Below are 252993 nucleotides of genomic sequence, written 5' to 3' on the forward strand. Positions count from 1 at the left end.
GCTTTCCTCCACAATTCCTCCAAACCCACCCAAAGCATTTCTCAAAACATCTCAAAAGTTCCCTCCTCATCATTACCTCAGCTACTAGACCAGTAATTGGTCTTCTAAGGCTACATGGATGTTAACTGCAGGCTCTGATTAGTATGGGGAAATAAAGGAGCTGAAAAATCTAAAATAGCCCATGCCTGCACCTTGCGAGCAAGTTTCTTACCAGGTGGGAAGGTGGCAACGTGGAATCTGGGTATGTTCTCAGTAAAATCTATTTCTGACACTCACTGCAGAATTCAGCAGCAAGTGGGAGTAGAGATCATTTAGTCGCCATCCCCCCAGCTGCCTTGCCAGGAAGCCACATGCCTCTTCTAGGGCCTGCATCACATCTACCACCTCTTGACTGGTGTTTTGGATACCTTAGGGAGTCTCAAATAGCGTTACCTGCCTGTAGCTAGATGATGCTATCTCTTATTCACTCCCTGACCAGATATGGCCACAAAGAGAATTCAGGAAGGTCTTTTCTCCAGGGCCCTTCTGCAACATTTCGATCAAAAGCAAATCTACATCACAAAATGAGAGGCACAAAATTACTCTGAAGAGTATCTAATAGCCAGACACCAAAAAACACTCCACAACACTAAATGAAATAAGATCATAGATTAGTTTCCACTCTTTAAATCATTTCATTAAAAGCAGCCTAAGTGTTTACAATGAAGGAATATTATAGTGACATAAAGACAGGTGAGTACTCAAATATAACCATATAGTGTTTTCAATATTTGTGCATCACATGATCTTTTCCGTATATATTGCAAGTGATTGATGTGTGGTAGATGCCACGCTGGCTCCAGAAATACACCGCAGTATGGAGAGGACAGCCCCACAGCAGGTTGCACATGTGTTTCAGGGAATATTTCTGTCTTGGAGCCCAAAAGCCAGAGAGATGAAAAAGGTATGGGAGAACAGCCTGTGGGAGGGAGTCAAATACAGAGGGGAGAGATGTGAGGCACACTGGAAGGAAAGATGCAAGCGCATGCAGTGAGCGTGAAGGTGATAAGAGAAAGACACCATCCCCATGCAGCCTTCCTGCAAGCAGCTGCAGGCAGGCAGAGCCAGTGCTCCTGCAAAGTGCCACTGCAGTCCATAAGATCCGCACAAATTGTGGAGTCCTCCCACCCGCTGTAAGCAGCCTGCGGCACTCGGGTGATGAGAACGCCTTCCTCTGCAAGGGGGGACTGAGGGCAGGACTGGGAAATGAAAGGACAAAGATAGAGACAGGTAGGGTTTCACTAGGACAAGGTGTTTGAAATGGACACGGCAGGTAGAAAAACATTGCTGGCAGGAATCCCAAAGGGGAGAAGTGCAGTCTAAATTTAGGAAGGAGAGACAGAATTTTGCATCGCATTGCAATGACTTGGAGGGAGGGAAAGAAAGATTGAGGAAGCTGTATCTTGCAGGAGAGAATCAAAACAGGGGAAGCAGCTAAGCCATACAGAAAGAGAGGAAGGGTCAAATATTAGATGTGGGGGTGAGGAGAGAGGAACAGCATGAATTCTTGTAAAGAGTTGTAATAATCAAAACATTGGCAGGGCCTTAACTAGACAGCCCTGCTGGGTGCCCAGATAATACAGCTGATTTTAATTGCTGATGTGTGCTTTTTATGTCATTTGCCTGTTTCACAGCCCTTTTATGACCGTTGCATTTGACCACAAATCAACAATCAGTCATAAAGCATCACGCAAATGACCTCCTCCCCAAACAGGCTGTATTATTTTTATTGATATTCAATATTTAGATTTTAATGGAGATAGATGGATAGGCATAAGGACAGCAGCAAGATGGGGCACAGAGAAACTGGTTTGAAATAAACAGATCGACAAAACATAAAGGCAGGAGGCAAGAGAGAGATGAATATTCAGGGAGGTGCCTGCCACGAAGGTAGGCAGCTATCATCTGGAGGCAGACTGCTTGGGAAAGGCTGACAAATGACAAAATTGTCAGGCAACAGAGAAATGTAAGTACTAAATGGGAAAAGAAGGACCAAAGAGACCAAAAAGAAAAATAATTCCATACACAAATCCCATTATTTCACATTCCCCCTTCTTATACCCCACCACTCTGCTCCTTCCCATCTCTCCCCATTTCCAAGTAGCGCGATATAAGAGGTTTGATTTCAGTACTAACATGCTACATATTTTCAGATGTAGCATTGTTAGCTGGAGGTCTACCAGAGGATGCATATTGCTTCTCTCCCACCTGCTGTTCATTTCATAAACTGCAATCAGTACACAGTCAGTCAACACCTTTCTTGTTTATTATGTGGTACAGCAGGAGGTTTCCTTAGACATCTAAAGCACTGGACCAAATGCCACACATCCCAAGTTGTGCCAGTGGGTGAGACAGGAGACTGTGCAGCACCTGCACCTTGTTTGCCCACAGATCTCACAGGCTGGCTTCTTTCTTGCTAGTATACCTTTGAATTCTTTCACATTGCCTTGAATTTCTGTTCCCATACTCACTGTTGATTCACTCGTTAGTGTATGGTCATGCAAGAAGCTATTACAGAGACCAAAACTTGCATCCGTTTCTGTAGAACAGGAACAAATGACTATTGCATTGTCAGATTTTATTGTACCCATAGTATGACACAGGAAATAGATACTTGCTCTTGTCAAGGAGGAGGAATCTCACACCCACACTAGACTACCTCTCGTACAAGACCAAAGCTGAGGGGCTGCCTACCTGATACCAGCTAGTACTTCCAACCTAGTCTAGAAGCATCCACACATTCATCTGCATGCGCATGGCTAAGTTCCTCAGAATTTTACTGTTTAAAAGCCTGGCAAACATCAGCTTCATGGAGCACATGCATTTGCTTCACAGACCTTTCTATATAGTCATTGCAAAGACAGAGGTCTGACAGGACATGGACTAGCTATCCCTCTTCTAGTCTGAGATAACCCAGACATAGTGTACATGCGTGGCTTAGGCTGTGTCATACGCTCAGGCTGCTGGAAAATCTCACAGTTCATGCACATGTCTAGAGAAAAAGACATGGCAATGTTCCCCAAAAGTCCCAATGAAGCCTATAGGTTACGCAGCTGCATTGGGTTTGCAAAGCTGTCTGAAGGTATGGTAGCCTCTAATGCTATCATGTCATAATGCCAGTGTACAGGACATGCGCAGATATATTGGCTCCTTCTTGAAAAAAAGGATACTACTGACTAGTAATTCCAGACAAACACAGGAATTGCTTGTTACTTGCCTGTGTATGATTTCCAGTCAAATGATAAAGACTGTCTCAAACCTCATTCGTCATGAAAGGAGTAGGCCAATATAATCTTTTGCCCATTTTAGAGATGGGATCATTTGCCAGTTGTATATTTCACTCCCTGTAGATGTGAAATTTGACTTAATCTGTAAGGTAGCAGACTCAGGTCTCCACCAATGATTCAAACCGTCTTTCCACTTGAACGTATCAAGTTTATGTGCTTGACAGTGACATCTCTAAGTGACCGCAGTCCCCAAAGTCAGAAATTAAAACTAAGAAATATCCTTCTAACATTTGTAGCTAGTAAACAGTATATGATCCCCTAGTAACATCTGTCTTGCAGTCTTTTCTCACGGATAATAGAAGAAAAGGCAGTTATTGCTCCCTGACATTCATGGAACTCCTGTGGTTGAGACCTGAACTGGGAATCTAAATTAATACTGGTACAAAGAACTCAGTAAGGTTTCATGTGATTTTATTCCAATCTTCCAGGAGTTTTTTAAAGAATTACATTCAAAAAGTTGCATTGCTTAACCAAACACTTTAAAAAAGAAAAAAATAGTCAGAACAAAAGGGACCCGTGAAGCTAGAACCTGTCTAGTAGAAATACTATATGCTTTCTCTGCATGGAATGAGAAGGCTAAGCACACGCTATGGTGAAAGCAGGTTGCAAGAGCTGCCTTTACTCAGACTTTTTCAGCCTTGTTACTTCATTGATGTAAGATGATGTGCTTTCACTGGACCGTGGGCAGGTTTGGAGTTTGCTGACAAAGACCATGCCTGCCCCTGTTTCCCACAGTATCCTGCATGCTCTTATCCACTGCAAATTGTGGCAGTGCACTAGCCTCCCCTGTGTAGGGAAAACAAGAATGACTAAACATTACATATCTTTCTTGGTGAGCATGAAATGGCTTATCAGGAGCTGGTTAATGCCTTAGCAAAGACAACAGAGCATTGCTGACCTGCTTTCAGCTTTGCATAACAGCTAGTCAAATAGTGTGGAACCGAGGTGCCACATGTAAGGGTGGAGGTGGACTGATATAAACATGGAAAGAGTAGAATGGAGATGAGGAGGAAAATTCCATTTGCATTTTTTTACATGAGAAAGTCTTTAATTCAGGCAGGATGGTGGACATTATCAGGATGTCCATCTGAGGTCATGGATCTCCATTCCCTTTCCCACTGAAGAGCATAAGTGTGAGGAGGGAACAGGAATCTATGTACCAGATAAAGAGGCACATAGAGGCAGACCTAAACCGGCACAGCCATCCATTGCTGGTACAGACCATGAATAGACTGTAATAAACCATATTGCTTCCTTTGGGATAAAGAGCTGCTACAACAGGCCCTCTTTTCTGTGAGATGTTCTCAGCTTCCATCAAGTCTGAGCATTTACAGGTTGTTGCAACCCTGAGAAAAAAAAATCTGCATTGCTTCTGAAAAGGGTCAGATTTGGCCTCATTTGTGAGTAAACAGGACAGTAAGATGTATCAAATCTGTAAAAGGAGATCCAGAAAGTGAACCTGTTTATATTGAAAAAGATATTTTCACAACCAGCCTTTTACGAAGAGGACTTCCAGAAGCCAGGGAAAAGGTTATTTAGAGGATCTTGTTTTCGGTTGGCAAAGCATTCCAGAAAAACCTCAGTGATGGAGATAACAGCCGAGTAAAACACCTGAAGAGTCTGTCTGAAGTGCTAAAACTAATTTGTAGGGCCCAGGAGTTTGCAACCTGGTCACCCTGTGACAGCTTGCACTCCCCAAGAGCTTGTGCACAAAAATGGCCTCCCCAAGCCTAGCCTGCACTGAAGGTCACCTCTGTGGAACAGCAAGCTGTTAGCCATGAAGGTATGGAGCAGCTCTCCTCAGAAAAAATAATATAGTGAAAACGGGTCAACCTGCCACATTCGCAGGACCAGCCACTCTGCTTCCCAGGTGAGCTTGGAAACTGTGTGTGAGGAACTGACCTGTAAGGCTTGAAGCCTGGCCCTGCAGCAAATGCCCTGCAAATCCATTTCACAGACAGGGATGCTGAGCCTGTGCAGGGAATACACACGGATGACTGATAAGGATTTGAGGTGAGAATGTAAAAGCTGCTTGGTGACAGTGAGGACAAATCAAGCCAAAGTAAAAAGGCTAGTTCTTTAACTCTTTCCATGTTGAGTTTTTCAGAAAAAAAGAAAAAGCCAAATAGAGCCACATCTGCCTGGGTATGGGAAGATCAGAAGGGAAAAGAAAGGCTCCTCAGTTTGAGATTTTCCCCCATTTTATCTCTGTTCCAGGGGGCTGGACTCTGAAGAGCGAGCCTTTTGGCTGCCAAAACTGGAAATAATTTGAGCATGGAGTTCTCATAGGAAGATGCTCTCCAGGTCAAAAATCTTTCCCTCGACATTATTTCATCCTGGCCTAACAGACAGTTTTCATTTTTTAAAACAAAAATGTTTCCACAAAATAGTGTCAGTTAGCTTTTAAAGGCCAGTCTTTCCTTCATCACTACAGTACCTATATCCCCACCAGAAATGGAGACACCTGGAGTGATCAAAACCAAAAGAAGCACAAGTTCACATTAAAGCTCCCCCTCCCAGAGGTATGGACCAGACAACTCCACAAAGCCTCCCAGAGCCCAGCACTGTGATCCACACACGTCCCAGCTTTGCAGAGCTATCCTGGCCTGACGAGACTAACAATGACCAGCTCCAGGAACAACCTTAGATCTGCACACTTGAGCAGTTACTGAAGCAGCTGTGAGGACCACAGCCAGTCCCATTCGGTCTCAGCCTCTCTGAACCAGTGTTCAAACCCCCCCTGTCTGGAGCACACCTCCAGGAGTGGGTCTGTGTGAGCCAGGCACAGAAGTTACTCATGTGAGCTGTGCCCTCAAGAATCAGGACCAGACACAGGATGATCTGTGGCAGGACCCAGCCTTCAGAGGCTTCAGAAATTCCAAGACAAACAGTTGAAGATCAAGCAGCAATCAGTCACAGCTGTATCACTGCTACACTTCAAGCTGGATAACAAGGTCTTTCTTGCTGTGAAATGGTACTTACTGTGTTCAGGAGGAGGGTCTGACAGAGAAAAGGGAGATGCCATCTACAGCTTCCTGGCTTTATAATACTAAATATGCATGCCTGGAACCAGTATGTCTTCCACTGACACTAGCCCCAAGGTGCAGTCAGCTCCGAGAAGCAGACTGAGCACACAAAACGAGAAGGCAGATATATGTTGCCATTACCTTTAGGAGTGAGTTACTACTGCTGTTTGCTATTTGCATAACAAGCAAGTGCCAGAAGCCCCAGCCAGCACCCACATCTGACTTTACTGACTAATCTATGCCTGTAATATCGCATGGCATTTATGAGATAAATGAAATACAGTTATAGTTACACTCCACAACAGTTCTGAAGTTGTTTTTCTTGAGTAGCAGCACACTCACAAGGGTTGCTATTCAGTTGAGGTTCTCTGCAGCAATCATTTTTGCAAACTCATAGTGCCTTCCAGGAAAAATCCCAAAACAGTTTTCTATTTTTGAGAGCTAGAGAAGAACTCTGCAGAGGGTGAGAAGCTGAGAGCTGGTAGTCCAGAATTCAGAAGTGCCATCAAAAGAAAGAACAAGAGATTGAAATTTGCGAATGACAGATACTTTCTTATCATCCTCTACAGACAGCTCTGGATTTGCCCCTGCATAGAGTCTCTAGGTCAGGGCAATAGCCGAAGGTCCTTGAGGCAGGAGACAGAGCTAAAAGGCTTCCCATATAGATGGGTTTCTGCTGCAAAGGAGATGTGGGGCTTGCATGCTTCTCTGAAAATAGTGTAAGGACATCATGAACCACTGTTCCCCCCCAAAAAGCAAGTGTTTAACTCTTCAGATAACTAGATGAAGAAAATGGAGGAAGGGGCTAGAAGTTAGATTTCCCTGCCCTCTTTACTCCATAAGGAGACTTTTCTGAACTTTCAGAAGGTGAATGTATGTTGTCATATCAGGGATGTAAAAGGGACCTCAGTTTTCCTCAACTCATTTTCAGTCCCTGGAAGGTTTTGCATACAGACCTAGCTAATTTGCCAAGTGCTCTGGGAGCACATGGCTCCCTGCTTCGTGAGACGCTTCAGTGTGGAGGAGCTTGCGCCCTTCCAAATGACGCACTTCTTGTTTCCCCTCATGTGCACCAGGAAAGGAAACTTCTCCCTAGAGATCACTTCTTTTGACATGTTTCTGAGGTAGTTGACTGATGGGTACCAAAGTAGTTTGTTGTACGTAAGTGGTGTCTTCAATTAAGACCTGGCTGCAACACTGCTTATTTCAGGGTCAGGCATAAGTAACTTACATAGGAATAGCCAGGGATATGAGTTGGGGGTGATTACAGTTCAAATGAAAATCTTTAAGAGATGTAATCAAAGCTGGAATAACTGTAAAGAAAATCCATGGCAGATGGTTAATATTCTGCTATGCGGCATAATACTAACCACTGAAAAAAAGTAAATCAGAACTAAACCTATATTGGACTTATTCCTTGCAACATACTTAGAGAAAGAGAGAAAGTAGTGTTTTAGACTTACCAGGCCTTTACATGTGCAAACAGTTTGGCAAGAACACATACAGGTCTGTGTGTCCTTTGGATTGGGGAGAAGAATGAACAATCAAAATTGCATTCTTGATCTTTCCTTCACTTGCATTAGTAAACCCTTATTTTCTTGTCTGTATCTTTACACCAACAAAAAACCAGAATTATGCACAATTACTCTAAAAGCCACTGCATCTTTCTCCACAGGGTACCTATACCGTGAGTGTATATACATATTATATTTTCCTCTCATTCTCTCACTGCCCTCATTGAGGTCAATACCAAATTTGTCATCCGGAATTTTAAGCCTTTGTTGGTGTATTGCAAGAAATGCACTTGGACATGAACCATTCTTTTTTTTAATCAAGCTGCCTACAAAGGCTTCTCATTCCTAGATAACAATACCTGTATAGTTTTCTGCTATCAAAAGGCTGACAACTATTGTTGATAGTAGTATACTACACAAAGTACAGTAATGATGTTCTAGAAGTGAGGTTTTCTTCAATAGCCATTGCAATGATGAGGAAAAATATAACATGGGAACCTTTCTGCAGTCTTCCACTACAACTTTGCTTTCCCCATCCTATTCCCAGTGGTAAACCTGGCTCATATCAAGAAGTCTTGATATTTATGTCTTGACGGATCTACCAACAGTAGTGCTGATTAGATTGTTAATATTTGAATTTATAATAATAGGAAGGTGGGCAAGATTTAAGGGGTTAGTATAACTGTAAGAGGATACCACTTAAATTTCCACATAAACTGCAGGCATCAGCAGAAATATGCTCTCAGGCACCCTACAGCAATGAAAATCTAAATTCAGCTAGGACTACTTGTGCTTTTCTAGCATGTAGTTCCTAATGGAAGTTCTAATTCACAGTATGATCAATTCCTATTAAAAATAGGTTAACTAAACACATGAAAAATAGCTTCATTTTAGGCACTAGGAAAACACAATAATTCTCCCTTTCCTCTCATGCCTCCAGAATATATGTCTCAAAAAAATACTTACTCTTAGAATTGAAAACATAGCAGAAATATTCTTGAATTGTCAGAATATGGTTCTGAAGAAGTGCTTTCCAGATTGGAAATGATGGTGCATTCCACTTACAGTTGTAAGACAAGTTAATTAGACAGATACTATAAACTACATAGTCATTTCAAAGTAACTCCACTGGAAATGATGGTAATTACATAGTCATTGAAGTAAAAAGGGCCTAAATAGAAAAACACAGCTCAAATGTACATGCAGATACTTTAACTTCAGCTTTTTTTTTTTCCCTCTAAGTTCAAAATACTGAATACCCACCTACCCTGTGTGCATGTTTCTTGGCAATTCATGGCTCAGTTTGAAGTATTGTATCATTTTGCAAGACTCTCTGAAAGCAGGCAGATGCCTAAGGGCTTTGCTGGACTGGAGCTATAGCATTTGACAGAGTGTGTGACTGAGCCCTTGGCCATTTCACCTCCACCGTATGATACCACTCCATTAAACCTCATTTCTGGATAGAGGACAGAAGCACAACCAAAAGGAAAAAAAGGGGAGAAAAAGGAAAAATATTGGAGGAACAGTTCATGCACAAGGTGCTTTTTTGCTCGGAATGCCGTGCCAAGTTTAGAGTATGCTTTGCTTTGGGTCTTGAGCCAAAAAACTTGGCTTCTGGTCCCTGTCTTATGCCAATATAATGTCTATTAACTTCACCAGAGCTAACCCCACTGTAAATGACATGAGAAGGAAGCTCTAGTGCTTTGTTTGTTTCTAAAGAAACACATCTGTATGCTTGAAAATAAAGGAAAGTATATACAGAAATACTGAGAAGCCCTTTTTGAACACTAAAACTAGCCCTCACTGGAGTGGAAAAAGCAAATCACTGATATCCAGGATGCAGACACGCTACCTCTCCCATCCAGGATTGAAGGGCTTCCCCGAGGCACAGCAGTCGGAGAGTGGAGCCAGTGACTGTTATTTGTCCCAGCCCACGGCCAGCACCATCTTCTGCAGGAAACAAGCTGAAGTGGAAAAGCCCAGTGGCAAAGACAAGGGCAGCCCCTTCATGATGGTCGCCATGAGGAGCCATGCAGTGCCTGAAGCAAAACGCTTCCTAAATCCCCCTGAGGAAAGCAAGTTGTGAAGAGTAGATGGAGACTGCTACAGCCTTTGAGGACAATAGAAAAGCTTTAGGAAGGAGTGGCATGCAGTGTCCCAGATACGCTGTGCAAAGAGGGAACAGTTTGACTCCTCACATGCAGTCAGGTACAAGCTGGAAGGAAAAAAAAAAATACATCAAATTCTCAAACACATATTCATGTATTTCTCCCTGCACCCCCCCACCCCCCACTAAAGACATCTCATTGTGTGACTCATGAAACATGTCATTTTAAAACCTTAGAGGATAAGTTGTCAGAAGATATTGTGCTTTAAAGCCTTTCTTTGGGCTCTCATTTAAATCTTTGAAAGTCTTCGTAAGTTATTTTTTTTTGCATTCACTTCGGCTTTCATATTGTAGAGATTAATGTGCCTTCCCTCCTGCGAGTTAAGCACTTAAAATTTTCTAGATAACTGAAATGTGAGGCATGAATCGTGAAAGTGACAATTGTTCCTTATGGCCCTCTATATGCAGAGCAGCTCCAAGTCTCGCAGACCCTTCAGACTTCCATCTCCCCCTTTGGTGGCTCCAGCTTAACACCACGCTGATAACAAAAGGTAAATGAGTTCTCGCAGCAGAATAAGTATCAAGTATATGAAGCTTTTGTGAACGTGGATGCTGCTCTTACCATTACAGGCAATTAGAGGGCTTTGAAAGTGTGTTGCCTGACTTTCTGTTGCTTGGTAACTGTGCACCTAATTCTTTCTCTAAGAGGTCACAGAAATGTCAGAAAATCCATTTTGTTGGGGGTGGGGGGGGGAAATGAATGCCCCTATCAGAACAGCAGCATATAGATTCGTTAAAAGAACTTCATGTCTTCCATTAGCAGATAGAAAATAGTATTATTATTTGCCTAGCACTACAAAGCTGTGCAATTTCCAAGCGGTGCCAACTATATAACATGCTTACTGTGCCAAAGAGCTTAGGAACTGCAAACACACTGATGAAATTTGGCACAATACCGGTCAATATAACTCATGGATACACTGACAAACAGCCATTATTGGCCTGGTGCAGAGCCTGGTAGAGTCAATGGAAAAAAACTAAAAGAGCTATGGTACTGTAAAAGTTTTAAAGAGTTTCCAAGATTGGAAGCTTTGCAAATATTGCCTGGCACAGAAAAAAAATATGAACTTAGAAGGAAGCTAATGAGATGGAAGATAAAATTCCTTTCTCCAAAGAGATCCAAGTTGCAGTTTCTGCATCCCCTGAAATACTAAATGGCTTTAGTATTTAGAACAAATTAAGTGATTTCTGTGAGGGAAAAGCTTGGCTCTTTTTACCTGCATTTTAAGGAACAGGACTTTGGAAGTATCTCTCATCTTCAGCAAATTCCCAGATCTTTCTACTTTGCGACAGGTTTAGTAATACATACTCCACGTTATATGCTATTCCCCACAAATGGATACTATCAAAAATAAACCTACTTCCCTTCAACTTGAGCAGTGTACTCAAGTTTGCAAAATGCAGTTTAGATTAAATGAATGCCCCTGAGATTAAATTAATGCATTTCAACAGGGATGCAATATGCAGGTGTTCGCTACTGACCATCAATCATTTTCTTGCAGAGCTGGAGGCTTCCCACAGCTGCCACTATAATCATTCTGCAAAAATTTGCAATCATTTTCTAAAAGCGTGTTTAGGAGGAATGAAGGGCAGACAATACATTCTGCACTTAAGAAACAGGGTCCATATCATCATAAAAATAAAGCACATTTCCCTGTTGAAACAGCCTGCCCCATTTGTGAAATAGCACACCCACACAACCTTTAGACCCCCTCCACAGGACAATCTTGTGGGTTTGGGCAGCACAGAAAGCTCAGACCCTGGGTCCCAGCCTAGCTTTGGCCACAAACTCATTGCACAATATAAAATAAATTGAACTCAGGCCATCACCTAGTGAGGGCAGAGATATTGATGGAAAACCATAACTTAATTTTTAATGCGAGGCCAGAAGATGACAACCTTGATTTTTCCTTATGATCTTCCACTGGAAGGACTTCTTAACTTAGAAATATCAAAAGGATATGAGGACCTATATATCTGTTACTGACAGTAAACAATTCCGTAACACAAATCACTATCACTAAAACAAAAACTCACAAATCACCTAAAGAAATAGGTCTTTAAAGTAAGGGGAAGAAGAAAATGCAATGAAGCTACAATAATGCCTGCTATTCTGTAAGTACGTATGTGTATTCCAATCACTACTTTTTCTTCAGTTTTGAGGAAAATGCATGAAAACATATCATTTCGATGCTATCATTTGTTTATATACAGAGTTAAAGTGATTCAAGACATCACATCAAATAAAGTTCTCATGCATACCTAAAATAAAGGAGTAGCACGGGCTACTTTAAGCAACACACCTTGGCAAAATCCAGCAAAACTTTGTGAAGATGCTTGTACCATTATTCTGGTCCACAGACTCACATGGGTTCTAAGCACTTTAATGCATAATTAAATTCTACTGTGTTAAGTATGTTTCTTCTGACATGATTTTCCAAAGACACCATAGAAGATGGAAAAAATGTGTAATACAACCCCTTAATACAACTTACAGGAAAAACTCCTGAAATACTTTTGAGGCAAAGTTCCGTGGAATTTAGGTGGTTTGGAGATAAAGGTGAAAAATAGACCATAGAAAGAAAAAAGGAATCCAAAAATGAATAACCAGAAAACCATGCAAACAATAATGTCACAATAAAAGGATTATTTTTTTTCAGTACTGACTGCGGATGTAAATTTAACATTGGCTGAGAATGAGCTATGCCAGCTGTATGGAGGACCATGTAGGTAAGGAATGTGCTGCCTCTTAAACCTTCCCACATCTTCCTGTGGATGGTTTAAAAGCTCTGCAAAGTTTATAAATGTAGTGAAAAGTTACTAAATGGCCACTGGCATTTAGGCAGCACAAAAACTGCAGACAAACGCACACATCCAGACACCCACACATTTTCTGTAAATAATCTGTCATCTTCAAGTTCAATGACTGCATTCTACTGCTCCACATGCTGTCTCATCGGAACCAGCAAACTGATTCAAGTGAGAATTGTTCCACAGGCATAAGCCCATCTGGCCAGGGCCTGGAGTTCATGTTTTCAAAGGGACTGGTGTTTACCTCAGACAGAGGAAGCAGAACATTTAGCTAATGTGGAGCTGCTATCCTGATGTGCCCCTCATGAAAGCAGTAAGACACATACCTGAACTCGACGTACACCGTTATTTTTCCATTTCAGCCCCTTGAAACTTTCTGAGTGGACTGCTTAAGGGAGAGGCGCTGCTGGAGGTGGTTGTGCAGGTCCTCTGTGCTGAGGCGAAGACTACATCAATGCCTGGAGAAGAAGGGAAGATACAGGAAAAGTCTCCGTGGGCTGACAGGCAGTAGCACATTGCCACTGTGAAGCTTGGGGAAGGAAAAGGGTAACTCGGATACTTTACAACCCACAGGTCAAGCAACGTGCGCAGGCAAGGTCTGTGGAAAGTCCTGTCATTGTCTTTACTGCGAAGTTACCCATCACACTTGTTACACTTCACACTCGTTGCAGGTGGAGCTTAGTCTCCACTGTTCATTTTACCATTTGCTGACAGTACTGTGAGCAGCTGCATAGCCGGGAGGTGCCAATCCCTGCCCAGGGGTAAGAATGGTAGGCACAGAGAGGGTGCGTACATGGGAGGGCTTACAAAGCTGGCATGGAGAGCTGCAGGTCACACCAAAGTCAAGGGGACTCCTTCCAGTTGCTTTCAGTCTAGGTCCAGGTCGCTTCTATCTTAATTTGCTTTTTTCCAGTACTAAAGATGCACTAGGAGAGGGGGTAAAACACAGTTAGACTGGGACAGGGAAGCACTACTTGCAACTGTCTTTGAACAGCCAACGCTGTGTACTTCCTCATCCATGTCAGTGTTATTAGTCTCACATCAAAAGCAGTTCTGAGATTGTTTAGGTTATAACTGTGTTTGTTTATATTTCAAATTAAACAAATCAACAGATCTTCTTTAATTGTCCCAACGCAGCTAAAAGAACCTGCTCTGTGAGCAAAACACTTTTTAAGAGTATAAATCTGATAGACCACCTTACCAAGTCATTATATTAAGGGCTGAACCTAATACATATGACATTTTGAAATCCAGTCGCTCAGTAAATTTCTCTCAGTAAATCCTTCAAAGTCCATAAGTCTGTGCTTAGGAAAATCAGAATCCTCTCAAAGTGGCATGCAGTTGTAAATTAATTGTCTTCAGAAAAAAAGAAATTATTTTCTATTTTACAAATCTTTGTTGTTTTGTCCTAAAGAAAATTAGAGATGAAAGTTTTGTATATCAGCTGTTAAAAACAAAATCAAAAACCACCCCAAAACTTTTGGAGTTTCAATGAAGACTAGAAGGATGTACTGGGAAAAGTACAGAAGCTAACAGCACAAACATGAAAACTATTAGTTTAGAATGATTGTGCGTATACACTGGCACATCTCACTGTGCATTGCTATTACTACCAGCAGTAACATCAGTTTCCCCTCTCAAGTACAAAATGAGTGAAACATTTTTCACTGAAATACAGGAGCTTTTTTGTCAGTCACCCCATACAACTTTGCAGTCACATTTTTCAAAGGCTTCCTGGGGATGGAAAGCCCTTCCACTTAATAAACGGATATATATGAACTTCGTTATTCAGCAGCTGAGGCCACACTCACACCATCTCACGTGGCTGCTGTGCGAAGGACATACACTGGCAGGCTACCCATAGCCAGTCCATGTGGCAGGCACTCTACCCAGAGAAATCAAGATGTAGAAGTTCCCTGAAGAAAGACCCCTTTAACACGTCTCCACATCTTCTGAAGCGATGTAAAACCGCAGCCTCCCCCCTTCCTCAATGGGCTCTGCCCAGCTCTGCAGATGCTAGTGCCTATTCTTTCCAAATAGCTGGTGCTCTTTAGATAAAAAATACTCCATATAAATACGTGTATCATCACAGGTGAAAGGAAGACCACAAGATACAATATCTTAATAGGGGAAAAGCAGGAATGGAGTCCTCAGAGCATGCCCTACCGTGTGGGACACACAAGTTCTAAGAGAATACACTCGCAGGTACCAAACACAATGACTACATTAATTTCAGGCAGAAATCAAATTAAGTCTTATCTATTGAACAAGGATAGGGGGACAAGCAGATATACCATGAGCTGCTATGAGATTTCTCTAGTGTGTTATTTTTTTTAAGTGGAAACATGTGGTGGAAGATTAAGCAGCATCTTTTTAATCTCCAATTGTCCAGCTCCCCCTGCTGTAATTACATATTGGACAGAAATGACAACAGATGTTCAATGTCTAAGCTAAGAATTATATACTTACTCAATATCCAAGTGATTCAAAACACTGATTGGGAGGCTAGAATTTAAATTTACATGGAGTGACAAATGAAGAGTTCCTAGACACAGGTGAGGCACAGAGAATTTTAATGCAAACTTGAAGATGTACCCTAATGGAAGGAGACAAACAGACTCTGAATACTACTCAGTGTTTTTAATTACAGCAATTTCTCCATGAATTATTTTAACCCATCCTCATCCCTAGAAAGCTGAGCCTCTGTTGTTGTTTTTCACATAACTTAATCAAATCTCTGCAACCCTGTGTACGCAACTAGATAGAAGGTTCTACCTAATCATTTCATTATACATCCAGTGGGCAATCTAATTTCCCCCACATTAAACCTCAGAAGAACAGATATATCAGCATGTATTTTATCTTGTTTATTTTCCTTGAGATATGCACTTGTCCATAATCCAACTATGTAAAAGATTTTTGCCTGATTTGCTGAGAATTTTAAACAAATAATAGTTACTATTTCCTTTCACCAGACTTCCTTTTCCTTGATTTATCGCAGTACCAGGAAAGAAGATGCTTTAAATTAGACATGCCTTACCTGACATACACATGAATCAATCTTCCCCAAAATTTAAGGGTATCAGAGAGAGAAAGCAGTTATAGGGGGCCTTGGGCATGTGAACTTCCACAGACTGTATCTCACTGCAATCAGTCTCTAACTTCCTAAACCAACAGACTTGCTCCATTTTCTCCCAAACATACAACTTCCACCCATACTGTGGGTACCAGTTCAAACCCCATAATCTGTTTCCTCCCACTGTAGTGGCTCAGGCACAAATGCAGATTTGAATGTTCTGAACACTCCGAGAGTGCATATGCGAATGAACAACAGTGTGTCTGAGTGTGACATAAATCCCTTTACTCATATGCACATCACAATTGAGAGCAGACACTTGTTTACCAAAACATTTTCTGACAGATAACTGGAAACACTTTTAAGTCCATTAGTTCCACTGAACATTACTGAAAATGTTGTCTTTTAAAAATGCATTTTATTATATATGATTTAATTTTTCTTGCAAGATCACAGGCTGGGATGCAAACCAATATACTGTTTGCTGCCAGATGGCATGTTGGAAGGGTATAAACTTATTTCACACAGAGTGCTATGTGGCATGAGAATGCTGTTCTTACACTTCTAAACAGTCGTGCTTCTTTGAATGGTTTGGATTTACATTATTCTTTCAGTAAGCTCATAAGCTCTTCGCATTTTAGCTAAAGCCTTGTGAAGTTACTAGATAAATAGCACAAAACCTTTGGTGAAATTGTTATGGATAACTATTCTACCCGCCCCTCCCCTTGATTTTACTAGCCACAGAGCTCCAAAGGGACAGCAGGCTAGCTGATCTAGGCATTGGGCTGATGTGCACAGGGCCAGAAAAAAACACCACCGCCAGGTATTAAAGCAGCTGAGAAAGTGATCCCCAGGTCCTAATGCACATGTGCTCTGATAAACAAGTAACCTCTGCGTGCTTTCATCCTGCACTGGATCCCCAAGGAGACAGGACACAATCTGAAGCATAAGCTCCACCAGTCTGTACCCTTGGTTTGTCGTGGGAAAAAGCTGGTAATGTCCTCAACAGCATCAGGCTCTCCAGAAAGACCATCTGTGTATTTTACCTGAATTATGAGAACAAATTCAAAATACTTGGAGAAGCATGCCGATGGGCACATGCCATGTGTCAATAGGCAGGTTTATATCTATAGCCATCATAGACAAGCATAATAAGGTTCCATTTGCAGTGGCAGCCTCTGTGCAGCAATCCTGCATGGCTACCATGTGCATTTCAATTTTCTACATAACTGCTTTGGAAAAGGAGGTGGAAAACCTCTCTCTCTCTCCTTCAGCAAAGCAACGCACAGTCTGCACCCGCTGCTAAAAATTGTATCAGTATCAATCTCCTCAGCATCACAAACACACCCACATGTGTCTCAATCCTGAAATGCTTATTTTGCAAAGAATGTGCCAAAAGATTTACTTACTCTTTAGAACTGTTTAACGATGTTGTGGGGATCAAAGGAGCAAGCATTTTCATGACAAAGGGAATTTGTACTCCAGGCTCTACAGCACAGACAGTGATTAGTGAGTCACACATAAGAAGTGTCTCGCTTTTCTCTTTTAAATAGCTGTTGTAGCATTTACCTAAACATTACAGTGCTGAATCAGGAGTTTCGCAAGTCTTCCCAGTGACTGCCTGAACTGTTCACCTTTACCTGGTACTATCCTGGTGATAGCTCCTTGCCTGGAAAATGTGTTCAGCGCAGTTACTTGGTTGCTAGCAGCCAGGCAGACGTTAAGTATGCATGCAGGATTTCCTGGAGAGGCTGGAGAGCAACCACTGTATCTGAAGGAAATGTAAAAGCATCAGTTCTGGAAAGTGTATTTATTCACAAACAAAAAAGAATAAGAAAGTGTCTCACTGTGGAGCTCAGCTAACCCAGAACAACATTTGAATTTAATTGCTTACTTTCTTAAAACAAAACAAAAAAAACCAAAACCCAAACAAAAACCCAACAACTACTCAGAGCTGAAACATCTACTCCCATTGTGATACAACACCCATCTCCCTCTTGACTTCTTCAGGTTTAAGCCCCACTGCTCTCTCCTCCCACCCTACAGCCCCCATCTTGCTGCCTTCCTTCCTAAACAATTCCAGTTTCTCCTCAGTAGCAGTCGATGATGATGAGCCTTCCTCTGCCCTCACTGTTCTCCCTGCCCCTTTCCCTGGAGAGAGTCCCTGCAGTATCATTCCCCCTGCAGCTTTGTCATCTTCATGCTACCCAAACAGTTCATCCCATGGTGGTAACTGGTTTGCTGTTAGAAATCGGGAGAGGATAAGGGAGGAGAATAGGATTTTCCATTTTCATTGTCTGGAATAAATGGTTGTTTTGTGGTTGTTGATACAATTTGACACGCGAAAACTTTTAAGGGAGTCATCCCATGTTCTCCCTCCCTCCTCACTCGGCAAGGAAAGCTTTCAGCACTGAAAATTGAAAGCTTTGCAAAGACTTTCCCTTAATCAGAGTTCTAGGAAAAACCTACAATTTCTTGAAGTAAATAAAAACCTGCATGAAAATAAGCTGTTTCCTCCCAAAAAGCATTTTATGAAGCAAAATATTAAAACCCTCCAAAATTACTATCTAACCTGGGATGATTTATTTTTGTTCTGCTAAGACTTATTTTCCCCTTTTACAGATCTGCCACTAAACATTCATTCTTTCATTTGCAATTCTCTTCATTCTCTTCATTCCCTTCAAGCAGTTCATTAGCAATCTTCCTTTGTTTTTGTTGGTTTTCCTCAGAGTGTCTCAGCTGGAGGGACCTTCAGGCATCAGATTTGACACTGTAGTGACAGAGGCCCCAGCGGGTGGCATATCCCACAGCCTCTTCTGTATCATGTAGCTTAATTCCCTCATGCATGATAACCCCTGACACAACCCTACTCTTGTGAAAAAGCAGCTAAGGGACTTCTCTGCCTCCTTTGGTGCTTGCCGTTCTTATAACCCCTGCTCTGTGGGACAGGAAAATATGTTTCACCCCAGGGCATGGTCCCAGCCCTGCCACCATCCTCACCTGCCTGCCCACGATCCTACCACTGAGCCCAGATGGCTTCAGCACAGGTGCCACTGCTCACCTGTGCACCAGCTGCATGGGAGAGCTCAGTGCACACTTCTGCTGCCAGATACTCTATTTTAAGACCAGACACTCTGTTACCAGGAACTCTGAAAACACTTAGGGTCCCAGATTGTTGGAAAAAACACTGTTCAAAAGAAAACACTACTGGAGTGAGAGCATTACGCATGATTCATGGGCAGCACGATACCTGAAATATTTCTGTGATGCATTTTCCTTGAAGAGCAGCGTTAAGATTTCAAGAGAACATTCTAATGTACCCACGGTATTTCTGTACAGCTAATTGAATAGATACTGGTAAATGTGTCTGAAGGAAAGATTTTAAAGCTGTACTGAACTCCTGTGTCAAATACAGCCAAAAACTTAACATTTTTCCTTGCCTGGTTGCTTAGTGCTAGGAGGGGAAGGAACACATACATTTCTTATTCCGCCATTAGGAAAAAGAATGTAATATCCTGACAACGTATACCTCAGATGTCAACTTGGGATCCCTGGTCAAATAATAATTTCCCAAAAGCGAGAAATATTCAGATGAAAACTCCAGGTTTGGGCAGCGTAGGGAGAAAAGTCTGCAATACCATCAGTCAGATTAGCTTGGAAGGCTGGCATAGGAAGCAGATTGCTCTGCTGGAACTGACACTTGACTTTTTGAGAAAACAAGTTCATTCTGCATAATGGGGCTAAAGGTGCACACAGCTAAGGCAAGGCTGGCTTGTGGGATTCCAGGTGCCTAGGGAGGTGACTTGCCTTTAGCTGAAGAACAGAGGAAAATTCTTCCTGGGTTGGGAGGGAGAGATGGCTTCAAGGTGTGAGACGAAACCAGCTTGCTGTTTATATTCTCTGATTCCAAACACAAATTTCAGAACCAGTCAGTAAAATGCATGTTTCTGGTTCATGTCTAAGCTCCTAAGCAGAAATGCTCCGAGAGCCACAGAGCACCTGCAAATCTCATTTATGCTAAGCTGCAGGAATTCTGTATCTTTGAAACTTCAGGTCATGTTACATAGCCTCCTTTTGAAGGATTGAAGCATTTAATACTTCAAATGTAATTTTTTGAATTACCTTAATATCGGAGAGCTGCAACTTCCTCTCTGCTAAGGCAAATTGCACAGACCTCACATGGTTCATCGCCTCTAACTTGTCAACATTCTTTTGTTAAAGCGTTGACACGCCAACAGATGGTATTCCCAGAGTGATCTCGCTAATAATCAGAAGTACTGCCCCCTGCCTCCTTTTTTCATTGCTATTTAGCTATGCCACTGCACTGGAGCTCATGCTTGATTGATTACCTGCTATTGCCTCTGCCTCCTTTGCAGATCCACTGTATTGGGAATGCGTTGCCCCATCTTACAAGTGAGACCTCCTTTCTTTGTCCCTGGATGTGTGCCCTGGCATGTCATATTAGTAAAATGCATGTTGTTCAGACGAACCTACCTCTTCAAGAGATCAAGGCAAGTCTGTATCAGTAACCAGTTCTCTTTCCTGTTTATTTATGTCTGTGTCATCACCTGACATTTGTTGTGATTAGCTCTGAAGATACTAAGCAGCACTGAACCAAGAACAGATTCCTGGAGAAACCCTATGTTAACACCTTCATTACCTGCATTGCTCCCATGGCCCATGAGCAAGGATGATTTTAACCCCCCTTACTGCTGCCTGTCATAATTTTTCTTTTATCAAAGGGGCAGGCAGGAGCCATTCACATGCCTCTCAGAAATCACAGTTAATCATGTCAACAATTACTTCTTGCTTTATTAAAAACTGTGAAGTTGGAGAACACTTATTCTACCTGGAAGCAGTGTTGAATGGCAACATTACACAACCGTATTTTAGGTTTTGCCCCACTCAAACTAAGGCAAAAGGTTTTCCAGAAGTCTTCTTGGAATCAGTATCAAGTGAGCCAGTTTGAAGTTTCTAGGTTAAAACCAATTACCATTTCTAAAAATGAACATATCATTAGCTTCTTCCAGTACTTTGCAACTTCCTTGCTAAATGTCAACAGTGAATGTTCATCAAAAGCCTCAGCCAGGTCTTGTTTTGCCAGCAAAGCCAAAAACATTAGCATGCATCATATTTCTCAGCCATCTTCCTTCTCTCTTCATAAATTTGTCTTCCCCCCCCTCCCTGCCCCATGAGCAGGTTATGAGAAGTTGCCCTCCTTAAATCCCTTCCCCACACCAATCTTTCTTTCCTTCTCTGGCCTCTCTTCCCATATGCACTCCTTCTACTCCAAGTTTTATTTAGTCAAATACCTTAGGGTTGTTTTGGTTTCTTTTCCCCCTTCTGATAGTTCTTTTACAAGAAGAAACTACCATACTTGATGAGACCCAAAGCCCTCCTGTTTTAGCCTCTTGGCTCATGACAGTAGCTATCATCAGCTGCTTCAGAGGCAGATATTGGCTAGTCTGCTGTCACAGCACTCTCCAAACTATCAAGCTGCAACAAGGTCTTTTACAATCTCATACCAGCATACTCTTCATGCCAATCCCTCTACTACCTCCTCACCTCACCCAGAGCATGTGTTCTCTCTTTTCTCCTTGCTGCTCTCTCTTCGTTGGCTCTCAACCACTTCACTTAACCAGCCACAGCTGCACCTTATCTACATCGGCCAACCCGCCACCCCTGAAGCCAACCCACAGCTGTATATTATCAATGCTAATTAACCCAGCTTCATTCCTCTACAGTCTGCTGCCCAGGAAGTCTCTTTGTGATTTCTGATGCTTAAGGGTTGTTTTAAACATCATCCTTTCTCCCTTCTCCTTTTCCAGAATCACATTTTTAAAGCACACTTCAATACAACTAGAGGCAGGATAATGAGAGTAAAATCCAATCACCTGTTTTTCAAGGGGATCAACCATGAATCTCACAAGCCAAGCCTTTGACAGAGAAATAGGCAGTTTCCATAATGACACTGTGAATCAAAACATATCCCATTGTCAGTGGGAGGGATTATTATTGAGCTAGCATCCTATAAACTGGAAATGTATTTTTGAACTATTGCTTTTAGTACATATTACTTCACATTCACAAGTAAGCACATAGCATCCCTTGGTTACAAGAGACAATTCATTATTGCTCTGTGAAATTTCATTGGTTACCATTACTGAAATACTTAACCTATGCAACTTTAAAACTTTCTAAGTATGTTATATTAAATGCGTACAGTCAAAATGAATAGGGTATATTATACAGATAATGCAGTATGCATAATGTATATCACACGTGAATGATACACAGCAATATCATGCCATGATCCTGAAAGCATTCCTATATATTCATGCCAGTCTCTCTGACAGATGGAAGGGCTACATATACTAAATACTGGACATCTTCTAATTAGTGCTGACCAAAGATGTGACACTAAGTTAGTTGTTCTAAATGCAGTAGAAAACCAATAATACTGTATTTTGTGAATGAACAAAAAATGCAAGTGAATGTTTGAGCCTTTTTCTTCTTTCAGGAAGGGAACAAACCACCTTGAGAAATTACAGAGAAGACCCAGGAGAAGAACAGGTCACACAGCAGAAATGGTGACACTCTGCCATGGTCATGGGCTGTCCTCCTTGTTAGAAGGCTGTTGAGAATGCCAGAGCTGCTGAGCAGAGCTGCAACGGACTTTTAGGGCACCCAGCATCAGCAGCAGTTTTCAGCTTGTCCTGGTCAGCCTTGGTGTTTTCCATCACTTCTCAAGTACTGGAGGGAAGCGACAATATCACTACCTTAACTTACTTGTTTTTTCAAAACAATTTCTAGCCTCAAAGTTTGCAGAGAAACACCGAACAAATGTGCTGTGAATAACTCAGAAGCTAGAAGGCAAATGTGAAAGATTTTAAACTTATTTTCCCAAGTCTTATGCATTATTCTCTGATGCCTATTTTAGCCTGACTCATCTTGACTAAAAGCTTGGCAATAGCAAAGGTTGCCAGTAACTCTAAACAACACTTGGGTGTGAAACTAGAAGGCTGGCAGAGGTAACAGGGTTTGCTGATAAAAAATAAATCTTCCAGTTTATCTGCAAAGTCATGTACCTAGTAGCTTCACCACAGGAACTCCAGGCATGCTGGATGACATAGCATGAACTGGAGGAACACAGAGCAGGGACGAGAAGCTGCTGGAGTGAGCCCATGCGTGAGGCATCATGCTACCATGACAGCTCACCTGCCACAGCTCCAGGGAGCACGACACTGAAACCTGCAGTTCAGCACACAAGAAATGATTGGAGCTATAATCTATTCTTTGCTCAGGTCCCAGTTTAGCAAAGCTGCTAAGCACCTGCCCAGCTGTTTGCAGGATCAGAAGCAAAAGCAAAATTTAATTTTTCAGTGGCCTATATACTACATCTTACAGGGAGCCATTCTTAAAGAAAAAGAAAAAGACTCAACATGATATTTTCTCCTTTGGTTATCAGAGCCTATTGTAAAGTATTCCTCTTAAGGCACCATTCATAATATTTGGCTAACTAAGCCTCTGTGATATCAATGTGTTTTCAGGTTTTGCACCTTGTTTTAAGGGCTCTTCATGTAATTGTTACAGCATGAAAATAGCAGAATGCTGGCACTGGAAGTCATCTGAGTACAAAGGTGACCTTTTGTTAGTAGCTGATGAATTTGCCTACAGGTGAGATATCAGGAGAAACATTTCTATAATAACATATCTCTTTAAAGGAAAACATAAACATCTGTAATTTCTCAGACAAGAACAAATGTATGTTTAATGTCTCCCTAGCACCTTCTCCCTGCTATACCCCCAGAAATTAGCTTACCTCCCATGACATATTTCATCTGCCCAAGTAGCAGGTCAGGGCCAAACCTCAGCATTCCCCAGATCCACAGTCAGAGCAACCATGATGCTACAGTGAAATCAAGCCAGTGCACCATTCTCCGAAAAGGCTGAAAAGCCTTAGAATCAGTGTTAATTCTCATGGCCTTTAAAGACTGCTAGAAACACACACCCAGTGCCAGGGAGTGAGACAGGACCGTTAGCAGACTGGACTTACGTTGGCTTGAGTTACTCAAGAAAACACTCTCAGAAGTATGAGTCATTCCAGATGATTTTAGGCAATTATTCCTATTTTCACAGATCGTTTATGTTGGAAGGGACCTCTTGAGATCACCTAGCCCAAGCTCCCTGTGCAAGAACAGCCAACTACACAAGATTGCTCAGAACCATGTCCAGTCAGTTTTTTAATATCTCTAAGGACACTCCACAGCCCCTCTGGGCAACTTGTGCCACTGTTTGACTGCCCTCACAGTAAAAAGTGTTTTATTGTGTTCAGAATTTCATGTGTTTCCATTTGCACCCGTTGCCTCTTGTCTGGTCACTGGGCAGCACTGAGAAGTGTCTGACTCCATCTTCTGCATTGCCTCCCATCAGGTGTTTACTGATTGTTAAGATCCCCCTCAAACCTCCTCTTTTGTTGCTCTAGTCCCTTGACTATTTTCCTTTTATTGTTCATTTTAAAGTATTAGGACTTCACAGATAAAATGCTGCATATTTTTAAAACTACAGGGTTTGGTACGTAAGATCCTTTATGCTGAGCAGGTAAGCCCAGAAGTTTTGTAAACTGTCCACAGCAGTGAGAGGTCTGCACTTTGGAAACTTCTGAAAGCCTCACATCTGAGGCTGATGAGCTGTGATCAGACCTGGCAAACTGAATTTCTCTTATAGCAAAAAACCACGTGATTTTGAAGAAAGTAATTTGTGCCATGCTGTAAGATGGCTGCTGCTGCAACCACACTGGTGCAACCACTGGTGAGGAGACAATGAATATTGACTTGTGACTGTGACCGAAGCCACGGAGGCTGTCACAATTAAACTGTCATCGTTGTGTTTCTTGGAAATAAAGGCCCCTGGAGGGAAGCAGGGATTGGGCTGAGGATACATCGTAGGAAGTGATCCAGAGTTCTGTTGATAAAAACTATTTTCATAACAGAAGCCCTTTGTTGGTAGGCAATGGCTTTATACTGGCCCCACAAAAATGCTTCTAAGGATACTTTGAGCATCATGCATTTAATAAAGACATGCAATACTTCCCATACACTCCTTTGTGGCCCAGCTGGCATTTCACGTATTTCCAAAGCAAAGATGAAGTCCTTTCCTGTGTCACACGCAGGCACAGCAGCTGGCCTACCTAATCTGTGACCCACCACTCAGCTGTGACTGGAGTGGCTCGGGGCACGGGGTCTATGGCAGGGCTCTGCATCTGGAGCAATACTCTAGCTGAGCCTCTGGGCTAGTCCTCCAGCCCCACTCTTGCATGATCCAGTATGAACCCCGAGGACTGTTAAACACATATTTTTTTACGAATGGCAAGAGAAGAGATCTGAGAGATGTGCTCCCGGTTGACCAGGACTTTTCCACCCAGTGTCCCAGCTTTCCCTGGGTTCCCTGAGCACTTCCATTCCCCACCCTGTTCCAACGGGAAGGGCAGTGAAAGGGGAGATATCCAGCTGCTCTAGGAAGGGCAGGAGGTCACACACATGTGCCAGTAGATGTACAGTGCTGAGGCACCAGAAATTAAACATTCCCAAGAAATCCATCCTAATGGCCAAAACTTTTATAAAGAAAAGTAAAGATTTAAAGTGTGTAAAACAGTGTGATCAATTAGCATTTTTTTTGCCTTCTGGATTTGTTTTAGTTTTGCATTTGTAATTACTTAAATGCAATGTTCTTCACAACAGACATAATTCGCAGGCCTTTAATGCTGTGCCTTTCAAAACAAACATGAGTCACAGCCCCTAGGTAAACTTCCAGGGCTGGCAGTGAATATCATTATTGTGTGATAGAGTGCAGCAAGCTGTTTGCCAGATTACTCAAGCTCCTAAAGCTAGCAAAATGCATTGCCATTTATTTATTTTGCTCATGATAATTACAATTATCATCACTGCAGTGCCAGTCTGTTTGCTGCAGAATGAAGGCCTCTTCATGGTGTCTCCAAGGATTGAATGTTAGGCTTGAGTAGTTAGCCAAATTATGGGGCCTTGCAGGATTTTGTTTTCCTGCAAGAATGAGGACTTACTTAAGAGGTACCAGGCTGCATACTCCTGTTCATTTAACAATGTGCAAGAATGCCTGGAAACCCCTGCTACAAACTTCCCCTTCTGTACAAATTACTGTTTCAGTCTTTGCTTTGGGCATTAATCATCTTCCAAGACAATATTCAACCACAGGTTCCAGCTCAGTATCATGCAAACTGACCTTAAAAATTAATATGTGTTTCCATTTCCCCATAAATGTGTCTTTTCATGTATATATAAGGATCCACATAAATTACATAATGTCTGAGTATGTGTACAAAGTAAACATGAATCTGCCTCTGCCTTTATTTCTAGCCTGTTCCTCAGTACGTCTTGGCACTAAGAAGGTGGAGTCAGAACATACTGAGACATTAGGCCAGGGAGAGTAGCGAAACCCAGATTGTGAGCAGAGGGGGTGGAAACAGAGAGTGTAGGCAGGTGAGAAATGTGAGATCATTTACCCAACCCTGCAGCAGTCTAAAAGAATACTTAGCCTCATATGGTGCTTTAAATCTTAAAAATCCTCAACGAACATTAGTCAAACTAATGAAATTAGTCATCTAAGGTCATATTTTTTTTTCTTTCATTTTAAAGGAATTTTTCTTAGATGATTTTGATGAGTTGCATTAATTTAAAACTCTACAAATGAGTTCTCCTAACTTGCCTTGCACTTCCCTTCACATGTCTTCTGGCAGAGTACCTCCAGGTTATCCAAGCATTCATTCCTTGAAGGCTCTTGACATGATCAGTGTGTTTCCTGGTAACACATGTTACAAGTTAGATAGGACAGGACTAGATCTTTGGGATTTGCTTCAGCTAATTGGGTTTAGAGAGTTGCCTTGTCACTGCACTTTCACTTCACTGATGCGCAGCATGTTCAGCACAAATGCATTATTCTCTTTCATTTTCCTATACAATGAGATACTGAATTACATCAGTTACTAGAAGCCACCATGCTCACCTCAGTGGGAGTTGCAGATCATCATCAGCAGCATAAAACTATTGCAGCTCATCTTACCACACTGAACCCTGGCAGTTCAAATATGGATCTAAAACTTACAAACCGAAGTCACTTCTTGGATTGTGTTAGTATTGTTATTCATCATTTGTATTGTCTTAATTATGAACCACTGGATAGTAAGATATATGGTACAAATAGCACATTTGGTCTCTCTGGACACAGAGCTCTAGCAGGGGTCTATCTCTGCAGAATAGTAGACTAAACCATAGGTAACCCTACTTCTAAAGATACCATAGAACTTTTTGGTAGGCTTTTTTATTATTCTGCAGTGAGAAGGCATGTGAGGGGAGAAAAGTGAGTTCCATACATCCAATTTGTCAAATCTCCCCAAATGATGAATGATAAAGATTCTCAGTAACTGACACTTACTGCACAGCAGCAATTTAGGCAAAAATTATCAAGAGCTGAAACTGTTTATCCTTCCTTTTTCTACCATGCATAATAGACCAATTAAGATATATCATGAGCTGCTTATTGATGTTATCCGTAAGATGTAGGAACACAGTAGATGGAAACGAATTGCCGAGGACAAGTATAAAAGAATAACGTAAGCAGATAAGGACAAAGGAGAAAGCAATGAGCAGGAGACATAGATGGTAACAAGAATCATTCCATAAGTACATTAATAGTAAGAAAAAGACTGAGAAAGCTTTGTTCACTAAAAACAAGGAAAGTGTTACTCTGCTGACAGATGGCGCTGAGAAGACCATGATGGTTAATGCCCTTTTTGCATCAATTCTTCCCTAAAAAAGTGTACCCTGTAAACTACTCTGTTACTATCAGTAAAAAAAGGACATAGTAAAAGAGAGAACCAAGAATCCTTCTCTTATGAAGGAAAGAATACAGTAACTGGCTTGGCATGATGAACTTTGTCCTAGGATTTTTAAGGAACTGTCACAACCAACTCAAAAGCACTAGCAGTCATGTCTCGGGACAGGAGGAGGACAGGTGAGGTTGTGGTAGAAGATTGCAATGGTGCAAAACAGTGCACGTCATTTAAAAGGCAAAACCTGAAAAAACAGGGAACTGCAAACTGGTCTTTGTAAGTGCCATCCCTATAAACATTCTAGAGCAAATGAACATACTTGGAAGCTTCTGAAGGTTTTTACTTCAAATCAGTTTAATTTTTATCTATAAAAGGATAAAGGGCCTTTTAAATTTAGGATAGGCAGTTCATGTCCGCTATTGTGACTTTAATAAGAATTTTTATATGGTCTGACATACTATTTACACAAGCAATTTGTAAAACCCAGTCTAGAAGAAACTGTCTACATATGTATACCCTAGATTCAGTCCTGTTCAGTATTTTCATTAATAGCTATGACCATGTAATAAGGCTAGAAGAAACTAGAGGCATATGGGAATAGAATGCAAAATTATATTTGCAAACTAGCAAAATAGGGGGGGAGGAAATGAAGTTCAACAGACGCAATTGCAATATCCTACACTCAACAGACTGTGAACATACAGTATGGGGAGAAACAGGTTAGGTAACAGCTCTGCAAAGAAGGATGTAGGTGTTACAGTCAATGACAAACTGAGCGTGAGTCAGCAGCATCACATTGTTGTGAAAATGGCAAGTGTCATACTGAGATACAAAAACAGAAATAAGGTTTTTGAGACATGAATTGATCCTCTCTTCTGCTCAGCACTGGCAAGAACACAGCTGGGCTCGGGCACTGCACTCCAGGGAAGTGTGGACTAGAAGAAAAGAGTCCAGAGGGGAGAAAAGAACTGGGATATTCAGCTGAAAGTAGAGTAAAACGTACAGGGCAGCCTTCTTCAAATAAATAGAAACTATCACAAAGAGGAAGGGAATAATCTGTTCTTCTTGAAAATAGTAGCTAGGAGAGAAGGTTTAATTTGCAGCAAGGCAGATTAAACATTAGGAAAAATATTTTACTGGAAAGCCTAGTGAAGCAGTGAAGCAGATTTCCTACTGAGGCTGTCTCTCCATCACTACAGGTCTAGTAATATGTTAGAGAAATGTCTGTCAGAAATCATATAGATCTACTTGATTCTCTTTAGGGGAATGGACTAGATAACCTCTGGAGGTCCCTTGACTCTATGACTATCCTGCAGTTGAAACCTATGTCATTTAGATTGTAGAAGCTGGCTATGGCAAATGAACCCTAATTTTAATGAGTGAACTTGCTCCTACAGTCGCATTGCCTACTGTACTTCACTGCATCGCACCATGAATGTGTTCTCTGAACATAAATAAATTCTGCAGCACATTACAGTTCCCTCTTCTAAATAAGCAACACTGCTGAACTTTAATTCTGAGACATTTTTTATCACTTCTCCTTCCATTGTTGGCAAAACTCTATCCTGTGTTTAAATAGTCTTGTTTCAGAAAATGTATACATACTTCTCTCTTCAACAATAAATAATCCTTTATTTAAAATGCATTTCAAACAGGTGTAATATTTTACTAGTACTTTCTGTCCTTTTAAGGAAAACCACAAAGATTAACATCTACTACTAAGTGACTTTTAACAGCAAAAAAAAACAACCAAGCAAATGCTGTATCATTTCATTTCAAACAAGGATTTATCTGTAAGCAACCTGTATCAATCAAACTAGAAAACCAAGTTACTTTACATGATGTGCAAGTTCTCTCACAATGTCAACTCTCCTGCTCCTGTGGGAAAACTATGAACTGAATTCTGTTCCAGCCAACATTTCTAACACAACTGCTATAATCAATACTTGCTTAGTGCCTTCCATCAGGGACCCTCAAATAACTGATCAAAAACTGATACTGTTCTCATTTCACCAGTGGGAAAATAGCAGCAGCCCTGCCTTCATCAAAGATTAAAGTGATTTCTCAAGGTCAAACAGGAACTCAGTGCCAAAGTTTGGAGTTTTGCCCTTCAGCCCCTATACGTATTTATGGGTCTGGCTCTAACACTATTGGTGTGTGATGCCATGTTTTTCTACATAATGCAGAGGCCAAATGCCCAGTTTTAGACCAAGCCCCCTTTTGTGCATAACTACAGGACCACAATGAGCAGCCCCATAGTTTGTTTTTGGTTTTTTTCAGAATAAACTGTACAATGTTAACCATTGATGTTTTATTGTCATTGATTTAGTAGACGCCAGAAAGTTACAGCAGGAGATAGATTGCTGTTATTTTAGCCTATAAAAGGTCTTATGCTGCTGTCAGGTATAAGACCACTTTGGCTCGTTAAAATAAATAAGTAATCTGAAAGAAAATACACAAGCTGGGGAAATCTTTTGGAGAAAACTTTCTTTTTCTTTGTTGTTGTTTTTTGTTTGTTTTTGTTGTTGAAGTGCTGCATTGACTCTTTTTGGATAACAGAGCTGTGTAAAGCTTTCTGTGTTTCATAGGCACCTGGAGGGTAAGCTAGGACATTCTTCATGGCCCCCTGGGAATACTTGTACTGGGCATAGCTGGTGGGGTTTGGGTAGCAGAGGACTGCAGGGCTGACCTGTGTGGGAAGAGGCCAAGGACTGCCCTGGGTTGATCACAGCCACGTCCAAACTGCTCTGAAACATGAAAGCAACCCATAATGCAAAACTTCAATCGGTGAAAGGATCACATGGCTCCTCTGCTCAGACATATTTAAGAAATGGTGACAACCACTGAGAACAGGAGCCACAGGAGCACACACCAGAGACCTATGAAAAGAAAGTAAAGAGACAGATTTGGAGGAATGGAAGGGAGAGGGCACACGGAAGATGCTCCTGGAGACACAGCTGGAGATGCGATCCTGGTAGGAGGCAATCCCTGCCAGAAGTTTCCCTCTGAAGTACTGCAGCCCACGGGCAACCCACAGTGGGGCAGGGACACCCTGGAGAGACTGTGGCTAAGGGTGAGCAATGCTGGAACAGTGACACCTCAAAGAGACTGTGGCTGTGGGCAACTCACACTACAGTAAGGACAGAGAAGACAGCCTGCAGCTGTGGGTGACCTATACCAGGGTAGGAACAACCCTCGGGGACTGCAGTCCATGGGCGACACACTGTGGCAGAGACAGCCCCAATGTGTGACCGCTTGCAGATAAGTCATGCCAGACCAGGGGCATCTCCGAAGGAATGGTGAGTCATGGAGGATCCCAGGCCAGAGCAGAGAGAAGCAAGGAGCAGTAGAGAAAAAAAAGCAAGAATCAAGTATTAGCAGAAAGAAACCACTGTGCTGTGACTCAGCCTCCTGTGCTGCCTACTGTGTGCCCAAAGGAGTCAGTCAGTGGGGACCTACTGTAGCATGCAGGGACAAGGAACATGGAGACTAGGAAGAAGGGAGGACAGGTGCCAGACTGAAGTTTATCCCGGGGAAGAGGAGAAAATATGTTTCCCTAAGTGTTTGGTTAATTGTTTGTCTTCCCATCTTTTCTCAATGTCCGGATTGGTAATTAGTGGCCTACATTAAATGGCAATAAATTAAGTGAAATTCCTTGAGTAGAGACATTTCACCTGTGACAATACTTTTGTGTTTTTTCAGTATTCTGAACAACTACTTTCCAGATGCAGTCAGGTAAGCAAATCCACCTTCTGTTTCTTACTTCCTAAGTCAGGTTTTAAATTCAGACCTGCTATGGCATAGACCAGGTTTGACCTGTGAATCCAGATTGGCTACTGATGTCAGAAGGATGCTCGAGAAAATATTAGCCCAATGAGAGCATCAGCAAAAAATGCTGTTGTGTTGCAACTACCTTTTCCAGCTGTGCTCAGAATGACAACATGCACTTGCATTCCTGTTCTTGTACCTTCAATAAACAAGAAAACTCACCAGGAATGTCTGCACAGCGTAAGCACACACAGAGTAGGAGAGTGTTACTGGTGCTTTCATGAGGCACCAACTTTTAGCAGTTAGCATTTAGCTAAAAGCTAAGGACTTGGCTAACATACCTCAATTACCTAATTTGTAGGGCTATGTTTCATATATGTTTTAGATTGATTTAATTATTGTTAATTAACATATCTTTATGTATTATGAGAGACAGCAGATACCCATAAAGATTTTTATATTGAGCCGTATGGCAGCCTGCAATACACTAGCCAAAAAAGTATAATGAGGCATATAAAAAAAGTCTGCTGCACAACACTCCTTGGTAATTTTGAAAAATGAATGTCAGAGTTTGCACAATACAAGAGATACCATCCTGTTCTTGCCTTACTCAGTCTGGCTATGAAAGCTGGAACAAACTCCCTGCTGATGGAAAATATGTCCTGAACTCTTCCCTAGGATCAGGAGATAGGCAGTTATCGCTTTTGCTAATTTTTTTTGTGGAGTCTCAAAGGTTTTGTATTGTTTGCTGTTAGTCAGTTGTTTGAGATGGTGGCCTTGAGATCCTCCCTGGTCCTTTCCAACCCCACCTTGCTAAAACAGGGACAAATGGTGCTTGGTGTGAAGGAGGTGACCAATCTCCACCTCCATCCATGACCTGTCACAGGACAAGGAGGAGCCCCAAGCATGAAGCTGTGGGAAAAACCAAAGAGGCTGGGAAATAGAAGATACATACTCCCAGATAGCATGAGAAACAAACAAATGGTAAGGAAAGTAATAAATTTCCCTTATCTCCCACAGTAAATGTCCATCCACCAATCCCAGGTGCAGTCACCTCTGGACAGGAATCTTGTCCCATGCAGAAAAGAATAGGCCTGTTATTTTTAGCAGCACTTTCCTTTAATTGCATTGCTGTCACCCATGCAGACAGAATTCAGGCATCTTCAGTGACTCAATTTGCCAAGAATGAGACAAGGTGGCTGAAAAACAAACGAAGAAACAAGTGATTCCACAAGAAGACTTCCTATTTCCTTCTCCCAGTGTTCAAAACAGCACAGTTACCACATGGAATGAATGCCTTTCACATAGACATATCTTCATTTTCGATTATTTTAGGGCCAATTTTAGAGGTGAGGCAAGGGGAAGAGATGTTGGAAAATACAGGAAAAACTTGTGAACATTGCAAGGACAAAAGGTACCAGTTAACTGTCATTACTGCTCTGGGGACATAAATTTTAGGAGAGTGCTAGAGAGATGAGGCAGTAAGGGGTTTTTTTTCTCACATTTTGGCCACAGGAATGTATCATGAAAAACAGTAAAACCAGAAACCTCAAGATGCTCATGAACAAATGCAACCTCCTTCCTGCTCCTTGCCCTAATTACTGAACATCTCTACACTCCAGACTCTGCCCTGCATTCAAAACCAGAGACTCAGACTTGGCATTTTGGCAACTCGGGTGAGTACCAGGCTGTTCCTTATAGACTCCATTATCCTGGTCCTGACGAGTTGAACGTGCCTTGCAAGACTGCCATGGCTTATAAATTCTGTCAGAAAAGCCTCGCAGAGCTGGAATATTTCTTCTTGCACTGGTGCCTCTGTTTTTATCTATATCACAGTGACATCTGGTGGGCCTGGGCACGCATTGACCGACGTGAGAGGGCTTGGATGTTCCTGCTTTAATGTAACGGCAGAGAGAACGCATCCTGAAATGTGAACAAGTCATGTGAGCAGAAAGCGAAAATTATTTATAATTAGACTTCTTTTTAACAATTTAAAGACCTTTAAATGCAGCTTCCTTAGGGAAATCTATGAAATACTTCTTAACAGTTTTCCTCTTTTTTTGGTGATAAAATAGGTGTAGCTAAAAATTTAATGCACACAAGTTGACGTAGAATATGTGGTTATTACTCAAATATAATTTTTCATTATATTTACTACTGCTTTTTATGATTAATCAATGCCAAAATACAAACACTTTTCCATACAGAAGCTGATGCTCCCATCTTTGCAAAATCAAAGATTGGCAATAAGCTTAACAAAAGGCATTCCTACCTTGTTGGTTTGTTCCAATATGTAAACAGAATTAAATTGCTGAACAGATAAACATTATTTTTCTTTCATATACTATGCAAAGTATAACCACAAAAATTTACAGTACTTTAAAGTATCCTCTCCTGAAAGAGAAAGCATTCAGGTTACAAGGACAAGATTATACAGTGAGTGTCTGAGCTCTTTATCAGCTGCTCTGGTATTTACATGTCTCAGGACAATGTTGTTCAATTAGAAAGTTAATTAGTCATCAGACAGACCAGGACTTGGAGGAGTTAACATTCCCAGGGAGAAGAGAGCTCTCTGCATTTACAGAGCAAACTCCTATGCAACTGAATGTAACTGAAGTCAAGATCAGAGATATAATCTTCTCAATTAACAACAGCACAGTAACTATTCCGAAGTGAAAGGTCTTGTATTTAAGGTGTTTGACAGTAGGGTGCCCACTTTCAGTATCACAGACACTTCACCATCTTGTTTGAATTGCTAACAGCAGACAATAACGAGTATATCAGGTTCCTCCCTTGACCAGGTACCAATAACATCTTCAGTTTCGCTAGACCTCCAAGGATTCACTAGCCTCAAAAGAAAAATGAAAGCTCTTCTCTCTTCAAAAGCAAAGAGGGTATGTGATCAGTTGTTCTATACGGTTGCTACTAGATCTGATACTGTTGCTGATCTGAAAGTTTTATGGTCAGACAACAGCCCAGACTCCTCGCCTTCTGCTACAACTGCATTTTCATGAGGTTCTGTATCAACACATTGATACCTCAGCAGACTTCACAAAATCTTTCTCTGCAAATTGCAGAATACAATAAAATGCTAACAGGAAAATATTCCAGATAGTACAGAAATTAAATCTTGCCCCATACACATAAATTACCTTCACCAAAGGAAAAGTATTGTTTTACGTAGTTTCATGACTTGAATGAGAGACTGAGGTGGGTGATATATTATCAGCATGCAAAAAAACTCTACCATTTTTTGTACATCTACACCAAAGAATGCTTTAAAATGCTAAGTCCTTAATAATCTTCATCATTAGTTATTTCATTGACTACAACAACTATCTTTCACCTTGTTCTCAGATCTGATTCACTCAGTAACACAAATATCTGTAAACTATGCATCATACATGACTGGTAACCCCTTGAAATTTCATTAGCATACTTGGCACAAGCATGGAGAAACTGTCAGACTGAGGGACTCTCATAGATCACAGTTACCCCTGCACAAGTTCAAGCCCAGTTCTCAATGGCTTTCAGCTGCCCTAGCTCTAAAATTTATGATCGTCCTCTCAAAGCAGATCCTCCTCACTTTAAACCTGTTGTGATCCATGCAAGTGGTTAATTATTTATTCATTTCTTTCCATGGTCAAGAATGAAGTTGTGTATTTTGCAAAACAAAGTTTCTTAGTGTTCCAAGTTGTTCTCTAAACATGTTGATAAAATTTTTCAAGTCTGAAGTGAGAGATAACACTACCTTTAATGGTAACACATTCTTTAATGGTAATGGCTCTACAAAGTAATGTTATGTCTTTATGCACTTGCCCCGACCAAGAATCTAAATACCACCCTTGCAGCTTTCAGACAGACCTGGTGACATCTGCCCTGTCACAGCAGAGAACTTATAAAGCCCAGCAAGCACATGATCTGGAGAGTCACGAGCCACCATCACCCAAACGAATATCCCACTGCACATGGGACTGACCACCCTGTGGTCTGATGGCTGCACTACCCCAGGGTGATTAGAGGTTACACTAAGGTCCTTCTCTCATAGCTTCACTTTTACAGCAGCTGAAGCAACTCAGACTCCACCAGCCCATATTTCTTTCTCTGTAACAGTTACTGCTGTCCAATCACTGCTTAGGTAACCTGATTGGGCTTTCTGCCTAGTAACTTCTTTTACTTACATAAGAATGTAGTCAACCATGTATTTTAAATACACTAAACATATTTCAGCTTCAATCTAGCCATTGCAGTCTAACCCAAGAAAAGAAAGGTTTTTACTCATTTGCCTATTTTGTACTTAAACAGAAAAAAAGACTACCAAACTTTTCCCCCTTTGTATGTAGACATAAAACTCTGCCAGGTTTTTAGACATCCATAAGTCCCTTCTGCTAAGAAAGCTTACAGTTTAGGTCAGCACATGCAAAATGAAATAGTATTTTTAAAGTAATTTTGGTGTGTTACTATGGAATTGTTGAGATGTAAAAAGGCTAGAGTCTAATATATGCTCTGCCCTCTCTGACTGGACTTAACAAGAAGAGCTCAGTACTTTGCGGACAAGAGGTCTAGGGTATTTCTGTACAGTGTTAGTCTCCAGAAGTTGTTCTGACTAGTTTTAAATCACTTGATTCTGCTACTTCCCTTGAAGTCTTGCAATGAAAGGCTTCCCTGGTATCTGTCCTAAACTTTCCTCTTCGTTTCATACTGTTACATCTAATTACACAATAATTCTCTTCCTAGCCTGATATTTGTGTTACTTAAAAACATGCTAAAAGTGTTTTTAGACAAGACAGATAACATAATACAAAGCAATGTTTCTCTGATAAGAGGAGAAAAAATGTAGCAGAAAATTTCAGTTCCCATGACTTCAGAGATGAGATAAAGTCCACAAGAGAAAAATCAGGGCTCAATAAAGAAGCTGTGCAAGGCTCCCAGCACAGAGATGAGACTCCAGCTATTACGCTCTTTGAAATTCTACCCTGCAGCCCAAATAGGAAAGAGATACTAATCTCATGCCTTATGCCTTCTGCTTTTCCTGGAGACACCCCTTTCAGCACCTAGAATCACAGAAAGATTAGGATTTGATGGGACTTCTGGTTCACACTACTCCTCAGGGCATGACCAACTTCACAGTGAGTTCAAGTTGCTCCAGGACTCATCCAAAAGTTTTAGAAATCTCTGAGGATGGAGACATCACAACCCTCTCTGGGCACCTGTTCCAGTACTGAACCACTCTCCTGCATAGGATATTCCTTCCCATTTCCATTATTTCCTTCTTTGCCAAAAAATCATGAGATGACTGATAAGTCTGCATGTAATTAATCAAACACCATGCTCCAAGTATGACATCTGCAGCCAAACTACCTGGTTTGGCTAGTGGCCAGCCTCAAGTTACTTTCTATTGTTCTCAGTCTCTCCATGGCAGTCTGGTGCAACTTGTGAAATTCCACATAAACAAACCAAAAATCAGCACATACTTCTCCCTCCCCAGCCTTCTTTTGGAGTCTCTCAACAGTCAACAAGTGACAATTTACTCCAACTCTCCCTGATCCCAGGATCATTCTTCCAGTCAAACAGTTTCAAGATAGCTTTCATGAAGAGAGAATAAGAAAAAAGTTTTGGCTTTTATGAAGGATGGCAGTCATTTTTAATACCTTGATTCCTTTTTTCCAGTTGTCTGCAGTTCTGAGCAGTCCCCCCGATTATGACCCCTAGCTGACATAAATATTTTAAGAAAAACAGAACGTTAGAACACTTTGCCATCCCAAATGTTCAGTGCATATATCAACAGAATATTAAACAGTAAGCAGAGAGACAGCATTGACACTTGGCCTAAGGCTGGCACAGCCAAGTGATGTTTAAGAACGTCTCTTTGAATTCCGAAGCGCTCTTATGCTCTTTTCTGTTCATGTACCCCTGCTTTGAAGTTCATAAACATTCCAGTGAATAGCTTTTTGATTTATGTGAATGCTTGAAAAATACCTATTCTCTGCAAAATGCATGCACATAATTGAGTTTTTCAATGCAGCAGCACAAATATTTACTATTCCGTATTCCACTGCCTAAAAATCTGTCCTTCAGTCCAGGAACAACTATGTAGCCACGCAACCAGCCACGATCCAGAGCAGGCAAATAGTCAAACTAAATAGTTCGTACATGTAAATTGAAAATTGTTCATCTATATGATCCACTGTAAGAATCTGCAGAATATAGATAGTCTATAAACAGTTCATGAACAGCAAAAAGTATTTTCCCAGTAATCAGTATTTTCAATTTTTGAACCATTATTCCTTATTACCTCTTGCTTAAAGGTATGAAAACTACCAGATACTGAAGAGCAATTTTTAATTTTTTTTATGTGCATTAATGACAAATGAATAATGAGAGTCTGCTGCATTTCACACCTGCAGATGAGATAGTTCGGTACAGCAAATCATCACAACATTGCCTTGGAGCAAATACCCCAGCACACTAATTGCTTCACGTAGGACTTGCTGGACATTTATTTAGTCAGGGAAGTTTTAATTATTAGACGGAAGTGTTTTGCAATCTTCACACACTAGTCGTACATAAACAAAAAGAGAAGAGTTGTGACTCAAGGTCCAGCATTTATGACAACTACTAAGCTTCAGATATTCCTGAGGAAAAAATTAAATCCATAGCGTACCCAACTGTTAGTATAGTTCTGTGACTAAAAGTGCTCCTTGTGAGCTTAATTCTGCATGTTGAATTTGTGTCCTGAAACATTAGCTATATTCCCAGCTGCATTTTTAGCATGGATACAAACCTTAACTTTTGATGTTGCGGAAGGGCAGAAATAGTACATTGCAACATAAGGCTTTACACAAGGTTCGTTTTCCACCAGGAAAAGCTAACACAATGGCCTTTTGTTGGCATTTCTCCCAATTCCTGCTGAAGGAGGGTCCATTGAGATGATGCTGGCACATGGGACACAAAAGGGAGCAGAATGGCTTGTAGATCCAGCCTTTTTCTCCTTTATGCAACTACAAAGGGCCCAGGGACCTAGCAGGTAACTAAAGTTTCCCTGAAATGGCTCCAACTTACACCAGGCATTGCGCAGATGTTTCCCAGGCTCTGAGCTCAGACGGCACATGGTCTATTGTGGCTTCCCCCATGGTCCTCAGTCCCTATGCTGAAAGGAAATGAGCCCTTCATCTCTGTTGCCTGCAGCAGGTCGCTAATACACAAAGCACTTGTAGTTTGGCTTGTCTGTTAGGAATTCACCGCCTTTCAATCTTGTAAGGAAACTTCTTGTTCTTTGAAGTGGGAAAGAGTTTCAGGGGGAAAAAAAAGGCTTTTTAAATAATCTTTTAATCTGAACTTTTTACCAAATTATGCATGCACTATGTTTAAGGTTCTCATTGGGCAGAAGCTTGTCTCCATCCTGCAGTTCTGGTCCACCTTAATCAAACTCTTCTGATCTCTCAGATAATTTTATTATCTCTTATCTCAAATGATAGAAGACTGGCCCAGTCAACTCGTTTGGATCATTACCTATCAGTAGAAGTAAAAGAAGGGAGAATGTCGGTCTTACACGGTTCTGTTGCCCTTGCTCTTGTGAGAACACAAATACCTTAAACATAACAAATGTCCTGAGCATGAAGACTAGTCTGTCTCCCTCCACATTACTTTTGTGCAGCCCCCTCCAAAGCAATCTGAGGATTACATCACAATGCAGCCTAACAAATTACCACATACCAACTGAGCCATGGTCATTGTATCAGCATTACTGTCCTCTGAAACTATACAAAACCTCAAGAAAAACATTTTAACACGAATGCACATTCTTTTGCATTAGATGCAGTTGTAGAGCATGAGTGTTTCATCAAAATGAAGGTTGCCCGAGACATTTTCAACATTTTCAGACAGAACACGCTGCACCTCAGCTAAAACACAGTTTTACATACGACAAACAGGGCCAATTTGCCGCAATGCAAAGCTATTATTTTTTAAATCGCCATAGGCAGATTACACTGAAAAGGGGAGTAGCTGACATGCTGAATGTCAGAGCTCAAATCCAAAGGAACCTTGTAGAACAGGAGGGCTGGGCCAACAGAAATGTCATGGCATCCAACAAGGAGAAGCCCAAAGTTTTGTAGCCAAAACAAAACAACTCCATGCATCAGGACAGACTCAGAAGCAACCAAAAAGGACTCAAAAGGACTTGGCGTGATGGTGGACACTGGGCTGAATAAGAGCCAACAGCATACAGGGGCCCTGTGCATACAGCAGACTCCACACCAGGCCACATTTGGAGGGCCATAGACAACATATCCAAGGAAGATGCTCTCAACCCCTTGTCATCACTGGTGAGACCACACCTGGAATAGCTGTGGCCAGCTGTGGAAACCCAGTGCAACAGGAATCTGGAGAAAGAGAAGAGAGACTGCCAGAAGGTTAACAGATAGGTCACGTTCCACAAACACAGGACCTGTGATGAGCAGCTGAGGGGATCTGGGCTTTGGTTTTGCAAACAAGAGGCCAAGGGGAGATCTTGCAGCAGTTTACAACTTATAATACAGTTACAAAGATGACACGGCCAAACCTTTCTCTGCAGTGCCAGACAACAAGGTTACATTTTGTGAGGTTCAGGTTGGACAATAGGAAATATTTCCTCCACAGGAGAGTGTGGCACAGCAATGAAACACACTGCCCAGAGAGATCATGGATTCTCCCATCCTCTGAGGTTTACAGAAGGAGCTGGGTGAGCAGAGCCACAGTTGACCTAGTGTCAGGAATATTATGTCTGCAAGTGGGAGCCTGATCTCTGTAACCTCCAGAAATCCTTTCCAACCAGATTTTTCCACAATACTATGATGTTGAAGTGATTGTGTCTCCATGTATGCAGAGACATGCATTCAGGTATATCTCAGGGAAGAAAAATGCCAGCAGAAAGGAAGACAAAAAAACTCAGCAGTCTCCAAGTTTAGATGGCAACAAGCACAAGGTCCTCAGGACCATAGTTTGGACTGAAATGCCTAAAATCCACATAAGGATTTCACGGCTTTTGAATACATCTGTGAAAGAAGGCAACATGGAAAATAAGAATCCACTGCTGACATGACAGAATGCCACATTGTGACTTTTGCCTAAAGAGGTGTGCAGGCACTCCAACACAAATATCCCTTGCTATTGCAGGTTGGTGGGAAACATGTAAATCTCTTCCCTCCTACCCCTCAATCCCAAATTAGCCGAGCTAGACTACCTGCCAATTCCTATAATTTACTGCTAATATAGCCCAGCAGAGAGTCTGCATTAACATTCTTTCAAAGCATGGAAGAAACTATAATTCAAATGTTTTTCTCCTAGAGAACAATTCCTTCCAGAGCTATTTTGGGAGTGCAGACAATACAACACCCTACAGTGCAGGAGACGGAAAAATGTTCACATGTTGAGTCCAGCACACAGACCAGTTTCATGAGTCTACATCCATCTCATAGTCTCAGGTCTGTCTACATCTTTCAGGGGCACCACAGAACAGATGTTCCCCACGCCAACAAATCTGCCTGCATCAGTGTAGCAGCACCCACACATACTGGTCGAGGTCCAAAAGCACTATAGCTGTGTTGTGCAATCTGTCATTCAAACTAAAGAATTCCCCTACATGGGCTGAACTACTTCTGCATGTAGGCAGCCTCCTGAGGAATCAAGGAAGCAGCAATAAATTGGCCATCAAGGCCACTGAACTAGGCCCATTGTTTTAATAACATATTGAAAGGGGTCACAAGTTGGTCTCACCTTCCAGGATAATGAGCGTCATGACACCCTAGTGAGAAATCTCATGACTAGCCCTTACTATCTGACTACCCTCTCTGTCCCTTCCTCCCCCCATAAAAAGCCCAGGGCAGCTCTATACAATGAAGATAGGGATCCCTCATGCTTCCCTTATCTGAAACATATCCTTTCCCTTTCTGAGAAGCACTATCACTCTCCCCTCCCCCCCCTCTTTCTATGCTGGTTCCTATAAGCCAGAGAGGAAATCAAATGCTTGGTCTAAATCCCTGCAGCTGTGCATCACTGCACAGGGGAGCCAGCCATCCTTCCAAGTCTTTAAAGAGCCTGCATGCTTTATTACAGGTCTCCAAGCTTCATAAACCCACTCCAGACTTAGCTACAACTAAGAGTATTTTAAAAGATCTTTATCCTCTCAGGCATGCCTCCACATGAAACAGCTTCTCGTAACTCTCTCCCAGTTTCCTCAGTTTGTACATGATGGGGCCTTTCCCCCAGTAACTATATCACATAAATCCAGCTTCTTCAGAGCTTTTCCCATGGAAATAATCCTCTCCCTCATTGTCCCTCCTATTACAAAGGCCTAGCAAAAGAAGTGATCCTTCCACATCTCCCCCTTCCCCCGGCAGGCATGAGAGGTATTTGCATTCAGTACTTTCAAACTCTCATTGTGATGGCCTATCCCCCAAATCAAGAAGATGGATTTAAAAATCATAATATGTTTTTAAAAAAACATTTTAAAAATTTTAAAAAACTTCATAAAACAACCAGATTCTGGCTTATGAACCTTTCAGACATAGTCACATCAAATGTTCTTTCCTCTAGAGATGTTAAAGGATAGAAAAATGAGGGGGTTAGTGGAAGGGGAGACTTGCACCAAAAGTATCTGTCTGCAGGAGCTGAGTGTTACATCAAATACAGAAAGACTCAAGATGAAACCAGGACCCTAAACAACATGGTGAATCACCAACCAGAAGTATCTTACTTTGACCTGCACAGTTGGGTTCTGCCTCCAGGCTTCCAGGCACCCATGAGGCATGGTTTTGTAGTCTCTTTCTTTCTCCTTGTGGCTCTTTCAGCACTTCTGAAATCTGTGACCAACTGTGTTTGGCACACAGGATGAAAATGCATAGGATAAAAAAAGGTCAAGAAACTGTCTGCAGCCCAAGGTGTTACATTTAGCTGGGCCTTGAACCCTCTCCAAAGTTTTTCTCTCCCTTCCATGGTTGGATTGCCCAATGCAATATTTTTTTCAGGCACTAAAGAAAACGCTTGTGAGCTCTTACATCTTTGATCCCCTGCAAAAGAAGTCTTCTTATAGTGTTGTCTTTCTGGCAGATACAATTCTAAAATTACCCTAGTTCTGAGCAGAAACAAAATAATGATGAATCTGGAAATAAAAGGACCATACCCCTTTTAACAGTTTGCAATATGACACTTGGAGGAGGGTTATATAAAAAAAAACAAACAACAAAACCATAAAAACATCAGGCAGGCTCAATACCTTCGAGTAATACAGCCTAGTAAAGAAAACAAGCAATGCTGCTCTATGAGAGACAGTATGCTTGGGATTAAGTAGCAAAACACTGACACTCCTTTTAAGAAGAGATTTAAACTATGGAAATAAATAAGAAGTGAAAGGAATTAGTGAAAAAATTCCAAAGGCAAGATGAGAAAGGCATGATGTACAAAGAGCAAGGAATAAGAAGAGTGTGCTAACAGGAAAACTTTGAATTGGCAGGCAGTGAGGAAGCTAAGGAGAATAAACAGAACTGCCATAATAAGGATAAGGTAAGAATATTAGACTAACAATAGGTAGTCTTCAGAAAAGATGGTGATCATGAGGAACAGAGAAGAGTGTAAAATCAGTCTGATTTGCATAAACTTTAGAAGACTACAGAGAGCAGGTAGGGAAATGAAGAAATAGGCGTAGAAATATGGTTGATGTTGAGGCACAAAACAAGAGATACATGGAAAGGCTTATCCACTGAACCAAAATTAAGAATCGCAGTGCACTGTGCTTAAAAATATATGTGCCTGTTTTGATAGCGTGGGAGAGAAGGGTCCACAGCAGAGCACTGCTGTTTTTTTAAAAAGGTGTTTTCTTGGAAATAACAACAAAAATGACACAAACATTGCTAGTGAGAAAAGGAAGATGAATAGTGAGAATCAGAGGGGAGGAAAAGAATTTCTGTTTTTGTTATCTTTAAAGTAGTTGTATCTCTCCAAGAGGGAGATACGGAGGTAGAAACAGAATTATTGATGAGAATGTGAGCAGACAAGAAAGAAGGAACATACCTGGGTGCTATGAGCATACCAATATCACTGGCCAGGAGCAAAAGTGCTGCTGATAGGGTAAATATAAAGATAACATAGAGACCAAAAACAATACCCTGGGCACGTTACTAAGAGAAGCACCTCAAAACTGCTAAAAACTTGAGCAGAGTCAGTCAGTCAGGTTGGAAGAAAGGTGAACTGAAACCCCAGTACCATGATAATGAAGAAGAAAGAAGCAAACCACTGTGTCAAACATAGTGCTGGCAATTTGATTCCTAAGCAAAGCAAGGATGTCTGGTAGTAGAACAACATGGAGCAAGAACATTGAAGGGCAAAGTGCTACCAGTGGCTCATCCCTTAATGCTTGAAGATTACCATTAAGGTTATATTTCTTTCCTCCAGAATCCCTTTCTACCTCGGTGCATTCCAAACTTGGTGAATTACACTAACTTGGGTCTGGAGTTTCTCTTTCCAGAAGAAGCAAAGCAGTCATACAGCAGGGTGAAGGAACAATGCCTGAGGTGCAGAGAAGTATAGCATCACTGTTTTTTCTCTGCCACAGTAAGTACACCACCACTGCCCACTCAAGAAAATTGATATTTTGACCTTACAGACTTCAGCTGTAGCACAAAGAGCTCTAGGAAAGACTTCAAAAACAAGGGGATGGAAGTGCTGAGCGACTACAGCCAAAGCACATTACAGGGCAAGGATGAGAACAAGACATAAAGTCTCCTCTAGTCTGTTGCCCATAGAATAGAAAGATGCTTTAGAAAGCAATATTATTGCCTTTACAGAAAAAATGTTGATGCCAGCTCATATGGTAGGAAACCATTTTAAGCTTACAAAGAAATATAGAGGAATAAATATAAGAGGAATTAAAGCTAAGGAAGAGAAGGCACTGATAAATTTTATGTGTGACTGAAGAAAGCATAAGACAAAAAACCTCATCAAATGAACTTGAAAGTGTTAAAGTAACATTATTTATGTCCTTGCACATGTTTTAGAGAAATAATTCCTGAAGATCAATGAAAACAATAGGTAAGTGCATCATAGGTACTTTGGTAGTTGCAGTAGCAGCATATCTAAATCTGGTTTTGCTGCATTTTCAAATAAATGAAGCATTCTTTATTTCCGTTTTAAGTTGACCTATAGAGCCCCTGGACAATGTTCAGCAGTCACTCAGAAGTAGTTACTCTTTAGTCATTAGTATGGCAATACTTGTAAGAGTCAAAAGTATATGGAAGAGACACTCCACTATAATCCCATGTTTCCGCTGACTCAGACCTCCCCAGGGGAAAAAAAATGACAGAATCATTTCATGTTGCTAAACAAAAAGGAAGCTTCTCCCCCGCCCCCCCTAAAACTTGAGAATTATTCTTCAGACTACAGCGGTTTGCAAAGGGGGTGTGTGGGCACGTGTATACCAGAACTACTTCAAAAGAACATTAAGCATACATAGTCAAGCACTAAGCTGGAGTCAGAATTAAAGTTGTCAGTACAGCTTTCGCTCAGGCCCCCTCCCTTTTTACTAATTATTATTTAGCAACATTATCACATTCTCTTTTTTTTTCTGCAAGACCTCTTCCTCACTGAGCTCACAAGGTGGGCAGCAATCATAAATGGACAGCTATCCAAAATTACCTTTTACCCTCCCTCTTCAGTGGGTGCTCCATGAGTTAATTTTATCACGTCACCCAAATCCTGCCTTTGAGCTTTTCTACGCTGCCCTTACTGTAGTGTACTAGTTCTTCAGAAACAGCAGTAAATACATTTTCATCAAGCTCCTCAGGTGACTAACTGGTATTGTACCTTATCACTTGAAGAGCTTAAACAGTCATTTAATCGTGTATACCACTTACTATGTATGCACACACTGTCCTGGGAAAAGTCATCCTGAAGATGACGTTCACTGTCCATCCAGACAGACAGCCTGGAAGCACAAACCCAGGCACAGCCAGAGGGTACCTCCTCCACATTGCACAGAAAACCACCCAGAGGTTAGGACCCTCTGAAACAGACTTTTAAATAGGACCTTATATTTGCAACTGTGAGGGACTACTGAGCAATTTCACTGGAGTTTCTCACAACAGGAACACCAAAAAAGATAGATTATAATCTTCCAAGGACAAGAAGTCAATGCCATTTTAGGAGAAGCAGTGTGTTGGAGGGGGTATATATCACTCTCCCTCTAATTAGAAAGACTTGCTCTATGAGACTTCACCTATCTCAAGTTGATACAAGGACCCTAGGACTACCTACGCAACAGAACCCTTTTTTCAGACACTAGCCTTTGGTATTCAGAGAACCACACAGACCTAGCAACACTTACCTGCAAGGGACAGGTAAGGAGGAAATGGTCTCCATCCATTCTTCTTCCTCCCCACTTCCATTACGTTGAGGAAGCACTGCCTAAATTTTACAGCAGAAACTGGGACGTCAGAGAGTGTATGCAGCAGTGTACAAGGGCACTACAGTGCCACACTACTATCAGTAGTAACTTGTACATCCTCAAAATCATGATAAGGCTGGCAGGTACACATCACCCATTACCACAGCAATGGTGACAGCATTGATTTCTGTATTACCATGTAATGATACTGCAATGTACCCAATTTGGTCTACACCTTTTCTGGCAGTTATCCTGCAATTCTTTTGGAAGAAGCATAATGCAAGATGAAACATAACTTTTATATAGTTTTCCTACAGCTGCTTTGTTCTTAGATGGAGCTTTTAACTGGGAAGAAAAGGCAGTATGGAGGGAGAAGATGCATAAGATTGTCCCTCACATCCACGTGCATCTACAGCACAAACCAGACAGAACGTTCCTCAAAACAGGTAAGGGGATTCTTCACCAAGCAAAGAACAGTACAAATCTCCCCTTCTGCACATGCTTCACTCTTGGAAAAATTGGTGTTGCAAGTTTTAAACTCTCCTTTTGGCTGGCGTGAGCTGCATTTCCTCAGCAGATTATCCCTGATCTCACTGCCCTTGGCAGCATTAGAGTGGTCACATTTTTACACGGCTGAACTACTTGAACAATTTCTTCAAAGTATGAAATAAAAACATTCTTTTCTTCAAAGCAGCCACGAATGCTTTCTTCTTTATTCTGTTTGTTCAGTTTTTTCTTTTTAAGTCAATAAACACTTTATACCTTGTATTCATTGCAAGAAAAACAAATTCTATGCTATCACTAGTATCTACATTGTGTTTGCAGCATCAGCTGCTGAAAATGAAGAATTTCAGATGTGTCTTAAATGCCCTTCCAAGATTTAAGTGCAACCCCTAAATGATTTTCTCTCCAGCAAAAGTTCTAATTGTATTTGGCAGGAATGGGTTGGGGAGTGACATCTCTGAATATCTTCTGCCAAGCCTCAAAGAGCTGCTGTGTCCTCTTTCCCAGCTCCCAGGAGAGAACCAATACAGTAAACACCAGCTTCTTAGGTACTACATGTAGCAGCAGCAGACTCATTTGCAAAGGTCACCTAGCAGAAGGCATTCCTGCCAACTATTCTTCAAATCCAAGCAGTTATTCTGAACTATTTAAAGCTGAGTCTGCTTATACATGGTACAGTGAACCCAAACTGCATATTACAGCTCTCTTTTGTTAGAAATGGGTACGATTACCCAGATTTTAATAGAGCACAGGTGATAAGGGTATTGCTAATACAAGGTAACCAGAAACTTACTCAGTCCTTCTATATGGCCAAAATATGCACCACTTCAGCCTACATGAGACCCTAGAAAGATGAAACAGCCATTCTTGAATGCTTTTCCTCTTTGAAACATGTATTCTCATACAAGTCTGATAAAGGAGATTACCTCCAACATTGAGTCAACTTCTATTTCTTTTTCGTTGTTGTTGTTTCCTAGACAGACTAATAGGATTATCAGTCCTACATCCTGAAATTCATATTCAAAAGCAATAGCAGCTGAACCTTTGCCATGGAGACCAGAGTGGAATGTGAAACCATGAAGGTTTCTTTGTGTGGTCCTTCAGAAGGTATTAAAATGCAGTCAATAAACTCATATGAAGGAAAAAGCAATGCATGCCTGTAAGAATCCAGAAGGTCTAGTTGCTTTCAAAAAAAGACAGAACAGATTCCTTTATGGGAAATCTTAATTAGTTAACAAACTACTTTATCTGAGGCATACTGGATTCATGCACTCATATCCTTATTTGATAAGAAGTGTTTTAAAATTACCATGGGCTATTCTGCTCTGTGCCAATAACCTGCTGCTGTCATTCCAACATACTTCCCTGGTTTGCCCCCCTTCAAGTCATGCCACTGTGCAGGTCCATTTCTCTTTGCGCTGACACAGCTCTTCTGTCTGCACCTTTGTGCATGCCAGGCCAAGTCCTGCTCCATTTCAGTGTGGGAGCTGTCTTCTCCTCCTGCGCTCTCCTGAGAGGTCAATTGCCACTTCTGCGATCCCTGTCCCTGTATCCAGCACTGCAGTGCCCAAATGCAGTAACTCCAAAGCAAGTCTTACCGAGCCCCACATCAGGACCAAACAGTGCTCTCCAACCTGAAGGTAAAGACCAGCAAAGAGATGCAACGTATTCGGTGTATAAGGGGCCTTTGGAAAAAATTAGCTGTTAGATGAGTTGCTACTGAGCACATGTAAACTGATTTTTTTAATAGGATAATAACTATGACTGTACTCAGACTTGTTTTTATAAAAACAATAGAAGATACACTTCATAGATAGGCAACTTTCCTTTGAGTCTTTTTTTCTAATGCCTGGACATTCCATATCTGCTTCTCACACACCAAAAAAAAAAAAAACAAAACAAAACGGACTGATTTTTTTTAAGCTGCAGAACAATAGGCTTGTGGCCAGTGCATTTCTCAGAAAGGCCAGGAACAAACTTGCAGAAAATAAGGTGAGTCTCTGGCAGACCTACAGCCCAAAAAACTTCAGCCTCTAAATTTAGAACAGTTATAAGCTTCTCTAATTTGAGGTTCTAGGCATTATCGACCAGAAGACATGCAACCAGCTCCAAGTAATGTATTTCTGATGCCCAACAAAAGAAATAGTATAAACTATTAAGAAGGAAAGAAAAATTGAAGTTAAATGGCTAGATCTTGCCCATGTAAGCAGAAAATCAATCTAGCTTACCTCAGTGGGCTCTACAATCACAAATGAGGGAAGAATCACCTGAAGTTTTTTAAGCTCCGTTTTCAGACTCTGCATCTTTTGGCTGGCTGCCTGCAAGAGTCTGCATCTCTGAAACAGCCTCCCTGATGCACTGTTTCCTGAAAACAAAGAATACCAACAGGCAAGCATAATTATTCTCATTGTTGGATACCTGAAACAAACAGCAGGAGACATAGATTATGAGAAGACCTGTAAGCCTATATCTGGTGAGGAATAATGAACTATTGTAAAGACAGAGAAAAACTGAAGTGCAAAGGCATGTAACACTTTACACATTAATAATGTAATCAAACCTTATAAGATCACAGATCTTTCTCATTTTTTCTGAAAGGGATCAAAGCGTTTTGCCTTAGGACATGTTTTATCTGGACCATTTAATCTACTGTCATTACCTGTAGGGTAACAGTCCTTTTACTAATTGACTTATTTAACCTTAAAACACCTAAACCATTTTTGAGCTCTATCCTGCAGAAAATCTAACATTCACAGGTGAAAACAGTTCATTATCAGTTTTTTAAAGTATGTGTGAGTTTTAAGTAGCATTTGGGGCTTATCATTAGCACAAACACACAAAAGGCTAAATACACCCTGGTACATCATGAACTAGCATTACAGTTGCCACTGGAGTTCATTCTGTAAAACACAATTCCATTTCACCTTTCTCTAGCCCCAATAAAGCATTTCAGGGCTCTCCAGAGGCCCAGAAGGATAACAGCAAGACCTTATTTGACAAAGCTGATAGCTGCAAACCTCTTTTTAGATGCACTGGGTTTTCCCCATGGCTTAGATGCCAAGAATATTTCAGTGCTTGTGGACTACTTTGCTAGTAACATATTCATTTTTCATGCACGTTTACCTTTACGTGCACAAACAGAAAAACTTCACTCTTTCTAAGAATTTTGGGAAAACAGAGCTTGAGTTTGGGGTATGAAATGGGATACAGAATAGATTATGTAGATCAAGGTCACTGTGACAAGTGTAATAATTTTGTTACCACTGGGATGAAGACTTGATCCACATCCCTGTCACTATTTCGGACAAAAAATAATATATATATCTACAAATAAAAGTATCATTTCAAGACTAAAAAGCCAAAAATAAAAAATAAAGAGTCATTGTCAGACTGCAAATAATCTTCTATCAAAACAAAAAAATTATTTTAAAAATATCTTTAATTAATTCTACTAATTACATGTACCTAGGTTGTCATTCCAAATTATCCTTCATCCAAGTGTCACTCAAACACTTGGTCTGAAGTCTGTGGTTCATGCTCATCCTTCAGCATTTCCGATCTTATTTACTACAGCAGCATATCTAAACTAGAATCCAGAAATCTACTGGCCCAGGAGGAGAGGAAAGGAAGGAAGGAAGGAAGCTCTATGTCCAGGTGACAGTCACTGAGTTGAGGAACCCAAGTTAAGGAAACTAGAGATCTTTATAGATTATAGCAAAACATACTTGCTACATTCAGTCTTCAGAGGCTCTGCCACAGTCAGCATCAGGGTGATAAAGAAAGGGGGTTGGGGGAAAAGCACAAGTTATAAAGACAGGCTGTAGGAACTAATTTTGCCATGCATGAAATCCTTTGTTTCTTGAACTTTCCGCACTGAAATGGTTATGCAGACTACAGTAAACAGCCAGCAACTTCTCAAGTTAAGACTGGCTGCTAAAACAATGTAGTCCATCACAAAATTCCTCTCCAAGAATGGGCATAAATATAGACCCACAGCATTATTAAATTGTAAACTTATTTAAATAGCATTCCTCATGGCAGTTTTTAAGTGAGGTGCAGACAGGAGCATGCTTGTAATCTTGATGAACATCTGGCACACAGGTGGATTGGAATAAAACTGTACTCCATGCATTTACTTCCCCAAAGCAACTGGTGCCTAAACTTCCAGGAGGGCTCTGTATCCCATGTCCTCCACTTCCCAGTAAACATTGTGGAGGTCTAAGCGCTTCTGAAGTCTTGACCAAGCTGACCAGTTTCCTGAACACCCACAAACAAGCAATTCCTACTACTCTTACTATAAACAATAAATGAATGGTCTACCAGTGCCAGGCAAGTGGATTGCAGCCCTGCACATTTGTGAAAGCATCTGAGTAATCTTAGCAGTATGTGCCAACTCTCAATGTGCTGTTTTTAAAGTGCTGTTATAGTTCACTGCATGTTTAATTTTTCATAGTTTATAAATTTATAACCATTGCTGTTTGTGGTGTAGGAAGGTCTGGAATCAGAAGGTCGATATTGGATCATTTTAAGGTTTAACCCACAAATTATTTCTTCCATGGTGCACACTAGAGAATAAGCTTGAGAAAGCCTGCAGAGCTTCCTGAGGAGAAATAACGCTTTTCTGAGAGTGCTCAATGTACTCATGAAGAATTCTGCAGGCTGCCTCAGATGTGGGGTAGAAGGTCTGACAGCCACTCTCCCAGGTAGCAATGAGCTACACCAGGCCCATCGCTAGCAAGATTCAAAACAAATGCAATACTAAACTTATTAGCAGCACTGTAGCACCAGGATGTCCAGGACCCTACTCTTGACTTCAGCTCTGTGCTGTCCTTTGAGCCTAAGGGGCCTAAGTGAGCCTTACTTTGAGCCACTTGGAAGTGCATTTCTGCCTCCCCTTCCTTTGCTCTCACTTCTTTCCACAAAAGAGACATGGTAGCTTCTGCACAGCCCCTCTGTTCTAGCACAGGGAGAAGCAGAAAACAAGCTGGTTTTTTGCATCTCTTCTCTTTGAATGACACACCACTTTGTCAGAGAAAAAGGGATGAGGTGGGACAGAGAAAAGGGTGTTGTGTATGTGGACTTGAAGACCCAGGGGAGAAAGAAAACATTTTGGGGCATGAAGATTTCTACAGAAGAAAAGACCTCTTGCTCCAAATGGAGAGTTCACATCCTGTGACATCTTGCTGGGGTAGAGGACCTTGCTCCAGTGAAGAAGATGCAAAATAGGGACCTCAGCACACAACTGGATGACAGCCTCTACCACAAAACAAAGTCTTGGGATGATTTTCTAGATCAGCTCAGCCAAGCTCTACAAGTGATTAGAGGCCTTCAGCAGCAACCAAGGATGATCTTTTCCTTGTTTTTTAATGAAACTTTTACAAAAGACAGCTGGATCTTCAACATCTTACATGTTCAACTGTAGCCAAAGGGATCTATCATCACTCAGAAAACTAATTGAACAGGCAGTGATCAAAGACAACACTTTCACCCACAGATTCTCTACCCACAGTAAAGAGATGAAGGGCACTAAACATTTGCACCTACATCCCCAGCCACAAGGTTCATTTTGGATGAGCTCTATACACAGTGCATATGCTCAGTCCTTAAACAAGCCCCAGAACTGTCCATGTCGTCACTTCAGCACCACAGAAAATAGCTCTTCTGGGTGGCACACCTCATCACATGGGGTAGCTGGTTTGGTTTTGCCTTTGAAGACACACTGCCTTGGCAGACACACACAAGAGCCAAATCTTGTGGTCTCTGCTGCCACTTGATTGTTTACTGTTCTGTAATTTACCAGCAACGTTTCATTGAATTAGGTCCAAAATATGCAAAAGCTGATTGCAAAATGACCACAGACAGAGAAGACCATTTCCCAGTCAGGTCCAGGAAGAAAAAATCTCCCCTCTCCTAAGGCTACCACATTCTGCAAATTAACCATTTGTACACTGCAGGTCCAGCTAGGTTTCTTTCAGTACCAGGGTGCAATTAGCCGTAAAGAGCGATCAGTCTTAAAATTGTAGTATTGATTATGCTAACTGTAGGAACACAGAAAGAAGACAAAGCAGTTTTAGAACAGAAGTCTTTATGTCCATCTGCCCTTGTTAGTGCACAACAGTAGCATAGGTCAGCCCGACTTCTTCAGATGCACAGCAGAGAATCACTTCAGTCTGAGCAGTTCCCTAATAGCTTCCTCTTTTGGAAGGAAAGGATGTCTTTTTAGCCATCCTGAGTCCCTCCACTGGGATCAGGTCCAGCACTTCTGCAGCTTGAGCCACCTTCTCCGTTCCTGCTTGTTTTCTCAGTGGTTCTGATTTAACATCTCTGTACAGCAGCTGTCCTCCTGACTTGGTTAATACACCTTGTCCAGAACACCGCGCAGCTGGATTTTTATGATGTGCTGTATTCTGTAAAAATTGGTGGAAGGTTATGTTAGAGAGACATATGTTAATTCCCTGTCAAGTGGCTCAAGGTCTAAAGCACCACAATACCATCAAATTAAATTAATGCAGAATTGGATCAAAGTCAAGATATATCTGCAAATTTATATGTGGACAAATAAATGACTTTTTAAAAAGACCTATTCACAGGGACTGATATTCAAAGATTTTAAAAAAATATTTACTCAAAGAATATATATTTGGAATAACAAAAATACAGAAAACAAGATTCTCAATATATTCTAGAAAACAAGGAGTACAGCCACTTAAACTTGTGTCTATTTCTAGCATTTCATTTCTTTTCTGTATGTGATACACAAAGAAATAAATGTGTATATTGATTGTAGTGGCATTCATGGCATACAGATGATTTCCCCTCCAAGGAATGTTTTGATATAGTTACATTCAGCTGTTCAGCTCTCAGGAGGACTTTATAATGTCGTCTTTCAAAAGCAGTTGTTTACACTGCTCTTTTAAGGCCCATTCCTTCCATTGTTCATAAATGCACTGGAACTGCTCACCTGTCCATAGCACAGCCTAAGCCTTATCAGATACTTAGGTAAATAAAGGAACAGATGAGGCAAGGCTGAAACCTCACAACATGCTATTGTGTGAACACGAGCCCTGCTGTGCTCATACACCATTTCATATGCAGTAGCTGCCTGATATGCATTTGCTATAAGACTTATCTAGGTCTGTGGAAAACAGGACAAGAACTTTTAACAAACAGTATGGAAAAAGACAAGTTTTCTCTTCAATACTTGAAGGCTATGCTATACGTTCCATAGTTCGAAAACTATACACTTCTTTTGACTGGAATTGCTTTAGCCAGAAGTACGGTAACGTATCTTAGCAACAGTGGCAAGGGGGAAGACTTACTGTACTGTAAAAGAATTAAAACAAAATGTATATAGCTGCTGACTGTTATAAATACATCCCTACCACTCTGAGGGGGTGTTCAATTATACTCCTGAATACTTTTCACATTTCCTTTTTCAAAGGGGGGGCATTTCTGCAGTTTTCAGCTCACCCCTGAAGAGCCTGAAGCATTTTAATTCCCCTTCAGCTCTGACTAGATAGGCCTTGCAGAACAACCTGTCACCACCCCAGCTATATTAGAGAAAGCCATTACTGTAGCACTCCGGAGATAACCCCTTTGTGCGTGCCACGACACCACTCCCTCAGGTGTTCCGCTGCCATCAGCCTAGAGCAGGTGAGACTAGACATACCATGACCGCAATATTTCACATTCCTACTTGTGAGGCACATAGAAAGCTTCCTACAGCAGGGGAAGTTTGCGCAATTTCACCTTTTACTAAGATGTGTAGTTTCCCACAAGCAAAATGACCTCCTGAACACGAGCTTTGTCTATGCCCCCCACCCAAGACCCCAGCGAGGCCAAGCTCCTTGCAGGCTTTCCCACCTTCCCAGCTGCAGCTAGGCGAGGTTAGGAGCACTAAAGCATTTTCCTCCTCCTGCAGAGACCTCTGTAGCCAAAGGGACAGGGGCTGCATCCCACTCCAGCTGTGGATGCAGAGGAAAGCACCCAACTGCACCAGAGGCACTGAAATGATCTATGACAGGAGCTACAAAGTGTGAGCAAGGGCTCCAGATTTTAAGCAACAGAGAACCAGAGTACTGAAAACATCAGGGAAGACAGCTTTTTTCCTTCAGCAAGGGCAGGTGGGCTTTAATTTTCTTTTAGTACTATCTTCAAGCAGCTCTGGCAACGGCTAGGAGTAAGTTGCACCTGAATACCCTCCCAGCAAATAGTTTGCTTAGCCTTCCTGGGAATTAATGTTGCTACTGTCTACCTCCTAGTGAAACTTCATTTAATACCTTTGAAACACTTGGAAATCTTACAGATGATTATTCCACCTCAAATAAGGGAGGGAGCCCTCCTTCTTTCCTGTGGCAGGGGAGGGATCTCAGTCCACACAGCCTGGAGCAGATTTACACACACATGGACAGACCAGGTGGTCACCAGCAAATTGGTTGGGGGATACTGAGAGTATGCATGACTTGGGCTGGCTATTTTTCAACTCTATCTACTACAGAGGATGGGGGGAAGGGTCAGAAACAAACCCAAAGTGAATCTTCTTAAACTTGCCCAGTGCTGTTTTTCAAGGCTTTTGGACTGTCTGCTCCATCCAGTCATCTGGCACTGCCATTACTCCAGAGGTGCAGAGAGTAATTCCATCCTAAGTGTTCCCATCTTTTGAAAGGCCACACTTGACTCCGGTTATTAATTCCGTGCATGATGAAGACATTTAAAGCCTCGCAGGCTTTCTCACAAGCAGACGTCTTTCATGCCTCGCTCTTATTATTGCAGCAGATGAATTGGCACACACGCCGCCGCTGTGAAACGTGGCTGCTGCCACCCGCACCACAGGCACACGCAGCCACGGCCACCCGTGCGGGACACGCATCCACAGCCCCGCACCCGGCTCCGACCTACCCGCTACCGCCACCACCTCCTCCTCCTCCTCCTCCTCCACCCCCTGCCTGGCCACAGCCTCCACGCCCGCGGGGCCCTGAGGCGCCCGCTCTCCCCCCGGCGGTGAGGGTCGAGCCGCTGCCGCCGCACCGGGCGGGGACCGGCCGCGCCCGCCCCCCCCGGGCGTTCCTCGCCCGCCCCGCCACTCGTACGGAAACTTTTCCCCCGCCGTGCCGTCACGGTCCGTTAGCGGGGCTGCGCTGGGCTGAGCCGAGCCAGGAAGTTTCTCCCGCGGGCGCTGGCCCGGAGCAACTTTCCCGCAAGGTCCCGGGGCGGCCGCAGCCCCCCGCTGCCCGGGGGCCGTACGGGAGAAACGCGAGGAGGAGCTCGGTTCGGGGGAGGGGGGGATGAAGCCGGGGCGTGGGTAAGCCGCTCCCTTCTTCTTCTTCTTCTTCTTCCTCCTCCTCCTCCTCCCCTCCCCCTCCCCGCCCCGGCTGCTCCAGTCTGGCAGCCAGGCGGCCGCTGCCTCCGGCCGGAGCCGCTGCAGTTCGGAAGCGCCCCCGGCCCCCGCGCTGCCGCCGGGATGGGGACGCTGCCGCCGGCTCCCAGTCTCCTGCTCCTCCTGGCCGGCGCCGCGGGGCTCTGCCGGGCTTTCTTCTTCCTCCCGCTCCGTGTGTCCCATCCGGCCGCCCCCGGCGGGTCTCCGCCAGCCCCGGTGGTGTTGCGGCCGGGGAGCGGCAGCCGGCAGCAGGACTCCCTCGGTGGCGCGGACGGCTTGGCCTTGGCCTCGGATCCCGGCGGCACCCTCAACTTTTTAGCTATGGTGGAGAATCTTCAGGGGGACTCTGGCCGCGGCTACTACCTGGAGATGCTGATCGGGACCCCGCCGCAGGCGGTAGGAGCGGGCCGTGGACTGCGGGCTCGGAGGGGGGGAGGGCCAACTTCTCGGGGGGGGGGGGGGGGAACTTCTCGGGGGTCTGGAGTTAGCCGCCTCCGGGTCCAAACACAACTTTCTCCCGATGATCAGTGCCGGAGCCTCCCCGCCCCCCCCCCTCCCCCCCCGCCCCGAAAGACGCTGCCGGTGCCCGGCGCGGGGGAGCGACGGCGGCGGCAGCAGCGAGTTTCCACGGGCCGGGCGGGAGGCGCGTCCCCGGGCGCCAGCGGTGCGGTGCGGAGCGGGGCAGTGCGGTGCGGGGAGTGGCGAAGGGCAGCGGCTGCCGGAGGGAGGCGGTTCTGCCGCGGCCCGGCGACTGCTCCGGAGATCCTGCGGAGCTGGTCCCTGGTGTGAGGCTGTCTCATTTTCGTTGGAAGCGAGTTGTTTTGTCAGTCGAAATGACTGTGGTTTAGAGTGAGAGGGTGCTTTTTTGTTCTTTTATTTTTTAAGCTGTTTTGCATTGTGATTGGGTGCTTTCATAGATCCTCCCGGTGCCTCAGCGAGAATCACTCGAAATCTTCCTGCTAAAGTAAGTGATAGCAAAGCGAAACCAGCCCCCTTTTTCGGGAATTCGTATGTTACTCATTAATAACACAAAGAACGTGCGTGGGTTTAATACTGCGTTCAAACAGACCATGTTTCCTTGAATCTCCCCCATCTGCCTTTACCAGCATTGCTCAAGTTTTTTGCCATGTAGTTGCTCTTTCATCTGTGTCATGAGATCCCCGGAGGAGCGGTGCTGGGCTGCTGGTGGGGATGACTAGTCAGCTGAGTGGGGATTAATTTCCTGAAGGCCCTCGGGGCTTTCCCTCAGAACTTCGTGTTTACTTCGGGAGTTTAGATCCTTGCTTCCCCGTGTGCACAAAAGAATTCTTATTCTGCTGCTTTAGCTCCTCTACTTAATAAACTGCTGATGAATGTGAAACTGCTAAGCCAACAGGGAGTGTTCAGCTGTGTTACATTTTTAGGCTGCTGTGAGCTCTTTCTGGTTTACACCTTGAATGTAAGAGGATTGGCCACATCGTTGCTCTAATTGAAATGTATGACGGTAGGATCAATGCATGTATTGAGAAAGGGTGGCTTATTTATGATCAATAAAGGGAGTTTTTTTTAAAAAAAAAAGCTAACTAAGTGTGAGGCATTAAGGTGTAGCCTGATGGGCGTAGAGGCCATGAAATAATTTTTCCTCCGTGTTGCGCGCTGCATATTTGACTAGTTCTATTAGTGTGGTGTTGTGTGTGCTTCATTACTCCAGGGAACATTCACTATTGGTTTCTGCCAGAATCAAGATACCAGATTTGATTGGACTAATAATCTAATTCAGTATGTCTTAAATGAGGAAAATAATTTTAGGTCGAAAAAGTGACTATCAAGTGTAACATCCCCTTACGTGTCTAGGGGGATTCTGAAATTGGAAGAAATGGAGAAGGAAAAAGGACAAGCTTTTGATAATGTGACTGGAGATCTAAGAGGGAGAAATGTGCTGCCCTCAGTGCACCTGGAGGCTTCACTTAACACTTAACAGCTAGTATTACTTGTATTACATGTGATGCAAGGTTTCAGAAAAACTTGTCTCAGTGATTTTTTTCCATCTGGAAAAAGAAAAAAAAGCTCTGAATCTGGTTGCAAACCTTTTACTATTTTGAACTAGTTCTGAGTTCTCGTTAATTAATTAAAAGACCACCACTGGTGTTTAGCACATGTGAACATTTATTCACAAGTAGGCCCACCGAGGTTTTAAGTAAGGTTATAAATGCGCTTGTGTTTCCAAAATCAGATCTTGGCATGTAGTGACTCAGTAGAGTGCAGTTAAAAATTATTCTTTACTGTTGATGGAGATGAATTTGTTATCTCGTTTCCTGCCTGAAACTGGAAGGCTTAAAGATCACAAATGTACTTGTTTTTCTGCTTTGCGGAGAATAGTACAAAGCTGCTTGGACACCTTCCTTTACTCTTGCACCCCTCCTGCATGGGACTTTCCCCCAGGCTAACTCCCTTCCTCACCTAGGCTTCTCCCAGGACAGCTGAGCTCAGTGCCCTGACATTTTGCTAGGGAGGAAGAACGAAGAGCTGCAGAGCAGCATGGCTTTGCTTCCATGCTGTCGGAGCAGAAGGGTGGATGGCAAAGCTGCTGCTCCAGACAGTGTTACAGAGAGGGGGTGGGTAAATGCAGACAAGGCAGTAGCGGATGGACCAAGACCAAAGAGCAGGTTGTGAGAAGAGGCACAAGACTTAATGTCATGGTTATGATAGCATTGGTGCCTCGTGACTTTGAAAGTGTGTACGTTAAGCGTTGAAAGCTACTGTGCCAGTATGGGGAGTAAGCATTTGTGAAAGACTTCAGCACTACTGAGCTTGCTTTACTGCTCAGTTGCATTTTTAGAAATTTTCCTTTTTTAATTTCTGTTCTTGGAAGGAAGCTACTATGAAAGAATTACGTTTTTCAGGTCATTTAAGGCACACTGTTTGGCTTTCATTCCAATTCTGATTTTTCATAGAGCAGATACACACAGCACAGAACTGCATTTCACAATGGCAGTTCTGAAATACTTGTTCTGACGATATAAAAATAGAGCAGCTGTGTGAAGTCAAATTTATTTTATTTTCAAGAGAGGAAACTTCAGTGCAGTCAATCCAATTTTACAAAGTGTTTGCAGCCAGAGTGTTTCTATAATTTTAAGTTTTATAATACAGTATCCTTCCTAATCATATTGGGTCTCTAGACTAGCTACCAGGTCAGTGTCAATTGTCATTACCCCCACTCTCATCCATTCACAGGCAGATCTACTTAAGAATTATGTGAAAGGTGAAAAAGAAGGTCTATTGTATTGAGGAGTGTGATATATTTGTCTCTTATTTTGTGGATGTATTCTTATGTGTCCTGCTTCTGATGGATTGTGCTTTACACCTGTCTGTGTGGGTACACGTCTTCCAATTCCAAATTTAAATAAGAGGTAGCAAGAGCCCAATATGAATTGTGTGCTCTGTTCTTACTTCTTATTTCTTTAAATAATCTGATGGAATTCCTTTGCTCTATCTTTTATTATTTTTCCTGCCCTGAGATTTCAAGCACTGTGAGAAATTGAATCAAAGATCATTTAGGGGTTTTTTTGCAATCTTTACTGCTGTTCTCTTCATATTAATTTTGTTTCTCCTGTGAGCTTTTGACCAATAGAACAGTCAAACTCTTAAAGCACCCCATGTTCTTCACAGCTTTCTTGAAGTCCATCTGGATTGCATTAAATATTTGCAAAGAAAGTACTGTTGCCTCATGTGTTAGCCTTCATTGCATGAGGTAGTGGTATTCCCACCAGTCCCACTGCATTTCCAACTTGTGTTTTTATTGAGAGCAGGTAAATGTTATTCCTGCAAGTTCGTTGCAAAGAGAGGTCAGGCGTATGCTTCCTCAGAGTCACGTAGCTGTGGTCTGATTAGCAGATATTGAAACCATGGTAGGATTTGACTTGTGCTCTGAATGCCACAGCTCCTTTTTGAAATTTCAATGTCAATTTTTCAGTCTATGCATGAAGAGGTTTTGTCTATTTTATTTCCTAATGGCAGTTTGTTCTGTGCAGGGACCTGTGAGCAAAAACCTGTCCTGTAAACTTGCTCTGAAGTTTTAAGGTCAATGTGAATGTTGGGTCTAATGACCTTCACTGCAAAACACAAACTCCAGTTTCCATGTAATTGGTGGGTGGTTATTTTTCCTTCAATTTCTTCCAGCTATTAAAGAAAAGAAGGATATGTATTAAACACCTCAAGTGTGTCATGGACTCTTAACATTTATAGCTTGGTATTTTGAAGGTGATTAACAGACACGTCAGCAAGTTCTGAACATGGAGCCATTCTTCCTTAATTGTTGATAGCTCTTATTTCCTGAGTGTTGGAAGGAATGAAGATTGTGAGGAAAGATTCAACTGCTCTTGTAATTTCATTGCTTCAGTAGTCTTGCTATATTTGGTGATAAGGGCCTGATTTCTGGAGCTGTGCTGTTCCCTAGGAAGCTAAGCTCTGCTTTCTTAATTTTGCTGAGAGGGAGTTTACCATCTTTCTAGATACAAGAAGTTTTGAAAATGTCATGCTTCCAGGTTCAAATACCAGAAGTCAAGCTCCAACTCAAGTCTTTCTCTCTTTCTTTCCTTTTTTTTAAAAATAATGTGGGTCTTTCATGTTTATTTTTGAGCTCTTTATGAAAACTGAAAGAAGAAAGGGTTGAGGAGCAAAGAGGAATTCTGTGGTGTAGTTGGATATTTTGAGGTGACAGGGTCAAAATCCCTCCAGATCCCTCTAATGGAAATACTATTGAAATGCAAAATATTCCTGTTCTTAAATGATGAGTTGGGTATATTTTGGTTGTTGTTGGATGCCTGCAAAATAAAAAGGACAAGGACCTGAAAGTTATAAGACAGGACTAATACAGTGATGTACTGTCTTCCAGTGGGGTGTAATCTATTTTTGACCAAAGACAAAGCAAACAACCATAGCAGTTGACAGAAAGGTCCCTGCCTTTACAAATTCGCATTCTGGCACCTCCTTTCATACAAAAGTAGCCCTCACCAAAGGGAATGCATGGAGGTAGTGGAGCCTGTACTATAAAAATAACCCAAAATGCGAGTATTAATTACAATGCAGGTGCCCTGATTAGAGTATAGCACAGTTAGTGTTTTATAGCAAGTCTTTGCCTTGCTGTTTGTAGGTGGGCTGCAATGGTCTGCCGTGTCTGTACACAGAGTGACATGAATGAATGAGGCTGATCATGATCGTTCCCCAGGATGTGCTCCTTTCCCGGGGACAGTTGGATTAGAGACCCACTAACTGCTCCTTTAAAGGTGCTTTTTCTCTTTCAGAGAAGTGGTGGAAGTTTTGTTACCCAGGGTTGCCAGTTGTAGCAATCGTGCATTCAGATCCTGGTCAGTTGGTGCAGAAGATCTGTTGTGAGGAGCAGGTGTGGTGACAATAGTTTTCAGGTTCACACCTTTTGCTGCTCCTTGCATTTCATTCCCTATCAAGACAAAAGTATTAGATTAGGAAAGAGAAAAGCAGAGGGAGAGGTAATAACTATTTTTACTATTATTAAGGAGTAAGTTAGTTGGGATTTGGAGCAAAAATGAGATGAAACCAAACCAGTGGGCAAAAGAAGACCCATGTGGAATTCCCAAATGTTTGAGTGTTTGTGATTATGAAAGAAGGAATCTTTTTTTTCTTGGGGTTTGTTTGTGTTTTTGTTTTTGCTTCCGCCCCCCCCCCCGCTTTAACCAGAGGTCTGTGAGCTCTAGTGATAGTGTCTGGCAAGACATATTTAAAAACTACTACACCCTGCAAGGCCTTCATTTTCATGAAGGGCACTTAAGACTTCGAGTCTGTTAGTAACGTTAGCTGTTACATTGCCTCCACAGTTTATCATCTTTGAAAATTTCTCACTTATTGTAGGTGAAGCAAGTCTGACCTGAAATGTTATCTGGCCATTGTCAAGTATAACTATGTTTTAAAAAAGAAGCTGATACAGTGGCATACCCTTGTTCATGTGCATCTCCACTATGAATCAGACATACCTCTCTCCCTTACTGGAAAATACAGATTTCATCATAATTTCTTTAAATAAGTGAAGGAACTTGTTGCTCCTATTTCTGACCAGATTAGGACTTGAGATCTGATCTTCAAAGAAAAGGAAAGGAAGTGGTTTTTTCCTGCCATTGATGGGACTGTCATACATCTTGCTGCTTTTCAGTCTGGTTTTGCTATGTAGATCTGAGCTCATGAAGTAAATGCAGTACATGTTCTGCGGATAGCAGAGTGCTGTTAAAATTGAAAGTTTTACATTTTAATTTTTATCTGTTACTTCAGTGTCCTTCAAAGCACTTGAAATAGCTCAGGACTGAAATAGATTTTATTTGCAAATTTTTGCACATGAACTCCCTTAGTTTTAAAATAACAAGTTAGCTGACTATCTGTCTCCGCTTCTCTGCATATGTCTACATTGCAGCCACCCATGCAATTGGATTACGGCATTATAGAACTGAGCTAGTAGAAACCAGCTAACTCGTGGATCTTAACAGTCTAGTTGTGACAACAGGGTCCTCTGCAAAGCAATCTACTGTGCTTTTCCAGGTGGCTCTGCAACACGCAGTGAGCTCCATTACCGCTGGCAGTACCTGAGGTAGCACGAGCATGTCTGCATCAGCTGCGTGTTTTCGTTTTGCTATGGCAGCAGCTGCATGCTCTGTGCAGCAAAGGCAGCAGCAGCCCAGAACCACCCAAGATCCTTGCCAAGGAGCTGGGTAAACTTCTCTTGGGATGGAAGTTTGGCAGCTGAACCTGCGACTGCCCACGGGCCTGGCCTTTTCCGCGAGCTTCCTCCAGGCGTGGCTGATGGGCTTTCGGCCACGCTCCGAGAGCAGTCACCTAGCAAAGTTAGCTCTCATGCCTTCAGAAAGCCTTGAGCCAATGTTTGCTTCCTGTTTTGCCAAAGGTTGATAAAATAATACCTTCCACCCCCCCACACACCCCCTCCTCTCTCCTGCCTCAGAGTTCTTCCCTCATTCTTCCTTTTGCCTGTCTCTCCTTCTGCTCTCGCTGCCTTTTTATGTCTAAGAGTATTTTAAGGGGAGGGCAGCAGGGGACAGATGTTCTAGACCTTTGTTTCAGGTTTTTTGAAGAGTTCTCCTCAAATAGATGAAACCTGTGGGGTATGGTGGAGAGGGAATTTGAGGAAAATAAGGTGGATGGAGAAAAAAATCTTACTGGAATGAAAATTATAATTCATTGAATACAATTAATGTGTCATAATTAAAATGCTCTTTTGGAGGGAATCTGTAAGACAGTAATTGCACTTTACAATCCTTCTTTTCCCTCACCACTGTTTACTAATAATTTGAAATTGTGAAAAATAAATTACTTGTAGATTTTGTTCTCTTTGCTCAGCCTGTGAGTACTAAAATTAGTTGATTTTATTTAGCTTTATGGTTGGTTTATTTTTGTACCTACCTACTAGCAAAAACTGCTGTTAAGCTATACTGCATGTGTTCAGGGAAAATGCTTGTCTCAAAGTCATAGCTAGTCTGGTTTCATTTTAAAAGAGGAAAGGTATTAATGTTGCAGTAACACTTGGTAAACTTTTCCTCCTTAAGGACACAAATGAATCCATTCTTGGGGATCTGCAACTGTTTGATAGCACTACTTTTTCCCATTGGTATTTTTGTTTTAAAGAAAAACAGACAGCAACTCAAGAACTGAGAGTCACCTCTCCACTTGAGGGAGGGAGCGTAAGTCTTCTCTCATTAAAGGCCAGCTCCTGCCATTTGGCAGGGAGAAAGTAGTTGGATCCTTTTGGTGGCCATCTCTCAGATAATTCCTTGACATTTGTTTGTGGATCTGCCTGCAAGAGTGGTCCATAGAAGAGTGCCTTGGAGCCCGCTGCGGCTTGTGCTCAGGCTCACGTCAAGGCCAGATGTGAGAATTTTCTCACCCACCCAGGCTCTTTCTGTTTCTTACTTTGCTGCCATAGGAAGCTTCACCAGAGAAGATCAGCCATTTGGGGCTTCTGTAGAAACGAAAGGTTTGCCTGTGAAGCCATTGTATGGAACGCTGGATCCTGTGTGTCCCCCCTGGAAAATTTTATTGTGGTAGTAGGGAAGAAAAAAAATGCATCAGGTCAGCAGAAGGTAAATTTTGAAGATTGCCTTTGGCAGCAATAGTTTTGGCATAGGAAATAATATACTAGAGCATCTGTTTTGACTGCAGGCTTCAGATCTATTTTCGAAAATGTGAAATCTTGCAGGGTTTTTTTTCTTCCTACATAAATGGCAACTTTACTTCCGAAATTCTGTTCTGATACCTGCTGATACAGAAACCTTGACTATCAGAGTTTGTGGCATAAGAAATTAACAATTATAGCGTCTTTTCAAGACAGAGCATGGTATACCAGTTAGGAAGGTCTTCAGGGCAGTATTACCACGCTGCTTAAGCATGGTATGGAGAGACCTGTGCTTTCATTCACTGTGCTGTCTAGTATATGTCTGCTACGAGTAAGAGTGAAATGTGAAGCATGTCAGAAAATGATTCATCAGTCCTACTGATACTTCTCTGTGACTAAAGAGATTTTTATTTAATCCATTCATTTTTCTTCTTGGTGACTCTCAGGTTGCAAATAAGACAGAGGAGTCCAAAGGTGGTCACACTTTCCAAAGTCTGAGAAATGCTGTAGCAAGATAACATCTGATGCAGTCACAGTGCTTCAGTTTATCTGCCACAGAATAATCTTATTACTTCATGGCTGCAAAGTCCTTCAGGGAATAGTACAAACATTTAGCTTGATCCCAAGTGCCAGATTTTTGCTGTAGGGTTGCTGAGATAAATAAGGGGGAGCGTTGTGGGGGGCAGTGTGGTGTGTCCAGAAAATTTCTCAGTCGCTGTAGTTACGAATGTTCCAGCTAATGTTAACTTCCATTTGCACTCTGCTGAGCCTTCAGGTTAACGTTTTCTTGGCAAGTGACCAAATATTGGAGTTACTACCTGCACATTTGTGTTCAGGTTCGAAAACTTGCTCCACAGCAGGTGTACATGACATTTACTGTTGCTAAGGGATGAACTTCCACAATTCTGGTGGCCTGAGCACCATCGGCTCCAGTGTGTGGGCAGCAATGCAGCTACACTTGTCGCCTTCCCAGTGGTGCGTAAAATGTTGGAGCCCTGGGCTGCTGCAGGACCTGAGGTACCATCATCACACAGTGGGTTGTAATCCCTGGTCCAAGTGGAAGGTAGGTTAGTTCTACATACAGGTTGATAAGTGGTGGAATGAATAGTAGGAAGCTGTCTTCTGTGTGTTGTCGCAGTGTGTACTAGCAGACTTCATCGACCTCGGAGCATAACAAAGTCTTAACTTCCTGCCCTACAAACTCAACTCGGTAGCTGAAAAAAAAAAAAAGCTGTGTTCCTGCATGCCTCTCTGTTCTCCTGTGTAATAAAGACTTTTATAGTGGAACTTGGTTAACAATTGTAATGATGTATGAGCCACAGGCAAAGCTGTTTCATTTCCCAAAGCTGCTGCCTCTACAGTATTAGCCAGGGTAAAGACTAAAGTGTGCATGTTTGAAAAGGAAAGAGAGAAATAAACGAGTCCAGTAGCAGGGGGAGGAACCTACTGATTTAAAAAAAGAAAAAAAAATATTTCACTTGAGAAGCAAATCTGCCTTTTAGATTGCTCTACCAAATTTTTCATAAAAGTTAGAATAAATATGAATAAAAATATTGTTGTTATTTTTAATAGATCAAACATGTTATTGTGACATTGCTTAACACCTTTTTTTCCTTTTTTTTTAATTCTCTCTCCGATTGGATAGTCCTTCCTGATATTATGGAGTGGAAAGCTGCTTTCTGTTTGTGCCTTTTAACTCCCATGTATAATTCCAAGAAATACCCATGATGACAATTAAGTTCTGTTCCTTGGTAGTATCCTAAATAGGTCAGGTGGAATGGGGAGCAAAAGCCTTCTGTATGTTGTATTCCCTTTATTAATTACCAGGGAAATAAAAACACTGGGGTTGCAGCACCTTGTTTGTGTTCTAGACCTGGGGCTGCCTGTGTACGTTCCTGTAGCCACTTGAGATGACACCGACCAGCGGGCAGCTGCCTGACCCTATGCCTTGCCCCAGAGATGTGGCACAGCTTTTCTAGCAGGGAATACAATCGGAATTACCAAATTCCAGTCCTTGTGCTTGCAGTAGCTGGATGGGGTTTTTTTGCCTGATCTCTTCCCTCCCTCCCTTTGCCTGCACCAGATCCAGCCCTGCCCCTTTGCCGTTCATGTAGCAACAGCCCAACAGGTGTGTGAAAGTTTGGGATCATGGTCCTTTCTGGGCAGAAAGGGAGGAATGGAGGTGAGAGCTGCTGTGGCTGGTGAGGAAGAGGTAGTTCAAGGGAGGTAGAGGATGGGTCTAGTCTTTTCAGCTCCGCATCTGAAACAGGCTGAAACATCACAGTTTGACGGTATGTAATACTGTAGCAGCTCTCATATGTTGAAACAAAATCTGGCAATGTTGCAAGTCCAGTCCTGAAGAACAAGTCGTGGCATTTTTATAGCAGAGGTCATGCCTTGAAGTACAGGGAGTTCATAGTTGGTTTTATAAGCTGTGGTGCACTAATTTATTTACTTCTCCATGTCCAACAATCTTGGCTAACCCAGGGATCCCAGTATGTGGACGAGGGATGATTGGTAGTTTCCTGGCCTCCAGGAGGGAGAGGCTGCTTTCATAGCCATGAACCTGACTTAAGCAGCAAGGTGGGGGATCCCATATAATCGTGTCTGTTGGCTTTCATTTTTGGGAAGGTTGGTTGTTTTACCTTGCAGTAGCTGAATAGAGAGAAGCCAAGAAATAGGATGCTCATACACTCTGGTTTTGTTGCAGTGTTTTAGGGGAATGACTGGAAAGTATCATATAAGCATTCAGTGCCCTTCTTGAAGAAAAACACTAAAAAAAATAAGCAAGCCCTTCCTGAAAGCAGGCAGAAAGTGCCGCTCGAAGGACATTATAATGAGCAGCCCCACTGTGTGGGTATGGCAGTGCTACTGGGAACAGCCTGTTCTGGGGAGAACAGATAGACCTGATATGTCAGGAGTGTCCTGCCTTCACCTCTTTCTCTCAGCTCTCCAGGCTTTGAAAAACCTTTGCTAACAAACACCCGTCTCCAAAACTAACATCTTGACAGAGGAGGGGAAAAAAACTGAAAAGAATCGTGTCGCTGCGAGAGCAAGTTGATGGGGGGAGGAGAGGGAAGAGATCAGACCCAGTGTGCAGCCTTCTCAAAACTATGTTTTTTCTCACTGCTGTCCTGCAAATTTTTCATCCTACCCATCTCTGAAATGTAGCCTTTTTCAAAGTTAATCACAGCCTTCAAAAGCTACTTAAATATTGCAATAGCAGCTTTGGCACTTTGTTTCACATCTTCAGTGCAATTTGAAATCCAGGGACTTATTTAAATTTGAGATGGAAGTTCAGGTCTTTGGTGCAAGGGAGACCTTATAATGGAGGTAGAAGCACAGGAGTGAGACTGAGTCTCTCCTGAGAGGCAATGGTACTGTGGTGTGTTTGACAAAAGGGAGATTACCAAGAAAAATAACAGTGCTCGTGAGACTAGAGATACCTCATAGCCTATGCTCAAGAACATTAGGAATGGGCTTCATAAGCTGTATTGAAGTTTGCAACATGGCCCTTGATTAATTCTAATATTTCCACATGGAACAGTAAACATGGGCAGTGACTGATGGTGTAGAAGCTTGTACAGCATGAGGAAGGTTTAAAAATTAGTTTAAGCCTTCTTGAGTTTACTTAGTATGGCTTGGCTCTGTGCAAAAGTGTAAAGCTGTTTCAGTCTTGGAGATACTGCAGTTGGAGGGGTTGTTGCTTTAATTTCAAAACAAATTTTTTTTATAGTGTAGGACTTCTGAAACTAGGTATAGAAGAACAACTAAAAATACCTTTTTTTCTTTTTTTCGACAGCAGTTTCTCAGTCTAATTAACAATAGAGGTAAAGAAAAGGGTGACCTGACAAAATATATTGGAAGCTAACTTTGGAGAGCAAAAGCCTCAGAAAATTGAATTTCTGAACTGTATGCAGCTCCTAACTGTAATCATTCCCTGGGTATAATACATGAACATAGAGTTACTGATTTCATTTCCTTAAACAAAAAAAAAACCAAAAACCACCAAAAAGACCTCCTTGGGTATCATATTCTGAAAGGCAGTATATTAGCCTGATAAGTCCCTTTCTCCTTCCCCTTCCCCCCCCCCCCCCAAAAAAAAAAAAACAAACCAAAATAACCTTCTCTAAAATAATTTGACATAAGCGTATGTTTTTTAGAAGTATCATGCTTTAAGTAGTAGTGGTAAACAGAACAGACGTAGCAGACATTAACACTGAGACACTTGAGGTGGGTGGTTTGTTGCTTTTCAGTGAGGTGGTTGTCTTTTTTTACAGAGAAAGTTTAGCTTCAGGTCAACTGAAGTAATTTCACAGTGGTTTTCTTCAGGAATGAAGCAAGACAGGCTGTGGTTAAGCACAAGGGTACAAGTGCATAGAGGCTTGTTGAGCGAGCTGTCTGGGGATAGCGAAACCCTTTTTTGCTGGCCAGTGATGTCTGCGCCCCTCTGTTGTGAAACACAGTTGTGCAGCCTTTCACCCACCTCCACCACTTCCCTGTTTACTATGGAGCTAGAAGCTGTCCCTCTCCTCAGGTACTCCTACAGCGCCCATAGCTCCATGGACTAGTCGCCATCTGATGTGGCTGGCCATTGCTCTAAAGGGTTCAAAATCTTGCCAAGCAGTGCCCAGCAGGTCTGCTCTGCGGTGGCTATGCTTGGGGATTTCAAAGCGAGAAAGGTTTAGGTTGAGAAGGTGACTATGAACTTGGCAATGGCATTCACGGGCCTATCTGCAGGAGTCAGGCTGGTAGTAGAGATGAACTTAAGGCATTTCTTTTGTTTCTTTTTACCTATTGAATTAATAGCTGTCTCTCCAACACCTTTGGCCACCGTGTTCTCTGGGGTGGGAGAGGTGAGCTCTGGACGAGACGCTTACTAATTTAGATCTGGCAGAGAGCTTAGACGTAGCTTGTCTCTAAATCAAGACTGCGTGGGCACTGGGATTCCTCATGAGTCTTGCAGTTAGATGTGAGAGTTGGTCCCAGTGGCATTCAGCTGACAATCTCCCTGTCTCATCAGTGCTTTATTGCAATTAGCAGAAATTGATGAATTTAATTCCTATACACCTACTAACAGGTGGAAACGTGCTTTCAGATTTTACAAGAGCTCTGTGTGTACTTAAGTGTAAATAGCTAATGTCACCTGCATTCGTTCTTTAATTTTAGGATGTGTTTGTGGGGTTCTTTAATCTTACATTTATCTAGGCACTCACTAACCTTTCGGTTCAAGAATATGTTCAGTATAAATGTAGAAAATACATTTTCCTTGCTCAGTTTTGTAAGCACTTGGGTGCCTTACTGCTCTTAGTAAGAACTAACAGTCTACTTGATGTTAACGTGCATTATTGGCTACACTGGGAGAGGCTGATGAAGATTCCAGTCAGCTCACATGCAACCCCTTTTTTCTGAAAGGTGTGGCTCCCGGGGGATCTCTTTAGCAACCCTACATCTATTAAGACTATCGTGGTTTTCATCAGTCTTCTCAAACCACTTCAGGCTTTTCAATGGTTATTTACAGGTGAGATTTTTCTAGACCTCTAGGTTATTGCTGTTACTGGACTTCAACTAGTCCAGATTTTCCTTAAAACCCAATGCTTCCAGCATGGCATGACTTCAGCTGTAGCTGGTTTATGTGAACTAGAGAGTTGCTTCACACGCCTTGGTTTTTGTCATCTGTAGGGTGTGCTATGGGAGAGGGGGAGTTGTGTCTGGAAAAAAAAAAGGAAAAAAAGGTTAATCTTTTCTGAAAAGGCAATGAGACAAAATTGCTGCGATTCACACAGCTCTAAGATAAGCAAGTAATAGCTCATGTTCAACAGCAAAGCATGTTCATATAGCATGAATAGGATGAATGTGTTGTATGATAAATCTAGACACAGCAAATAAATTTCAGCCTGAAAAATAAGATACCACATGAGACGGCATGTGCAGAGAGAATGCTAATGTTTAGGGAACCAAAGGCATTGGCAGAAAGGAGAGCACAGAAATGAAGAATAGATATTTTGTTTTGTTACTAGGATTGATTGGCTGACTATTTTTTTGTCTTTAAACCATAATAGCCTTCCCTTATTGTCAAAATGATAATATATATAAAGCACTTCCTGTAATATTTCTCTTCAAAATGACTATTCATCAGTCCCAGAGTCAGATGCTCATATTTCAACTCACAATTTAGTTCAGCAAGTTTATACTTCAGAGCAATCAGTCATTTTAGCATTTGTGTTTTTAATACAAATCTCAACTACAGAAGCACACAGTGCTCTTAAGCACGGATAGATTGGCTAATCCAGATAGTACTTTGTAATCTTCTGGCAAAGGAAGAGATTATTGCTTTTCAGAGAGAAAAAAAAAGAATAAATAAAGTATTCCTCCCAGACTAGCAGTGCAGATCATGAAAAAAATAGAGAGCAAAGACTGAGTATTCTGCTGGGCCCAGTGCAGGTGGGAGAGTGTCCAGGGACAGCTGAGCATTTTAGGTGGCTGGGGGAGAAAGTGAATGAAAAGGTAGCATAAATATGGGGTCAGATCCCAGGTCCTGATAACAGCTGGGAATGTGGTGAGGCAAATGACAGCGAATGCCAAACATGGTCTGGTGGGCTTGATCTGCTTCTGCCCCGAAGAGAGCCTCCATTTCCACTTGTTCTCCTGCTTGCTCCTCAGCCTACAAACACACCACAGAAGTGACAAATTTCTCTTGTGAAACCAGGAATTAACTTTGGTGATATACTTTTACCTCCTGGTAAGTTTTCATGCTGCAATAAATCACCTTCCTCTGCGTCCCCAGGGTGACGTTGCAGTGAAACGTGGGCACCACCTGCTGAACAAATGGCATTAGAAAATCATTAATCTGCGTTCCCGTTACAGTTTTCTTTCTCACAATGCCTGTTTTATCTTGGCTGCATGGTTAAGCCCTTCTTATGACTATGGGAGGATTTTTTTTTAAGGTAGTAGCAGACAGGTCTGTTTTCTGTGGTGAGGTGACCTCCCTCAGGGCACCACAGGAAACACTTATCCTGGGCTCATCCTAACACGTGGGCCAGCCCCCTCTGCCCCCTTCCTCCTCCTCCTCAGAGGTCAAGTGGTCAATACCATCCAAGCTGCAGAGGGTCATTTGGCTCTGGATGGGCTGTTTCTCCATCATCAGTGGCCGTGCAGTTTTCAGTCAAAAAGCTAAGTTGTTTTCTGGATTCCTCTACTCAGCACTGGTGAGGCCACACCTGGAGTGCTGTGTCCGGTTCTGGGCTCCCCAGTACAAGAGAGATACAGACAGACTGGGGAGAGTCCAGTGAAGGGTCATGAAGACATTTGAGGGATTGGAGCATGTCTCACATGAGGGAAGGCTGAGGGAGCTGGGACTGTTCAGCCCAGAGAAGAGAAGGCTCAGGGGGGTGGGGTGTCTCGTCAACGTGCTTAAATACCTGAAGGGAGGGTGCAAAGAGCAGAGAGCCAGGCTCTTGTCAGAGGTGCTCAGTGACAAGACTGGAGTCAGTGGGCACAAACACAGGAGATAACCTCTAAATGTAAGGAAACCCACTTTTTTACTGTAAGGGTGACCAAGCACTGGCACGTGCTGCCCAGGGAGGCTGTGGAATCTCCATCCTTGGAGATACTCAAAAGCTGTCTGGGCATGATCCTGGGCAGCTGCTCTAGGTGGCCCTGCTTGAGCAGGGTATTGGACCAGATGACCTCCAGAGGTCACTTCCAACCTCAACCATTCTGTAAAGTGCTGCAGAGCAATGAGGACTAGGCTGCTCCAGTCCAGAGTGCTTACAAGGAATGAAAAATGGGAGCGTCCCATCCCTGCCCCAGTGTTCAGGGGCAGTGTGCCAGCCAGTCTGTTGTACAGACCAACAAACACACCCTTTTTTGGTTTTAGTCATACCTGTTCAGCAAAATACGTAGTATACTGCAAGCAGAAATGCGTCATTGTGGAGACTGTTTCAGTTTATGTCTAACTTTGCAGGCCCCTACATCTAGAAATGCTTCCAAAGATTCCTCTAACTCATCTTATAATTAGGTTTTATTTCTGTATCTCAAGAGGAACAGATGATATCTATATTAAAGCCTAGTCTTCTGAATTTGTTTATTAGAAAGTAGACTGTAAATGCTAATTTCAAGTAATACAGGGAAAAAAGCATAATGTATCTCTGTGCTTAAAATGGTGCTGTATATTATAACATCATTAATTTGTAGAAACAAATTGCTGAAATAACCTGACTGACAGTCTGTGCCAATAATAACATGTGATAACTATGGGCAAACAGCGCATAGTTGCTAGTGTGTTTTCTATTTCACGTGACGGTTGTAAGCAATTCTTGCCAGATGGGCTGATATTGTAATTAGGAATCGTTGTGCTAAATGAGGCAGTATTTAAATTGGCAACTAATTTTCTTATCTGTTAACCAGCTTGAAATAGAAGAGCTGTTACCCAAACCATTTCTAGCTGCTAATCCTTAACAAGAAACATAGCACTTCTTCACACCTTTTTTTTAGGCACTGTCTAGCAAATTATTTTCTGTAGGGTTTATTATGTGTGGGACAAAATAAGAGAGAGAGAGGATTAAGAGATGTTACAAGTTCAGGAGTTGTTAGATAGGGTGGACTTTACAAAGTCAGTACATCCTGATGTGTGGTAACAGCTCATGAGCTGGTAATGGGGGATGCTTCCTATTTATAGTCTCTACATGTGGACAAAAAAACATTTTTACTCTGTGATAGTTCACTGTGTGGCATATTCCATCAAGCAGAGTAGGACTGTAAGGCCTATTTTAAGTGTGTGCCTGCGAGAAATTGTGAAAGCACAACAGTTCAAGATTTTGAATGGCACATGAATGTTACTAGTGTGGAATGGTCGCTTTCTTTATTGGGAGCAGGAGAGAAGGGAAAAGAAAGGGGTGCCCTTGAATCAAGTTAAAATCCCAGATAAGGCATTGTTGCTTGTAGTTTTCATCATGAACTCTTATGGAGTCAGCTTCTTTGGTTTGCAGGTTTCTGTGGTGGAAACTATCAATTGCCTATCGTTAAGATTTTGACTGAACCCCAGAGTAAACATAAGGCTGAATGAGATTGATTGTTATATTTATGGGTGTATCTGTGCGAATCTTAATCCTTTTCCCCCGTCCCTCTCATGCTTCAGCTGAAGCAAGGATGAAAAGCCAAATACATCTTGCAGTCTGGTTTCTTCTGTCCAGTGGTGAAACTATTATTGCTTGATATTAAAAGGATCGGACCCATTAACTTGAAAAACCTACAGTGGATTTTTCCATGGGCCAGTCTTTTAATGGGGGTGAAGATTGTCACTAGCTCAGTGTGGGTTACCTAGGGAATCATACCAAAAGCAACAGCACGACAGGGTTGCATGCAAGCCTTAGGATTCCATACCTGGAAAAGGCTGTGTATGCGAAATCACTCATGCAGAGAGCTGCTTCAAAGAAATGCATTATGCACTTGTAGCTTGTGGGACTTGTTTTGTGTATTTTTCTTAACGTTACCAAAAACTCCCAACCTCAGACTAAAACAGGAAAGAGAAAGGTTGTGGGTCAGAACAGAGACAAGGTCTGTCCCTGCTAGAGGATGCTAGCAACCTCTATGCAACAAAAATTGAACGATTGCTACATTTTATGACTTTTCCTTGAAAATGTGAAGGAAGTAACTTTCTGAATGCCTGATGGGTAACTGCAAATTGCTGTTCACCAGGCAGTTAAATGAGGCGTAGATAATACCTAGTGTTGACGACCTGGTATTGATGCCACTTGCTGTAACAGATAGGGCAGGTGCCTGAACTGCAGACAGGGGAAGATTTGCTGAATGAAAAAAAAAAAGACAGATCAATAGGGTTGGTTTTGGTTTTTTTTCTTGCTGATGTCAAAATACAATAATATTCAGCAGTGGAAAGCTTAAAAATATTAAAGACATAGTGGTAATTTAAATTATTGAAGCAGTATAGCATACAGTAAATGCTGTTTGGTCTTGGCACTAAGTCAGGCACTGGGAAGTTTGAGGGATCCTTTAAATATTGGCAATGGGTTTGACTTCCAGTTGAAAGAAGTCATTACGACTGGGTTTTTTCAGTGTCTCTACCCCTTCGGGGTAGAAAAAATACAAAATGCATGGCCAAAGGAGGCTTCACTTTCAGTGTTTCTGACTTTCAGTAACCAGGTTTGGATTTGTTTCTTTTTGTAAGCACAACTTAATGTCATGGAGTGTCAGATTTCCGTTGTTTGTCATGACAGAGATGGATTTTACTTGCTTTACTTTGATTACTCTATAGCTAGGGATCTTTATGAACCTCTTATTAGTAATAACAATGCTGTTTCCATATAGGAAGTGCACCCAGCAAAATAATCTCTGGGTATGATACTAGGTGCAGATTTTATGTTCCGTGGCTGTGGTAAAGGTGACCTTCAAGGGGAAGAAACAGCCTTTTGCATTTGCTGTCTGCTTTCTGCTATGTAGGTCTGAAATTGAACTTGGAAACCACAATAAAAAAAAAAAAAAACAACTTTAAGGCTTTCCTTCAGTGCCTCTAAAAACAAAGGGAAAGTAGGTTTTCATTGTTTTCAATGCTGGGCACGTGATCAGTCAGCAGTCTTTGGGCAGTTTTGCCTTCATAGCCTTGTTCAGCCGTGTGTCTCCAACCTTGGCTGTTTGCAAAATTTGACTTCATCTGACAATCTCTGACAAAACAGGGTGATCACTAAATAATCAGATCTCAGTGACAGGAAATGATTCACCTGAGATGGCCATAAAAAACCCCAAGGAACCTGCCCTGCCTGCCCATGAGAGCTATGATTCACCATCTCGGACTTCACAAGGAGGCAGCTGGAGAGGGTGCTGGCACCACTGTCTCTGCCTTGGCATCAGGATCTTCTATCCCTGTGGCAGAAAGGTAGAGGCACATAGAAGTTATGACAGAGTATCCCACTGTCACAGTGCATAGCTCAGTGAATCAAGCTGAGGTGCCTTTGATTTAAATTTTCTTTAGTAAGCTGGGTGGTGAAATGCAGTGGCTGGGGAGTGAGCGCACAGTGTGTTTGGCTTCATCTTTTGAGAGAGGGCAGGGCTGACCTCTGGAGATGGGGCAGGATGGGCATCCCTGGACCATAGCTCCTTTGGTTGCCACCCTGTGACTCACCAGGGCTTGCCTGAAGCTCCCCCAGCAGCACCATTAAACCCGCATCAGGCAGTATGGAATAAAGTAGGCTCCAGTGGTGGCAACATGAACGTGGTTCTTAATGAGATGTGAAGGCACTAAAGAAAATTCAGACCCAAAGGGTAGCCAGGAGAGAAAGAGAACTCAGTAAGTTATACCCACCCTAAAATGAGCAGCTAATCACTGGTGCTATTGTGAGGACTACAATAAATCAGTGTCTGCCCTGGCCGCCTGCATCTTATTATGCATAAACATGCGGATAGAGAATGTCAGCCTCAATAGCGATCTGTCATGTGAATGCTGCTGTGTCCGAGTGGGCTGGCACTTGCATGGTTAGCCAGCTTTGGGTTTTTGTTTTAGGTTTTGGTAGTTTTGTCTTTTTTTTTTTTTTTTTTTTTTTGGAGGGGGGGGAGTAGGGTGGGGGATTGCTATTTTCTTTTGGAAATGTTGATTTGTGCCATGCTGTGGGTAGTAAATTTGTGAACTCTGTGATGATAACATTGTATTTAAGGTGTGGGGGTAAAATAGCTTTCATATATGTCATATCTAGTGATTGGGGTTTTGTTTGGTGTTTTTTTGTTTTGTTTTTTTCCCAAGTCCTCCTCTGTGTGTGGTGTCATGCATATTACTGAAGCTAGGGCAACACCTACATGTTTTTATGCAGCTGATGTGTACTGCCCATTACTGAAGCATCACAGACTGCCTCAGAAAGGCTAATTAATTTAAGCCCTGCAGCACCCCTTTGAGGCAACTTTTGTTGGTCCTGATAGATGCACACACTGTAGCTGCTCTTTGATATTTATTTTTAATATGATTTCTATCCCAGAGGTGGAAAAAATGGATAGTTCTTCCTTTGTTAGGTAGTTGAAAAAATGTTAGACTTTTGATATAATTGAAAAAAAATATGTAGCAAACTTTGGATTTCATTGCAAGCCATGCCTCAGAGGTTCATATTTTCTTTTAAAGCCTCAGCTCCTGGAGCCAGGTGAACTTGTAGATGTCCTTTTTTTTTTAAACATCTGTGACTAGCTCATGTGGTTGCAAAATAAATTCTAATGTATTGTCTCTGCTTAATCTAAAATCTGAGATGCAGTGAGGTACTTGGCTGAGGTTGTGGATTTGTTTCTTTTTAGTCTTTGCATGATTAGGACTGGGACTACTGATGACAGAGCATGCGTGTTGTTCAGAAGAGTCCCACAGATTACTAGTTGATTTTGTGTTCATGTTTTAATTTCAGAGCTCCTCAGTCCCATACTATATTGAGGTAAAACAAAGGTAACGGTCTCCTCCCTCCCCCTCCATGAGCAAACCAAAGACGTTTTTGAACATCAACTCACAATTTTTTGTCTATGCTCAGTCTTAAACTTATTAAAGGAGGATTCTGCTTTTCTTCTCAGAATGCTTTATCCACCTCTGTATTTAATCTCCTTTCTGAGGTCAGCCCTGTTTCTCCACTTCTTTTGCCAATACTAAACTCATTCCCCCTGTCGTTCTCTCTTACGCTTCCCACATCCACTTTCAGTGCTAGATCCCTAGCTACCTCACATCTTAAGGAGTCATAAGCACTACCAAAGTGGCTGCTTCAAGCTAGGTTTAAACCATGCACAGCCCAGTGCTCATGTCTCACTTCCTTCTGCAAGGAAAATTCTTAATTCCTTAATGTTTTTCTAGGGAGCAGGTGTCCTTACTGCCTAGAGCATAATTTCACGATCGTTTTAAGCCAATCTGAGACCACACTGTCACCAAAGGAGTCACCACCCTTTGTATCTGCTCCTACCATCTCTTTTCAAGTAGCTGTCTGATATGGCAGATTGCCATTTATTTTTTTCCTTTCTGGCAACTGTAGGTGAGAAACCTGATCTGATTTGCATCACGGCCCCATGGGTATGAGTGCTTAAGCCAAGAAGCCCTAGGAAGCATCCAACCAAGAGCAGGAAAAAAGTCTGACCACTGCTTTTGGTAGGAGTACAGTCCTGAGTGACTTAAATTATCATTTAATGACACTACATTTAATGTAGTTTCAAGGTCTCACTGAAAGAGATGGTCCTGCATCCAGCTGCTTGCTCTTGTGCTCTGTGTTAGCACAAGTTATCACACAGCTGTGCTGAACTAGCCTGGTTACCTGTGCCAAATGGGGAAAGGAGACATCTCGTTTTGTCTGTGGGGTTTAAAACTTAAGCAGTTTTCCACTTGAATTGTCCTCCCAATGAACCAAACAAATGGCCCACTCTTTGGCCACCTTTCAATCAGTGCTTTTCACAGTGTTTATAAACCTGGCATCCTCTTCAATGCCTAAAGGTGGTGAAGTCTCTTCAATGCCTAAAGGTGGTAGGTTGCTGCTGCTCAGGATGAACCGGGCATTGTTCCCATGCTCTCCAAGCCACAAGGCAGCTTTGTGCTTCTGCTTATTTCTGCTCAGACTTGTACTCAGCTGCTGCCTTGAAACCTCATAAGCTCTAAGGCAAACAGTGCTTTAAACAGTATGAAATTCAGCCTATATCCTGGATGAGCCAGGCTGCTGAGACACATGAGTTGGGCCAAAAAGAAATTTGAGATGGTCGTGAATTCATCTGCTGTGTGAATATGGACTTGGCGGGTGTTCCCCCTTCCAGGAACATGACTATTTTAAAGCACTTCAGCATGATCAGCTATTCTGAAGGGGCTGCAGCAGCTTATCTTTCCCAAAAGTGACACTTTGTATTTATTTTTCAGGGCAACTTTCATCATAATTTTTAAACTGAAGGTAATTTAAGTGAAAGCTTTAATGAGTGTGTTTGTTTGTTGTAGTTGGATATGAAAACCACCTCTCCTTTCTTCTGTTTCAACAGTTAAATATTCTGGTTGACACTGGGAGCAGTAATTTTGCTGTAGCAGGTGTGCCTGATGCTGATGTCACCTCCTACTTCAATACCGAGCTGTGAGTACCTATTCTGCATGCTGTGATGGGTTAGAATGTCATTTAGATTCTGGCTCTTCCATGTGAAGGAGGATGATAATGCAGTTTGTGGGACTCCTATGACAACTCCTAAGGGTGGGATGTTTGTTGCGTCAATGGGAAGATTGGTCTTGCCTGATGGAAAGACCTGCCTGACGCACTATGAACAGTCCCACTAATGTCAGTGCAACTGAGCTCTGAGGGCTGTGCTGATTAGAGCTGGAGGAAAGGGAATTACAGGGTAAAAATCATTTGCAAAATCACACCAATTTCAGCCAATTTCTTACCCAAATAGTCTTGGAAAAAATTTAAAGTTTAAATATACTTTCCCTTTGTTTAAAAGCAAAAATTAAAACCTGTAATTGTTTGTTTCTTGACATTTCATCCAAACCCAAAATTAGTTAATCAAATCAAATTTGTTGTTTAGTTTTGCCAAGGGCCTCAGTCAGTTAGTAATCTGGACAGACCCTGCTGAATCTGTTTGTTTGTGAGATACTACTTGGTGGTTTTGGTGCTTGTTATGGACTAGATATGCTGTGCTTAGCATGAGCTGACATCAGTCACATCCAAGCACAGCTTTGTCTGTCTGAATCACTATCCCTCCTTTCTTCCTTCCTTTCTGCCCTTCTCTAGTTTCAATTATTTCAGGTAAACTTCTCCAAAACACAGTGTCTATCTTTAGCTGAAGTATATGGTATTTAGAGGACCAGGAGGCTGGAGAGTATCACCATTACCTCATTACCTCTTCATGTATTTTAACATGAGGATTCGCACTTTTATTCAAATGAGATGCATTGGTAATGGAGGGAAAGCCAGTATTTCCGTGCTGCCTACTAGAATAGCCTTACTCCCTGTCACATAATCAGGTGTTAATGGAGATATTTCACATCTCATTCTGATATAGCACAGGTCTGGAATGTCCAGAATTTGCACCTGAAAGCTATTTCCACACTACCACAGAGTTTTACATGCCAGCTATCCCCTTCCATAGGTAGTGACTAGAGGAAAAAATTACAAGGAATTAAAAGCACAAGCTTCTCCCTTTTCTCTTAAGTGATGTTATTTTGTGTGAAAGGACAAGGCCTCTTATAAGAACCATAAACCATTAGCAACAATGGCAGAGAATGTGTGTTGAGAAAGGCTGGGAAATCACTTGAAGGTTACAGCCTGTTATCAGTGTTCTCAGTGTACACTGCCTTTTGAGAACTTTGATATAAAATTAATAAGGAAACTTCGAAATTTAGGCCCTGAAGCATAAAGAGTGCTTTGTAAAATGATTCTAACTGAAGTCATTACAGTCCAGAGCAATTGCAATAGCACTTTCTGGTTTGGGTTGGATTGATGGAGTACTGCAGTATGCTCAGAGTAAAGTACAACCCTTAGCAGGCTTGAACCTCACTGCACCATGCTCCTTCCATGTTAAATATTTTAAATACATTTAAATAAATGTCGTCTGGGAGGGAGCCTGACCCCACTGAAATCAGCTAGATGTTTCAAAAATATTGTTTGCAAGAAACCTCTGTAGGTCACCTAGTACATAGCACGAATGAGGCAAGGCTATCACCAGGTCAGGTTAGCCATAGCTGAGTCCAGCCATGTCCTGTAAATCTGTAAGGGTGGAGAGTCCATGATCTCTCTGGGCAGTGTGTTTCATTGCTGTGCCATACTGTGGCTGCACCACACTCCTTCCTGGGGAGAAAGTATTTCCTATTGTCCAACCTGAACCTCACAAAATATAAGTCATGGATGTTGCCTCTTGTGTTATTGTCCAGCACTGCAGAGAAAGGTTTGGCTGTGTCATCTTTGTAACTGTATTACAAGTTGTAAACTGCTGCAAGATCTCCCCTTGGCCTCTTGTTTGCAAAACCAAAGCCCAGATCCCCTCAGCTGCTCATCACAGGTCCTGTGTTTGTGGAATGTGACCTATCTGTTAACCCTCTGGCAGTCCCTCTTCTCTTTCTCCAGATCCCTGTTGCACTGGGTTTCCACAGCTGGCCACAGTCTATTCCAGGTGTGGTCTCACCAGTGATGACAAGAGGTTGAGAGCATCTTCCTTGGATATGTTGTCTATGGCCCTCCAAATGTGGCCTGGTGTGGAGTCTGCTGTATGCACAGGGCCCCTGTATGCTGTTGGCTCTTATTCAGCCCAGTGTCCACCATCACGCCAAGTCCTTTTGAGTCCTTTTGGTTGCTTCTGAGTCTGTCCTGATGCATGGAGTTGTTTTGTTTTGGCTACAAAACTTTGGGCTTCTCCTTGTTGGATGCCATGACGTTTCTGTTGGCCCAGCCCTCCTGTTCTACAAGGTTCCTTTGGATTCGAGCTCTGACATTCAGCATGTCAGCTACTCCCTTTAATGTAATGCCCTGTACAAATCTGCTGAGAGTGCAGTCTGTCCATCGTGTAGGTTCTTGATGAAAATGTTGAACAGTTCTTCCTCCACTCATGACCCCTGGGTCACTATGCTTGTCACAAGCCTGATGTTGAGCCAATGGTCTTTGCCCATAGGGCCCAGTGACTTAGCCCTCTTCAACCCACACAGTGGTCAGCCCCACATCCTCCGCTTGGGATGTGGGGAATGCCATGGAAATGGTACCAAAAGCCTGACTATAGTCAAGATGTGCTACAGCCACTGTGCTTTCCTTGTCCGTGTAGGCAGTCATCTTGTTGTAGAAGGCAATGAGGTTGTTCAGGTATGATATGCCTATGAAATTTCTCGTTGAGTGTCCGTGATTACCTTCTTGTCCTTCATGTTCTTGGGAAAAGATTCCAGGAGGTTGTTCTCTTGAGAGTTTTCCCAACGTGAGGTAAAGCCCAGTGGCCTATAGTTCCTTGGGCCCTGCTGCTTGTCTCTTTTTGTGAGGTCTTATTATAGCCTTTTCCCAGTACTCAGGCTACCTTCTCGTTGTCATGATTTTGCACAGATGGTAGGCAGGGGCCTTGATATCACATCAGCTGGATCTGTAAAGTTACCTAAGAGTGACCTTTACCTATGTGTAAATGAGACAAATGACCTATGGGCACTTTTCCTCCACACAATGTGGAACACTTCAAAATTAGATAAGGGGCATTCCTGTCATCTGATAATCATTCCTGTGTTTTTTTCCCATATTGTCGTGAAGTGCTTCCATATGAAAGTCATAAACTGCAAATTCAAGACGGTGGGAAAGAAGGATTAGTAATTTGTTAAGTTAATGGGACTGAGTTAGAGATGTGTGCTTATTAGAATATTAATAATGTCTTGGAGAGAGTGAGTGATGGGTCTGAATTTCCTGATTGCCATGCTCTCAGTTTAATTTTATTCAAATTATCAAAATCTGAAATTAAATGCATGATTGTTTTTTGACTGAAATTGAGGAGGGTGCACAGGAAAGGCATTATCTTAATTTAAAGGACTCAGTGTGTGTTCAGGAAGAGCCCTCCTTGAACAATTTTAAAACTGGCTTGTTAAATATTGTTGTGTGTCATATAACTCTGCTGTTTAATTATCTAGGTCTTTCTGTACAAAACGAATAAAGCTATTATCATGAACTCTTTCACAACTTGAGCTTCTGAGCAGCTCTGAGAAGACTTTGCTGTGAAAAGTTCTGAGTTTGCTGGGATGATCATGCTGTGTAGGTCACCATGATGTATAAGGTTTTGGAAAATGGCCTAATTTGTCCTGAACTGAAAAGAAATCACAGTGTTTGTTTCTCATGCTGTTCAGAATAACAAGTAGGTGTTTTTGGGTATGCTACTTATGATAAAAGAGCTATTTAAACAGGTGAATAAAGGGATTTTTACACTTGAAACTAAATTATCAGCGATGGCTCTGTAGCAGTATGTGAAAGTGTGACATACTCAGGGCTGTCAGTATTCAGCAACAGTATTCAGTTTTACTTCTGTGAGTACTACTGCCTCTACCAGGTAAAGTTTCAAGAGTAAACTGCTCAAGAGTTGATCATTCCAAGAGACAGGGAGGTAAGAAAATTATGGGCAGTAAATTGAGGTAATAAATTATATATCAGCAAGCGAAAGTAATCAGCTATCATAGAATGGTTTGGGTTGGAAGGGACCTTAAAGATCATCTAGTTCCAACATCACTGCCTTGGGCAGGGGCACCTTCCACTTCAGGTTGCTCAAAGCCCCATCCAACCTGGCCTTGAACACTTCCAAGGGTGCGGCATACACAGATATTTTTGGGCAACCTGTTCCAGTGTCTCACCACCCTCACAGTAAAGAATTTCTTCCTTATGTGTAATCTAAATCTATTCTTCTTCAGTTTAAAGCTGTTACCCCTTGTCCTTACATGCCCTTGTAAAAAGTCCCTCTCCAGCTGGCTTGCAGGCGCTCTTTAGGTACTGGAAGGCTTCAATAAGGTCTCCCCAGAGCCTTCTCCTCTCCAGGTTGAACAACCCCAAATCTCCCAGCCTGTGTCTTCATAGGAGAAGTTGTCTAGCCCTCTAATCATCTTTGTGGCCCTCCTCTGGATTCACCCCAACAGGTCCATGTCCTTTTTGTATCGAGGGCTCCAGAGCTGAATGCAGCACTCCAGTTGGGGTCTCATGAGAGTGGAGTAGGGGCAAAGAATCGCCTCCCTCAACCTGCTGGCCATGCTTTTTTTGATGCAGCCCAGGATACAGTTGGCTTTCTGGGCTGTAAGCGCACATTGCCAGGTCATGTTGAGCTTCTTCTCAACCAGCACCCCCAAGTCTTTCTCCTCAGGGCTGCTCTCAATCCATTCTCCACCTAGCCTGTGTCTGCGCTTCGGATTGCCCCAACCCATGTACAGAACCTTGCCCTTGGCTTTGTTGAATTTCATGAGGTTTGCATAAGCTCACCTCTCAAGCCTGTCACGATCCCTTTGGATGGTATCCCTTCCCTCCAGCTTGTCAACCGAACCACACAGTTTGGTCTTGTTGGCAGACTTGCTGAGGTGCACTCAATCCCACTGTGTTGCTGACAAAGATGTTAAACAGTGCCAGTCCCAATACTGACCCCTGAGGAACACCACTCATCTCTGGTCAAGCCATTGACCGCAACACTTTGAGTGAGACCATCCAGCCAGTTCCTTAACCACCGAGTGGCCCATCTGTCAAATATGGGTCTCTCCAATTTATCATGTGGGACAGTGTGAAATGGTTTGCACAAGTCCAAGTAGGTGACACCAGTTGCTCTTCCCTCATCTACCAATGCTGTAAGCCAGTTGTAGAAGGCCACCAACTTTGTCAGGCATGATTTACCCTTGGTGAAGACTTGTCAGTTGTCACCAATTATCTCCTTATTTTCCATGTGCCTTAGCATAATTTCCAGGAGGATCTGCTCCATACTTGCTTTGTGATAAGATCTTGCAATTTTGGTTGTATAGAGTTTGTGATAAATTGTAAACCCTGCAAATTAGATGGGACATCTTGGTTAAAAATAAATAATTTATGTTGGGTTTTCATGTTTGCTTTGTCTCTTAAAGTCATTGGCCCTGAATCATTTATCTTGTGCTCTCTATCACTAGAGAGGTGATCAAAACTTCTGTTCAGATTTTTTTGCTCATTGCTATTTTCTGTCCCTTCTTTGCCATTGCTCTCTGTGGAGACATTGGTTTGGTGCTTAGAAGAAGGTGAGTGGGTAAGCAGGAAAATCTGAAGACCTGTCTTGTTGCAGAGCAGCAAGAGAGCATGGAATTAAGAAGGAATTGCATGTGTTTGGCGAGGTTGTGGTTAAGCAGGGCTTTTTGTGTGGTGGATTTGCTGTTGCCATGTTGAGCTTCCTTCAAATGAAGCATGACATGAGAAATGTTTTGGTTATGTTTTGTTCAGTGCTGTACACTGGTAATAAGGAGTAACTGTGCACGAGAAAATGAACTCATTGCTAATTTTCTCAGATGAGGCTTGAGATCCATTTGAGGTTTGAGGACCATGTTTCTTTCTGTTGGCTGCTTTGGAGAGAAAATAGTAACCAGGAGGGAGAGGGAGAAAGGAATAGTGTCACTACAGCACCATAATCTAGGAGGCCTTTTTCCTTGCCTCTGGCTAAGATGCACTCCCTCCCATGAGCGAGGTGAATTTCTTATTTTCTCACCACAGCCAGAACAGCTGGTTTGGAATTTTTTGTGCCTTTTGTTTATTTTACGACACTCGGCCTATGAATTAGAACAAGTCTCTAGTTTTGACCTCTAAAGAAGTTTTCTTCCTTTAGATCAGTGAGGTGGAAAACCACAGGCTGATTCCTGTCAAGAAGATGGACCAGAAAGTGGTTTTGCAGAACAGAATATAGTTTGCTGCCACAAGGATTATGTGAGACCCCTTCCCACATTAGGAATTTTGCTCCTTGAAGGAAAAAATAACGCCTTTTCATCAACACATTTGTGTGCTTTACAAATGAGAGGAGTATCCTTATACCCATTTCTTCAGGTGGCAAAGCTGAGACACAGAGGGCAAGGAAGTCATTTGCCCTGCCTTTCCACAGGAAAGTTCACCAGCTGTACTGGAAAATGAACCAAGTCTTTCTGTGTTCCTGACCCACAGCTCAATCTATCAGGCTGTTACCACTTATGGAAGAAGAGCTGTGTGCTGCTGCTGTTGCTAGTCATGCAGCATCTGTATCTGCAGGTTCTCTTTGCTTTATTCTCCCAGCACTCCATTTTCTTTCTGGTTTCAGATGTTTCCTCTTCTGTTGCACAGCCAGACGCTTTTCTACATGAAGAAACCTGTATTTTCCATTCCTTTTCCTGCCCACCTCTCGTTTCTTTTATATGACTAATTATTCAGATTTTATTTTGATTTATAAAATGTACTGCCAGTATCACAGTGGTGGTCTGAAGACCCTGCCTGAGCAGAGATGTTCCTTTGTCTAAGTGTCATACAAATGCAGAGTTATGCAGAAAGGTAAAACAGCAGTAGCAGTAGAAGTAACCACGTACAGGTATTAATAGTATCTCTGAAGTCTGTACATTTTGTGTTTCTATTTGTATGCCTATTATGTATTCCTGCTGTTTTGGATATTACAAACCACTGAGCCCTGAAGACCCTTGAAGGGTTAGGTGTTGGGAGTATCATGAACTGCTTAGGGATAGAACCTGGCCTCTTACTACTCACTAACTCCCTCCCTCCTTTAGCTGGGAGGAAGATTGGTTGCATGGGCCATATGGCCTAATCATCCCTCAAGATAGTGTCTGAATAGATGAGAGTTCTCTGTGTTACCATCTAAAGGTTTTTCCCCATAATAGGCAAAATCACACTGACTTCATTCAGGTAAGCTCAGGTACAGAGGGCTCTGAAGCCACTTTATGTGTCTATTTCTGTCAGAGCAACTGTTAGACTAAAGCTCGGTTGATAAAACTGTCCTTACCTGATAAATCACCTGCATTTTCTATTGTTTCCGACACATGTAAAGTGGTGTTATGAAATTATTTTACACTTGCTTTCCCCGCCCCCCACAATTTACTTTTAAAAAAGCTGTCAAGTGAAAAGTCTGTTCGGATGAACTGAGCATGGTCATCTGTCTCTTCAGAAGGGGAAGCTGTACACCAAAGAATGGGACCAAAATAAATTGTAAGGGATTTAGAACTTTTGTGGCTCTTCAGTAATTATGTGGGTGGAAGATGATTACTGTATTTATACTACAGGATTTTAAAATGAAAAAGCTGTTGAAGTTTTTCCTAATGTTCTTGTTGAGCCTTCTAAACGGGATTCTTTTCCTTCGGTTGCCATACTTAACTGCTCCTTTGCCTTTGCTGCCCTGGTCTAGAACCTCCTTATCTTCTTCCTCCAAGTCAGTGAATCATTTGTTAATAATATCCAAGTTCACTTACTTCCTGATACATAGACCAAACTCCAGATTTAGAAAACCTGTGTCTTACTGTTGATACACATAATAATATTCCAATTTACTCAAAATGGATTTTTAAATAATATTAATGAGATATTAGTCTACAGCTATTCAGTTAGCTTGGCATTTTGGTTTTAGATTTGAATTCAGAGGCTTTTCATTTCCTAGCACCACTTAATACATTTTATCTATAGTTAAGAGTATTGCTCCTATTGTGATGGACCAGTCTGAGTCAGGGACACATTGCACTACGTGGCGTAGTAACTAAGATTAAAAAAAAACTAAAAAACACACAAAAAAACACCAAACACCAAACCCTTCCACCCCCATTGTGAAGGCCTGAGTAATCAATGGCTTCAGGATAAAAACAGGGCCTTGAGGTTAATTTTATTTCTGCTTTTTACTGCTTTTACAATCCATCCTCCTTCTTTTGTGAGTATATGTGATTGACTTTGCAGACTTTGCTTTTTTCCTCTCCGGGAAAAATTGAGTTTGAATATATTCTGTTGTCTTGCATTGTAAATGAACATCTCATGCATAAGCCTATCTTTTCCTTTTAAAGGTCAAGTACGTACAAATCTCAAGGGATTGATGTTACAGTTAAGTACAGTCAAGGAAGCTGGAGTGGAGTGCTGGGTACAGATGTCGTTACTATCCCAAAAGGAATCTATGGCAGCTACACCATCAACATTGCTACCATTCTTGAATCAGAAAATTTCTTCTTACCAGGGGTTAAATGGCATGGGATTCTTGGTCTTGCCTACGATGCTTTAGCCAAGGTAAATCACCCTTTCCCCAGCTGTTGTCTTTCACAATGACAATAAATGGAAGTCTGACTACTAAAATAAAGTGAGCAGATGATCTGTCAGCATTAGATTCCTCCCTTCCAACCACTTCTTCCTGTGGATCCTTTGTGTCTGTTCCAGAAAGAATAAATTGGGTTGTGATGGTATCACAGTCCCATGTGAGGATTTTGACTTTTCTGGTGATGAAGATACCAATTTTAGCTTCTCTGGAATTAACAAGTTTTTACAGAGCTTGTAGTACTACAGCATGGGAGTAAAGGCTTCTGATACATGTATAGAGGGCATGTATTAGGGCTCTGATGATCTCCCTCAAGACTTGTCAATGGACAGATGAACTTACTTGTCAAAACCTTCGACAGTTTATTCTAATACATTCTCCATTCATCAAGCAAAAGCTGAGATGCAGGGCATATAGAGATTATTTCAGAAGAAGTATTAGCTATGGTGTTTTCATGAACATAGAACCAAGCATATCCTGTTCTTGTGCAGGTAGAAAATTCAGGTAGAAGTTTAAATTAAAACCTAAAATTTATAACCTTATAATCTAAAACAGAAAATGTGATTGGAATACTACATAGTCATAGTTTTCAACCTACACATGACTGTCTGAGATCACAAACTGATATATATCTCGTAGAACAAATGATTCAATACTGCCTGCCAATTCTGGAATTAAAATGCTTTATTCAGAGTTGTGTGATCATTGTATTGACTTCTGTCGTACTTGCTGTCATACACTGTCAACAGACAGAGAAGAGCTGCTTCTCAGACTCTGGTTTGGGCAAATGGTGTATTCAGGGCATTTATTTTCCTTTCTTCCAAAGACTTAAGTGTTGTTGGCTTTTGAGGCTGCTCCGTGCTTTGTGTAGTAAGAGCACTTGACACCGTGCAAGTTAGCTAAGGTCTGCTTGTCATGAGATGTATCTGCACAGAAATCTGAATTACAATGAAATTGCAGTACTCTAATAACAGCAAAGGAAAGCATGCCATGCAGCATAGGAAAGAACTTGTTGGCCAGTAATCAGTTGAAGTGAGTGTGCTTGGATATGAAGTTCTTTAAAAGAAAGAAGAAGATATGAGGGCCACTGAATTCAGTTAATTAGAATTAAACAATATTTAAAAAATGAAAATCCTCACTTTAAAATTCTGCCTTTTTGTTGTGGACAGTTGCCAAGGGCAAGTTACATTTCACTGTTCTAATATCCCAAAACCTTTTCCAAAAAGAAAGCATTGGTGAGAGTTTCTGCCTGAAACAGAAACTAGTATTTGAGTTTGAAAACTGCAATTGAAAAATACTCCTGTGCTTTAGGGATTTCTGTGACAGTGGTCAAGAGTAAAAATGTTTCTAAAAACAACAGAAACAGAAAAATGACAGATGTTTATTTAATGACTTATTATATCTAGAATTTTCATCACCTGGTTGTCACAAATTCAATTTACTTGTGAAAAGTGGTTTTGCTTGAATGATCTGCTCATTTCTGCAAAGAAACTTTTTAATTAATACTTCTGCAATTCTTTTTTTTGTTTTGTATTTCAACACCTTCAAGCCTTCGAGTTCTGTGGAGACGTTCTTTGATTCTCTTGTGAGGCAGGCAAAGATCCCCAACATTTTCTCCTTGCAGATGTGTGGTGCTGGGCTGCCCGTTTCTGGAAGTGGTACCAACGGAGGTAGTCTTGTGGGTATCTGTCAATCTGAGAGGGAAGATGTACCTTTGTTAATCTCTCTCCCTCTTTTCTATGACTATCCTACTTCTTCCAAATCTAGTGTTTAAAAATATTAAATGTTTTAGATTATTTTAAAGAAAAGGTAAGCACTTGGGCAAAACTCAAATGTGTCCTTATTTTCATTCTCCATTCTTTTTTTCTCTCTCAAGTTTGAGTAAACTTCTCAAAACTCAAATGTAATTTTAATTAAGAGAAACATAAATGTTTTGGTGTTTCCTCAGGGCAATTCCCTACCTTTCTCAAACTGAGTAGTCCCTTACTCAGCTGCTAAGCTTATAAAAAAAATTACGGTAGCATTTTGATGAGGTTGAATATGATGTAAAAAGGGGGAGAGGATTCAAGGCTCTTGTCCTTTTTTGTAGACAGCATATTAAAGGAAAAAATCTGACGACCAGATCTTCTGCTTGTTGTTACTTTGGAAAGTCCTTTCGGTTTTAGTGGGACAAAGAATTGGCCATTATTTATCTGGGATTGGGAATTGGAATGACTATTCTTGAATTATGTTGAAATAAGCATGTCAGCACAGGAGCTGATCACAAATAGTTATTTTCCTGTGAATTCACATGCTGTAAGTGTTAACGCACTTGAAATAAATGAAGCCCAAGAGAGAACTCACTTGCGTTAGTTCAAAGTCTAATGATCTTGTATGCTCCCAGTCAGCTTCAGCATAAGTTTTGGTGGAAGGTAATAGTGATAGCAATGATAGGATGGTCATATTCCATTTTGGATGTAAGAAAAATGAAATGTTCTTGAACAACATTAAGGCTTTTCTGATCTGATAAAGTGAATTTATGATGTGCAAGTTTAATATTTTGTCCTATTTTTATACAATGTCTAGATTAAACCACTGAACATAATATTTTGATTTTAAACAGTGGAGCTTTCATAATGGAATCGGTGTGAGCTTGCTGGTAATTTCACCCATCATGGGAATTCTGTTTGACTGAAGTACAATCTATTTAATGACTATATGTTTCATACTGCTTCATTATTGGCAAAGGACTTGTCAGTAAAATCCTTACAAATAGTGCTAAATTAGAATATTGATGTCCTGTGTATCACAATTAAATATTATCATTTTTTCCTGTACTTGGCCCAAAACTAACCATCTGGGCTTTTAAAGCATATGAATTCCTTTCTCCTTTCCCTTAGGTTCTGGGTGGAATTGAACCAAGTCTGTACAAGGGTGATATTTGGTACACACCAATCAAAGAGGAGTGGTATTATCAGGTTGAAATTCTCAAACTGGAGGTTGGAGGACAGAACCTCAAACTGGACTGCAGAGAGGTATTTGCAATTATGTCTTTCTGTCCATATAAAATACAAGTTTGGTTAAGAGAAATACTGAACTGCTCGGTTTTGTCTTTGCAAGCAGATGTGTATTGCAGTCTTTTCTGAGCATTAAGGCTACATGGTAACTTTGGAAAGAGATGAATGAGCCATGTGAAATGCAGTGTGTACATCAAGCACGCTAAAATTGCTTCAGAGGACTTTAAAGTCATTGATAGTATTTTTGGTAAATTTGAAACTAAGCTACAATTGTTAAGTGAATGGTCCACTGAAAATCAAGGCTGCTGTGGTTTGGAAGGGCTCAGCATCTGGTCTAGTTTCAGTTGTAACAAAGATGTCTAAAGACTGAAGATGGTGCATTGATTCAAGGAGACAACTGTCTTTAAACAGCTACAGTTTATGGGTTTCTGTTATACAGTAAAGCCAAACCAAAGAGTTTTAAAGCAATTCTGGTCAAAGAAAAGGGAAGACTGACCCCTGTAGAGATGTCTAAGCGTGTAGTTCACGATGCTACTGAGCAGGTGTTGTCCTGGGCTGCTTCCCAAAGTATTGCATCCTATGCCTCTTATTTTTTTGGGGTTTTTTTGTTACTATTTTGTAATCGACTTTTACTTGCTTCAGCCTTGCCAGTTATTATTCCTGATGGATATGTTTTCTGTTTTTATTAGGAATAATGTTCTGCTGTCTCTGGATCAGTCTAGTAAGGCTGTGTTGTAGCAATTTTTATTCCAAAGCTGTTTAATTTTTTTCTGGCAGATATGTGTGTATGCCAGTGTTTTATTTGTTTCTTATTGTTGCTTGTTGCTATTCATGTTTTGATTTTAGTTCTGTAATTTTCATGCCCTGTTTCTATCACACATCTTCATTTTATCTTATGTTTGTTCTCTTAGTTGGAAATCACTGGAATATGATAATTCTAAAGTTTTTATAGTTTATAGAAATTAAGTGAAATTCATGATAAAAAACTTACATGTGCATAAATATTATATTTCCTTACAAAATATGTAAATTTTATTCCCATATAAAATATTTAAAATGAGTCATACCATCTTTCAACTTAACAAGCAAAACAAGCTCTGTTTAAATCCTTGCCTCTATTATACTGTTAGGAAAGCAAAACTGCTTGTCCTTTAATGTAAATGTTTGTGTTTGCTTTTCTTTCTTGCCTTAAAAAACAGACAACATGTTTTTGAAGAAAAGCCCTTCTACTGATGGTTTAATACATGATGTTTCCAGAAAACAGCTCACTTAAAAATCTAGCAGTGTTATGGAAGTTTCCTGTTATTGTTGCTCTTTTCTGAGCCAGGATTTGCTTTCATGTTGTATGTATTAGCACAGTATGCTACTCACTGGTTCAGAAGGCATCATTCTTTCTTGATCAGAGGAGATCTTCCTGCAAAAATCTAGAGGAAGAACAGTAAATTAGAGCCAGTATGATTAAAGTTTGGCTAGTTTAGGGGCTGGCAGAGGATGCATAATTCACTGTATGGGATGATGTACTATGTGCCCTCTCTCCTCTTAGTTGTTTTCTAGGAAATGGAACATTTTTTGTAACGATCACCAGCGACTACTCCTTTCCTTGCCAGGGAAAAGTAGTCCCCTCGCTTCAATGCTGGGAATCTGTCCAGTGTTAGGCTGCAGCTGTGGCCTTGAGCCTGGCCGACCAGGCCCAACAGAAGTACTGAGCTGCCAGCAGCCCACATTGCACAGGATGCACTGTTAAATATTAAGCAGGAAGACTAAGAAGGCAAGTTACTGCCTGCTGCAAGTATGCTGTACGCAGCATGAAAATCCAGGTGTCTAGTCCCTGCTGCTCCAGGCATTTTGCATGGGTTTATGTCAGTGGTTGACCCTCTTGGCTGTGCCTTCTACCTACTTCTTTCCAAGGGTGGCTTTCCAGGATGCTGGTGACTATGTATTTGTGGTACAAATCTGTTAAAGTGGATTCCACAATGCCTTGATATTTCTCTCCACTCTTTAGAATTATTTTTGAGTGCATAATAAATGGTTTCTCGTTTGCTTTGCTTTAAGCTCTGCTTGGCAACCTATAGCAGCTCTTATTTCAAAACGAAAATAACTAAGTCAGAGTTACTTTTTTACTTTTTGGTGGGTTTTATTTTTGTCACTGTGCTAAAGACATTCCATGTGACTTGGTAACTTCTAAACCAGTGTATTTTAAATCTGCTTGCTGTTTGACCTCTTCCTAAAAACTTATGCTGTATATTACCTTGTGTCTTATGATTATCCCGTAAACATGTCATTGTTCAGTAATATTGATCTTGCTGCCTAAGATGGCAACAAAAGTATTAATAAAACAGCTGCCACTGCTACTTGCTTTTTTTTTCTCTACAATTAATTATAGTTTTTAAGGAGTTAATGAAAAAAGATGTACCTTTTAAAATGTTTATTCTTTGTTTACTGTATCTGAAGTTTGTTGAAATCTCTTAGTCTGAGGGTTGGGGTTTTAATAATGAAGATAAATGTTTGCTTAGGTTTTTTAGTGCAGATTTTGAGGCAGCAAGATTGAAATCTCAAGTTTCTTTGTACTTGCTTTTTGTCTGTATTTTAGTGGTTTTCAGCAGTTGAGGAGAGTAAGGTGCAGCATTTGGCATTTGTACTCTTTGAGCCAGTACCAAACATGACATGTAATGAGACCTAATGTTCCCTGACTATTCTTAAATTAGATAAGCCAGCCATTAAAAATAGGCTGCTGTATTGTTTTTAAACTATGTGAGTACTTTCCATGATGGCAGACACCTTGACTCAGGGCTTGGACATATATGTTAAGCTACGTCAGCATGCTTAGCATCTGTCTGTATTGACCACAAGAGTGCTTTTGCCCAAAGTGCATGGGAGGTAAAGTGAATTAGCTGACACCCCTGAGAGGGGCCAGGCTTTTCTTCTTTTTACAGTGGTTTGGCCATTTACACCAGCTGTGGTGACATACATTAATTTCCTGAGTGGCACAGATAAACTCGCTCTTGTGTCTAGGCTGACCATATCTTGCTTTTGCTCTCAGACTTCATTTGAATTCAAGCTATCAACTAAAGAGAGCTGCTGACAGGTATGACATGTAGGTTTGGGAAGACAGCTACCAAAAAGGAACAGCTTTGTCATTGTTATGAAACAGTGGAATCTGCATTACATTAACTACAGTGTGTAATTTCTCTCCTTTTTTTTCCCCCCTCCATAGTATAATGCCGATAAAGCGATTGTAGACAGTGGAACCACGCTCCTCCGTCTGCCCGAGAAAGTCTTCAGTGCTGTTGTGCAAGCAATAGCTCGCACATCCCTGGTAAGCTAATGTTATTAAATCTGCTTGAAATGTTAAATTCCTATTACATGATCACATGATCTTTGAAAGGAATGTCATCTTTGCTATCTACCTTGTAAGTCATAGGGTTTTAATCTGAGTGGAACAGAATTATTCCTGGTCTGCTCCTGTTAATAAATGAGAAATGACTGATAGTCTTTGATGGAAATGGAAAAGGGAAAAGAAGAGGTGAAAAGGGAAGGGGAGGAGGGAAGAGGGATGGTCCAAGTACAAACAAGACACGTGTGTATGGAAATGCATCAGAAATAGTGCAGAGGCGGAATATTTTGTTCTAAGGATTTCAGAAACATGGACATAATCCCTGTTGCTCTGATTCAAAGTACTGAGTGCAAAAATCAGTCCTTTCATTCAAAATGGAGTGTTTATAAAAGTAGAAGAACCTGCTACTGCAAGCAGTTCCTTTCCAAATGTAATGCTTATTGTACAGAATGATACCATTCATTAGGGTTATTTGTATCAATAAAGCTGCTTTGACCTTCATTATTGACTTATTTATGTTTAAAAGAATCTTTCTTTGAAAATAGAGTGGGCTTTAGAAACAGGGCATGGGGATGGTGAATTTATCTGAGTGTGGAGTAGCTGAAGCAGCATTTTCTGATTAATAAAAACTAATCATAAATGTTGGTTTAATACAGTGAGCAGTGCCAAGAAAGTTAGATGAAGAATAAATCCCAGATATTTCAATGTGAACAATCTTAATATTTTTGTCATGGATTCACAATCAGACAGCAGTAGTTATTGCAAATCACAGGAAATACAATAACCATACTATTGGCTGGCTGCCCAAAAGACAAGAGTATTTGCCTGTATGCTGATAATTCAAGATTGAGATCCTTTTCCTACCTGATGGAGAGCAGAGATTTGACGTGAAGTATTCTTCATTGCCTGCAGGTGTTCAGTGTCTGAAATAAATGTAGCAGTTGCCTTATGTGGCTCAGCTTCCCTGGTTGAAAAGTTCTTCTCTTTGCCAAAGCACTGAAGTATTGACAAACAATTTCAGTCAATGAGGGGGGAATTGAAAGAAGCCTACCCAAGAGCTCTTGTAATGGTACCTGGTGGATAGGGCACCCTCCTGTGAAGTGCGTCACGGTGGTCCACACTCCTCTCCAATGTTGGTCAGGGCATTTGAACTGGGGCCTTCCACAGGACAAGTAAATAGTCAACTGATCAATAAGGTATTAAAGAGGAACCACTCACTCACTGTGCTTAATGGTTTATGTTCTTCCTATTAAAAATGCATAAACTATCTGTTCTAGGGTTTCTTGTTAATCTCAAAGACCTTCCTGCTGTACCCCTTTCCCTCCACACACACAAAAAATTGCTTTCACAGCTCTAAACAAAGGAGGTAGTCTATTAAATAAGAAAGTAGTTACAAAACGTACAGATCAGATTCCAGCTGTGTAGGAGCAACGTCAGGAAAATGGGTATTTTCAGTAATTCTACCATGGCACCACAACCGTACTCTTAGCGCTCTGTGCTTCTGGCAGGCTACGTACTGCAGATGATTTTATGTATCTGCTATAGTCAGACATACTTCTCTGACCACAGATGAACCAGGTTAACAAGCTCCTGCTCCTAGCAGCTTGTTATGAGCTTCCCAGCAAAATGTTATTGCCCCCTCAGGTACGCTGGGATAACTGCATGTGAAGGATTCCTTTATTTAGCTCCATTAAAAACCAAGGCTGTGAGCTTTATGCTCTTCATTGGTGCAGATTGTTTTTTAAACCTTACTTATTTGGACTAAAGTCTTTTAGGGAGGAGCTATAGGTGCAGTTTGATGTTGGCAGGTTTGGAGGGTGGTGGTTTTGGCAGATGTGTAGACACAGAGGGGTGGCAGCTATCTGCACCTCACTGAGCTGAAGTCAGAACAGCATGTCTACTCATGGCATTAATGTAATGTTAAGTTAATAAGTTGAAGAAAGGAAGGAAGGCTCAAATAAACCTGAAGTCTTTGTTGTAACAACGTTTTAGGTGTCATACAGCCAAATCTCCCCTAATGTATTTCTTCAGCATACAGAAGTAAGACAAAGTAGTGAAACGTAATAAACCATCTTTCTGGGAAATGAAAGTAGGCACTTAAATGAGAGCACTTTATAGACTTGTTCTGTCCAGTCAGGATGCTATCTTGCAGTTTTTCTCAGATCACAAGCTCTGCTTTCCAAGAGAAAATGGAAAGAGAGGAGAACTATTTTTTTCAGCAGGTCTGGCCTGGGCCTTGGCTGTGAGGGGCAGAGCATTCTGTCCTATGCCAAGAGATACACTTAAGCATACATGGAGAGTTATGGGTAAAAGCAGTCTGTTTGTCATGGTAAGTCCCATTGTGTGTTTACGTGACCGTATGCTTGTTGGCCCAAGAATAGAGATGAGCACCTGGAAGAATTAATACTGTGCAGCCCTAACAACTGTTTCGTTGACAGGAGTATGTGGTATGAGGTGAATACTTGTCACCTGTAAAATGCCATACAACTAATGTATGAGCTGGTGTTTGCAAAATAATCGATACCACAGATAAATACAAAGGAGAGGAGTGGCGAGGCTGGGTTCCATCTTTTGTCTTCTCCCAAATGGGAGACTTTGGCTGTGCAGCATCAGAACAAGATACTGCCTTGAATGTTGCTTCACATAAGAAAAAGAATCAGCACAAAGTAATGCACTAGGGAAGGTTTTTCCCCTCATCTGGCAGCCTATCAGCTTCGGGGAACATGAACATTAGACAAGATGTTTGTCTTAGGCAAACGACCTCTGCAGGGTTTTGCTTTTTGCTTTGTTAGTGCCATGGATGTATTAAGGAGTACTGTTAATCAACCTTATTTCAAAATCATATCTATTTGTATTATATCACTACCAATACAATACAACATATTGTATTGGTAGTGAGTGGCAAGGCAGCAAAAGAGATAGAGCAGGGGTCCTCAAACTTTTTAAACAGGGGGCTGGCGCATGGATTAAGTGGCAGGAATTCATCTGCGGCTGCTTGGTTTCCCCCCCCAACCCCCGGTGGGGGGGGGCAGGGGGGTTCTGTAAATACCGGGGGCCGGATTGAGGAACCTGGGGGGCCGTATCCGGCCCGTGGGCCATAGTTTGAGGACCCCTGAGATAGAGGGACATGTTTCTTCCCATTGACTGTAGCAGACCTTGATTCCTTTAGATGCTAGGAGATTTTGCCTTAGCCCTTGGCTTCAGAACCCTAAAAGTGAATAAGTAGTTATAGGTATGTAAGGAAGGGAGATGACTGCATTACATATTCATGTGGTTTGTATTTTGATTTGTTTTTAAAAAAATATCTGTTGCTTCAAAGCATTGGCATTTGGTCAGAGCTGTTCAGAGAAGAGGTAGATAATTGATGCTTTGCTGCTTTGTGGTCCTGATTGCTCTGGGAGGCCGTACATGTTCACTGCAGAAGTGGAAGTAGTGAGACACCAATGGGTAGGGAAGGGAGAGCTAAACAGACTGTTTCCTCTTTCTGCTTCTTCCAAGTCATAATGGGTCATAATGCACCTCAATTTGTGCGTTAGGCTTTGAACCTTAAAAAAAAAAAAGCACTTTGTCAGACTTGTGTTCATGCTTGAATTTCTCCATGGGAGTGGAAGAAGTATCAAATAGTGGTAGTGATGATTTACGAAAAATATATCAAAATGTATGTAATCTGTATGTATCACTTTTTTTTTTTAATAGATACAAGAATTCTCTTCTGGTTTCTGGACTGGTTCACAGCTTGCATGCTGGGATAAAACTGAAAGACCCTGGTCCTTATTTCCCAAACTGTCCATTTACCTGAGGGATGAAAACTCCAGTAGGTCGTTCCGGATCTCTATCCTACCACAGGTCTCAACTTTCTTTGTCTATTCAGTTATGTGTTTATTTTTACTACTAAAAGCACATGCTTTTAAAAACAGGGGCTATTTTTAGCAGTAATAGAGAACTACCTTATTGCATACAAGGGAAATATTTTTATATGGAATTTTAAAAATCAGATTTTAAATAGGGAAAATAACAAACTTGTCAAACTCAAAACCAAAAAAGAAAAACACGGTTTCCTTCCGAATGCAGTCCATGTAGTTGGGAATTATTATTTCGTATTGTCAGGAAAAATAGGCAACTTTTTCTTCTGTTTTCATGGTGTTCTGAGTTGGAGCACTTCTGAATATGACAGTCTTGGCAATGAGCCTATGTAATCTCTTCATCAGTTTCTGTAACTTGGTTGTTTTATTATTATTCCATCCCAGCTTTTATTTTTCCTCTCTGGCTTCCCTTCTAGTATAGGTTGCAATACAGGCTGGTATCCTCTGTCAGTACTAATACAGTCTTTTACCTCAGGGGATGGTCAAAAGTAAAGGGAAGAATGAACCTACTAAGTACATTTTAACTTGAAATACAGTAAACCCTTATGATGAGCTTTTTCTGTATTGATCATGAGTCTTGGCTATCTGTCGTCTTCCCTGAGGAGACAAAGGGTGAAATGTGACTTGAATTTATGAATCTAGAGCTTTGAAGCTGACACTGGTTGCTCTCTGAATCAATTCCATCCTGATAATTTTTAAAATAATAAAATTATTCTGTAGTTTGAGTTCATATCCCAAGTTCTTTCTCAGCTGTCCTTCCCTTATGGAAGTGGCTGTCATGAATTTGCTGTTGACCTTCACATAGCAACTGACTGTGTTCAAATTTAAGCTTAGAGTCAGAGAGCTTTACCTCTTACCTGCATGTAAGCTTTGACTAGTTTTAAATCGTGTACAGAAATCTGTTTGCCCCTATTCATTCTCTATTTCCAGTGGAGTTTGAGTGCTTGAATATAAAAATCAAAAGGTCTGAACTTCTAAGTACTTTGTGGTGTTGCTTCTTACACTCTGACTTTTTTTTTTTTTTTTTTAATAGCTTTATATTCAACCCATCCTTGGAATAGGAGAGAATTTACAGTGCTACCGATTTGGCATCTCTTCTTCCACTAATGCTCTAGTTATTGGCGCTACAGTCATGGAAGGCTTCTATGTAATATTTGACAGAGCCCAGAGGAGAGTGGGCTTTGCAGTGAGTCCATGTGCAGGTAAGAGAAATATTATTCAGGACTTGGTGAGTGGGGAAACATCTGCTCTCTCAGAGAAACCCTTTGCCATTTACCTGATGGGGAAAAGTGTGGTTACTCATGAAGTGGTATTTTTGAGCAATTCCAAGCTATTCCGATTTTAAGGAAAAAAAAAAAAAAGAAAAGCTGCATTGCACAGAACAGTCTTTTGGCATGAAGTAAATCAGCCTCAGCTCAGGGTATCTTAGCTGTGTTCTTCCCTCAGGGATCTTCCTGAGACATCTGTCTGTGTCTATTTCCCCAACAGTTAACATGAGACAAGTCCCTTTTTTTAATGCAGCTTCATTTTTTTGTAATTCCTGTTCTAATTTGCAGATAAATTAATTCTTCGACTAACCTTTGCAATGCGCAGCGAAGTACCTTACTCATGCTTTTCTCTTAATGTAAATTGTGCCTTTTCAGCCTCTCAGAAATACTCAAAGAGCGAGCTAAGATGAAAATGGGACTCAAATTAAGACATGTGGTGTTTGTGTTGGTTCTAAACAAATAGTGTTCTTGGTGTAAGTAGAAAGCCATTAATTTTTTAATTAGCTGCTGAGGAAATGTGAAAAAGCTTGTAATTCTTGGTTGGTTTTACAGCGCTGGTTAACTTTCTTGCTTTTTCATGGTTTCTCTCACCAAGGGTAGCTAAAATTAAGTTCCGGGCTTTCTTCCCGTTGTTGAGACATTGCTTTGGTACCACAAGAACATACAAGTGGGAAAGGAGGGAAAGGATGTACACCCATATGCAGGTCTCTGTCCCAAACAGAAGTGGTCTATGCTCTGAAAAACACTGTATCCTGAGATTTGCATGAGGAAAGGACTGAAACTGACTGCTGCTTTAATCCCTGGTATTTATGTTAAAGAGGGTAGGGGCAGTAAGTACTGAGTGCTTAATGCAGCCAGGTAATTGAGGGGGAAAAGAGAAATACTAGCTAGCTGAGTTGTAGCTCCAGGGCATTTTACAAGCTGCTTTTTTTTTTTTTTTAATCTCTCCATTGTTAATGTGTTAGAAACTGTCATCTTTGAGCTTGCCACGAAAGAAAATCTGGGTATTGATGTGGGTTGCTTAATGAAGACCTCTGTGAGGTACCATGCAGCGATGAAAGACACATTTTGAATGCATCTGGAAGGAGAGTGTAACTAGAAAAATACTGCAGACCAGGTTTTCCTGCCTTTCATTCTTCCTTGTGCTTCCTAACTGCAATTTTAGCAAGCATAAAGCTGTCTCCTGTCCCTGTCACACTGCAACTGTTAATGGAGAGAGGAGGGGGCATTTTGACAGAACATATTGACCGACATGTGGTCAGCAGGGGGCATGAGCCAGCTGGTACTCTTTAAGAATGGCTTTGACAGCACATCTTTGTTCAGCAAAAGAACCAGGGAACCATAATAGCACCTTAATGTTAATATTGCTACGTAGAAGCATAGAGTTTGGCCACTTCATGCAGTTCTGCCAACCTCATCTAGAGAGGAGGAACTGAGCGTGCTGAATAGAAAAGAAATCTGAATTTACATGAGCTTGGACACATGATGATACCCAGCTGGTGCTAGAAGGCATTTCCTTCTTGATTCTTTGTCACAGTTTCATGCGTATGTCTAACCTAGCATCACAGGAACGTAGCTTCTTGAGAAATCAGATGACACAAGCCACTGACTGAGACAAGATATACTGATTTTTCAGACTCCACTCACACGGGGCAGATGACATTTTGCTGGATGTGCCAGTTATGCTGAATTCACTTCTTCACAGCTTGTTGTTTCCATATTTAACACTACTTTCATCAGAAAAACTACAACTGTGAGTGGTTAGCAGTCAGTGCAGTGTGAGGGATTAAGCTGCCTAACTGGCTTTCTGTGGAGGCCAGCCACGTCCTCCATAGCAACTATATTAATGTAATTTATTTGGAGCTTTTTAGTCTGTTTGTGGGCATAAATTAAATTGAATTACTGTTGGCAAGAATCTTCAGAAACAGAAAAATATAAAAGACCATTTGGGGTGGCTTTACAATGACCTATAGTTTCTTGTTTACAATAGTGTTAACACTAAATTTAAGCCCATCTTTTTATAAGACGTTAAGTGGGTACGTGCCAAGTACAAAAATGAGAACAGGCTGAAAGCCTTAACTTTATTGAACTCCCCAGTTTCTACTGAGACTTGGATAGAGATGAGAACTGGCTTATCCCACAATACTCGTTGTACCATTTCCATTCTTCATGATATATCAAGACTGAGGAGAGATAGATAGATGGCTGCAGGAAGCTATTCCATTGTAGCGGGAAAAGGAATTTCCTTTTTCCTCAATATGTGAAACCCTTTAAGACTTATTCTGCCTTTTACTAAATTAAATTTTTTTCAAGTTGCCTTGTCACAGCACTATCCAAACTAGCCAGCTGCAACAAGGCTTTTACCATCCCATACCAGGTTAACTTCAATAAGTAGCTCCCACACCTTGCCCCAGCACAGCCACCAGTCCCCCACAAGGTTTCAACAGTTCATCTACTGTCTGCCCTGTTTCTTCATCCTCTTCAGGCCAGTCCACCCTGCTTCTTGCCTCTGCTGCATCCAGAGTCTTTCTTCTCTGGGCTCCTCTTCCAGCCAGCCTCTCCTCATCCAGGTCCCCTTCCTCTCTCTGCTTCTCCCAGGGCCTCTCCTTGTCTCTTCTACATCCAGGACGCTCTCTCTCCTCCCTCTGCTTCTTCTGGGTCTCTCTTCATCCAGGGCTCCTCTTCCATATCCCTTAGAGCTATTTAACTACTTAAGTTAAAGTAGTTAAGTTAAAGTTAAAGTTAAGTTAAAGTTAAAACCAGCCACAGCTGCACCTTACCCACATCAGCCAACCCACCGCCCCTGAAGCCAGCCCACAGCTCTATATTATCAATGTTAATTAACCTGCCTTCATTCCTCTATAATTCCTCTACATTGTCTGTTGATAATTTCAGGGGTAACCTACTGTTTATGGGATGACTAGGAGAGGTTTTGGATTAGGTCCCTTCTTAAGACAAGATGTTCAGATCAACTGGTTAGTATTAGTGAAGTAACCTAATGGTACCTTGGCATTGAGCAGCATTAAACTCCTAGTATTTGTGTAGTAAGTGGGAAGGTCATAGGGGCAACACTTGGGTATTTTGGGGGGAAGAAATGTACCAGTCATTAATCATAAATGACTTTACACTGAGTTGTGATGAGACAGAATGCATCCAAATTCATGGGCACAAAACCTAGGAGAATGGATGGCATGATGAATAGCAGCGCTCCGGTCCAGAAGGACCTCAGTAACCTGGAGAACTGGGCAGCAGAAAGCTGAGGAGTTTTAGTGAACAGAATTGCAAAGTTGTGTGCATCAAGCAGAAAACCACCATGCATGGGTACAGTCTGGGAACGAACTGGCTGAATAGCAGCCCTGCAGAAAAAGAACTGGGGATTATGGTGGGCCTGAAGTTGAATGCAAGCCAAGGGTGAATGTAAGTGAAACTATATTAACAAGGAGCAATATTTACTAGTTACATTCTGGAAGGCTCAAGTTCGACATGAGGAATTTCTTCTTCACCAGGAGGGTGGCACAGCACTGAAACAGGCTGCTCAGAGGGATCAGGGGGTCTCCATCCTCAGTGTTTTCAAGACCTGGCTGGATACAGTGCAGCTGACCTGATCTATTGATGCTGACAGTCCTGCTCCAAGTAGGAGGCTGAACTAGGTGACTTCCAGGGGCCCCTTTGAAGCCACACTTTACAATTTTATGATAAATTTGATCTAACTTCAGGTTTGGTTCCTTTCCAAACCAGCCAAGATGGTGAGTGAGTGAGTGTGAGTTCTACACAAATGTTACAAAATAGCTTTTTTTCAGAGGTGCCATTTTTGTCCTGTAATCACCAATAATGAAGAAAACCTCATTTATTCAAGGTCAAGAATTTATTGCAGGTAGCTACAACCAGATGTTCTGAAAAAAATATGCCAAAATATCCTGTTTCAGCTAATGTGTAATATGCTAAGCATGTGTGAAAGTTCATATTAAGGGCTTGTTTGAAAAATTTAGGTAAATTTCCTTTTTTATTTTCTCTCAGTTTCTCCGGGGGTGTAAGAGGGTGAGGGAAAACTTTTCTTTTTGGAGGGAAGAAAGCAGAGGCTGTGCTGCTATCAAGCATTCTCAAAATGTAATTTAAAATGTCGACCACTATGGCAACAGTTTTGTATTGCCTTTTTTAATAGCAGTAATTATTGTACTCAAGCCAAATAATGAATAATTAGGGACTGTTTATTTTCAAAGCTATCTCCAAGGTGGAAAATTGTGCTATTGTGCTGCCTTTTTTTTTTCCCCCCTCACTTCTACAAATACTAAATTCCAAAGTAGTAATACTTACGCTTTGCATTTCACATTAGTATTAAATGTAGTTTAGTTTGGTTTTGCTGCAGGACTTCATAGAGACAGATGAAATGGTTTGAAGGGGTGAGATGTCCGGAAGAAACAATTACATGGTAGACAAAGTGCAATACTGGGACTCTGAGCAAAACGGATTTCTGCCACAGACCTTGTAGGCAGTTTTTTACAAGTCTGTCCACTACTGTGCAGCACCCTTACCATATCTGTGTAACGGCAGCATCTTGGCAAAGATATGCTGATGATACAGGCTGCACGGGCCGGTTTATTGCCACCTGCTGAGTTGAGAGAGTATGTGTTTGGTATTTATCAGTGTTAGGGTGCTTGTGGGTGCAGCCCCAGGTTCCACCCAGTCCACCCTGCAGCATATTGCTGCTAAAGGAGTCTTGCCACACTTGCAGCTGGAGAAGAGGTTGGTTCAGTTGAGTGATCTTCCAGAAAATTCCTGGTTTGGGCATTTTGTTTGTTATGACAGGTTGGTTTTCCATCAGATCAGTGAGTTGCCCTGACTTTCCTTGCAGCCTACCAGTCGCTAGCGCCAGTACAAAAGATGCAGCAAGGGACAGGAGTGAGGATGAGCAGGACTGTCTCTTTCAACAGCAGCCCGCAATTAAGTTGAATTGTCTGACAAGACTTAAACCTTAAAAGGTGTTGGGAGGCCAGGAACTCAATATCAACTAAAATCTCTCCCAATAAATTGCAGATAAAGCAGCCTACCTATTTGCATTTGTTTCTCCACAAAGAACCTTAAAGGCCACCTTCCTGCTTCTCCAAAACCCAGGCTCCCCTCTTCTTTCCAAAGGGTGTTCTATGCAAATCTCTTTAAACGTGCTTTCAGGAGTCATGTTAAGATATGTGTAAGAGATACTGTTTTCAGTAGGTGGGATCAATCGCAATTTGGCAAGAGTGTGTCTGTGTAAAACAAGAAATTAAGCAGGAATGTTAAAACTGAGTCCTGGTTAAACCACGACAATCTGACTAGAGAAGTGAATTACAACTGCTGTTATAATACACAAACAGTACTAACTGTAGGCTTCTAGTTGCCCCAAGCAAGCTGAAAAGTTTCCATCCTTCCCTGGCCATGCACCTGCAGATAGGAACCGCTCTGAATACTTTGTTGCCCTAGGCAACTCACTTGCTCTGCCTTTTACAATACATGTAGCCCTGTCCACAACTCAAGGGAACTTTGCCTCACTTGCACCGTTACTGTGACAACCATGGGCAGCATAACCCTTTTTAGCAAATACCGGTTTAACAAGTAGGGGCTTGTGATGGTAATGAAACAAGACTCACGCAGTCCGTGATGTTACCAAGATGGATAGCTGTTTGAAAACAGAGCTGCCAATGCACCCCTTCATGCTTCTTGCCTTAGCTTTGTCATCTGCATTTTTTGAGCTGCTTGGTTAGCTTCTCCCTCCTTGCCCAACAGCACTGCTCCTTCATGTCCCAGCTTCTCACTCCTGACATTGACCTTCCTCTCCACTATTGCCGTTTTCTGGATGGCTGTCACCCAGCTCTCCTGCCTCACTTCTTCCTTCTGAATTTTCACTCCCACTCGCAAGAGTATCTGCACTGCCCTCCACCCTGCACCTTGTGTTTAAGACACAGTCCTTTAAGGTGCCTGTGAAGCTAATGAACCTGCCTGCTGCTCCTTAAGACCCTGGAGTGCAGCAAACAGATGTAAGAATTGTTTGAGGTACTCTTCCTGTTGTTGAAATGCCAGAAAAAAAAGCTACCCAGGCCCTGACCTGCTCCAGTGTAGGTGTTGTGGGATTTTTAAGCTTTGATAAATTGACATTTCTGAAAGGTTAGTCCAGAGAGAAGGGTTGATCCAGTGGCTTGGGCTTTAATTTGCGCTATGTTAGACTTGCTTTGAATGTCTGTTCTTTCATTGACAGCCTTGTGTAGATGTGGGAGTCATGGTTGCCTTATGCTTCAGATTCCCAGTTTATAAATACAGGATACTAGCATTTTTATTGTAATGAGAAATACAATAAAACATGAGTATGCTGAGATGTATGATGATGATGAGGGAAAAGGATATATAGGCATGTAGACTAGATCTTTTGTTATTTGCTTTTAAATGATGTCTACAGACTTAATGTGTTTCTTTTTGTAATTTCTCAGAAGTTGATGGCTTTCCAGTATCTGAGATTGAAGGCCCTTTCACAACAGCAGATGTTGCAAGCAACTGTGTTTCTAGCGTTTCTTTCCATGAACCAGTGTTGTGGATTGCCTCCTATGCTCTTATGAGCCTATGTGGAATTATCCTCCTTGTACTGATCATCCTGCTGCTTATTCCACCACGGTGTCAGCATCGCTACACCGACAATGACGTGGTCAATGACGAATCCTCCTTAGTGCGTCATCGATGGAAATGAGAAACTTGATTGTGAAACCTGGGACTTAAACAGAATGAAGAACAATACAAGGGGAAGAAGCCAATGCCTCAGTCCTTTTTACGTTCATTACAAATTGCTGTTGAAATCCCACCAAATATCCTGGATCATAACTTTTTAAGCTTTATTTTCTAACACTGATTCTGGACCAAAGCACTGTTAACCACCTCTTAAGTGCTATGGTACTGGATTTGCTACTGCAGTACAATGAGCCTTTATGCTCTCAATAGTACCTTCTTTAAAAAAAAAAAAAAAAGGAAAAAAAAAAAGTGTCTGAACAAAATTGTCTGTCCCCCTTTCACAAAAAAAGGAGCTGTCAGTATTTTCTAACTAATCAAGCCCTGACTGTAGAAAAAAAACCACCTTGACAATCTTTCTTATTAATTGCATTAAATGAATACTGCTTTCTGTTTACATCAATTCATTTTGAAACTGTCCTTATGGTGTGGGGGAGGGAGACAGGTCAGACAAGCAGCAGAGAAAAGCAAATGAGGTCAAGAAGACATTTTGGTTTGTGTTGGGTTTGGTTTTTTTTCCTCAAGATCACTGCTGCCACTTGAGAGGGTCACCCTTCCTGAGAGTCATTACAAAATAGTTTGAGGAGGTGAAAACTGGGAAACTTGTTCAGCCTTAGTGTAAAACAAGACTACCTCTCTTAATTTACAGGGATGCTACCACTGGTAAGCATTTGGCTTAGAACTGGTCTTGAAGCACAGGACACTCCATACAACCGAATGCAACTCCTTGGCTTCAAAGTAGTGGATTTTATAAATATTAGCACTTCATGACTTTCCACTTTGGTGCACAAAAAAAAAGCCTTTCACTTTTCCCCCTGATGTGGGTTGTTCTGGGGGTTTGTTGGGTTTTTTTGAGTTAAGGATGGCTGATATTTAGAAAAGACTAGTCTGCATATGTATGGACAGATAATAAAGCTAAGGTCCAGGTTCTACCATGGTTTTTTGGTGTTTCTATTGTGTGCGTAACAAAAAGGAAAAAACAAAGTAAGAAAGTCAACCTTTTTTTTTTGTTGTTGTTGTATGAGCTCAGCAGCCTGGAAGTTCAAGGAAAAGTATCTGTCTTTATGGACAGATTGTGAAGTGAAAGTCTTAATGCTGTAATGCTGGTAATCTGGCTTGGTTTTCAACTTGAAGAGCAGTTGGAAGTGTTTAGTTTAGCTTCAACGGTTTGTCAATCAAATGAAGTGAGTACCGACTGGCTGAAAACAAACATGTCGTAAGACTTGAAAACAATAGTGGGAGAGAGCAGAGAAGAATATATTTGACCAGACCTCCATTGTGCAAGCGAAGATCTTAATGCTGAGGTCGGAACATGGTATTTTCTTTGCAAATAGGACAATTTTTCTTGTATCTAGGCAGTGAGCACTGCAGCACCTCCATTGCTTTTCTACAACACTGGCATAGTGAGTTTGAAAGATAAACAATGCAAGGTTGAGGAGTCCAGTGATAACTGTTAGTTATCTGGGTGGGTGGTGTTGTTTTGGGGTTGTTTTTTTTTAAAAAAAAGGAAAAATTCCTTTGCATTTTGATAGCACAGCAGTTTGCATATTTGTGTGGGAAACAAGGAAAAAAAAAAAAAGGAAGCTTAGCTCTGAATCTCCCAATTCCTTGCCTAGAAAATTTTTTGCCTGTAATCCTTTCCTACAGCTTTCAGATTCACACTGCCTCTGCATCTGCCTCTGCATGGAATGAGCAAAGATTTCTTTTTCTCAGGAATAGTGCTTTTACAGAGGTGCACATAATGTGCGTGAAAATAAAGCACTGTTGGTTTGTGTTTCTTTTTTTTAACTAACTTGTGTATTTCACTTCATAACTGGAAGCGCCTGTGGTTTTCTTTCCTTTTTAATTCTTGCGCTTTCAGATTACCTGGCTGAATAGAGTAAAACAATTAATGATGTGATAAAACATCTGAAAATTATTTCTCTTGGAATTAGGATGTTGGAAATAGGAGGAAATAGTTTGCCTTCTTTATCCTCTGCCTCTTAGTTTTTTAGAGGAGGAAAATGATGAATCATAAGAAATGTAAGAAACTATAGAGCTTAGGTGTTTTCTCCATATTCTATTTTCCATATATATCTTTCTTTATGTCTTAGAATTAGAATTTTTAGTACACATTATAACAAGAAGAAATTCCCTTGAGTTTTTCTTAAGGCAATAGACTTTGCTCTGAAGATAGCAATGTTTCCAATTCCGTGATGTAGTTCTGTACCATCCTCCTGGGTTTGGTTTTACACATAAAAAATAATTTCAAAGTTGTATTCCTTTTTTCTACAGTGTGGTAATATAAATAATGCTTCTGTCACCTGTTTCAAACAGAAACACAGTGTGAATATTTGGATTGATACAGTGTAAACAATGAGCCCTTTTTCAATTCAGAACGTAGTAACCCTTGTATGCTCTTAAAATTACTTTTTAACTGCTTCCCTCTCCCCAGCCCCTCCTATCTCCATACCATAAAGAGTATTAGGAAGGAATTTATTGGGAAAGGTTCCTAGTATGCTTTCTAATGACAAGCAAGATTTCTTCTGAGTCATTTAACAAAGTCTTTTTAGTACGCTAGATTTCATATAAAAGCCTTTCAGTTTTACCTTATCACTTTGAATGTCATTGGTCAAGACATTTTAATAGAAAGACTTGAATTATAGGAGCAATAATCAAGTAGCACAAATGAAATAGTAATATATTCTTGAGTTTTCATGGCATCCCTTGCCACTAAAATTTGGCTTATAGTAAAAATGCTGTTAGCGACATCTGCTAGCGGCACAAACTTCATCTCAGCTTGTAAATTGATACTTAGACTGGCAGATATTCAGGTGAGTATTGCTTTGTTGCTCTGGCAACAAGAAGAGCAATAGAAACCCTTGAGGATTCATTTTTAGCCTACAGCACATTAAGAAAAATAATGTTCTTGAGCATTTTTTTATGAAAGATGAAATACCATGACAGACTGCAGTGTTACCAAGTGTATCTTACTGGTGATCTCTTTCCCTGATTTCTTTTTAAGGGAGAGTGCTGTGAGGTATTTTATGCTCTCTTAACTAACTTCAGTGATAAGATTAAAAAAAAAAAGGGGGGGGGGGGGGGGGGGAGTGAACAACCAGAGTGTTGAGTAAAGATGGTGCTGGAAAATATTCTCTATTTATTGTGGAAGACAGGATGCTCCAAATCACAGCACTCTTAAATCATTCTTTGTACATGTATCAATATTTCTTGCAGTGTTCTCCTAATGTGAATGTAACATCATGTACTATGAAAATGTCAGAAAGCCGTGTTCTATTGGATGCAGCCTTTTAGATAATTGATGCTATCAATGCAATCATTAGGGATTTGAAGATGTGTCATTTCAGTTCAAGTAGTTAAACCTGAGTTCAGGCATGGGAATATGTTAGTTCTATCCCACTGCCTTCCCGAGTTTTAGAAATATTATCATGGGCTTTTTGGCTTAATTTAAATGCTAAAGAAAATAGATAAAGAATTTTAATAAGCCTTTTTTTCAGGTTCTGTAAAAGTAGTTAGGTAGAGGGTATTGTTGTGTTTTTAAGGTGAAAAAGCTTGCATTTAGGATTTGTATGTCGGATCAACCTGAACGCAATATACCAAGGCAGTGTACCATTCCAGTTCTCAGCTCTGAGGCTGTGCAGGTTAACTAGTGGTAATCTCAGAGCTATCGGTTTTGATATCTTTTTCACATCAGTTGCTTAATTACAGTTAACTCTTTATCAGCTAAAGTTGACCTTTAGGTATTCCACCCAGTTACTTGCTATGTGTTGGCTGGCTATGTTTCATTGAAGGATGAGCCATTTGTATACTAACCTTTTCCTTTTAAATATGAAAAAGCTTATGAGACTTGCTTGACACGGCACGTTTCCAGAGAGAGTGGTCCTTAAATTTTCTGATAATCCAAAATGATTGTGCTGCTGAAAGCTTCTTTGATCTCTGTAGAGGTTTCCAACAACTGGACTGGTTGATTGTCATATCCTGATCTCAGATGTGAGCCTCATATATATAAGCAGTAATACGAGTTGCATAATGAAGGGCACTGGTACAATGACCTATGGAGGTAAAAGTAAAGGAAATTATGGAAAGAGAAGTAAGCTACCCTTAATTTCACTTCATTAAAAATTGTAAGAGCATAAAGGATTGATCCTTTTAAGAAAGGTCTGTAAAATTTACCAAGACATTAGTTCCTGTCAAACTTGACTCTTTGATTGATAAATTGTTCATTTCTGGCTGCTGAAGTTCTTGCTGCTGTTCAGAGAAGCAAAGACAGATTGGTAATGGGGTACAAGCAATCTTCTGAGCCAGTCAGATTTTCTGGCTTCTGGGGCCTAATTAGATGCTAGGCCAGGCTTGTGAGTAATCCAGAGTCCTGGTAACGGCTCCTCAGGAACGTTACCTGAAATATAATCGTTGGCTTCAGCTGAACCCATGGATAAGATGGGTCTGTACCACAGCACTAACTGACAGAGGGGCTACAGTGAGCTGAAACTGGCTGATGGTTGTCAAATGTGGAGATGCTAAATAATTGAGTCTTCTACCAGGCTTCCAGATCAAGGCTGAGGGTTCTTGGTAGAGGAAAATGGGAGAGCGACTACAGGTGCTGACAAGCTGCTGTAAGTGTAACATCAGTCAGTCACCTGGCTTCTTGGGTAAGGGTTCAATTGTCTGAATATTTTGAAAGCTAGTGTACTTTAAGGTGCCTGTTGCAGTTACTGGGAATTATCCACACACACACAAGTGAGTAAGGGGCACAGTCATCTTCAAGTAGAATTATTGGCCTCTCCATATTGCAAAGAGCATAGTGATATGTCTTACCCTGAGCAATAGTATATTTGTAAGCAACAAAACAGGCTATTTTAAAACATGTTGACATTGGTGACTGTACAGTAGTCGTGAAGGGTTCTCCTTTTCATTGTAGCTAGGCTTTAGCTGGATCTTTGTGGTCAGGTAACATTTTAAATACTGGGAGGTTTAGATTAGACTATGAAGGCACATACAGAATTCTTTTAAGCTAGCCAAAAAGTAAAACACAGAAGGTAATTGTCAGCATTTAAAAGAAAGTAGCCCTCAGTAAGTGTTCTCTCCTTTTGACTGATGATAATCACTTGCAACCGATGTATTTGAGTATAGCTGCTGTCCTACTAATTCACTGGCTTCAAGTCTTTTTTTCTTATTGTCTTCTGGCCTCCTTATTCCCTCCCCCAAAAAAAGTTCCTAAAAGCTGAAGACCCCTGTACGCAAAATTCAGCCTTCTAACAAAAGATATGTTCTTCTTGGTGACCATTCACAAACCTGTTTTAAAGTAGCTTGTAAGGCTTTAGAAATTAAGTCTAGATTGAAAATACTTGTGTTATTATTAGGAGGAGAATTAAAGCCAAAACTTCATCTATGTCAGTGGTCCCCAAATTTGTGTGCAAAGAACTCCTTTGTGCATTTGACTACATTTCCTAGACCTCTTTTTCTTCACACTTGGAAATACTTAACTGCTTGGTCTTCCCCACTGGTCCTGTACATTCTCCTTTGTCTGTCCTTATGAAATACAGGGGTGGAGAGGAGGACCACAAGGTGCTGTGAAACTTAGTGCCATTCCCAAGGCAGATGATAGCCCCCTCCTTGAAGGCCTTGCTGTTTTTTGTCCTACCGCCAACTGCAGTGGACCCTTACTGTCTGTTGGCTCTTCTTGGTGAGTGAGACACTTCTGCTTTTAACAGTTGAGCAATGCAGCCTGCTCTGATTTTACAGTGATACATACTTAGGCAAAATAGTTGAATAAACTGCATTGTTTGTAACCATCCTCTCATCACATCCCTCTTTGAGGAAGGAAATTTTCATAGGGCCGTGTCAAACCTGTGAAGGGTATGTTTATTTTCTGTGTTGTTAGAGAGGAATTATATAGCTGAATGTTTAAATGGCCGTATTTGCAACATAGCTGTCCTTTGGAAAATTCTGGAGGGAAAAAATGAACTCAAAGTCACGTTGAAGTGGTACTGAAAAGACAACTGGCAGTTTCTTGATAGCACCAAGGCATGGATTACTGCAATATATCCTGGGCAAAATGGCTTTGCTAGCCAATACTCTGTGTGTGCATAAGCTATACAAGACTGACTGTTTAAATAAGATATGTCTGAAACAAGCCGTTCACATTTTTTATTGAAAATTTTATATGGAGATGCAGAAATCTTTTAACACTACATCAGCTGTTATTTGATAGTTATTTAGGAAGCGTGGAAAGGATTTCACCTTTAAGGAAGTAAGTCCATCTTGTAGAGGCATTTCTTCACCTGATTTTTATGGGTTTTTTAATAGACAATGTTTTTAACATTGACTGAGAGGAAAATGGGATCAAAACTTTGAAAAAAAGGGGTATAGTCTTTTTAACTCAGTCTTCAGGTGATGTTAGGAATCTATCCCACTTAACTGTCAAGCCTCATTACTGAATTTTCCAAGAATTGATACTTTGTTCTTTCAGGTCTTGCCATTTTCAGATAAACACTATGTAAAAAATCAAATTTTGTGCTGCTTAAAATAAATGATTAATTCTTTCAACCTATTCTGTGTGTCTTTTTAAATCCTGTTAAGATGAACTTCAAAGCTGATAAATCATATCCGTCCAAATTCTTCCTAGCTCTTTGTGACTTTCAATTCTAACTTCTGGCTTTAGCTCTGGAAAAAAAGCAGAACAGCTTTAGTTCTCATCTGAATCTTGCAGGGAGGGGAAGAGGCAGGCAAGTTTAGCCCCAAGGTGCTTTTGCCCAAATAACTGAGATGTTCTCGCTTCAACTTTTTGTCAGTTCATTTCAGTATTGGACAGAAATTGGGCACAGAAAACATTAACTTGAGAAGATGAAGCTTGTGATCATCTGGAGTGGATTCAAGTAATATATTGGACTGTTGCTGTCAACTGCCCTAAACTATGGATTTAGAAGGCATACAGATTGAATGTCCCTGTTGCTAAGACAGCTAGCCACCCTGAGAGTGTTGGTTTCCCACCGGACAAGGGTGGTTACCGTGCTCTCTGTTTTGTACCCCGGGAGGTGGCGCACATGGTTTGTTTTTCAAATAGGAGAGTTTTGAGCCCTTTCACAGCAAATTGTGTTCTCTTGCTTGAATTCTGTTAAAAGTACTTTCCGTTTTTCTCTTTTTTAAATATCCTATCTAAAAAGGCCCTTAGTTTGGGGTGTCCTGATCATGTAGTAATAGCCCTCTTCCCTCCCCCTAAAAGCCTTTTTTTGAAAATTCTGTTATTTTTAAGCCCTGAGCTTTTATCTTTGAAGGTAGTACGGTATATTATGCATGTTGATAAACTTAGGAGATTGGTCAAGCAAGACAGATTAGCACCAACTGTTTAATATGGTGGGTTTATGTCAGGCTTTGGAAAGCTGGCTGCTTTTGCTTATTACTGTCCTAATACTCAGTGAAGCCTACTTATTATTACACAGCTCTGCTTGCAGGAGTACTGTACAAGTTTTCCATTTTTTTCTTGTGCTTAAGTTTCTCTTATGCTTGGAAATTGCCCTCATCTTCAGAGCACCTTCTGTGCTTCAGGCTTACTGAATCCAAAACTGCAAAACTGTCTTGTTCATTCACAATTCTCTTGCTTATCTTTCCCCATTAAGGCTGGCCTATCTAGACAAAACACCTTTCAAGTTTGTGTATGAAACATGAAATTAAGAATTTATTGCAAGAATACTGCTTTTTTTGGTAACAACACAGCAGTGTAGACAAATATGTGAAGGTTTACAATATAAGCGATCAATGTAATTTTTCAGGACAACATGTAATTCTGAAGGCCACTTAAACTGTAAACACTAACTATTCCTCCGTTTCTGCATCAAAACAAACTCTTTTAAAAAAGTAAATGGTTTGGGGTTCGGTTTGTTTTATTTTGTTTTGGTTTTGGTTTTTTTTTTCTTTCTGGAGGCTTACAAATAATAACTGCCTATACCTTGACTCATCATTTGTTTTTCTAGGAAATTCAATAGTATTTCTTAAGAAACACAGGTTATTGTAAAGACTACAAGAATCTACACTGCCAGTGTATACGCAAATATTAGTATATTCGATTTTCATAGTTGTTAGCTACATAAACCTACTTTTTAAATAAACAAGGATTGTGATTCTTCAAATTCCTTCTTTTCATGCACTCAGCATTGTTCTGAAGTACTCTGCATAATACTTTTCCTTTAGTTGAGGTTTCTTTACTTGTAAGCTTAACGTTAACTTCAGCTTCCCCTGTTCTTACTGTATGAGATTTTTTTAATTGTTGGGTATCCTGAACATTCTCTAGGCTGGTGTTTTATGCTGATCTTTAACTGCTGATGTATTTTTACAGTCTTCTGGTTTGCATATATATTCCCTTTCATTGACTAACTTATAGCCACCTTTTTCCTACATTGTCCTGAAATACCAGCCCGCTGTGCTGTGACTGCGCATATCTGTTGCCATCCTGGCCTGCAGGTAAGGTGATAACTTTTTTCTCTCTTCCCCCTCTCTAAAAGACAGGTCTTAAAGAAATCCAGGTCTCGCACTGTGTGTGCGGATTGGGCTTCAAAAGTGGATTTACTGTGGTCTTTTGCTCTTCTAGAACTCCAGCGTCACATTCAGGTGACCTGAGCCCATCACAGTGGCGTCCAGCCTGGGTCCCTGTTGTAAAACCTGCTGTTGGCAGAATGGATCAGGGAAGAGCTTCAGGACCGCAAGATGTCATCAAGCTACAAGTGCTTTGGGACTGCTGACAGCAGGGACTTTACCAATCCAGCTCCCTCTGGTAAATCTCTACTTGATTGAGCAGGCTTGCAGAATTGTTTACATCCAGGTTGGCTGTAGACCATGTGGGATTGCATAGGGTCTGTGCTGATAGGGAGCTGAAGGCCTAATGACTGTGCTGACAGCAGCATTTCAAGAAAGCAGATAACAGAGATCCAGTAGGATTGTGCAAAGTCATATCAAAGTATCCAGCATTTAAAAGAAGGATTTTACTCTCCCTCTCGTTTTGCCTTTCTCCCTACCTTTGCCTTCCTCTTCTGAAAACTCGGCTGCAATGTATTAATGACTAGATTTGGCCCCAGAATGTATTAAGCTATTACTGCTAATACTGAGGAAACCTTGCAGGTCAACACCTTCTATCTGGATGAAGTGCAATTGAATATATTTTCCTTGTGTACCTCTGGATTAACAAAGCATAAGAAAAGCACACATATTTGCCCTACCTTCATGTTGTTTAACAGGCCAGCAACATCCTGGCAGCCAGACTCCCTAGCTTTACAGGTTTTCTAGGTTATCAACTGAAAGTAATCATTGCTTGCTTTTTTCCTTTTGGTCTATGATCTATTTTTGCACATCTGGGTAGGATATGTTAAGATTTTAATATATCCACAAAAGAAGTATCTAAAAGCTGTTATCTTGTTCTAAGTATTTGCTCCTGGGTTTCATAAAGGTGTTCAAGGTATACCAGAAAAAAATAAAAAAGTCATTGTATTAAAATATGCATTTAAATCCCTATTTCTCTGCGTTACTCTTCATGCTGCCACAATTCAGGATGCTGAGGTTCTACCTAAATTGTGGGCACAGACACACAGTAAAGTATGGTGAAGTTATGTCAGGTTAAAGAACTGGTCTTCCATATTGCCATCCCCATTGGCCATGTATGTTCTTATCTGTCCCAGGTCTTAGTTAAATTAGTTAACTTAAACATCAGTTGCATATTTTATGTAGGTGGCTACTAGTTTTTCTAGTAGCCCTTGAAGTCATCATGACCTCTACAAACAAAGGTTTGGTACAATATTCTTTCTCTGCCTTACAAATTCTGCCTCCGTTTTAAATTATTAAATTATTTTAACTGAACCTAGCAGGATTAAACATACATTGTTGGCCATTTGTGGATGAGCAGAAAACATGTAAATTAAATAGCTGCGAGGACTGGAATGACACTTTTGCTGATTTGTTAGCCTAGTAGGGTGGATGCAGAAAATACCTCTGGAGGTACAGTGGCTCAAAGGGCAAGCAGAAACTTGCTGTGTTGTAATTTACAGTGTTAGCAAACAGCCATAAACTTTCTGCAAGGACTGTGGCTATTGTGATAAGACATGACTAACACGTAAGCACTGTATATGTATATTCACCTGTTCCATTTAGTAGTGTGTGTGCAAGTCATTTGTTTCCTGAGTAGATTTCCTGTGCTGCTTATCTAAGCTTTCAAATTAGAATGAATGGTTACAGCATAAGAACAGAAATGATACTTCAGAAGTGTTCTGCATCCTACAACTTTGATGAATTACTCAAGAAGGAACCGTTACACTTTTCTTTTAGCAGACACAAAACCGAGATACCTGAAGTAAAACATTTTAAGGTTCCCTAGTCCTTTGGTATTTAAAATCCCCTCAGCTATAGATCACTGGATCCCTGGGCTTTGGCAGGCAAGCAAACCAGTTAGTTGCCTGCTTTTGTACCAAATCCCTGGTTGTGTGTAGTTCAATGTAGTTTAGGTGGTAATGAAGTAACCTGCTACGTTTTTCTTGTGGTTAAAAGCAGGTAAATTGGCAGTTATCCAATAGACACCGATTGCTAATGATTGGGGTTTTTTTCACAGTAAGGTGTTGAGGTGGTGACAAGGCTCCTTTTATCCATGGAGTCTGTGACCCACCAATGTTCACACAATAAATTTATTTCAAAATTAAATTACCCGAGTTCTAGTTACTTTTCCTTGCTTTAATAAAAGTAGCAGAATTTTTCATTTGGCTACCATAAACTGTAGCATTTGGGGTTTAAAGACTACCATTTTTACTTTAAAGGCTAGAAATGCATTCCGCAATAGTTTCAATCATTTATTAGCAGAGACATCATTTTCTGATGTGCCATCTTGCAGCATAACAGTTCCTGCAGAAATAACTGTGTATTTGGAAAAGCAACCCAGACCAGTGTTGTCCTTAACTTCTTTTGCCCACTCATAATTCCTTTTCCTTTTGTCCTGTGCTTTTCATTTCTTGAGTTTATTTGTCCCATGCTAAATTTAATTATTCACACACCTAGGTTTTATTGGATGTTGCTTTTCATTTGCAAGCTCCAGTACATTTGAAAATAACCAGCAGCAATTACTCCCTCAGGTTTTACCTGCAATTTATAGGATATTATAATATCCCACTCGCAGACGAGGACAAGAAATGCCTCTTCTCCAGGGACTAGAAATATTTATAACTTTCATGGGTGTCCTGGGAGGAAGGCAAAAGCCCCAGTCTGGCTGTGGTCCTGTGTGTACCCTTCTGCAGAATTTTTTTCATCTGTTTGCTGAACTAAACATAATTTCTATGCATCATTAGAGGCCGAGGGGAAAGAAGCAGCTTAAGGGAAACTAAATCAGAGAGTTTTAAGGGCAAATACTAATTCACAGTGTAGTTTGAGCAGTTCTCGAAATGAAACCACTAGCTTCCTTTCTCGGGTGTTGCTGGACTTGGAGGTCTTCAGCTCAGTTTCCTGAATGTGCCTGAGTGGCTTGGCTACTTCAGTCCTTAGAAGCTGTCTTTGATGTGAGCTGTAACTTCCTTGGTTCAGGGTCAGGGCTGCCTGGTGCTGGCAGAGCTCAGTGCCCATGCAGGCCAACAAACACCTATCAACCAAAGCATGTTGGAAACTGGAAGTTTTAAAACCAGCAAAGCAAGCCCATGATGTGGGGCTCCTGATGGCAATGCCTTTATCTATCATGTTGTCAGCCACAGGCTGGAAAACGTGCCCTGCCAGCACCGTGCTGTAGTTTCACACTTCCTAGGTCTGGCCTGGGAGGCTGGGGAGCCGGGAAGGAGCGGGGGAGAAGCAGGGGTGCTGCCCCACATCCAGAGTGTGAGCAGTGCCGGGTTTTTTGGTGGGGCAAGAGGAGCCAAGGACTGACGAAGCTACCCCACCGGGAAGGACACATGCAGGTGAGGGTGCACGACACCTTGCTCGCCGCACTGGCAGCAGCCACGGCAAAAAAAGATAACCCAAGGGCTCGGCCCTGCGGGCTGGTGCGCATGGTAGGACTTGTGTCACTCCAGTGCTATGGCAGTGGGAGGAGGAAGGAGGAGGGGGGGTCCGGCAGGGCCCTGCCCCGTGGCCTCGACAGCTGGAACACCAGGCAGACCCTGGCCATCACCAGGAAAAAGCCCTTGCTCGCTTGCTTTCTGGGTTGGGTTAAACAGACTTAAAAATAACGGGTTCATTTTGAGATTTGGGGGAAAACAGCTTTTTGAATGGGCTGCCAGATGGCATGTGAGCCTTCCTTTTGATCTGTCCAGCCAGTTGGTTTCTTTCTGCAGAAAGTAACTTTTAGCGCTGCATGTTTGAGTTTTTAGGTGGTGTCTCCTGTTGTGTCTCCGTGGCTCAGAAGGGGCTTGGTTTGGGGATGAGTCCTCCTTCCCCTCATCCCGCATACCCTCTCCTCCTCCTCCTCCGGCGAAGCCATGGCCGTTGGGAGTACCAGGCCTTCCCCTCATCGCCCTTGCCAAGGAGACGCCGTGGGAGCTCGGTGCTGCCCGGCCCTCCTCGACAAAGCAAACGGCAACGCGGCCTGGCAGGCCCCCTCGGCCGCACCCGGCGCTGTGGGTCTCGCCGGCCCCGGCCCCCAGCTCCGCTCCCCAGAGGTGCCCCGCGGCTCCCCGGGCAATGGGGGTGGCAGGGCCGCCTCCTGCGCCCGGCAAGCACAGCCTCGCCCGCCGGGGTGGCAGCAGCCGCCGCTGCCACCTCCCCCGGCGGCCCTCCGTGGCTTCCCGTCTGGCGAAATCGCCCAGGGCAGCGGGGTGCGGTGCTCGGCCGGCGGCGCCCTGCCTGGCCGTGCCGCCGGCGGCGCCGGGGCGGTGCGGCGCTGACAGGTGGCCGTTCCCCTTCCCGCGCCGTCCCGGTGGCTGCAGGACGAGGCGGGGGAGAGCGACGAGGGAGGAGGAGGCGGAGGAAGGGCAGGCAGCCTGCCCCCGTCCTGAATAATGTGGCTGAACCGGCACTGTGAGTAGCGGCCCCCCGAGGGAGGGGGGCGGCGGTGGGGGTGCCGCTGCCCCGTGCTCCCGCCGAGGCGCCTCTCGCCGCGGGGAGGGGGCGGGGGGCTGTTCCTGACGGCGCCCCTGAGGCGAGCGGGGGCGGAGGGGCCGGTGTCTGGCCTCGCCCCTGGGCCCCTGGCCAACATCAGGAAACGGATGGACTCCCCGCTTCCTAGGTTGGACTAATTTGAGCTGGAGTCTTGGATCTATCCTTTTATTTTTATTACTTTTGTTTTCTCTTGTTAAAGCCCTGCTGCGTACGGACAGGCGTGCATAGCAAGGTATGGCAGCGTGGGGACTCTCTAAGCACGAAAAACGCTCACGTTGTTGCTCGTGTTTAGTGCTTTGCTTGCTGCCAAGAGGCCGGCAGCACCTGAGGGAGAAAGGAGACGGGGAGTTGCGGTGAGGTGGGACCGCCAGCCGGCCTGCCCGGGTCCCGGGCTGCCCACAGGCTGACCGGCCGGCCGGAGTGCTGCTGGGCACCCCTGCCGAGACCTCGCTGCGGCACCGACGGAGCGAGGCGGGTTTGTGCCACGTCTGAGCGCAGCGAGGGCCCCTGCCGCACTGCCCGGCCCCACGCTAAGCCAAGGAGGGGGCTGAGGAGCCACTGCCTCTGAAATCAGCAAAAGCGTAGCCTGGCTGTCCTGCGTGTAGGCTGGACTTCGCGTTTGTAATTCCTAACTGCGGCGGACAGCAAATCTTAAGTCTCTTAACCATTTCAAGTTTATCTGAGTTGATGACTTGGCTGCTGTTGTGTAGGGTTTTATGCGTGTCTATGCAGGAACTCAAAAAAGAGTGTATGTGTGCCGGATACGTAGCCTCAGTAAATCTTTGAGATCCAAGTGGGCCCAGCAGATAGGGTCAGTGAGGTCCCCCAGAGCCTTCTGAATCCAAGAAAGCAAAACCAAAAGTTTTCTGATAGTGGAAATATTTTGTTTTGAGAATTAAGTACAAACTGTGCAGGAAGTTGGTAATGTATTCCTTAAACCTTAAAAGGCACATTTTAGAAACCATTAAGAAGCTTGCAGTTCAAGTAAAATATGGAACACAGTAACAAGAAGTTGGATGTTATGTACTACCTCTTCTCCTTAGGTAAAAAGGTGCTGAGTTGTGCTGTTGAGCCTGTTTTGCAACAGAGTTGCTCCATATTTTCAATGAAAACCAGTGCAAAATCGTTGTAAAGATAAAGCTGCTAAGCCAGCAACAGAAAAAGCAAAACCAAACCTGACTGATGGTGTCACAGATCTTTACAATGCCCCCCACCCCCCGAAAAAATAATTGCTGACATATTTAAATAAACTTTTAGTTTTCACTTAATTCTTCCTGAGTTTTGTCTTTGAAACTTTTGATTTGGTCTTCTTTACAAATATATTTTGTGTATAAAACTGATTTTTTTTAATATTCAGAAAGAGAAAAAGTGAGTATGTTTTATTTTGCTGGGTTCCTGTAGCTTCCTTCTTTGTGCACATGAACTTTGTCAATGTTCACATTCACTGTATGAACGAAATGTTAGGGTAATTTTCAGTATTATTTTAGTGCAGGTTTGCACCACTACTAGTGGTAGAGTGAGACGGATTTCTCGTAGACTGAGGTAATAATTGGGAAATGTGTCCTTTCTCTGAAGATTCATTGTATTACTTTCTCAATCTTAATCCTTTGATGAAAATATAGTAAGTTTCTCACAGTTATCTTCCTTACAGTCACACAAATGCACGCACTTAAAACTCCTAAATACAATGACACAGAACATTTTAGGAGCACAGATCAGTATCTTAAAAGGGTTTACTGTCTTCACACACCACCACCCCCTTCCTTTTTTCTGAGGCAAGGAATGAGAAACTGGGATTATTTACAGAAGTACCTTCAATGTTCATAATGATCTGCATTCTTCCTCGCTGAGGTTCAAGCTGGAGTACAGCAGTGCTTCATTTTTAGGGGATGATTGGGTCAGAGAGGGCCACTTGCTACTTCTGTTGCTATTATAAAGAACGGGGAGTTTAGGTGGTAGTACTGTTCAGTGTTAGCTTTACCAGTCTGCATTTTCTGCAGTGTTCTGTTAGGGTTTTGATTTTTAAAGCTAGGTAATACACAGGAATAACCACTGCACAAATACAGGATACGGAGTAGCTAGAGAGGTAAAATCTTTGCAGGAAAAAATATTCTAGTCTTGATGATGGATTATAAAAAGAACCTGAGTGAATAAAGTCTACTCTTCTGAAAAAAAAAAAAAATATCAAACTTCCTTCTGGTACAAATAACCAGAAGTAGAGTGTCCATAATGTGTATGTTGAACTAGTGTGTCTAGTCAGTGCAAAACAGGACTTGAGGAGAACAAGTGAACAATTTGGCCTTATTCTGGAGAAGAGGTAGGGCAGAAATCATAATATTTATAAAAGGCAGTTCCAAGAAGGAAAGGAACATCTTCATGAAAGTAAACTGTTATAAGGAAGATTTAGGTTAGATAATACACTATTTTCTAGCAGGTTGGCAAAGTGAGCATACTAATTATTTTGGACATTGGTTCTGTTGAACTTGATTTTCAGGACTATGAAACTAAAAATTCTTCCTTTTCACTTTAATGGACCATTGCATTCAAGGACAGGTTTCTTTACAGACCAGGAAGTATCTCATGGCATCAAAACATCAGTGTTCCGCAGTTGCAGTGTGATACTTCCTTGTTTAGTTAGTGTCATAAATTAGGTGGTGTGGTTCTAGATCAGGAATGCATGTTATCATTTGTGATGATGAGGAAGAGGGTATATCGATATGCCATTTATTTATATTTCTTCATAGTCAAGAAAATTGTGAGTCCTGTTGTTGTAGTGTGTAGATGCACTGCTAATATGGTCCATGGAAACTGGCATAACTGAAACAGCCACTCCAGTCATGTTTGAATGCAGCCAGAGCTCATGGTGTGAACAAGATTATTTGGGCCTTCTCTAGTTATTTTTACCTAGCACCTCAAAAGGGTGGATGGAGGGAGTTCCCTGTACGGTCAGTGCTTTAAACCATTTCTGTAGTGTCCGCCTATCACAGAAAATCAATACTATTTGCATACTACCTGTATAGCCATGTGTAGTATCTGGTACTTGTTTTTCAGAGTCAAAATCCTTCTAGGGTTAAGTTGAACTTCATGTTTCTTTGGAGTATTATGGGTTTGGATTAAGGGGAGTGTTGAGGGGAGTTTTCTGTTTGAAGATCAAGTTTTAGAAATGAAAAGGGTTGTCAGAGATGGGAATGCAATGAATACTCTATTGCCACATCTCTGAAGGTTGTGGTTAATGCAGTGTACCAGAAGTAAAATAGCCAGTTTGCGTAGCAGTGCCAGAGAAAATACAAGATTTTGTGTGTTGCTATGAAAAAATCTTTATGCCTCTGTGGTTTTCTTTCTTTTCTTTTCTTTCTTTTTTTTTTTTTTTTTTCCATTGGCAGATCTGTTGAAATTAGTAGGAGTCCTGTTGACAGCGTTGGCTGGTTGGTACTTGGGATACTTACTCTGTGCTTTTGTATCCAAAACCACCATAACAGCATCCATTGCTAATCTTCAAGACATTGGAAAGAAACCAGTATTGAGGGGTGTGTAGTTGTATTCCTTTTAATTTTTTTTCTTTATACTATATCTAATGTTGTATATTAACATGCTAAATGATAAATGGCTTGTTAGCTAATAAATCATGTGGTACGTGCAATTGTAAAAATTAAGTTGGGTGTGTAATTAGTGCAAGTCTGAACTATTTCTTAGACATTATCTTTGAAGAAACACAATGTCAGCCTATATTTGTCACTATGCAAATATAATTAATTGAATAGTAACGTAAGAACATCTTATTTGTTTGCTGGCATATAAGCACAAAGCTGCAGCTGCAGCTTTGGTTATATCACATGTATTTTACAGTTATGTTAAACTGTTGAATCACTAACCAAGCTTTGTGATTAAATTCTCATTATCTTTTCTCTCTAATCTGACTGGGTCGCTTAATGTGTACATTTTTCTCATTCTATGACTATGTTATCATGTGAAAAAGGCTTAAAATGAAAATGATAACAATTAACTTCAAGCTATTGGTAGGAAACCTTCATCTGTCTAGCCCTTGATTCCTATTCTGTGAAATAGCACTTAATAATTACTCTAGGTTCAAATAAGATCATACTCTGTGGGCATTTTTCCCTAGATAAGCTTGCTATTGGTCCCCACAGCTGTTTGGAAGTCAATGGTAACTTAAAGCCCAGGCAAATCTGTATAATGTTGCCATGATACTGGAAAACTGGCAGGATTGGGTTCTGTGTATGTATGTTTGAGCTTACCATGTTGGCATTAAGTAATTCCTTCTATGTAAAAACTGTTTATCTAGCATCCAAGAAAACATTTTCTCATCTTTGCTGTTGTAGCTCCAGTCCCAAAAAGGCAGAAGTGTGATCACTGGTCTCCCTGCTCACCTGGGGATTATGCCTATCGGATTCTTAGTGGTGGCGGCACGGGAAAGCTAGCTAAGATTTGTTTTGATGATGAGTTGTGAGTACCAAATCTAACTTTAAATCTAAGCAAGTGCTTTGCATTGTGGAGAAGGTTACTTCCTTTTGGTTCAGTAGTAGAAAGTAAGCTCCTACCAGGGGCTTTAAACTTCAGAATATATCTGACAATATTTAACTCTTTATTTTCTTTTTTTTTTTTTAATAAATACCTAATCTGAGGTTATTTTCTTTGATCTGCTACGTAAGCTGTATTCCAATGTTAGTTTCAAGTACGATTTTTAATTTTCATGGTGTTGAATGGCCAGTTGTTTACAGTATGTTGAATTATCAATACCTTCTGAAATTCTTTCAAACTGCTTTTCAAAAAGCTTTTCAAACTGGAAGGTAGAATGATTTCAAAACCTTGCAATGATCTTTTATGTAGAAATAGTCCACACAGAATGCTGCCACAGAAACACATTTTATCTTGTTTTTTTCTTCCTTTACATTTCTGGCTGCATTTGTATGAAGTACTTTTCTTGATCTGGCTCAATTTGAAAAACTCATTGTGTATTGTTGAAGGAAACTGACTGATACAATGTGCAAGATTTTTAAGCCATAGCTCTTTCTTACTACAAAGTCTTGAAGTAAATAACTGAAGAAAACATGAACATCAGAAAATTACTTACCGTTGGTAAGTATAGCTTTGGATCAGATGCATTCTGCTGATACTGTATTTATTTCGATTCCAGGCTTATAAGCAAAGAGAAGGGTAATGTTGGAAGAGGTATAAACATTGCCATTGTCGATTGTAAGTAAAAGAAAAAAAGTTAGACACACACATTTGTGCTGCAATAATTTACAAAGCTTCTTGGGCAGATTTGGGGGTTTGTTTGGGGGGGGTGGTATTTTTTACTAGCTAGTATGGAAGAAAAGCGAAAGGAAAAAATTGCAAACTTGATTCATGTTAAATGTAGGAAAAACAAATCTGTGTGAGAGAAGTGGTCTTCTGGATAAACAAAAGAAATGTTCCTAATCAGTATAAGAAAATAGAAAATGTGTATGTAGAAGTGGTATATGTGTGTTTTATTAGATAAAAAAACCTGCTTCTTATGTAAGATAGCAAAAATACCCGTGATCTCCAGCAGTAAGACTCAACTTTCAGGTTCAGTCCTTGATAAAAGAGATCTGCTTCTCCACTGAAAAGGGGTGAGCAGTAACTGAGAATTGCAGGTCTGCTCCAAGGTACAACCAAAGTACAAATTCCTTTTCCAGACTTGGTCAGTGGACAGAAAGACAAACTCAAAGTTTGATTAATATTAAACTGCCATTATATGTCTTTACTTATAGTAGGAGCTGTTGGAAGGCAGGAGGTGCAGTTTATTCCAGATCTGGAAGCACCATTTTACTTTAGATGAATGGAAATGGTGGTGAAGCACAGTGTCTTCAATAATGGATCCTGAGAAAAGTGAATACCTAAATGTTGCGAAGGGGGTAGAAAAAGGGAGTTCAGATGCACAATCATGTTGGTTTTAATCACAAAACACTTATCTTCCAGGTTTTTTTGTTTCAATACTGCTAAACAAGTTCTTGACCTTGCCTAAACTTGCATGATTTTATTGAATTCACCGAGTTAAATGACCATAGACAAGAATCTGATCCAAATTTTTTTTTCCAATGAACTGCTGCATTTCTTTTTTCCAATAAGGAATCACAAAAAGTATACTGTTTATGATAGGCATACAGTTAAAAATTAGTTTTCAGCACACAGCTGTAGAGTAAGAGGGAAAATGCACATCTTGAATGCATAAGCAAGTTTATAGCAAATAGGAGTAGGGAATTAGCGTTGTCTTTGCATCTAACATTAGTGAGGGGAAAAAGAAGTGATATATCAGATTTTCACATTTTTAAACAGTCATTTCCTTCATTGCACATATAGTTGTTTTAGCTACACTTTCATCTCCATCTGCAGGTAAATCTATCCGTTATCTCGAAGCAATTTGTAAAGAGATGTATTTTCTACATGTCCTCTAATTATATCAGTCAAGCTAATGACTGTGCTCAATAAGTTTCCTATGGCATCATGCTTGTATTTTATTCCATAATGATAACTCTTTCTTCTCTGAATGAATATTGTCTTTTGTAAGAAGGAAGACAGAACTATTAAGCCCAAGCTAACACAGAGGGAGGAAAGAATTTTGTGGATTTCTGCTGTCCTCACTACAGCCTTCTCCATTTTTTTGTGATCTCTGCTCTGAAGCCCAGTTCCAGTATGCTCTCTCACCACGGACAGATACTTGCCACCTTTTCCCCTCATCAGTGTGCTAAACTTGTGTCATGGTTTAACCCCGGCCAGCCACCAAGCACCACGCAGCTGCTCGCTCACTCCCCCTCACCCAGAGGGATGGGTAGAAGAATCAAAAAGGAATGTAAAACTCAGGGGTTGAGATAAGAACAATTTAATAGGTAGAGCAAAAGCCACACACACAGGCAAAGCAAAGCAAGGAATTCATTCACCGCTTCCCATGGGCAGGCAGGTGTTCAGCCATTCCCAGGAAAGCAGAGCTCTATCATGCGTAATGGTTAGTCAGGAAGATAAATGCCATAATGCCCAATGTCCCCCCCTTCCTCCTTCTTCCCCCAGTTTATATACTCAGCATGACATCACATGGCATGGAATATCCCTTTGGCTAATTTGGGTCACCTGTCCTGGCTGTGTCCCCTCCCAATTGCCCTTGCCCCTCCAGCCCTCTTGCTGGCAAGGCCCAGGAAACCCAGAAGTCCTTGATTTACTATAAACATTACCCAGCAACAACTAAAAATATTAGTGTGTTGTCAACATTGCTCTCACACTAAATCCAAAGCACAACACTGCATCAGCTACTAGGAAGAAAATTAACTCTATCCTAGCTGAAACCAGGACAACTTACCATGTAGAGTCCTCTGTTCGGAACAATCTGCCTTCATGATTTTACTGTATATGGATCAAAGATAAGCCAGAAAGGAATCGGGAACTGCTGGATCTTCTCACTAAAAATGAATTGATGCACTCTAAATGGAAAAGACCCTCTCACGTAGCAGGGATTTAAGCAGGGTCTTGGATAACAAAATTCAGTTAACTCAGTTGGCATGGATTTAGAAATTTGGAAAGTATTTCCAAGTGTACATGTCTTGTTTAAACAAAGATAGCCATCTAAACAGCAGTGTAATTAATGATGAATATTAACAAAAATGTTTTAGAATTACTAATTGTTTGCATGCCTAATTTTTGATACAGTAATAAGTGTTGTGTTTCTGTCCACTGAGATCCAAGTGGTATGAAAGCTTGCAGATCTGAGACACTGAACAGAATAGTGTTGTTAAGCTCATTCATATAGTCTTAGGCTTAACCAATTTTCCTATTTATGGTTGTGACCTGGTATAGTATCTATAAAAACACAGAAGCACACAGCACACTGAATTCCTTCTCTGAAATAAAAAGGAATAAAAATTTTTTGGTCACAATCTGATGATTCAGAGACTACATGAAACAAAATATTCTCCCCAAATCTTAACGTTATTCCATACTCTTTCCAATTTAAAACTTAAGCAAAACTCAGAAGGCCAGTAATACACTAATTTTGAGATGCCTAGCTTTAGCTGAAAATGCTGTATATGCAGATTTAACTTAATAAATTTTGCTGATATTTACACAACTTTTTTTAATTACAGATAAAACAGGAAAAGTTACATCAGCAGAATTTTTTGACATGTGGGAAGGAGGTAGGGAAAAGAGTGCTTTTGTAAGTGTTTCAGTGTTAAGAAAAGACTTATATAACTATCCTGCTCTTTCAAATGCCTATGATTGTATTATCGACGGGGATCAGCTAGAAACAAACAGCTGTTGTCTTCATAAAATGTGGTCTGGCCAGATCTGATGACAGATTTTGCCTGAAAAGCTGGATTTCTTCTGTTGGTTGAGATAGTTAATTGTCTTTTTTTTTTTAATTTTCTTGCCTTTCCTTAAATTGTCAAATTGTCATTTTTTAATCATCTTACACCCACCCCCCCCACCCCCCACCCTATTATTTCAGTCTTGTAGGAACAGCATTGAGCTAGGTACCACATTCAAATACTTCACTCAGCAAAATTCCTTTTCCTGACATTTTTTTCTATCTTGGTTGCAAAATCATCACAGAAAATACACTAGTCTGTCTTTTAACATCCTTCCAGGTAGCCAGAAAGATTATATACTTTTAGAATAGCTTTTAAGACATTTTCCAAACTTCAAATGGTAACAGTTTCCTTGCCTATTAGTGAGGAGAAACAATGCTATGAGGCACTGGAAGCTGATTCTCTGACCACTTAAGAATGCTTCTGACCATACATGCATGAGTAGAAATCACACTGAGACTAATCATGGGGCTACAATGTTATATACAGTATATAGACTGTAATGTCTCCAGGGTGCCTGTTACATTTTTTTATATGGAAAACAAGTGTCTTGTGTATGTTTAGCAATTGCAAAACCAATAAATAGCTTAGTGCGGCAAACATGCTGCCACTTAATGTAAGTGGGTGGACAATGGGGTGTGAAACTCAGCTCTGCAGTTATCATGGTAGTAGGAAGCTTGCAGAATAGCAATGACTTCTCCTGGCCTATTCTTTGCTTTGCTTACATGTATAATATTATGTGAGGTAAACATAATAAACCATCTATATACTTACCCTGGGCGTAAATGTTTTTTGTAGAAGTTCAGAAGTATCTTTTTTACTACTGGGAAATGCAGATCAGTCCATGCTTTCTTCGCCTTCAGTGAGAGCCAGCAGCTTTCTGCCCCTTTCAGGATTAGGCCCTCTGCCTATAAACAGAAAAATCGCCTAATTAGGTGTCCCTTTGAATAGACAAGGCCAAAAAGTTAAAGTAAGCTGAAAGTATATGGAATGTAATATGTGTGTAATGAATAATCAGTTGTGTAATTGATTCAACAGACCACTCAGGAGAGATGATGACTTTCATTAAAAATGCACCAGAAGGGTCCCTCCTTTTGATGGTGACTCATGATGATGGAAGCACCCGGTAAGCAAGTTATTCACAAGAAGCTGAGGAACAGAACAACGAATAGCTTGAAAATAACTGTTGCGTAGCGGTGTAAAGGAATGGTGAATTTCACTCTGTAGTCAGGGTTGTCCTCTCCTTTCCTGTCTAAAATGTTTTGATTCCATGTCCATTCAGTGCTTGCCCATTTCATGTATGTTGATGCTTCCAAAGATGGCTAGATAGTGCTATATTTGTTTAAAAGCACCACTTGTCCTCTTAAAGGGCACTGGTGTTACCTCTGGGTTACAACCTTCTATTAGGAAGGTGTCCACACCTCCAATTATAATGTATCCAGTGGTTATTCCTTCTTACATCTTAACCTGATTCTTCAAGTGCTTTCAAATCTTAAGGTTTTTTGAGCTGAATTCATGATACGGTAATTATACAGGGAAAGAATCATTTGGTTGATAAACATTTGATGCACTTGCCCTTATTTAAGAATCATCAAATAGTATTTGAGATACATTTTTCTTCCTGCTATGCAGTTATAAACAGGTTGTTTATATCAGGAACTTAGTAGAGAAGAGGAAGAAAAATAATTTTGCTCTGGAGTTTAATGGCATGCTACTACAACAGCTCTCAGGATTTTTTAAACTTCTCATTTTTGCTTCTGCTGACTTACTAATGTAAAGCATGAATCAGCTGTGTTCTTTTTCAGCATTTTTCACGTCCTGAATTTTTGACATTTTTTTTCACTACGTTTTCCTAGGTTGAAAAATGATGCCAAAAAATTAGTAGAAGAGCTGGGAAGTAAAGAAATATGGAATATGAAGTTCAGGTCAAGCTGGGCTTTTATAGCTGCCAAAGGCTTCAAGCTGCCAGATAATATCCAAAAAGAAAAGGTCAGCTTCATTTTACTTTCACTTTATATTTGTCTGTATATCAGGTGTAACCTTCAGGTGCAGATTTTGTGTGTTAGCTGTAATAACTGTAGTCTGTTCAGTAAGCCTTAGTTGCACAAACCAAGTTCTCTAATGTGTCATCATTCTTTGCTTTGGATCTGGGCCATGTACAGTAGTGACTTCTACCACACCGGCACTAAATCATCCGTAGACAAGTTTCAGAAGTGACCAGCCATTCTAGAGAGTCTCAGTTTTGAAATGTCCAACCTGACATGCTGTACAGAGACTTACATGTTCTTCTGGAAGGACAAATTCCAAGGACTTCCTGAAAATAAAACACTGGTTTTATATGAAAATTGGGCTGTCTCAGATTGGCCGTGCAAATACAGCAAGCTTGCATCACAAACCTTTTCTGAAAAACTTGCCCTCAGGCTTCAGGAGGACTAAAGATACCATTTTCCTATCAGATTTCTGTTTGCCTGTGTGACCTTGTTGTATTCACTTGCTGTAAGCCCAGCTGTGCGCCTCTATATGACAGAGGCAGAAATGAGAAAACCCAATACGGAGGTCAGTTCCCTTGATGATACTGACTCCCTCCAAAGGCATGTGAAACTTCCATAGGTCTTTTCCCCAGAATATTGTTGCAATCTTCTTTGCATTACAGAGCTTCTGCAGGAAAAAGCTATTCAATTTAGTGTATATTATGAAAGCCATCTGGGAAATAAATAAAGCACTCCGTGTAAGAGAGAAACTGGTGGAATCTTTACCCATTATGTCCAGCAAGATGTGCAACGTGTTACTTAGCTTCCCAGTCTTACCTACTTCTGTTGTATGAGGTTTGACAAACTAGTTTGTAAATGGAGAGCCAAATACAGATTTTAAAAATTACTTTTTTTTCTTTTAACAGATAAACCACTCTGACAAGAAGAGGAACAGATACGGTGGCTGGCCAGCTGAAATCCAAATAGAAGGCTGTATCCCAAGAAGCCTGATCTGAACAAATGCATACCTCATTAATAAAGATGATTCTATATTTTTAGATCTTTGACTCTAGAACCCAATAAAAACCTGAACACTTCTTGTACAATAGGTTGTATGCACAGTTTTTAACCTTTCTTTCCTCTATGAGGTTTTACTGTAGTTTGAAAAAAAATAGGTATTTTCATGACAAGTGGAGATAAAATACTCTGGTTTGGAATTACAGTGTTCAGGAAGCTAGTCATAAAATACCAGGAATTTTGAAAGTGAGTATACATTGTCATTAGTAATTATAGGGTTTGGGGTTGGTTTGTTTTTAGTATGTTTTCTTTTGTTCCCTTTAAAGACTAATATGCAAATACAACATAGTCTAAATTGTAATATAAAATCACTAGCAAGAAGGCAAATTATTTTGATGTTAGTTTATTGGTAACATCAGTTCTCTTTGGAGAAAGTATGGAAATAACAGTTGCATTTGTTGAGGTGGTTTTAGTGATGTTGACAACATGGAATAACAATGTCAACGTGTAAAGATCAAGTTACTTGAATTATTGTACCAAATTTAAGCTGCAAATCTACATGTTTGTTTCAATTATTTTTTCTTCCTGGAGTTTTAGCTTTAAAAAATGTAGTGACTTCATGCAAGCTTAAGTGTTATTCATGCTAACTATAGAATCAAACACATGATTGTAAGGAAACTGTAGAAGTCATTTATTCAATTTTCCTTTTTCTGAAGCGCATCAAGTATGTCTGGCTGTTTCTTGAACTGGTGTTTGTCCCCCTGTTGTTCAGAAGCCTCTCATATGGCAGATTCCACAGCTTAAGTTGTTTCCTGTAGCATTTCACTGTTACTCTAGTTATTCCTCAGACATGCTAAATGAACATAAAAGGACCAGGCCAATTACACAGAGAATAATTGATCACCATTCTTTTTGCACCAGTCGGTTATGCATCTGAAGGCTGTCCTTATCAATGCTGACATCCCTCAACTAAACCTACCTGGTGTATTTTAATCTTTCTTTACATTTTTCTCAACAGTGAAACATTCATTTAGCAGCAAGTTTCTTTGCGTGCAGAGCTTCAGACGGACCGCAGCACTCTATGCAGCTACTTACAAGTGTCCCGCGCTCTAGCCTTTGGGCAGGAGAAAATCGGAAGTGGTGACCTGAGAGGGTGTCTGCCAAGAGCCAGATTCAGTCTGCTCTTGCTCTCTGTGTTGCCTCATTGAAGTCTTCAATGGTGCTTCAAATACCTACTTGTTGCAGCTGCCACTACCTACTTGAAGTCACTGCTGTGTTCCCAGCAGCTTTTCGGTACTGCACCCCCTACCAGTCGCTGAAAGCTACATTTCCTGCAACTAGTTTGCGAACTGCCCTGTAGCCCAGGTACACTGCCAAAGAAAGCAGTTAAATTGGTTTGACTCAATTTGACTTTGGCAGACTCACAACAGTAGAAGGTGCATACCCATAATCTGGATCAAAGACCAAACCACCCGAGAATTTTTCACAGCAGAAGTCCCTGCAAAATGTTCTTTAACTCCATTGTGTCACCACTTTTTCAGAGATGCAGTGGAGTCATCTAGGCAGGAGTGTTAATAATCAGCAGTGCTGAATAGCTATCATTTCTTTGCTCATGCCAGAGTGTTTAAATATGGTAGGCAGAGGAGCCTCAAGGACTTTGATAACTCTCTGATGTCAAAAAATCACAGAAAAGTGGTCACTTGAGCAGAAAAGATGCCACTTTTTTAATCACTTTTCAGATTAGAAGCAGTCTTACAGAGAGTTGGTTTGAAAGTGGGAGTTTGCACACACAACTTGAACACATATATGAACTGCCTTCTAAGGAGGCGTGAAAAGCTTTTTCATGGAACTGTAATTCTGAAAAATTAATCTGGGGAAATGTTGAATAGATACTGATTTTGAAATAGTCAAAAGATTGTGAAGTTGAACATTTAATTTTATTTGCGGGCAAGGCCATAGGGTGTAGGATCCCTAACGCAGATCTTCATTACCTTCTCTGTCCTGCAGTCTAGATCACAGACAGATTCCAGCGGTGGAGGCCAATGCTGTTGATGCCAGGTGACACTGCCAACCGGCAGCAGTGGGTAGCGAGTGACTTGCTGTGCTCTCCTGGACAGGGTAGGAACTGTGGTCTTCACCGTGCCTTGTGAAATACCGGGGGGTTAGCACAGCACGCGATCGCCACCACGAAGTAAGTTTAAAACCTGCAGAGCTATTAATCCTTTCCTAACCCTAGCAGACAAAGCCAATGGGAAAACATGAGCCGTAGGCAGCAGCATTACTCGGGGCTTGGGTTTGTGCATTTAAAAGCAAAACGGCGCAGCAGGTGGCAGCAGTGTCTTTCCAGAGCTGCATCTGTTTGTAGAGGCGGGGAACATCGCTGCGGTTACCTGTCCCGGACAGACCCTGCAAGCCCCAGACGCGAGCGGAGGTCGCTGCCTTTCGCTTGCGCCTGGGAGGGAAGCCAGCAGCTTTGCTTCTCGTGTGCCAGACCTTCCTTTTCTGCGCTTTGCCAGTGGCAGGCTCCCGTTTCAAGTATCTCCAACCAGCACCAGCGTGCTGGTGGGCATTCCTCACAAGGAGGTCCTTGTATCAGTATCCCCTGACCATTTAGGTAGACATTTTAGATAGAAGCAATTGGAAAAAGTAGCTATCGTTCCCGTTTTTCCCTCCAGTGTGAACATGACAGCCAATCCCATAAAGAACAAAGTACCTGGGCAAGGGCCCTTTTTTATCTCTTCATTTAAGAGAATAAGAAACATTTCAGGGTCTTGACATGTCTCTTAAAAATCCTTGGATCCCTGGAAGTCCAATTTTATGGCAGCAGTAGGAAATATTGATCAAATAATAGGTAGCATTTTCAGTTTCTCGGTGGTAACTGTTTCTTTAGGTTCTTAGGGCAATGTGACTTACACCAAAGTGGGAAGTTTCCACTGTATTTAAAAGAAAAATACAAGAAAGGAAAAGTTCTTCAGTGAAAGATGCCCTGTCGCAGGCAGGCTGTGCTTAAAGCAAAACTCCCACTGACTGCAATCCACTCGGAAGAGCAAAGAGAAGCTGATGCTTTTACTTATACATAATGCCTGGTGGGAAGTAATATATGAGTGTCATATCGCTGATCTCTTCTTAGCTGCAAAAGGAATGCTGAATGATTAGTAGAATTCAGGGGATTAAGATGGGTAGTTTTAATAATATTTGAGCAACAGCAATTCCTCATTTCCTGGGACCCTGAAATTTTTATTTCACTTCTCTGCTGCGTTTTGTGTGGGTGGGTGTGGGTGTGTGTGTGTGGGGGGGGTGCGTGCGCGTGCTTTTTTCTTTACAGGGGAGATTTTCAGGAGCATAGGAAATACAGATTATCCCTGCAAATGCAAACTTTACACTAGTAGCTCTAACGTGACTTTTTCCCTCTTCCAAAGCTGAGAGAGCATAGAGATAGATGCTTTAGCCTGTCCCAGTCTCCACTGCAGGACTCATTAAAAATAAATCAATTAATTAATTAATACCTATGTTTCAGTCAAAAGCAACACGCATTTCAACCTTGTGCTTCTATAAATCTTATGTGGTTATGCTTTATATAGCTGCTTTCTATCTCCTGGGCATTCCCTACTAGAGTTCTAAGGAATGAGACTGAACTTCTGTCTTCTACTCCAGGGCCAGGAGGTCTGTGACAACCTGAACTTGGAAAAGAAGAATGAGGTCTTGAAGTAAGACTTTCCAAAGGGTTATTAGTACTTAAAGGTCACATCAGACTGTAAATTCCAGGTTTGCTCCCATCCTGGTTCACTGAATAGCATTGTCCTACCTGATCAATTTTACTGCCTGCAAGGACTGAAGGTGGAAGAATTAGACCTTAATTATCTCTGGATTTTCCAGCCAGAACAGAAAACACCAGTTTCTGATTTTTCTTCTGATAACTTACAGGATAGAACTGGAGGCCAGTAGCAAATATCTGCTTTCTGTGAGACTTGTGTCCATCACAGTGATCCACATCTCTGGATGTTTACTTAATTGCTGAAGTCTCTACTTGCCACATTGACACTCCAGCTAAGCAGGCATTCCTTGTGGCAGATGAACAGGAGCTCAGCAGTCCTAAATCAGCAGCCTTTTGACTGCTGATTGTTGAAAATCCCAATTGTAACAAAAATGGAAGAGAAAGACCACTCTTCCTCCATCCTCACCTCCCCCACGTTCATGAGGGAGATTTCTGTGCAATGTGAGGTATTCCTGCCTGCTGCAGACACAAAGCAGCTAAAATGGATTTGGTCCTTCCACAAGAAACCTTCAGCCCTAAGGGTAAGTCTCTTCTGCAGTCAATTATTGCCTGCTCTGCTGGGGCCTCTGTAATTTCCTTGAGAAGGAAATCTAGAAACACAATCGATAATTTTCAAGTAAAAGGAAAGGCACATATAAGATAAAAGTCACAAATTAATTTCCACTTAGAAATTTTTCAAACCATTGGGTGGGATATAAAAGCATAGTTAACAAAGATAAAGTACTGCTATCCATTTAGTTTCAGCTCTAAGCTAGCCCCAGCCAACTCAACAATGGTCAGTTTAAACAAAAAACAAAAGACCACAAACCAAAAATCCGGACCTGCAGACCAGGAGCTGGACAGAACTGGTTTTAGGGTAAACAAAGGGTGCAAGGAAATGATATCAAATGGCACTGTATATAGAAAATTCAGATGTAACCTGGAACTGCAGACCAACGAAGAGAAAGATGTAAATATATGTTAGCAAACATGTATGCATGACCCTAAGTGGAAGGAAGAAGAGAGGAAAACAAACAAGAAAGAAAAGAAAGAAAAGAGGAAGAAAAAAACATCAGCACAGGTATCATATTCCTTCCTGTGAAGGACTCCAGGTCCTCCAGTAACAACTCACTGTATTATTCCACCACCACCACCACTAGCATGAAACCACTGACCTTAGAACCCAGAGAGACAGTGGAGGAGTGAACTAAGAATGGTGCGTTACAATTTTTGTTGTATTATTGTTATTATGTGACTTTTCTGTATATAAGCACACTACCTGCATTACTGTTCTTTGTTTCTCTGTAATTGTTAGATCATGTAGTAATGATTCTTGAGTCAGTCTGCTAAGATTTCTCTTATACTGACAATCAATTGATGCCTTTATACATACATACATACATACATATATATGGTGTGCTTCCTTTTTGCCCATAAACAAGAGTGTGAACGTGAGTGCTCCAGCTCCTGTTTGCAGTGCACTTTCTCCCAGGTGACCCAGCAGGAGTAGAAATTTGTGCCTCTTCTACTGCCAGCTAAGAGATGCAAGAGATGCAAAAGACAGCGTCGTCATTGCATCTCCCTTTCCCCTTCCTGACTGATGCATCCCTTCCCCTGCTCTTTGAGTGAACCAAGCCTCTTGCCTACAACAGAATCGTGCCTGTTCTCCAGGTAAGCTACAGGAGCAGAACATGAGGATGTACAAAATAGCCCTAGAGATATTTGCCTTCCTTCAAAGCTGGAGCCAGATAAACTGATTTTTTACAGACTTGGAAGCACTCTTATTTTATACATAAGTATAAAATACTTATACAGGGTGTCTCTGTCTGTATAAAGTTATTACTGTCAGGATTACGGGTATATATGCATGCCCTGAGTATGCATCTTCTCCATGTTCAGATGGAGATGTGACCCTCTCATTTGTTCAGAGATACGACTTGGCAAGTTCCGCTGAGAGGCTGTCTGGGAATCCCTTCACTCCTCACCCCCCTCACAACCCTCTCCTTTCTTGGAGAAAATACTGACAACAAGGCCATGAGAGTAATTTTGGCAGCCCAGAGACCATCCTTTACAGTTTCCAATCTATAGCAGTCTAGCTTCTTCCTCACTCCTCCTCTTAATACGGAGGGATGGTCTGTAACCCTCTTTGACTGAATTCTTTTGTTCTGCAAGGATAGCCAGCAACGGCAGGGGATTTCCAACATTTTCCAAGGTGTGACTCATTTAAGAACAGCAAATGGCATTACAGGGTTTCACAGACAACTAAACTTCACTGATCCATATTTGCATGGAAGAACGAGCTAATTGCCATAGGGTTTTTTGAAGCAGCAATGCGGAAGCAATGTTGAGGAAAAGGAACTCCACTGAGCAGGAGACAGAGAAGTGGTAGGAGGAAGAGAGAGAATGGGCAGGCCTTGTGGTGGACTTGGCAGTGCTGTTAATGGTTGGACTCAATGATCTTGAAGGTCTTTTCCAACCTAAACGATTCTATGATTCTGTGATTCTGTGTTTGCCCAGAGTGCAGCTTTGGTGTAAACTGTTGCTCACTGTCAGGGCAGCCAGGCTCCCTGCTCACTCTGTCACACACATGCCTGGGAATTTGGGGTGCTTTCAGTGATCAAAGGCTTTCACCTGATGATGGCAGCATCCCTGCAGTACTATAGGCAAGAAAGCAATCTCCCCTGCTCTTTCTTCCCACAGTAAAGGAGGGAAAGAGGATGAGAAAAGTTTGAGAGGTTCAATGGAGCCTAGGAAGAAAAAGCAAAGAGCAAGCCCTAAAATAAGAGCCTCCTGGAACTACAAAACCCAAGCCTGTGTTCAGAAGAAAATCCTTTCACACAGTCCTAATCAAAGCCTCCTTGTTCCCAGAATAACAGTCCTGTCTACAGAATTAAGTTGTTTCCCTTCACTCAGAGATGACGGCACACAGCGGTCTTTCTCCATGCTCACGTCACAGTCCTCATTTTGCTGGCTCTCCACTGTTCTCTGGGGAACAAATTGCAGCTCTGCAGGGACTACCTCCATGCACAGAAAATCTCTTCAAAGGACAGACACTTTAAATTTTATAAATACACCAGCTTCTCAGCCAGAGCCCTTTTTGGCTCTCTCTGGGTTCAGCATCTTGCAGCTGATCTCCCACAGCTGATCTCCCGGTACCTGGCATCTGGGAGGTGGAAGACCTCATTTTGATGGCTATTCATGCTTGGCTAAATACACTTTCCACTAGCAGCCGTTAATTCCTGGTCTAGGTACAGGAGACCCAATACTCAGTGTATCTACAGGGGTATTTATCCAGATGAGCTAGGGAAAAAAAATCAGAACAGAATATAACCTCTCACGCACTTTGCTGCTGTAGCTGATGTGTTCAAAGCAAAACAAAAGCAACCCCCTTCCACAGAAAGAATGAAAAACAAATGTTTGCCTTCTCTTTGAAGGCCACTGCTGTGTGGCTCCTCATGGGTCCGTCTTTTATAACCAAAGACACCACCTGTAATTTCTCTGGAATTGCCTAGTATTAAAGATGAAGGAATCTAACATCTATTGTGGTAAGTGCTTTCTCCTGACACAGAGGATTTTCTGTTCAGGCTTTTAATCCCCTTTGCTTAAAATGCACAGTGCTCTTTAGCCATCATATATGTGCATGTGCAAGTACATTGCAGTTAGACCTGTTTCATGAACTGGTAGCTCAGTTTGACATCAGGACTAGGGGGCAAAGCTACCCACAGGCTGGCACAACTGAGACCCCCCTCAGGGGCTTGCCTGCCCCTGGGAGGGCAGGTCCTGCCCCAGCTCCCCCCCAGCTCGCTCAGGTCCTGCGGGGCTGCCACAGCACAGACAAACAGGGGCAGCTCTGTGGGGCAAATTACTCCCTGCCCAGGCCCCCATGGCCTCACTGTACACAGCTCCTGGGAGAGAAGGAGGGGACTTTGGACAACTTTTTGTTTGCTCTCAGGGATTGTACACCTGAGAGTGACTGAAGTGCATTGAAGTGCACTCCTGGAGTACATCTGCTGGCTTGCTCTCATCCAAAGGCAATCCAGCTTGGATGTGCTGAGTCTCCCCTGTGACACGAGGCAAAATGCTGCAGCTGGGGACGATCCCAAGATTTGCTTTAAAAGCAAGTCATGGAGCTGAAGCAAAATGCACCCTTGGTCAAAACAGTGCTGTGTCTGCATGCCTCGGTACTGCAGGAGACTTGAGGTGGAAAGCTGATATTAACTGCAGCCTTTAGCAAAAGCAATACAGACAGGGCTTTTAGGACTGAGCTTTCACCCAACAACCATCTCCAGTCTGTGCAGCTGCTGGCAAAGCCAAGTTCTCCTCTGCTCTGAGGGCTCTCAAGCTGTTGATGAGTTCAGTGCAGGGCCAGGTCTTTTCCTCTCATTCACTATCCAAGGTAACGTCTGCTTTCTGCTGTCCAAAAGAAAAATAATCTCCCATTGGTAAAAACAGGAGTTTAACTGCTGCTTTCGGTAGCTAGTCTCCCTGTGTACAGGACTACCACCAGAGTACACAGCACTGGTTAGCAAACGGCTATTACAGCCCAATACAACGTTTGTAATTCTGTCCCAGTAGAGCATCACTTGCAGTGGCACTTGCTCTCAGAGACACTCCAGTATGTCATATAGGAGATCAGGATATTCAATGCACAGTGCAAAAAGTGATGGCTCAGATGTGTAGAAGCAGCAGGTGCCTCCAGCTGGGGCAGAGAAGGGTGAGGCTGCAGGGCTTTTTCTGAGGGCCACTTCTCTGGGCACTACGCACATTTGATCTAAAATGAGGGCAAATGTATTGACCTTTTGGGTATGTTGAAAGGCTCCCTGTTGCAGGAGAAAAAAGGACCTCATGCAGGGGTCATACCTATGCTGGACAAGGCGTTCCTCCGGAGTGGTTGTTGTTAGTTACTCTTTAACTTTCTATATCCCAAGCTATACTGTTTTCTAGTCATCACAAGAGAGTTGCAAAGGCTCGGCTAGGCATGCATGGTGATTTCATTGGCTGAAAAATCCTTTAGACTCAAAGCTTCTTCTGCACAAATAAACAAGTGATGATTTAGAGAGACACATAAAAGTGTCTGGACCTCAAAATTTACCAGGACTCCACAAATCCCGGGTCATGACTACAGTGCTTGCCTGAGGGTGCCTCTGCATGTACCCAGCAACTGCATTAGAGTGATCCTTTCTTCTTTACTGACAGTCCCACCTCTGATGGCTCATATGAACAAACTGTACGGGCTTTTTCATCCCTTTTCTCTATGGTCCTGAGGCCCTGTTTCTTTCGTTTCAGAGAAATGGGCCAGGAGCACAGAAAGTGCAGGTCCCGATGGCCTTGCCTATCACAAAACCCATGTCCATGTACAGCTCCAGCTGATGCTGTGGAGAACCCCCTTGAGAGGAGGGGCTGAGGGCTGGTGAGACTTTGATGCAGAATAACCCTGTTCCGGGAGACTGTACTTCCCCAAACACCAGGGGTACTTCAACAAAGAAGTGAAAGAAAACTTCCCTGCTGCTGCTCACAGCAGTTCTAGGATCAATGTGTAACATTCCCCCCATGGGAGCCCAGCCCAGCACCACACTGTGCACCGTGCTCCTCTCCTCCCTTGGCTAACAACCTCATGGACTAAAAAGGGAGGTTATATTTTGTCATTCTCTTAACACTTTTTTAGCACTGTACTAAAAATGAGGGCTCAAGGGTTTTCTGTGATACCATTTCCCACATTTTTTTCTTGCAGGGTACCTTGGCAGGGATGCAACACATCCCTTAGCTGTCAGGACTGGCTGTAGCTCCATTAGGGATGCAGTAAAACTAAGGAAAGGGAGGCTTCCTCACCCAGCTCAGCAGAGCATAAGAGACTCGTTGTTTATCCGTATATCACTGCAATAGTCATTTTCTAATGCTGCTGAAACCAGTGTGTAATGTCCCAGGGATTTCTCACAGAGGAATCTGCATTTAGAAATATATAAGGTAAGGTATTTTTTCACATATGTATAATTTAGCCACAAAACATCAGTGAAACATACATACATCAGGGATCACATCATTCCTTATAAAAAAACCTGTTTCTAAAGTACTTGAGCATTTGTAAGGCATAAGGGATGCAATTCAGACATGAAACTGGCCCAGTGGATTTCCTTAAGCAATTGTCCCTGTATTTATTCCCCCCAAGATCTGGTGAAGGCATTCTCCTTTCCTAGCCCACTGCTTGGTGTCTGCACCTCTGTTTGTTTTGCTGGAGTGAAACTCAACCGCTTGAGCTACAGACATATTTCATAGCAAAGAGACAGCACTGATTTAGTTCATAGCCTGGTTTGCTAGTGTGCCATAGAAAGGGAAATTCAAACTGTAACTGCTCAGCAATGGTCATTTGTGACCAAGGAATGATCTGGCATGTAAGGCAAGAAGGGGTTACCCCGGCTGGAAGGAGGGATGCCAAAACCAGGACTGCTCCCTGTAAGGGAGTGAAGTTTCACTGGGTGATAAGAAATGTCGAAGCACTGCCTTGTAGCAGTGGTGCAGCAGGAGCGCTCAGGGGCCACCGCTGGGCAGCAGAGCTGGTGCTGGGGAATGGACCATGGGGCTGAGGTGTCCCAAGCCGATGCCCACGTGATGAGTACAGGTGCAAGTGTAAGCAATCGGCCCGTGCCACATCTTTGCATAGTCTATTTATGGCAGTAGGACTTTTCTCAATACATTGTTCATTAAATCTTTTTGTATTTAAGCACAAACATGTCTTTGAATTGCCTCCAGGGGTACAATTAAAATTCCCCAGTACTATTCTGCCAGATCCCCATTTAGTTTCCTGTTGACAGTGCTAATTTACATGAATTGAGGAGCTCATCTCAGTAATTTTTAATGTAACAAGATCAAAGGAACAGAAGCAGAGTAAGCACATGCACCTAAACAGTTCATGGGCAATCATATATACTACACGCAGTATTTTAGGCTTCAGATTCACACACACACACACTCCCCAAACTGTAACACTAAAGTGCTAAACAGCTATGAGGAACTGACTTTATTTGCCTCCTCTGTAACAGATGATGCTTTTCTATTCCTTTCTTATTGTCAGAAGCTAAGAAAGTAGAAAGAAGGTTAGGGAAAAATGCTACCACTTGTAAATATCCAGATGTCAGGATGCATTCTCTCCTGGTGACAGTTTAGATGTCATCATTGTAATGATCATTAACAGGTTCCAACATCCTTTGAACAAATAGCTTTAATACTCTAGTTAACACAGTTTCAATTCTTAGACACACTGCCTTATATTAATTGAGGAAATGGTCCCCGTCTTTGAAGGCATTTACATAACCTAAAATATGTTTCCCTATGCTTGATACGTAATTCCAAAAAATTTGAATGTACATCATTCTGTCACTGCTCATGTCAATCCGTGGGGAGTGACAGTGTCCTACTCTAGGCTGACACTGCTCAGAACAGGGATGCATGGAAGAGTGAACCCCAAAACCATACCCTTCTCTCTCGACAGCACATACCCATGCTGTCGCCCTTGCTGTGGATGTACAGCCAACTCACCTGCAACTACCAGAACTATGCTCTTGCAGCAGCAGAACTACAGGCAGCTACACAGCTTTACAGGAGCTACTGGGCGGGCTTGTGGGATGAAAGTGCTCACTTTCTTACTCGCTCTTGTGTAACACTGAGACGATACCATCCCAGTCAACTTCTTTTTTTCATATAAAAATGCTGTTACTACTTGTTCTGCCCTGCTTCGGCATGGCTGGAGCTCAAGACAGCAGAAGACACTTGATATAAGCACCCTCCCCTTGCCGGTTTGATTAACTCCCTGAGTCAAGCAATTTTTAAGCAGTTTAAGGGTTTGGGTTTCCTTTTTGGTTTACACCACTTTGGACATTTTTTCTTCACTTTTTCCTCTTTCCCCTTATTTTTGGGTAGCTTCCATATGTTTGGGCTTATTTCATTTATTTTGGTAGGATGTTTTGTTGGTGGGGGGGGTTGGGGTGGTGTGTTCTTTTACCTAGTAGTAGTATGTAGGATTTGTTTCTTTACTGCTGGCTTTGGGTTTGTTCTGGCTTGTTTGCGTGACCTTTATTTATTTATTTAGGCAGGGGTTGCTTTTGCAGGGATTTTTGGCTCTGTTTTTTAGCAGTGTTTTTCTTAACAGTTGTCTAAGGATGTTAATTTATTTGGGTTTGTTTGTTTTTTCAAGGTCCTGCTCCTGGGACAGAATAAATCCCTGCAGTGCCATGAACTGAGGACTGGCCAGCTGGGGAGCACCTCCGCTGGAACGGACATTAGGCTAAACGTGAGCCAGCGGCACGCTCCGGCAGCAATGGATGCTGGCAGCATGCTGCACCGTGTGAGCAGGGGCAGGTGGGAGATGGAGGGGTGTGACTGTCCCCCTCCGCTCAGCACTTCTTAGACCTCACCTGGATACAGCCTCCTGTTTAGAGGCTCCAGTTTGGGAAAGACGTGGACAGAATGGTAAGTCTGAGTGAAGTCAGGGCACAAGCAGTGGCCCTGGGGCTTGCTGAGCCTGGGGAAGGGGTGGCTGTGGGGCTGGGCTTGTAGCAGCCCCCCGGCACCTACGTCTGAGAGGATGGCACTGGGCTCTTTGCAGAGATGCACGATGGGGGCATGATCCGAAACAGGGGGGATATATACAGCTGGATATGAAGAATAAAAAAAACATTCTAAGGCTATTCAATCATTTGAATTAATTTCGCAGTGAGGCTGTGGAATCTCCATCCCGGGGGGCTTTCAAGGCTCAATGGGATAAAGCCTTAGACAACACGGTCTGAGCAACTTTGAGTTATAAGATTTGACTAGATGATATCTGGCAGTCCTTTCCCACCTGATAAGGGTTTTGCCTAATGGTTTATGTCACTTAATGATCCTGCCAACTACTGCATTTACATTACATTTTGATATTCCTTTTTTAAAGTATAATCTGAATTTGCTTGGACACACGCTTGGTCTTTCATCTTTTACACTGTGTCTGCTTTTTCTGTTCATTAAAATTATTTCAAAACACTTCTGAGATTTGAATGAAATCTATTTTTAAACATCCTTATTGTGTTGTCCTAATCTATAGAACTGTACTACTAGGGAAGCATGCTGTTATAAATCATTACATAAAGAACATGCTGGCTTTGGCTGGGAGAGAGTTAATTTTCTTGATAGTAGCTGGCATGGGGCTGTGTTTTGGATTTGTGCTGGAAACGGCGTTGATAATACAGGGATGTTTTAGTTCCTGCTGAGCAGCGCTTACACAGAGCCAAGGGCTTTTCTGCTCCTCACCCCACCAGCGAGCAGGCTGGGGGGTACGAGAAGGGACAGGGGAGGGGACACAGGTGGGACAGCTGACCCCAACTGACCAAAGGGACATTCCGTATCACGTGACATCATGCTCAGCATATAAAGCTGGTGGAAGAAGAAGGAAGGGGGGGAGGTTTGGAGTGATGGTGTTTGTCTTCTGAAGGAACCATTACATGTGATGGAGCTAGGCCCTGCTGTCCTGAGGATGGCTGAACATGTGCCTGCTGATGGGAAGTGGTGAAAAAATTCTTTGTTTTGCTTTGCTTGTGCATGCAGATGTTGCTCTATCTACTGAAGTGTCTATCTCAAAACATAAGTTTTCTCACTTTTACTCTTCTGATTCTCTTCCCCAACCCAAGCAGGGGGAGTGAGCAAGCAGCTATGTAGTCCTTAGTTGCTGACTGGGGTTAAACCACAACAAACAAGATTTTTTTTTGGAAGTATTACACTAAAACATTGCCCAGTAATGGAGAAAGATTTTCTTTTGTTGATTCAGGAGGAAGTAGGAGAACCCTGATTTCTGCCTTCATAACAAGGTGAGCCCAGAGCTTCCCTTTGTCTTTGAAACACAGTCCTGTGATTAAACAAAACCCTGTAACTGAATCAATCATGTAACAAAGACATGGCTGAAAATGAATAAGTTAATTGGTAGTATGGCTTAGAAGCCCATTCCCACTCAGATAGGTCTCCTATACGCTTGAGAACAAGAAAAGGGATGGTAAAGAAGGCCAGGAGAACTTGTAGCTGTAGTCACCTGTAGAGGAATGAAGGCAGGTTAATTAACATTGATAATATACAGCTGTGGGCTGGCTTCAGGGGCGGTGGGTTGGCTGATGTGGGTAAGGTGCAGCTGTGGCTGGTTCCTGCTAAGTAGTTAAATAGCTCTTAAGGGGAATGGAAGAGGAGGCTTGGATGGAGAGAGACCTAGAAGAAACAGAGAGTGGAATGTACCCTAGATGTAGGAGAGACAAGAAGAAGCAGAGAGAGGAAGGGGACCTGGATGAGGAGAGGCTGGCTGGAAGAGGAGCCCAGAGAAGAAAGACTCTGGATGCAGCAGAGGCAAGAAGCAGGGTGGACTGGCCTGGAGAGGATGAAGAAACAGGGCAGACAGTAGATGAACTGTTGAAACCTTGTGGGGGACTGGTGGCTGTGCTGGGGCAAGGTGTGGGAGCTACTTATTGAAGTTAACCTGGTATGGGATGGTAAAAGCCTTGTTGCAGCTGGCTAGTTTGGATAGTGCTGTGACAGTCACCTGCCACAGGCCATACCAAGCTGTGGTGCTGCCCATGCAGCGCTAGCTCTGTGTTACTCCTCACCATGTGCCTGCGGCCAGAGCTCAGGAACAAGCCCTCTGAGTTACTGGTGGATGAGGCAGCAGCAAGAAGGGCTGGCTCTGAACACTGACTGCTCTAAGGCAGTTTGAACCCCCCCCAAATGGTCAGGAACAGAAAGCAGCTGAGCGAGGCGGCATTCAAAAACAGAGAGTGAGAAATTAAGGGTGATCCTGCACCAGACTTGCAAAGCCTCTGACTGGACAAAGCAAGCTGGTTTTACCTAACAGCTTTAGAGCCTTATAAAAACGTCAAAAAAATGAGGGCAGGAGAGGGACCATCCAGACTCAGTAATGTTGAGAAAACATCACAAGGACCTGAGAAACAGCTCTAGGCTTCGACTGCCCTAAAAGCAGTGCATAACACTGATAAATCGCACTGTGTGTCACTCTGTTTTCTTGTTGCCCGTGTTCAGCAACCTCAATCACACCCTGCAGCCTCTGACGGCGAAGGCACAGCCTGGGTGAGCAGTGGCACAGCTTGCCACCATGGCTGGACTGGGAAGCCTCACTGTGAGGTGGAGGGGACCCTCACCCACTTGCCTTATGCATGAAGGGCTGAGGAGGCTGAAAGGGTCCCTTGGATAGCATGGGGCCAGCATCCCCAGCGGGCAGCCCCAGTGGGAGCAGGGCACAGCAGCTTGCCCGGTTTCCACTTCACCCAGCTGGTTTTGCCCCATGTACAAGCGAGCTGACTTTTGCGGGGGGAGGAAAGAGGGGTTGGTGCTCATGAGCAATATCTCCAGGCACCTCTGCCATTTGCCCCTGTCACCCTGCTGCACAGCACAGCCAAGTGAGGAGGCACCTAGCTGTGCTCGTAAGGAGATTCATTTCTGCCATCCACTAGACAATAGGACAGTTGGCTGTGTGTAAGGAAATGAAAGTAAAACCACCAACGCATTGCATTATTATTTCCAGAGCCATCATGAAGCAATACTCTTTTCATGTTGAGATTGGTTTCATTTCTCCTGAATCTTGTCAGAGTGTGTAGGTGGAGCCTGTGAATAAAAAGGAACCAGAAGTTGAAAAGAAGTTCCTGCTTCTCCTTGCTACAGGACACTACACAGGTAGGAGTTTCTCTTTTCCTTCGTATAAACATAATCACTCATTTTTTGACTGTTATCTTCATTCCTTTTAATAGCTGCATGTGAGAAAGATGCATAGGAGTCTAAAGAAACTGCAGTTAAACAAGGTTGCCAGGAGTAGAATTTTTTGTTTTCTAGGGTGGGGGAAAAGAAAAGATACTACTGTTGTTTCCACTTTAAAGGGAAATGGCTGGGAGATGGTATTTAAATTGGAATACATTCTTTGAAGGGCAGTGGGGGGTGTGGGTGTGTGTGGGAGGGGCAGTGTTCAGCAACATAGTCTAGCTGGCAATATTAATATCTTGCATCATAAACTTTGCATTGCTTCTTTTTTTTTTTCTGAGAAGACAGCTAGAATTAATAAACATACAGCCCAGAGACTGTGTAGTTTACCCAAATATCCTGAATTCACAAGATGCATCAGGCAGAAGTCTGTGGGCTCCTCTGGCTGGACAAGGAGTGAATAAATGCAAGAACTGTGTGGGTTCAGCACCGCAGCTTTGCACTTTGGGTTTGATAGCAGATTTTGTTATTACCCCTGGGGATGCAAAGCCAGGATTGCTAGAGAAAAGCAAGGCAACTCCTCTTCGGGACAGTCAGCAGGTCAGTGCTTCATGCAGATGTGGCTGTGTGTCACAGCGCTTTGTGTTGTGCCGGGGGAGGTTTCCAGCATGCAGGCAGGCAAACCTCAAAAGGTAAAGTTCAAGGAACCCAATATTGTCCTGATGACAATGACAGAGGCAGGGGCAGGTCTGGTGAGAGGGTGTGTTACCAGATTCCAGTATCAGCATGCCATCCAGGTGTCACGTCTCACATGTGGATTCTGGCCAGTTTCAGAAAGGCACTTAAAAATTGCAGCTCTTTTTTTTTCTTTCCCCTCTCCTTTCTTTCTTGCATCTGATGTTGTCAAGGCTCGGAACACAAAGAAATCATTATGCCTGCATGGCACAGTGGAGGGTTGCACTGACCTATCTAACTTTTTCAGGTCTAGGTGGAGAGCAGCAGGGTAGCCCTAGACATCCACGTGTGCCGATTTACTCCACTGCTTACTGCAGGTATATTTGTTAGCCTGTGTATCTGTGTGTGCATGCTGCAGTTTACACTCTGGACCTAGCTAAAAAATGCTTCTGTGTATTTGGTGAGATATAGCCCATGCACTAAAATATTTCTAAGTTGTCACTTTTTTGTCAGACTCCGCAAGTCTCTGCAAGATCCTTCTTTTTCTTTTTCTTGTTCCTGGTGGCCCTACTACACTATTTTTGCATTTCATCCTATTCATTATAAGGGTGGCTAAAGCTTGGTGTATAACCTCTTTCTGAAGGAAACACATCCATGTTTAGGAGGCCATATGCTAAAACCAGTACATTAATAATCTGAACGTAGCCCAATTAATATAAATAATAATGTAAAAGGGACAAAATTGTTCCTGTGTAATATTCACATCAAATTAAAAATTTATAGGAAGTGTTTGTTCCACTAAACGAAAGGCAGGTAGAGAATGGGAGAAGCAATGAAAGGAATTCATGTTTAGAAACATTATTATCAGAACATTGTTTTTTTGTAGCAATAGAAAAATCACAAAAGAAACTGGTGGCCAGTGAATGGGGAATGTATGTTTGTTGCAGACAAAGCACTGAGCCCTCATTCAAGGAAGTGAAATCTTATAATTCATTAACAGCAAGAGAAAAAAGTTCATACTGAAATATTGAAGAAAGAAGACATGGGAAAAGATGAGGGAACTGAAAAATGAATACTTATAAAGAAGTTAAAGTAGTTCAGTCATCTTTTATTGCTGGTCAAAACTGAGGAATTTCCCCAGAGTAATTTATTCTTTATTTTGATAAAAGGAGATAGGAATATCTGTTATAAAAAATTGTATTGCTTTATTAAAAAGAAAGAATGAATACTAATGTGGAAATAATCTGGTTTTTTCTAAACTTGTTTTACACATTGAAAATACAACTTGTTGTGTCTGATCATCCTATTTTGACATCTGCTCAAATTAGAAGACCTGTAAACTTAATTCAACCAGAAAATTAAAATAACAGGAAGTTATTTCAAGCAAAAATGTGTTTCTCCCAGTTCATTTACCCAAGTGTTTGGTTAAATATATCTTGGTTTTGGCAGGGGGAGGTTAAAAAATATCTAGCTTTGAAAAAATACTGTTGGGTTTAGTTTCTTTAAATCATTCTCTCTGTTAATCACCTGCCCTGGAAAACGTCACATCAAACACCTCCAGTTTTTTCAGTCACCCATAGAAAATATCTTAATAAAACTTTTACATAAAGAAAACCTGAACAAGAAAATAAAATGTCTCCTTGTTCTCCCTTCTCTAAAATCACGACAAGGAAAATTTGCTTTTGGGGGAGAGTTTTAAGCTATAGAGGCAGGGACTGAGATGCTGAGCTACTAAAATAGGTGTAAGACTTGACTCTGACAAGAATTTCCACCACAAAAGAGGTGAGCCGGTTGCACAGCAGACTGGCTTGGTTTGCCTTATTCTGATGCCAGTGGCATTGCACAGCCATGCGGCCCTATACTCCTGACCCCAGGTGACTCCGGTTAAGCATTTGCACACTCTCTCCAACCGTGCCCAGACCTGCCATACTGACTGAGCTTCTTGAAACACCTTTCAGCAAAACATTTCATTGAGGAAAACTGTCTTTTTGCAAAAATTGGTGTAACTTTTTTCCTCCAAAAAAATATTATTCTTTACTCTGTGACAACAACTGTTTTCTGAAAACAAAGAAAATGTAAGAGGTAGGAAGAACTGTTTCAAGTTTATCCTCTGGAGAGCAATTTTAGTGATCTGAAAAAAGCAGTGGCATTTGATATCTATGGAGGGTTTGAATCAGCAAATAAAAGTGGTGTTTAGTTTTCTCTGCTATGATCACTGTTGCAAGCTGGCATCACTCAGTGCCCCATGTTTGATTTCAGAAGCTGTACAGAAGAGTGGTGAGGCCAGACAGTAATCACTACTTAGTGAAGCAATTATGGACAACCTACACAGTAGCCCAAAAAATCAGAAGGCCATGGGTAATAAGGGTGTAGCAGTCAAACAACCTTCTCAAAAAAACAAATCCATCCTGAAGAAAGATCATGCATCACCTTTCTCACAACCATCTTCAGAAGCTTTTGCAGTACCTCTCCCACCAGACTTTGAAGATGAAGATCTTTCGGAGAACACGATTGAGAGAAAGCCTAACTATGAGGAGGAGGAGTGGAAGGAACAGGATTATGGAGAACAGGACAAGGTAAGGCAGATACCAGAAGAGGGCATAGATCCACCCCACTCTTACTCCTGTGCTTCACTTTGTGCCCCAAAACAAATTCCCCTGTCTCTTTGGGCAGTCTGTACTTAGTAGGTCTAAGCAGAGGAGTACTGGGATCAGGGCCAAGCAGTCATTTGTGTTACTAGGAAGATAGATAGATACCTGCAATTAATCTGCAGGCATAAAAAATGTAGGTATAAAAAATAGGATGGCAGCAGTCTAGCAGCCAATTTAAGGTGCAACGTGTATCTGTTTCATTGGTAACAACTAGCAAATGCTGGACAGAAATCCTAAAATCTGAGTTATTTTTCACTTGAGGCTGTGCTACCTTCAACAGAAATTCAAAGAAAGTTTAATAATAACCTGTGTTGGATATTTGACACTGAAAACAGATTGTTTTGAAGTCTGTGTCATAGCTAATAAAGTTCCTTGAGAATGGTTAGGATTTACTAGCTAGTAAACAATGTAATGAAGATCGTGGGGAGGGGTTACCAATAAGGTTTTAAATACCTGCCTCCAGTAATCTGTATTGTCTTTTTCATCTTGAAAGAAGTATCTGCTCTGTTTGACTATATCTGATTGATAGATGTATTTTCAGAGGTGGCTTTCTTAGACAAAGGTGATGTGGGAAACTTCAATTTTTTCTTTTCAAAAAATCAGGTATGAATGTCCCTGGCCCGTTAGTGTCTGCAAAATATTCATGTTTTCAAAATAAATTTCTAAATGTAGCAGTCAGACTGGAACGTGGAGAGAGGAACAGGTTGAAGAGAACAAGCTGATCTTTATAGACTTTAGCTGAGCATATTTAACAGCAGGTGGCCCAGTTTTGTAAAGGGCTGGAAATCACTCAGTTTCTTTTCATGAAAATGTATTGAAAACCATAAAATAATAATAATCCATCATTTAAAACAAATTGCTCGTATTCATCCCTTACCCTAGCCTAAAATGAGGGAAAGAAAGAAGAGCCATGACAATCTAAAAGATCTTAGCCACCTAAGGATGCTACAGCAGAACACTTTTGGTGTCTACACAGACTAAATGTTCAAACTTCAAAGCAAATATTTAATAAGGTATTCTGTAATAAATTCTCTTATTACTGGGACTAGTGTTCATATGCATACACATAATTCAGTACATCTGTAGATGACTGGAAGAAAATGGCAGTTATTATAAAAAAAATTAACAAAGCACACTTAGTAATGAGGTCTCCTTTTGCTCTTTACCTTCTCAGGAGAGCTTACAAAGTTTAGTATTTTTACTAAGGATGATCACTGAGCCAGCCTCAACTGATTTTGTCATTTTTACAGGCACCTGTTCATAACGTGGAAGTGCAAGAAGGCGCAGTGATATGAAGTGCAGCTTGGTGCCAGTACATAAGGTTTATTAGAAAATGATGAGCTGGAAAAGATGCCTAAAAGGGGTGTTTTTTTGTGAAAATAGCTTATTTTGAAATTATGGGAAATTCATTATATGTTTAACTCCAGCAGGCAACGGAACATACCTTGCACAACCAATATGAGAAAAGGATCCGACCCTGCATTGATCTCATTGACAGCCTAAGAGCTCTCGGAGTAGAAAAAGAGCTGGCTTTGCCCGCGATCGCAGTGATTGGAGACCAGAGCTCTGGGAAAAGCTCTGTCCTAGAAGCCCTGTCTGGTATTGCTCTTCCTAGGGGCAATGGTAAGAATTCACCTTCTCAGGTTTTCACTTGAACTTCACTTCGATGAGGTGGAAGGAATTATTTTATTTATTTATTTATTTGGTCTTGAATAGGATAACTGCATGACTAAGACTATATCCAAATAGACTCCAGAGGGCTGCTTAGCTCTGGTTTCCAGTAGAAAAAAATGGATGTGCAGGTGGGGCACTCCAAAAAGGCACATTCTGGGTGGTCAAGAGACCGGGAGTAAGAAGAGTGCAGTGAAGCGTACTTGCCCCAAACCGTGGGCAGAATGAAAGGTAGCATCAGCTGACTCTGTGCGTTTTGAAGCAAAGAGTAGGGCAGTAAAGTATCAGTTTCACATGGAAGACTAGATTTGAAATTTGCTGTTGAGGTTGGTTTGAGGGTTTTTTTAACAAGATTTTCTTATAGATACCATTTTTTGGCAAAAAAAAAAAAAAAAAAAAAAGGACAAAGATTTTTACTTATAAATGTTTGCCTTGGATATTATGTAAGTCATAGAAGATGGTTGAGAGACTTAGCAGCTCAAGAAGATTCACCTTCCAGCTCTGTGTATCTGTGTATATACACACATAAGTTCTACAAGTTCTGTATGAGTTGACAATACCATCTAGTCTGTCAGGCTGGACTTGAGGAAGAGGTTTCCTTAGGATGTAAGTGCAGCACTGAAACATGTTATCCAAAGAGTGTAAATCTGCTTCCTTGGAAGTTTGCAAAGACAAGACTTGGCTGGGCAGAACCATATATAGTGCTGATTAATAGTCCTACTCTGAGTAGGATGTCAGGCAAGAGCCCTTTGGCAATGTCTCTGGGAACACTTCTGTATCTCTGTATGAAGTACCAGGCAACCCTGTGTTCGCCACGCAGTCTGTGGCTGTGCATCATGCATAACAACTGCTGAGAGAGTTACCTCTGTCTTCGGAACTGCTGCAGGTATTGTTACTCGATGTCCTCTGGAACTTAAACTGAAAAGAATACCTGCCACCCAGGCGTGGAAAGGGAAAATTTGTTATCGCAACATCATCAGCGAGCTCCAGAATGCCTCTGAGGTGGAGAAAGCAATAAGAGAAGGTGAGTTGTAACATATTCCCATCTGATTTGACTTGCTTAGTCTCCTCTGAATCCTTTCTCCCCTGAGAAGAATCTGAGCAGAAGTCCCCAGACTAACAGAATGATTGTAGCCATGAGTAACACAAGAGCTGAATTCAGAGCAGAAGAAAGTGGGGCAGCATAATGCAACTCTTTCAAGAGAGTTGTACTACTTGCTACTTCAGTAGTGAAGATGATCCCCGATGTCCGATAAAGGCTCAGACTGCATCCTCAGCTGGATGCTGCCTGCCTGGTTTGGGGAGGTTGTCTGTCAAACTGTAAACATGCAAAGCCCTAAATGGTTCCTGTCATCAGTTCAAAAACTCAGAGAATGCTTGAGGTGTTGTGGCTGGAAGTCTTATGATTTTGGAGACAATTGCAAGGCAGAGTGGAGGGCATATAGAGCTTCTGCCAGCTAGTGGGACCACAGCCTCAGTCATTGCCTTTCCCATGTCACAGTTTCACTTTTACGGTATTTCGTGCTGTGTCAGGAAACACTTTCCTTACCCAAGGGGCAGCAAGCACTTGCCCTAAATGTGAAGGCTGGATTATCCTTCTTTCCTCAACTAGGACCATTCTGCAACATTGTTACCTGTCCTAACAATTTTTCTTTAGCTTTTCAGTATATTATTTGGATATATTTAATACATCCTTCCAAAACTGGCAACACAAGTGGTATGAATTGATTAAGCTAATTACAGAGCTGAAAATCTCTCATGAGACGACAGGGTTTCCTTGCTTCTCTGTGCTGCTCGCAGTTCAAATATTATTGCCTTATAAGATCTGGGACAAATTACTTGATCTATCAACCTCCCTATCAAAATGTGAAGAATATAGAATAACACCTATTTATCTTTCAAGGCAGCTAAGGATTAATTAATGCCTACAAAGTGTCTTGATGTTGAGGAAGATTTTCTACAACTGACAAGTATTTTATCCAATCACTTTAATTGTGGTTTATTTGCATGTATTTTGTCTGCATATGTGAAAGTTCATAAGTATATGCTCTGTAAAATATTACAGTTCACATTCCAAAAGGACTCCATGTATCCTTGTATTGCATAGTAATTTCCTTAGATTTTTGCATAAATGGATTTACACACATGACTGGATCTGAAAAAAGCCAAGCCCAAAAGAACCTGCAGTGGTAGTAGGTACTTTCGAAGTCATTGCGTTCAGCTTCACTTAGATGCATTTTTTTAAAGCTTGTATTCATTGCCTTGCTGTTTTCTTCTTGCAGCCCAGGATGTTGTGGCGGGTACTAGAGGTGCCATCAGTGGAGAATTAATTTCCCTAGAAATTCAGTCTCCGGGTGTTCCAGATCTGACGCTAATTGATCTTCCTGGAATTGCCAGAGTGGCTGTGGGGGATCAGCCAAAAGATATTGGGGAACAGGTAAAACTCAGCCTCATGCCAGACTGTGCACAGGGTCACGGCTGTAACCTACCCCATATGCGAGCCTTTGCTGTAGGATGCTGGAGTTATTATGTTGGGCTTCTGAGCCTGCAATAGAGCTGCTGCAACAAACAGGCCTATTTTTCAGGCAAGGAATTGCCAATAGGAACAGTGAAGTCCAGGATCTCCTGCCTGCACACCTCCAGTGCCGCGACACAGCCTACCCACGGCAGCACGGAATAACCCAGCCGTGTGGACCCTGAATACAGGGCTTCCCCCATGCCCCTTGGCTAGACTGCGGTCTGGAAGATAAGACACATTCCAAAATGAGTTGTCTCTTACCGCTCTGTGTATGTATTTGGCAAAGATAAATAGGTCTGAGTTCTTGTAAGCTCTTCTGGAGCAAGGTGGCAAACTGGCCCTCTTACAGGTTCATTGCCCTGTCATCCCTTACTTACAGAGTGCGTCAGAATCAAACCCATCCTGTTATTTTTTCATCCCTTAAGGGATCCCAGCAGACCCTTTTTGAAGTAAACAGAATAAGCATTAAAGTAGAGGGGATCTCTACTCTTCCTTTGGCTGTTTTTAGAAGAAATGCTGGGGAATGCAAATAAAACTCTTGGACAAGGCCAGCTGTGAGGGTGATGTGCAGGATCTGGGTGTATTGTTTCTCCTAAAATACCTTTAAATAGGAACTTGGAATCAGGAGTAGCCCAAACTAAACCAGACATTTCAGCAAAAATGAGACAAGATTGAGTTGTCCGGGCTTTACACTCTGGGAGAAAACCAATTTCATTCCACAGTTAGATAGTAATCTTTCTATTGTATTCAAAAGAAAGCAGTAGGTGTGACATGATCCACACATTTCCATTGTCCCCAACTGTAGAGGAATGAAGGCAGTGGGTTGATGAACATTGATAATATGCAGCTGTGGCCTTGCCTCGAAGGCAGTGGGTTGATTGACATGGATGATGTGCAGCTGTAGCTCGTTCCCTCTAAGTGGTTAAATATCTCTGAGGAGTGTGGGAGAGGAGGTTGGATGGAGAAGCAGGAGCAGTGTGGTCTGGCCTCTGGAGGAAGAAGAAACAGCACAGACAGTAGAACCTGACTGAAGGTAAAAGCCTTGTTGTTGCAGCTTGCTTGTGCTGTGACACCCAGCCATCTGCATGCTTCAGAGATGGCGGCTATAGTATTGTAGCACATCAGAAATTGGGATGGATGGGAAGTAGAAAAGAGAGGCACCTTTACCAAAACTCAGGGGAAAAAAGTTATCTTCAGTATAAGCACAATAAAGCTCTGTAAAAATAGAGCTTTTTGCAATACAACACAAACTATGAGAAACCTTTTTATTTGGTGCTGAAACATAGAAACAATGCCAGCTAGATGTCACGTACAACTTAGGTTTTGTTAGTTGTTTTTTATTTGGTTTGGGGCTTTTCTTCCCTACAAACGCTCCGCTGAAATATAAGCCAAAAACATCTGCTCTCCTTTCAGAGATGCAAATTTGAGATTTATCAGCCTAACCTAGCTTGCTTGCTTTCTAGAAGTGTGTACCTAGATAACAGAACTTGTTTTTCTTACGTGTGATTATTTATGAAGTATCTTTAATATTTCCATAATGAAAGCTTATACAAATGAGAGGTTAAATTTTACATAGCTTTCAGGACAGGTGTAACAACAAACTGGTCTCATCCATGCTAGATGTTTGGATTAATCTTGACATAAGAAAAGAGGCTTCATTCTTCTGCTGACTCATTTCTATGCCGTCCTTTAGCATGTAATACTATCCTGGGTACATGTGACATTTAATGTTATCAGAAAGTGGCTCATATTGCTATAAATGGTCACATCCTACATGCAAGCATCTGATTTCACTGAACTACGTTACTGCTCTATTGCATTGCAGATCAAAATGCTACTGAAAAGAATTATTGGCTGCAAAGAGACACTCAATTTGGTAGTGGTGCCATGTAATGTGGATATCGCAACAACAGAAGCACTGAAAATGGCCCAAGAGGTGGACCCCAGTGGAGAAAGGACACTAGGTGAGGCAATTTTTCAGCTACAAGTTGAGAAGTGCAAATCTTTTTTTCCACGAAGGTCTGATATTCTGTACTCCATGCCAGATCTGTGAAATTAGCTACTAGAAGAAGGGGGAAGGGGAAGAAATTAGCCTAAATAAACCATTTACAAAGCGTGAGATGATCCATCAGCTCTAAGAATCCCTCAATTTTGAGTCTTGCTTGCATTCATGCTATGAATAACTGGAAATTGAAAATCTCAGTTAATGGCAGGAAAGCTTTGCTGCTGCCTGTCAAAAAAGGTTTGCAAGGCAAAAAGCGTGGTGGGAGGCCAACTCTAGGGCAAGATTTACAGTGCAAAGCCCAGGAGCTGAGAGCTTCCTAGGAGAGAAGACAAAAAAAAAAAAAAAATAAATCCAGAGAGAAGTTGCTTTATAAAACATGATACAGAGTGTTCCCGCTCTGGTGGTGGGGTGTCCCACTGCTCCTCTCCCACCATTAACTTCTGTGCTCAACTAAGTTTCTCTTTGGGTAACTTCACAGGCATCCTTACAAAACCGGACCTGGTTGACAAAGGGACTGAAGAGTCTATCATCAACATAATACAAAACAAGGTCATCCCCCTCAAAAAAGGTTACATGATTGTGAAGTGTCGTGGGCAGCAGGATATCCATAACAAACTGGCCTTGGCCACTGCAATCCAGCAGGAGAGAATATTCTTCAAGACTCACAAATATTTCAGGTATTTCTCACAGAAAGGACCTAATCAAAAACATATTAAAATAACTTGAAAGCTTCCTGTTGACCTGCTGAGATTTTAAATTAGGGTTACAAACAGGTATTAATTATACTCACTATTTCTCATTGCCCATACAGTGTTGCATTCCAGTAAGCCAGAAGAATTTTACCTGCCAAATTAACTTCTAAAATGTATTTTGGATGTTCAATACATATCTCTCCCTAATCTTGGGAGAAGTGCAGTGAACTTCAGAAGTTCAGAATAGTCCCAAAGAATTCAAGTGAAGCATCTGAGAACTTCAAGACAAGCATTGAAGTATTTCTATTTGCTGGAAAACTCAGCATGATAAAGGATACTGCCTGTGCTGAGGGCACAGATTTCCCCAGAAAATGACTCGGCAGCAAATAAATCATAACACAGAGAATGGCAGGTGAAAAGGGTTTTAAATCAGTATACTTCACACATGCTGAAATAATACAGTAGCACATTAATTTGCTGTTAGAATTTGCTATTTTCCAATACTTCTCTGTTTCCCTTAGCTTAGCCAGTAGCAGCAGCTGTCAAACAACTCTTGCACAAAAGCCATGGTGCCCAAAGTGCTGGGCTGCTGCCACATCTGTACTAGCGCTCCCAGGAGGCCCCTTTCTTTACTCAATTTGTGCAGTAGAAGTAGTAAAAACAGAGCAGAGCATCAGTGCTGCCTCCTTGCCCTGCACATGCAGTCTATCCAAAACCACCTTTTCCTCTTTCTTTTTTTCTTTTTTTTTTTTTTTTTTTGGTTTGTTTTTTTTTTCAGCATCCTTTTGGATGAAGGAAGGGCTACTATCCCTCATCTGGCAGAGAAGCTCACAAATGAACTTGTGCGACATATTATTGTAAGTAACAGAGGTGCCATACTGAGCTGTTTGTATCAGTTACTATGTAAAACTAAGTTCAGCCCTTCAAGCTTGGATTGCAATTGATGGCACTTAATTATCCCTCAGTCTGGCAATCTGAGAACAAATTGGCCTGAGAGTTAGAGGTAAAGGCACCCATGCTCTGTCCTCAGATTTGTCTTTAAGATAAAGATTGACAACAGGAAAACCATTTCATCTACTTGTGACTCATAACTCCTGCCTTTTCAATGGCAGCCATGATACTTCTTTTTGTTTGTGGAGAGTGTTGATCAGCTGGGTGACAAGTTACTGCTATGAGCTTGCTAAAACACAGTAATTTCTATTCAATGAAAATGTCTTAAAAATACCAAGTAAGATTTTTTTATATTACTATGCTAATGTAAATAGCATAGTAAATAGTAAATATTGGGGTTTTAATTTTATGTACGTATACTTGTAAGTAATATATCTTATTCCATTAAGGGAAAATTCTAAAATACAAGGAACCTCTAAATTCAGTCCTGAAGAAAAAAAATACATATTTATGTAACATTACATAAAATAAGCAACTAAGCAGCCGTGTTCAATCAGGTATTTATTGGGAATGGAGAGGTCAGTACATCCCTGCATCACCACCTCCCTGGAATGGCCTGTGAAGACGCAGGTTTTGGATCACTGTAGGTGAAATGTTGCCCCAAACTTCAGCTACTCTGCCCACCTTGCAGAGAGGTCCAGACTGATTTCTCAGGGAGATCCTACCCCCCTGCCTTCTCTCAATGAGGGCCACATTTGCACTTCCATGCTATCCCACTGTCACACGTGGGATGCACAAGCAGCAAGCTCTTGGACTCCTAAAAGCAGCAAAGATCATATGCAGGTGTGGGTCACTCTTAGAGGGACTTTGTTTTCCTTCCAAAACCAAAGATGTTCAACCCACCTAAACGTCCTCCTTTACTGTTTGCCCCCCAGAAAACTTTGCCAACACTAGAGAACCAAATACGTGAGGTGCTCCAAAAGACGCTGCAGGATCTACAAAAGTACAGAAGAGGCACACCAAAAACAGAGTCTGAGAAGCTGATTTTCCTTACAGATGTAAGTATCCATTTTGGTTTGGTCAAGAAGTAGAGTGAGGTGGTAAGCATGGAAGAAAAAACCTACCAAAAGTTAGAAAACCATCAGCATGGACCACCAGGAAGCTTGTGGTATCTGTCACTGAAGTGTTTTGAGAATAATATAGACAAACCTCTGGCAGGAATACATCATACAACAGTTCACAAGAGCTCATGGCCACTTCCAGCAATTTTTTTCTTGTGATTATGTGACAAGAGAACTGAACAACAACTCAGTTGATTGGTTAAGAACAAGCATCTCAGAGAGGGAAAACTTAGACTCCTGCCTACCCAAAATTTTGAAGGGTTTCCATTGTTTACAGCGTAAGATCATAAGATCAAATGTATTCCTGATACTAAAAATATGTTTTGCAAGTCCATCTAAATGTCTCATCTTGGGAAGCTAATCCCTCCAAGTAAGCTTTTGGCAGGCCAGCAGAGGTGCTTATGAAGATTCATCAGCCTTCAAAGTCTTCATACAAATCTGGTCAATTAGAATTTAGTAAATGGTTCTAAGAGTCCACAGGAAAACAAACAAAAAAAACCAACCCCCCCCCACACACACCCAAAAAAAAAAAAAAAAAAAAAAAAAAAAAGAGTATCGCAGTTGTTCTCCTCTAGCTATGCTGGTTTTGAAAAAAAAAACCACTAAAACTAGGAGCTAAGAGCATAAAAGATGTAAGAAAGGGGTGTTTTCAACGAACCATGTCTCTGCTTTAATATCAAATTACTGCAAATTTACTTAACATATGCAAGTTAGTCTGAAGAAATGAAACTTTACTACATTGCTTGATTGTTCTTTGATTCATTACAGTTGATCAAACTCTTTAATCAAGACATCTCTCAGACAATGCGTGGAGAGGAACAGTTGTTTGGAAATGAAATCAGACTGTTTACAAAAATCCGCAAAGAGTTTCGAACATGGGAAATTATTCTCCTAGAGCATGCTGCAAAGGGTAAGCATAGAAAACCATCACTTTCAGCTGACCTGAGATTCCATTCCCTCACTTTTAGATCAAGACACAGCATCACCAACAGGTTGTTTTCAAGAAAATGAAAAATAAGAAGCTAGGAGCATTCATCTGCTGTAGATATTAGGCAAGTGATGCTTTGGTCCTTGGGGACAAAGACCCAGCTTGTGTTAAATGCTGTCATAACAGAGAGATCAGTGAATGTCTCTGTTCTCCCAGCAAAGCAATAAAATCTGCACCCTGGCACAGAATTAGTTGGTGATTCTTTGAACCATTCTTCTAAATAACAGCAACAAAACCAACTCATCATCATCACAACAACAACAATAATGATAATAACATAATAATAGTAGTAGTAGTTATAATTCTGTTACTATTATTATTATTAGGAATGCTTTGGGATTTTGGCCTTCTCTGTTCTACTTCAGCTCTGCTTTAATGTGTGGAGAAAGCAATTCTGAGTCTGAAATAACCACAGCCTTGTAAAGGCTGCCCCTTTCTGTGCATCACCCACCTGGCTAATTGCTTAACTGAACTCACTTCTAAACTGCAGCATAGGGTGATACACGCAGACTGAACTCGCTGTACACTCCACGTCTCTTGCAGCATCTTTTTTCACATCTTTCAGAGACCCCATTGTTAGAGATGAAATAGTATCAACTGCCAGTCGAGCAGTAGTGCTTGAAAGAAGTTCTTTTAGTCTTTGATGTACATCTATGTCAACATCACTAGTGACTCTAAAGTGATAGGTACAAATAGGCTGCAAAGGTACAGTCAGTCAGAGACAAATATACGTGCATGCACGTGAAGAGACAGACATCGGTGTATGTCAATGTCTCCTGTCCCATCCATGAAGTACCAAGCCAATCAACATGATTTTATGGAAAGGAATAGAAGGATAAGACAATGAAGGCATGAAGAAATAGATGTAAAAATGGCAGAAAGCACTAGCAGAAGGATGCAGCTTCTTCAGAGGACAAAGCGCAATGGAGTTGCAGAAGATACACAAGGCATCACATGGCAGCTGAATCACAGTGGGGAATCCTCTGGGCACTTTCAGGTTATCACCATTGATTTAAACTAATACATCCAGCTTCACAATAGGATCATGGTAGCAGCGCACAGCAGCTCTTACAGCACAGCTCTTGCTGACAACATGCTACCCCAAAATCATGTGTACATATGCTCAGGTGAAGTGTTTACATGTGTAGAGAGCAAGTTCACTTATATAGATTGAAAGCCAGAGGTGGCTTTAGCCACCTTTACCTAGTTTCCTCAACAAAAAGTGTTGTTATCAGCCACCACTAGGTACATCATTGCATATCAGATGACTCTGTTTAACCTCAGCTTTCTTATGATGAATGAAAGTATTAAAAAAACAGATATTTTGGATACGTGAAGCCTTGAATTTTCTGTTACAAAGCCAATAGATATTCTTGCAGCCATTTTACAGCTTTGTACTACCTTAACTGTACAGATGTGTTTTTAGACTCTGAACCAGATACTCCAACTCTACTTTGGTCTTCTTTTTTTTAGTCTTTTTATTGTTTTTGTTACTATCCAACCATGGACTCACATACCTGAATGATAGAATTGAATGCATTTGTAGCCTTCTACTTCCACACATGTATTTGATCCATGATTCACAAATTTGACCACAAAACAGGGCACTATCAAAACCTTTCAAAACACTTATATAGACATCTTTGCCTGAATATGTAAACCAATTCAAAGGAATATATCTCATTTAAGATGGCAAATTTGTGTAATGTCAACAAAGAAATATTGACTGTGGTAACTTAAATAAAAATAGCTAGTTAACAGCAGACTCCCCGGAATAAGACTGTTTAATGACTTTGGGGTTTTGTTTTATTCTGGGTTTTTTTAAAACTCGGAAGTGACTGCTAATGGCTACTTCTGTGAGCAAAGCAATCCAAGCAGAACCAGTATTTTTGAGCTCCATCATAGTTTCTGGATTGCTTTCTGCCAGTTAGATGCTTGATCTAGTATGTAAGATGAGCAATAAATGATGTGTGTTAGCTCAGTTCTGTAGTAACTGTATTGCTTGAAACATCATCTCAGTAGTTTTCTCAGGAGTTCTCCTATTTCAAAAAGGAGAAATAGATTTCCTTCTTAAACCTTAAATTTATAAATTGAGTGATTTGGTAGTAAACCAATGTTACTTTAATATTACAGTTAAAGAAAGTGTACCCATGAAAGTGTGGAAATATGAAGACCAGTATCGTGGACGCGAGTTCCCAGGCTTTACCAATTATGGGACGTTTGAGGATATTATAAAAGAGCAAATCACAGGCCTGGAGGAGCTGGCTGTTGGGATACTGAACAGCGTGATCGGTACGTCCTGCAGGCCACATGAGGCTGTTGCATGGGAGACACTGGTGTGCCTCATAACTTTTTTTCCAGGATAGGCCAACATTCTCACTGCTGAAGGAAGAGCTCTAGCCAGGGTACCTCAGTGTGGGGAAGTTAATCTGATTCAGCCTAGGGGCTTGCTTCTTCTGTAGAGCCTCCAGTTTCTGCATGTGGTCTCCAGTATTTGTTAATACTTTTCCCAGTGGCTGGTGGAAGGTAGGTGGTGGTAGAAAGTAGCTATAAAAAATAACACCGTAAAGAAAGCATAGTAGAAGTACCTGGGGCCAGCCAAGCAGCTTGGTATTCCCAACCCTGGGAGAGTGGCATTCACAAATCTGAACTGGGAACCCAGCTTCTTTGCCAATTCTTTGCATGAGGTTGTATGTATTATACAGTGACTTCTGGGGCTAGGGAAAAGGGTACACAGTTCACCCAGGAAAAATCACCCAAGGAAAAAGTATGCTGTGATCCTATCCCTCCTATTTTTGCCTTACAAGGCAGCTATGGCATCTGTGCCAGACTCGGTACTCTCTACTATATACACAAGCCCCTCCACCTGGAAAGGGTGCTCCAGGTGAGATGCAGATGTACTTACATGGCTGAGTGATGACACATGTGGTCAGACACAACTGTAAGCACAGAAATTGCTTTATCGAAGAAATCTCAGCGATATTCAGTCTCTCTGGTGTTAAGTGGTTACAGGAGGTCTTTGATGGCTCACACTCTCGGACCTAGAAATCTCAACTTTTATTTGTTTGTATTGGTCATAATAGCATAGCGCATCACTACAGCTGCCTAGCTACTTTTGAATGAATACAGAAAATGAGTACTTTTCCCAAGTCCCACATTGAAAATAGCTTTAAAAAGTCACTTGTTTACCTGACTCTATTTTGTCTGTCTGTTCTTCCCTTAGGACTGGTTGAAGAGAAATTTATGGAACTCACTAAAAGGCATTTTGAAAATTTTCAAAACCTAAACAGAGCTATTAAGGTAAGACACTATATATAACCTGAGATAAGACAAGAGCAAGACAGAATGACATTTGTAAATACTGTCATGCTTATAGTATCTATCCTGTTGCATTACCCTTATGCAAGCACGAAATTACCTGCAGGCCTATGTTTTTCGTAAAATAAACAAGAGTATGAAAATAATAGTATGTTTATAAAGGCACTAATGAAAGTGCATTTTTCCTTTTGGTACAACTTTGGTAAGATCTAAAACATAACGTTCCTCATTCATTCTGGTCACATTCTTGATGTATGCACAACTCAATGCAAAGAAAATCTGGTATGGCTACCTTGAGGAGTTTATAATTAATTTTAAATTTAAGTTCTGCAATGATTTGCAAGTGTGTGGGTAGCCTCAGAATGCTAAACAGTGTTTTTCCTTCTCTGAAAGGCGAGCCAGGGTGTTAGCCAGTGCAGGAATCTCATCTTTGATAAAAAGGAGCAGCAGCAGACAAGCCAAAAATAATAGAACTAGGAGAGAGTTAGAAGACGATTGTTCACAGTTTGGGGGATTGCGTGTTTTGGGGTGGAGTTAAATTATACGGATGTCACTGAAGGCTTTTTCTCAGAAAGAGCTTTGAAGAAGAGATGAGAAGCAATGCTGGACAGCCAGGAAGCAGAGCCTACTCACAGGGTACTGCTTATCAAGGGAACTCAAAGGCAAATGTGAGTGAATAGATGGTTTCCTATTTGACTTGCATGGCCAAACCCTACTGAGCTCCCAGGCCAACCAGGCAACAAGCAACTAAGCTATTTCAGCCAAACGCAGAGGTGTTTATGGAGGGTCTTCAGGTATAACACAAAGAAAGGGAGGAAGTTCTGGTAGACCCTGAAGATGAGAAACAAGATGGGACGCTTTCTTAGGGATGCTAGGAAAGCATTTTTAGGGTATTTGAGGATGATTGAAAGAACTTTGCTGCCCCCGCAGACTTTTAGGTGGAAGTATCAAAAAGGCCAGAAAGCATCACAGTACTCCAATAAAAGCAAAAAGCACCAGACAGAGGGGGTTAGATGGGGTTGGTTTGCTGACAACAGATAGGAGACTGCAGTTTTTGAGAAGGGCACAGGGGCAACAGAGTTCACATCAGTGCCTGCCGTCACTGCCCGCTGCAAGAGGGAGACACAAACAAAATGCATGCAAAAACCAACGACAGGCCGCAGGCTGAACTCATGGCTGGCCATTGCTGCTTGTTCACATTGACCTTGTATTTTCTTTTGGGGTCCAAGCACCAGGTTTTGACTGACTTCACTCATATTTAAGGAGGGGACAAAACTGCCACATTTTCCTGCCCTTTCACAACAGCAGAACCAGAATCTAAAGCATTATGCCATGTTCCCAAGAGCCAGTCTGGGATTAGACAGTGCTGCAGCAAGGACTGTTGGACACTGTGCCCACTTTGCCATTCCCTGGGGAAACTGCTAGGCACCGGCACCTTTGCAAAAGAAGCAAATGTCTGAGAACTTGTTCTTTTCTTTCCTAGACCAGAATTGAAGACATTAGAGAGAAACAAGCAGCGGAGGCTGAAAGATATATCTGCACCCAGTTTAAAATGGAGAGAATTGTATACAGCCAGGATGACCTTTACATTAGTGATTTAAAATCTGTTGAGGCAGAAGACACTCCCAAAGCTGGCAACAGGAAAGAGCTGCAGGTTGGATCTGTTCTGAATCAACAGCCCTCCTTGGTGCAGGAAATGGTTTCTCGCACGAAGGCCTATTTCAGTGTGAGTTTACAGACTATGAATACAGCAGTTCTTCTGCACCCTGAATGCTACAGCACACCCCTCACCCAGATCTTGCTGTAGTCAGTACGAGTCTTTCACACAATACTACTACTATGCAGGGAACAGTACCCAGAGGGTATAAGCATCTCATCCAGGTACATGCACAGCTTCTGCAGGAATTAATCGGAGCTTCCAACCAGTGATGAAAATGCCAGGGCAAAGCTGGTCTGACGGGCAGTGTCAGCACAGTTGCTGGGGAGAAGTAGTTAGACACTGTGGGATATGGTGATTAGAGAAGCCTGCAGGTTGTTGAAATGACAGCTGGCTCCTAAACCACTTATTAGCTACCCCCCAGCCTGGCATGGCTCCCTGCCATGGCTGCCCCTCGCTCGGGGAATACGCCATCAGAGGGTCCTCGTCTCACCCCCCTCCAGCCTTTCATGGAGGAGAGGATGACTCCCTGCCACCTGTACAGCCCCATGCCAGTACAGTGCTCTCTTGCTGGCTTTCCTATGGGACAGGTGTCAGAGGGAGGAAAGGACAGTCACTTCCCAGCATGGAAGAGCGGGCAGGATGGGGAGGAGCCCTTTGCCCTGTAATTAGAAATTATTCATATTCAGTTGATGGCAAGCCCCCCTCTCCACCAAAGGAAGCAACAGTCCTCAGATTGCTTTCCCCACTGCAAGTTTGTCGTATGGTTTTCAAATAACACTAATTTCCAGAAGCTTAACAACATTATGTACAGCACTTTGGTATCTCGCACAGCACCTGAGAGCTCAGGTCAGCCTCAAGCCTCCCTGCATGTTCCTGCTGCCAGCAGAAAGTGGTGTCAGTGGCTTGCAGTCAGACCTCAAACTAATGCAGCAGGAGGAGTGATAATAAAATGCTACATTAAAATAGATTCAGCTACCTGTAGAGATCAGAGCGTGTGTGCTGTATTGCAGACAGCTCCATAGAAGTTAAGTCTCTGAAGACAAACGGGATGTTTTAACAAAGGATCACATTAAAGACAGACAGAAAAGAGAACACACAGTATCAGGATTTGCTTTTGATCTTTGTTTCGTAAAACCTCCTCAGAAAGCAACAAGTTCAATATTAATAATGCAGTAAGGTAAGTAGCAGCTCACCTTGAATTTCAATAGCAAGGTTTTGACAAATTCCTGCAATTAAATGTTCGGGCTGCTCAGGCTGATTGAGAGAAAAACACAGGCTTTCAGAGAACAAAAGACAAAGGCAGAATTGTGTAACCTCTTCCTTCCTACTTCACTATACTCTGCTATAACACAAATGTCTTTGATACTAGTTATAAATTTTTGTAAATGCCCTAAGCACCACTGTCAACAAAAGCAAATGCCAGGGCATCATATCTCCACATAACTTATGCGAGGCCAAATACACTTTGACTGAGATGGAAGACCTTAGGTGTACATGGCCTTTGAAAATGGCATGCATGAATCTGTGTCACCTATGGCAAGACTGTCAAGATTCTGGGTAGAGTTTGTTTGGCTCTAGAAAAACACCTGCGTTTAAAGCACCTAGGCTCCCTCCCACCACAGTCAGTAGTGCCTAGAGAATACATAAGCTCAGTAAGTGCATTAGCTGACTCAGCCATATTGCTTGCTATTGACTAGATCTCTGCAAGCTAGAAAGCAAAACTAAACACCTAGTCTCAGGTGTTTTTCAGCTCGAGTTCAACCCCATCCTTGTACACAACAGATTTGCAGCCACTGAGCTCCAAAGGTATCTAAAGCCAGAAACACCTTAGACTTCTCTGGAAACTGGCTGCCTACAAATTGGATGTACTTTACCTGATTTTCCCATTTTCAAGCCAGGTGCCACAAGAAGAAAAGAAGATAGCACCACTCAGTTGCAGCCAGCCACTGAAATTAAGTGCTTACCTGGCACCAAGAGGGCTGGAGGCAGCTCCCCTCTGGCACTGGAGAAGTTTTGAACCTCCCATCACCAAAAGCACCAGCTAAGCCCCCAAGCCCTGTGGATGTCTCTGGGGAAAGGGGCCCAAAAGGTCTTCTAGGTCAATGTTTAGATTTGCATAAATAACTAGACCAGACAGTCTGTCAGGTTAAACAGAAAATTATCTCATTGAGCTATCAATAGATGTAAAGTAGACACAGTCTAGCCTCACTATTGCTGAAGAGAATTTTCCCTTAAGGCTAAAGCTTACTTCAAAGCTGTCTTACTTAAAAGGACAACCATGTCAGAAACACTACCTGAATACAGGATTTTACCACCTTTGGGAAAAATCAGTTTCATTGCCTCTACCAGAACGGATTGGTAGTGTTCAGAGAAGACAGGTTTGACATCAGAAATGGTTCGCAAATACTATTCATCAGTTATGTCCTTACGTAACTCTTGCCAATGACAGCTGGCACAGCTAAGCAGGGAACAGCCTGCCTTGGGTTTAGTTTGCTGGGGGAAAAAAGCAACAGCTGACTCTCCTGTAACTCTTAATTTTTAGATCTTTAGACACAAGAGATGAATGGTAAACATTTTTTTGGTTCATAGGAGCACTCACTTCTTGAACAGTAACTCAATACATTTTAAAGTCTTACCAGATTACCTAGAGCCTCTTCCTTTTTTAGTTCTTTTTGGGAAGTAAGTCTTCTGCCTTTTTTTTCCCCCATTCTTGCAGGGAGCAAGTAAACGCCTCTCCAATCAGATACCTCTGATCATACTGTCTTTTGCCCTTCACGACTTTGGGGAAAACTTACAGACCACAATGTTGCATCTTTTGCAAGAAAAAGACAAGTTAAGCCATCTCCTTCAGGAGGACAGTGAAGCTGCTAAACATAGGAGCTACCTCAGTGAACGAGTTAATCGTCTCACCAAAGCCTGCCAGTACCTGAGAGACTTCTCATTGTAGGTTTCATTTTTCACAAGTATTTTCCTACTCTTGTTCTCCAGCATTATTGAAAAACTTTGTAAAATTCCCTAAAAATTTAATGTCAGGACAGATGTTTAACACTGATTTCGAGAGTTCAGTTCTGCTTTATTTTCCATAATCAGTCATATGCAAATGCCTACCCCTATGTAAAATGCTCCATTGAGGGAGTTGTGATTAAAAAAAGTTATCTCATTTTTAAAAATATGCATTATGAACTCTGCACAATCATTGAAATTATTAAAAAGCTAGAGCTCTGAAGGTTGCATTTTGTTGTGGGGTTTTTTAATGAGAATGAGAGCTTTCAGGTGTAGCAAACATTGTTTGACTAATTTTCCTAAATAAAGCTTACTGCACAACCCTAGAGAGCCCCCACTTAATTTTGTGTTTTTGCCTCACTGTGGTCGTTGTCTTTCCTGCCATCACCTGAAAGATGACTCTGCAAGGTGTCACCACTGTTAAGTCCCAGCCCAGTAGGCAGAGAAGGTGCAGAGTGGGTATGAAACAGTTTCAGTTTAGAAGAGAAAGAAAGTTAACTTCATCTGATCAGTACATCCATAGGATGCCATTGGTTCTGTTTCTTCTTTTTCAGTTCTCTGATTTGCAGAGAAAAGCCAAGAGGCTCTTTCTTTTGGATGCCTGGAGCATCCAAATTTGGTGACGGATGGGCAATTCAATAGATGGCAAGATCTGGATGTCCATAAGAGATTAATCCACTCAGGATGTTAAACATCAGAAGGGTGTCTCAGCATGTGGCTTGCTGCCTGTCTCCTTCCCCTCCCCAGGGCAAGCAGAACCTTTCCAAAAGCTCTTTGATTTCATGAAAACCAGTGCAAAATATAATACAGCACGCTGTATTCATGACTTCTCTCACATAGAGGATTTATTTTAATGGGCAAAGCTGTGCTTTGTGTAGCAAGAGTAATGTCTGCATTCAACTAAAAAAAGGAAAAAAAAAAAAACAAAAAAACCCACGTACCTGTACCAGTGTGCCATGCAGTAATTTCCAAGATGCTTAAAAGAGAAGGGTTCTCTTCAGACTAGAAATGATAGGGTTTGACCCTCTCACGTGAAACTGCAGCAGCAGATGGCTGACTTCTGTGGCACAGCATTCACCTCAGTACAACATACAGCTTTATTAACCCTATTTAGCACTACAGCCAGTTTTCCACATGTCAGTATTCTGTTTTGCTACTATTGACCTGCAGTGCTGCAGGTCAGAAGCAAAAAAAGAAAACAAAAAAAACCCCAACAGACAAACAACAAAAAAAAAAAAACCAAAACCAAAACCCCAAGCAAACCCTGATACTGTAATGATTTAATTTATTTAATTTCTGTTTTGAAAGTACTTTAAACTTGTTGGCTACTTCATGGTATCCCCCAAGGCTCACACGATGCTCACGTGCTACTGAAAACATCCTGTGTCTCACACCTAGAGAAGACAAGCAAGTACATATTGCTTCAGGCAGCATGATACTAATAACAAAACAGGGTGTGACTCCCTCAACTCACTGCCTTTTAGGCTAAATTTCCTTATTTAATTCAATTTCACAAGTCAGAATGGTTTCATCAGACCCAGCCACTAAAGACATCCAACATTCCTGCACATCCAGCTCTCCTTCCCTGAGTTTGTTCAAGGAACTGAGATATTGGACTCAAAACAATCTCTTGGATCACCCTCCCGTGTTGTTTTTCTTTTGCTTTGTTTAAAATAAGACCCTCAAAGCACTTAGGACACTGAATCCAGCAACTGCTTCCAAAAAAATTAAAAATCCAAGCAAACAGATACAAACCACTACTAATGAAGACTAGTTGGTTTTTTTTAAAAAAAAAAAAAATTTATTTGGTGCAGTGTTTACATGGAAGATAATTGCATTTCAGTACCAAAAGTGAAGACAAGGCTAGTAGAGTCATTTCATTCAAAAGATTTCTCCTCCTTAAAAAAAAGTGACTTGGTATGGCTTTTTGATCCTCTGTACTATGATTATAAATTATTTTCAAAATCCCAGTTGAAGTGGCACTCTGATATTAATGACATTTTACTAAAAACATAACATGCAGATACATAAAGGAGAGCTCTAAGGAATTAAAAGCCAAATTTAATAAATGAGGTAGTTCATCTGGTTACGCAGAAACACGGATTTGGGTTTCTTTGTACAAAACAGCCATCCTCTGGACATGCATCTGCAACCAGAAGTCTATCACTTGCAACACAGCCTTACTGAAATACTTTGCCTTTTGCCCTTCACAGCAGGGAGAGTTCAAGAGTCATCTTGACATGCACAGCCAGGGACTGCACCTTCGGCACACGTAACTCCCTGCTTTCTGCTACAGCACTGCAATATCCCTCTCGGTAGCCTACCTTAAGAGTGACTGGCAGGTCTTGCCCCTTTTGGGTTCAGAGCAGCTTAAGGCAGAACGACACTTTTAATTACTGAGACAGTCCTTTGAACAATTAACTTGGATGACTGCTGTGTCAAGATCCTGAGGATTGTTGACTACCTGAATATACTGTATTTTTTTCCTGTGCTTCTACTGTAGTGCATGAAAACTTCCCTTCATATATATTTCTTTCCCTCTACCACACTCTCATGGGACCCCACCTGGAGCACTGTGTCCAACTCAGGGGGCCCCCAACAGAAGCAGGGCCTGTTGGAGTAAGTCCAGAGGAGGGCCACAAAGACGATCAGAGGGCTGGAACACCTCTCCTGTGAATAAAGACTAAGAGATTTGAGGTTGTTCAGCCTGGAGAAAAGAAGGTTCTAGGGACACCTTACAGCAGCCTTCCAGTATCTAAAAGGGCCTACAAGAAAGCTGGAGAGGGACTTTCTACAAGGGCATGTAGTGATAGGACAAGGGACAATGGCTTTAAACAAAAGAGGGAAGACTTAGATTAGATACGAGGAAGAAGTTCTTTACTGTGAGGGTGGTGAGACACTGAACAGGTTGCCCAGAGAATCTGTGGATGCCCTGTCCCTGGAAGCATTCAAGGCCAGGCTGGATGGATGGAGCTTTGAACAACCTGGTCTAGCGGCAGGTGTCCCTGCCCATAGCAGGGCAGTTGGGACTAGATGATCTTTAAAGGTCCCTTCCAACCCAAACCATTCTGAGTCTATACCAAAACCCGTTCTTTTCTTTTTAAATTGCTAACCAGCAGCTCAGAGGTTCAATGTTCACATTACTTAACATTTAATTTAAAACACTACTAAACAAACTGTCTCAGTATCCTGCCACAAAAATCTTAAATTAAATTGTGATTAAAATTGCTGTTGTAAGCCTGTACCTGATTATCAAGTGAAAGTTACTCAACTACAGAAGAGACATTTCAGCAAGCAGTTGACAGAACAACTTTCTGCCAGGCACCACAAGAAGAAAGGTGCTCATTGTGATAATCCTTCACTGATTAAGATCAGTCACTGTAGCCAGCACAGAACCGAGTGTACAATTCTTCATGTTACTTTTAAAAAGCAAATTCAAAAGAGGAAATAAAAAAATCATTTGTGAATAAATATCCCAGGCACCCATGGCTTCATTTATTCTTGTTCTCAGAAACATCAGTCAGCAAGAAGGACAGACAGTATTGTCATCTGTTTGCCTGTTTAAAAAAAAAAAACAAAACAAAAAACAAAGGTTCAAAAGTTCTGCTGACAGGCTGACAGACTACCTTACCAATTACTTGGATGCTTCTCAGCAGAATAGCTTCATTAGCAGACATGTCACATGTACTTATTTTTATAAATAAAATCATTTTTTAATTTGGGACATTTAAAATTATTAAAACCACCCACCAAATATTTTACCTGCATATTTTTATAAATCCAATCTGTAAACACAGTCATATTCCCATAGACTCCAGGTCTATTGGGACTAGCACAGCCAGTTCCCCAGCTGGTATCTCCAACCAGCCACCACACAGAGTTTTTGTTAGTTACTAGCGGACCTCCACTGTCACCCTGCACAAAATACAAGCATATTATTAGTGACCTGGCCACCAGGAAGGATGCAACCCATTTCACTTCAGGAATACAGTTTAAGTTTCAATAAAAGCTAACCACCATTTTAAGAGAGTCACTAAAAAAAAAAAGCGATGGCAATTACAGATTAAATGATGGCTGCTTGCAATAGGGATGAAAACTGTTTGCCCAAAGCACTAAATGAGATAGGCATTACCGACTTTCTTGTTCACAAGCGTAAGGCTAGGGTATTGCCATGATTATGAAGAGCATTCGCTCACTTCCAAGTACCAGATAACAAAACATCCTCGAAGCATTAAAAAAAGACTGCCTCACCCTCTCTGGGTATTCAGTGAGAACTTGGCAGCCATTCAGAAGATGATACAAAAGCTCTCCCTTTTAAAGGGATGCACCACAAAATTAACCAGAAGCCCAACCAAAATGTTAATTTTTTTAAGTAGGATCTGTTTGTAGTTAATAGATAATTAAAAAAGACTACTAGTAAGACCACAAAAATAATGAGATTGTTATTAGGTGTTAATTAGGAATAATTACCTGACAGGAATCAACTCCTCCTCCTAGATATCCAGCACAGATCATTGTAGGCAAAATCATGCCATTATAGATAGAGACAGAATTACACCTAGAATGTTCTATTAAGGGCACCATAACATAATTTAAGCTATTTGATGTTTTACCTAAAATTGAAACATGCACAAAAACAGACAAAGAAAAAGTTAGAACAACATCATATTATGTTGCTATTACAGATCCCAGCAACTAGCACTGTTCAAGGTGAAATGAACTTACTAGAAACATCGGGATGGACACAAAATGTATGAACCATTGCACAGGGACAACTGTGACATCGAAACTCCCTTCCAAGAAGTCAGTGAGTTACCCTACTTTGCTGTCAGTGCAAAGCAAGAGAACATGGCACCTACCTGCCTACTCCAGCCCCAAATCAACTCTGAATAACTGTGTTATCTACAGGGCTATTAAACGCACATGAAGTCTGCAAGAGGCAAAGAGGACCTTCCCACAGTTTTATGGTCTAGCGCAAGCTTCCAGCAGTTCCCATACTCAGGATCCAGCTTCCCCGACACACAGCTCCACACACCCAGGACCTTCTCATGCTGGGAGAAACCTTTCCTCCCTTTCCTTTTCACTTCTTACAGACTTAACTTGCATCATGCTATTGTAGCTTTCCACCAAAGGACAGGCTCCTGCCCTCTCCCACATCCACAGAGGAGTGGCTTGGCATACAGTTACCCTCCTTACAGGAGATGTGGCCCTGCTAGCAGGAGCACAGGATTGTTTCCTGTGTGAATAGTTCTGGCCCCCCATACTGATTTGAGGTTCCTTTCGGTCTGCTGAATGCAACACATCGCAACTTGTTTTGAGACAGAATGCCCTGTGTAAATATGTAAATAGGTGAAAAAATAGCATATCAACAGATCTGGCTCAAACTGCCCAGTCAGCTCATCCAACAGTTATTCGCAGACTGAAGAGGACCGGTTTATGTAGAAGACCAAAACATTCCAGAGCCACTCTTTACCTCCTTGGTACTCTGCTCCCCACCCAGATATCCAGCACTGCTGATTAGGCTGGAACATCATTCCTGGATTAGGCAGACAAACTGGCCGTACAGTATCTACAAAACAAACATGGTAGCATCAGTAATCCCAGATGTCCAGGCATAATTCAAAATAAATGTATATGAAATATCTCAACACAGCCACCACTTCAATACCTATACACCACACATTTTCTCTGTACTCTACCTTCCTCGCAGACAAGCAATACTGTGCAATGCATGCAGCGGCAGAAAGCTTACCAGCCCCTCTTTACCAGATGGCTACCTAATCCTCACCTCAAAATGAGGAACAAGCACAATTAATTGTTCTTAGGTCAATTCGACCCGCTAACTAGAACAATTAATACCAGCTCTTCTGATCAGTAGAGGACAAAGAAGAAAAACTTCTGACAACTACTTCTCTGCATTCTCTTTGCAAAACTCTGCTGAAAATAATCACGCAAGCAGGATTCAATACCTATACACAAGAAGTGTGAAACAAAAACCTGGCAGACAATCTCCCTGCTCTTAGGAGCAGAAGAGACCCTCCAGATTACTACTAATAGCTTTAAACTGATGCACTGAAATATAAAAGACCTGTACACTAAAACCACTTCAAGTAATGGTTTGTCCTCTATTTTTCACTGATTGCTTACAAACAACCTACATCTACTTTTAAGAAAGGAACATTTTCTAACATTTGTCTGTGGTGGTGTTGGTTTTTTTCCCAATTGTTATTTGACATAACTTGGTTTAGAGTCTAGTCAGCTGCTCCACCATTATATTCGGAGTCTGCACATACAGGAATGGCAAAACTTAAGCACTATACAGCGTTCCGGCATAAAAGTGAATTGTTGAGATGAGCCTAAACTCCCTTATCAGGCACCACATTTAAATAAATCCTACTTAGAAAATCAAAGGGTGTGCCCTCTGTCTCTACCCACATTTTTTGTTCTTCCCATATCACAAGGATTTCTTGACAAACTTCAATATTTTTAAAAGATGTGCTCATTGCCATTGGACTTTTGCCTTAAGAAGAGCAGAATACATACCAGTAAAACTCAGCAGTGTTTCTAACTTCATAAGGGCAACATCATTGTCTTTCGAATCTGTATCATAATCTGGATGGGAAATTATCTGTTGCACTCTGTATCCGTTTCTTAAGAGCATCTCATCCTGATTCAGAATCCCAGCATAAACCCTCCAGCTGTACGGGTCAGAAAATCGTCTACAGAATAAACAAAAGATTAGAATGTTTGATTCTCTGATAATGAGCCATGGATTATAACCTTCAAAAAATTGTCTTCAGAAACAGCAGCCAAATGCACATGCAACCAAGAACGCACATGCATGTGACTACCATTTCTGAAAAACAAGGTAAATAAATTGCAAGACATCTGACTTTGGGAAAGCTTGACTCTTGATTTCATAAATATATCAAAATCTTTGAAATGGGTTAAGTATCACTATCACTCAGCACAGCAAATTATAGTCTGAGACTGCAACACTGAAGTCTATTGATTTCCAAGGCTGAGGGATCAAGCAGTTATTTCTGAAGTCTCACATGTCAGCAGTATCACTCGCATGTACTATCCAAGGCACTCAAGGGCAGCAGAAGGCAATATTAGTAAAAACATGATCTAGTGAAGGAATTTCACTAACATGAAAATGCCAGGGTTGTTTTGTTCGGTTTTGGTGTGGTTTTTTTTTAATGTTAAGTATGCTAACTAAATGTAATTTAAACAGTCTCTCTTGCTCCAGCAGTTTACAAAGGCTCAATACAAAAAACTTCTCAGAAGTGTTAAAACTCCCTCCAGAACTCCAAGGCAGTAGTGCTTGCGAGTCATCTCCCCTCCACAAAAAAAATTCAGGACTGAAAACGAGTTTTTTTGCCAGCTACAGCTTGCAGTTTGGTTGCCTTTCCTAAAGTTTTTGCATACTACAGAGCTTAAATCAGCAAACAAAGGAGGGATAAGATCATCACATAAAAATAAACACTTGCATTCCTTTCTCAAGGTTAAGGGACAAAGTTATTTTTCCTTGGCTTAGCCTCAAACTGTGATCCGGCCAACCAACCATTACAAATGGTTTTACTTAGTGGGTTTTCCCTCCAACAGGAGCAGCCACCTTTTAAACATATTCTGACACTGTACACAAGGTACCACAGCACCTCAACTCTCCTTTATAGGTTAAAAGCGTACAAAGCACCAGCTATTTTTCTTGTTGATGCCCATGTAAAGTGCTCCTTGGATAGGTATAAATCTACCTTTAGTACTGACTTGGGCTTTACTACCCCGTGGCATGAAGATACAAGGAAATAAATGGCACAGGCATCTTTAAATTGATCATATCTACAGTTGTGCGATATTTGAAGGTTTGGGGGTTTTTTTCCTTTTCTTTGTTTTTCTTCACAGTGTTAATTCAGCATCTTCATGAAAACATTGTCCTGCCTGGCATTAAGTTTGGTGCCTTCAGTCTACCTCTTAAATTGGGTAGGTATCTGTGCCCAACACCACCATCCAATTTAATTTCCACCTTTAACAAGTAAAGTAAGATTTTCCTCCTGTAGAAAGCAGACAGATGAACTGCAGCCAGCCTCCTCCAGAAGAAATTTTCCCTTACTACTTGAAAATCATACTGCTACATAGACAAAAGACTGCACACCTAGCACCTGCATTCAAGGCAGAGGGGAGGAATGGTATTTAATTTATTTTTAAAGCAGAAAGTTGGGAGACTTAGGTAAATTTGTGCATTTCAGCCTGAAGCAAGAACAACTGCTGTTCCAGAGACAAAGGAATGAGCTGGTCACTCTGGTGCCCCATGGGGTCAAGACTCACCCTTCCACGCAGTGCGCCGCTGTCACTATCCACTGACGGGTGATGATGGAGCCCCCGCAGACATGGGTGCCATGCACATGGAGGCTGACCTGCCACGGCCACTGTCCTGGCACCGCTCCGCTGCCACCCACAATTCTGTTCATAATGTTCACGTTCTTAGTGGGCAGGCCACAGTCTAAGGAGTCAGTTACACACAGGCATCAGTTAAAGAGCGAGCTGGTCTGGAAGATGGCTTCTGCAGCTCAGGCTTCGGAGCACAGACCCCGTGTCCGATCTCTGCACTGCTTATGCCACAGCTTGGGCCCCTGCCCTGGACACCAAAAGCCCAAGTCTCCCATAGCCTGGAGCCCTTTCACATTGAAAACATCAAGATTTGGCAACTGCTGCCCTCGGTTCACCACAAACCAGTGGCTCATTACACCTTTAAACGTGGTATTAAGGCACCTCTGGCAAGCCCCAGAGACAACCGCCTTTGTGTTGTGCAACAAAACAGATGACAGCCAGGAGTCACCTTGTCAAGAAGGCACTGCTCCCGCCGTGGGCACATTGCAGGTGCACCACAGACATCCCACCATGGCTGCTGGGTGAGGACTACAGAGCCTCACTGCAACAGAGTCATTTAAAGGGACCGGTGCAGCAAAGACAAAAGTAACTCCTTGTCTGTCTCCCACCCTGTTCCTTAAACTGTACCGTTTGAAAAATGGGAACCAGATTTTAATCATCTGCCATCAAAAGATCGTAATTATTTATGCAGATTCAAAAGGATTTTCCATCCATAGCATTTCAAAGCATGAACAAGCAGAAGTTTGAGAAACACAGTCACTTACCTACACAGCGCAGAGAAACCACATTTCCTGATGCACAGGAATCACTGCGATAGAAATAAAAAACCCCAGGATTTTAGACACACAATGAAGCAAATGGTGGGTAAAGTTCACCCTCCAGCTGCTTCCTACCCTTTCCAGCTACGTGCCCTGCCTTCACCCACATCTTCCTGGCTGAGGGTTCTTCACTTTCTCCAGCTACCCTGCCAGGAACCATCTGGCCTCCACCATTTCTGGCATTCACCAGAACTGCCATGTGGAAGACTGCAGTCACCAATACAAAAGGTTTGTAAGCCTATTGAGGAGCAAGATGAAGAACAGCATGAGAAAAAGTTGAGCTGATTTTATGAAGTAGTTGTAGAAGACTCTAAACAAGGGAGCAACAGGAACTTTGCAGGCACAGCAGTCTACAGGTTTAGAAACTAGACACTTCCGAGTTGTTTAATGAGAATAAGAATGATACTTTCCACAGTGAAAGTGTGTGTTCACGTGACAAATAAAAAAAACCCGCACCAGCTGCTGTGAACGTGTAGCAGTTGGTAGCTATTGTCACCATACAGAAACTCCTGTTGATGGTCAAAGAGCCTCAGAAAGGTATCTTTGACACGGCAACCTTCTAGACACCATGGAGAGAACAGGATGGGACATCTTGCCTTTTAAAAGAGAGGAAGGACGGAAAAATGACAGCTGTGTTTTTAAACAGAAGGGACAGCCGTTGTTGCAATCAGATTAAAAACGAAGTCTCTTTCCCTCTAACAATCCCCACTGAAAGATGTACTTGCATTATGCTATGGGCAGAAGCTACACCTTTTACAACAGCTAAAAGACCCCTGATTAAAGGAAAGAAGTTTGTATTAAACAAAGATACCTGCTATACAGCTTTTTGTACAAGTCTATATTCCCAGCACTTGTGTTCAGCTTCATGTAGCTCTTAGAGCCGACTTCAGTTGCTACTCCTCGACTATAGTAATACGTATCCCTGCAAAACAGAAAGTACATCATGAAACCCAGTTGTTTCATTTTCAAGCAAGCAACAATAAACTGTGCCAAGCTAGATCTTCTGATATGAATAACACCAAAAAACATGGGTTTTGTTTTTTGGTTGTTGGTTTTTGTTTTTTTTTTAATGAAACACAGAATCCTAGTGGTGTAGTACAGTGTCAGAGATCCAGGTTCTTTAAACATTTTTCAAGTTCCATTTCCCATCAAAGAGTTTCTAGATTAAAATAATATTTTTATCTAATATGCATGCCTGGTAGAAATCTTCAGCCTCACAAAACAAAAAAAGATGAAGACATGCCTTTGCTGGTACATTTACACAACATAGCAAAGTCCAAGTCCAGTAAGTCATGACAGCCACATTTCTGCGGGATGGCAAGAGGGGTATCAAGTGCTGCTGTCCTGCCAAGCTTTCTAGCTGAGGACCAACTCTGCATAGTTGCTGCTGGGCTGTCTTACTGGAATTGGAACTACTGGGGTCATTGCTCGTTCAGAGACCTGAATTCAGACCACCACAATGCAGCACGGGCACACCCAAGTTCTGCCTGCCTGGGCAATAAATTCACTGCATTACTCCACACACAACAGAAGTATTTGCCAACTGTATCACAGAGAGGCAACATCAAATATTTCAACCACAGAAGAATTTAGGCTACAGCGTTATGTGGGGAGAACATGGGCAGCACTCAGGGGCATAATTATTTACAGCAGTCTTCCATACAAGCTGGTGTTATTTGTGTCCTCAGAAGATCAATGTTTTCCATGTAATACTGGTGATGACAGATTAAGTCAGACTGCATGTTACTGAGCAATTATAATGATCTGAAGCAAGCTCTGGAAGATGGCTGTGAATTAATGTATTGGATACAAGTGACCCCACCACCTACCTACTGCATGCATGCCGGTCCCTGTCACTTGTTGGAGCAATGTTTTGGTTTGATTCTCTAACAGCTGCCATCATTAAAATCAGACTGACCCGGGTTCACACAAACTAGATTGCCAGCTGCTTTTTGTTTGAGATATGCACTCTTAAAAACAGCAAGATGGAAATTTTAACCTTTCTATGTATGTGCAAAGGCTGACAAAGGTTAGACTTACACACTGTAGCCCATGTCTTTACATGCAATCCTCCCATAATCATCATTCCAGTCATCTTGACAAACAGGATACCAGGATTTGCTGACAGGTGAATAAACTTGCAGGATAAAGTTTGGTCCAAAAAGTCTAACTGCCAGAAAAGGAAGAAGTAAAAAGAAACCAAGAACACCACACGCTATATTACCACTCTTTCTCTACTTAAAAAGTATTGCTACCTGTAACATATGCTTGTTTGTATAACTAGTGTTAATTTAATGCTGCCTTCTACTCAGAAAATTCTGAGTAAATATCAAGTAGACAGAAATATCACAATGACTTAATCCTTTTGTCTAGGCAACTGAAAAGAACTACCAGTTTAAAACTGCAAGTGTACAAAATAGTGTTCATCTTTTCATTTCAGCTTTTATGCTCAAAATTCTCTTTCAGTCTACCACTGAGGAAGATTGCAATAGCCAATCTTTTCTTACCTTTTATCTACGCAATGATATATTTCTTAATATATCATGTATTGTGTATAAATAAAATACAATCTATTGTAATATATTTCGTATTACATATGAATATGCTGAATTTATTCAGAGAAGCACTTGTAGAGCAAGAATGCAAGAAGGAACAATTAGCTCTGACATTCTATGCCCCATTATGTATTTATTTGCACAAAAAACTAATATAAAATAGCTCAAGCAAAAGAACAGATTGAACAAGCTTCTCCAAAAATACATTATTCAACTAAATGGAAAGAAACAGCTTTAGAGCGTATGCCAGTAAATGCTAACCCTGCAGGAGGCATGTGCAGAATAAGTTTCTCAAAAGAGAAGAGCAGCACAGCCAGAGTTTTCCAGAGTGGCACTGGCATAACAGAGGTGTTAGAAACAACATGCTACACCTTTTGAATGAACAAATGAATAACGTTTCCACCTTCAGCTGTGCCCTAAAGCTTCCCTCGGCATATTTTCAGTTGGAACCACTGATCAGACCAGGCTTTCTTACACAAAGGAGTTATGAAGTAGTTGAAGTACTATTGGGAGAATAAGGAATGCAAAATATGTGGAAAAAGACAAGCCTGACTGAAGACCACCAGATTTATGTTATCATCTCAAGTTCCACTAAGAAGTCGACGATGGTGGTTCATTCCAGAGACAACATTAGATTCAGTTTTGCACAAACCCCATTCAAATTAAAAGGCAGTATTTATAAAAACTCATCCAATGTTAAGCCAGCTCAAACCTTCAAGTCAGTCATTTTGTTTCAGCTTTTTGATTGGACTGGAAACAAACTGAGTATCTATAGATATAGCCTTCAAAGCGCTCAAACATCCTAAACCATTTTAGAGATATAACTGAAGCTAAAACGGGCTGTAACTTAGGCGAGCTTTGGATAAGGCAATATGCTCAAAAACTCCTGCAGCTGGCTGAAGGCCCCCCACCTCGACTGCTGGCACTCACCACAGCGGGTTTCATCCTCTCCGTTGGGGCAGTGGCTCACCCCATCACACCACTGCGAGGGTGGCATGCATACTCCTGAAGATCCACACTCTATTAAGGAGCCAAGACAACGATTCTCTACTGTGGGGAGAGAGCAACATAGCCATTAGGCTGACCGTCAACTTAGCCTCAGGTGTCTACTGCCAGCTCTCGAGGAGTACTCCACTTCCACAGAGCAAAACATCAGAAAGAACTCAAACTCAGAGATGGGAGGAGACCTAGCCTGACACAACAGAGGATGTATTGCTCTGTCCTTTAAATCACTTGTCAGATTAAGTCAGTTATGCAGCTGATTGGATTCTGTCCACCGCCTCCCCTGAATAAGCAAGCACCATTAGTTGTCTAAAAGGAGTCAGCCTTACACTGACAAAGCATAACACTTGCAAACAGAAAAGGAGGAAGATTACTCCAATTGCATCCTTTTGCTGCCATTTAAAACAATATTACATTCACCTTGTATAAATCAAAGTGAGAAAAAAAACCCCTAAGAACACAAATGTCATCCTAAGTTTTAAATGAAATCCTTTCTCTCTTTCTTTTGCTGCACAGAACAGAAAGGAGAGGCTCCTAAAAACAGCAAATTGTTTTTCAGTTTCCTTTGAAAAGTGGCTTTCATTGAAAGGGAACTAAGATAGCACAAGACAAACTTCACCTGAGCCAAACAGAATTACTCTAGCACAGCTTCAGAGCTCATTCACCCCAGTCGGGGATGACTTCCAAGGTAAACGTATCATCTGTGGTACAGCTTACAGTGGCGAGACGGGCTGGGTTCACACAACATTAAAACACTTTCAACACAAAAGCCTCAGAAACAATTAAATGGATGTGAATTACTTCTGCTCCAAAAGGGATCCCATTTTAACAAAATAAAACATCTCTTGATCATTTGTGCTCTTGCAGTGAAGGTATATAGATTTACTTCAATCTCCTTCCTCCACTTGAAATTAAGTGAAGCTCAAATCTGGAACAGTTCCATTTCAGAAAGGATGCACAGCAGTGACTTCCCTAATGACATGCACCACAGAATGTGTTGGCCATGCACGGTCATGTGCCAGCTTCCCTCAGTGCAAAAAACCTTGCAAGAGGTCAAACTGCTCATTACTAACAGCTACAGTGCTGTACAGTTGTATTGCACCAGCTTTTGCCAGATATTGAAGCTTTCCAGAGAAGCCACCTGAATTAGCCACTCCAGAAGAGTCAAAAAGCTGATGACATCACTTAACATCAAAAACATATTTACTTGATGAAGGAAAAGGATAATGACAGCAGCAATATTCATTAAAAAGAAAGAAAAAAAAAACCAAACCACAAGCAAAACTGAGCCATTAAGAAGCAATACCAATTCATCTCTCAGGAGGCAGGTAAATGAAGACTTTCCTGTCCTTAATTCAGCATAAAATGGAAGATAAGAATGTATATTTCTAACTTTACAAGTTAAATAAAATCTTTTCTTTCAGAATAAAAAAAAAAAATGAACCTTACCAAAATACCAGATGAAGAAAGCAGCAATTGCACAACAAATGACTGTTAAAATGGATAATATGACAACTATGGTTTTCTTTACACCTGAATTGAAAGCAAGGAGAAAAAGAGAAATTAGGTTCACAAATCAGGTGATTTCCAGCCACCAGCACTATTTATTTCCTTGACATTAAAAACAGATGTTTTGCCAGACAGACTTTTCTCCACTCTACCATCCTTCCTCCAAATCGCTCAGGTTTCTGTTCACTGGCATCTCAGCCAGCTATTACTTTTTCACCCATGGGGAGATGGCTCCTGCAATACAGGAGCTGGAAGAGAAGATCCCTTTTGTTATCTTACTTTGGAAGTTCTTAAGTCTAAAATTGTAAGAAATCCCAACAAAACTTACTTGATGCACACGTTCTCCTGGACGAATGTGCTACTGGCCTACTCGACTGATGGGTAGCAACCCTTGGGACATAGCTTGGCACTGACGGAGCATTTGTTGAGAAGTACTGTGGATACGGGTTAGCACCGGCTGTCTGCCTGGCATAATAGACATTTTCTGGCTGAAAGCCATGATTTTCATAGTATGGCTGTGGACTCTAAATGAGAACATTCCGGGGAAGGGAACAGGAGAAAATGAAAAAACAAGAGGCAAGACTGCAATTAGGGCAAAGTAAGTTTCAGATGCCATTTCCATTCAGAACCCTACTAAGTAATTCTGGCAATGCTGAAATATACCATGCATGCATACACATACTAGTGACTCCAATTTACATGCCTAATACCTTGTACTTTGAATAATAAAAATAACAGAGAGTGAGACTCAAGGCGTATGAATAGACCAGTTTCCTGATCCAAAGTAACTCAACCTAAGAAAGATTCTTGAGCCCAGCCCTCCCACTGGCGACACAAACCATTGCACTGGAACATCTGATGGTAGAAATAAGCAGCACGGACAGTTTTAGGCTTAGTACCATCATCGAAAGAAATGCTGACAAGTAACAGCCTTTGTGTCTGTAGCTGTCCAGGTCTAGGATAAATGCTTACTGCCCCATTTTGCCCCATGACAACACCAGATATACCTAGCTATTTCTGAAATGCACGGGCCTACAACAGGTTCTGGAATATTTATCCCAGAAGAGCTTTAAGAACTAATCAGAAGCCATTTCAACCTATCCCTCCAAAATAAGCTTTGAAAGCACCAGGAGTATCTGAGCACTTGAAATGCTAGCTAATTCAAGCCTCTTATACACTGTGAGGCAGGTGTCTTTCCCTTTTTGCAAGAAAGGAAACACAACAAACACTTCACATTTTAAAAGGCTTGTTAACCAGAACATCACTCAATAAGCTGTTACTTGTAAAGAAATAACACCTCATTAAAAAAAAAATAAATAAATCCCTTTCATTACTTACTACAGTAGAGGTCATCTTTCCTTTGTCAGCAGTACCAAAACAATTCAAGTGTTTGGAAGTAAAGCGTGAACCTATATTAAAAAAAAAAACAAACAGAAAATCACAACCAGAAGCTCTGTCCACATTTCTTGTCAGTTTTCCCTTTGGAAAAATGCCAAATCTGGAAGAAAAAAAAATATGGAAGTATTTCAAGAGACAGTACAAATTAAGGTGCAGCATGAAATCAGATCTCAGTAGCCTCTCAATACAACCTTGAGGATTATACAGTGGCAACTATTCATTAACACGAGCTCCACACACACCGAGAAGATTAAGTTAGTGTTCACTCTCACTGACAGAATGAGAGTTAAAGAATATCCTGGCAACAACCCACATGGTGTCAGTACCAAGTTCAGGTCCTCCTGCCTCTCTCAACACTTACTCATGTATCACTCTGAGGTTTATGACACAGAAACAAGAATGTGAAAAAAGCATCAGGAAATACAAATTCAGCTAACTCATTTGATAATGCCACAGCTATCAGCCCTACAAGTCATATCCTTTTCACTCTTCCACATTGCAAACAGTTGTTTTCTTGGTTGTGTGTTGCAGCCACCACACCAAAACCAGAGAGAAGCACAGCAGGGAAACAATATTCCACACCAATATGAAAGTTTTTCAAATACAGTAAGAGGAGCTACATCCACTGTTTCAAGCATATAGCAGTTTATTTTGAAGTTAAACATTAACATTAAGTAAAACAACAGAACAGCAAAGACAAAAGAAACATAAAATGTTTGCCGCCACAGTTCTAAAACAAGCAGTTATACACCTCCACAAGCAATCATTTTAATAAATAATTTAATCTATTGAGTCCTCTCATAATGTTACTCTACATTAAAAAAAGCCTTAGGAAGTACCTCAGCCACACACTGAGAAATACCTTTCTGCAGCTTGCAGAGCAGTACCCTGCACACAGGCACACTGCCATGACTCCTCTTGAAAGCCACAACTATAAAGAGCAGTTGCATTAAGACACAGCATAATTCACCTCCAAGTATAAGGTTATGTTTCAGAATCTGCACCAATGTGTCACCTCACCAAAACTGAACTTCAAATGTCTTTGAAGCAGATTGGCATGTTGAGCGTGCCAATATTTCATGACAGTTCAGGCAGGCTAATTCCGGTATTTGCTTCTTAGCGCTAGCAAAAAAAAAAAGTAAGTAATAATGCACCATTGAACTCTTATTTGTGTGGCAGAGAGGTGAAAAACAAGTCTTACTCCTACTTACAGTAAGTCCATCAGATTGGTGACTAAGGCTTCAGGACTTCTGCTTTATGTCGCATCCATTCTTATCCAGCTCTTCACAGCAGTTGGGAAGTACAGGTCTGCTCAGACTTAGAGGACAAGTAACAAGTCACAGGAAGAGGGGTTTGTCCCTTGTTATCTGAAAAGAAGGGGGGGGGGGGAAAGCATTAAGAAGTTTAGTGATGGCAGACAGAAGTGGTGATTCTGAAGTAAGCCAACAGGTACTATGACTAAAGAAAAATCCAAGTATTTTTTAACATTAATATTTGAAAGGCTTTGCAAATTGGCAGGTGACAGTCTTCCTCAGTCTTTCTCAGTCTTTTTGAGGGTTTTTGGGTTGTTTTTTTTTGTTTTTGTTGTGTTTTTCTAAAATGAACTGAGGAAAAAAATACCTCTGTTGCTTAACTGGCTTCGAACCACCACTCCCAATTTAGCTCTTATTAATTAGAAGCTGGATGGGAAAGAGATTAACAAGTTTTCCATTATCATGCCACGAAACACAGGGAAGTCATAGGTACATACATTTTCCAGTGTATTAAAAACAGATTAAACCAAAACAACTGGGGTCCTATTAGTTTGTAAACGTTTAAGGCAGAAATTGATGTGTAGCATCCAATAATGACATAAGCTAGTTTTCTTAAAAACACATCACTGACACACTTCAAAATTTTTTACAAATATATCAAGGATACTGTAACAACTTCACAGGTAAGGAAGCTGGGTCATGGAGAAACAGACCAACCTGTCAAACACTCCTCATCCCGACAACTTTAGGGCTAGAAAAGACTGGTCTGTCTTATCTCAGTCCAATACTCTGGCCCGTAACTCACCTCACATGCATCAGAGAGATTTAAATAGATCCCATAAAAAAGTGTCATAAAGCCACTCTGGTGCAGAAGACTTCAGCAGGAATGCACTATCCTTCCCTCCCACTGCCAGTCAATCCTCCAGACGTCTGCCAAGCTATAATGGCACTGTACTGGGTACATCTTAAGAAACAGATCTCAAGAGTCCTTTAAAGTGAGCTGGTGGAGTTAAAGTGCACCGAGATCCCCAGGAAAGAAAACCAGGATGGAGCTCACCCCAACCGCAGGCTTGAAGGTATAAGAGACAGGACCCAGGGAGCCAGAGCCTTGCAGGTCAGCTTAATAACATCTTCTGGCTTTGGAAAAAAGTATATCCAAATAACGAAAGGGACCCATTGCAGCTAAGCTGCTGAATTTCACGAACTTCAGTTTACTCCAGTATGGATGAAGCAGAATCAGCATTTGGACTTCCAGCAACACAGAAGGCCCAAAATCAAGTGTGTTTTTGTTTCACAGCACTGAAAGTAAAGAAATAATGCTACTCTTTCTAATGACAGGTGATAATAAGAATATAAAACATATAGCTGTTATTGACATAGTATACAGATGAATACAGTGAAACCTCACAGCTCGCAGCTATTACTTGAAATATCTTAACTTCTTCTCACATATGCCTTAGGAGCGTTATAATTAAAGTTCTGTCATGGATCATTAAGATTAAAAAAAATACATCATTTTTTCCAATAAAAGTTGACAGAATAAAAACAAAACAATAAAAAATCTAGAATATTAGATTAATTGAAAACAAGTTTAATCCAATAGCTTTTTTTTTTTTAGGTTTTCTATGGATTTCTGCAAATCTCTTCTCTATATTTAAGCAAAAGTTCCAGTAAAGTTGATCTGTACTTCATTTGATAACATCCTACTTAACTGAATATAGACTACTAGTCCCCCAAAAGGCTTGTTCTCCTCCCTACCAGTGACAGACACTGTTCCTGAGCAGGAAAAGCACCAAGCACAGAGCTGTGCTGCTTGGCTGTAAGTGGTCCTCATTGCCACATCCTCCTAACCCCCTCAACCTCACTACTGGTGGGTGAAGGTGAGCCTCCGCTTTCACATCCTTACAGCAGCATGAGGTCATGACTCCTTTATACTGCGTGTCCTTCACTAGCCAGCAGCCAACATCCCAAAAAGGCAACAGAAAGGCAAAGAAACTCCAAAGATTTAACTGTGATTTTGTTAATGAAACCAGACTTGCTGGCTTTTACCCTAGTTCTCTGTGCAAGAAATAACGGCACTTCCTTAGTACACACCATGTGATAACAGTTAATTAAGAACAGTACCATGCTTTGGAGGCACAGCGTTCCACAAGTACCACCAGCTATATTAGTTTCCACAAGCTTTTAGATAGAGATCACTATGTGTTGTTTCCATGCCTAAGTCAACAGGATGGAATAACTACCTTCAGATATCCTAACCCTGTGAATTCAACTTGGCCAATGAAACCAAATTTATATTGGCAACAGTATACTTCCTGCATTTACATATTACTTCAATACATATTTTGTGCTATTTCCTGAAATAGAAACACAGTCAGCTCTTTGCTAAGCTCTATGACAGGTACCAATAATTGAAAAAACACCACCAAGAACTCCAAACTAGTTCTTCACAGTTAGACCTACGTAAAAGCAACCACATGCAAATAAGATGGGAGAGGACAGAACAGTAAAAAGCCAAGTGTATGAAATCAAGTTCAGCTTCTAAAAGTAGGATGCATAAAAGCATCCACTTTGCATCAACACTAACTCTGTGCCACATCCAAAAAAATTGGCAGTTCCCTTTATCCAGATAAAGAAATACAGCACATGCAAATGAACAAAATGGCAAAACTTTGCAAAGACAGCAAATGAGTAATTCCAGTGCAAAGCTCAACTTCAGAAAAGGGCAAGTCAACAATTACAGGTTTTGTTGATGACTAGAACTAGAAAGGAAGTATGATTTAATTATTTTCTTCCCAACCATTTTATGGCCACGAAGTTTCAGTAGCGTAATCTTAAATACAATATAACCACGGTATGAAGCAGGGGCGGGGGGGAGGTGGAAGAAGAAAGAAAACAAGCCAAGGAGATGATTCCAGATTAACTTACATGATCTTTTCACACACTGGGCAATTCCTGCCTCTGCCACCTGGACAAAAGAAAAGAAACATGCTCGAGATTCCTGTTTTAACAAGCAGCCCTTAAAATCATGACTTGCAAATTAAGTATAGAAAGGTTAAAAAAAAACCAATTCAGTTATGTTTGAAAGAGGAAAGGAACTAAGAATTTTCAACTCATTTTATTAACACGATTTCCTTGATACTTCTTCAGGAAATAGCACTGAATATTTTTATTGTGATGATTAAAAAATTAAATGTAGTTTACTCCACAGGGTAAAACTTATCCTCTGGAAGGGGTCAAAGACAAATCAAAGAGCAACTAATGTCTCAAAGTCATCAGAACCAGGTTCTTCCAATGTCCTTGGCCTTCTGGCAAACCTCAATAGAGGCAAGCTCTGCTCTGTGTGCCTATGCAGTAACATTACACATCTTGCAAAGAACTATACAAGACTATGTAAAGATTTATATGAAAGGTTGCCAGAAACAGAGCCTCAGCATTCTTAGATCTCCTAAGAGTCTTGAAGCTATTCTACATTAGCTCCTGAAATATTATTAAACCGTAGAACTACTTCTCAACTTGTGTCAAAAAAAAGTGTTTCTTGAAAAGCACTACCGGTAGGTCAAGTAAGTCCACAACCCTATTCCCAAGGCTGGCAAACCAAGATTAATGCTACTTCCACATCCAAAAAAAAAAAAAAAAAAAAAAAAAAAAAAGGCATTAAAAAGTTCTGAGTGTAGCACTCATTTTAAACAGTTATAGGGTTCTGTATTTATACTACAACTAATCATCTATTTGTCTTCTCTGAAAACAGAGGTTACCATGCAACGCTGCCTATCACAAGTACATCACATGCCTTTGTTAAGGAACGGCAGAGTGGAAAAGGAAGCTGAAAAGCTGTTATGTAGCTGAGTGGATGATTGGTGACAGAAGACCCTACAGGAAAAGCCATTTCTGAAATAGAAAAGACCAAGAGCCCAGGAGAACTGGTATGGTAGGAGATTGACCTACTGGTCAGGCAACGACTGCAGAGGCAGCCATTGCACACAGCACGCACCACCTCAGGTGCACAGATCACAATGCTGCTAGAACAAATGCGGCAACAGCCAGCCTGGCATCTGGATGCTTTCTTCTCCTACACTACCTCCCCAGTTCTGCCTCTGCCCTTCCACTTCCATGGCAGGAGCAAATAACCTCATCTTCTGGCAGTAAAAATCAAGTCTCTTTCTATGGCACTGACAGTCTCTGACAAGGAACAAGAGATCTCAGGAATACTTGTTTACCATAATCAAGTTGCAAATGCATGTTGTATGATACCACTACATACCCACTCTGCAGAAAACCAAAAACTAGGAATGATAACAAATCAGACTTATTTAGATATTCATCTAGGTCAGCTGTTTTCAATCTGCAAACTACAGATCCTGAGGAGCTGTAAACCACTTCCAAGGTGCCTATGGCAGACAAGAAAGAAAAGCAAGCCTGCTGGCCAGAGGTTTGAGTTCACTCCACAGGGGAGACTCGTATTGCCAGAGAAGGTTTAGGGATCCACGCATCAAAGACATGCCAGAAGTACGGATGTAGCAGCACGGACACAGCTGAGCTACTGTCACAGTACTGGAGCTACTCAGTGTGGACTGACCCTTGATTGACACAGGAGAAAGAACCCACATCTCCAGCAGCAGCAGCTCCAAGAGAAATATTTTGACCAGCATCCTAGAATACCATTTTGTTTTGGTTTTGCATCACCATCCAGAAACATAATTTCATCTTATTTCCATTTTCAGGCTAGACTACCACGATAGATTTACTCTAGACTGTCTTTCCTATGTATCAGTATAATTTTTAACAGTTTAAGAATAAAAGGAAAAAGGACATTTTAAATCCTACTTTGACATAAAATTTTGTCTTAGTCCACCTGTCTTTTGGCTTTACATTTACATTGACACCCATAGGTAACAGCACAACTGCAACCATTTCCCAGTGTCATTGATCTATGCTACACACAACGTCCCTCTCTTTTCGCTTAACACTGCCTTAGCTGATGCAAATCACCCTTCAGAGGTGAAGCTGCTTCCTTTGGCTCTTTGTAAAGCACTAACGGCATTAGTGTCACTTTACTCAGGGCAAACAGGGACACGTAGGACAAAGGCACAATGTGAGAATGGTGTCTTGAATTCAGTGACACCCACCCACCGAGAAAACCGAGGTGAAATGCGAGGTCCAGGTAAGCTACGGGAATCGGTAAAGCCCTCCGAGGGGATGTGAGGAGTACGGCTGATTTCAGCATTCAGAACTTAGGCCCAAAAGTTTTAATAATAGGGCTCCAGTGGGAAGCCACTCTTATCAACAGTTACCCTTTCAAAATCACTTGACAAATTGTGATAACTGTAAAAAGTTACACTTTGTGATAACTGTAAAAAGCCCCAGAAATCAGGGCTTTTGCAAGAAACCAAAGCAGCGGTGACATTAATACACAACGACGAGGCCCCAGAACTCGGTTGTTCTAGTTCATTCTCCGTAGGAGCAACTACCCAACTCTGTGACCTTGAAAAAGCTCCTTAATCCCGCCGCGTCTCCCCTCCCGTCAGCGGAGGATGAAGGCCTGGAATGGACAACCTCGAGAGGGATGAGGGGGGCCGGCGCTGGCATGCGGGGCGCTGGGCGCACCCCAACACCCCCCGCACCCCGTCGGACCGCGCCACCCCCCGCACAGCGCCCGTTCACCACGCCGGTGCCCTCGGCGCCCGCCCTGCCTCACCCGCCGGTACCGGGGGAAGCGCAACGCTTTCGCGCCAACCGGGTGCGGAAAGGGGGCGACCGGGTAAAGCAGCGGGAAGCACCGCTGAAGCCGACGAGCTTACGTGCCCCCTCGATTTTATCAGCCGGCGCCTCCTTTTCTCGCTCTGTGGAGACGGCCCCGCCGCTCCCCGCCGGGCACCGCGCCGACCCCCGCCACGGCAGGACGGGGGTTTTCAGATGCCTCCGGGGTCCCGCCGCACTCCCCCCAAAGCAAACCCGAAGGTTCTTCATTAAAAGATAAAACCGCAGGCCCAACTCGGAGCGGCCGGGGCGCCCCCCAGCCCAGGGCGACTCTGCCCCCCAGCCCGCTGGAGCCGCCCGGCCCCCGGAGGTGGCTCCGGTGGCCCCGGGGAAGGGCCCGTCCGAAGCGGAGGGGTGGCGGCCGGACCGGGCCGGGCCGGGGAGCGCCACGCTTACCTGGGGGCTGCCCCCGCCGCAGCGGAGCTGGGACGGGACGGGACGCGGCGCAGGGAGCCGGGAGCAGCCGCCGCGGCCGGGGAGGAGTTACCGGGCGGGGAAGGGGCAGGTGCCGCCAGGTGGATGCGTCGCCCGGTCCCTTCCTCCCACTCCCACCGCCGCCGCCGGGGGGGGGGGGGGGGGCGGGGAGGAGGACGTTGCCTGCTCCGCTCACCCCGCAGCCGCCGGGGAGACGCCGCGGGTCCGGCCCGGGGGCGGGGACGGCGCCCAGCAGCGCTCCGGGGGGCTTGGCCGTGCTGTGCGGGCGGGGGGCACGGGCGACCCTTCCTGCCCGGTGGGTGCCGGCAGCCGCCCTCAACCAGACCGCACCGGACCGGGGCTCCCCCTTCCCCCCCCGCGGAGGTTTGCGGAGCAAACAAGCCGGGCGGGAGCGACGGGAAGGGCCCGCGGGCCAGGGGGCGCGGCGGTGGCGGTGCCGCCGGTGTAAGGGCCCCTGGGGGCAGAGGTGCCGCACTCCTCCGGTGCTGGGGGGGGGGGGGCCGTGCCTTTTTTGAACTTGCAAATCAGTCTTGATTAGCCTGCGTTTCTGGGCGTTGTGTGCAAATAAAGAGCCAAAAGGCTTCCCTGAGCAGGGCACACCAGGTGCTGATAAAGATTGCTCATAGAATACCCAGCCCATGGAAATTACTTCCTTTTTCTTTTGCTTTTTAGGGCTATTTAATAAAGGGGTACTCTGAAAAATTACTGCAGTCTCATTTAATAAAGGGGTACTCTGAAAAATTACTGCAGTCTCATTTAATAAAGGGGTACTCTGAAAAATTACTGCAGTCTCAATTGTCACGTTACTTACAGTGTCACCACTGCTTTGGTTTCTTGCAAGCCCTGGTTTCTGGTTACAGTTATCACAATATTTCAAGTGATTTTGAAAGGGTAACTTTGTTGATAAAGTGCCTTCCCACTGGAGCCCTATCATTAAAACTTCTGGCCCAAAGCTCTGACTTGCAGTAACTCTCCGGTAAAGCAGATCTACAAATGAGTGAGGTTTATTGCTGCCAAAGCTGAGTTCCACTGCAAAAGAATCTACTTACATCCCAAAACCTCAGAGTACAACTGGGAAAAGCACACAAGTGTTTGAAGAAACTCCACTCAATTTTAATAACAGCTCTGAATGAGCTACAATATTGCTGCATACTACACTTAACATCTCTGTATGGAGACTACAGATAAAGCAAGATATACAAGTTCGGCATGAGAAGTGTTTCGGGTTTGTTTAGATTTTCAAACACATACCAAGGAATTACACCAAGTGCACCAAGGAGCTAAGACCATACCTTCGATATTTTTCCAGCTCTATGTGCATATTCAAAGAGAACTATGTATCTTCAGACCCTTTAGTACAAAAACATAAGGGGTATTGGCTGAAACATCTTTAGCTTAGGCTTTTCCGCTGGACCATATTGTAGGGCTCTTTCTACTCATGTGCTCCCAAAAGGAATCAGTGAGATTCACTAATTTTCCAGTATGGATTCAGTTGCAGGAACTGCACCACATTTTTTTTCTGAAGTAAAACGTAAAATCATTCCAAGTGACAACCAAAATGCGCTGCATTGTCACCTTCTGTGGTTCTCTGACATGCCCACCTGTGTGGCATGTCCTTGTCTTTAATCTCTACTAATGCCGTCAGTGGCCTTCAGGGCTTAGAGATATTTAAGTTTGAAGCAAAGTGTCTGGTCATAAGGTTTCCTTGTCAAGTTTCCTTACCAAGATGGAGGGAAATGGCCCTGCAAATTGTCACTTGGCATCATGACCACAAGGAGAGATGACCACATGATCATCAAGGAGAGATCCCTGAAGACCTATTCTATTCTACAGGAGAACCTGAACATTCATCTGCTTTGAAAATCCACGTCTTTTTTTTTTTTTTCCTTGAAAGTAATTTGGAGGCAGTGTACTCCTATTTGATGATATCTAGTTCCTCTCTCAAGACAAAGCCCGCTTAGTTGTTAGGATACCTAACAATTTATGTTTCAAAAAGTTTTTTCTCTTCAGCTTAAGAGTATCCTGGATCTTCCTTTAGATTTGTCAAAATGTCTTGCACAATGGCTACAGATAAGGAAAAAGGGACATGTAAAATGTACAGGCTGGTTCCTCTGGAAGTTGATGTTGTCTGTATGTAGCCGCTTCTAAGGTATTACATCAGTTCAGGTGTTTTAAACAAAACTGGGCAGAAGGACATGGTAACAAATACATTGTGATGAGGAGAAGTGTGCTTCTCCACCAGAAAAGTTTTAAACTCTTTACCAGGAGCCACGTTGCTTTGTGCACTACGAAACACCACCAAACCCACTGTGGAGAGGATCCAGTGCAGCCCCGTTAAAACTAATGCCACTCTGCTTAGTTACAGACTTGAAGATCTGGGCAAAAGCCAGCAGCTCCTTGATTACCTCTGTTAACACCTTTTCTTCTCAGAGGGCTGAGCTGGTCAGTGAAGGGTGTATTCCCACCCTCTTTCCCTCAGTTCTCCCTCTCTTCCTTCAGGCTGGTATCTCGTTCACTAGAGGGTTGGCCTTTCAGATCTCAAACGTGGTAAAAGCTTGCCTTTTTTTTTTTTTTTTTTTAACTGGGTTAATATTCCCCAAGGTTAACTCAGCTTGCTAACAAAGGTCAAAGGGACAGGAGAGCTGGAGGGGCAGAGGCGGGGAGGGGGACACTGCCTCCTCTTGGCAGCAGAAGCTGTCAGGTCTGTTCAGCTTGTCTTTTCTAGTCGAGGACTGAGCTCGTGGCCCTGCAATCTCTGCCAAAATAGTTGTACGTATGTATTAGTGTGTTTTAATTATGCAAGCTGGCTTTTGCAGAGCAGGATGCTGAGTATTCATTTTATTAATGGATTATAAGCAACCTTTAAAGGAGAGATGAGGGCAGGGTTCGCTTTTTCAAAGCAGCTGCGTGCTTTGGGAGAGGCAGGCAAGTCCTCTGCTGGAGAGGGACTTTCTCTCGCTGAGAAGCCCACAGTTCACTGCCCAGAGTTCCGGGTGTCTGAGAGCTTCAACATGACCCAGCCTAACAGTGCTCATCTCAGCACTTACTCCAAACACCTTTCGCTCGTTTAAACATTAATAGTTAAATGTTCAGTGAACCACTTCCTCCTCCATATTTATGCGTGTGCAGGGCAGGGGAGGGATGTTTGGATGTTTTGGGTTTTTTTACAGGCATGCAGGCTAACGTTTCTATAGACTGGTGCTAAGTATCTGAATTTCATCATGTGAAATAAACTGATCTTTTTAAGTGTCTGGCACCACCTACCATTGCACATCCTACCACATGATATCTTTGGCTTCCTATAACCCCTTCCTTACTCTGTTCTTTAAGGTAGCCCTGCCCACCCATAAATGATAAGTTGCTTTGTTTCTGTGGCACTGTTATCGCAGTTCATTTCCTACTCTGTTAATACCCAACATGTCATTTGCTCCATTGTCTTTCATAATTCTGAATTTTTGCCTGTGTTACTAGTGTCTGATCAAAAACCTGGGGGAGTGGGAGATAAGGTTTTTCTAAAGCCAAACTGCAAAGTACTTGCTCAAAGCATGTCAGGATGAGCTTGCCCCTGCCACTTCAGGATTACAGCACAATTATTTTACAACACCAATAGAATTAGAAGTATCTCCAGGAAAATTCAGTGCTAAAGCCTACAGTTGTGTGTGTGTGTAACAAAACCAACATTCAGATGAGGAATTGTCTCACCCAACTCAACACCTCCTTCATTTTCACAGCCCAGCTTTAAGCACAGGAATCTCTTTATGCCCTACTGTGATGGAGTCCTCTATGCATTTTTTTCATTAGTACCACAAAAGAGAGCTCTGTGGTTGACACTTTACAACAAACACTACAGTTACACACTCACCCATAAAACTACATCAAACCTGGGAACTTAATTAGTCATTTAGTAACTAAGCTTAAACTAAATGTATGTTGACTTTGGAAGTGCATTTGCATCTGCTGGTATTACCAAGATTACACACACAGCTGAATTCACCTGCTGCAGGTATATTTGAAAATAAAAATAAAGGGGTAGACATCTTAAGAAATGATATATTTTTTCTAACTGTTGAATGCCTGTGAAACAGGAGTAGCCCTTTGTTAGAGTATTAACTAATTACGCTGAAAAAACACAACTCCTTAAACCCATTACTGCGTTATCTGGGAACTAGGAAAGGGTTTCATGTGCCTGTGATCAGAAAGGTGTGTCCCTGTGAACATTCCTACTTCTTTCCCAGCCTTTCAGAATCTTTTTTAGAAGTTTCAAGTCCTATACAGATGGAAAACCAGAAAATTGCCCTGGCTCTTCTTGGTTCTCAATTTTTTTTTTCTTTTTCCTCCCAGTTTGGCTTTCTAGTATAGAGAGACAAAGAAAGCCTCAGAGTTATGAAATTCTTTCCTCTCTCCCACAGGGAATAAACTGTCTGGAATAAGTGACCTTAACTTTCCTTTAGGTGCGTGTTGTTTCAGGGGGTTTCTTGTCTGTTACTGTAAAACAAGCGAGAATAAAAATTCAACTACTGCTCTTTGTTGGATTTTTCTGGGTGGGCCTTATAAACACATCTGCATTTTCCTACATCAGAATAGAATTTGACCTGCTATCCACATTAAAACAATGATACTGTTGTGGCACAGAAGTTGAATGACAACATTAATTTATTGTATGATTTTTTGCTAATAATTGGGACTTTTTTTTTTTCACTGGTCTGGTTGTTTAGCATTGTCTTGCACTTGTAACACAAAGCAGCCATAAATCCAAACTACTCAGTCAGTTAAATCAGGTTTATAGTTACTCTCGTACCAGCAAACAGGCCTGAAGCAACTATAATGCATCAGTGAATATGGGTTTCGAGGCAGACTGATCTCACTGTTTTTATAAAAAGAAACTACACTACACATTTTTATTTAATTTTTAAAATATTTTATTGAATATGAATTTGCAAAAGGAAAATTACTCAATTATTTTGCAATTGGCTTTAAACAATTAGTGACAGAACTGTGTTTCAGTAGAAATTAGAGTCAAATATATTCAGTTTTGCCGATGCATACAGAAAAATACTGACTGGGAAAATAAAAAGAAATAAAACCCACAATAAATATTAATATTTTTTTTTCCAGTTAGAAACCAAAACTGATGGTCGGATCCAAATGTAATCTCGGACAAAATTAACATTGATTTAGTGGAGCCAGTTCTTCTCAACTGATAATTTAATTGTAATTTTGTTTTAAAGCACTGAATGTTACTCATGACATCTTATATAAGGACATAACTCATTTTTAATAGGTCCAGAAAGACCACTGATTTTCATTGATTTGGTAATAATTCTATGCTACAGAATAAAAAAACATGAACAAGACCTTTTGAACATTTGAATTTTCTGAATAGCTGCATGAGATAACCAGAGGTAAATGATACCCAAAAAGAATTGCCTTTTGTTTGTCTGAAAAATAAAAAGTTAGGACTTTTTTTTTTGTTTCAATCTTAGTTAAGCTCCAGATTTGCTGTATAACTTCGGTGAACTTGTTTCCATCCACCTCTATTTCCTGCTCTGCAAAAGGGAATTAATGCTATGCATTATCAGGAGTAAAAGTATTTTCACATTTAACCAAGTATTTGTAAAAGTGCTTGGAGACTTGTTGATTAACCTTTTATAAAAAGGTAAGAATAAAGTGTCCTTTTTATATTTACCTGCAGCTAGGTAAGCTTTTATGGTCTGTTCCTGCCTCAGGTATAAGTACTTGATTTTTATCAACAATTGGACATTGTTTTAATTCCATGATAAACTGTGCAGATGAAGTCAGAAAACTGTAAATCACCAACTGGTCACAAAGAAAGCACTGATCCAGTTCAGTGAAAATGCAATTCAGTATCACCTGTTCATATTCTTCAGCAAGCCAGCAATTAACTCAGGAAAAAACATATTTAATTGCAATTGCGAGAAAGTGCTCTTCACATATGCAAATGCAAGATTTCAGTTTCTGTTACTGTACCTCTGAACAAATACTGCTATTGATGGGACTTTTGCAGTTCCTTGACATTCAGGAATTTGTGCTTTCCATGAAAGCAGCTAGATGTGTTGTCCGTAACTTTTTACACGATAACTTTATGGTAGTAAGGCAAGATTTTGCAGTTTGGCTCCAATACGTTCAGTTATTTTTCTTGAGGGTTTTTTTTATTATTATTATTATTGTTGTTGTTGTTGTTGTTATTATTATTATTGTAACTGAAGTGGCTCAATGAATCCCTATTTGCAATATGAATGTATTTTGCAGTGGAGAAAAAACTGATTTCTGAAATTATTTCTGAATCACAGTTACCACTATTCCACATCTCAGTGTGAAAATTATTAACCTGTAGTAGAACATCACACACTTGGCATTCTTATGCTTGCTACATTTTCCTTGTTAATGATTAAAATAAATTTACATTTCTTCATCTTAATTCGTCATTTTTAATTTAGGTCTGAATTTCTTCATTAGTTTATTCTGATTCAGTGGCTACATTAATTCCTTAAGAAAGAACCATATTTGCTTGCCTACTACCTATGTAAAGAAGTCTTGTGTTTGAAGGCACTAATAAAACAAAGCCAAAATACTTCTTATCTTTACAAAAGGCATCACAAGGAAACAGATGCTTTCTGGTGAATAATGAGAACTGAGGTGTTACTATTTTCATCTAAGAAGTGAAAGACTGATGCTTTAATTCTACCTTTCTTTAATCGCCAACACTTCAGCATTAAGCAAATAAATTTTTGAAGAGGAAATTTGTTTACCAAGCTTTTTCTTACTAGTTCTATAACTCATTTTGGATCAAATCCCAACCACACTGAAAGATGTCAAAGCTTCATATGAAGCTAAAAGGAGCTAGCTGGAAGTATTTGTTTTCTCTTGGGTTGATAGGGCATAGTTCATCAAACTCCTGTACAACCACCCAGTGAGTAATTTTCAGAAGGTAATTTGAACCCATTCTGAGAAAGTAGTACAAGCTGGCTTGTACGAGTTCCTGCTGGTGATGGACTTCTCTTCCTCAATATTTCTGTGGTAAAAACAGCAACAGTCATCATAAAAAATATATAAGCTAAAGGCTGGCATCTTCACTGCTGTTTTGCTTAAAACTGTTCAGGGTATAGGTACAATGAAAAACACTTAGACAACATTGCAGGCACACTGTAGAAAATGGGCATGGGAAATGATAATTTCTATAAATATCCAAAGCTGAAAAGCCTGTGCTTTAGATTTTAACACTGTACCACTATTACTAATTGGCCAAATAAGGCTTACAGTTTCTTTGCAAAATACTGATTATCTTGTCTGTCTGAACAGGCTTTGAAAAAAAACCCAGAATAAATAGCAAAGATGGAAGTCAGGTAACAAAAACAGATCAACTGATAGTTAATTTTATTAACATGTGTCTGTACTTAGGGTTTTTTTCATAGACTCATAGAACAGTATGGGTTGGAAAGAACTTTCAACCCCCCTGCCATGGGCAGAGACACTGTCCACTACACCAGGTTGCTCAAAGCCCCATCCGGCCTGGCCTTGAACACTTCCAAGGGTGGGGCATCCACAACTTCTCTGGGCAACCTGTTCTGGTGTCTCACCACCTTCACAGTAAAGAATTTCTTCCTACTATCTAATCTGAATCTACCCTCTTTCAGTTTAAAGCCATTACCCCTTGTCCTGTCACTACATGCCCTCATAAAAAGTCCTTCTCCAGATTTCTTTAGGCACTTGGAAGGCTGCTGTAAGGTCTCCCCAGGCTGAACAGCTCCAACTCTCCCAGCCTGTCTTCATAGGAGAGGTGCTCCAGCCTTCTGATCATCTTTGTGGCACTCCTCTGTACTTGCCCCAACAGGTCCTTCTTATGTTGGGGCCCCCAGAGTTGGACACAGCACTCCAGTTGGGGTCTCATGAGAGTGGAGTAGGGGCAAAGAATCACCTCCCTCAACCTGCTGGCCACGCTTTTTTTGATGCAGCCCAGGATACAGTTGGCTTTCTGGGCTGTAAGCGCACATTGCCAGGTCATGTTGAGCTTCTTCTCAACCAGCACCCCTAAGTCTTTCTCCTCAGGGCTGCTCTCAATCCATTCTCCACCTAACCTGTGTCTGCACTTGGGATTGCCCTAACCCATGTGCAGGACCTTGCCCTTGGCGTTGTTGAACTTCATGAGGTTCGCACGGGCCCAACTCTCAAGCCTGTCAAGGTCCCTCTAGATGGCAAGCCCTTCCCTCCAGTGTGTTGACTTGCACCACACAGCTTGGTTTTGGCAACTTGGCAAATTTGCTGACGTGCACTCAATCCCACTGTCCATGTCACCAACAAAGATGTTAAACAGCATTGGTCCCAATACTAGCCCCTGAGGAACACCACTTGTCACTGGTCTCCACTTGGACATTGAGCCATTGACTGCAACTCTTTGAGTGTGAACATCCAGCCAGTTCCTTATCCACTGAGTGGCCCATCTGTCAAATCCATGTTTCTCCAACTTAGAGACAATGATGTTGTCCGGGATAGTGTCAAATGCTTTCCACAAGTCCAGGTAGATGATGTCAGTCGCTCTTCCTTCATCTGTCAATGCTATAAGGCCACCAAATTTGTCAGGCAGGATTTGCTCTTAGTGAAGCTACATTGGCTGTCACCAATTGTCTCCTTATTTTCCATGTGCCTTAGCATAGTTTCCAGGAGGATCTTCTCCATGATCTTGCCGGGCACAGAGGTGATATTGACCATCCTGTAGTTCCCTGGGTATTCTTTTTTAAAAACGGCCACTGTATTTCCCCTTTTCCAGTCAGTGGGAACTTCACCAGACTGGCACAACTTCTCAAATATGATGGGTAATGGTCCACCAGTTCCTCAGGACCCACAGATGCGTCTCATCAGGTCGCATGCACTTGTGCACCTTCAGGTTCCTTAGACAGTCTCAAACCTCATTTTCTCCTACAGCAGGTGGTTCTTCATTCTCCCAGTCTTTGCCTTTGCCTTCTACAAGTTGGGTGGTGTGGCTGGAGCACTGGTGGGTGAAGAGGGTGAAGACTGGGGCAAAAGTCATTGAGTACCTCAGCCATACCCATATCCCAGGTAACCAGACCCAGAGAGGGCCCACATATTCCCTAGTTTTCCTTTTATCATCAGTGTACTTATAGAAGCTCTTCTTGTTGTCCTTGACATCCTTGGCCAGATTTAATTCTGTCAGGGCTTTAGCTTTCTTAACCTGATCCCTGACTGCTCAGAAAATTCCTCTGTATTTCTCCCAGGCTACTTGTCCTTGTTTCCACCCTCTGTAAAGATTCTTTTCCACCTCTAGCATCATCAGAGACACATGAATAATAGAACTGAATTAATAACATTAAAAAATCACAGGAGATAGATCATATTATTTTGGAAAGCCATACAAGCTGCAGGAACTGGTAAATATTTGAGGTACTTGGAAATCTAATTTTCCTGCCTTTTTTTTAAGTATTAAGTATCTTTACAATAATTTACTAACCAAAACTCTGGTTGCTTTGGAGTTGTTTGCAGACAGCTATAGCTATTTGAAATTTTAATTGCTTAGCACCATTCCATATTTTCCTGTGTCATTTCTGTATTGAACATTTTAAAAGTAAGCAGTTGTTTTGCTTTATAGTAACTCTTTATCTAGTTTTACTAAACAAGATTTCAGACTGCATATGCTTAATTTTCACAATGAAGATACGAAGGAAAAAGGCATGAAAAACCAGGTTACTCGGTCCATTTCCCATGAAAAAAATCCTGTCTAGGACAATCTTCCATGTTCCCAGACTTTTTTCTACCATTTTGCTTATGTGACTGTTATGCTAGACTAAATTTTCCTTCTTTCCAATTTTTTCTGCCATTCAAACAAGTATTTTCCACTTTTCTATATTTGTAGGCAGATTCCACTTTTCACATGATTCTACCATATGCAAAGCATCCCCTCTCTGATAGTGTTAAGGTATTGCTCTGGCCTTCATAAAGCTTGCATTGCTATTGACTGCACAGCTGTCCATGCAGAGATATAGGTACTGCAGTACATAGGAACGCATGGAATACCGCTAGAACAATTCCTTCAGGAGCAAAAAGACTGTCTGTGAGACAAGACACTCCTGTATCTGGACTGGATTAATATTGCCACTTTTTTTTTTTTTTTTTTGCTGTTACGGTGCTACCTAATCCCATAGATAACAAGTATTTGAACCAACTGGGTTGTAATTGTTTTGGAGGAGTTGTATTTCCATTTCCTGGTTTAGTTTTTAAAGTCTACTTCAAGGCCATCCTCCCTTATTCAGTTTTTGAGGGAGACACACTGTAAATGTCTAATGTTTTTTAAAAATTCACTTATTTTACCCCTTTATTAATGGGTCTGTTTTTGTTTAATTTCTACTTATCCATGTAAATGTTGCAACTGTTAATATAACTATACAGTAAGTGAAAAATTACCTTGTTTTATTTTGTCTCCTTCTTTTACTGCATCTTCAAGACAAAACAATCCTCTGCCCTATTTCCTGATAAGCCTGATAAGGTCTTTCACACCTTTGAACACAGCACAGTGCTGCAAGATGCCTACTGTATGAAAACAAGGAGTTAACCTCTTCTTAAAATGGCTGTGTTGAAGCAGGAGAGAGAGATATAACTTCAGATTGCTGCTCAGGAGTGAGGGAGTTCTTCAGAAATTACGCAAGAGCTTAGTGCTTTGTGTCCCACTGCTCCCTGAGCTCTCCAAACCTGTTCCCAGGAAGACTGGCTTATCAAGAGAGTGCCAGCGCAGAAGCTGGGAGGGTCAACTGGTTAAACACGTGAACCTTCAGACCTTGCAAACTAATTCAAAGTGTGGTGGGTTGGATAGCCTGATAACCTCTCAAAGAGCAGCAGGAACATCCAAGGTGGACATCTCAGCACAGTGTATGTCATAGATGTTGGCAACACATGGGTGGGCTAGATAATATATAGAGGGTTTAAATATATTTTTCTATGGCTTATAAACACAAAATAATCCTCTTAAAATCATAAGGTTATTCTGCTCTTGTTCGTGTATCTTGATAAGTCAGATTTGTTAGAAAACCTAGTCAATACACAATCTTTTAACACTGAACTGCACTTAAAACAAGAACTGTGCCATTCCACCCAGAAAGTACGATTTTCCGGGTATCCTTGCAGAAATTAGAGTTGAGACTCGTAAAGGAAGTTACCCTGCAAGTGTTGGGAACTGTTAGATGACCTTAGGGCAAAAATTCTACAAAGTAGACAGACTTTTAGCAGCTCATTACATGCCCCAGAAGGGCAGCTATTGAGCTAGCCATTCAGGAGAGTGCCTATACTTCAGCAAAACATCACTTGTTTGAGCACTGTCGGAGAAGACTTGAAATTTTTGTCTTAGATATGCTAAAGGTGACAGATTAGCCTGTTAGTCATTCCATTCAGCACAAACTGATTGACCTTCAAATATTCAGAGTTAGTCACTTATAAAAAGACTTCAAGGAGGCCACAAGGTCCTCTGCATCCTGTGCACCCAGAATACCTCGATCATGTGTATTTTGAATGCACCCCATCTGCACCAATCCAAAAATTGTAGCACTATGTGATGGCACCACAAAAGCTACAAAAGAACAGTAAGAGCAGGAAACAGTATAAAGACACACCTCTTGTCCCATGACAGACAGACAATCCTGTCCTAGTAGCCTCATGGGCAACAGGGCTCTTTGCCGAGACTGTTCCCTAGATGGGGCATCCAGGCTATCTGTCAGGCTCCAAATGGGGCAAGAAAAGCAGGTTTTGACTGTGGTGAGATTTGATGCATTTGCATGTGAACAGGGAATCCTAGTACCAGTGTTTCTGCATGGAGCCACTTCATCTTCAAAGAACTCCCAGAAGGACCAGCAATGATCCTTTAACAGCTTCTTCAGATGCTCCCTTCTGGAGGAAGAAGTGGCTAGCAACAATTATTTCAGTTGGCTGAGGTTAGCCTGCTTGTCTTGTGAAGGAGGGGCAATGCCAAGTCCCTGGAGGACATAAGCACACATATCAGCCTTTACATCCAGGAAGGACTTGTGGTGCAAGCCCAGGAAGTTAGGAATGTTTATCTGTCCCTCTGCATATGCAGGCTATCCTGATAAACCCAGGTGTAGGCTGCCTAGAGGTAAATAAGTGGAAGATGTGACACGTACCAGTGGGCTGCTCCTTTTGGGGGCAGAGTACGCACCATATAGACTATGCTCCTGAGAAATTGCATCTAGTGTCCCAGTGCAGAAGGTGAGCAGCCCTGTGAAGCATCCCTGAAACTGGGTGTCCATCTTTGTAGATGCTGTTGTACTTATAGTTAGTTACATACGAAAAGCTAAAACCAGAAAGTGAAGGGCAGGCAGCCTGTCACCCATTATGGGGTAACACCCATAATGATAGAATCATAGAATCATTTAGGTTGGAAAAGGCCATTAAGATCACTGTTAACCCAGGACTGTCAAGTTCACCACTAAACCATGTCCCTAAGCACCACATCTACATGGTTTTTGAACACCTCTAGGGATGGTGATTCTACCACCTCCCTGGGCAGCCTGTTCCAGTGCTTGACCACCCTTTCAGTGAAAAAAATTTTCCTAATACCCAATCTGAACCTCCACTGGTGTAACTTGAGGCCATTTCCTCTTCTCCTATCACTTGTTATCTGGGAGAACAGACCAACGACCTCCTTTCAGGTAGTTGGAGAGAGCAATAATATCCCTTCTGAGTCTCCTCCTCTCCAGGCTGAATAACCCCAGTTCCCTCAGGTGCTCCTCATGAGACTTGTGCTCCAGACACTTCACCAGCTCTGTTGCCCTTCTCTGGACATGCTCCAGCACCTCAGCATCCCTATTGCAGTGAGGGGCCAAACCTGAACACAGTATTCAAGGTGCGGCCTCACTAGCACCAAGTACAGTGGATGAACACTTCCCTTGTCCTGCTGGCCACACTGTTTTGGACAAAAGCCAGGATGCTATTGGACACCTTGACCACCTGGGCACATGGCTGGCTCATGTTCAGCTGGCTGTCAACCAGCATCCTCAGGTCCTTCACCGCCAGGCAGCTTTCCAGCCACTCTTCCCCAAGCCTGTAGCTTTGCATCTTGGCAGTTCTCCTTATTGAACCTCATACAGTTGGCCTCAGCCCATCAGTTCAGCCTGTCCAGATCCCTCTGCAGAGCCTGCCTGCCCTCAAGCAGATGCACAGTCCTCTGCAGCTTGGTGTCATGTGCAAACTTACCGAGGGTGGCATAATACTGACATCTTTTTCAGAGTGCTCTTGAAACTGAAAAATGTCTCGATTGCTCTCCCATCACCTCAATAAAAGGAAAGTGAGCATAAAAAGAGAAGACAAAAAAGGAAAACTCTGTGCCTTTCAGAGGTGCCTGAAAGATTGACTCTTCCTTAATAGCAGGAGCTGTAGACACACGCTTAGCCGCAGATTGGTTTAAAACCTGCAACACGATAATCTCTTTTGGTGGGACTTTCAGAAGAAGGTTGCTGTGATGCACAAAGAACAAGCATTTCAGCCAACTTCACAGCAGACTGGTTACACAGTGTGAAACAGCTTTCCTGGCTGTGCTCTACAGGGTCTCTAGAGCAGCAGAGTCACTGTGCAAGTCTTTAGTCTGTAGGGCCAAAAAAGAACGTTGAGGCACCTTGCTTTCTCTCTGATGCTTTTTAGGTTCTCTCTCTCTCTTTTTTTTTTTTTTATTTTTTTCCTCCTGGTCAAGTGTCCACAAGAACATCAAAGCTTTTTTAGGTTATTCTCTCCAGACTGCCCAAGTCAGGAGCTAACTCATAAATGTGTGTATCTACTGAAGCAACTGGAAGGAACACTGTTCTAGTGAGTGCTTCAAATGTGCCCTTGGTTGTGTTTAAGACTATGGTCCTCACAGCACATACTGTTCTCAGGCCAGTATTTCTGTCCCTCAGGAGCACAGCAGTTGCAAATTACCTTCTGTTAAAGCTATTGTCTAGTGGGGTTATGGATCAGAAACTTGATTTTTCCCTTCTGGCTTACGCATAAAACACACAAAAGCCTGCTGACTGAGCCACCCAGGGTGACCGGCTGCCTCCCACAAGTTCTGGATCAGTAGGGTGTTTTGACAGAACTATAAAATATATACTGAAAGAAGTTAGAGGGGCACAATGTATAGCAATGGCCTTAACTGCTGCCAATCCTCCTTGGAAATGTCACAGGCTTTGATGGGACTTTCCCCCACTGTGTCCTAGGAATTTTTTTCCTTAAGAAAAATAGACCTGTTGATAGAGGTTTCTTTTTTAACACACCAAAAGTTATTCAGATATGTTCTGTCTTAGGTTCAAAAGCTGGTGGGTGGGCATGGCAGATCTATAAAAAACCTAGTTTAACCAATGGAAGTGTTATGGGAGAGCTTACAGTTAGCTGGACTTTAAGTTTGAAATCAAGAGCTTTCCCCTACCCTCCCTCACCTTGTATGGTCCATGCAGGCTTATGTTAGCTCGTAAGTGAGAGTAAGAGAACCCTTTCATGTACCTTATGTGACCTACTGAAACCTTGCCTGGAAAAACAAAACAGACAAGCTACCCAGAACTAAAAATCCATGCCAGATCAAGTAGGAGCCAGTTCTTTTTCCTGGTGCAGAGAGAGCACTCTCTTGTGTGAAATTTTTGCCAATGTTTTTATCACTGCACCCAGAAAACCTGCAAGCTAAGATGAGATGCAGACTGTAAAGCACATGAGGCTTTTTGAGAAGTATTTCCAGAAATGAAGAGCTATGCTCAATCTGAGGGCAAGTGCAGAGCTGGCATCCCCATTCATCCTTGGGCTTACTTCTCCATCTTCTTCAGAAAAGTCAATACCATGTGCCAGTTTGACATTTACTCAGGCCTGTCTTAAGAAGTTACTAAAATGCCTGGGAAAGGTCAGGTACATTATGATCCCTGTCTTAATGAAGAGATCTTCTGAAATTCTTCTCCTTATAGGTGCTATTTGGTGTTCAGAGGTCCACAGCTAAGCCTGAGATCAATGTACCTCATCCTGACACCTTATTCTCAGTACTCCCCCTCTTACTTAACCAATGTTGTCACCTACATACAGCACTGTGAGTCCTACCTGTAGCTCCTGATGACTGTTCTGTCTTCACTGCAAAACAAGCGCTTCAGCCTGCTGACATGCACTATCAGCCAATGTCCAAGCTCTCCTGAAGGGAACTGTCAAGTGCAGCCTGGTGTTTGTCAAAGCAGTTGTCTTGTTTCAAAGCACAACTTTTCCTCAGGATAAAGAGGCAGGTATGTTCCTCTTTTTCCCCATGGACATTTACACATGGTCCATCTCATGTTGTGCTGCCTTCCATGGCTGCAGTGACAGACTCCATGAAGGATACCACCACATAAAAAATAAGGCTTTCAGGATCTTGAAGGAAAAAATCTTGCCTCTCTGGTAAAGAATAATTCTGATATGTGGCAAAAATGAGTGTTTTGGAAGGAGGAATCTGTTATTTTCTCAGGAGGTGGGTGGAGGACACCATCCAGAATGGACTTTACATCCATAATGAGGGCTGCATATAGCAATTAAGTGCACGGCAGTCAGATCTATAGACAGATCTTTAAACACACAGCTGTATCTAAAGCTGTCATAACTAGATTGGGAAGGCCCACCTGACTGCTACCATCCTTTCTAAGGAAGTAACTCTTCCTGCTGTTGCTGACCTGAGCAGGGAAAGATCCCGCAAGACTTGGCTCAGATTTCAGTTAGTGGTAGGCCGTTTGCACCTCTGACAAACACCAGCAGCCCACACCCCCACATCCCACCCTGCGGCAGAGCAGCAGCAGTTCTCAACAAGAAGGGGTCTGAGCAGGATTAGAGCAGACTCCTGCACTTCAGAGCCTGGAGACGGTTTATCTGTTCCTGCAGTCTCTTTGAACTGCTACATTAGGACCTGCTCAGGGACTGACTTTGTCCTGGGATGCTGAATAAAAAGATAATTTTTTTTCAGGGAAGGGCTCTGCTGACTCTGCAACACTGCCTACACCAAATGTGCCCTGTTTAGCTTTGTCCCAGACCATCTGAACTCAAAGCAACATACAAGGGTGAAATTAGGAAATAGGGCTCCTGCAGGATGGTTTGAGAGATGGAAGATAAAGAGTTTACTACAGAAGATCTTCCACATTCTCTAGAGACTGACGGATGGATAGATATCCTCTTGGGGAGGCAGCCTGGCTTTATCAGTCTCAAAGGGGCAGACACATGGAACAGGCTTTTCACAGTAGGAGTGCACTGACTTCAGAAAAAAATGGGATGTAAAAACAACCCTCATCTGACATTTGATGGTGTATTGCATAAAACAGTCTGACACAAGATGACTTGAAAGACTTGTTTCAGTAAAACTGTGTGGGAAACAAAGACAGCTATTTTGTGTCACATGATAGATATTTTTTTCTGGTTTTTGCTCATGTGGGTTAATGAGTCTAAAGCTAGCATGTGCTCTTTTGTGCTTCAGAAAGTAGTGCATGTCTTACCTATTCTGCTAAATGTAAGTCAAAGCTGTAGCACACAGTTTTGTATAGGTTTTCCTCAGATAGTTCTGTTTGAGGTGTGCAATGCTAGGACAATATGTACCACTGGTGCCTGCACACATTTTTGTCCTTCGGGGTTTTTAGTGTCATGCATCCCTTAGGAAGGACTATAAGAACTCAGATCTAATGCAGCATTTCACACACCACAGTAGACCAAATCCTGTTCATGGTCCATCGCTGCCTGTCTGCCTTATTCAACTTGAAATAATACATGCATAAATATTTATCCTTAAGATATACTCCACTGTAAGTCATGTTCACTTACTCCTAACTGAATTTACAGGAGGCGTGTCTAGGCTTCCCTGTGGAAAGCCTGTGAAGGAGGAGCAGACTGCATCATTGACTGTTCTCTTTTCAAAGACTTTCACAGTGACCTATTTGTAGGTCTCCAGGCTTGACCAGAAGGTATCAGTGGGTCATGCGCTGTCCTGTGACTAGCACTGCAGCTGATGTGAGCATCAGGCCTCATGGTCAGTTCTTTCAAGCCACTGCCACTGAGAAACACTGGCTTGACAAGCTATATATAACTTACGGATTGAGATCTTTCCTGGTTAACAAGAGGGTTAAAAAGTGGACTAGGAAGGGGTTTTTTTTAAGACAAAACAGGAATTTCTACATGCTTTGAGGCCTTCAGGGCCATGCAAGCAGGTAAACTGAAAAGGCAGTCACACAAATTAAGAAGTTACAGTCCTGGGAAAAGTACTGATACATTATAATAGTGGGTGCAAGCTACAGGTCTTCATTCACCCAAGGATCTGACTTGGTCTGCAGTTGGAGATTCTCTTCCTGCCCTCCCCTTCCCTTCTATCTCTGCCCATCCTGGCTGGTTTCTTTAAAAAAAGAGGCTTCCCTATTCATGCCTTCTCTTTCTTAGCTGCTGCTTTCTTCCCTCCCTTTTTCTTAAAATCTACCATGAGAACTGAGGCTTTGATAGCTTGCTATTTTATTATTATATTTTCCCCCTCCTATATAAGAGTGAGACCTAGTTTGTCTTCAAATGATTTGAGGCTTTTGCTGAGGTAGATGCCAGCAAAGTGCATATATAGAAACATCATGGCTCACCAGAATGTTAACATCTATAAATAAAAGCATAAAATTAAACGCTCTGCAATTAAAAAAAACTTAAATAAATTCTGGAAATCTATTTCTGCCAAAGCTACAATAAAACTAAGATTTCACCCCTAATATATGAAGTGACATAGCCTTGCATGGTTTGTGTATCACAGAAGGTGCTGTAGCTGGCATACCTCTATCTGTTCTGTCCAGCTCAGTGAAAGTAAACTAAATTCACTTCATTTTTTGCCTTCATGTGGTTCTTCCCGCCCTACAAGGTGATTATAGAGGACTCGTTTTTAACCTCACTTGTGTGAGATGGAGCTTGCTTGACAGAGTATCATTGTTACATGGACCCAAGCAGCAATAAAGTGCACAGGTGTCCCCCTTGGCAGCTTTCTCTTCCTTCTTACACTGTTGAAGTGAGCAGTCTGGGGGCTGCTTCAGTCATACTAACAGAGGCTGAGATGCGCTGGCAGGAGTTGCCTATATGTGGATGTGAGCTACTTGCTGACCTGAACATCTGCCTCACTTCCACATGTGCCTGGCTGTGTGATCCACATCCACCTACTGCTTTTCCAGCAAAACCAACATAGATGACCTGTCCAGTTTCCTCCCCTTTTGTCCCAGCTCTTTCTCTTCCTGCCATGTTTTCCTGATCTTAAATTTGCAAACCCATCATATTGCTCCATTAGGACCCTTCTAAAAATACACTTCCATAATAAAACCCCACCTATTAACGCAAGAGAAAGGGGAAACCTTCTCTCTGAATGTGTTGTCAGTAAGAGAGAGGGTTTCAGAACATTTTGTTGTGAACTTCTGCCAAGTCCTTTTTTATCACTTTAAAGAAACGTGTTAATATTAAATCTTAGAGCTTATTCATATGATCAGCCATATAACTAAAGTGAGTACTCAGCTTCTCACAGACTGTGTGGTAATGACAGAAATTAATACATTGAAAACAAGTAGCAGTAGCCAGCTCCTTCAAAATCCAGTTTGTTTCTTCATCGTACCCTAAGCAAGGTACCCCATTTTTAAAGGTATAACATGTACCTTCATCTTTATCACCAAAGGCTGACCTCACATAGCTCAGTGTGGACAAGCGTGCACAGCTTGTAACTGACTCTTTCCTCTTGCAGTTAATCTGGTGGAACATCTTACTTAAAAGCAGAAGTCTAAGATTGCAAAGGTGCATTTTTGCCCTTGATTGCAACACAGGTGAAGTACAGTTAATACCTGCAACGTGGCCCCGGCTATCAGTTTTAAGAACTGAAATTTCTAAGAGCAAACAGAGGGTCTAAGCCGAGGGTCCATTGCTGGGGGCACTGCCCCCGAGGTGCGCTCTGCTTGGACAGCCCTTGCTGCAGTGAGAGCTACTTCTGTGGTGGGTGGGGAATGCAGAGGGCAATAAAGTGAGCCTGGAGAGACCTCTGCTTTCTCACCTCAAGCATTTTTTTGCACTATAGATAAAGTCCTAGACATTCCTCTGACTGGAGCTGGGAGACCTTCTGGGCGTGGTGAGATCCTACTGCACTGCACTGCTCGAGGTTACATTAAGCTTTGGACAGGTGGTGTACAGAAGATGGGTAGCTATTGTTTTTCATATCATGAACATACACAAAAATTCACAGGTGCTCAAACCAAAATCTGTTGAAGACACAATGAATGACTGTTAAAAGGCTTGACTCAAACTGGAGCTGGGCATTTGAGGAGTTAGATTAATGATCGGGGTTGGGTGGAGATGGCTTAATTAAAGCCACAACAAAAAATTCAGGCTATGCTTCAGAAAAGTGTTTTGACTCAACTGCTACAAAGAAGAACATAATTTTCAAAATTAAGTACTTCAGTTTCATTTACGTTTTCCCACTTCCCCTTTGTTTTCTGGCCAAAATCCTTCAAGATTAATTCAGCTCTCAAAACGGGGACTTTCAGAAAGCTGGATCTTCCCCCTTTCATCCAAAACCCAATCAGGTAATTGGGAAATGTAATCTTTTTCATAAAATTTAGATAATTCCTAAATACTAAAATAAACACCATGTGGTTTTCTCTGGTTTTTCTCCCTAAAATTTATTCCTTGGTTGTTTGACTTAGCAGTACCAAGATTGACCTAAGCTGAAAAAGGGTTTTAAAAAGGACTCAAAGGGAGTAGAAACTGAAAAGCTATTAACAAAAAAAAAAAAAAAAAAGTTAAATGAAGTCAATTGGTTTTGCTGAATATGAAAAAATGCTGTGGAAAGGACAAAAGACTTGCATGTTTGGATCCAAGATAAGTGGATAGATAGACACATAAATAGACACATAGACAGATCCGTGTTTCTGAAGGAAAAAGTCTGTGTAGATTTAGTGCAAAAATTATTGCTATTCTAGTTGTTCAATACTACCTAGTGAAAGAGCTTTCCTGCATAAAGGTGAAAAAAATATACATAATTATACTGTATACCTTCTTAAAGCTGGTACTCTGCTAAAGAAAATTGAAAGGATGAAAGCAGGTGGGTTTGTCTTCACCTAACTCATGACAGTAAATAGATACTAATGATCAAAAGGACAGCAACAGCTGTGAATTTTCTTATTCGTTATTCAGTTTTACTTTCATTGTTATATACACTATTTATGGTTATTTGAAAATGGAACTGTATGCATAGAGAACAGTGCATATTACCATTCCTATTGTTGTAGATCCTTTGTTTGGCCATAAGTATTTACATTATCAAGCAATATTTTTTATAAGATTAGGACATTTACATTTCAAATGCATGTGAACTACTGCTTGAGTAAACTGAATGAATCACAAGTGTTAGAATAATAGCAACTTTAGGCAACATTGGAAGAAAAGTTTGCTTTAGTTTATGGGCAAGTGGACAGTGAAATGGGATTTTGCAAGGAGGAGGTCCAATTTAGAATTCCTGCTTACCCCAAAACCTGCATTTAGTAATATGATCAGAAACTTACCAGGATTATGAGGCCAAAATTGCAAACCTTGATACACTCAAGTATGCTGAATAATCCTGCTGATTTCCTCATCCTAGCTCTTTCTGCACCAGGCATTGCTCTCCTGCTTATGGCCTGATGACAGGACAAGCTCCTTGGACTAGATTCCTCCTTTCCAAAAGTACTGAAAGCATAAAGGCCCACTGAGGCTCAGTGGAGATGGTTTGCCTTACGCAAAAACCAGATTCTGAGTAGCCACCCACTGGGGTTTTTTTCCCTGGGAAACTCAGCCAAATCTGTTAATCACTTCATTAACTCCAAGTAAGGGACAATAAATAGTATAGCAACATGGTATTCTTTTTGGTTTAAAAGGCTAAATGAGGAAAATCTCTTTTGTTAGCTTCATGCGTGATATACTTGAAAATACAGACCTCTGTGCCTTGTCCCAGAAGCCCAAATTACATAGTAAGATACAGCTGGTAAAGACTTACCAGACTGGATAGCACCATAAGCTTTAAAAATATATGTATTTATTAATGCTGATGTATCCAGTTAAATGTAGTAAGTTCATATTGTTAGAAACTTGATGTAAAGAAACCCTGGTGTAACTAATTAAAGCAAATGCAATTACACAAGGATTTAGTTGGAACATAACATATATACTTTTTTCAGTTCCCTTCAGTTACGCTGGTTCAACATAGATTCAAGGGAATGCATGGATGTTACTTAAAAAAACTTTCAAAGAATTTTAAATTTGTAGGTGATACCAGCACAAAGCAGGAGAGAAGTGATTTTAGCAGGCTTAGAGAAAATGAAGGCATGAGCTAAAATTAATATAATTAAATTAAGGTGGGAGGTAATCAGAAATGGATAGGAAAATAAACAGAAAACTGTACTACTAAAAGAATTTAGGGTGAGAAGGGTCTGTTGACTGCATGAATTTGCAGTGAGATATCTGTGTAAAATAGTCTAAAGCTCTAACTGTTAGTATAATATACCAGAAACAAAACAGGATACACAGAAGGAAAAAGCAGGGACAGGTTACCTGGGAGGTGTGTAGAGGCATTGCCTGAGCATGCAGAGATGGCATTCCGAAAACCAAAATCAGCGGGAGCTGAATCTAGCAAAGCATATGAAGGACAACAAGAGAGGTTTCTCTAAGTACATTTGCAGCAAAATGAAGGGTAAGAAAAATGTGAGCCTGCTGTTCAGCTGGGCTGGGGACCTCATGTCTAAGTATAAAAAAGGCTGAGGTTCTCAATGCCTTTTTTGCCTTATCACTGGTCAGGTTTGCCCTCTGGCCTCTCAGGTGTCTGAGCCTCCCGGCAGAGCCCATGGGAGTGAAACCATACTCAGAGTAGAGGGAGATAGAATTAGTGAGTGCTTGGTCTAATTTGCCATAGACAAGTCCATGGGACCAGATAGGAGGCATCTAGGGAGCTAGGGAAGCTGGCCTATGTCACTGCAAGGCCACTCTCTGTCATTGGTCACAGTGAGGTTCCTGATGACTGGGAAAAAGCAAATGTCACATCTATCCTTAAGAAGGGAGAGAAGGAAGATCTGGGGATCTAGATGCTGGTTAGTCCCAGCTTGGTCCGTGGGGAAGTCATACAGAATCCTCTTACAAGCCATTTCCAAACACAGGAAGGACAAGAAGTTTATTTGGAACAGCCAGAATGGATTTACCAAAGGTAGGTCATGCCCTTCCAGCCTGAACACTTTCCATGGTGATACGGCTGGGTCTGTGGATGAAGGGAGAGAAGTGGACATTGTATTCATAGACTCCAGCAAGGCCTTTGACACTGTTTTCTTCAATATCTTTATTGACAAACCAGTGAGATATGGACTGGATAAGTGGGTGATAAGGTAGGTGAAAATTGGCTGGACTGCTAGGCTCAGAGGGTTGTTTCTAATCTGTCAGTGGTACAAAGTCCAACTGGCAACCATTACTAGCAGTATGCCTCAGGGATCAATACTAGGACCAGTAGTGTTTTATGCTTTTATTAATGACCAAGGCAATGCGACAGAGGGCAATGCGAGCTTCCGCTGCAGGAGCAGTTGATACACTGGAAGGCAGAGCCGCTATTCAGAGGAGCCTTGGCAAAGGCGTAGCTAGCAAGTCCAGGGAGGTGACCCTTCCCCTCTGCTTAGCACTGGTGAGGCCACATGAGTGCTGTGTCCAGCTTGGGGCTCCCAGTACAAGAAAGATATGGACTTAGAGGAGCAAGTCCAGCACAGGGCCACCAAAATGATCAGGGGGCTGGAACACAGAACATGCAAGAAGTGGCAGAGAGAGCTGGGATTGTTCAGCCTGGAGAAGAGACAGCTCAAGGGGAATTTATCACTGTCTGCACCTAGCCAATGGGAGATTGCAGAGAGGATGGAGCCAGGCTTTTCTCACAAGTGCAGGGTGACAGGACAAGAGGCAATGGGCACAGGCTGAAACATGGAAAACTCTGATTAGATACTAGGAAAAAAAGAAAAATCACCATGAGGCTGGTCAGACTGAGGCCCAGGGAGGCTGTGGGACCCCCACCATTAGAGATACTGAAAGCTCAGTTACACAAGCCCTGAGCAGCCTGAGCTAACTGGCCCCCCTACAAGCATCAGGTAATACTCAATAACCTCCCTTCCAACCTCAGTTATTCTGTGATCCTAATGATTATTCCTATAACTCCTATAACCCAAATATTGTCTCACTTTTTGTTATTAGTGTAGCCAAGTGAGCACAAATTTGAAACAGTTCTAAGATGAAAGAGTACCAAAGGCCTGGACAGGAGTTATTTGCATAGCTTGGTGCAAAGACATATCTGTGGAGTGTAATAAGAGGAGGGAAACCTAACCTGAGTTTCAGGAAGACTATCAGATGCATTTCTCCATGTTTCCTTTATTTGTTATTTTTTGGGATCCAATCAGTTCTTTTAGCATGAAGTCTCTCCAGAGCTTTTCGTTCTGTTAAGTTTTCTGTCCAAATTAATTTAATGAAGAAGGCAGTGCACCTAGTAGCCTGTGTTCAGCACAAAGTTAAACAGAAACTTGATGATAGCGGAATTATTTTGCATATTTTCTTACACATGCAATACAGTCATTTTGTTTGAAGTTTGATGTTAGAGCATGTAATTTCACAATCAGTCATAAGGAAGAGAATGTTTTTCACGTCTGCCTGGTTGCCTGAGGAATTACCATAATATGATAAAAGATATTGACAGTTAAACATAAAGCTGAGTTGAAGGTGCCCTTTGATGCCTCATAATATCAATAAGTCAAAACTTTGAATAGTAACATTTCCATTGTGCTACGTTGCTACTAGAGTGCTATTATTTTCTAATCTTATAATTAGTAGTTGCACAACTCTGTTCCTTTCTGGCATGTAGCCAGGCAACTGTGCCTATCATGTGCTGGGTTTGGGGACTCTCAGGAGTTCAAGTTACCCAGAACAAATTTAATGTACAGTAAGCATTTTAAACAAAGGGCTCATGGAAATCAGTAGTAGTAGGAGGTAATGTATTCAAATGGACTGTACAAATACAAATGGAAAACATGTTATTGTATATTTGGAGAAATCCCTAGGAGTGTGTGTGCGCGCTGAGGTACTCCTTCATAGGGGCATAAGGTATAGTCTGAGCTTTCTGCTCTCCTTACTGCTTGTCTTCATTTTAATAGGAAACCAGGAAGGAAGGTGGATACAAGTGGAGTCCTCTGGACTCTGCAGGAGTCTAAAGGAAAGAAACGCTGGGCATGAGAGTAAAGAGGTCCCTAAGGAAGGTCACTGATATGAGGATGGGCACCCTTCATACATGAAGAGTAATCACCAACCTGGCATAGGGAAGATCCGCATTCAAGTTATGGTCACAAATCAGATGGGAGGTGGACAGACTTCACTGGCAATGTCCCATCTAGCATTTCCCAACCTGTAGCCCATCTCACTGACTGGGGGTACCTGCTTTCTTGATGAGATTATCTGCAAGAGTGCAGTCTGGCCCAGGGAGCACGTGCGTGAGACTGCCAGGGGACAGCCCCTGGACATCTCTGCACTTCGGCATGACCAAGGGCTCCAGGTCACACAGCTAAGTACAGAGGGATAGATGGCAGCTGATGGGGGCCTGGAGGGGCTTCAGTGGTATTAAAAATTTGGATTTGACTACCCTGGCTCTACAAGACTTGACTTATTTCTTTTGGGCTTCCTTCTCTCAGCTATTAAACGGGAGCAGACAGTAGCTGCCTGCCTGGTTTTGTGAGGATAAATGCGATAGATACAGCTTCCAAACACCAAGATGGGAAAGGTAGGTTATCTTTTATACAAATAAGGAACAGCTAGGTCTTCTAGCAAAAAAAAAAAAAAAAAAAAAAAAAGATAGGGAATGGAGAAATTTGCCCTCACTTGGCCTAACAATGTGCGTGTTACACACACCTGTACTGTGGCACATGCATTACACCAACACGGCCAATCTGCCAAGAAGCAGTTATTGATCAACAGGACATATGTTGACACCTCTCATCCAGAAATGCTGTACAGGCAGTGCTCTCTCTCAGGAAGAAGGGATATCCATCAAGCATGGCTTCCCCTGTATTTTAATCTAAAATGATATGTGGGAGAAGGGGTAAAAAAGTTTAGAGATATCTTGTTATAATTTATCACATGCATTTGTACTGTTGGCATCAGCCTTTTTGGATCTGCTCCATTTTTCTCCCTTTCCTTCTGTGTTGCTAAATTTGCTGGTCACAACTGGGAGAACAAGTAGCACAGTTAATGATCTCTGAAGCAGAAGAATGAGTAAAACATGTTATCTTAATCTGCAGATTAGCTATATAAATAGCTGCAAATATTAACTATAAAGATATAATGACATAGAAATATTAGGAAAAAACAAGCTATAAAATTTTCAGAATGCCATTCTGCTTCTCAATTCTGCCCAGCTGTGTGTGGAGCCATACCCATGTACTTTGGAAATGTAACTGTGTTGGGGCCCCTGTTATTCCTCCTTCTGTGACTCTGGAAAGCTCCTATAGCCAAGGGAAGCACGTGGATTCTCCCCTTAGCTAATGGTTAATGGAATTAAATTCTAACTGAGGTGACAAATCCTGCTTCCTGGTTCCTGCTTCAACCTCTTCCCTCCCCCTTCTCCCCCTTTCCAGTAAACACTAGTTAGTAACTAGGGTTAACTAGGGATTTATATTCTGCCACCTTCTCCCTACCTTCACACTACACCCCTTTGCATCTGCATTGGAGATTGCTCCAGGTTTGAACAAAAAGAAGGGTCTTCTGCAAGAAGTATAGTGGTGGTATGTGTATGAATAAAAAAACATCATCTCTTGGTGTTTCTGTTGCTGGTTTTGTGCTTCTTCTGGCTTGGGGCTGGCTTAGTTTGCCTGGCATTCTTAGGGAATAGAATTGGATTTTAGGGAAGAGAATCCCACTTTCAACTCAGCAAGTCCAAGATCTTCTGCATGACAAATCAGTCCCATTTCTTCTGTGACTGGGGAACAGGCTTTGTGGAGAGAAGGTAGACAGGAATAGACAGACAGACAGAATGACAGGGTAGGACATGATTCCAAATAGAAATGCCTCCATTTAGGTTCCTGGAGTGTAGATGACTTCATGTGAGCTAAGCTTCTAAGTTAGGATAAGATGAACTGCCCTCCCAATACTGCTTATTGTATAGTGGGGTCTTAGTCAATAAGGTAAGCTTAAGAGTTGTGCATTTGGGGTCAATTCCCCCCTTTTGGCATTCTGTCCTAACCTGAGTAAGGCTTCTGAAATAAGTTTCTAATGCTACAGTTTTCTTATTTTCTTCTTTTTTCAAGAGAAATATCCTGCTTTAGTATAACAGAAAGAGATACAACATTGCTTTATTGCGACAATTTCATTTCTTTGATTACATTTCTGTAGGTAAGTCACTAAAATATTTTAATTTTGATACAACCACTGCAGCAGAGTGAGATCGAAAGCTGGCTTGGACAGCCCTTTTGCAAGAGCAATTTTCAGTGGTACGCTGTCAAAACAGTGGCAAATACTGTAGAAAAGACTTCCAGGACTACAGAAGGTCAAAAGCTGAGCATCAGTCAACAATGCCATGCTTTTGTGAAAAAAATAAACACAGTCTGGAAGTATAAGTGAGAGCATTGCCTGCAAATGAGGGAAGGAATCCTTCCTCCCTGCTTTATAATTGATGAGGCTGAAATTTTGTGTTCAACATCTCAGGAACGGATTGAGCACATTTAAAGAAAACCCAGAGGAGAGTGATGGGAAAGATCAGTAGCAAAACCTCCCTCCCAGGACTTCCAAGGAAATACCATAGCTTAAAGCAGATGAAGTTGAGGAGTGTAAATTCTGCATGTGCATAGAAGCTGGAAGGTGTAGTAGTTTCAGCATTGCTTTAGGATGTTGCATTCAAACCAGGTTCATTTTTATTTCTTTGATGTACATACCCTGGAGACAATCTGCAGACCAAACACTATTCATTCAATACTTGTTCTTCAGAAAGCACATAAACTGAATTAATGTTTATAAACCCCAAATGATGTCACCGTGCAGGTGAGTGACAGCAGAACAATGGCAAGGGCTGCACTCCTCTGAGCTATGAGGTTGTTCCCTAGCAACTGCAGAGGTGTTGGACAGCCTTTGGAGCCACCACCAGTGCAAAGAGGCTGCTACCTGACAAATGACTGAGAAATTGCCTCAATATTATATTTCTCAGAGGAGATATTGTTAATCAATTGCTTATTTGTAATTTACAGATACCACTTTCTGCCTGTGAGTAAAATATTAAGTAAAAATTCCTCTGATTAGTAACTACATTTTAGTATTAATCATACACATTTTATAAATTAAAGTATTTGAAATCCAGCAGCATAGCATTTGGTAGCTGCTATTGTGTAAGAAAAAGCACAGGGGGATGAAGTTTGACATTAAAATAAACTGATAAATGACTGCTAAAAACGTGAGCACTGATTGCTTCCCTAGCTTGGGACTGAATTTTGAAGCACAGGATTAGGCACAGAGGCAAAAGGGACAAAGAGGAAGAGTAAGAGCTTTATCTAAGAGGCCCAGCTATTTATTAAATCAGCTAATCATGATACCTGAGCCCAATTAACTACTACTGGTGCAAGGAACACCACGGACTAAGCCACACTGATGCTCAGTGCTCCCAGCAGATGACAGAAATACATGCTCTGCCCTTCCTGTGTGTCTGACTGCAACAGAGAGCAGATCACCTCATCTTCTGCAAAGCTTCTCCCTGCTCTGCCACTGAGTTACTCCGTGAGCCTGGACACATCTCTTTACCATTTTGTAAAACAAAGTTAGTAAGAGTTTCCCATCCTATGGTGAACTACACCATAGGGGGTTGTGAAGTGTTCTGTGGGCACATCTGGAAGTAAAAGGGCAAAATATCTCCAATGTAGTCCCTAAGTTTCAACACCCACCTCCATATAGAATTGCTTAAATCATCTGCTTCCATGAAAACCTGTGACTGATCAAGATGTTTGGCAGTGATTTTGCTCAATTATTACAATGAACATCAGGACCTGTGTACTCATGTATGTGGAGATTGTGACCCCTCTCCTGCTTCTGGTAAAGCCCAACCTATAGCCTCAGCCTATACACTCCAGATCATCTATATGATCCTTCTTCAGCCATAGCCCCTGCTAATCCAACTTGTAGTCCATTGCAGAAATGCTAGATGACTTTGATCATTCTCCTTAGTTTGTATTCCTGTTACCCATTGCTTTTGAGGGCGTTCTTAGTATTTTTTAGTTCCTTATCTGTAGAATAAGCCACTTGAGATCTAGACTGGCTGAATTAAAGATCCTTAGCCTGAATTAACCTGGGAAAGAAGAGTTTTCCATGCAATTAGCCACAACGTTTGTATTACTACCGATGGGAATTCCATGGCTATTTCTCAGCATTCTGCACTGAAAACGAACTCTAAGCCATAAATTGGCTTCTTCAAAAACAAATGCTCCTCAAAACGCACATGACTACTTACCTTAGCAAAGACTGCTTTTAGTTAGATTTGACACAAGGACTTTCCATTGACATACTCTCTCTCCTCCCATTTACCTCTATACTAAGGCAGGCATTATCATCTTTGTCATTCGCCTATTCAAAGAAAGAAATTTACCACTCTATGGTAGGTCCAAGGATTTGTGGCAACCAATCTGGGATAAATATGCCAAAGAGGCTGGAGAATAATATTAATGTATACACAAAGTAACTTTAATGTGCAGTAGGACCAAATCAATCCAGTTTAAAATGTCAGGATTAAAAAGAAGTGCACAAATCTTGGGCTGCAGGAACACTTTGCATTTGGCAGAGAAGTTCTGCTTGAGAAAATCTTGTCATTGGCTTCTCAATCCCCAGCCACACTATTTGCTGCCCCTTTTGCAGAAATGTATGTGTGGCCCTGCTGCAAACTGGATCTCTGAGATTATTTGGCATAGATCTCCTCTTTTCTCTTTTTCTTTCTGTTTTCTGAGCTTATTTGTTTCCAGCCTAGATAATTTCAGAATGCAAACCTGAGACAAGTATTTGTACTGGGAGGAGGAGCAGTGAAGTGTGGAACCGGGAACCAACAAGTTTTGTAACACTGCCCTCATCTGACTAAAATCTAGTCATCTGAAGTCTTAAAACTGTGGAGTACCCTTCACCTCAGAACTAAGGAACTCATGCCCCATGTATTTCCATTCCACAAGCATTACAGAGCAAGTAGTAGAGGGTGGGAATTGGAGGCTGCGGGACTGGAAACAACAGAGATGGTGGGGAAGATAGAGAGGCAAGTAACAAGTTTTGTCTGAAAGTCACAAGAAATTTCCAAGGGGAGCAAATTTGTGTGTAAGGCAGTCACACAGAAGAGCAGCAGATGAATTGAAAGGGAGGTGTTTTAAAGGAGACACAAATTGGAAAAGGATGCATACACAGAACAGGGTGGATGTGAAGCAATGCAAAGAAGAGGGAACGATGGAACAAGAGATTGAAACAGCTTCATCTGGGGTAGGTCTGGAACAGAAGAATTAAGCTATCACATACAGCAGGGCTATAACATCTCAGACAAGAGGGCTATTTGACCTATCAGTACCAAAAGGTTACAGACCAAATACTTCATCCAGTATAACTGACCACAGCCTTTAGCTAGACAAAAAAACCCCAAACTTGTGTAAGTGACATTTTATGTACTGTTATGATGCCTGGCTAGTTGCAGTCTGCTGTTCTGGGATCATCACCTTTCATCATCTCTAAATTCTGGGCAATGTTTCAGCTCATCTGAAACAAAGCATAGCCCTTCTACTTCAAAGGATTTACCTGGAAACAGCAGGGCAGGCAGGTTGTGGTGCCATCTTACATCCATTGCTTTACACAGAAAATTCCCAGCTACTCCTTTATTTTTTTTGCACCAGTTAAGTTCTGTTAATTATTGTATCAAGAGAGATTCATGCACTGGAGCAGTGTGTGTGGAGGGAACACACATGCTAATTTAGGAAATCCTGAAAGCTGTTTTGACTTGTTCCCCTACTGCAAAAGGCCCATCCCGGTCACTGCAGAAAAATAAAATTGCCATACAGCAACAACCCCTATTCAAGATTGTGGCTTGCCCTAAAACACAGCTGAAAACACTTTCCTCTGCAGAGCTAGACCTTTATAGCTCTCTCATGCAAGAAAGAAAGTTCCCTGCAGCTGTGATTTTTAAAGGCTTCCTAGGTGCTTTGCATCTCTTTTTCAATGCTTGCAGAATCCATTATGAAGGTGGGAATCAAGTAGGTTTCAGGGAGCTTCTCTTTTGTTGTTTTTGATTGTGTATGTAGCTGTTTATCAAAAGGCAGGGTGCTTTTTGAGACAAGAGATGCGAATGCTACTACTTCCTTCTGTCAGGAGAGGCCTCATCTCAGAGAACTAGTCCATGAGATAGCAGGTGAGAATGAAAGTAGCTTAAGGTTATTCACTTTCTTGTTTCTTTGTCTCACTATTTGTCTTTTCATCATGAACCTGCCTGTAGACACCTTTCTTTCAAAACAGAAGAGTGGATGAAAGGGTTGAGTTTTGGTTTAGTAAAAAGAAATCACTTGTTTTCAGTGATCTGGATGATGATTCTGCCTGCTTGTTGGTAGCTGTGAGAAGGGGGGAAGCTGCTGCTGAAGGAAAGCAGGTGGGCTTGGGGCTCCCTGCCTCCCTGCTCTGTCATAGAGTATTAATGTGATGTGAGAGATATTGGTGCACTCGCTAGTTAGGGTAAATTGAAGGGAAATGCTACACAGAAGTGCTTTGTGGAGGATACACTTGAGGTTCAACTTCTGACCAGCTATGTTGGCATTACTTGATTCACAAAGGTGAGGCTCTGGTGGGAAGCCTGACGGGGTTCCTGTAGGCCTGCCTTGGAGCATGGCTTGGCTATGACCCTCGGTGGGTGTGTTACAAATCCCTGTTTACAAGGAATAACTTTCTTTGAATCGCTAGTGTGGGGAAGAAGTGAGGAGCCTCCTCACTACCTTGTTCGCTAATGCTGCCTGTCAATTTTTAAGTGGAGTGAAGGGGGGTACCCCCACCCTGGGCACCACCCTGTGAACCAGCTCACATCCAAAACAGTGTGGCCAGCAGGACAAGGGAGGTGATTGTCCCCTGTGATCGGCACTGGTGAGGCTGTACTTCGAGTACTGTGTTCATTGTTGTGTTCACCTCACTGCAAGAGGGACATTGAGGTGCTGGAGCATGTCCAGAGAAGGGCAACGCAGCTGGTGGGGGGTCTGGAGCCCAAGCGTTATGAGGAGCAGCTGAGGGAACGGGGGTTGTTCAGCCTGGAGAGGAGGAGACTTAGAAGGGATATTGGTGCTCTCTATAACTACCTGAAAGGAGGTTGTAGGCAAGTGCTTGTTGGTCCGTTCCCCCAGCTAATAAGTGATAGGAGAAGGGGAAATGGCCTCAAGTTACACCAGCGAGGGTTCAGATTGAATATTAGGAAAAAATTTTTCACTGAAAGGGTGGTCAAGCACTGGAACAGGCTGCCCAGGGAAGTGGTGGAATCGCCATCCCTGGAAGTGTTTAAAAACGCATAGATGTGGTGCTTAGGGACGTAGTTTAGTGGTGGGCTTGGCAGACCTGTGGTAACAGTTGGACTTGATCTTAACGGTCTTTTCCAACCTAAATGAGTCTATGAACCACCAGCTACCCCCGGGCCAGCACCGCCACCTCCCCGCGGAGTCGCGGCCTCCCGCCCGCCCCCGCCTCAGCCTGGCGTGTCGCCGGCAGAGGGCGCTGCGGGCCCGGCGATGGGCCTGCGGCGGGTGGGCGGGAGCGGGGCCCGGGCCCGGCGCCCTCGCTGGCCCCTGGGCGCCCCGCGGCGTCGGGGGAGGCGGGCGGTACATGGGCGTGAGGGGCCGGTGCCCCCGCCTGCTCCCCTGGCGGGGCAGGGCGTGAAACCGCATCATCAAAACGGTCGGGTGTTTCAATAATAAAAAAAAGGGGGAAAGGAAAAGATCAAGCGACCCCCACAGCTACACTACTACAGTTCTGTTTCTATTTATTAATAAGCGGCCTTGTTGCCTTGAGATCAGCCTGGCTCTGTGGCCCCTCACGATGAGCCTGGCCCTGTGTGGATGAGGCGACATGGGTAGGAAAGCAGAGGTACCCCTCCCTTCCCTGAGGAAGCGGCCACTCTGAGGGCCTCTGGGCGGCCTGAGGGCAGGGAAGGGTGAGCTCAGCCGTCCCCTTGGGGGCTGTTGTGTGTGGGCCTCTGTTTGTGGGCCCTTCTCCCAGAGTCTAGCTGAGGCACAGGGCTCCTGCTCTTGGGGACCCACTGCTGGAGGCACTGCGCTTTCTCCTGCGGCCAGCTCTGTGCAGCCTGTGGGGGGAGGATAGGGTGCAGTGGAAACTGGAGGGCCCTATAGTACCTATGACAAAAGAATCGTTGCCTGCCATTATTCCATATGAAGGAAATTCCTACCTCCTTTGGTTTGTTTTTTTTTTTTTTTAAATTTATTCTCTTCAGTGGTATACATGTGTTACTAGTCTGGATCCTGAGCTTCAAGTGCTTTTGCACTTGCATAGGCTTCAGGGCTATTTACAGGCTTTCCAGAGTTCATCCTTTGTGGACTGTCAAGGGAGCGCCAGTGTTGCTGGCTTGGGATAGTCCTGTATGGGCCACTGGAGCAAACTGTGGTCCAGGCTCTGGGTGCAAAGAATTCACCACCACCATCACCTTTAAATTGCATAGGTTGGAGAAGATTTAAAAAATATTGCAACAGGGATCATGGGAATGCAGATGTCACACACTTTCCATGTACCTTTGTCATTAAGTGTCTGGCATTTACATATTAGTATGTGACTGCTTGACAGAGAAATAGAATATGGAAACCACCCTATCCCCAATAAATACAACACTGAGGTTGTAATTGTACCTTATTCAGGGAGCTCATGAATGAGAATTCCCTTGACAGAGTCTCGTTTTGAAAGCCTGATTCTCATGTGATCAGTTTTGTGGTTTCTTCTTTGGATATTATGCATTTAAACAGTGAATGGCACTGCTACAGAGCTGAAGGGGTTCAGGTCTTATGATAGTTTGCAAATGTGCATCTTCAGTGGATCTTATTAAATAAATACATAAATAAATAAAATTCCAAACTCCTTAGTGGCCACTATGTCTAGACCAGTGCACGTACTCTCTCCACCTAGTCCTGTTTTTCCACTTTCTCACCTGGGATATTGTTGCCCAGATCCGAGGCTGTGAACTTCTCCTCTGTGGAAGAGCATGTCTTTGTGCTGCTTGTTTAGATGGTGCCTTGTATGATGATGTCCTTGACTGAAGGTTCATAGTGCTCTTGTAGGGTTGCAATAAATTCTTACCTGATAAACTCTTTGAAAGAGCTTATCTGAGTAATGCATTTGTGTGAGAGTTTATATCTCTGTAAGAGAGCGAAGAGACATGCAAGGTATTGATGATATTTAAGCATTTTGCTAGTGAAGATTTACCTGTTCTTACAGGACAGCTGTTGTGGACCTAAATCTGCTTGTCTTCCTCTGGTGCCAGTGCTCCACAAAGCACGCATTTTGTATCTTTAATGCTCTACAGCTTAGCAAAAGGTACAGCCTGGGACCAGTCAGAAAACATAATTAAAGAATGCTCAGCTTCTATCCCTCATATAAAGGTCGTGTATTCATATTTCAGTTATTCAAGTCAGCCTCCAGTGTTTGTAAAGTATCTGATGTTTTCTTAGTGCTGTGTAAACAATAGCAAAACCAAAGCAGAACTATTTTTCAATTAATCTGAGACATTCATAACAGGGATTAGAACAATAAATGAGTTTTATAATAACCCTTCCTCCTTGTGTATAAGATATTTGACCTCTTTAGACTAATCAGATTCTTTGTCAAATTAACTGTAAAATTCAGTATTAGTAATCCTGGACAGTCAAAACTGACTCAAACTTCATCCCCTCCTAGTCTATTCCTTCCAGGGGTGTGTGTCTGTGGGCAATTATTTTATTTAAAAAAAAAACAAAACACAAAAACAACCAAGTTTTGAATGTGAACAGTCTTGATCTTATTTTTAAAAAGTTTGGGGTTCTGTGTCTCATTCTACGTTTTTAACCCCCAGAACAAATTTTTTCACTTTCAAGCTTTTTCTTAGCATTTCTGAGATCTATATATTTTTTTTAAATGAAACATGAGATTTTTGCATAAACGCTTGCCTTTGGGAGTTCAGATTTTAATTAAAAAAAACCCAACAAAACAAACAACAAAACGTGAGACAGGTGTGATAAAATCAGAAGAACTAGCAACACATTTAAATTTTGAAGTCAGGTATGGAAGTATTGCAAAGGAGAAGAAAACAGCCTGTCAGGAGTCTTTCCTGATGATGAAATTCTGTGGGATTACAGATGGCCAGCAGCGGTAACTGGAGGATGCAGAAAGGAGACTATAGGTCACCTATACCCATTGCAAGCACAGGAAAACGCAAATCTTCAACCGTCGGGACTGCTTTGTATTCATGGTCTTTACTAGGCTAATCCTCCCAGCTCCTTATCTGTTGATAAATCTTTTCTTATCATGTTACTCATTTGAAGTTCACAAACTTTTCCATGCAGACTCTGCCCTGTGCCAAGCAAATGCTTGGGGAGAATCCACAAGGCTTAGGGCAACAGCTGAGACCATGACAGTCTGCTTATTGGGTGTATCGTTTAAATGATGATTCATTACTTGCTCAGAACAAGGAACTGAGCAAGACTTGCTGCTCCTTTTCCCTGAAGGACCCTCATGCCTAACATCAAGAGTGGTGGAAAAGTCCTACTCTTCAAAGAAGGAGATAGTAAAAGTTCCTCTGTCAGAGGTGTTTTAGATAGCACTGAACAAAGTCTTAGGGAGCTATTGACTACACTAAATCTGAAAAGGATATAACCCAGCAGATCTCTGGATTTGCATTGTAGTCTAGGTGAGCTTTACTGTCGCGCTGCTGACTGTATTCCTGGGTGCTGGGAAGAAAACTGGTGATACCTTACTGCTGTGACGCTTGTTTCAGCACAAAAGCATTCATCTTGTGAACAGGCATGTCTAGTCAGAAAAACAGAATTGTGCTTAGTGTTCACGGTATTCAACAGCATCAAGAGGTGTTAATTCATGCTCTCATGAGCTCGTCTTACCTCTGCTTTTTGTATAGAAGCTCTGAATTTCATAGCTCGTTATTCTGAATGGATGGCCAGGGAATGTCGTTCTTCTAGCGTGAACTGTGTGCTCAGTAACATAAATCTCTGTTCGAAAAGAAGAATTGGTGTAACAATGGAGCCTATAAACTGCTCTTATCAGTACCTGGTAGTGGAAGCTCATCCAGTAAGACTGCACCAAACACTGTGTGGGCAGGCAGAAGGGAAATCTTGTCTGGAAAAGCTGACCTAGCACCCAAGTGAATGGGAAGTGCGTCATTCTTCAGCTCCCTAAAGGAGTAGTGTCCTTATCTTGAGCTTGCCTTGTAGTCGAGGACATGACCCTGCTTTTTAGCCATAGGGCTTCAGTGTGCAAGCCAAGGTGGTGGCTCATGCCATGGCCTCATCATGCTCTTGTACCTCCCTATCCTCAGCACTAAAAATGAAGGCAATTCCAATTCACAGCATAAAAATTGAACAGTACTGTCTTGTACTAGTGAATTATGCTGCACATTCAGGTAAAATGATGGAGAGAGAGGCTAAATAGTGGTCCAATTACCAATTTGCCATGTTTTTTTATACTAGGAAGAGATCTGAAATGATCCTGGCCTTTCCATTGTGAATTCTGTCATTAGACTGTATTGGAGCTGCTTCTCCATTCATCTCCCCCTGCCAAGTGCTCTGACCCGTTTCAGGCTGGTGGTTGCTTCTTTGAGGAGCTGTTGGTTTTGTGTTGCCACCAGAGAGAGGAGGAGAAACAGCCCTCCCCAGTCAGTCTGCTTTGAAACTAAAGTATGTTTCAGAAGTATTTTTAGCTTTGATTGGGAGAGGTAGGAAGAGGTTCTCCTGTCTCTGTTTGTTTTACTTTGAAGCCACCAAACATCTTCATTGCCTGGCTTTGTATGCCTCTCAAACATGGGAGTCAGCAGAGGGAATATGATGAAACAGGTATTTAAGGCAATTAAGGGGCAGGCTGGAGCACAGGCTGAGTTATCAATCATTACATGATCTACCTGGAAAGGTGGAAGAACAGCGTGGGTATTTGGCACATATCCCTCAGGTATTGAAGAGGGGCTGTCTGGGGATTGTTGGGTTTTCGGTTTTTTGGGGTTTTTTTTTGTTTTTTTTTTTTTAAATCTGCAATGAAGTAGATAAGGTTGTTAGTTTACCTGCTCATGTCTTACGGCTTCAGATAGTGCTCTAAATCCATAGTCTGGAGGAGTGGAGAACAGGAAAGGGTTTTTCCAGAGCTGCAATGTAATTAAAGCTCAGTTCCAGGACTAAAGCAAAAGGTGGACTGAGAATCCCAAAGTGACATACAGCGTTTAACTTTGGCTTTTTAAAAACCTTCTCACGTAGCTGCAGTAATCCAAAACAAAAGTGCTCATCTTGGAGAAATCCAAAAGATAAAGTGTTTTAGCCCACCAAAAAAAAAAAAAAAAGTAAAATCTGTAAAGGATCAGATTACATCCTAAAATGTCTTCTTGTTATTCGTGCTCCAAAAAAATAGAAATTGTGAACTGATTTTATAGCGTCCTCAGTAAAAACTCTGCCAGCTGCATCAACAACCTATTTTCGCTCCATATATTAGTGATTCAACAATAAAGACTTAGGCAAGTGTTTATTTGTTTTATCATTGGCAGGATAATACTCTTCACTTTTTCTACCCATTCATGGTAACTAAAGTTCTGCCTGCCCCTAGTTTAAATTATTGGTTGCTGCCCTGCAGTTTGGAGCTCTGCTGGTAGTTTGAGGCCATGGAGCCCTTCTAATCAGTAATGCTGAGAAGCTTGCTAATGCTGATTGGCTCTACTGATGAGTTTAGGTCCATGAAACACTTCCAGAATATGGCAGTGAAGTGTTGACCTCAGACTCTGAGAAACACCAATCTAAGCAAAGAATGTGGAAAGGGAAAAAAACCTGAAGCAGTCTGTGGGTGGCATGACCAAACTTAGAAAACATTTGGGAAAATAGGCTGGAATTTTTTTCTGTAGCATCACTAACTGAACTAAAAAAAAAATAGTGTGGGTTCGGTTTTGTTCGGGGGTGGTTTTTTTTTTTGGTAAAAAAAAAAAAAGATGATAATGTTTTTTAAGAAATCCTTCGCTGGACGTTTTTGTGGTGGTATTTGAGCAAAATCCCACTAGGTGTCCTCAGTCAATAATTTGACCTGAGAAACTACAATTTCTCATCGAACAGTTGTAGTCTGCGGTGTGGGAAACAAAGCTGGAGCAGAATGTTGCGGTTTGGAAGGCTGCAGGTTTCCTCCACCTCCACATGCCTGCAAAACATCACTGAAAATCGGTTCTGGCCCTGAGACCAAACCTGTGTCAGTAGTAAAGCACTCATCAGTGTTTCCGTGCTACAATGAGATGCCTTTAAATGTAAGAGAGTGTATTCTTCTGAATATGTCTTGACATAGACTGTAGATGTGTTGTCTGCTTGCAAGCACATGGATCACTCTGCTCATCTTAATTGCCAGATGAAGGAATAGCTTTGAAGACTCTCATGTTCATCTGGAGTATAAATAAGTCTGTTATAATCAAGGTACCTCAGTATTTAACAGCATTAGTTTCAAAATATCCAAGTGCATGTGTGTGCAACCAGATTTTACCTGAACTTGCAAATCTCTTGAGTCATTAAAGGTCATCTGGAAATCAGAAGGCTTTCTTCTGAGTCTATTGGTACATTTTTTGCTGTAGGGTTAAGAATACCCTGAGCACGGCTTTCTTGCTGCAGTCCCATGTCTCCCCCTTCACTTTGCTGGAGGTGGTAGGAAGTGTGGAGAACACACCAGGTGCATCCCTGCTGCACTGAACCTATTTCATCCTGTCCTTTGCCTTTTGGGCTGTGTTGATTAGCAGAAGTTCAAAATCTCTGTGGAAAGCAAAGATGTTTGAAGTCTTTCTGGCATAAAATTAGCATGTTGACAGGGACTGTGGTTTGGTGTCTAAAATTCAGATTTAGCCTTACTAAATTAAAAAAAACAACTGAAAAGCCCACTGGTTTTCTGTGTAATTCCAGAAACCTTGTTCCTAATCACTTTTGTAAATCTTTTTTAAAAAATCAAAATCTGGCCTGGTTCTCTGTGAGGGGAATGGTGACCTTATGACAGAAGCTTGGGATTATGCATCCGTGCTCAGTGTTGTTTCTGGTCTACTACACACCAGTGACATAGGTTACTGGTTTGTAAGTTTTGGGGCAGGGAGGGGAGAAAGCAAAATGATTGGAAGGCAATCAAGGCACAAAACAAAGCATCTCTAGGTATCTATCCCAGTACTGTATTTGTTCTTATTATTGAATACTGCTTCTGAAACATAATAGAAAATAGTCTTATTTGAATGTTTCAGTAATCTTTTTAATAAGTCTGAGCGCTAGCTCTCCATGGGACCTCACATGTTTCAGTTTCAAAATACTGAAACCATTCTGTGCTTCTGGAAGAGATTGTTTTTAATGAACAGAGGCTGGGGCTCAAAATATACATTAGTAAAACCAAGATTGAGTTAAATGCTCATGAGACTTGCAAATTGACAACTTTGGATGAGAAAGTTCTCCATATAGCCACAGGGCAAATAAAGCAAGGGCAGAAGAAATACAGGCCCTGACAAAGTACCATAACGTTGGCCCCAGGTCGTCCTGTTTCCGGCTTGGTTGAATTCTCAGCCTCTGTTCCCGAAGGCTGAAGCTGCTGCTCTTTCTCCTTGTTTGAGTCCTTCAGGGCATGTTTGTTGCCCTGTAACCTCCTCTGGGTAAATTTCCCCCTCTTCCTAATGTGGATGATCTTAATACAACTTGGAATAACCAGTGGCTCTGGCGCCTTCGTGCTTACCTTGCTTTGAAACATGAGGTTGGATCTCCCTTGAGTAGTCATGTTAATTCACTGAAGGAAACCAGCTGCTTCATGGGGGCATCGAAGAGGGGAACTTGACCCTTTCAGCAAGGCAGACCTCCTGTCTCAAGAGGCAGAAATTGACATGACTCACCATAGATTTCAAGTGGCGTGTTTCCTGATCCAACACTTCTTCCAGTGTTATTTCTCATCTCATTCTGATCTTAGTCATAAAGTTTTATGAGTGCTTTTCTTCCTGGACTTTTTACCCTAGCTCAATGCTGTTAAGCAGCCCTTTGTTCCTTTTAGTCATCCACCCACAGCTTTCCCAGTTTTATTAGTGCCAAAATGAATGCTCCTACTTCTCTAGGCCATTCAGCACATATTGATTCACCCAACTTCTAATCAGCCTTTTCTTATTCTCAGTGTGGGACTGGGAGTTAGCTGAAATTTAAATAGAATCCTGCAGATTAGGATGTCTGCAGAAGCAGATCCCCTTTGTATAGTGCAGAAGATAAGCTTTAGGTTTTTAAATGCTCTGACAATCTTTCTGGCATGATTAGCACTCCAGGGAGTGTTCCTGTTATCCAGAAAGGCTTTAATTGTGCCCTTGGGGTATTTTGAGGAGGGAGGGGGGGCCGACCTGTGTCAGGGAAAGATAAATCATTTATCACATTTCTGGATGTTTTGAAAGTCCCCAGCAAACATCAGGTTGGAGCAGAAAGCTCAGCAATGATTCCTGCTGGGAGGCAGGCAGCCCGGCAGTGGCTCACACCTAATTGCACTGACAAGAGGTTGACATATCACCTGCCTCCAAAAGATGGGCTCTGTCCAAGGCACTCCCTGTTTGGGAAGACAAGGTGTGCTGTTGCTGCTGTCCCTCAAGTACAGTGCTGGCAGTTCAGAGGGGTCTCAGCCCAGAGACTCCTCTCTGGCCTCACGGGCAGTAGCTTCACTTGCAGCTCCTTTATAGGAATAACTAGCTCTGAGGTCAGGTCTTTGTTTTGTTTCTCCCTGTAGAAGAATCCCTACTACCCAGAAGAAGCTTGCACAGAAGGAGCAAGGATGTAATTTTTCTCTGGTCTTTAATTAGTGGGGGTTTTAATGATTTCTTCACAAGCTGGCCCTTTTGGTTGCTACTATTTCTAACTTGTCTAATTCTGCTGTCTCCTCTTCTCTCTCCCTCCATGCCCTAGCCCACTCTTTCCCATTTGTGTGTCTTGTTGCATTTCCTTCCCTGCAGAATTTCATACCTCTTCATGATCATCACACCTACCACAGTCTTTGCTTAACCTACACAAAAGATCAGCTGTTGAAGGACTAATGTTGACATTGGACTGTCAATCGCTGTTATTCTGCTGTGCTGAGGTTGCTGTGAGACGGCCAAGAGAGGGCTAGTTGCTGAGTCATTGTTTGAAGACCTCTGCAAGCATGGACGTGTGTGACTCTCTTTGCTTGGTTCTTTTTTTTGGCAGGCCTCCCCTGTGACAAAAGGCAGCTAGAGTCTTGTCCATTAAAAAACAATGAAAAACAAAGCAACCCCCTAACATACACTTAGCATCTGGATTTCTACCCGTAGCGATCTAGGCCTACAAACCTCATGCTCCATTGCCTTTCTACAGAGGCATGTCTTGAGTTTTGTGGAGTTTCTCTTCTGCTGTTGTGAAGAGCAGCTTAGATCTGCAGTCAGGGATAGCACTGAGACTGATATTTAGGTGGCCAGCTAAATATTAATATCCTTACTATCCACAGAAAGGCTCCATGTTTCCATAAACTTTGGGATTGCTTGCATACCAGGTGTATTCTAGAGCAAAAAAGTCCAGTTATGGGTTTAGTTTTGCAGTGTGGGGAGCATAAGCAAGCAAGAAGCTGAATTACATTTGGTTTGAGGATATTTCTAATATAGCATTAAATTAAATTATTTAAGCAAATGTTGCACTTGAGTTAACTCAAGCAACAACAAGTCAGCAACAAGATCAGGTTCCACAATGATGAATGTGATGCTTAAATACAATAGAAGTTGTACGTGACCATTGGGCTTCTCATACAAAAAAAGAGCAGAGGGTAGACAAGATGTCCACTTGGCAAGCAGAGGAAGAGGTGACTGGCCACAGCCCGAACCCTGGCTGCCCTCCTTTGCCCTCCCCCTGCACGCCCCAATAGTCAGGGTGTCCTCTGCCCAGCTACCTGCCATGGGGTGGGTAGAGGGAGGAGGAGGAAGGAAGGAGAGCAGGAGCTTCCATTTTGGGTAGGAACAAGTTACTGAGCCTTGACATGAACTCCGCCTACCTTGGAGCAGGGCAGGGAGTGCAAGGGGCAGAGCAGAGGCAGCAGTCACCTCACATGGCAAGGACAGATCTAAGGCAGAAGTTGGGGCATGGCACTGGGCTGCCCAGCAAGATCTGGGAGAAGATGCTGGGCTTTGGCTTGGTGGAGCAGGTGACAGCCCTCCAGCCTGTGCTCAGGAAAAGACTATGACAAGCCTATTTGAGGGGAGGAGAAAAAGCGAGACTTGGGAGGGCAGCAGTGTGGAGTGTAAAGAGAAAAAGCAAAGTAGTAAAGGTCAATTTAAAAATTGTTTAGTAATTAAGTTAATGTGACAATAGAAATTAACTTCACAAACACTGACAATTAGGATTTGTAACTTGAAAAAATCTGAAATAGTCTTGTGTTTTGTTCTCGAGGCTTTCTTACTTTGGTTTCAGTGTATGACTTGAAATACCTTAATTAAAGAAATAATACCAAATATACCAAATAATTCCAAATACTTGGTATCTTGATGAGGGAACAGGACAATTGTTTAAAAAACATGTGGGGGATGATGATGACAACAGGGGGACAGGGGAGGAAGTGCATGCACATATAAAGTTGTTGGGAAGAACCTTCAGTACCTTGCATGAAGTACCTAGATGTTAAAATGCTATCTTTCAACATGGAAATCTAATTAATAGACACAGCTTACTCTTTCTTCTTAAATGAAATAATCCTCTCTAAGGCTGTTATGCCAGCTGTGTGCTGAAGCTGAGGGTTCAGGTGTTTGTAGACAAGTCACTAACGTGGTGCTGAAAGAAATGATCTCTTGTTTCTTACAACCAAGGATGGCTTCATAATGAACATCTGTCCTGATGCCATAAGGTAGAACCTGGTATAGACAGATCTGTGTTGTAATGATGATACATTATTGATACAAGCAGAAGTATTTCACCCAGTTACAGCGCAGACCTCTCCCATACTATCTTCTTGTGCAAGTGCATTGAAATCTCTGTTGACATTGTGTCCGGCTGTGTCATAATGTTTCCAAACAAGCCACTCCCCCATTGTTTCCTAAATCTCTCCAGAGAAATTATGTACTTTGGTGCTAACTCACAATGGGGAAAAACCCCCGTATATAAAAAAAGTAAGCCCAAGAAATCTGTAGTAGGGCATTTTTCAACTAGTAAAGGAAGGAAATGCTTTTGTGGGGTGTGGTTTTAGGACATCATTTCATTATGTTCTACTGCATTTTTTTTTTCTTCTTCATGTTGAAATTTTTCTAGGAGAGGGAGAATACGCACACTAAGCAGAACCATCTACTAACAAGTGTCTCATCTGAATTTCAAGAATTAATTCCCTTCAGAAGACTTTTATTGCTGCATCTGTTTTTCTGCCCTAAACACTAAAGCTTTTGGATGGTAACTTGTTTGTTGACACCTTGTCTTCCTGCTTCCCAGGCAAAGTACTCATCCACATTAAAATACTCAGGATTTTTCACGGGAGGGGAGACTTTTTTTTTTTTATCATAGTGTGTGGTTATCAGCAGTACTGGATTGTATGAAAGTGTGAAACAAAGGGAGCCTTTTATATCAGCGCAAGTTTATTGTTAGCACAGGAATGTCTTGAAAAAAGTACAGGGGTCAATGTTTAGGGAAGGTGACTATTCTGTATCTCTACAGATATGAACAGATAAGTAGGTATCTACAGGTGAATGAAACTTGGAATGCTTATTTATTGAGAGGTTAATATGTGTTTATGCTGAATATAAAACCATTTTTAAAAATAGTTGGTCCAGAAATACTTCAGACTACAGCCTGTCAGTTGCTGCTACTGGATTTTCAGGTGTCCAGCTGGAACTGAAATTAGGGCATGTAATGTCCTTTCTTCCATTAGGATCAAGCTTCTGTGCTGAAAAACATCTCCACTGAGGAAATACTGTATGGCTTGGATAGGTAGAAATTGCATCATAAAAATCTAACTGTTGTAAGAAGTTCAACTCGGCAGAAAACAATAAGGACACAGTATACCTTAATTTCTGTACTGTGTGACTGATCTTAGAAAGATAGTGTGAAGCTGCCTAGAAAAACCTGAAGCTGCACAAAATAAAAGATTTAAATTCTGAGGTCAGAGCAATTTTTCATCCGAAAATATTTTGGTCAGGAAACGCAAACATGTGTGTCTCTTATTATGTATGAAAATGAGGCTTTTCTGTGGAACTATGCACGTACACTTGTTGCCTCCTTTATGTACCATGTGAAGTAGTCAAACAATGACAAAATCCAAGTGAGTAATGGGGGTTCTTTTCCTAAGAGTTTATGTATGCAGGGCTATATATATCCTGTTGCAATGTGGCTGCCTGTGTGGTAACTTCAGAAATAGATTCAGTATGAACTTCCTTGCCAGTTAAGGAAAGTTATATACATCCACATACTTATTCAGTAAAATGCCAGATTACAGAGCAAGTTCTATGAGACCAATGGTGATGCCAAAAAATATACCTGATGAGACTGGAGGGGTGTTAGTCACACTGCACTTGAACTGCATAGGGAACTTGGCCACTGTTCATAATTACCAGGAGTCTTAAGTTCAACTCATTTGGTCAGTTCTGAAGTCTGAGTTCCTCCGCGTTTTGGAAAGAAATCCCTCAGGTGTTACACACCAGTCTGCTTTTGGGTGCTTACATCTCCATTTATTTCTCTATTTGAATACACTGCTGATTGTGCCTGTGAAATGTTGAAACAGTAAAATGAGGTTAAAAATGCATTTGGAGCAGAAATGTCCATGGTGGTCTAAGGGCAAAGTGGCTTTTGGCAGCAGAAGTCTGCCTTTGGTGGCAGAGAAATCGCGTACATGCACTTTGGCTGTTTTGGTGCTAAGTGATTGCCCATAACAGGGTCTGAGCTAGTCTGTGAGTTCAGCCCTGGCAAGGTCAAGGTGCCAGCACGTGGTCTGTTTTACAGACTTGCTGGTGGTTGGTCATGCAGTGCAAAGGCCTGGGTTACAAACAGCTTAACAGGTAGCAGCATTCTAAATTGCTGCTATTAAACTTGGCATTGCATGCTTGACCCATGCCCTTAAAAGCTTTTCTGGAACTGCTCTCCTTTAAGCTGGTAATGAGACCTTTGCAATTTCTGAGCTTGTTTTAGTAAACTGATCTTATCTGAAGATCAAAATAGATTTTAAAGGTGCCAAATACTTGCAGTATATCTCCTATAACAGCATACTTGTCATAACAGGTGGAGGTTTCAGACGGAACAGCACATTGGGCTTGGCTGCTCTTTGCGCTTCTGTCACATTCAGTGAGGTTGTGGGAAGGATGTGAACCCTCTTGTTGAACAGAGCAATGCGACTTTTTGGGCTGTTTGGAGTACGTGTTGCACTCTGGTCTATGGTTTGATCTGTTGTTATCGCTATGTTTCATAAGGGCAATATTTAGTTTGACACACATGGTGTTTTTCTTTTCTGTACCTTACTGTTAAATCCCTAACTGAAAGCACGTTGCTGCATAATTACACATATGTATCTTCCTTGGGGTTTAGAAATAAAATTGCAGGTGACTGCCAGGGGAATCTTCTTCTGTCTATTCAAAGAAATAAGAGCCATCTTGTAAAACTTGCTATGTTTTCCTTTCAGACTCAACTAGAATGAATTCTGTAATAACTTTTGGTGACAGAGGTCTGTGAGGGTGTTGGGGTTTTGTTTTTCACCTTCAGAAACGATGTTTCGGTAATGCTGAAACACTTCACAGCACTTAGAGGCTGTTGTTATATAACTTAAGTGTGTGCTCAGAGGAGCTGGAGAACTTTGACCAGGAAATCAAGCTGGGGTGAACAGTCATTATGGGTCAGGCCTGCATCAGGGTGTGTGGCTGCTTGTGGTGGGGAGGAGTTTGGGCAGCCTCTGAGTCTTGGAGCAGAGCCAGATCAGAGACACTGCTGCTTTAGGATTTCTTCCGAAATGGGGTGGTAAAGGAGAAGCATTAAACCACAAATAGGTAAAAGCATCTGCCAATCTGTGGGCAGCACTTGGGAGTGTTGTCCTGAGAGCTGAACAGAGGGGTGCTTGCTTTGTGACCTATGCTCTAGGTGGTAAACATCTGCTTGTGGGCAGAGCTGAAATCAGGGTGAACAAATGATGTTCACATTCTTTCCTTGCCCCGCAAACCCCTGCTGCCCTCACAGCCCTTCAACAAAGATGGCACAGGGTCACATCTTTGCACTGGGTTGGCACAGCTGTGGCACCATACGGGACAGGAGGTGGTAGATAAAGTCCAGCTTTGCACAATGCTGCCTGTGCCTGGTGGAAAAGATCTTGCCTGTACTGTAGTCCAAAGCAGAGTCAGGCTTTCTCTGCCATTGTCCCTGGAGTATGCCCAAAGTCCACAGTGAGCCTGCGCTTGTGCGCCTTGTAGCTATGCTCACGTTGCAGCATGGAGCTAGGCTCCCCCGGGTGTTTTCTAGGTGCATCATAGCTGCTATTAAGTGCAGGAGGGGGTAGAGGAAAATAGGCTTGTCTAGTGCTGTTTTGTCAAAATACAACCCAGACAAGTGCAAACTAATTAGAAATCTAGACAACTCCCATATAAAACGCAATGGTGTGTCATGTGTGTGCCAACATGCAAAGTCATTACTCAGTTGTTGTTCAGGCAAAATTCCCACTGAGTAAGGTCAGAGTAATCACCTCAGGATCTGGCCGTCCTGTGTTCCCCTCCAGTTGTCATAGTGCTTTCCATGTGACAAGCACAAGATACTGTCTGATCTCAGCTGGGTGCGTGTCTTGCACTCATGGCTTTGCTGAGTCAAGGCAAGGCTTGGCATGGCACCTGGACATCACCCGTCCTCTCCAAGAGGAAACAAAACCTTGTGGGCTTCTGTGTGTTGTCCTTCTGAAAGCCCCTCCATCCCTGCACCATGTTACTGAAATTGCCGCAGCAATTGGGCAATGCTGCGTGGAGGTTGCTGCTATCAGAGTGATCATGGTCGATTTGTCCTCATTATCGCTTCATTTTATCTTCCCCAGCCTTTCCATACTAGTGGGCAGGCTAACTGGAGGCAACTGGGGCTGTGCCCTTTACCTGCTTTTCCCCAAAAGCCCTGCTGGGCTTTTTCCCTGTGCCAGGCGCTGAGGGAAGAGGGCCAGTGCCTGGACACAGGCCCACCCATTGCCAGGGCGCTTGCACCAGCCCTGCCGCAGCCACATGCTGCCTGAGCCCCCAGCCCTGCGTTCTAGTTTCCTGGAGGCAGGTGCATGTCTTGCTCCGTTTGTACAGGTTTGGGCCTTGTATGCACCTGGGGCTTCTCCTGTGCTCCCTCAAAATCAGTAATGGTAGAGCTGTGGTATTTTTGGATGCTTTTGTTTGTGTGGAGAGATGCTTCTTTAGCGTCCAGACCTGCCCTTTCCAGCTTGAGGCCTCTCATGTGCCTCTGATCTGCAGGGATGTATTAGACCCTTCACACACCTCTCCCTGCATCAATGTTACTCCTCAAAGGCCACCTCCAGGGCCTGTCCTGAATATTACTGGTCTCCCTGGAGGTTCATGGGGTTGGTCTGGCTCCCTTATTGTAAGGTCAGCTTTCAGGATGTGGACCAAAGTTTTGGTATGCATATGGGAGGAGAAGGTGGATGCTTTTTTTTTTTTTTTTTTTTTTTTTTTTTTTTTTTTTTTTTTTTTTTTTTGTGGGGCGTGGAGTAGGACTCTACTATCACTGTAGTCCTTCAGTGCTATGAATGCTGCTAGGCATGAACTGTCACACTGTGTTCCTATTCCTCTATTTCAGGGATTTTCAGTTCCCTGCATCCATCTCAGTCTGCCATCCCCTGCAGGGATGGATTGCATGCTAAACTTAAATACCAGGGGCTTTTGTCATCCTCCCATTGCTTCCCATTCACCGCACTGGGCAAGGAGTTGCGTGCATGTTACTTCTTCCTGTATTGTGTGTTCCCCTCCTGGGTCTTTCATGCTTGCCCTACACCAGCTCCCCTCTGCCCTCCTTTTCTCCCTGGGCTCCACCCAGTTTATCTTAGACAGAGTGATATGACACACAGCTGTGTTGAGGCCTTACTTAGCTTTGCTGATGATCTCTGTCCAATTAGCTTAAATGCAAGCTACCACACAGCAAGAAGGAGAGGAAGTTTTAGAACTTGAGAGAAAGTGTCATGCTGTATGGCAGTAGCAAAGGAAAAAGAAAAAGGATTTGATTTACGGCAAAAGGAGTCTGCAAGATGGACTTCTAGGCCAGTTAGCAGGAAACTAATGATAAAAGCATAAAGCGTGCAAACTTTCACCTTGATTCTTTTATTGCTTGTGTGTAATAGACATCTGAACAAGGATGGTGAGGGATGAGATCTAGGAGATGTAGCTGTGGCTGTTTGTCCCTTTCTGTGCTCTGCCCCTCTGCTGGAGGTAGGTATCTGTGTAGCGGGACACCACTGAGAACAGGAGGACCTACAGCCCAGCAGCCACCCTGTGCTGTACAGCCCAATTTCTGAAATCTTTAATGATGGTAGGATTGCACTAAGATGCTGTGAATCCAGGAGTGTGTAGGGTGGCCATAAGCCATTTTCTGTCCCCTCTTCTGAGAAGAGATACCCTTTGGAAAAGTGTGGGGTGTGTGGGAATGTAATGTCTTGTTCACCAGGGCATATTCACAAATGGGACAGTTCCCACTTCGACTTTGTTTTCTTGTGCTTAATATTGGTTTTCTCTTTACGTGCCCCTGGCTTAATGGTGAAGTACCTTTTGACGTTGCATAACAGCAATGCTTTGGAAGGAAATGTCTCCGTTTATGCTTGTGGGTATTATGTATGGCTGCTGGGAAGGAAAAGGCCTGTCCTTTAGAAGAGCCTTATTAAGGGAAACCAGTTATTAACAAGTATATATGGAAAGGGTGGGGTTCCTCATTACTCCACTCCTTTCAGCATCTCCTATCTGCCTCAGGAGGGCATCATGGTGATATCAACCTTTATTAATATAAAACTCAGTATTACGCACCCAAGATTACACCACAGGTAGCTAATTCAGTAGGTCTCTGACACTGCGGCCTATCTGATTAAAGTGGCAGTGAAGCTATCAATGACAGTAAATTAAACTGTTGGTGTCAAAGAGCTTTTGGTGTTATGGCGTAAACTTAAAATGATATTCAAGGATTAAAACCTGGGAGACTGATCTAATTAGCTGAAGTTTATCTTGTGCATGGTTGGAATCTAATGACTTGGAGATGCGGAGATGAAAACTCCCAATGGCCAGTTTTCTCTGTGGGAAAGTGAGAAATTGATTTGGTTTAGTATGTGCTACGTGACTTTTCTGTGTGCTTTTTCAATGGGTCCTGTCCAGTCTAAGGAACATGCCATTGTGGAAAGATGTATTAACTAACTCTTTAAGTTACCATGAAATTTCATCAGGGGAAGCATGTTTTTAGTGATGGAGCTGCAGAGAAACTGATACTTCTGTTCTGAAGTCCAGCGTTGACATTTAAATCCTGTGTGGGAATAAAAAGTCCATTTTTCTTGCAAAACAAACCTCAGTTATTCCTAATGGGAAGTCTCCAGAAACCTTTCATTTTGATAGTTTGGACATCTTATACTCTACTGTTATACAGGTAAGTATAAGTATATTTTAATAGAAAGAATATAGTTTTAATGTAAATGTTAAATTAAAAAATCACCCTACCAAAACAATTTTCTCATTCTGTTTTGTTAATATGAAAAATTGTTTGGTCTCCTCCTTTCTTGAAAACACTTATCAAACCATTTCTGCAAAACATTTTGATTCTGTTGAAACTGACTTTTTTAATAGAAAACTTTTCCCTCAGATATTTTAAAGATCAGTCTTATTTGGCATATGAGTGTCCAGTGTTTCAAATCCTGAGAGGTGCAGGGTGGCTTCAGATTAATTTTAAGGGACTCAGCACTCCTCAGCATGAGTCCCACAATATTTACCCAGCGATGAGACAAGCAGGTGTAATTATATTGGCCTTTATTTTTTCTCATAGCTATCTTGCTGATAAGCTGTCCTGGGTGAGAACTGCTCATGCACATTTGATGACAAACTGGCGTGTTTGTGTGCGTGTGTGTATGCATGTGTGCACGCAGAGAAGTCGTGCTGCCCGCTGGTACCATTTCCTACCCAGCCTCAGAGCAATGGGGGACTTGGAGCTTTTGCTGTCAGGAATAAGGGTGGTTTTGTGCTGCTGTTGGCATTGTGGATTTCTGATGTGATTCAGTCATGGCTCAGGACTCCTCTTCTCCTCTAATCTTCCTCCCTCCCCTATACTTGGCTTTGTAAAATGAGGTTCCTCAAAGCTGACCCTTGCTTCAGAGAGCTTGGCACCCAAGCTGGTCCTGTTCTGCAAAAGTCTGAAAGAAACCATCTTCTTCAAGAGCCATTATGCTTTGTCCTCATGACAGCTTCTGTCTGTCTCACACCCTTCTTCCTCTAAACCCAGGCTGTATACATGTAGAGGAGCCCAGTCGTTCTGCTCTGTCAGTGGAGTCATAGCATGCTCTTTGCCTGGCTGAAGTTGATGGGAAGACTCTGCCAGTCAGTGGATGCAGGAAACAGGATGATATGGAGGGCTGTGTTCAACCAACACATGAACAGGCAAAATCAAGCTGTCTTTTAAGGCAAAAGATGAGCAGGAGTGGGGGGTTGGAAATTTATATCTCAATGGCAGTGCAAAAGTAATGTAAGCAATGAAAATAATTGGGTGCAGCTTAAGGAATGAAAAATGTCCCAGATCTAGATTCTTTCCTATGTATCAATATTTAACTGTAAAATTTTATTGGGGGGATATCTTGGGATCAATACATGTGTTTCAGGTAGTGCCTTTGACCTACTTACGTGGCAAGCTTATTACTGTCTAAATAAAAGTTCTGATTATAAGTAAATGATGCTGTTTCGAAATGGACTGTATGGGAAATTATTAGCTAACGCGTGTTTCAGCTTGGGAGACAGACACTGGAGTGAAAGCTGGGCATGAACTCGCTACTGTAAGCATCAAGTATTGGAAAGGTTCATTGCTCACAGGCTGTTAAGTCAGCTTCCTGTTCCTCAGTACACTTCTGTTCTTACTTTGTCAGGTTTTCTCTCTTAAGGGATATATTTTCCAGTCTTCTTGCCTCTCTCGTTCCTCTTTTCATCAATACTGCACCTCCTATTGAGCTTCCTTATACCTCTAAACCACTGCCCACATCTCTTGTAGTCAGGAAATTCACCATTCTCCTCCACATCATTACTGGGGAGGTATTGAAAAAGATGTGAGAAGCTGCAGTATACATTTTTTTGTGATGGGTTTGGGGCCAGTATTTCATGGGCAAAACCTTTAATTTGCTCAGAATTTATATTCTTGTCTACATGCATTTCATAAAAATGAAGTCCTCATTCCTGTTTTTTTAATTGGCACTTTTAATATATCCTACTTTGTGTACTGGCAAAGAGAAACATTTTCTCTTTAATGCTTCCTCCTGCTTTTTGATTCTTTTTCTTTACACTCTGTTAATTTCGAACATCTGATCAGCCAATTTTTCTTAAAGTTTTTAAAGATAAAAATATGATTTGACATATGTATCAAAATATGCTATTCAAATGAATAAAATTTTCAAAAATTAAATATTCCTTAAGTCCTCAGCTTTTTCTATTAATATTCACAACAGAAGTTTCATGAAATATTTTGGAGTAATTTTGTGTAATGGAAACTCTTTTAGGCTTCCCCTCTTGATTATTTTTTTTTCCTCCTTAACCAGAAATTCATGTTCTTCATGAGCTGTTTGCCCAGTGCCATTTCTGTACTCCTACCATTATCTCCCATGCATACCTTTTACTTTAAGTATTTAATTGATGCTGGAGACTGTGCCATGTTTAGAAACAATTACATTAATTCCTGTATTTTTTACATAATGCAGTGTGCGTCTGCTGCAGTCTACAAAGGCTTAATAACATGGCTAAATACTATATGTGGGTGCAGTGAAGATTAAGCTGGGCAGAGTACGGAAAGTGTGGAAACTAAAGTGGAGGGGAAAGGCTTTTGTTTGACTAGAAAGGGGTGAGAAACCTTTTCTTTACCTGGGGCCACAGAGGGCTCTTGGGTACCATATCAAGTACTTTTGTAGTAGCACACACCATTCTGTATTTCCTTATGGCCCGGCCCCCATACAGTGCCCACAGACCTGAGATATCAACATGGCTACAGCCAGTGGGCTGTGGGTCCCTTCTTGCCCAGCACCTCTCACCCCACAGCACCAGGTTTCTACAGCTTGTTGAGAAAGCTGAGCCTGTACAACACTGAGCTGCTCTGAGCTGGGCATCAACCTGTGTAGAGTTGGGAAGCAGGAGTCCCAGTGCGCATCCTTTGGGACAAAAGGATGGGAATGGAGACTGGACAAAGATCAATAGAAGGCATGAGTAGAGGTGGGATTTCACAGGGCACCAGGCTGTGCCAAGGAAGTTGTCACTGGCATGGAGGTTTCACACCTCTATGCTAGAGGGTCAGTTTTCAAATCAACCCAGCAAGGAAACAGCTCAGCTCTAGCCCTGTGCGATGGGAGCTGTATATGCACGGGTATATTCCCTGGTAAAAAAAAAACCCAGCAGCTGTGGTTGCAGTAGAAGGAGAAGCTCATCAGTTTGGGGAGGGTAATGGCAGGACAGGAGGGAGGTCCACACTGGTGTGTGTACAGGCAATGTGTTGCAAAATAATAGTTGTCATCCTGCCAGAGGGGATGTGACCCAGGCAAGAAGATATAAAATATGAAGGAATACATTAACTTGGAGGACCCCATGTTCCCTGATAGGACAGCAGCCAGCCATGCTCTATGTGGATGTAGTAGTGAGAACCTGTTGCTTTTAGCCTCATTCTGGGGTGTCAGATTGGATAAAACACAGATTTATTAACCCAGGCTTCAATTTCTGATTTCTCCTGGAGGAGAAAATTCAGAGCTAATCTTGTTCTTTCCCCCACCCCTCTTGACATCCTAGAAAGGAAAAGTAACCAACCAAGGTTTAAAATGTCTGACACCAGTCCTGATGCAATGTCAATACAGGGTAAATTAACAGGTCGCAAACCCTGCCTGGGAGCATGGAAGATTGCTGGTGCCGTGCTGAGGGACACATCTGCTACTGGTGCCCGAGCCGTGGCTTCCCAGGCGGCAGTCGCACCTTTTAGCCTGTAGTGTGGGCATTACCTTTGGTGTTATTGCCTCAGCAGCCAGAAGTGCTGAGCCAGTTGCTGTCTATTTAGGTAGGGTTCCCAGCCTGTCTCCCAAGGAAACCAGAGTTGCGTAAGGGCACAGATTGGAAGTCTTGCTGGGGCACAGGGGAAATGGAAATTGTAATGGGAGAAGCATATGCAAGGGAAGACCCTGTGAGAGGAGAGACGGGTTTCTCTCTGCTAGGTGGGGAGGAGACCATCCACATGGAAATTTTTTTTTTTTTTAACTTTCAATCTGCTCATGGTTCATGGTCTTTGACCTGATGTAAATTCCTTTTCCCCTGTTCATATCTCTGTCCAGCAGATCCCTGTGTCATCACTAACAGCTGCTGGAAATGTCAGACCTGGTCTTCAAAACGAGATGCCTCCCACTTTGTTCAATTTGTTGTGGAGAATTGCATACAAATGTGTCCTATATGCACACCTGGACTGGGTGGTGGGTGGCTGTGGAGTAAATGTCTAAGTTGCTTACAAGCACTCACACAGTCATTCACACATGCTCCAATTATAAAAGGGAAAACCAAGGTAATATGATAGGAGGGTCTGTAACAGACCCAATGGTATGGGAAGGGATGGATGTGATTTATTATTTTTTTTTTTTAAAGGCAGCTATCATGCCTGTCCGAGGGGTGGGACCTTGCAGTAAACAGACATCTCTCTCTCTCACAAAGGTCTGTTGGGGAAGCAGCTGGGTACCAGGTTCCTTCAACATGGTAGGAACAACTCATCTCAGGCATGGGAGGCAGCCAATATTGGACTGGCTATTGCAGTATCTGTCCTGGTTAATAAAAACTGATTTAACAATCCAAGGGTGGGAGTTAATTGAATGATCATAAAATAAGCCAGGTCACTATGATAAGAATCATGGATTTTGGGAAAGGTATGGAGCTGGTTGGTTGTTATCTGGGGCAAAAGTCTAAAGGGTAAAGGATGACTGGCATTAAGATACTGTATCTAAGATATGCTGGTAGACTCCTGATGTAGCAGCCAGATGGAAAGCTTTCTCTGAAATGCCCTGCAGTCCCTGGAGAGGAGTTTGGTACAGATGGGTGTGCTCCTGCTTCAGGATGTGGCGCAAACTCAAGCATGGGGAATAGCTCCTTGGCAGCAATGGACCAAAAGGATCTATCTGGTTGTGAACAGAGTACAAAAGATGTCCAGTTGCAATGCAGATTTGGCCTTCAGCAAGAATGGCTGAAGTCTGAACAGGCTTGTGCTCCTCTATGGGCTCTCTAGGTTGGTTTGTGTTTTGGGATTCCAGCACACTGTATCTTGAGTGTTTCGCATCCACAGGAATGTGAAAAGCATCAAAATAAAGATTAGCATGATCAATACAGCGTTGTTTGTTTGCTAACCTGGTTACAAAAAGTATTCTGCTTTGTAGTGTGCTCTGAATTATAAATTGAAGTAGCCTGATGTCTGAGTCTGCTCCAAAATGTATATATTGTAGCCAAATGTTCACAGTGCCCCTGAACAGCCCTGCTATGCTGGCCATTGTGCGGTCTGGGGATGCAAGGGCTTACTCAATTTTACTATAATAATAATAGTGAAAATAAGATATTTGAAAGAAATTTCATGTAATTGGCAAAGTCCTCCAGTTCAGCTACGCTTTTTTGTTGTTTTGTAGCCCTTTTACAGCCTAAGTACATTCTGTTAGCTGATGCTAGTGGTTCCTTTTACTGTTACAAAGCTAGATCGTGAAGACAAATATGTGCCGTGTCCAGCTTTTCCTGTTCAGGGAGTAGTTTTTTCCATGACGTCTAACCATTTTCTTTTGCTGAACTGTCAGTAAAGCCAGGCCACTTCGGCTTGGCGTTTCGCCCACATCCACCTACATATTTTTCTTAACAGCAAACAAACTAATTAAATGCCTTTATCTTATGAGACATTCCTTTCTCTCAGGTAGTTACTGATTAAAAAAATAAATACAACTTCTCGCTATTTTGAGAAAACAAGAGATGAGTCAGTGTGTTCACAACCTGGTTTATTATTAAATAAGAAGCCAGGATCAAAAAATGAGCGGGGTGGAAAAAAATGTTAGTGCCATTGTATTATGTTTGCGGCTAGTGAAAAGAGCCTGTTCTCACTCCAGTGAGCATTTCCAATATCTATTAAAATTAATGAGCATTACATTTGCACATGAAGGTGGATGGGGTACATAAATAAGGCAGAGGTACCTCTTGTGAAAGATTACTGCAATAAAATGTTAATTTATAAACCATAGTTCGTATTGCTTTGTTAGACATGTGCTTCAAGTAGCCTTTTCAATAATGCTAACCTGAAGTAGAAAGGCGATTATTCAAAGAATCAACAGAGGTTCTCCAAATCCAATAGATAACAATAATCTTACTAATTGAAACTTTTGTCTTCTTTTTAGCTTAGAAAAATTATACATTTATAAAGTGAATCAATTGTAAATAGAAACATTCAGAGAGATCATCTAGGCCAACATTTGCTATTGGGAGAGTGGAGAGGGAATAACAATATGTGTACTTTGGAAGTTATAGCTCCCAAGCAATTTCCCTGGTGATTTCTCTGTGTTCCCTGTATGTGATATATTTTGTCTAGTGGGTGTCAGACACATCTAGGCTGCAGAATAGCATGGGGTAAAAAGAGAGCAGGAGCAAGGGGCAAAAAGCCTGGCTGGGTGGTGCCATGGGACTGGGGGGAGGGGAGGCTTATGCATAAGTGTCTCCAAGTGCTAGGCCTGAGGAGCAAAGGTGCTGCTAGACAGTCTGGTGAAGGCAGGTGGCTCTGGTGTTAACCTGAACTGACCCCCAGGGACCTCCTGGTCCTGAGCAAAAAGGTTGTTCGTTCAGTGCCACTGTCTGACTGCTCACCACAGCACCCTGATCAGCTCGAGGCACCAGCCAGACACTGAGTGATGAATATTTCAGGAAGCTCCTGCCAGGGCAGCATCCACTGTAGTGCTCTAAGCTTAAGAGAAAATTACAACAGAGGTCTTCAGTCTCTGTTGCCCCTTTCCCCTAATATTAACTCCAGTTCTAGGCTTGCCTGTGTTTGCCTGGAGAACAATTTGTGCCCCAAGACAAACCAGGAGACGCTTGCTGCTATTACCAGCCACCCTCGTTCTACCTTGGGAGGTGTTGCAAAACTCATAAATCAGCTTAGCTCTTCATCCCTTGGTTTTCTTAATCAGGACTTCAACTCCAGCCTTTGAAGCAGGCTTTACTCACAAGAGACCTATTAAATTATTTGCTTCTGCTATTGTATATCCAGGAGATTCACACATGCCCCACAGTTATGTAGAAGCCATCCAGACTGACACCAGTATTTATGCAAATCTGCAGGATTTATCATTTGGCATAGAGTTTGGGCCAAAGTGCCAACCCTGTATTTAAAAGCTACCATACCATGCAGTAGCATCCCAGCAAACTCTCGCTGCCCCAGAAAAAAGCAGGAGTTATTGGCTTGCAGTGGCACCATCTCTAATCCCAGCCTTTAAGCGCTGAATGATTCAGAAGCACAGATCTTCTATGCATTGTTTTGATCCCTAATCCTGCCCAATCATCCTCCTTTGATATGTAATAGAGGGCTGCTGGCAGCTGCGGTGAGTGACTGCTGTTAGCCAAAGGGTGGCTAGGAGCCACCAGCAGCTAGAGCTGCTGAGATTACGTTAGCATTGGGCAGGGTAAGAGTCAGTGTGGCCTGGAAAAGGAGATTTGCTGCCGGAGCCGGGAAGGCCCCACAGGTGGAGCTAATGGTCAGTTTAGCCAGATAGTGCTCACTGAGATGTGAGAAGGGCTAAATAACTCTGATGGCTTGACGCCAGCTCCTATCCACTGGGCCAATCACAGCAGGAAAACAGACTCCAACCCAAGCATGAAGTGTGTGCCTGTAGACGCATACGTAGTAGTCCCTGCCTCATCCCAAAATAGTCCCGAAGTAATTTGCTCATTTTAATGCCAGCCTTCCTCCTGCTTATCTAAGCTTTGCAAATCACTTGGGCTCCTCAAACCCTGCTGTTCATAATCGTGACCATCATCTTCACGTAGGACCTCTGGGAGCTCACCCTTATGAAAAACAATTAAGCCCTTGTGCTGCACAAGCTTTAATCCCTGGCCCTCAGATTTGCCTCATGGTAAAACAGGAAACTCCTCAGCTCCTGTTGGTTGAAGCCCTGGCCTTGACCTAAGCTTTCTGGGGCCCTTCCATTGCCTTTGGGCTTTGGTTAGCACTGGTGCCGTATGGGGGGTGTGTGTGGCTCCTGTGTCTGAGGGACCACATGGAACGGTAAGGGTCTAAAGAGCTGCATGGGTCAGTGTGTGCATGGGCCTGTAAGGTTAAACAAGCACAGTAAGGGTGGCATCCTGAGGGAAAACATTGATCTTTGATTTGTTCAGGTGTGTTTTGAAAAATCATAGCGGAAGGCATGAAGGTTAGGGTTTGGCTTAGCATGGGCTGAAGATCTCTTGGGCTTTGTGCACTGTTCTACTGGGTCCTGCTACACGTTTAAAAGTAGGATGGGTACTATGCAGGTGAGAGTCCTCATTGCTTTTGTACCAATCCAGGGTCTGTAAGCAAGGTTATCAAGTATGTTGTTACAGCTTAAGCTCGCTCACAAAGAGCTGTAATTTCTGTTTGATTCTTGTTAGGGCTTAAGCTCACTCACAAAAAGCTGTAATTTCTGTTTGATTCTTGTAGTCCTGTAAATCCTAACAGTTAGCATCACTTGGGGCAAAAGAGTTGTAATTAATTTAGTTTCAGCTCAGCTTCACTGGACTAGAGTGTTAAGAACAGAAGCTGAAGAACTTGATATAATATAAGCATCTGCAGAGCCTGTCTGGCTATGGGTTGTATCATGTGGAGGCAAATTGGCTTTGATTTGCTCAGAAGTAGGATGAGATTTTTCTGTAAGGCTAAAATGAGCTGGTGCCTCCTGGCGTGAGTCCAGTGTTGATTATTCTGTGCAGAACTTATTGAACAGGCATTATGGTTTGGACCTGATGTACAGGAAACTATAGTGTAAAAGCAAACGAGGTTGTGGCCTAGGCTTAAGATGAGGGCTAAGATGGGTGTTAGGTCTCAGAAAAGCAGAAGTTATCCTCATTGCAAAAAGAAGTGAGTGGCAAGCTTGGCTGCTTGAATTGTACTGAATGAGAGGCTGGTGTCAGGAGTGCCGGAGTATCTTTGTTTAGGACAAATGGAAATGGTTGGATGTTACTGGGAGGGCTGAGAGTTACTTGTTCCTACTACTACCACTGTTGGCCTGCATTCACCTTCTAGGCAATGCTGCTCAAGTTCCTTCTTTCGATCCTGTGGTTCTTAACCCTGACTCTGCCCTTAGCAGAACAGCCGAATGCAAAGCACGTGCTGATAATCCCTGTTGGCACTCTGCCTTGTCATCCATCTTTAGGCTGCGTTTGATTCAGTTCCGAACTTCCTCATACCCACCTGTATCAATGTGTTGAACACCAGGTGCCCACCAAAGCTGCTCTATCACTTCCTCTTCTCAACTGGACAGGGGAGAGAAAATATAATGAAAGGTTCATGGGTTGAGATAAGGACAGGGAGATCACTCAACAATTAACCATCATGGGCAAAACAGACTTGGGGAAATTAGTTAAATTATTACCAATCAAATTAGAGTAGGATAATGAGAAATAAAACTAAATCTTAAAACACTTTCCCTCCACCCCTCCCTTCTTCCCAGACTTAACTTCAGTCCTGGTTTTCTCCTACCTCCTCCCTCATAGCGGCACAGGAGGATGGGGAATGGGGGTTGCGGTCAGTTCACCACACGTTGTCTCTGCCACTCCTTCCTCCTCAAGGGCAGGACTCCTCACACTTTTCCCCTGTTCCAGCATGGAGGGACAGTCTTCCACGAACTTCTCCAGTGTGAGCCCTTCCCACAGTCTAGGGTTCTTCACAGGCTATGGTTCTGCATGAACTGCTCCAGCATGGGTCCCTTCCATGAGGTGCAGTCGTTCAGGAACAGGCTGCTCTGGCATCAGTCCCGCATGGGGTTGCAAGTCTTGTCAGCAAACCTTCTCCCGTGTGGGCTCTTCTATCTCCACAGGTTGTTTGAAGCCTGCTCCAGCACAGGCTTCCCATGGGGTCACTGCCTCCTTCAGGCATCCACATGCTCCAGCATCTTCAGGAGACTACCATACACAGTCATAAATCCAATTCTCCAGCTCCTAGACCAAAAGCGTCACAACTCCAGTGATACCCTGAGGCATGTCACAGGAGCTTCCTACCATTGGCCTTTCCTGGGGCTGTTTCAACAGCAAAATGTAGGCAGCTTTGGTGGGATCTGGTTCTCCTTGCTTGGGCCACCCCTGTTCCCTGGCATTCTTCTGGGCATTCTTCTCTCCCTCTTTGGTCAGTGCAGGGCACCTGGCCCACCCAGAGACACAGCTCAGTGTCTGAGGAAGGTGGGATGAATGAGTACACCGAGGTTTCCAATTTTTCTCTCCACTGACTGCTGAGGGAGCTTTTGCATACTTGTGGCCTGAAGTTGGGTGCTGCATTCCACCTGGCTATGAAAATTTGTATTTAATGAATAACCTAAACAACTGTGATCAAGTGTTGCTGACTAGCCCTATTCTCCCTTTTTTATTAGGGTCTGACTTGGTCATGTATTTTTAGCACTTGCAGATGTGTTCTTTTAGTTGTTTGTTGGCGCTCTCAATGATTGATTAGTAAGCACGTTACCCACTGCGGTCTGCATACAGCCCCTGCACTGTGATCTGGGATGTGCAGGAGGGGAGCCCATGCTGCAGGGGCTGTCCAGTCCCACTGCAGGAGGGCTGAAGCACCAGTTCTGGGTGATGCTTAGACATTTGGTGCCATGGATTTTGGCTTTGAGGAGCTAGGATGCTGTGCTTAGGAAGTCAGCTCAGCCCTTCCCTGGGACTGAGATGGGACCGTGTATCTGTGTTCATCCAGCATGTGCCGAGCAGGAAGGGGTGGTAAGGGGAGGCTGTGGAGAGATGCAGCAGTCAGAGGAAAACAAAACAAACCCACAAATTTCTTTTTGTTAGGAGCTGTCAAAAACACCTGGTGGAGAGCTGATTTCAGCTGCAGTGCTGTTACCTGATACCAGCCTGACATCATGGTGCCATCTTGGGTGGGATCTTTGCAGGGAACAACTTTGTTACAAGATCATTAAAGCTGTAATAGCTGTCTCAGACAATGCAAGTAAAGGGAAATAAAAGAGTGGGATAAGAAAGTAACTGTCATAATTAGGCAGGAGGAGAAAAGTGAATAGGCTGCGTTGGGGGGAGCAGAGGCAACAAAGTGCTGCTGGGCTGCCTGCTGCAGGTGTTGAACTGTAATGGCAAAGACTCAAAAAAAATATTAAGAGTTGTGTAATTAATACCCTATGAATAATGCAAATAGGTGCCCTCACAAGTAGTTGAATAACTGATTTTGTTACAAGGATGCTGCATAATTCCACAATGTGCTTTTCTTTCCCAGTTGCCTTCTTGATTTTCTTACTCCTCACTTCTGTTTCAGAGGTTGGCTTTCTTTTCATTGAATCGTGTTTCCCATGTCTCACTCCATTTTGCTGCTGCTAGAGAGAGAGCCTTAACAACTTGGCCCAGCCAAGGCAGGAGGAAATGAAAGAAGGATCCCTGGGGACCTCCATCATAGGTAGCAGAGAAGAAAAGGAAAAGTCTCTGCGGAGGAGGAATGGATGGAAAAAACTATGCAGTGACTGTGCCAGGTTACAAGTAGGTTGAGTTACAGAGGGTGTTGGCAGCTGTAGTCCCACAAAACACTGGAACAGCTTCTCCAGAGGAGCAGACACCTGCTGCCTCCAATCTCTAGAGCACACAGTACAGCTTTGCAGGATACAGAGGGGAGGAAAAATCTGCACCTGGGACTGAAACATGTGGCCTGTCCCTTGAGTTCATTCCCCCCCCCCCCCCCCCCCATGAGTCATTGAGGCCTCACCTTTGAATTCTGGATGTATTCAGTCCTGATGGCTCAAAGGGCAGGACCCAGAAGATGAGCAGGAGGTGAAGACAGGTTTAAGCACCCTTCCAGTGGCAGCTGGCACACCTAAGGAAAAGAAGGGCAGGCTGGGCTGTTGGTGTGTGTGGTGACTGCAGGCACACCTACACACCCAGGAGGTACAGCTGGGTCACCCTGTGGTGATAGCATCCCTGGTGCCTGCTGCTTTCATGGACAAGCAAATGTACATCTAGGACTGTCTTTAAGGTCTTCTAGGTTAAATTTGCAGTCAAGAATGAGCTCAGAGTAAGACAGGAGAGATACGTTTGCAGCTTAACGGCCCTTTTAAAGACAAGGCAACAGCTTTTAACATAACCTAGGCACAAAGCAGGCACTGACTTGGAGCAACCATTCCTTGGAGAGCCCATAACTTCTTATTTCCATATATGTTAGAAAAATATCTCATCCAGATGTGAGCATTTCCGGTGAGGAACAAAAGATAGCTTCCTGGCCTGGGTTCTTTTAATGGCTTGAATGAAGGATGGGATGTCAAATAGGACTAAACTTAATCCATAGTTAAAGGATTATTTCTTGGCTCCTCTGCAGCTACATATTCAGCGGAAACCTGGTGATCTTAAGTATGTCACAATATAATATTAATAACCTCATTACATATTAACCATGTCACAACTCAGATCTGCAGCCAAACTCTGCCGGCAATAGACATGTTTGTACTGACATCGTAACTTTGCTGCTGTTAGCCAAATGCCTTTTGGGTGAAATAAGAGGATAAGATTGGTTGTTCAGGAAGGTCATTAGGGAGTTAAAAGCACTGGTGGCTGGGCAAACCCAAAATCTGAGGCTGGCTGTGGGCTTCTGGCAGGTTTCTCCAGTAGTAGCAATGACTTTCCTCCTCTGCTTCATCCACCTCCCATCCTATTGTGGGGAGCAGCGGAGCTGCCCCCAAAGCCCCAGCATCTCTCAAGAGCTGGCCTGCACCTCCCCCCAAACCAGGCCTCTCCAGAAGTTAAACTTTCTGGGGAGCCGAGGTGCTGGAGCTTGCTCTCCTTGCGGGCAGACCTGCCCGGGGGCTTGGCACAGCACCCTGCTGCAGCCCAGTGCCTTGCCTAGGAGCGCATCTTCGCCCTGGCTGGGTCTGCTCCCATCACTCGCTATTGGCAGAGAGGCTTCAGTATCTCATCGAGGAAGATAATTAAAGCTGTTCAGGAGATCTTCGAGGAAGCCATAATCCTCTGGCACTGCATGGCTGGTGAGGAGTGGCCAGAGCTGTTATGGAGTACCCGGCACCCACCAGGCATCAGGAGGGGGCAAGGGGACATTTTTGGCTGAGATAAATAAACCTAGCTTTGCTGGGAGCTGTGGTCCATTTGGTTGGAAATTTTTGCCCCTCACATCTTGGTCTCCAGTGAAGTTTGTTAATGTGGAACGTATTTAGGGCCTAGAGCAAACCCAGGAAAACAAACAGAGCTTGGGAAAACAGCAGAAGGGCAGGAGGAGGCGTGATACTTTGCTGTTTGTCGAAGCACTCTAGCACTGCAACTGGCCACTTTGTGTGTGCATGCATATGTCTGCAATGGATGTAAGAAATATTTGGTAAATACATTCTCTATGGGCCAAAGACTGCCCTTAGTGTAAACTTGAGGCTGTTGCTACATCAGCAGAAACGGTTATTAAAAAGTGTGTTGAAGAAGTCAGCTGCGGGACAGGGGGAGGCATAAACCACTGTAAAGATATAAGGTCAAAAGTTAATTACTTCCAGCTCCTCCGGTTTTTGGTGTCTGTGTGAGCAGCAGCTGCACGTACCATTTTGGACCCAAGTCCTTGCTGCTGGATTCGGATTTGGGTTGTTAGGATGGGATGGGGTAGGGGATGTTCTCAATAAGTAGCATCATAGAGGAAACTGTAAGAGTTGGTACCCTGCATCTCATGTGACTGCTAGAGAGAAGGTAAAGGCAACTTTCTCTGCCACAACAGGAGGCAGAAGTAGAATTGAAAGTCAGCGTGTCTTTAGACAGATCAAGTAAATGCTTTCAAGGGTTTTCATATATATATATATACACACACACACACACACACATATATGTTTATGTGTGTATATATGAAAAAATATTTTTAAAAGTATATATAAATATATTTTAAAAGGTAACTGTTAAGAACAGTGTGGGATTCTGGAAATATTTAAATATTTATTATAGGTAATATGAACACTGTGATAATTGACTGGGATGTGGAAAATGTTTTCCCTATGAGCATTTTACTTCCTAACTGCTTAGAGGAGGATTATGTTTTGATTCTTCCTTAGGCTTTCAACACAGGAAACTCAGAGGCAGAACACTGAATCTGGGGAATGCTGGTCTGATCCAGATTGTGTTTACTAGGTTGTGAATACCTGAACAAGAACAACTGTACCTGTGTTCATGGCTGCACAAATGGATGTTTCCTCCTCTTTCTTTTGCAGCCAAGATTTGATTTCTTTCTGACAGCAGCAATATCTCATAGGAGTGGATTCCAGTGTTGCGGCAGTGCTGTGATGTGTCTAACTCGAACCTTTGGCAGACTCTAGGGATACACCCTGAGGCAGCTTTTGGCCATCCGGATGCTCTGATAGATCACAGGGAGCTGGGATGGGGTAGCTTAAGGGGAGAGCTGCAAACTGCTCTGGTACCGAGTGCTTGGTGAGATTAGGTAAGCAAAGCATTGCACGAGCAGCAGTGTGTTACTGCTGTCTCCTTTCTTGGTTTTTTAGTCCATTCCTGAAAGTATTTGGCTAGGGTGAGTTTAGTGGGCTTAGTGGTCTAAGAACTCCCTGTCTTAAAAAATGCCTAATTTTCACTGTAAAAATAAGAAATTAGTATTGTGCTTGTGAATGTGTGTGCACAGCTGCATGCCCATGTGTGCAGGCAGAAAGCAGGCACGTGTGTGCCTGTCAGCCTGAGTGTGCAGGGAGGCAGGTGCGCGTGCCTGCGTAGGTAGGTACACATGCACAGGCACCCAACCTGTGATCACGGTGAAGAACGAGCCACATTAAAAAGCTGAAATAGCTTGAGATCCCATCCTTATTGCCTCTGGTCTCCTACCTCGTCCAGTCTCACCCTGTCCCACGTCTCTGTTAATTACTCACAAACAGCAGCAGGGACACTACAGCAGCCAGGGTTGCTGTGTGCTCGCCACGGGGCTGATCGGCAGGTCGGGGCCTTCTCCGGGAAGCCATATCACCTTGTTGTGACACTTGTGCCAACCTGTGACACTGGCTGCTTTGAAGCAGTCAAGCAAAGGGCAGAGGGAGAGGGGTCAAGGGAGAGCCCTGCCCACAGGCTCACAGAGGGTCAAACTGGTGGCCCGCACAAGGGGCCCTTGCAGTATGCTTCAGAGCACAGTTCTGGGAATTTTACATGGAAACAACCCAACTCTAAGCCCTGTGGGGCTTTTTCTGGGTGCCTTAGAGCATTCATGGGGCTGTTGACTGGAGGGAGGCAGCAGAGTGCTGCGGAGCATGCCCTTGGCCCAGCTCCTCGGCGGGGCAGGAGGAGGTGATATCTAAAGAGCAGTCCCAGCCACCTGCAGGCATCAAGC

General features: G+C 42.1%; 4 protein-coding genes and 1 long non-coding RNA gene across 10 annotated transcripts; 3 read left to right on the top strand and 2 right to left on the bottom strand.

Annotated features, from left to right (window-relative positions):
• The first annotated feature begins 55541 nt into the window (after nt 1-55541).
• On the top strand, nt 55542-111428 carry BACE2 (beta-secretase 2). The gene is made up of 9 exons (XM_056329352.1): nt 55542-56243; nt 77959-78047; nt 86429-86645; nt 88220-88348; nt 89550-89684; nt 92881-92982; nt 96697-96846; nt 97897-98065; nt 104590-111428. Exons 1-9 carry the CDS (start codon nt 55932-55934, stop codon nt 104841-104843), a joined length of 1557 nt encoding a protein of 518 aa, XP_056185327.1. The 5' UTR covers nt 55542-55931; the 3' UTR covers nt 104844-111428.
• A 6197-nt stretch (nt 111429-117625) lies between these two features.
• Nucleotides 117626-129292, top strand: FAM3B (FAM3 metabolism regulating signaling molecule B). Its single transcript, XM_056329809.1, has 8 exons — nt 117626-117847; nt 121312-121455; nt 122269-122392; nt 123084-123142; nt 126043-126093; nt 127303-127390; nt 128121-128253; nt 129161-129292. The coding sequence occupies exons 1-8, from the start codon at nt 117829-117831 to the stop codon at nt 129248-129250; spliced, it is 708 nt and encodes a 235-aa protein (XP_056185784.1). The 5' UTR covers nt 117626-117828; the 3' UTR covers nt 129251-129292.
• Nucleotides 123153-132484, bottom strand: LOC130145211 (uncharacterized). Its single transcript, XR_008820407.1, has 3 exons — nt 131243-132484; nt 127039-127172; nt 123153-125361 (listed from the first exon to the last, which is right to left on the bottom strand). It is a non-coding gene; the product is annotated as an uncharacterized LOC130145211 (long non-coding RNA).
• Nucleotides 132485-144611: 12127 nt separating this feature from the next.
• On the top strand, nt 144612-166239 carry LOC130144354 (interferon-induced GTP-binding protein Mx-like). 2 transcript variants are annotated; one of them, XM_056327878.1, is made up of 15 exons: nt 144612-144699; nt 145703-145772; nt 147655-147971; nt 149474-149669; nt 150604-150741; nt 152000-152154; nt 154061-154199; nt 154719-154917; nt 155711-155789; nt 156759-156881; nt 157713-157854; nt 160066-160224; nt 161156-161232; nt 162734-162976; nt 165627-166239. In XM_056327878.1, the coding sequence occupies exons 3-15, from the start codon at nt 147711-147713 to the stop codon at nt 165855-165857; spliced, it is 2142 nt and encodes a 713-aa protein (XP_056183853.1). In that variant the 5' UTR covers nt 144612-144699; nt 145703-145772; nt 147655-147710; the 3' UTR covers nt 165858-166239. The 2 variants fall into 2 exon arrangements, with proteins under 2 accessions (XP_056183853.1, XP_056183854.1); XM_056327879.1 differs by having other exon boundaries at nt 144617-144699; nt 149477-149669.
• A 1448-nt stretch (nt 166240-167687) lies between these two features.
• Nucleotides 167688-189399, bottom strand: TMPRSS2 (transmembrane serine protease 2). Of its 5 annotated transcripts, XM_056327882.1 has the most exons (16): nt 188996-189147; nt 185768-185807; nt 182798-182953; nt 181527-181597; nt 180517-180712; nt 180129-180212; nt 178608-178727; nt 177163-177292; nt 175934-176044; nt 175069-175112; nt 174242-174416; nt 172457-172632; nt 171387-171482; nt 170384-170526; nt 169676-169828; nt 167688-169470 (listed from the first exon to the last, which is right to left on the bottom strand). In XM_056327882.1, the coding sequence occupies exons 4-16, from the start codon at nt 181539-181541 to the stop codon at nt 169459-169461; spliced, it is 1455 nt and encodes a 484-aa protein (XP_056183857.1). In that variant the 5' UTR covers nt 181542-181597; nt 182798-182953; nt 185768-185807; nt 188996-189147; the 3' UTR covers nt 167688-169458. The 5 variants fall into 5 exon arrangements, with proteins under 5 accessions (XP_056183857.1, XP_056183858.1, XP_056183856.1 ...); XM_056327883.1 differs by lacking the exons at nt 185768-185807; nt 188996-189147 and adding an exon at nt 189210-189399; XM_056327881.1 differs by lacking the exon at nt 185768-185807.
• Between the last annotated feature and the right edge of the window lie 63594 nt (nt 189400-252993).

Source organism: Falco biarmicus, chromosome 2 (assembly GCF_023638135.1).
Source record: "Falco biarmicus isolate bFalBia1 chromosome 2, bFalBia1.pri, whole genome shotgun sequence".
Lineage (NCBI taxonomy): Eukaryota > Metazoa > Chordata > Aves > Falconiformes > Falconidae > Falco > Falco biarmicus.

Bases quoted from the DNA above. Each gene is read 5' to 3' on its own strand.
- LOC130144354 (XM_056327878.1), top strand. From the start codon at position 147,711: ATGGACAACCTACACAGTAGCCCAAAAAATCAGAAGGCCATGGGTAAT. The intron at 147,972-149,473 runs GTAAGGCAGATA...GTTTAACTCCAG, and splicing joins ATTATGGAGAACAGGACAAG to CAGGCAACGGAACATACCTT. The intron at 162,977-165,626 runs GTGAGTTTACAG...CCATTCTTGCAG, and splicing joins GCACGAAGGCCTATTTCAGT to GGAGCAAGTAAACGCCTCTC.
- BACE2 (XM_056329352.1), top strand. From the start codon at position 55,932: ATGGGGACGCTGCCGCCGGCTCCCAGTCTCCTGCTCCTCCTGGCCGGC. The intron at 78,048-86,428 runs GTGAGTACCTAT...TTCCTTTTAAAG, and splicing joins TCCTACTTCAATACCGAGCT to GTCAAGTACGTACAAATCTC. The intron at 92,983-96,696 runs GTAAGCTAATGT...TTTTTTTAATAG, and splicing joins CAATAGCTCGCACATCCCTG to ATACAAGAATTCTCTTCTGG.
- TMPRSS2 (XM_056327883.1), bottom strand. The intron at 178,728-180,128 runs GTAAGGTTCATT...CTCTCCCCACAG, and splicing joins TTTCTTCATCTGGTATTTTG to TAGAGAATCGTTGTCTTGGC. The intron at 177,293-178,607 runs GTGAGTGCCAGC...CTTTTCTGGCAG, and splicing joins AGAGGATGAAACCCGCTGTG to TTAGACTTTTTGGACCAAAC.
- FAM3B (XM_056329809.1), top strand. The intron at 121,456-122,268 runs GTGTGTAGTTGT...TTGCTGTTGTAG, and splicing joins AAAGAAACCAGTATTGAGGG to CTCCAGTCCCAAAAAGGCAG. The intron at 126,094-127,302 runs GTAGGGAAAAGA...TTGATTCAACAG, and splicing joins TTTTGACATGTGGGAAGGAG to ACCACTCAGGAGAGATGATG.